The sequence below is a fragment of the Cupressus sempervirens genome, chromosome 10 (assembly GCF_028749045.1).
Source record: "Cupressus sempervirens isolate cs-2001-9-10 chromosome 10, ASM2874904v1, whole genome shotgun sequence".
NCBI classification, from domain to species: Eukaryota; Viridiplantae; Streptophyta; class Pinopsida; order Cupressales; family Cupressaceae; genus Cupressus; species Cupressus sempervirens.
In genome coordinates this window covers 784,560,176-784,841,743 of record NC_143127.1, presented here as the reverse complement: position 1 = coordinate 784,841,743, position 281,568 = coordinate 784,560,176, and the positions used below count along the sequence as shown (strand labels likewise).

Here is a 281,568-nt window from a genome sequence, read left to right as displayed (position 1 = left end):
CCTCTGATGCACTATCTAAAGGAGTATCCTCAAAGTTACTAGTCTCTAGAGTATTACCATCCATATCCTGTGAATCAACTCTAAAGCTCATATCAACATACAGAGTATCAAAAACTATAGCACTGTTGTCCAACTCCTCTGTACCCAAGGAAACTAAGTCTTCAAAACTGCCCACTGCATCCTCTTGGATGTCATCAATGCCAATATGATCCTGGGACTCATCTATACACACTGCCAAATATGAAAGATCATCAACACATTCCAGCAAGTATGGTCGACTGGATATATGAACAAAGCCCAACACCAGTGTATAAAAACTAATACCAACATCGAACAAGCTGCTAGCACAAGAAAAGACAACATCGTGCAATCTGCTAATCAAATCCATAATAGCACCCAAACAAACACTGCTACCAAAAAGTGTTAAAGATCTCCAGTCAACTGAATCCCAAATGCCAATAAAACAACCTCGAGTCCATATCTATAAACTAGAATCAGCTGGTAACTCAAGAAAAATCGTCACTTGAGTAATATGACCAATACCAACTAACTCCACATACCTTTCATGATGAGATAATGAAGTCACAATACTGTCTTTGTTCACTTTCAGCTGGCTGGACAAATCATGTAAAGTACTACCAGCCTCAACCTCATGTGACGAAGCATCTAACTGTGCCTAGTACTCTTTCTTGACAAATTCATGAATGCTCAATGTCTGCTCATCTCTATCACGTATCTCACCATCATGCACAACAACATCCTCATAATCATCATCTGAACCCACTACGCTGTAGTCACTACCTATTGTAACTATACCATCCTGAATACCTGTGATATCACCCTTTAACGACCTGTATACAATTGCCTCAATTTGAGTATCAAGTTGACCATTACTATCAATCTGCGTAATATCCTTTCTCACTACCTCCTGTGGCAGAGTAGAATCTGAGACCTCAGCTTGGCTATAAGCTAGTTTCTCAAACTCCTCATGCAAGTTCTTGGTAATTGTGTCATCTGCCCTGTGAGAAAATCTGCCAAATAGAAATCTAGTCAACTTATCCACCTTAGCTGGGTCGGACAACATGTCATTCATCATACGGTGGTGCTCAACCAACTGTTCAGACATGTCATGGCTTATTTTCCTAAGTTTATCTCAAATGTCTAAATAACCATCCTTTCTACTATTCTGACTTTGGATATCAATTGTCCAAGATCGTGTCCTCTGAGACTCTGTACTATACCTATCCATTTGGATAAAGTAGAGTGTAACCCCAATAGGTTATAACTTCTTCAAAAACCAAGAAGTAACATGAAATTGATTAGAAGTAGCATGCAACCATAGATTTTGACATGCAGTTGATTAGAAGCAACATGCAACCATCAAATTCACCAAGAACTAACATGCAAATGATTAGAAGTAGCATGCAACCATAGATTTTGACATGCAGCTGATTAGAAGCAACATGAAACCACCAAATTCACCAAGAACTAACATGCAAATGATTAGAAGTAGCATGCAACCATAAATTTTGACATGCAAGATTTGGGTAGTTGTCAAAACTGACATGCAAACTTCTACAAACCCTCAGGCTGGCAAGATCATAGCTCTGATACCACTGAAATGTCCCTTTTTTGATTTTATATGATATTTCAAGCCTCTAATTAGATCTTTAAGATCAAACAACCAATCTTTCAAAGATCCACCAATTTCTTAATAAACCCCAAATCGGGTATGCCGGAAATAGTGCCAAAAACTTCACAGCTTCACATATTATTAGTAAATCCGAAAAAACCAAAAATCTGCATTATTCAGCACAAAGGAAAACTCTGCATGAGCATGCACATGGAATGGCTTCAAACTCCCATCCTTAGCCTTCCTGGAAACCTGCAAACTCTCGTTCTTGGGTCTCCTCCACGGGTTTGGCAGCCTCTGAAGAATAACAAAGAAATGAGCAAAAATCAAGTTCTGGAATCAGCCCAAAATGCCTCCAAACCCCTTAAAAGAGGGCATAACCCTAATTCACGTCCAAGAGGGGTTAATAAAATATATTTTAATAATAATATTCATTTATTAGTCCATTAGCTTCCAAAGGTTATCCCATTTTTCCAAAACTTCACCTTTTTGGGCCTGCCTGCCTTAGCAAAGATTATTATTTTTAATTATTTGAAAAGGGGACATGACAACATTCTTGATTTGATCATGTCCTTAGTAGCTTGATATATTCTCTTTAGGGATTTCCCATGGTTATGGCTTCCCTTTCATATTGTGTTATCCCTTGCTCTGGTTATCTTTGTAAATTAGCCTACATCCAATACCTCTTGACCAAGTTCGTTGTTAGGTTAAACAATTGAAAACCTTTAAAGTATCCTGTTTATATTTAATTGAATAAGATATGAGTTATTAGAGAGAATCTTTTAGTTAGAAATCAAGACCTTAAAAAGGTACATGGTAATAACAATTGAACAATTAGTTTCAAAAGTATAAAGGTAGATGTGAATGTTCTAGACATGAAAAATGAAACAATTCTATGCATTTATTTCTTATTCTATTTCAATTAGCAACTACAAGGGTATAATATTGCTAAAAAAAATGATGTGAGGTTAAGTTTATAGGATATAAATAAATGAAACTTAGTGATTTTATCTATTAAGAGTAAAATTAAATAATGGCTAAATGTCTTGCTTATTGACCTAAATTTAAAAGGTGTAAATTTATTTTGGAAAAATAGGGGTAAATTTTTATTAAGGTAGGAAGGATTACAACAAGGAGCTCTATCTTGAGCAACAAGTTCATCAAATTCTTACACCATCTCAAAGGGAAGTTGCCCCCTATCCATAATATTCTAGCTCAGAGCATGACTAGAAGCTCATTTGGCCAAACAATCAATAGCTCTGTTCCATTCACGAGGAATGTAAGTAAACCTAATGAACTCAAGAGAGGTACACAAGAGAAGAATCTGATTAACAATAGTGGCTAGCTGCCAACTAACATCCTCAAGCTCCTATGAGGAAAGAAAGTTCACCACCACTTGGGAGTCAGACTCATAGATAATCTTGTGCCATCCCCATAAATAACATTGTTCCACAACATATAAAATGGCCTAGGCCTCCATGAGATTGTTAGTGTAATTACCCTTATGCACTGAGAAAAAGAATTTAACATCACCATAATTGCAATGAGCCACTCCCTCAATACCAGTAGGGCCTAGATTCCCCCAAGAAGAACCATCAGTGTTGATTTTTAGAACTCCATGGGGAGGAGTCCAATGCCCATCTCCATTCACCTAACCTTTCCTCTATTGTCAAGGCTACTTGGACACTCTTTGATACCTTTGAGCTACAACCCCATCCTAAAGATGAAAATTGAGGTGATTGCATATAGCAAGATCAATAGGATCCATACCCCCATCTAGCACACACTTCACTTGAATAGTTTCCTAAAGAGAATGTGAGATCTTCCACCAAAGATGCATAACACCAAGCCAAACATCTTGGAAGATTCAACGATTCCTCTCCAGCCAAATATGCCAGAGAATGAATGATGGGATAGCAATCCAAGCATCATGGAGAGGAGAAGACTTGGAGGGAGCATTGCCCAAGTAGGACCATAACTCAGGCAAAGAGGAAGCATGCCTACAAGAGCAACCCCAAGCACTCTACCAAAGGTACCATAGTTGAGTAGAAAAGGAGCAATGGAAGAACATATGGGAGACAGACTCCTCCCCATTACCACACTAAACACAATAAGAGGGGCCCCAAAATCCACGTTTACAAAGATTATCCCATGTAACATAGTGATTGTGAGCCACTAGCCACACAAAAAGATTGCACTTGGACCAAGAAACTTTATTCCAAACTTTCTTTCACCAAGGGAGCCCAACATCCCCAAATAATTGTCTAGTTATATCCTGATATTCAACAGAGACCTAATATTTACTAGACAATGTAACTCCCCAAGCCAAAACATATGGTCCTAGCAAAGAGGAATACCCCCTAGAGACCAAAATTTGAGAAAGCTCCCAATGATCCACCTCTATGCCTCTAGGAGGCCAATCAGAAGAGTGCTTCCATCTGTAACCAACAACAGGTCCCAATTGATAAGGCCTCTTGTAATGAGCCACTTTATCCCATCCAACAACATGAAAAGAATCACAAAGAGTTTGAAGATTAGGGTACATGATAATATGGATGGGAATCCATCCCAAACATCAGACCAAAACAAAGCCTCAGAGCCTCCCTTACATATCTAGAACAAACCTCTCTTGACTAACACAACACCAGTCTTCAAAGTATGCTAGACCATAGAGCCATGACCTTCAACAGGAAGTGTAGAAATAGAGCAAAGATCAACACCATGAAAATATTTATGGGTGATAATATGAGCCCAAAGTTGATGTTGTCTAGAGCACCATCACCAATAAAGCTTAGCAACCAACACTTGACTGCTCAAGAGCGTTGATCAAAGACAAAGAACACCCTCCTTTTTAGGCCTACAAATAGTCTACCAGCTAATCAAACTCCATTTAGTGCTACACAAACTACCACTCCAAAGGAATTTTCAAGAAAGAGCATCAAATTCCTTGAGAAAGTAAATAGGAGTAGCCTGAACCATGCTTCTATAAGTAGGAAGAGCTTGAATAACAGATTGAAGAAGAGTAACCCGAACAGTAGTAGAAAGCCATCTAAATCCAATGATTTACCTTATCCTGAAGCTTGGTAATCAATTTTTTCCAGAAGAGTCATGGCTACCTAGAAACAACAATAAGGATGCCAAGATAAGTCAAAGGAAGCGACCCAATCTAAAACTACAGGATATCAACAATCCTTTGCTGAATAGAATCAAGAGTGTTAAAAAAGTAGATGGAAGATTAGTGCTCATTAATATTTTGGCCTGAAGCTACCAAGTAAATATCCAAAGTATGTCGAAAGGCTTCAGCTTCCTTGATCCTAGCAAGACCCATAAGAGCATAATCATCAACAAATTGAAGGTGAGAAAAAGTAGGTAAACCATTACCCCATTGCCACCCCTGAATAGAATTCTGGGACATTGATACTTAATGAATCTACCCAAGCCCTTAGCCATGATGATGAATAGATATGGGGAGAGAGTATCACCCCGGAAGAGGCCTCTAGAGACATCAAATAGTTGGGAAGGTTGAGCATTAAGAAGAATTGAAAAAGAGGCAGAAGTAACACAACTCGTATTTCAACTCACCCAGTTAGAGCTAAAGCCAAAGGTAAGAAGAATATTCCTTAGGAAACTCCACTTGAATCTATCATAGGCCTTAGCCATATCCAGCTTAACAAACATTGCTCTCTCCCTTAAACTAGCCATAGAGTGAATAGCCTCAGTAGCAATAACCACCCCATCCAAACTTTGTCTTCCAACAAAAAAACCACCTTGTTCCTCTGAGATAATAATAGGGAGCCACTTTTTAATTCTTTGAGCAATCAACTTAGCAATAACTTTGTAAACCACATTACATTAGATAATTGGTCTAAAAAAAATCCAATTGAATAGCACCCTCTCTTTTTGGAATAAGAGTTAGGAAAGTAGAATTCAATGCCCGAAGCATATGCTTTGCTAGAATAGGATTCCTTAACCACCTCCAACAAATCATGATTAATGATGTCCTAGAATTCTTGAAATAACTCAACTGGAAAGCCATCAGGACTAGAAGCCTTTCCCTTAGGCATGCCAAAGACCACCTCCTCTAGCTCTTCCAAAGAGATAGTTCGCATAAGATAATCATTCATTTCCTAAGTAATAAGGGAAGGAATACAAGATAAAATAATATTTTTTTCATTATCAGCAGGAGGAGAGTCCTCAAAGAAGAGGGTAGAAAAGTACCAAGTAGCTTCCTGGAACAAAGTTGGCAAGGAAGTTAGTTGGATCCCTTTAGAATTAGCCAAATAAGAGATATTGCTCTGATTCTAGTGAGATTGCATAGTTTTATGCAAAAAATCAGTGTTTCGATCACCTTCTTGGAGGCAATCAAATCTAGCCTTTTGCTTCCAAAAAATTTCCTCTCAAAGTTCCCATTCTTCTAGAGCTCTAGAAGCAAGGGATTCAGCCCTTCCAAGATCCTTTGAGAAACCTCAATCTGTAACCTACCTGATGATGACATGAAGATCTTCCTGAGCAAGCTTCTTCATAGAGTGAAGGTTCTCAAAACATTGTCTATTCCATATCTTGAGCTACCTTTTAACATATTGAAGCCTTTTAGAAAATGAAAACATAGCAGTACCATATGCAAGAGCACCATCTCTCCACCAACATAAAACAAAATCACGAAGAGAGGAATCACGAAGCCACATCAACTAGAACTTAAAAGGTGGACGCTTTGGAATAAAAGCCCTAGTAGCAAAAAATTAGATTGGCCAATGATCAGAACCCCTCCAGTCTAGGATTTTCGAAGAGAGAGTAAGGGTACCACTAACACAGAAATAAGAAACAAAAAATTTGTCCAGACATTCTAAGATAACATTAGCCCTAGTCCTTTGATTATTCAAAGTATAGAGACAATTAGAAGGCTTAACATTAGAGAGATGCAAAAGCGATATGTGTTGCCGAACAAGAGCAAAAGAAGATCCCAATCTAGCTAAACCACCTTGCTTCTCCTCAATACTTAAAACTGAATTGAAGTCCCCTACTAACACCCAAGGATGGAAAGGGTGACAATTTCTAACATAATGAATATGCCTCCAAAGTTTCTCCTTTCCCACAAAATGAATAGGTGCATACACATTAGTAATCATGATTACTTCTCTTGAGTCCAAAGTATAAGCCGCCATAGAGAGAGTTGAACGAGAAGACACCCAGCCAAGGGGAGAAATTTTTTGTGAATCCCAAAAGATAGCCAAACCACCAACATTTCCCATAGCCCCAACACACTGGCATTACCCACAATTCCAAATAATAGAGGCATGTTGGACCATAGACTCCATAGAGAGCTTAGCCTTTTGGATACAAAAAAACATCAAGAGAATGATCAACCACCAAATTCTGAATAGCCTTTTGTCTAGGGATGCTATTCAACCCCCTAACATTCCATGAGAGAATAATCATCATTGAGTAGAATGAGGAAAATGAGCATCCAATGGTTTCATTTACCTAGACTCTATCAATATATCTCATGTGAGTTTAATCTTCTCTTGGTCTATTTTGCACCCACTCCTTAGAGGAGGAGTAAAGGAAACTCGCTTAAAGGGTCTATGCATCAACCCCAAGGGGAGAGGAGACCCCTTACCCTTACCAGATGCTAGCACATCCTTGACCAAGTCTGCCAGAACAATTCCATTATCCTCTGACACTAGAGGTGTCACTAGAGCATTTGACACAGGAGCTACAGGGACCTCATAGTTATGATGTACCACAAATGAGATAACCCTGTCAGGATTATTGACTATTTAAGCACCAAAATCTTAAAACTTCAAAGGTTTAACATTTCGTCAAACAATTAGCAATCGAGCTCTGATACCACTGAGATAACCCCGTCAGGATTATTGACTATTTAAGCACCAAAATCTTAAAACTTCAAAGGTTTGACATTTCGTCAAACAATTAGCAATCGAGCTCTGATACCACTGAGATATCCCTGACAGGATGATTGACTCTTTAAGCACTAAATTTCTTAAACTTCAAGGGTTTGACATTTCGTCAAACAGTTGGCAAGCAAGATGAGATTTGTCCTGCAAAGAGTAATATCTCTAATAATTCACCAATTGTAACAAAGCAGTAGATAATAATGCCAACGTTGTTTAGGAAAGAATCTTGATTCCAATTCACAGCATTCTCCTAACCAGTGCACAAGTTCACAACAAGCAATGTGGGCCTTAGAAAACAAAAAGTGGGTCTCAAATATAGAAAGTAGGCTCCCTGCAATAAATTGTATGTCTGCTACAGTGACATAGTCCTCCAGAAAGTAATCGCAGGCTCCCAAAAGAATGAACGCACGCTTCCAGCAAAGTCATAAACCTGCACTTGGATCGCAGGTCCAATTTCCCAAGACGTTGCGCCTGCAAACACTACGCAGCCTTTCCAGTTTGTAAAGACGCTGCCCTCTCAGGTCACAGCAGGCAAGAATTATACCAAACGCTGCCTCAGAGACACAATGGCAGCCCTAGCTGACATACAAGCTCTCCAAACGGAAGCATCGCGGAAGGATGGGTTCAGAATGTTGGTGTGCTCAGACTTGGCGATGTCCACGGGTCGGATATGAGCGCCGAACTTGTGTGGAGTCGGCAGAGGAAATGTCTGGATCTGTCGCAGACGTTCGATGATGTGTAGCTTGCCGCTAACGGTGCCAAGGTCGTAAGGAATGCCAAGGTCGTAAGGAATGCCCTCTCCCGCCCGGCGGTATTGACTCCGTCTAGGATCGTGGTGGCCGGTCTAAGTTTAATACTGGCCCAATGTTTAAAATCGTGGCCTGTTCATTTCGAATCCGCCCATGACCTTCGAAAGGAGCACCCGCTAATCTTCACCCTTCGAGTTTATCCTTGGACCTGCGAAATGGATAATCATGTGACGCCGAGACTCCGTAGCATAAGAAACCTATTGAGAACTCCGTCTTATGAACTGTAATTTATTCCCCTCTGATTGGAGATGGACATCAGACTCTTGTCTGGTTCGATTGATATTCTGGCTTCTTCTACGAATTTGCTCCAACCTTACAATGACTTGAAGTATGGTGATCTATTCTTTTTGAATCTCAATACTCAAAGTGATCCTCAAAACTCAATCTTCCAAATTTGGCCCTAAGCCACAAATAGTCGCCCTGATGAAATGACTGAATGTCACCTCCAATCTGCAATAATTCGGATGATATTTCACACCCTCAAAATTGCGTACCAATTGAGAGTTATCGTTCTCAATGGCCAACTGTGACAATTGCCAAAACCCTAGGTTCCACAATGCACCTGTGATTGAATCACAATCTGAAAACAAGAGAGATAACACAACTGCTTGATTCGAATGGAGCCCCGGGGGCCTATTTATTCTTTTCTCTCCACCTTCTCCAGAGACTTCTAGAACCTTTTTGATCTTATCCCTCTAGTGACTTTATTAAATATTTTCCAAGTCACTTTATTAAATACAAGGTCATCTTTTAATATTATTTATTTAATTAAAATAACTAATTATTCGTCCTTGGACAACCATTAATTAAATTAATTAAATCGAACTGTCTCCAAAAATTGGGGACATGACAGTCCGCCCTTCCTGAAATTGCTTGTCCCCAAGCAATGGCTGAACCATGAACCAATCAGTCTGCCTGGATCCCAAATGTAAATCTGTGTATCATCCCAATCCGCATCATACTCCCGTGGAGAAATCATCAATACCAGTAGCTGAGAAACTGTACTCAACATCCAAACAACTGACACTTCTGATGAAATCATCTGAAAACCAACTGTAGATGCCGGTAGAAGAAAACATTCTGCGGAACTCAAGCCCACTGAATCAACTCTATCAAAACTCAAGCCCCCGTCAGAATGACACCTGCACCCAACTGCACTGTAGATATGACAACAGCCATAGGTACCTGAATCATTGCCATCAAATCCAATCTCTGAAAAACTGCTCCGGGTGTGTTGATGCTGCAGGCTGAGTAACTTGCTACTACCAATTTTATTTTCAAAAGATGGTGCCAATCTATCCCCTAATGGATGATAAGAAACTGGAGCCAATCTACATCTGTGTGAAATAAAATCTTCTATCTCTGTGTCAAAAGAACAATGATGAGCGTACCCTACCGTATAATGCCGGTAAGAACCTCCAAACTCTGCTGTTGGCTCATCATTACTGAACTAGGAATCAACAAATGGCTCCATTTTCTGACTCCGAGTGACTGTAGGCTGGATAGGATCCCGTGCATTCTACTCAACAAACCCTTCCTCGAGATCCCTGTGAGGTAGCATAGTAGAAAGGACCCCTATAATCTTCTCAACCAATCTGCAAATAACACTAGTATCATGGATGAGAACACCTTCTGTCACTTTATACGGGTCCAAATGAACACATGCACTATCCAACAAATACTCCATGAACGATTTAGTGCAGTAAAAATTATACGAGGAAGCATCAATATACTTCCCTGCACACCACAACTGATCCTCCTGTGAGGGTGGCATACCCCACTGTACCACACTATCAACTAACTGAGAAGAATCAATCTGGAAACTTGACTCTACCGGTATCCCGAACTCATTAAGACCAACTTCTTCCAAACCCTGAACATGTATGTCAGTCTCAACAATAAGCTCCTCAAAAGCTACTGTAGGAGTGTACTTACCGTCATCTACCTCAGTAGTCAAATGAACTGGGTCTGTGGCTGGTTTTGACCGCAAATGCTCCAACTCCACGGTCACCTCCTTCAACTGAAACTGCGACTTCTGTAGATCCCGCTGTGTGTCCTCTAACGCCTCAGTAGTCGCTATGAGCTCTTGGGAAAGCTCACTCACCTCCTCTTCACGATCCAAGAGGGCCTCATATGCTGTACTCCCCCACTCAACCAAGTGATCACGGTCGGCTACCAATCGTAAATAATCCTGCTTCAATATCCGAACAGCTTCACGCAAGGCATGAATCTCTGCCAAAGAAAAGTAACCACCGTTGGACTCATCTGTCATAGAAGAACCCCAACCAATAACAGCCAACAACTGACGAGCAATATCAAAATGCTTGCAAGCGATAGCAATGTCTCGCTCACTAACTTTCAACTAGCTAACCACATGATGGCTCTGGCTAGATTGTCTTCTATAAACTCCCTCTGACACATTGTCTGGAGGAATGTCTTCAAAGATACTGGTCTCTGGATTATTACCATCTATATTTTTCGAATCAACTTCGGAACTCATATCCACATCCAGAGTGTCAAAATCTGTAGTCCTGCTATCAAGCTCTTCTGTACCTAAAGAAACTGTCAAGGAAGCCGAATCTTTAAAACTGTTCACTTCATTCTCTCGGATGTCATCAAGGTCAAAACGATCCTGGGACTCATCTGTACATGCTTCCAAATATGAAAACCCTTCAACACCTTTCAGCAAGGATGGTCGACTGGAAATATGAACCAAACCCAACAACAGTGCATAAAAACTAATACCAACATCGGATGTTCTGCTGGCACAAGGAAAGATAACACCGTATATTCTGCTAATCAAATCCATGATAGTACTCAAACAATCATGGTTATCATAAAGTGCTAAAGATCTTCGGTTGACTGAATCCCAAATGCTGCTGAAACATTCCCGAATCCATATGCAAGAAACAATTGGTAACTCAAGCAAACTACTTACCTGAGTAATGTGACCAATACCAACTAACTTCACATACCTGTCTGCCATTGTCCTTGTATCCTGGATGTGAATGCAAGATGAACTCGTAACATTATCAGCTACCATATATGATCCCTCTTCTGTCAAAAACTGAGTGCAAGATGATCTTAAGCTCAGCTCCATGTCGTGCTCTTGCCCTTGTTTCTCCCAGTCCTGTAATGCCAAAGTTGCTCGAGTGTCCTCAAGCTCGCAAGAAAGCTTGACAACTTCCTCCTCCTTCCTCCTTAAGGCATCTGAATAGTCTTTGGCAAGGCTTAGAAGATGGTCACGATCTGATAGAAGATGTAAATAGCTCAACTTCGTCATTCCCATTCCTTCACCAATTGCATGTAAGTCACAACAAGAAGAATTTGCCTGAACTCCCTTATGTCTTCCTTGTAACTGAATCATCTGGATGTGCTTTTCTAACATCTCCCGCATCCTGTCATGATGTGATAAGGAAGCCACAATATTATCTTTGCTTACCTTCAGCTGGCTGGACAAATCATGTGAAGTACTGCCATTCTCATCCTCATGTGACGGAGCATCTAACTGAGCCTGGTACTCTCTGTCAGCAAAATCATAAATGCTCGATGTTCACTCATTTTCACCAAGTATCTCATCATCATGCACAATGGCATCTTCATCATCATCTGGACTCACTTCACTGAAATCATTGCTTGCCGGAAGAGTACATGAGACATCACCTTTGGGAAACTCGTATTCAGCTGTCTCAACTTGAGTGTCAAGTTGACAGTTACTATCTATCAACGTAATATCCTTCACCACTTCTTCCTGTGACCGAACTGAAACCTCTGACTGGTTGTACACTTGTTCCTCGAATTCCTCATTAAGGTTCCTAGTAGCATCTCTCATTGTATCAGTCAACGCTTTGTGAGAAGATTTGTCAAAACGAAATCCAGTTGACTTATTCACCTTAGCCGGGATGGACAGCCTGTCAAGCATATGGTGGTGCTTAACCAACAGTTCAAACATGTTATGTTTGATTTTTCTGAGCTCATCCTGAATACCTGAATAGTCCTCCTTTCCACAATTTCGACTCTGAATACTCTATCTATTACTTGTCTGAGATTGTGTCCTTGGAGACTTTGTGTTGTACCTGTCCATCTTGTTTGAAGTAAAGCACTGATCACCCATGTAATTCGGTTCTCACCCCATAGGATGGCAAGAAAACCGCTCTGATACCACTGAGATAACCCCGTCAGGATTATTGACTATTTAAGCACCAAAATCTTAAAACTTCAAAGGTTTGACATTTCGTCAAACAATTAGCAATCGAGCTCTGATACCACTGAGATAACCCCATCAGGATTATTGACTATTTAAGCACCAAAATCTTAAAACTTCAAAGGTTTGACATTTCGTCAAACAATTAGCAATCAAGCTCTGATACCACTGAGATATCCCTGACAGGATGATTGACTCTTTAAGCACTAAATTTCTTAAACTTCAAGGGTTTGACATTTCGTCAAACAGTTGGCAAGCAAGATGAGATTTGTCCTGCAAAGAGTAATATCTCTAATAATTCACCAATTGTAACAAAGCAGTAGATAATAATGCCAACGTTGTTCAGGAAAGAATCTTGATTCCAATTCACAGCATTCTCCTAACCAGTGCACAAGTTCACAACAAGCAATGTGGGCCTTAGAAAACAAAAAGTGGGTCTCAAATATAGAAAGTAGGCTCCCTGCAATAAATTGTATGTCTGCTACAGTGACATAGTCCTCCAGAAAGTAATCGCAGGCTCCCAAAAGAATGAACGCACGCTTCCAGCAAAGTCATAAACCTGCACTTGGATCGCAAGTCCAATTTCCCAAGACGTTGCGCCTGCAAACACTACGCAGCCTTTCCAGTTTGTAAAGACGCTACCCTCTCAGGTCACAGCAGGCAAGAATTATACCAAACGCTGCCTCAGAGACACAATGACAGCCCTAGCTGACATACAAGCTCTCCAAACGGAAGCATCGCGGAAGGATGGGTTCAGAATGTTGGTGTGCTCAGACTTGGCGATGTCCACGGGTCGGATATGAGCGTCGAACTTGTGTGGAGCCGGCAGAGGAAATGTCTGGATCTGCCGCAGACGTTCGATGATGTGTAGCTTGCCGCTAACGGTGCCAAGGTCGTAAGGAATGCCCTCTCCCGCCCGGCGGTATTGACTCCGTCTAGGATCATGGTGGCCGGTCTGAGTTTAATACTGGCCCAATGTTTAAAATCGCGGCCTGTTCATTTCGAATCCGCCCATGACCTTTCGAAAGGAGCACCCGCTAATCTTCACCCTTCGAGTTTATCCTTGGACCTACGAAATGGATAATCATGTGACGCCGAGACTCCATAGCATAAGAAACCTATTGAGAACTCCGTCTTATGAACTGTAATTTATTCCCCTCTGATTGGAGATGGACATCAGACTCTTGTCTGGTTCGATTGATATTCTGGCTTCTTCTACGAATTTGCTCCAACCTTACAATGACTTGAAGTATGGTGATCTATTCTTTTTGAATCTCAATACTCAAAGTGATCCTCAAAACTCAATCTTCCAAATTTGGCCCTAAGCCACAAATAGTCGCCCTGATGAAATGACTGAATGTCACCTCCAATCTGCAATAATTCGGATGATATTTCACACCCTCAAAATTGCGTACCAATTGAGAGTTATCGTTCTCAATGGCCAACTGTGACAATTGCCGAAACCCTAGGTTCCACAATGCACCTGTGATTGAATCACAATCTGAAAACAAGAGAGATAACACAACTGCTTGATTCGAATGGAGCCCCGGGGGCCTATTTATTCTTTTCTCTCCACCTTCTCCAGAGACTTCTAGAACCTTTTTGATCTTATCCCTCTAGTGACTTTATTAAATATTTTCCAAGTCACTTTATTAAATACAAGGTCATCTTTTAATATTATTTATTTAATTAAAATAACTAATTAGTCGTCCTTGGACAACCATTAATTAAATTAATTAAATCAAACTGTCTCCAAAAATTGGGGACATGACAACAAACTGGGATGTCCCACAAGTGTCATTAGGTGAAAGTCCCTCAACTAGGTAAACTGGGTTAGAAGAGACAGTAAGAGGAAACCCTCCTCTAGAACCATACTATCCAACACCTCAAAGTGATTAAAACCTAAATCAGGTATTCTATTATTCAAAGGCCTCTTCTAACCACACTCATTAGCTCATGGATGAGCAGGGGTAAATCCATCCTTATCCTACATTTGAGGCTTTCCCTTTCCTATAGCATCTGGTTGATTCTTCCCCTAGCTTGTATTAACCATACGAGCTTGTCCTTTCCATACAGTATCTACCAAACCACCACTGTTGTCTATTGTAGAACCATCCACTCCTTTAGAAGTCAAGTTACAAGGATACTACCACTGTAAATGACCATACTCATGACATATTTGACATCAAAAAGGGAGGGATTCATAATCTAATTGTTGCACCCAGGAAGAAGCCCCAAGATAAATTTCCAAAGAATATGGTAATGGGTTGTTCAAAATAATTTCAACACAAATTCTAGCAAAAGAAATAACCTTTTTTTTGAGGGATTGATGCACAATCACAATTGGCTTTCCTAGAAAAGAAAAAATTTGAAGGAGGATGTCTTCTCACTAGAATGCTAGGGGAAGGTGAGGCAAGGAAACCCAAACTGGCACTATTGAAGGGAGATCCTTAGCAGAATTAAATCCTAAATGCTAGGATTTGACAAATAACCCCACATGGTTGTAGAAATAAGGGCCTCCTTCAAAAACACGATCACAATTAGACATGCATGAGAATACAACAACAAAATAGCTATTCCCTGCCAGCATGATCTCCATATCTCCTTCCACGTGCCATGAGCGACAATTCCATGTCTCAAGAGTAGATAAAAAAAATCTAGATTCCAAGAAATTTGCATATCAGAGTATGCTTAGTCCAATATTCAATGTCCTCCATCACCACCACTGGAGGAATAACTAGAATAGGACGATCATGGCTACATGAAAAACAACCATTAACTTTTTTCATCTTGCAGCTCTCCCCTGAATAAAATGATTCAAATCTCATTGCATGCACAATTGGAGAAGAGCCATCTATCCTCACTAATGCAGAAGAAATCTCAGGCCTTGCTATGCAAACAATAAAAACCCCAATCCAAAATTGTCTGCAAATGCTCTCCAAAAACCAGAATCCACACTAACTTTGTCCAGTAGCCATCAATCCAAAAAGAACAAGGAAGAATATTAGCAAAAAGGGAAAACAACAAACATGGGCTAGGGATTGAGCACTAGCCTAGTCGGCATCCATCATTCATCATTTTTCTTGCTCTTATCCAAGGAATATTGATATATGATCTTGAGCCCACTAAATCATATTTCCATCAAAAGGTGTAAATATATTAAATGCATTCTCTAATTGTAATTCCATCAGCTTCAAAATTGGCTAGTTCTTCAGCTCGTTTATTCCCTTTTCTATAAATGTGTTTGAATTCCACTTCTTTGAAATGCATGATCAATTGAAGAGATTTTTCTAGAATTTAGTTTAGTTTATAGTTTGGTGTTTTACCTATCATAATTTCATTGATGATTATTTGAGAGTCTCCTTCTACTATTAAACTATTGATCCTAAGATTCTTATAGAGTTGGAGACCATCGGTTAGAGCTATTATCTCGGCCATATTATTGGTGGCATTGTCTAGAGATTTGGATAGCTTTCTTCTTACCTAACCATTCTAGTCATGAATGATACAATCTATACCATCCTTTCTTGGGTTTCCCATCAAGGTGCCATCAAAATTTAGCTTACGCCAACCTACTTTAGGTGGTTACGACTTACATAATAATCTTGCTTCTTTGCTACATTTTCCCCCTTTTCCATAATGGGGAGATATAATCAGGCATGTCCAGTTCTTACATATGAGAAGATTTATCCCAAAGTGAGAAGGATGATTTATAGTGATTTAGTTTCCTTAGTCTACTATTCAAAGTTTCAACAATGCTTGCCTCCATCTTATTTCCTAGCGATTCAACTGACATTGCTTTGTCCTAGAATATTCTTCTATTAAGTTCTTTCCATAATTCATATGTCACTATAGACGGGGTCACAATCTAAATGTCTTTGTAAAGGTTGTATGAGAATTTGGAGGGGGGCATTGTTGTAAGAATGCCTTGAGATCTGGGGGGAAGGTTGCAGCCCAATTTAGCTTCTGGCAGATAATATTTCTACAATTGAGAGAAAAGGAGAAGTTAAGTAAACTATGATTATCAATTCTACATCTTGTTTACATAATACACATCTTGATGGCCACTCATAGCCTTCCTTCTAGAACCATTTAGCTGTAAGCAATCATTTCTGCATATCAACCCAAAGAAAGTTACCTTCTTTTGGCAGGCATGTGTTATGCTAGCATAAATAAAGTGGGTAATCAGAATTACATTGATCCAAATACTTGATATCTAGAATATAGTCATCTTTAGCCTTGTATCCATTATTAGATCCATACCATATGAGTCATTTTTTCCTATCTTTAATCGAAAAAGTTATGTTGTTGACTTATCTCCATTTGTCCTTTTGATAAATTAACATCATTAAGGGATCTCCATTTCCATCCAAAAATTGGATATTCATCATTCCTTACTATATAGCATATTAATTCCTTCCCCCATTCTTGTTTTAATGTATTATGGATATGTGGGTCAATGTGGTTTGACTAAAGAGGGGAATAACCACCCCAAGAATCTTCCCAAAAAGACTTGCCCTCTTGTCTCCAATGTCCCAAGTTAACTTATTGTTTATGATTTCTCTACAAGATAGTATATAGTTCCCAATTCTTGATCCATTTGGGTGGTTAAAACATCAAAATATATTAATGGGGTGAACATTAAGCACATATTTATCTAGTGGGATTGAAGCCCATTTCATTTGAAATTCATTAAGCAAATTCTAACAAAGTTTTGCTCCCAAAGCTATGTTTGGGTAGCTAGGGTTTTAATACCTAGGCCACCTTTTTCTTTAGGTTGGCACATGTTTTCCCATTTGATCAATTTAACTTTTCTTTGTTTCAGAAATCCCTTACCAATAGAAATTTTTGATTTGTGATTCAATTTTCTTGCATGTACTTGGTGGCAAGGGTAGCAGAGACATTTGATAAATGGGAATTGATGCAAGCACTGATTTGATCATTGTAGCTCTTCCTACATTATAAATCCATTTTTCTTTCCAATTATTCATTTTGGATTGAACCTTATTGATCACTGATTCCCATAGTTTATTGCTCCTTCTCCCTTTATCTATTTGAATGCCTAAGTATCTACAAGGAAAATTACCTTTCGTGAACTCTAAATTTCTACATATTTTTAGTTCAATTTTTGGTTTAGTGTTAATGAAAAAGACTTCTCATTTATTGGAGTTCACCTTTTGTCCTAAACCAAAAATGTATTTGTAGAGTATCTTTGAATTGTGTAGCCTCTCGATAAGAGCTAGTGCCTGGTAGAATAGTAACATCAACCAATTGTTGATGGGTAATATTCTTAGTATTTTCAGATATTTAAGTGCCTCATATCTTTCCTTCTTGATGGGATTTACTGATATATCTCCCCAAAGCTTCAACCATAATTATGAATAGAAAGGGAGATATTGGGTCCCCTTGTCTAATATCCCTTGAGATTTGAAAAAAGCCCTTTGGGTTACCATTAATCATAATGGATGGTGTGGGTATACAAATACATTTGAAAATACGATTTGATCCATTGCTTGGAGAATCCAAAATATTCCATGCATTTTTATAGGAATCTCCAATTTGCTTTATCGTATGTCGTTTGAATATCTAGCTTAATCAACATGCTAGGTTCCTTATTAGTTTTGGGTTGTGTGAATTATTTCTTGAATAATGATTATACCTTCTAATATATATCTATTTGGAACAAAATTTGTTTGCTCTTCAGAAATGATTTTAGGAAGTAACATTTTTAACCGATTAGCTAAAGCTTTGAACAATATTTTGTAGATAGTGTCACAAAGTGTTATTGGTCTAAAATCTCCTAACTCTAATTAGTCCAATTTCTTTTGTAAAAGGGTAATGAATGTATTATTAATTTTAGTCAACAAAGTTTCTGAGTTGTGAGTGGCCTCCAAAGCCTTGAAAAGATCTTTTCCTAATATTTGCATGCATTTCTAAAAAAAGATTGTGTTAGATCCATCTTGACCTATTGCTTTGTTTGAATGCATATGAAATATTGCCTCCTCTATTTATTTAAAGGTGAATTTTCTATTAAGCAATTTGTTGCCTCTATCTGGTATAAGTTTTGGAATATTACCTAGTAGACCTTGTTGGTATTGTAAATTAGATTCATTATCTTCATTATAGATATTTTTGTAATACTTAACAAATATTGTGACAATGTCTTTTGGTTCATATACCTAGTTATTATTTTCTCCTCTAATTTGGGTGATTCTATTAATCAATCTCCTCTATTTAGTACTGCTATGATTTATTTATTTTGTTTCTAACCCCTTTTGCCAACCATATTCGTGTGATTTTTATTTTCAAAAGATTTCTTCTTTTAATAATAAATCTTGATATCTAGCCAATTTTTTCTTCTTCTTTATAGTAGCTATTCATGTTCATACCTTCATAGATTACTAGGTTGTTTAGATCTTTACATGCCTATTCTATTTTGTCCTTTATGTATTTAAGTTTTGAGACAAAACAAAATATCTAGAGCCTTTGAAGTTACCTTCATTCCATAATTCATTTATGAAATCTATAAAAGATTTATATGGAAAGCACATGTTTTAAATTCTAAATGAGTTTCTTGTTGGTTTATTGGGTTCCAAGATTTCTAATCTAACTGGGAAATGATTAGATCTTGAAAGCTTATGTGATTCTAATTTTAAGGTAAAATCATAGAGTCCCAAGTCTCCCTTGAAGATAAATCTATGTAATATTTTTGTTAGCTGACTATAACATGCTCTTTTGTTGTCCCAAGTGAAATTACGGCTACTTTTTTTTAATTTCTAGAAGATTATTGATGTTGAACCATTGGGCAAAGTCTTTTTGGGATTGCAAAATAAGAGTAGAGCCTCCAAAGTTCTCTTTGATATTAAGCATTGCATTAAAGATTCCTCCTAAAAAATGATTATCTACTTGATTTATGATTGTTTAAATTCGTCCATAATGCTTTCTTCTGATCATTTTTTATTGGTGCATACACATTGGTCAGTGTAAAGTTTAAGTTAGAATTGATAATTTAGTCCTACCCAAAATCCAACTATTGTGTTTTAGCTATTCATAGAAAACTTTGTGAGAATCCCAAATTATTGCCAAGTCTCATGACCTCCCTACAGACTCCTATTTTTTTTCTTAATTTATTAGCTTTATCTTTAGTTAATTTGGTTTCTTGAATTATGACTATTTTTGAATTAAATAGTTTTAGATATCTTTTAAATAATATTTGTTTCTTAGAGGAATTAATGCCCCTAACATTACATGTCATAAGTCTCATTGCTCCTAGGGAAGGTACTTCCGCTTCCGTGCCTAAAATATTTTGTAATTTTTGTTTGGTTTTCTTCACTACATTCCAGGTTTCTAAGTTCATAGAGGGATTTATTTCCTCTCTAGTTTTGCTTTATGATAACCTTTGGTTTTGCCAATCCATCCTTTACCGTTGCTAAGCTAAGTATACCTGTTGTGCTATTGAGATGTGTATGTTTTATATCATCTTCCTCAAAATTCTCTTCTTCTTCCATCTCTAATCTTAGATCTTATTTTATTACTTTATTAAAAGTTGTTATGGCTTCCTCAATTTTTTAGGTGTCCTTGTCTTAGATCTCCTAATTGGACATCTTATGCGAAGCTTGTTGAGAAGAATTGATGTCTTCTCCCTCTGTATTGATCTTGAAATTTCACCCTTTCTAAAGTGTCTACATTTGATCTAGCTAAATAATTGATGAAAGCCTTTGAGTTGTTCGGTATGTTTGCATCAAAACTTTGTTCCACTTCTTTCGTACTCTTTGTCGATTCTTTTCTAGTTGGAAGATTTGTTTTTTCATCACGTAAATTTCTTCATGTGATAAATTATAATTTTCAATTGGATCTCTATCTCTAATTGGAGTTTGCCAAAATTTTGTATAATGTTTTTTTCTTATCTTTTTAGATCTTTTAGTTATTGATCTTATCCACATAATTGGATGGTTTTGTTTGTTGCTCTGTTTCTATTTGAGTTGAATTGTTTTGGATTCTTGGAGTTGTATTGTCTTTTAAGTTTCCCCTGTAGATGATTTGGGTGGTGCTAATCCCCTCCTTTCTCTGATCTAACCTTTTGTCTTCCTATTGTGTTAAATCTAGCCTTTTATGATGAATGCTCAATATTTCCTCATTTATTACAAGCTTTGAAAGGCACACATCCTTTTTTCCCTACCCTCTTGAGTCTCCACTCTTTTGTTGCTTGTATTTATTTCCTTCTCAGGGGTCTTGGTTATTTTACTTGGCTCCTTCTTTCCTTTGATATCATCCATAATGTCGGTTGGGGGAGATTGACTAACCCTAGAGAGGATATCCATAATAATATGTTTTGAGCTTGAATACATCATGATAGGTTGGATATTTACATGATGGTGATTCATATAGTCAATTTCTCATAGAGTGAGTTGATCACATATATCATTATGGATTAGGATAATGTCCATAATTAGTTGGCTATATGTACATATGTGTTCTCTAATTTTTGAAATATACATTGCTCATTGTCTAAAAAGATCACATTGCTCCAACCCATTTATATTCTCTTCAAAAATACCAGTACCATGGGGATTTACATAAGAAAATTTAACATATTTAATTGATTCCTCAACTTGACAACCCTGATTTGATTGATTCTCCTTCTATCTTTTATCTACATCCTCATGCATTAAGTGGTTCATATCATAGTTTGGATCCTATCTTCTTCCACAAATTCCCCTTCTTCAAATTCTCCCAATGGGAAGCATATATGGATGGCTAGATAGGGTTTTGATTTGTTAAAAGGGTTTTGATTGACAATTTATCTAGTGGTTCTGACTTGGTCATCCACATTATTTTGATTATGATCTTCTTCACTTTCCCTTACTATTCTAGCTACTCCTAGGAATATCTTTTATAAATTATAATTCATGTGGATGTGCCTAATGGAGTCTATGCTAAAATCATCTTTGACCTCGAGATCAAATAAGGTTATGTTAGAGTAAATAATTAATTATTTATTCTATTTACTTAAGCCTACTTAGGTTAATGCATTTATTTAATATTTAGTATTTAATGCATGTAGTGATGAGTTGTTGACAACACAGAAGTTTGTTCCCTTCTAACATGTTCCACTTTTTTGTGGATGCTTGGTTGTCAACCTTATCTTCTACCTCCTTCCAACTTGTTCTACAAGCTTCCTTGAGGCCTTTATAAGCGGTCTCTCTCTCATTGTAAATTCATCCATTCACATAGCAATTTCATTTTTCCTATTGTGAAATATTTTCTCTTGCATTGTTTGCTTCAAGCTCTTGCTCCTTACGTTTCTCTTTAGCAAGCTATTTGCATGTAGGTGATCTTGGTGACTGCAAAGTTGGATTTCATCAACTCCTACATGGTATCAGAGCCTCCCTGTTGCTTCTTGTTTGAAGGATTTTTTTGAAGCCACGATTCAGAGACACAAACCCTAGTTTGTTTGTAATTTTTTCTTCAATTGGGAGGAAGAGCATTTTTTTCACTATTTGGAAAAAAAAGAGAAAGAAGATTTGACATAATAGATCTAATATTTTTTGAGCTTTTTTCTTTATTTTTTGGAGGTGCGACGGTGGCGATTCAGAAAAAATAACTACAACGATGATTTTCAAACAATGATATCTCCCTCATACGGACTCATTTTTTCAAGCAATTTTTTTTTGTTTTGGGATAGGATTTCGTGATCTACACATTGGTGTAGGTGGTTTGAGATCTCTGTTCCTTCGTTTTTTTTTTGCAACTTGCAATTCTCAATTTTTGCCACTTCAAATGCTTAGTATGAGCTCATCTGGACACATAATTAGGTTCTATTTTTTTTGAAAGTGTATATTTTTTTGTCTACTTTCCAAATCTGCAATTAGATTATAGGTTCTATAGACAAAAATATTACTTTCAGAAATAGGCCCTAATTGGCTATTATAATTGCACTAAGTAAAGAGTGCCCAATTTATACATTGTGGGGGGAGAATTTTCTTTTCTGTAATTTAATTCAGAATAAGACCCTTCTACTTCTATCTTCTTCTTTCTCTCAATGATGGATCCATCTGTGACCTGTCTCACACCACACAACTATCACACCTGGAAGGCACAAATGACACGGCTTCTCATGTCAAGAGGTTTATGGTCATGTCTGGATGAGAATCAACCTATTCTTACACAAGCTTTTTAGGTTCTTCAGCATAGGAACAAAATGGATGAAGCCATGGGATTGATTGCACTGAACATTTCAGACAATCTACTATTTCACTTGGATGGTTCGACTACTCCACGAGCTTATTGGCTCAAATTTCAGACTTTGTTTGGCCAAGTGAATGAGTTCTGGGCACTTCAGCTAGATGCAGAGTTGACTTCTTTGACACTTGACAACTTTCCCACCATTGAGGACTTCTTGATGAAGTTCAAATCTCTGTGTACACTTTTATAGGGATGTGAGAAAACCAAGACAGATGATGAGTGTATCTTTTTGATACTCTCAAAGTTGAGAGGAAAGTATCAAATCTTCTCTTCCACTTTCTACTCCACTATGGATGCCTTGGGTGATAGACATAGGATGCCTTCTTTTGAGACATTTTGTGATCGATTAACTCGTGAACAGTCCAAGATTACTCAGATGGATTCACTTTCAGGTTCACAATCACAAGCATTACCTACACAGGAGTAGAAGTCGAAGCAGATATTAGATCCCTCTTCTACTGGTTCATCATCTTCTAAGAAGAAGGAGAAAAAGAAGATTGAGACTCCTACCTGTTCCTATTATGGGAAATGATCTCATGATGAGGCACATTGTTTTCAGAAGAGATTTGATGGCTATGAGAAGCAAATTGTAGATTTGCAAGCTCTTCTTCAGAAGAACAATATTTCTTCTCCATCCTCTTCTACCTCACAAGGGTCTACCTTTCAATCTTCTTCCACATCTTTTCCATCTACATCAGATCTTGGAAAGGGTCATGCATTACAGGCTACCATTACATCTCCTTCACAGGTTCCTTGGATACTGGATTCGGGTGCTTCTCACGATATGACATCTTCTCAAGGTGTCTTCTCTACTCTTGAGGCTTTTCCTATTCCTCATATTCTCATGGGGAATAACGCTGCACTACCAATCTACGGGAAAGGTTCAGTTCACATCCAGGATGGTATATTCAATGATGTATTGTATGTTCCATCTTTGTCTGCCAACCTTCTCTCGATTTCTCAGATTACACACAGTGGATCAGGGAAGATAGTTGAGTTCACTGCTGATTTAGTCTTCATTCGAGATCATGCTATAGGAGGTCTTATTGCTACAAGGATAGTTGATCCTTCCACTCATCTCTACACCTTCTTGCACTTTGGTCCACCATCTCCATTGTTGAAGCACACTTTTTCTCTCTTGCAGGAGCATCATGTGGTGCAATCAGGATACTTGAACCTTTGTATTGTTCCTGAGATCCCTATTTTGACTACTACACCACATCCAATTAAGGACTTTTCTCTTCAGCAGGATTCTTCTTCTTCTACTTTGTCTGATACTCTAGCTCCATTCATCGAGCCTCCAGGTGCACTTGTTGCAGATTCTATAGTGGACATTCATGACAGTTTCATCACACCTACCTTGGGTATTCCCTTTTCAGTTCCTCATACATTCTCCTTTGGGCATCAACTAGGCTTTGTAGTTTTGCCTCTCATTTAGGGATTCCCTTGTTATGTACCTTTGTTTCTTCCACATTGGATTTGCATTGGTTCGATCCCTCCTTTAGGGGCTCCTTTATTCTGGGGAGGCTTTATTATCTCTCATGGGGGGGCTAGTTGTACTTATGGTTTTGAGTGGGTCTCTTGACTCTTTTTCGACAGAAGTTGTCCTTGGGGGGATTGGTTGAGGCCTTCCTTCATTCACTTCATGTTTTTTTCTCTTGGCATTGTACATGGGTACCTAACATGGCCTCGTTGTCGGGACCCATTCTGCATTTCATCTTAGTTTTGGGAGCTTAAGGCATTCCCCTAAGTTGCACTTAAGGGGGGGTGTTAGAGTAAATAATTAATTATTTATTAATTATTTATTCTATTTACTTAAGCCTACTTAGGTTAATGCATTTATTTAATATTTAGTATTTAATGCATGTAGTGACGAGTTGTTGACAACACGGGAGTTTGTTCCCTTCTAGCATGTTCCACTTTTTTGTGGGTGCTTGGTTGTCAACCTTATCTTCTACCTCCTTCCAGCTTGTTCTACAAGCTTCCTTGAGGCCTTTATAAGCGGTCTCTCTCTCATTGTAAATTCATCCATTCACATAGCAATTTCATTTTTCCTATTGTGAAATATTTTCTCTTCCATTGTTTGCTTCAAGCTCTTGCTCCTTAGGTTTCTCTTTAGCAAGCTATTTGCATGTAGGTGATCTTGGCGACTACGGAGTTGGATTTCATCAACTCCTACAGGTTATACCTTGGATACTATCTTGAAACTTTGCATATTAAAGATTATATATTGATTTGTCCGTTATGAGTTTGATGTGGTTGAATCCTACTACATCAACCCTAATCTTAACCAAAAAATTGATTTCATTTTATTGCTTGAAAAATGATTCAATACCTAAACATTTTGCTATTAAATCACCTAGACATTTCAATATATGAATGTGAACTAATTCTATTGGCAGGTTTCTAAAAAAAATTCATGTTGGTATATCTAATTGCATTGCGAATTCCTCATTGAAGTTTTAAATTCATTTTAATAAAATTCACACAATAGCCTATATAATTCATCTCTAATATCCTTATTTCTACATTATAAATATACCAAGTTATCTGTTAGGGGAGAGATACTTACCTGTTCTTTGCAAAATTTCTTTAGCTATTTTACCATATTTGATTCTTTGGATCTAGGTCAATTCCAATAGGAAAACATGCCTAATAATTTGCATTCATATTAGCAATCTTCACTATATTAATCGTTGATGATTAAGATATTATCCTTGGCACATCTATTGGTGCTAATATGTTTCAAAAGGTTGTCTTGGATATTGACTTCATAAGATTGATTTGCATTATCTTCCAATTTAGAATTATTGCCCAAATTTTCATTACTTTGATCCACTATTATTGCCTCCTTATTTTGGCTAGAAGTTAATTTTCTCTTAATTTGGTATCCTTCATATCTCAGACTTTGTACATCTTTTAGATTAATTATTGTCTATTATTATGTGCTACTTGGATATTAGTAGATTTTTTGGGGTGATTCCCTAGATTGGGGAAGCCCTTAATATTTTTCCACAGGTTTGTTCTAGCATTTATGCTTGACATAGATTTGGAAGTGTCAAACTGCATCGGTTAGGAGTGCTTGGTCGAGGGATTAAGTCTTGGATTTTTTTTTTCAAATTTTCTTCCTAGATATTTTAATCCACTTCTTTGCCATATGGCCAACCCTAGATTCCTTAGGGTTTTGATTACACACCTTTATGTTGTAGTATGCATCTTTTTAATTTTCATGCTCATGAATTTGGGATATATATTGAGCTTGCTAGAATCCATCTTGGCATATTTGGGCTTGGAAAATAAGGCCTTTTGCTCTTTGACAAATAAATTTGTCAATGCTTTTTGAGCCCCATATTTCCTATTGTTGTGGAAATTATTATTTGAATTTTGTGTATGATTGGAGGTGGGATCCTGACTCCATTCTTGGAAATCTACTCAATTTGTTCATCAATGGAAAGAAGAGTATCAAACTTATTTGTTGTAGGAACCAATTTCTGAAGTGAGTACTTTATGTTGCCAAAGAGCTTAGTCAATCATAAATTCATAGAAGGTTTCCCTAAGATCAACATTTTTAATGGTACAATTCATCTTTTGTGTTAGGTGCATTGTGAGGAGGGAGAGAGAGAGAGAGAGGGGGTGGGGGGGTGAATATTTTCCAAATTGGGTGTTAAGTGAATACCCATTAAATGAATGCCCATACAAAGATTTTTCGTTGAGTCATAGGCACACATAACCAACTGTACCTTACATCATACTTGACTAATGTATTATTAATATATATTGTTTGAATTTTTTCAATGGTTTGGTAGTTTCCTTTTTGTTCATTCTCATCTATGCATTCTTTATTTTGTCTTTTTTAATTGTAAATTAGAGAAAAGTTTCCCTTGATGCTTCTCTTGTGGCTTACTTAGTGCTTCATGTTTTTATACTAAAATGTAACATATTTATTTTTATTTTCTATTTTTTTGAGTTTGACCTGATCATTGGGAATTAATAAATGGGCCAAATGTGTGCTTTTAAAAGAAAAAATATAATATAAAAGTTATATGAAATATTAGACCATGAGAGAGGGTGATGCAAGAGCATCTTGGGTTGTACTATTATTTTGCTTAGTAGATATGTGCTCAATTATCACTATGAACCTGCATGGTAACTTTGTTGTTGCTAGCTCGATGGATACATTCCCATATTTGTTCATTAAGTGGTTTGGGTTCTTTGTTCATCGAGTGATTCATCTCTTGTCTTCACCGAGTGCCTCAATAATTTTCTTTCTATATGCTATTTGGTGATGTCTTGTTCTGCTTTCACCGAGTTGTCTATTTGGTTCTTATTTGAGAGCTGACCTTTGTTATTTTTTTATTGGTCATGATTTAACATATTGGATTATATCATTGGGATGGGTGTAGACCTTTATGTGGTTGCCCTTCTCCATATGATGATCTAGAAACTTTTGTAACCCATTTTGGTAAGTATAAATAAAAGATCTTAATCTAGGTTTGGTAGCATGGAAAAGTAGACAAGTGTTGAGGGATTAGAATCAGGAGAGGAGATCATAGATCTCATATGCTGGAGGATATTTTCTATGTATTTCAATCTTTGAATTGGATGTAACCCGAAAGGCCTCACAACTAAGCATGTATGATGAAATTTTTATGAATGAATGGAAGATTAGTAGTTCTCTCTCCTTTTGGTGTTGTCCTTTGTGAGTTGCTTATGTTGTGTAGCTCAATGAGGGTTGGTTGATTGTTAGGTGAGCCTTTTGGTCCTACCTTTCAAACCATACTCCCCCCTCCCCCCACCTTGTGTTAGAGGGGGTGATAGAGGGTTGGAAAAAAGAAGATTAGATAATTCAAAAAGGCATGCAAGTGGTGGAAGAAAAGATTATTCTTGTCCATTAAGGATCATTACAAATATTCTTTATGAAAACCCTATTGATTTATTGCTTGACAATTTCCAAAATGACAAAGTAGCAACATAAATGTTTGCAGGCTTAAAATTTTAAGACCTTATTTCATATATAAATACGTGCTCAAAACCCCTTACTTAAGAGATTAATTTAAGGAAAACAAATAACACCGATTCAACCAAAGAAAAATATAAAAAACATCACAACAAAATAGGTAGGTAATCTTCTTTTTTTTCAAAATCAAATTCAATATACTCATGTAGAAAATTCATCCACACATTGTTGCGAGATGGACTCACATATCATTTTCTCCCAAAAAGAGACTAAGGTTGCCATTGAATTACACAATCTAATTAATTTTTCAAAAATGAACTTATTAGCTTTCTATATTGAGATCCTAACATGACATCATTAGACTCTGAAAAGGATAATTCTTTTGAATAGTAGATAATGCAAAAATAATTTATAATCAATAAAGTCATAGAAAATAATTTGACAACATGTATTGTAGGCTTGATGTCTAAGAGATGATTCTACATAATATTTTAACATTATTGAAAAAATAAAGAGAATATAATGAATGAAGATTTGAGCCTCCACCGTACAACTTAGATTTGACAAAAAGTATATGAGAACACCAAATAATGAATTGAAAGATAATTAAAATAAAGAAAATTAAACCCCTGACCTATATAAGATATATGCTAGATGACATTTCAGAAGAAAAATTCTCCTTCCAACGATAATTATCAAGCTTATACCCTCTTATGAATAGAATTGTAAGATATTATCATCTGCCAATGAAATGATACAACTACTTGTAGACATCCATGAAAAATAACTTTACTTACTAGATTTTCTAATGGATAATCTTGAATGCATGCCACAACAATAAGAAATGTACATTTATTTCTATTCACACCATGTTCTCTCAAATGCAAAATATGAAATACCAACGTGGTTAATGTGCCACTTATTTAATGCCAATCAAAGTAAAGAGTCAAAATAGAAAATGCATGAAGTTGACCTTCTGTATCACATTTTAGTTCACTATCAACATTGGAGAAGTGATTAGGAATGTTTTAAACTTGATTGTTATTCGTTACAATAGTAAGAAATATCTTAAAAAATCAATTATATTTTTAATGAAAAATGCCACATATCCATCATGTACATTTGCTAGTTTTTAAATTATGTTTGATAAATGTAAGATTCTTGCACCACATCTATATATAGCGACGAACCACACGGTATTGAAGATTCATAACTTTATATGCCATGATAAGCAGATGTTAATTGCTAAAACAAATACAAAATTCATGGCTCTTAAATGAATGTCAATTTTTAAAAAAATGCTTAACGATTTTCAACCAAAATTGATGTCATGTAGAAAGCCTCAGACTTAAAGAATAATAATGCAAACTACTCACATTTAATGAGTAAACCAATAGAAACTCACAATCAAACGATTGAAACTTTTAACAACATACACAAAAATAATGGAAAAATGCATCAAACAGTAGCTAGAAAAGAGTAGAAGTAATGTGTATAAAAATTTAGAAGGCTTAAATATGAGCAAAGGAACTACATCAAAATTGTATACTCAAACCCTTGACAACATAAAGAGAAATGATGAAAAATTACATGAAACTTAAATTGTTGACGATATACGCACAAATGAAAAAAATACACCAAATACTAATGTAGACACATTACATTTCATATTATATAATGAAAGAAATTAAATGACTGAAATGTTCAATGACATATAGAAAAGTGATGAAAAAATCATCAAACTCAAACCATCAATAACATATAGACTCCCAGGCTTCGCATTAGAATACTAGAATGAGGACATCTTTAAAGGGGTGTCTAGCTCATTTAGGGAACTTTTATCTATTCACCCTATGATGACCTCTAGATCTAGAAGAGTTTATGCTAGAATATGTGTCAACATAGAAGAAGACTTAGAACTACTTCAAGTTATTTTCTTTCACTCGAAGCTTGGAAAATGGGCACAAGAAGTAGATTATGAAACCATCATGTTTTCCTATTTTTATTACAAAAAAGTAGGTCATTGGGCAAAACAATGTCCTCAAAGATTGGCTAAGGAAAAACTTTTTTAAAAAAAAGGAAAGGAACAAGATAAAATATGGCAGAAAAAACAATCTAAGGAAGATTTTAAAGCGGTGAAAAAAATAACAGAAGAATAATTGACCCAAGGGAGAAATTTAACATCAGAACATGTGAATCAAGAGAATGAAGAACATCACGAGGAAGGGGAAATCAAGGAAAGCAACCCCATAAAAATAGTAATAGAGGAAATTGAGGTCAATATTAATTTAAAAGATGTACATGATTTTAATGGACTTGATAGTAATGTTGATCAGTAGAAGAGTAAACTTCAAAGCCATGAAATCCATAACTCATCTAATGAGAATTTCAGGAAATCCCAAGCTATGATAGAATTGAATGAATCACAAGTTGTGGTTTGGTAAGAGGACATTCTAAATCCTGATGAAGAAACACTAAATGAATGGATTCATTCATTCTTTAAGAAGAATGGAGAGAGAAAGAAGAGGACCAACAATGAAGAAATATTTTGTACATCAAAAGGTGGTGCCAACACAAGACAAAAGGTGAAAGCAGATGTTGGTCTAAATAAACTAGGTCATGGAAGACCGTCAAGTAAAAAAAAGTGAGACTAGGAATACCAACAAGAAATAGCAGATGGAAGACAAAAAACCATCGAGGAGGTCTTCCAATCACTGAAGTTATGAAAATCATCTCTTCGAATATCAGAGGATCCTCACAAATAAGAAATATTAAGAAACATGGTTTGAGACCACAAACTTGACATTGTCATGATTCAAGAAACAAAAATGTCAAACGAAAAGGTGTAGAGAATTAAGATTTTTAAGAATGGTAGAGTGGAAAGTGGTGATTCTAAAGGAGCTTCTAGTGGTACTACTATCTTCTAGAGTCAAAATCATGTGGTAGGCAACCCTCTTTTTAATAATAATAATTTGATTTCTATTAGGTTCACTTTCATTAGAGAAAGATTTGAATGCATTGCGACTAATATTTATGTCCCCAATTCTAGATCTAGTAGGAAATATTTTTGGAACAAAATTGAAAACTTTAGAGCTTAACATTTAATGGACAGGTGGATGGTTATGGGGGATTTTAACACCACAATCAAAGATAATGAAAAATTAAGGGGGATGACTCTGGATCTAAATAGAAACCTTGACTTGATAGACTTTATAAATAGTAATGCTCTACTGGATGTGGATCTAATTGGTTCTCAGTTTACCTAGTCTAACAAAAGGGTTGGAAAGGATCAAATTCAAGTTAGACTTGATAGAGCTTTAATCTCTTTGGACTAGTTGTCAAGCTACTCTTGTAAGTTATCATCGCTTCCCCACATGGGATTGAATCATTCACCTTTATGCTTCTATGATGAGGTTGTCTTAGATAAATTTGGTCATCCTTTTAGGTTTGAGAGAAGGTGGTTCTTTCATAAAGACCTTGATGATAGAATCTGGGAAAGGTGGAATATACAAGTTGAAGGAACTACTATGTTCCGAGCTACTAAAAAACTTAGTAATGTTAAAACCAAAGTCAAGATTTGGAATAAGAAGGTTTTTGAAGACATTTTTAAAGAAAAGGAGGAGATTTTCTCAAGGTTGTCTTTGATTCAAGAAGCTATCCAAAAAATTGGATTTATGGAGCAAATAAAGATAGAGGAAGGTGAATATCTCACTAAAGTCCATAATGCTATTTCTAAAGAGGAAACTTATTGGAGACAAAGGTCAAGGGTTTTACATCTTCAAGCTGGTGATATAAACACTAAATTTTTCCACATGACTACTTCCAAGCACAAAGCAACCTCAAGAATCAACACCATAAAAACTGAGGATGTTACCTAGAATAAAGATGATCAAATAAGAAAAGTTATGATTGATTACTTTTCAAAACTTCTTTAGCATGAAAATCTAGATCTTCAAATGCAGGAGTGTTTTCTTGAAGTAATTCCCAAAGGTATAAATGATTATCAGAAATGACAATTCCCTCGGTTAAGGAAATTAAAGTGGTGATGTTTTCTTTTGAAGAGGAAAAGTTTCTAGGCTCAGATGGCTTTCCAATGTTCTTTTTTCAAAAGTTCTGGCACATTGTGGAAGGTGATGTGACTAATGTTATCACAAAGTTTTTTGGGTCCCAAACTCTACTAATTGAACTCAATGTGACTTTCATTGCTTTAATTCCTAAAAGTCCCAGAGCTGACAAAGTGGATGGTTTTAGACCAATAAGTCTATGCAACTCTTTATACAAAATTATCTCAAAGGTGCTCACTTCAAGATTGTTAGTTATTCTTCCTTCCGTTATTTCAGAGCAACAAAACGGGTTTGTCCCAAAAGGCAAATATTGGATCCTATTATCACTATGCATGAAAATATTCATTCCCCGTAGATGTCACATAAAGAAGGTTTTTGAATGAAATTAGATCTATCTGATTCTTATGATAGGGTTGATTGGAATTTTCTTTTTCGGGTTCTTATCTTGATGGGTTTCAATAATAGAGTGGTCAACTTGATTAAATAACTAATCACAACTTCTTTAGCGACTATTCTGGTGAATGGTTCGTCTTTGAATTTTTTTAAACTTTCAAGAGGAATTAGACAAGGTGACCCAATTTTACCTATCCTTTTTTCTATTATGGCTAAATCTTTGGGGAGACTTGTAAGTTATTATGTTGAAACTAATAGGATAAAGGGTCTTAATCCCTCCTTCGGGCCTAAAGCTTGCTCTCATGAGCAATTTGTTGATGATACTATCTTGATGGGTAGATTAACAATAAAAGAAGCAAACATGTTTAAGGAAGTGCTCACTACTTATACTAAAGCCTCTGATCAACTTATTAATTGGTCTAAGAGCTCTATTTTTTTTTCATGAATAATCTTATTTATAGGCAAGTCAGGATTGCTGCAATTCTTAATTGCAAGATTGGAGCTTTCCCTTACATGTACCTTGGTCTTCCCTTGGGTATGAAGGTGGATGACTCCTTCTGGAACAAAATAATTGACAGATTATATTCTGAACTTGCAGGATGGAAAGGGGTTCTTCTAAGCCAAGCTGGTAAGATTCAAGTCCTTAAAGCTACTTTGCAAAATCTTCCTATCTATGCCCTAAGTCTTTTCTCTATATCGAAAAAAATTGTTGATGCTATTGAAAAGATCTAGAGAAACTTTCTTTGGATGGGGGCTAAGAAGAAGAATATATTTCATTTGGACAAATGGGAAGATGTTTGTAAACCAAAGAATTGTGGTGGGCTTGGGCTAAGATCTATAAGGTTGAGTAATAAAGCTCTTCTTGGTAAACAAATATGGAGAATGTTTGACTCTAACAAAGAGTGGAGTAGTATTTTTAAAGACAAATATCTTTCAAAATTTAATAATCTGTATTCTTTCTTAGATTCTGAAGAGATAATTAATGGTTTGGTCATTTGGAATAGTATTCAAAAGAGTAGAAATCAAGAAAAATTTGGTAGTGGTTTGATTTTGGGTAATGGTCCAACGATAAATTTTTGGGATCATCAATGGCTGATAGAGAAACCAATGAAGGATTATCCTAACCTTGTTATTCATCAAAATACTTGTGTTATTAGTTTTGGGAGGAAAGTGGCCAACTACTCGAGGAATGATACTTGGGTGAATTTGATTGTCATTAGTCAGGATCTGAATCTGATATCAAATAATCTTAATCAATGGTTCTTAAGATAGAATGTGGAGGATAGGTTTATTTGGAAATTTAATCCGGATGGAAACTATAGTGTAAATTCTGCCTGTGAGGAAAGTTTTGAAACTGAGAGAAAATCCTTTTGGGCTAAGGCTTGCATTAAAGACCTTACTCCAAAAATCAACACCTTTTACTGGCTTTTTCTTCAAAATAAAAGCTTGACTACTAATAATTGGGTAAGGAAGGGAGTGATTATTCCTAACAGATGTTACCTGTGTCAACAGGAAGTGGAAAGTGCTAATCATCTTCTATCGAAATGTCATTACATGGAGGAAATTTGGAATTCGATCCTTGCTCAAATGGACCTGTCTTGGATCTTTCCTAACTCCATTCAAGATTTTTTTGAGCAATATTGAAGCCCTGTGAACAACTCTACTTTTCAAAAGCTTTTGAACTTCATAGCCCCCCCATATCATTCGGCACACCTAGAAAGAGAGAAACAACCATATTTTCAGAGATAAGCATAGAAAGGCTAAAGATAATGTGGAAATAATTGTTTTTTTCATTAATGAAAATATTCATATCTCTAATGATGAAAACAACAATTGTAAGGTGAGCAATAAAGAAAGCCTCGAGAGCTAGGAAATTTTTAAGTTTAAGAAAGACTCCAATAAAAATAGGGAAGATGTGGTCTAGACTTCTCACCCCCATTGTTGGTTCAAAGCTAACTTTGACAGTGCTACTAAAGGAAACCCAAGAATTGTTGGCTATGGTGGAATTTTGAGAAATGAGTACAGGAGTTATCTTTGTGCTATTGCTACACCTTTGGGTACACAATCCAGTCATTGTAAGAAAACAATGACAACTCTCACTATTATCAATATGGCAAGGGAAATTTCCTGTAATCATGTTTAGCTTGTCAGAGATTCTAAAATATAGTTAACTGTATAAAAGGGTAGCATAATCCTAGTATTATGATTAGTTGTATTATAGACAAAATTAAAACTGAAATCCAAACATTTGAAGAAATCTACGTTTCTCATGAATTTAGAGAAGCAAATAAAGTTACAAACAGGCTAGCTAATTTGGCCATGAGGAGTAATGATTTTACAAAGTGGAAAGGCATGGAAAATATGGAGGATGAGCTCATTAATATTATTAATCATGACAGATTAAACTCTCGAGTAGAAGTCATTAATAATCATAATGAAGGAAACAATTAATTATTTTATTAATAAATAACACCAGTACTTTGTTCACAAGGAACAACATTGGGTTTTGGGACTGTGTGGGGTTCAAGACTCACTCAGATTATAAAGAGGATTGTATAAGTAAAGTGGGGTGTATGGAAAGTTTGGCGTTGCAAGGGTTTAATATCCATAGAACAAAGCAAACCATGGGGATCGATCTAAATTTTCTTAAGCCAGAGGATTGCCAATGGAAGGAGCATAAAAATACCTAGAGAATTTTAACAAAAGGTGTTGTTGTGAAGTTTTTGGAGAAGTTTCATGGCATACTCACCAATTTGTGGAGATGTGGAAGAATGATAAGGTAATTCTGCATAACTGTAGGGTTATTGTCAACGTTGATATGATTTCTAAAGTTAGTGGGTTGTCAAATTTTGGTAATTTTTTAAAAAGATATTAAGTATGCAAAGGAAGCCCTTAATAGATTCCCAACTAAGAAAAATGAAAAGGGTCTTCTTGTAAAGAAGCACACTAGTTTCATTGAAATCCACCATATTAAGAAGGAATGACGTAATGTTTTAAAAGTGATTATGGAATATATTACTCATGATGGTAGGTTCACAAGAGTCTGTAACTACCACTTTTTTTTTCTTAATCACTTTAGACATGAGGTTACAATTTTTTTTCCTTTCTATCTTTACAATTCTTTGGTTAAGGGCCTTGAAAAGCATTGCAAGAACTCGTCTAACCTTGTTCTTCATTTAATGCCATTGATTGTTGAGTATTGTGACAAGCACAAAGTTGGGGACTCGATGGAGACTAAAAATAAGGAGAAGTCCAAAGAGGAGTCTTGCAGGAAAAGGAAGAGGTAGGTGAAATAGGACAAGAAAAGTATGGTTGTCATCTCGAATCAGAGGACTCCTCTGATGGCTCTTTTGATTCGAATAAGGACCTTAAGAAGAATAAAAAATTCAAGGTGTCTGAATCAGAAGGGACTGCTTCATCCACTTCTACTAATAATTTAGAGGATAATTCTATCTCCTTGGAGACCAAGGATTAGGATATTGAGAAAAATGGTAGTTCTGAAGGAGAGGAGGTCAGCGTTCCTGATGATGATGATCAGGATGATTTTGAGGAAGAGGAAAAGATTAACATAGAAGAGGAATGTAGGGAAGGTAATGAAGGTCTCGCACCCCATAAGGATAATGCTGAAGAAAAGTTGGAAAAAAAAGATGATAATAGTGTAGGGTGTAATGTTGATATTGACAAAGGGTATGGTGTGGAAGACAAGGAGATTCTGGAGGATGATAATTGTGCTAGTGATGAGATTGAGGAGGACTATACTGAGGAAGCTAAGGGGTTGTCTCCCAAGTCTTAGGAGAATGAGAAATGTAGCCAACACACTTATTTTGAAGCTATTGTAGTGAAAGCCCTAAATGACATTAGTGATAACAGGGTGGATTGTAATATTGATATTGAATAGGACATTGTCAAAGCTTAGGTTACTATGCCACTGGAACAGTCCTAGACTAGAAATAAGGACAAAGAAATGGTTAACTTGAAAATTCTTGACATTGCTCAAGCCAAGTATTCTAATTCCCTTCAGTTTGACAAGTGGATTGTTAATGACATTCAGTCAATTAAGATGGAAATGAAGGATGCTAGAAAGGAAATTGGTGATGAGAAGAATACCAATTTGAGTAGTTTGGTTAAGGAAATGGAGAACAATATTAATAATTTGACTGAAAGGATGGAGAAGAATGAAGCTATGCTGGTTACCATTTTGCTCCAAAATCACAAGCAACTAAATGTGTCTAGGATGAACCATAAAAAGCTTTACGAAATGCTGCAAAAATAGAAGGTCATTAATTTGGACAAGGATGAGGAAGGCACTGATGAAGTCATGGGTCCTACTAAGAGAACGAGGGCCAATATGAGAAAGAAGATGAAGGACACCAAAGTGGAAGAGCCTAAAGAGGATTCCATCCTTCAAATTGTACAAGTTGGAAGATTTGGAAAATCAAACAAAGTGTCTTCTCCTAGACTCGGTCTAGTTTCTTGGTTTTTCTGTTATGATTTTTTTGATTTCCGTGTCCTTGTTGGACTATTTCACTCTAGCCGCTTCTGTTGGTGATGCTACGTAGTTTCTTGTTGTTAGTTGTCTTTTTGTTTTTTGTTGGTAACTGCTTTATGACTATCTTTCTCATGTGTATCTGCTTGTAAGAGGCTTTTGTTGTAAAGGGTTTCAGGTCCCTTCAAAACCTAGTTTTTCCTTTAATCCAAAGCATATAGACAAATGATAAAAAAAATATCAAATAATAATGAAAACACATGACATTTCATATTATATGGAGAAAGAAATCAAATAACTCAAACCCTAGACGACATACATAGAAATGATGAAAATGCATCTAACTCAAACCCTTGATGATATAAATATAAATAGGAAAAAAATGCATTATTGTTTAATGCAAACACATTAATGTTTACAATATACAACATAAGAAATGAAACGACTCAAACCCTCGATAACAGATAAAGAAATGATACACAAATACATCAAACTTACACCCTCAACAATATACTGATAAATCATGATTAAAAAAAATCTAGTTGCAACTACAAATGGGTATAAACAATATTTACAACAACATTGAAATGATAGATTTGAGTGAAGGTGTAGTGAAACCCTTGACAACTTGTGAAGAAATGATGGTTGCAAGACCCATTCTTTGAAAGTAGAAAATGAATTCATGGGGAAAACAAGTGGCAAAACCACAAAGAAATTAACATTTTAGGGCTCTTGAGCTAGCATGCATTGATCATAATAATGTTGACAACATGTCATTTGATAGGGGAAATGAGCTAGTAGCCGCTTAGGTTAACTTCACACACCTATAGTTCCTAATCCGTATGTCAAAACTTATCAATTTTTTTCAGCGAACCTCTGTAGGTGAGTGAAGAGCTTAAAGCCAACCTTTCAACTTTACCATATGTATAGATATCTTTGTAGAACTTGTACAGTGTGAGGTGGTCTAAAAGTGTCGTTTTAAAACATTCACCCAAAACCTGCCACTAGGACCCCCCAATAGCTGCTCACCTAAAAAAAATACTTTTTGCACAAATGGACCAATCATTAACCAATAAAACTAAAAAATGATCAACTATTAGTCCATGTGTGATTGACTATCAGTACATGTGCGATCATTTTTTGGGGCTTTTTATGAGCTGTATTTGGGGGGGGGGGGGGGGGGGAGGAGGTAGCAGTGGACATTCTGATAATACAAAGAATGGTGATAATTGGGTAGTTTCCCCTAGGTGCTAAGGTGTTTCTGAATGGGGACTCAATTGATTTTAACAAGTTGTTGAATGATTTTTGAAAGAAGTCCATTGATTTTGACGAGATGTTGATTTACTAGTGGAAGGTGTCAAATGGTTTTTTGAAAAATCCATCCTAATGCTAAAGTGGTCAATGATAAGAGGCCCCTAGTTGATTTATTTTATGATTGAATGTTTATATGTTTTAATTAATTTTTTGTTTTGTTTTCTTATTAGGGGTTTTATGTTTTTTCAATTATTTGGTGAATAGTGAATGATGCAAAAAGTGGCATACTTCATGTGAGACTCCTGATAATCTTTAGAAAAACTTTCATTAATACCCGATGATCTCTAGAAGAAGTTTGTTGATACCCAACTATCTATAAAGAAATTTCCTTAATACCTAATAGCCAAAAAAAAATGTTTTAGAATTAAGACAATAAACAAATGTTAAAATGTATTGTAAAGTTTAGGATATGTGCTTAAAGAAGTTGATACATTTCCTTACCATTCATTTCTTAAAAGGATAGATTCAAAATGAAATGAATAGTTAGACATTTTATCCAAGCTAAAATTGACGTTAGAAATAGGACCATACGCACTCAGGAATTTTATACAAGTAATTTGGAATCCGTAGGAGTTATATATTTAAGGTTCATTTTACATAAATAAAAAATAAAATTATATAACGAACTTTTAGAAGGACCTCCTCCTATAAGGCAGGAGAACCGAATCAAGGTGTAGGTTCATTCGATGGAGCTTGGAGTAGATGTACACCGTCCGATACAGCAGTTATTCGAAACATTTTAGTGTTCATTTTAGCGGCATTCTTCTTTCCATGCGACCCTGGCGGAATTTCTTGCGTCCGGATGAAGAGAACAAATAACAGAACTAAAAATATCAAGCATGACACACGTTTCTGAAAGACACTGGATTTTGTCTGGCGCTTTACGCTACGAATTCTGTCTTAATTGCGGCTACTGGATTTCGAGCAGGGGTGGATAGTGTGAAAATGAAAGAACCAGAGGGAGACAGATCCAAAGGAGGCACAGGCACAGGCACAGGCACAGGCACAGGTGCAGGCTCTTACGTGGATCCAAATCTTCCCAGATGGCAGTGCCAGATGTGCAGACACCCCCTCTCTGTCTCCGGAGCAGAGGCCTACGCGGAAAAATTCGCCTCCGAATCCTATCGTTCAGGTCAGGGTTTGAAATTCTTTAACTGTATGAATTCTAGTCTTGTCATTGGAATTTTGGGCTTATGATTAGCTTCAAGAATGGGTTTCATTAGTTATCTGTTTATGCTTACATGTCGGGACTAGAGAAAACTGTCATTCTGTTCAGGCTGAGTCCAACAGACATTCACAAATTTAACTGGGGAATTTGGACCTCTACATGGAAATGAGCAGGGGTAATATTCTGATTTGAGCTGGTGAGGCTTAGGTTTCGAATGCTTGTCATATATTCATATTAAGTCCAGGTTCAAATTCTGGTGATTGGAGGGGTGCAACGGGTTACCGCGTTCCCAGACGATCTTACTTTGTGGATTCACTCTGATCACTTGCGAGTAATTCCAGTTATCCGATTTTTACACCAATTGAGTCTTGCAGACACTGAAGGCTTAATAGTGGATCATATTTGTGCCTATCAATATGTTGTCCTTAACCAATTCATTGTTAGCTCAAGGGATTGAAGTTTAATTGTAATCGAGGGCACTTTTTAGGTGAGTTGAACTTAACTCATGATGCAATTTTTACTTAAAACTCAATTACATGGAAAAAAGGGAGTTTAAAAACCACACTTCTTATTATCCTAATTAATCTGGTTTCCTACTTAGCCATTGCTAGCAGATTTATTGAACATGGAAAGTAAATGATATTTTTCAATTTAATTGATTTACAATGCTTGATTTACTACGATCTTTTCCAATAGGCGAACATAAGGTAAAGAGTATAAAGTTTGTTTGTCTCCACAATTGGGCCTCGTACAGCCATAATGCACCATTAACAGGCTATTTTGTGTCTGAACTGCACACTACTGGTTCTCAGTTGAGCAACCATTGCAGATGGGTAATGAGATTTTATTTTTCATGCAATATCTGGTGCTACAATAGTCACACTGTGGGGCTGTCATGACACCCTTCATGCTGATTTATTGTTCTGTATTCGGCTGGCAACATATTTTCTGCATACGCACTAAGTGTTTATACTGCTACTTGTGATGTTGCTAGCCTGATTTTATTAGCAAAGGGCATCAAACCGTTCAGTAACAATACATGTTTTTGATATTCATTTCAGGTACACTTCACATTAACAAATCTCTACCCTATGACACTGATTTTTGATGTCGTTCAATATTGTTTTTGTTTATAAGTTTTCCATATTTTTTATTTGGATTCAATTATGCGGAGCTTTAAAGCCTCAAAAACCCGATTTGTGTCTGGTTAATTGGAGGGACAGTCACATAAATTTTTTGTTTGATGGTGTTAGAAAAAAGGAAAACAATCATAGGTGTGTATTTTTGAAAATATAAAATTGATGTTGTATCATGTAGTTTACAAGGTATTAATTCTCAATTTAAAATTTAGATCGCAGAGCTGTCCTTTGTGACTGCTTGAACTAAGTTTGCCGCTTCAGTGTAAGTGGTCTCAAATTTTTTTTTAATCAAGTGTAAAAAATAATTTAGAAAATTCTTTTCTAATGGTGCAGCTGGAATGGTTGAGGGATTGAAACTAAGCTGCAAATAAATAAGGGTGGCCAAAATTATGCAGTCATTACATGATAAAAAAAAATGTGCTAAATGGTTGCACATATTTCCTTACTATTTTGTTTTTTTATACAGATTTGTTTTCTTTGATAAAATGTATATGGTAAAATTATTTAAAATTTCACAACTGCTTTAAGTAAGGTGAAAAATAAAAACCATGCGACCGCTAAGTCCAAAAATACCTCTGATAAATTGAAGCTTAGATGCCGATGCAGGCATCCTGGCCTGGGACGTGGAGGCGGATTTGGAGGCAGAGGTGAATGGAAGCCACCTGGAAACACCTTTGAGGCATCTAGAGGCAAGTAGAAGTGATTGATAGGCTTCCATTCACCTCTGGATTCCTAGGAGGTACTTTTGGGTGGCTTCCACAGGTATTCGGGTACCTCCGAAAGCCTCTACTGGCCCAGATACAGCAAAAAGCATTTTTGTTTTTGTTTTTTGACTCTTAAACATTCATTTAGTATATGCAAAAAAGACATTTTCAACCTTTTTTTTTGCTCCTAAATCCTAAAACGACCGTTAAAGTGGCCATTCAACACTCATCATCTCATTTTGTTTGTAGCTAGGCTCTTTTCTCATTTGGTCTTAATTTTGGCATTTTGAAGGCAAGATGACTATTTTTGAAGAGGATTGTTCATAGGGCAAGAGATAACTTCCTCAAAGGAGTTTAATGCATCTAAGGTAAGCATTTGTTCCCATTCTTGAGTTCTTTAATGATTTTTTTCGAGATTTGGATGAATGTTTTCAAGATTGTGAAGAAAATTTTCAAGTTTTTTTCATTTTAAAAAAAGAAAGAAATAAAGATTCAACTTTAGTAGTTTTGTATCTTTTTTTTGCACTTGTATGCTTGATCTTCATAGTTTTTTTCTAATTTAAATTTTTTAATTTTTTTATTATGGGCATAGTAAGAAATTAGATTGTATTGTGCAAGAATGGCCACCACTGGTAGTCAAAGTTCAGTGGGAGGGCAAGGAGTTGATAGTTTAAAAATTGGTGTAGGATCGTCTTTATGAAGATGTACCACAAGAATCTCATAGGTTTTCAGAGGTGGCTCATGTATTTGGAAGTGTAATTATTGTTAAAGTAGCGAAGGCAAAGCATTCAATAGCTCATATTCCTTAGTCAAAGTTCATTTTATGTGCCCTGCTAGTAAAGGGTTTAGAATGTTTAAAGGCATGGGAAGGGGCTGTCTAATGCCCAAATAACTTCATTTGTAAACGAACAAGAAGCTGTTGATAAATTGATAAAAATATCAAAACAAAGTTTTTATCAACCTCCATCCTCAAAGAAAACAATGCAGTTACCCACGGAACCAATTGTATCCTCCAAACACCCATTCTTGCAAGTACCTATACTAGGAGTGGAAGAGGAAGAAGTAGAAACTATTGCCCGCAAAAGACTTCTCTTCCATAAATGCAAGTACTTATACTAGGAGTGGAAGAGGAAGAAGTAGAAACTATTGCCCGCAAAAGAGGTCCATTGGAGACTGTATATAAAATGGAGGTAAGAGAGCGTGTTGATCAAGCCATTGCACGTTGCCTCTATGCCAATGGTTGTCCTTTCGACTTGATGAGATCACCATATTGGAAGAAAATGGTGGCAGCCATAAATAAAGCATTGACTGATTATACAAGTCCCAGGTATGAAAATGTGTGTGCCACTTCATTGCAAAAAGAGAAGGCTTGCGTAGAGAAAGCTATTCAGCCAATTAGAACCTCATAGAAAACTTTGGGTGTTTCTATTGTTTCAGATGGATGGAAAGATATGAGAAATTGACTATTGAATAATGTGATTGTAGTGTTACCCAAATGGACAATGTTTTTGAAGGCAGTTGATTGTGAAGGGAAGTGAAAGATTCACAGTTCATTTCCAAAATTTTCATTGAGGTCATAAAGATGGTGGATAATGAGAATGTAGTCCAAGTGATTACAAATAATGCAAAAAATTGTAAGGGTGCAAGTGCTTTGGTTGAGGGTCAGTATCACCATATCTTTTGGACACCATGCACCATTGTACACTCCCTAAGCTTGGTCATGCGATAGATTGACACTTAAATAGATTGGGTAAAGCAAATTTACCAAGAGGGGGAGGAGATACAAATGTTTGTGACAAACCATCACATGTTATAGTCAACATTTAGATCATTCTCCAAATTGGAGTTGTTGAAGGTAAATTGTAATTACTAAAATTAATTAATTAATTTTATTTGAATATATTTATGCATAGTTACACAACCTTGGGGGACGGGGGAATGGGGGGACAGGTTTTCAGGACAAGGGGACAGAGGGGCCTTAATTTGGGGACGGTGACGGGGGATTGGGGAGGTTGTATATACCATGCATATGGTACTTATAATGCTAGTTATGAAAAGATGTATTGCAATATAAGATATAAAGATGTAAAAGAGTAAATACTCGAACATTGCATTGAATTGGAACATTGAACATTGAACATTGAACATAAATAGTCAAATCAACAAATATCTAACACTGGGATGTCCCCCCATCTTTGGTGGAGGTGGTGGAATTTGGAGGTGTCGCTGGGGACGGCGGAATGGACTCCTCAAGTCCCCAGTACGTCCCTGTCCTCGGTGCGTGGGGCAAAAAGGAGGGGATGTGTCCTCGTGTTACTATGATTTTATGTCATGTTCAAGTATCAAATTGTGTATAACTCTATTCTAAGTTACTAGATTCTCTCTTGGACCTAGGAATTCTTGGTTCAATTCTCTCAAAAGTTTGGTCCTTGTTAGATTCTGTTAGAAGTCAGCCAGAGAGATCAAATTTTGTTGGGAATTAATTCTTTGAGAGAAACCCTGGTAGAATTCAGACGACTTTTAAATGACTTTGGTTTCCAACAAAGGATCCCAGACAAGATTTCGAAGAATTTGGTTGAAATACAACTTCTTGTTTACTTCAAAAAAAAGATATTTAACCAAATTAGACTCAAATTAATAATTATATTTAATTTGAATTCAATGCTACTTGAGAAGAGGAATCAAGATGTATAAAAGTGCCACGCATCTATTATGGAATGTATGTGATACCATAATTCGTGCATATAGCCTAATATGTATAGAAAACTATGGATTGAACAAAATCTAAAGAGATTTTTATCGTGGATAGTTCTGGATCCCAAGCCTACTTTCTTGGCTTCATCAAGTCTGATTTAATGTTGCTTTCCTTGAATCATTCAGTATGATAGTTAATGTGTGAAGCTTACAATATGGCAAAAATCACGACCTCGCCCTTAAATGGGCTTATATCATTTCTTTTTTGAGGTTCTAATTTGCAACATACTTGATGGTTTTTGATGATATTTGATCAACGATGGCTGAATATTAATGTCGACATATTGTTTTTGAACTGAACCATTGATATTGTGGTGTATTTTGCTAAGTTGCTTTAATATTAGCATAGTGGTGTATGAACTTATTTGCTGCTGCATTCATGTACATACATACATCCATCCATCCATACATACATGCATATTTTAAAGCATATATTCTTGTATGGACGAACCCAAAATGAATCTGAACCCAACCCCCAAAATATTTGAATGAATTTCAAATCTGAATCTTATACTTGAATCTGAACCGGCAACTTAGTATTTGTTGGCATATTGTTATGATTAACTTTACTTAGGTGACTGAAACCCAATTTGCATCTCATACTATCATTATGAGATGACTTGTCAAGATGTAAGGGGCATTAAGACAAAGGGTTATTTCTAGCTAGTGTGGTATATGGAAGACTTCGAATTCTGAAAGATCCCCAATACCGGAGGTCTTGGATATTGTTGTTTGTTTCACAATTTGAGTCTTTGGCTAGCATTTGGCATCTCTGGAAGACTTTGCTCAATTCTGATTTTTTTGTTTTCTTGCTGGTTTTTCAATTGTTTTTTGGATTTTTGAAGATATGTACAAAAATAAAAGATAACTAACAAACAAATCTTAACTACATACAATAAACAACACGCATTATTGAAAATACTTGACAATCTGAAAATGCCTCAAACCGTACCAATAATGATCAGATTTCTGTATTCAAATAGAAAGACTGCCAACGTTGATTGCTGCCTCAAATACCGACGTCTCAGCTGCAAATAATGGCCACCCAGCCGAAAATGGGTCTCCCACAAATGCAAAGCTGTCTAGGAAGAAATCAGTTACTCCCTTGATCTCACTGTTACCAATATTTCATAATTTAATCGCCCAAAGACTTGTTGAGGTTTGCGTCCCAACAATCTAGATTGAGGGTTTCGTCCCAAGCCACAAAATTGCTCTCCCAGAGCAATTTCAAATATCATAAGCTTCAAATGTCAAAAGATGATCAACAATTTGGTCTTCATCTCCTTATAACTCCTCCCAAGTGCAAATCGAACTCTAAATGAAATTCACACCTTGCACTTTTAAATAAAATATAATAAAATAACATTTTCCCAAATAAAGACATCCATGCTATAGGAAAAACATTACTTTATTAAAATTTCACAGCTCAAGACACCAAAAAGTCTCTAGATAGTGAAAATCGTGTATAATAATTCGAGACCTTTCAAACAAGCTATAACACATGGTCATACTTGACCAAATGAAGCAAATATCCCCTTATTACTCCGAAATGGCTGTATAAATAGCCTTATTTTAGTTAATATAATTACTAACTTAGGAAATATTAAGATATATTAAAATATTTCCCATATAGCCTATAATAGCCCAAAATAACCAACCACACATGAATCTGACCCTATCACCTATTTGTGACTCATGCCGGATAAAATGGGTCAACTGGTAGTCCTTTCCCTAAAGTCTAGGGATGCTCCTAAAAGATAGGAAACTTATCCTGTCACCTTGAAAATGAAACTAGGAATTGGTCCCAAGAAACCTTATCTCTGGAAACTGCCACATCCTCCTAAATTTTAGGGAAACCTCCTAAAATCAAGGAATTGCACCAAACTGCCCCAAAACTGCCTGAAATGCCTTGTCCAGCCATTGAATCCCCTATTTGAGTCTCTGTCCAACACTGCTAGGCTACAAGACTCCCATGATAGGCTAACTCCCATGATTTTGACAGTCAGACTAAGGAGGGGACATGACAAATTTAGAAAAGGCACAAAAGGTCAAGGCATTGATCTTGGATGACAGTTGGTGGGCTTGTGTGCACTCTGTATTAGATTTCACGAACCCTCTCATGACTATGCTCTCCTTTGCTGATATAGATGAGCCTTGTTTGGGGGATGCTTGTGATGACAAGGATACAATGGTAGAGAAAGTAGACTTTCTATACAAACACATGAGAATGATCCCACAAAATATGATGCCTTATGCAATCAACATTGTTGGGAAAATTATATGCAATCAACAATCATTCATCATCGTTGTGAGAAGATGACTACCCCATTGTACCTCCTTGCATATGCCTTATCTCCAAGGCACTGCAGTGAGGAAGTACTTAGCATGCCAAATAGAGTAGCACCATATGCGGATGAAGAAGATGCTAGTGGGTGCTACAAAGCTTTTACAAGACTCTTCCGAGATGATGACATTCACAAAAAGGTTAGGACAAAATTTGACTTATTTTCTTTGGGAGCAAAGCTTAGTCCATTTATGATAAAGGACCAATGTGCATGGGAGCTATCACATGGTGGTACCTCTATGGTCAACCATTTAAGCACCTACACCCTCTTGCAATCAAAATCCTCTCACAAGGAAGTTTAATTTCTTTTTTGTTGACCACATGTACTCTACAATTCTTTAAATTGCTTTTCATTTTTATGTTTTACTTCAATAATTAATTTTGTAATTGTGAACATTGTGCGGGTTGCAAGTTCTTCTACTATTGAATGGAATTGGAGTACATACTCCTTTATCCACTCAATGAAGCATAACTGGCCTGGCTCTAAAAATGTTGAAGACTTGGTTTACAGTCATACCAACTTGTGTCTTTTGTCACGTAAGAAAAATCACTACAGGGAAGTTGCAGCCAAACTTTGGGATGTAAAACTTGAGTGTGAAAACTTGGATGCAACGATTCAAGATCTTACCACAACCACGTATGATGGTGCTGATAACATCATGACACATGGTGCATTTAGTACAAGTGGAACTGTTTTCGGTTCAAATGATCTTGAACTTGCAACAATTGGAAGAGTTGGAGATGATGAGGATTTTTTTGCGAATCCATATGATTCGGATTTGGATTGATGAAAAATTGAATCATGAACTATATTTTGATTTTGTCATTGTGATGATTTGCTGATTTGCATTGGAATCATGAACATATACATATATGGTATGGTTTATAATCTTAATGAATATTTGAATTTGAATTTGAATATGTATTAGTAAAGTTACTAGTATCATACTATCAAATGTTTAAATTTTGTATATTTCTTTCATTTCTTTGCGTGCGCACACACACACACACATCCATATGCATTTGCATCCCCCCCACCCCCCCCCAAAAAATAAATAAATCACGCATCTGCTTTCCACTTCCATATCCGCATTTGAACTGGTAAATTAGAATTGAAGCAGTTTCTCTTAAATAAAATTAGGTAAACAGCAACAATGGACCTTGCTGTCAATCAAAGATTACAAATTTTGAACGGAATGAGCTTAAATGGTAAGAGCATTGGATGTACAAAGAAGATCTGAGAGTTCAACCCACTATGGGTGAAATTGGGAAAAGACCAAATCCAACTCACTAGGTGTGATGTATTTGAATGGGATGCCAATCTGTGGGAATTTGATGGAAATAATACCAGTCTATGTTTTCAAATTTCAGTATTTTCTTAAAAGTAGTGCTAATTTTAATTTTTTCTATGTATATTCATTATGTATTGAAAACACATTTCATGTGTGCAATTCTTCTCACTTTGGTGCTGCTTTTTTTTTCTCATTCTTTGTAACTATGCATGATACAGAATGCTGGATTCTCTATAACCTAATAAGGAGAACAAAGCGAAGTATCTCGCGAGTCATAAATAAATTTTGATTTGCTTAAGCAATTCCCTTTTTTGCAGAATACATAGACATTGTCAATGACATTGTTTAGTCAATTCAGGAGAGTAATGCTGTCCACATAACTATGAGAAGAAATAATAATAATTTAATCTAAGAGGATTTGTTTTGTTATGAGCGTCCAAGAGAACTGCCAGCAAAACTGTTCCGGTTATTTTAGTTGCATATTGGCTTGCATCCTTGATGACATCCCTCTTTTTCTACTCCTTTAATAGTTTGAAGTTACCAATCCTTAAATATTTGCAGTAGTAATTAAGTTCAAAATACACGACATCATATATTGTATAATAAATAAAACTGCATTAAAATTATTTTTTTACAATGTCATGTAGTCAACTTTGAATTCCATGATATATTATAATTAACAAATAACAAAGTCAAGCATCAACAATTGGCCATCACCGACCAAGTATCATCTATGGGTCTTCAAACTACTTCAAACTATCATATCCATCCATATTAGATGATTGGATAGTGGTAAGTTAGAAGAACTGCAATGTCATTGGCATTGACACTAGCAAACGTATAGTGGGATAAACCATATTATCAAAACATAATATTAGGCATTGTACGATAACAACACGACCCCCCCAGAAATGAAAAATTCATCTTCTAAACAACAAGGAAAACAAGTAAGCGTCAAGTGACATTAGAGAAGATTGTTTAATTGGATGACATTATCGTAGATGAGGACTTGTCGGCGGAATTGGAAGCATTGTTCACAAACTCAAACTTGGAGAGTACTCAAATCAAATAAGTTATGTGGGGGTCTAGGGGCAACACCCTATTAGGGTTCAGGGGCAATATGCCTCTACTAGGGATTGAGGGGCAGCAGCCCCGAGAGAGTTGACAGTGGCACCCCTTGTAAGGATCTAGGGGCAACACCCTTAGTGGGGTTTGAGGGACAACACCCGTGGTGCATTCTTTATCATGGTATAGGGTGAGGTTGAGGGGCATGGTTCTTGCTATTGGTCTTAAATTAAGGCCATGGACAAGTGTTCACAATACACACCATTTTTTATTCACTCATAATAAGATAAATGAATTTATTTTTGCCTTTATGCTACACTGGAACCCATGTTTTAGGGTTTGGTGGAGTTTTTGGATATTTGATCAAAATTGGAAATCAGCATATAATTTTTTTAAAATTATAAATTTGTCACCTCAAGGGGAAAACCCATTGCTTGAGTTTATCTTGAACAAACATGTAGGATTGGAGTGGATCCCCATCCCCAAGTTGGAGTAAATCAAACTTGTATTTGGGCCTAATCAAACTTGAATTAGCAGGTCGATTGCTGCAAACTGGTAACAAAGTAAAACAAATAACAATAAAAGAGAATGCCATGGCACAAATGCCTACATTTTTGGCCGTCATTGCTTGTCTGTCATCTAGTGCAAACATGGTAGGTAGATAAGGTCACATCGATAAAGTGGTTGATAACTCGAATGGGAATATTCAAAGAGTCTATCTGACATTGTTTTACGGATTATGTGGTTGTATTTGAGCATTAGATAAGTTTGACCGAATTAGCTTGTTGATGATTGGATTTGATTCTTAAGAATGTCTTAACAATCTTTCCCATGTCAAAGTGCAGACCAAGCTTGAAATGCCTCAACAAAGGTAGTGTATACCTTTTAACAAGCTTCGACAAGGAAAAGATAACATATCTCGCTGGAAAATAAAACTGGTGTGGGAAGTGGTAAACCACCGTGAGCCTTAATGGTTGTCTTACACTCATCATTTGGCACATGATGAAATTGATTCACAAAGAGTACATACTTTATGATGACATCCACTCTACACAAGGTAAACCATTACGTCTCTTAGGATGCTCCCATTAAACTACATTAAAATATGCACAGGCAAAGGGCCTTTGCTATAGGGGCTATCTAGATGATTAAACAATATCTTCATATTATGCATCCTTTGGTTGGGTGGCGAGATTAGAGTGTTGATCGTTATATTGACAAATGGGTTATCACTCGATGAGGGGGAGCAGATGATGCTGAAATCCTAGCTTCACTAAGGGTCATTTTTAGAAGTTCTTAGCATAGTTAATTGTTAGTAGTTTCAGATGAGGCAAGCTTAATATTCCTTTGCCTGGATGAATAGAAGAAGAGATTATTTTGGGAGATTTCTTCCAAATGACCCCCTGAAATAGAAGAAGATATTGAGTCTAAGCCAGAAGATCCCTCATTTGAAAGAAGAGTCATTGTTTGAAGACCCATTTGAAGGAGACTTAGACCCATTTGAAGGAGACTTACAACTTGAATTTCCACTTCAAGGAGACCTACACCCTGAGAATTCGTTAGCTGATGCCCAAGAAGATTTCCCTTCACCTCCATCCTCAGAAGAATCCTTGCATTTGAACAACCTTTTTTCTGAACTTGAATATCAAGGTAACCCTTTAGCCATTGTCATCTACCGACCAGGACAAGCAGTACCACCTCCTCCACCAAGGATGGCTCAGCCTACTTTTCCCTTTCCTATAGCTGACCAACAGGATAACAATAACCTGAAGAACATTCCTTCTTCTACATTGCCAAAATTCTATGGCCCCATTATTGAAGACCTTGAAACCTTCTTGTTTGAGTTTGATATCCCATGTCAGAGCTATGATTACACAATTGATGCCCACAAGCTGAAGTTGTTTCCATCTACTCTGAAGGAGGCAGCTCGGAGATGGTTTATGGGGTTGGGTGCAAATGCTGTAGCTGACTGGGATGCAATGAAGAACTTGTTTCTTACAAAGTACAAGGAGTGATGACAATTCTAAGATGACACAGAAAGAGGATGAGACATTAGAAGACTGTGTCTCTAGGTTCATGTTCAATCTACAAAGGAACACTCAACATCAGTTGAATGAAGAATCACAAAAACTATTACGAGGTAAGTGGTAAATACTTGCTTGTTATTAACAGAGACCGAAAGGTCAATTTATACAAAAGAATGAGACGATGTTTCCTTAGGAAACGATCGTAAAGAATAGAAACATTCTATTCCAGAGAAAGCAAAAAAAAAACGAAAGCAAACTAAAGCTAAAGATATTTACAAGATAACCATTAACTAATAATAGACGTCTTATCTATTATTGTAATACCCTCCCTTAATGGTTAATCTATCTAACACACCAAGCTGTCCTCTGAATTTGACAAACTTATCAGGACCAAGAGGCTTGGTGAGAATGTCTGCAGTCTGATCTGTGGTAGGAATATACTGCAGATCTATAGTCCCGTCTTCAACCAGCTGTCGTATGTAATGGCAATGAACATCCACATGCTTGGTTCGTTCATGGAAGACTGGATTCCGTGCTAACTTGATAACGCCGTCGTTATCAACAAACAGAGTAGTCGGTCCTGCTGGTGACATCTGCATATCCCCAAGCATCTGACGAAGCCAGACAGCTTCACATCCTGCCTTAACAGTCCCTCTGTATTCAGCCTCTGTAGAAGAGAGAGAAACTGCCTGTTGCTTCTTGCTGGTCCATGTGACTGCACCGGATCCCAAACTGAACACATATCCAGATGTTGACTTTTTATCATCAACAGAGCCTGCCCAATTTGAATCTGTGAACCCACTGAGTTTAGGATTAGAACTCCGAGAATACAGAAGTCCATAATCAGAAGTGCCCTTCACATAACGAAGCACACGCTTTGCTGTCATCCAATGATCAGCCTTAGGAGCTGTCATAAAGCGTGAAATATAGCTGACTGCGAAGTTGATATCAGGCCTAGTAGCACATAGGTAGATGAGGCTGCCTACTAGTTGCCTATACGTAGTATCATCAACGGAAGGAGAATCAGACTTGGCTGATAACTTGAGACCTTTCTCCATAGGTGTAGATGCAGGTTTGCAATCCTGCATTCGGAATTTGTCTAACAAGGCCCTGGCATATTTGGACTGAGAGATGAATATACCAGAAGACTGTTGCCAAACTTCAACACTTAAGCAATAATGCATGAGCCCAAGATCAGTCATATCAAAAGACTGGCATAAGTGTTGTTTGATTCCCTGAATCAAAGATGCCGAATTGCCAGTGATGATCAGATCATTCACATAGATAACCAGAAGGATGATGTCACTGTCAGTAGTCTTGATGTACAGATTTGAGTATGAAGAACTCCTCTTGAAGCCTTGATCATTGAGGTACGTATCAATCTTGATGCACCATGCCCGAGGGGCCTGCTTCAAACCATAGAGAGCTTTTACCAATCTGAGAACCTGATGGTCTTTACCAGCAACCTTGAAACCAGGGGGCTGCATCATGTAGACCTCTTCATGGAGATCACCATTCAGGAAAGCACTCTTTACGTCCATCTGATGGACCTTCCAGCCAAATTGTGCTGCCATGGCTAGGACTAATCTGATGGTGCTCATCTTTGCAGTAGGAGCAAAGGTCTCCTCATAATCAATGCCCTGACGCTGAGAAAAGCCCTTTGCCACTAAACGAGCTTTGTACTTATCCAAAGTACCATCTGATTTGTATTTGATTTTGTAGACCCATTTGCAGCTAATGGGTTTCTTCCTTGGGGGAAGATCAGAAAGGACCCAAGTGTTGTTTTCAGTAGGCTCTGGTGTTCAGATTGCATGGCCTGTTCCCACTCTGGAATTCCTTTAGCCTCGGAATATGTTTGAGGTTCAAACACACTGTGAATGTTGGCCATAAGAGCAAAGTTAACAGAATCTGTAGTTTTGCTCTTTTTTCGAGCAGTTCTCACATCAATGAGCTCATCGTCATGAAGATCAGCAAGTGTCTTAGCCCACCACTTAGGCCGGAGAGGAGAATGACCAACAATAGTACTAGGAGATGCTTGATCAGCAGGATCCTGATCAGAAGAATTTGGATCAAACTTAGGTGAAGCATCTTCAAAACGAGGTGATCCTGCAGGAGAAGCCGAAGGTGTCTGTACAGGTATCACTAGCAGGACTGGAGCTGGAGGAGCTACTGGAGTCCTCCCATTAGGTGGACCTAATGGAAGCCGAACTCCCAAATCATGAACCTGCATAGGCTGGTCTGCTGGATTAGGAACAGGAGAAACAAGCATGAATGGTCCTCGCTGCTCATCAAAGACTACATCGCGGCTATATATGAGACGAGATGTCTCAACATCAATAAGGCAGTAGGCTTTGTGAAGACTACTATATCCAGCAAGCATCAGTTTCTGACTTTTGGCATCCAACTTGGTGCGTGAAGCATCAGGGATCCAAACAAAAGCAAGAGAGCCAAAAACCTTCAGGTGACTGATTCTGGGCTTGAGACCTGACCAGGCCTCTTCCGGAGTTTTACCTTTGACTGCCACTGTGGGTGACCGGTTCAACAGATAAACTGCAGTGTTAACTGCTTCTGCCCAAAAACGCTTCGGAACATGTCTGTGTTCGAGCATGGAACGAGCCATCTCGGTGATTGTCCTGTTTCGACGTTCAACTACACTGTTCTGTTGTGGCGTGTGGGGTGTGGTGAACTGGCGTTGGATGCCATGTGTATCCAAGAAGCTGGAGAAAACATTAGAACAAAATTCCCCCCCATTGTCTGATCTAAGAGTAATAATAGATTTCCCAGACTCTTTTTCAACTAAGGGTTTAAACTTCTGAAATACAGTAAATGCATCGGATTTCTTTTTAAGGAAATACACCCACATTTTTCTACTGAAATCATCTACAAACAACAAAAAATACCTGTACCCAAGAACAGAAGGAGTGGCCATAGGGCCGCAGATATCAGCATGAACAAGCTGAAGTACTTGAGAAGCTCGCCAAGAATCGCCACTGGGGAAAGGTGTGCGATGTTGCTTCCCAGCCTGACATGCGTCACAAACTCCAAGGTGTTGGGTTTGAATCTCTGGCAAACCAAGAACAAGCTCATCCCGAGCAAGTTGTGAGAGATAATGCACATTTAAGTGCCCATATCGCTGATGCCAAAGTGTGCTGATGGAAGATCGCCGAGCAGCCATAGCTAAGTCTTGAGAATCACCAGAATCAGTAAGTCTGAAAAGACCATGATCCTCAAGACCAATTGCAACAGTAGACTTAGTCGCCCGATCAGTGATGGTGCACTGATGTGAACTGAAGGTGACTGCCAAGTGTGGAGAATGTCGCAGCAACTGACTGACCGAGAGTAGATTTAGTTCCATCCCTGGAACGTAGTACACATCAAGGAATATGAGCTTCCTCCCAACAGATTGAATTTGAATGTTTCCTTTACCAACAACCGTGTACTCTTCTCCACCACCAAAGATAACAGAATCTGAATAAGGCTGGTAGTCAGTAAACCAGTCTCTGCGGTGAGTGAAATGTCAAGAGGCACCTGAATCAATGTACCAAGCAGATGAGTGCACATGATTAGCGGGTCTTTTAGCCATGAAGGCGTAAAAGGCAGATTCTACCTGCTCAGTGTGCTCTGCACTGTTCGCTTTGGGTTGCGAACTTGATTGCTTACACTGGGCAGCTAAGCGTTTCCGACATGCAACCTTCATGTGACCATACTTGTGGCAATAGTTGCATTGAATGTTCTTCTTTTTGGTACCATCAGATGCTGGAGCAGAAGACTTTTGCTGAGATGGTTGCTGAAACTTGCCCTTATCCTTCTGAAAGGATTTCGCAGCAAAGGCTTGCTCAGTGGAGGTGGAATTGGAGCTGCTACTGAACTGTTGTTTCCATCGATCTTGCTGAAGTAGCAGGGTGCAGAGATCAGTGAACTTTAGATCAACACCAGTAGATGTGATGTTGAGAGTCTCGATAAAATGCTTATAGGAATTTGGTAAACTCCGAAGAGTGATTACCACAATATCCTCTTCCTCCATCTTGCGACCGATGGCAAGTAACTGATCACGGATTTCCTGAATCCGATTCAGGTGTGCCTGGAGCGAGGTGCGCTCATCCATGACAATAGAAAACAGAGTGTTTTTCAAAAAGAAGGCTCTGCTCTTGTCGGAAGTCTCATGAAGACCTTTGAGATGTGTCCAGATTTTGGCCGCTGTCTTGCCGGATGGGATCTGAGAAAGCTGGTCATCAGCTATGGAGAGTTTGAGAAGCATTACTGCCTCTCGATTGTTCAGATCCCATGTATCTTGATCAGGACCCGGAGAAGTCGGACGCTGCTTAACACCTAGAACAAGTTGATCGGTGTTTCAATATTCAAAGATTGCGATGATGCGCTGCTTCCAAGTTCCATAATTGCGACCATTGAATTTGGAATTATGCTCGAGCAAAATATTTGTTAGAGATGCCATGGCATGTTTTTCAATGAAAAACTGTGAAAATTTGTGAAGGCACGTTCTTCGAGGCAAAAATACGGAAGACCTAGAAGAATTAGAGAATGACCCAAAAGAGAGCTCGAAAAACCCAGAAGGAATTTGCTGTCGTTTTCTGAATCCGCTGGCTCGAAAATTGAGGCACAAAAATCGAGGAACCCAGAAAAAATGGACGACAACCCAGTTGAGCTCTCGAAAAACCCACCAAGAATTTCCAAACAAAATATTTTTTTGACCCCAAAAATTAGGGTTTCGAAAAAAAAGGCCCTAGCTGAAAAAAGCTTGAAAAAACTTCAGATTTCTTGATAAAAAATGGTTGAATCTGCTTCCCAGAGCACGATGACAGACTGAGACGGCTAAGAGCATGAAGATTTGATACAGAAACATGCAGATTTTCACCCCAAAAACGCGAGTCTGCTAGTCGCGCGGCTGTTACAAACCCCTGCAACTACAAGAGCCTCCAAATCGCGCGGGTGCAGGCTGAAGACGCGAAAATGGAGTGTAAAAATAAAATCGCGATTTGCTGAGAATGGTACAAAACGACCACGATTTTCATGCAATTTGTAGACCTGAGTTCAGAATTTCTCTAGACAGAAAAACCTAGGCGGGTTTTTGGAGAAAATAGCTGAAATAATTTTGGAAAAATTTAAACAAATAATTTCAAGAAGAAATTATAAATTTTAACAAAAAAAATTTAAGCATTTATCTCTGATACCATATTACGAGGTAATTGGTAAATACTTGCTTGTTATTAACAGAGACCGAAAGGTCAATTTATACAAAAGAATGAGATGATGTTTCTTTAGGAAACGATCGTAAAGAATAGAAACATTCTATTCCAGAGAAAGCAAAAAGAAAACGAAAGCAAACTAAAGCTAAAGATATTTACAAGATAACCATTAACTAATAATAGACATCTTATCTATTATTGTAATAAAAACATCTTTTCCTAAAAGGTGTTAATGATGAAAGTATTGAAGCATTGGACCTCATGGCAGGAGGCAATATCAACTCAAAGAAGTTGGCAAGATATCAAGACAACATGACTGAATTACTTAAGGGCAATTGTGAAGAAAGTGAGAGGAATTCGTTCTAATCCTTTGAAGACACGGAGCTGGAGTGTCCAAGCTGGAGCTTTCCAATCTTTTCTCTGACTTCAAGTAAGATATTATCAGTAATGTTGCTACCCAATTGGATACCATGCAAGCTAGGAGAAAACATGAAGAAGCCGAAGCTATGTTGACTGAGTTTTTCTCTCACTATCGGGAGAAGAAGAAAAATTGCAAATGTAAGATGGTTGCCAATGTGGAATTTCAACCTCAGAAAATGCCGATTGAGTTTAAAGCAATTGATGATAATGGAGAATCGCTGTACATTGCTCAATGCAGACCATGGACCCTGAGACAAGGTATGCCTCAAGATCCTTTCCAAAATTTTGGTAATTTTAATTAGCAATGGCAAAATTCCAATTTTCAGAATGCTGGCCCCCCAAATCCAAATTATTGGAATAATTCTTGGGCTAATCAACCTCAGCCTGCATGGAATAACCAACCATAACATCAACCTCCACTTGACCAATGACAACAACAGAACTGGCAAGCCCTCCTAATCATTGGCAACAACACAAGCAGAATCAACAACAGCAGCCCAACGAATGACAAGCTCCACAAGGTAACTGGCAATAGTCACTATAGTGACAGCCTAACCAACAAAATGGTGCCTTGCAACAACCCCAACAACAAGCCTTAATGCCTCCTCCTGCAACCAATTCTAATCCGCCTAAGCAAACTCAATTGCATGCTCAACCTGTGTTAAATCCTAATAACATGCAAGCTCAAAAGCAAGTGTATTCCTCTAATGATAATCAACAACAAACTTATTCCATAAATGATATACCTGAGGTTTGGAACCCCTCTTCCTGCTCCTAAAGGGCCTGTAGTAACTGAAGTTACTACTGAAGATACACCTATTGAGGAGGAAACTATTACTACTCCACAACCAGCTCCTGTAGCCAAGACTCCACAATTTGCGCAGAGACTTGTTCAACCCCCTGTTCCTATTGAGAACCTTGCCGTTGGAGAATTGCTCAATCAATTGAAGCAAATGATTATGAAGATACCTTTGTTAGACACCCGCAAGGAAATTCCAGCATATACAAAAGCCATTACGGAAGCCTGCATGAAGCAACCTGGTAGAAAAAGAAAAGACCCACAGACTGTTCATGTCATGGGTTAGTTGTTTGATCTCATGCTGAATAAGTCTACAGTTCCTAAATATTCTGACCCTGGAAGTCCAATTGTCACAGTCTATATCAATGGAGTTCAAGTCCAAAATCCCTCGATAGAAGGAGCATCCATCAATGTAATTACTAGAGATGTGCTAATGCACTTAAACATCATTGGAATAAGAGAGACCCCTACCACACTTCAGCTTGCTAATAGCTCTAATGGCAAACATAATGGTATGTTTGAGGATGTTACTGTCACTTTGGAAACCTGGGATTATCCAGTAGATTTTGTTATCTTATCACCCAAAGCTACCTTGGGAGGTTACCCTATCATTCTAGGAAGGCCTTGGTTAGACAGTGCAGATGCCTGCCATTCAGGAAAGATGACCATTATTTAATGGTTCAAACATTAAAAAATTGGCCTTATACTCCATTGCTAAACCACTTTTGCAATATGATCAAGCTGTTTGGCTGCATTTGTAAAGTTTCTGCAAATTCTAAATGATCAGATATATGGTAATACCTTTAATATGCTTGCTGTTCTGATCTTCTTTTATCTCTGATCTTGAAATGAGATGACAATATTGATTGTCCTTTTGAAATATATATTTATCACAACAAGTATTGATTTGTGGTAGAGTTGTTTATAGTAGACTTGGTGTTCAATTGTCTATCCTTTAACTACAACTACACTCACCTCATATACCATAACCAAAGGGCATGTCCCTTAAAGGGACTCGACCTTATTTAGGTCGGCCCACAATACCTTCTCAAAATCGGCGCCTAGAAGGAGATGATTAATGTTTAACAAACATAACTAATTAGTTAATGTTAATGCTTAACAAATGGTCATTACCAAGGATCTCTGATCATGCTTAACTAAGGGTAATGTATTAATAGCCTTTGAAATGGTATTCTATGAGAGAAGAGTAATGCGCGATTTGTATAGTCAGACTAGTGTGAGTATCGAAGTTAGAGATTTAACACTCCTTCTTAACTTGATATTCATACTAAGAGATAACATATCTAGCATCATCAATTATGATGAATAAGCATAGACTGATACTCTACATCTATCTGAATCTTTTGAGCATGTCGTATCATGGAACACATGATACTACGTCATATGACCATCTTGTGATATGACTTATCACTTATACTAGTGATGACACTATTGCATGGAATGCAACACACAAGATAAAATCCGAAGAATGATTAAATTCTTCATTTATCTAGGTTGTGACTCATAGTTACTGGCAATCCTATATCACAACATGATCCAGAGTTAAGATCTACTAGAACAGAAGATAAAGTCTAAAGAATAAATTCTTCCTTTAACCAAGTTGTGATTCATAGGCATAGAAATGTCTATGTGACAAATGATCTTGAATTCATCTAGATTTGATAGTAGTTCTCTATTGTTCAACACATTATCTAAGAGATCATCATCTCTCATAATGTCTTTTATACAAGTATTCATTATCTTAGAGATCATCACCTCTAAAATATTGAATACAGATGGTGGAGCCCATAACAATCAATAGCCTGACAGTAAAATTATTTTATTAATAATTTAAAGAATACAAAATTTTATAATTCAACCATACCAAGTCTTTTTTTGAAGTGATCTATCTTCACTTGAGAGAGAGGTTTGGTAAGAATATTTGCTGTTTGATTTGTAGTACAAATATATTCTAATTTTATAGTATTGCTGTCTGCCATATCTCTAACATAATGGTAAGAAATTTCAATATGCTTGGACCTATCATGGAAAACTGGATTCACAGAAAGCTTGATGGAGCTCTGATTATCACAATGAATAATCATAGGATTCATGGCTTGACCAAATAATCCTACAAGTAACTTTCTAAGCCAAACTGCTTCTCGAGAGGCCACCGTTGCTGCAATGTATTCGGCTTCTATGGAGCTTTGTGCTAATGAAGACTGTTTTCTGCATATCCATGATATCATTACTGATCCTAAAATGAAACATCCTGAAGTTTGTTTTCTATCCTTAACGCTTCCACCCCAATTTGAGTCTTTGAATCCATGTAAATCCAAGTCAACTTTCTCGTATTTGAGCCCAAGGTTAAGAGTGCCTTGTAAGTATCTCATAATGTGTTATTGCAACTAGGTGAATCTCCTTTGGCTCACACATAAATTGACTTAAGGCTTTAACAACATAGCAAATATCAGGTCTTGTAGTTACCAAGTACATAAGGAACCCAATCATTTGTTTGTAGAGAGTAGAATCTGTGGAAGGTTATTTTGCTGCTGCTTCTTTAAGTTTATGTAGATTAGTCTCCGTTGGAGAAGACATAGACTTGTAGTTCCACATTCCAAATCTCTTCAAGATGTCTAAAGTATACTTTCCTTGATTAAGTATGATGTTGTCAGAATTCTGCCATACTTCGAGTCCTAGGAAGTAATGAAGGAGTCCTGAATCTTTCATCTCAAATTCTCTGATTAGATCTTTCTTACATTGATCTATGAGATGATCATCACTTGTTATTAGTAAATCATCAACATACAGTATCAAAATTACCATATCATCTTTATCCCTTTTATAATATACATTTGAATCAGCTTTATTCTTGGAGAATCCCAAGCCGGTGAGATACTTATCAATTCTTTCATACCAAGCCCTTGGAGCTTGTTTAAGTCCATAGAGAGCTTTCTTGAGCCCGCAAACAAAATTTTTAGGGTTATGAGTTTCAAATCCTTCAGGTTGCTCCAAATATACCGCTTCTATAATCTTTCCATTCAAAAATGTCGTTTTTACATCCATCTGATGTACTTTACATCCCATCGATGCCGCAATAGCTAGTATTGCTCTTACGGAGGTGTATCTGGCAACAGAAGCAAAGGTGTCTTCATAATTGATCCCCTCTTTTTGAGAGAATCCCCTGGCTACGAATTTGGCTTTATATTTTTCAATGCTACCGTCAGCAGCATGCTTGATTTTAAATATCCACTTGGAAGAAACAACAGATTTTCCTTTAGGTCTCAGAACAATTTCCCAAACATCATTCTTCATAATGGATTGGTATTCTTTTGTCATGGCATCCTTCTAAGCTGTATGTTAAATAGCATCTAAAACATTAGTTGGTTTTGATTTAGACAAATCACTCATGTTTGCTGCATAACTAGAAAATCTTTTGGGTCTTTTGCTTTTTTTGAGGTTCTAGATGGTGCAACAAAGTCTTGTGCTTCCTCTATTGTCTTAATGACCCAAAGTGGTCTTTTCTTAGAATTTTGATTTTCTTTAAGATTGAGATTTTGAATTCCATTTTCAATTTTTTTAATGTTCTCCCTTTGACACTCAGATTCAATATTTTTTTCAGAACTAGGTAAGGGAGAGTGATCCCCAGAACTTAGGGCTCTTTTGAATGCTAAATCTTCTTCAAAAATTACATCCTTACTAAGTTCAATATTTTTATGACTAGGTATGAAAATCCTATATGTTTTAGATGTTTCACTATACCCTACAAAAATACCTTTCCTCTCGGAGGGTTCTAACTTAGTTCTCTTTTCTTTTGGAACATGTATATATACTGGGCACCCAAAAATCCTAAGATGACTTATATTAGGTTTAACCTTAGTAAAGACTTCTTCAGGAGTTTTATCTCTAAGGTAGGAGTGAGGACTTCTGTTTTGAATATAGACAATAGTACAAGAGGCTTCTGGCCAAAGATAATATTCTCGATTTTGATCATGTATCATAGCTCTTGCAGCTTCTATAATTGTCCTATTCTTTCTTTCTGCTACTCTGTTTGTTGTGGGTTATAAGGAACGGTATACTCCCTTTTAATTCCTGTGTCTTTACAAAACTCTTTAAACAAATCTGAGGTATATTCCCCTCCATTATCAATCCTAAAAGTTTTAATTTTATGTCCTGATAAGTTTTTAGTTAAGGTTTTAAATTCTTTAAATCTCTTAGGGCCCGTTTGGCTGAGGGAATAGGAATACAGGAATAGGAATACTTATTCTAGATTTGTTAATTTGGGTGGCAGTACATATTCCTCTTCTTTGTTTGGTTCAGCAGGAATTCGATGGGGAATATGTCTATTCTATGTTTGGTTGTGCAATCTAAAACTGGAATTGGAATAAGTGAGAGAACTTAATCACTTGGTACAAATGAAGAGAAAATAAAAACCCATATTCAACAAATTAACACAAGATTAACAAAATCTTAAGGTTGCCTAAATCACAATTAAACCAGCCAATCATTAAAAGCCCCAATATAGTGAAAGCAGTTCATCTATACTTTATAATGATTGTTCTCCTAGAACATTTTGGCTGCACAAATTTCTCCCCTCACATTTTTAAAGCCCAATTTTGACGGATTCAATTCATTTTATCGAGCAAGGGTTTTTAATTGTTGTGGCTGCATTAAAGTTTCCTACAAGAAGAAAGTGGGTTACTTGTTCGCTGCACTTGGGCGGCTAGAAAACACTAGAAACATCTGCCCTCCTTCCAACATTTCTTTTGCATGCTCTCAAAAACTCATTAAAATCCTTTCAAAATTATGTATTGTAAAATCTGATTGTCCCTACAATAAAATTTATGACTTGCGAGAGCCAATGTAGGTTGTTAAGAGGAATGGACAAAATGAGGGTAGCAGTCGTGTGTAGAAGGAGCTGGGGATGCCTGCTACCAAATAAGATCTTTCTGGCCAGTGGGGCAGCTAATATTTGTTTGAAAACTGTATTGAAATTAGTATATGGAAGGTCATTGTAGAAGATCTGAAACTCAAGAACCCTTATCATTTGAGTGGCAAACAATGTACTAAGCCTAGACGAGCATCCTAGATCAGCAATACATATTTCGTGGACCTGAAATTTTATGTTTTATAACAAAGTAAAAATGGAATAAGAATACATATTCCAATTCCACCTATTTAGGTGGAATTACAAATGCTCATTTTTGGGGCAAAATTGGAATACATATTCCAATAGTATTCCTATTCACAATTCCTAACTCAAAGAATTCAAAATTTTAAGAATAGTCATATGCCTATTCTAGTTGTATTCCCTTGAGGATTTCTTCTGATTCTTTACTTTTTAAGAAGTAAATCCAAATTTTTCTAGAGAAGTCATCTATAAAAGTATATAGTACCAGAATCCTCCAAGAGAAGGAATAGACATAGATCCACATAAATTTGAGTGGATTAATTCCAAAACATTGTTAGTTTTTCTAGTGCTACCATGAAATGGACTTTTGGTGTTCTTACCCAGAGCGCATCCTTTGCATATGCTTGAGTGATCTTTATTCAGTTTAGGTAAACCAGTAACCATCTTCTCCATAGTTGATAAGGTTTTGAAATTTAGATGTCCTAACCTTCTGTGCCAAATTTCGTTTATATTAGCAGCTTCATGAATTAATGCTTGAATAGGTCGACTAGGTTTTGAATTTAATCCATACAAGTACACCTTTATTTGACCAATCAATTTTGCTTTCTTAATTGAGGAATTCTTAGCCCAGGTCATTACTTTACCATCCATGAATGCAACATTATGTCCATCATCTTCAAGTGTTGTAATCGAGATTAGATTCCTTTTTATTCCTGTTACATAGAGTACTCCTTTGAGAAGAAGTGAATTACCGGACTTTAGATTCAAAGTGCAATTTCCAATTCCTGTGACGGAATGCGCTGAATTATTACCCATGGTGACTTCACCATTAACCTTTTCTGATATAGAGTCTAGTGCTTCTTTATATCCTGTAATATGTCGAGATGATCCACTATCAATCACCCATGCCTTACTTGCGATTTCATTTGATAGTGCCGAATACAATACACGATTCTCAGGATCATAGTCATCTTCTTCCCTAGTAATGTTTGTTCAGTTCATTTGCTGTTTAGAATTCTTAGGGCAATTAGATCTGTAGTGTCTAAACTTTTTGCATCTGAAGCATTTTATTTTGGATAGATCTTTCTTAGGTTTGTCATTCATTTGATTACCCATTTTCTTCTTGAAGTGCTTCTTCTTGCCTTCATAGGAATTTGTGTTAAGAACATGAAGTTCTTCATCTTCAGTTTTCAACTTTCCCCCTTTCTTAAGTTTTCTAGATTCTTCCTGAAGACAATCTCCCTTAAGTCTATTGAAGTCAGGAAGATTGTCTCTGGCACTTACTCCTTGTGCGAATGTTTTCCATGAATTTGGTAATCCATTTATAGCTATCAGTGTTAGTTCTGTGTTATTAATGATGCTTCCTATACTTGCAAGTTCATCTCTTAGACTAGCAAACCTTAGGAAGTAAGAATTCATCAATTCTCCCTTCTTTATTTGGATATGATTTAGTTGCCTTTTTGGTGCGAGAACTCTAGTTGCATTGTTAACCTCATATGCATTTAATAATGCATTCATCATATCAAATGCTGTTTGATGTTTCGTTAGCATGGGTACTATTTCATTTTTCACTCCATCTAATCTGATCTGTATGACTTTCCTGTTTGCTTTACTCCAGATAGTTTTATGAGGTTGAATAACAGGTTGTTTGGATGCTGAATCAACAAATTGTTTTACATCATTTTCTTCAAGAATCATCATGATTCTGAATTTCCATGCATCAAAGTGTTCTTTCCCATCAAACCTGTCCTTGGGTCTGATTGTGTATGCCATTGAAGATAGGAGAATGATGCTAGATATATATCAAGTCTGATTTTTTAATTTGCAGAGCCTAGGTTCGACTACCAGATCTCTGATACCATGTAAAATTTCTGCAAATTCTAAATGATCAGATCTGTGGTAATACCTTTAATATGCTTGCTGTTTTGATCTTCCTTTATCTCTGATCTTGAAATGAGATGACAATATTGATTGTCCTTTTGAAATATATATTTATCACAGCAAGTATCAATTTGTGGTAGAGTTGTTTATAGGAGCAGACTTGGCGTTCAATTTTCCGTCCTTTAACTACAACTACACCCACCTCATATACCATAACCAAAGGGCATGTCCCTTAAAGGGATATTACTCTTTCTAGGTCGGCGCACAATACCTTCTCAAAATCGACGCCTAGAAGGATATGTTTAATGTTTAACAAACATAACTAATTAGTTGATGTTAATGCTTAACAAATGGTCATTACCAAGGATCGTCGATCATGCTTAACCAAGGGTAATGTATTAATAGCCTTTGAAATGGTATTCTATGAGAGAAGAGGAATGTGCGATTTGCACAATCAGACTAGTGTGAGTATTGAAATGAGAGTTTTAAGACAATTTAGGAGGTAATGAACCTGAAGTCAATTCGTTGAGTCAGTTAATGATGATTGATAGAAACCCATTTATGATCTCTCAGGAAGATGATGACGTCCTCACAACCATCATATCTAATGAGTATAGTGAAGATTCTCCTTTGTGTGGTGACAAGAATTGCTCCCTAGAAACAATTCTTCCTCCTAAAAATACAATTCATTTTCCTATAACAACTAGCTACCTTAATACCTTACTACCCCATGAGATTCAATCATCTAATTTGTAGCCATGTTAGATAAGGTGTCCAAAGTTGAAGTGAGTCAGTTAAAGAGCTAAACATCAGTAAAACTATTTCCCCAACCAACCTAGAGAGTCTACTTCAATTGCTACAGGAAAACCAGCAAGCGTTTGCTTGGGACTATATAGACGACCCAAATCTCTGTACTCACAAAATTTACATTAGCATTGAATGTAAATCTGTAAGGAAGCCACAAAGAAGAATCAATCCAGCATTAGAGATATTATGAAGAATGAGTTACAAAAATTGTTGAGTGCTGAATTTATTTATCCCATTTTTGACAGCGAGTGGGTTTCACCTTTGGTCTTAGTGCCTAAGAAAGGAGGTAACTGGAGAGTATGTGTGGACTATAGAGAACTCAATGCAACCACTAAGAAAGACCACTTTCCTTTGCCCTTTGTTGTTCAAGTTCTTGACAATTTGGTTTGTAAGAAGTATTTTTTCTTCTTAGATGGATTCAATGGATATAATTAGATTCAAATAGCACCAGAAGACTAAGATAAGGCAACATTTACCTGTCCTTGGGGCACATTTGCCTATTCAGTACTGCCTTTTGGACTGTGTAATGCACCTGCTACTTTCTAGCGGACTCTGATAAGTATCTTTTCTGCCATGTCTGCTGATTGCATGGAGATTTATATGGTGATTTCATTGTATATGGGTCTGATTTCAAAGAAGCTAAATCTAATCTGGAAAAGGTCCTAAAAAGATGCCAAGATCACAACCTCTCTTTGAACAGTGAGAAGTGCTACATGATGATGGGATAGGGAGTTGTTTTGGGCCACTACATTTCATCACGTTGCATTCAAGTTGATCCCGAAAAGATAGAAGTAATAAGGACTCTACCCACTCTAGAGAAACAAAAAGCTGTTAGAAGTTTTCTTGGGCATGCTGGCTTTTATAGAAGGTTTATAAAGGATTTCAGCCAAATAGCAGCCCCATTATATAATTTGCTGAAGAAAGACTCTGAATTTTCATGGAATTCAGAATGTGACAAGTCATTCCAGTAGTTGAAAGAAGTATTGACCAAGGCACCTGTGTTGCGGGGCCTAATTGGAGCCTACCATTTCATATTCATATTGATGCTTCAAACTATGCCATAGGTGCTGTACTACGATAAAAAGAAGGAATAATTGAACATGCTATATATTACATCAGCAAGAATTTGCAAGGAGCAGAGCTAAACTACATTGTCACAGGAAAAAAGCTACTTGCTGTAATCTATGCACTTAACAAGTTCAGACACTACATCATTGGTAATGCGATTTTTGTGCATACTGATCATGCAGCCATAAAGTACCTGATGAACAAGCCTGCCATTTCAAGAAGACTGGCCCGCTGGTTGCTACTCATGCAAGAATTCAACATCAGGGTAATAGACAAACTGAGAAGAGCTAATGTGGTGGCATATTTTCTTTCAAGATTACAAGTGCATGATGATCCTGCAGCCATTGACGACAGTTTTCCAGACGAGCACCTGTTTTCTTTGATAGCCCACAATCCATGGTATGTTGACATTGCCAACTACCTTGCTATAGAAGAACACCAACACATTTCTCCCCCAAGGAACGAAGGTTGCTGATAGAGAAAAGCTTCAATTTCTCTTGGATTGTTGGATGTATCTTCTATACTGGACCTGATCAAGTGATGCGCAGATGTGTAAGGGAAGATGAGACATATGATATTCTGCGTGCATGTCATGATGAACCGTGTAGAGGACACTTTGTAGTGAAGAGGACAGCTTTTAAAATTATAACAACCAGGTTGTATTGGCCAACTCTTCACAAATATGCAGCAAGATACACAAAGAAATGTGATAGATGCCAAAGAATGGGTAGACCTACTAAATTTAGTGAAATGCCCCTATAACCACGGGTAGTTGTTACACCTTTTGACAAATGGGGAATTGACTTTGTTGGACCAATAGAACCTCCATCAAAAGGTAAGTCCTACTTCCTAGTTTGTATTGATTATGTCACTAAATGGGTTGAAGCAAAACCTATGAAACATGCTACGGACAATATTGTTGTTGAATATCTGTATGAAGCTATTAGTAGTATTTTTACAAGGTTTGGTGTCCCTAGGGAATTAGTGACTGATCAAGGTGCCCAATTCACTTCAAATCTCATCAGTATACTCATAATGAATACACCATTAGACATGGTAAGTTGTCCCCTTACCACCCTCAAGCTAATGGACAGGCTGAGATAACTAATAGGGAGATTGAGGCAATTTTGACAAAGAAAGATAGTAGAAATCCATAAGAAAGATTGGGCATCTCGTCTTCACGAAGTACTATGGGCTTATAGGACAACGTGGAAGACTACAATAGGCTTCACTCCATTTGAATTAGTCTATGGGAAGACAACTGTAATGCTTGTTGAATTTGAACACAAGACGCTCTAGACAACATTGGAATTGAATATTGATCTCAATGAGGCACAGAGGGAAAGGGTCCTGCAACTTAATGGACTCGATGAATACATGAAGTTTGCTTTGCATAACACTGAAATTATTCAAAGGTAGCGTAAGAAGTGGCATCATAAGTTTATAAAAGACAAGCAACTTGGTGTTGGCGTCTGGGCACTATTATATGATTCATGCTATCAACAAAATCCTGGCAAATTCCAAACCAGATGGTTAGGATTGTATGAAATAGTTGTAGTATATGATAATGGTGTTGTGCAATTGTCCACGTAGATCCTATATAGTTTAAACTTCTAGTCAACGGTCATCGTCTCAAGCTCTACAACAAACCATAGAGTAGGGGAAGAGTTCCTGCAGCAATTCAAATTCCAAGGAATTGCCACTGCTCCTGTAGCAACGGAATTTGGGTCTTTGACTCAGATTCGCTCATCTCTTTGAATCTATTTCAAAGCTTCATAATAAAAGCTTTCACTTATGGAAGCCCTCTTTTTCGTAATAATTGACCATCTTATCTTTTGTCTTTCCACCCATCCACCTCACCCTTCTCAACCTCAACAACATATGATGACAATGCAATCAGTCAGCCAAGCTGGACAGGTAAGTATGATGTTCTCATACATATATTTCATTCATTTAATTTGTAGATTGCATTTTTATGTGCTTAACTGTCTAGGTCACACACATGGCATGGTGGGACGCATGCCTCATTTTAAGTTGGGGGCTATGTCATATTTTATTTGTCCATATTGTATTGTCTGATTTTATTTTATTTTTCCATAAAAGTTTGCACTTAAAGAAATGATGACATGTCATGTTTAGAAAAGGTAAGTTCACGTTGATGTGACAACTTAAGCATGTACACAGCTTAATAAAAAGTAATTATGGAATGGCATGCGGTGAATTAAATAAGCTTAATCATGATGTGACAAGCAAAAAAGATTGTGTGAGTTGCCATCTTTATTGCCATTTTCCATGTGATTATAGTCGCTTTCATTTGCTTGTTTGTGTTAGTTTGAATTCTTAGGTGGTTTGAGTGTCCCAACAGTTATTTACCAAATAACTAAAACATCTGAACAAACAAAAAAGATCACATGATCGGCACATCTACCTATTTCTACCCTAGCCAAGGATTTCAAATTGGGTTAGTAAACCTGATCTCCACTACTCGACTTGACAACGTATTTCATTATCGGAACATGCATGAGCTTTTATAGAATTTTTCTATTATTTAGTTAATCTGATTTCTTTATTGTTTGTGTAGGCTATTTACACCTCACCATTTCAGGCTACCATGCCGGTGATTCCTAGGTGCTTGTGAGTTTATATCCACTTTATTTGCTTTACACCTCTTCACCTTTAATGGCATCATTGCCGGTGAATTCCTTGGTGTTTGGACTTCATGATATTACTCTCACATCTGTATGGTGTATAAATGGAAGAATGAAATTTTGGGCAGGATCATTAGTTCATGGTTATCATTATAATTCCATCTTTCACATCCTTGCTTGATACAATCTTATGGTTAAAGAACAACAGTGACATGAAAACAGACTCTATGAACTAGAAAACTATATAAATGCCTATTCTGATTGAGTTTGTATTTAATTGGCAACAGTATTTGGTATTCATGAAAAACAAAACACTCGATTGGCATAGCATTATGAATAAAAGCATTAATAGATTCTTAACAAGGTTCGGCGGACTCAGTAAATCTTACGTGTCTCCACAGTCTGCTCCTTGCCTTCCGTGGCCGGGAAGATAGACTCCGCCCTTCCTTGCACTGATCCTGTGAATAAAGAAAGCTGTGAAGGTGAAATGGAAAACGGGGAACAAGTGAATGAAGCTGGTAATTATACTTAGATTCTCCTCCCTTTGCTCAAACGTATAAGTAGAGAAAAGAGAGCCATCGAATGCAGAGAGGAAATAGACTATGACAAATACGATCATTGAGACTCTATTAAAAAGATGGCTTGGCTCTTCAACTACCTTCAGTTACAAAGAAGGCTATTCGAGTGTTTATCAAATCGAATTTTTAAAAGAAGAAATAAAGAGGGAAGGAATATGAAGTTGAAGAGTTTAATTTATTTTATTTTATTATTATTATGCATTCTTAAAAACATTCATGTGTACGTATTGATGAAGTGGCATCATTAGATTATAAACTTATAATTTATTGGTGTCACCTCATTTTTACATACATGTGTTCGTATTTGAGGGTGTATAATAATGATTAAATAATAAATTCAAAATAAATCTTCAAAGGTATGAAATATTTTTTTAATTTATATTGTATAAGTTATTTAAAAAAAAATTATTATATTGTTTCTCTAATAGCTCATACGGTCCCATAATGCAACATGTTGTCAAGTCTCCGTATCCATTCCAGGGTAGTCTTAGGTCGTACCTGTCGATCCTGATGACTGAACTAATTGACCATCCCTTTTCAATGATCCCGTTTAGCAATGCTTCCCCTCTCTTCAATCTTCTTCCTGCAATCACCCAAGCAAAGCATTGTCGCCCAAACATCAATTCAAAGATATATTAATCATCAATTACAATCAAACAATTGTCGATCATCTAATGACAGTTATAGATTTCATCAACGTCTATAATAACTAACTCATTTCACATGATCATGAATGAAATAACTCATTATTAGTGGGTACAACGTTTATAATTAACTAACTCATTTCACATGATCAGGAAAGTAATAAATTGATACAATGTCTATAATTAACTAACTTGTTTCACATGATCATGAAAGAAATAAATTGATACAACGTCTATAATTAACTAACTTGTTTCACATGATCATGAAAGAAATATTTTGTTAAACCAACGACTATGATCAATTTAAAACTTAGGGCAAAATTTGGGATGTAACACTTGTTTCTAAGAAAAAGAAGGAAAAAGTTGAGTCCTGTGAGAAACCTGTCACCTCTTGGTCTTGAGTAAAAACTAGGTATTCCACCTAGAGGGATGAAGGAAAAGAAGTAGAAGAACCTGCACGATAGGATGAACCTCAAGCTGATGTGACACATAAAGACAAGGACCTTAGTGCCTCTGCAAATGACCTTTAAAGAAGAAACATGTTCAATTTGAGGAGATACGTGCAGCTTCAGCTGAAGGAGAGCCTTACAGTAAGAAAAGGAAAATGATCCCCAAGACCTCACCCAAAGAACTTGTTACGAGTAGGAGACTTTCTGGAACTTCTGACATGGGCTAATAGATTGTCGCAATGAAACAACTGAGCTATGTTGCGCTGGTGTCAATGTCTCTGGCGCAAGGAATTGTGCCACATTTGTACATTTTTTAAGATGTGCTTGTGCATTTGGCAGTTGAGCTCACAGAAATGTAAAGGTGATATCCATATTGTTTACAGTAATGTACCTTGACAGTGTTTCAGAGGAGGAGACAGAATGTCTTGCATTTCAATATCTGTTCTTGCAGTCTGGGGAACCTCTTTTTTATTGCTTCAGTATTTTTGCACCAGTCTAATTGGATAAGACAGTGTGAATGGATGATGCCAGAACATTGTTGAATGACACATGATGTGCCTTTGGGCTCTGCATGATGTCTCAGGACTGTTCCAATACTGTTTGTTGGTTGACCTGAATGATTGAGAGGATAAGTGGTATCTGGCTAACCTAGACTGAGGTGCAGAAAAAAAGCAGAAAATTGCTAAACTACTTATATTTAATTTTTCTAAATTAAGGATAGAATGTTTAGTGTTTAATTTCCTTAATTTAGGTCCTTAGCACCGTGGCATACATCTTTTTTACTAGAAGTATTCCAGAATAATAAGATATACTTTTCTAGCAACTGCAGAATTTTGGTTTCAGTTTGTTTTCTTAATTTCTTGTACTTTTGGATGTTTGTGTATGTAGGTTATAGCACTCAGAAAATGCAGGTTTGGTTGAAGCTTAGGTTAGTCAATTTGTTTAAAATCAGAGGTTGCTGAATCTGCATAACATCTGCTGAATTTTAAATTTTAACAACACGAAGGAAAGAACACCTTAAAAGGTTCAATAGATTGTGCACTTCCCAGCCATTTTAATCTCAGACACTTATTATACAAGGAATATTCTTGTCATGTGCATCTGGTGTATTCTGATCACATTTTGAATAAAATGAAATGATTATGCTTTTTAAAATTTTCTATAATTCCTTCTTCTACTGATTTGATAATTTCCTAGTGGAAGCAAAGAATGATTTGCTATTGTTTCTATGTGTCACTGACTAATTCATCCAAAGGGATTCTACCCAGTCTATGACTGAACTCTATAAATAATGTGCAGATCTTAAGACTTAAATACATTGCTCATGCAGATATGTTCTAAAGCTGTTTAATTGCAGAATGGAACTGAAGAATTAACTTTGAAAATCTCAAAAAGTGAATTAAATTTGATTTCCTACTGAGAAACCTGCTGTGGATAAATACCACAAGAAGTGAGGCTTACCTCCTCCATCTGTTGCCAAAATGGAAGGATACAAGCACATAAGGCCAGTGTTTTTTGTTTGATTATGACATCCATAACAACTCATTTGTCTTTTCTGGACCAAATTCAGTATTTCTCTCAACTAATATTACTTCCAACTTCTTGCAACTGCTGGACTCATCTGAGTTCTATATGTTCTCGAACCATGTAAATTACATGTACCTAAGCAGTGTTTCTCTGAGTTTCTGTGATGCGGGAATGGAATTTTTGTTACTAGATTTGGGGATGGCATGCAGATTATTAATAAATAAATGACTATATGAAATATAAAGCATACATTAAGACAACAATAATTTGCACAAAATGCAAAATATTAAATAGAAATTTATGAAGGCATTTGCTCTTTGATAATTCAATGTCAATTATTGAATCATAAATGTTAGTGATAAACCAAAATGGTTTATAGCATATTATCGTTACACAGAATCAATAATGGCCAAATCACGTATCTTAGGAATTCAAATGCTTGAGAATTAATCTTGAAAAGCTCAGGGAAATAAGTGGTTTTTAATTCGTACAGCACAAAGCAAACTCTATTATTTATTTTTGAAAACAAGAGTTGGGTCCAGGGGTGGCAGCGCTTATTACGATAGAGGAGCAGTGCCCCTGGTGTGTTTCTTGTTTTCAGATGAGGGGAGTGGGGGTTGGAAGAGTTCAGCAAGGAAATCAATGCCTTTAAGGACCTTATTGCATGCCCTTTTTCCTTGTTTCTTTTAAAAGTATAGTGCAACAACAGAAAAATGAATGAGGCATGCCATGAAGTCCTTGTGGCCCCAAAGGGACATGTCTCCAGGGAAAACGACCCTGAAAAAACATTTAAAAAACCCCAGAAGCATGTCCCCAGGGTATACATAATTTAACACACGAATGTTGAACAACTTCTACATGATGTTCTGGACAAATAGAAAACCAGTCGGTGGGAAACTGTTGTGTTTTTGTCTCTTTCATGACAGTTTGGCCATAGTTGAATATGGTTTTCCAGTCACGGTGACATGTTAGCTACAAGTTAACATGTTGTCTGTGAGTAGCATGTTTTGCTATAGTCAAATATGTAGCTTGTGGTAACTGACATGCTCGGCTATGGAAAGTACAGTAAGTGACGTGTTCGGCCACAGTTGAATATGTAGCTTGCAGTAAGTGATGTATTTACCCATGAACAAATCTGCTATGTATGTGTAAATTGCTCACTCCTCCCTAGTTTAATATAAAATTTTATCACAATTTGAATTTATAATTGATGTATTGACCACCCATAAATATCTTACGAGGTCCACATTTTCTTCCCCATTATCTTTCATTGGTTGTGTACTTTAATCGATGATTTGTGGCATTACTTCTTGTCTTCAAGGTGTTGTGATTTTTGATGCTTAACTGTTGATTCAGCACTTAGGGAATCAAAATTGTTTATCAAATCTGGTTTTAATACTTCGTATGGTGTTTTATGGATGACAATTAATCCGTTTTTCATCATATAGCTGAAAGTTTCTTGTATAAGCAGAGTTTGGATTGTGTTTTTGAACTGCTAGTTCAGAATTCTTCATCAATCCCTTTGACCATACAGGTGATTGGTTTTTATAAGGAAACTGTTTTCTTCAATAGGACTGTTTGACAGTCTTGTATATATCCCTACTATATGTATAAATATATAGCAAACCATTAACAGCACTGGATCGCATGGTGTCTTATGCAAGACGCATTGGATACAGCCTATATATGGGCTTTTATAGCAGTATAAGTTTATAGCTATATATGATGTCTGTAACATACCTAGGATTATCATATCTGCATCTGGTATCTGATATGCAGATAAGCGTTATCTGTGTGGGGGAGGGGATGTATCTGGCAACTCTGGTTAATACTGTTTCAGTCTCTGTTTCTAATTGAACCTATAGTTTTTCAATTTTAATTGACAGCCCACTCTGGAATTTATTGTAGGGCTGTATGCATCATCAATCCATGGCACTGCGAGTGTATTGGGAGCTAGTAGAATGGACCATTCATTTGTCGTTTTGCCCAAGCAGAAGAATCATGCACCTGGATTTCCTCCTCGACCACGACCAAGCGGAATTCAGAACCATGGGTCTATTCCAACAGCTGGCCCACATCAGCCTATTAATCATGCATTGGGACATACAGATAAAGGCTTTCCTGGTCATGTTGCTAATATGGGATCTGACAGCCAAGCTACAAGGGCAATGGATGAATCATTTGTTGTATTGCCATCTGCAGCTGCTTCTATGTATAGATATGAATCTTCTCCTGAAGGAGGTGGTGTTCATTCTCCAAGTTCTGTTGGAAGTTCTAGCAGTGCACTCCACACAAATAATGCTAGTTTTAATTCCTGCATAACAGTTTTGAATCGGGTCTTTGACATCGTATCTTCTCAGACACAGGTAAATGTGCATGCTTGCTGTCTCAGAGCAAGAACAGAGATTCATCATAAAAATAAGGATTAAGTTATTGTTTTGAATTCAGAGTGATATATATTTTCTGTTGAAATAGATATGCTGGTTAATGAGTCCCATATCTGAATTAGTAGAATAAATGGGTCTTAGGCAGTAACAGCTTTATACTCATTTTGAATTTTAGCTACAAATTTGTCTGTTTCAACTTTCAACAGATACACTCATTTAATATATTCCTGTGAAAATTTGTATAAATGTCATTTATCCACGAACAGTTTAATGCCTGTTGTTTAATCTCAACTGCACACAACTCCATTTTGATTGATTTACTTTGTCTTTGCATTTCTTTTGGAGCTGTACTGTTGTTTGGATATTTACTGTTTCATGCTGAAGTTTGTCATCTATATGCTGCCTCTCTTTCTTGGTAACCTAAGATTCCTGTTGATTACGCAGAGGTCCCAGATCTGGATCTGGTTTGTATGGCTGGGGATTTGAACTGTCTTAAGATTTGTTCTGGATATTCCTGGGCAAATGTATAGATTTCAGATGAATCCTGCATCTTTGTAGAGATAAATTGTCATTTTAAAATTGATAAGCTAAAAGTAATACTTATTTCCTGCTACGGATAATCTGTGTACTTTTTCTTTGGGAAGAAAATATTATCTGTCAGATTCGATATCTTGTCGTTTGGCATAAGAAGAGGGGCAGGCAAATGGACAGAGGGGGAGACCAGAACCAATTGTTGCCATCTGAACAGGAACAAAACAAAGTTTATTAGAGATTTTTATGAGATATTTAACCCACCCAATGGCAGCTGTTTTGTTTGTTTGTTGTAATGCAGGCTGTCATGTTGCCCTGTTGTGCACATGCCAATTTTGCAATTCTTCTCTTTCAATAGCGGCTTTATTTTGTTTTGCATATCTTTTGGTCAGTGTTGTGTATGACAGATCAGTGGCTGAGATTCAAACTTTAATCCAATTAAATGAATAATGAATTAAAGATATCAGCATGGCCCTTGAAATGGATTACTTTTTTGATGCAGTGTGATTTTTTTGAGTAATTGATGTGTGTGGTAGTCATTATGCTATGTGGTAATTGATATTTTTAAAAAATTAACAATATACATAAATATCAACTCTATTTATAACTTTATTGCTATTTTATATATTAATTTTATTAATATTGTATGAGGTTTATATATTTGGACAATAAAAAATGTGTATATAGCCTTAATCATTTCTGTTTTTAGGCAGTAAATATGTTTATTTTTATGATTTTTTTAGCGGAGGATCCCAAAACACTAACCTCAAATATTATACACCAAATCTATGAACTGAACGAGCAAACCAAAACTAGAAACTGAGCCAGAACCGGTAATTTAGTTGGCAAGGGGTGTTGGGACAATTGGATGGCCAAGGATAGCTGTAAAATGTTGTGGTCCATAACTTTTCAGTGGGACAGTCCCTTTCTGTTTAGATTTTACAGAGGGCATAACTTTTATTGGCAGCTGTACATATCTTGTATGGTTTGTCTGCTGCTTGAGGTGCAGGCCCACTACTTATCTCTGCTTGATTTTAGGGAGGTAATGTTGTTGTGGTCACATGGTATTAAGTTGATGTGATTCTGTTGTTTTGAAATCGTCATATGAGATACAGTTTTTTTTTCTTCTTCAAAATATCCCTTTTAGATTAATTTTAATGTTTATAGTATGTATGACATTTTAGTTTTCCCCAATCATACTATGGTTGCAGATCTGCATGGTGAAGCTAAATAATTTAAAACCATTTATTATTTATGTGTGCTTCCAACAAAATGTACCCATTAATAATGTAGTTTATATTTGTTTGGGTAGAATCTTGGATTAAAGAATCAAATATAAAATGGACTTCTGTTATTTGAAACATATTTATATTCTATTTGACAATCAGAAGTACAGTTCAGGTAGAGTCTGAGTATGGATTGAATTCAATATGATGTGTTGACTGTAATTCCTCAAGCTTTACCACAAAATAGGTTTTATAAGTCTATAGCTAATTCAATCTGTAGTCATTTGACCTGAGGGTGCACATAAATCCTTTTTGGTTGATTTCAAAAATCAATGTCCTAGCATTTGACTATGTTTATTGGCAAATAATAAATGATGCACCGTAGGATCTCGGTCAAGACTAGCGTGTTAGATATCCTTGCCTGGATCTTTGTCCAATTTCAATCTCTTATGGAGGAGGCATTTTGATCTGGATTTTATTGGAGTTGGGAGATTGTATTCATGTTACTTGTGGTTGTGTCATTTATGCTTATTTTGCAAATATTGGTGAAGATTCTAACTACTAATAAGCATACATGCCTTATTATGAGGGTGTATGCGGATTTTTAAGGCCTGTTTCAATCTTGAGCTTTATCAAAAGGTCATATTCGAGAAGGTACAAATTATACATTAATATGTGCGTGTGTGTGTGGGTGTGTTTGTGTGTGTCACATACTTGTGCAAAGAGACATTGTGAGGTGTTCCCTCTTTTTGGCTTTAGCTGTGACTAGTCTTAGTGGTAGTATAGCAGCATTTTGAACTCTTAGCAGCCTGTCAAGGTCCTAGAGTGGTCTTGGGTGTGACTCGGGGTCTGAACAAGGATGAGAGGTTTTCAATTGCAGTTTTATTTACCAGCATTTAGTCAATTTCCTCATCAAATTGAGAGTCTTATAACTCATGAAAAGAGAGTAAAATGTTATGCAGGGCAATCATGTGAGTGTTGTGTGAAGTTGAAGGTTGCCTTTGAACTTAATTGAATTGTATGAAATTGCAGCTCTCAAGCAGTCTACATGCAGATTGAAATCAAAAGAATGATGATCTCAATTGGAGGATGAATTGAAGATATTGAAACCAACGAAAATCCAAGCTAAGGAGAAAGAGGAAATTTGGATTACAAGTTGTGAGATCAAGTAATGGGGAAGAGAGATCAATTTGCAAACCTTAAATTTTGGACGAGCTAGTGGAAACTTGATTTTGAAGTATAAACACTTAGAAATTTTGACCCTTAGGCATGAGCCTAAGGCAGGTCAGAATTCTGACCTGCTTGGGGATCCATTAGCCCAACACCATGCTTATTCTTGCATGGCATCCTCCTAAATTCTACCCAGCCTTTAGGAGAAAATCAAATGTTAAGTAGGTGTGGGCATTGTTAAGATAAAACCCCAAGTGATGTGAGTGTAAAATCACAGTTGCAAGCATTTAGAGAAAGAAAATCTTTGATCTGATTGTAGTATATAATGGAGTAACACTTGGTAAATTTAATGTCTCTATCTTGATTAAAGCCAAGCACTCCCAAAAATGTGCCCAAGCAAGGGCTATTTTCTGCCAACTTTGCTCAAGACAGCAAGATTTTCCCAACAACACTACATTTTCTGCCCAGAGTGTGCAAGCCCCACAACTAGACAGTCTCTGCTCAACCACCGAGCTTGAGACCATTCTAAATTCTGACAATGCAAGGTAAAGAGCCCCACAAGTGAGCATTTTCCACTGTAAGCAATGCAGTGAGCTCAAGAAGTGCGAAATTTCCATTTAATGTTTGAGCACGAGCGCAATAAGGCTGCTATTCCATGATGACACGAGCCTAAGAGCTGGACAATTTCCACCCAGGCCAAGATAATGAAGCCCAACAAATGGACAAAATTCTGATTTATATGTTGATTGAGCCTAAAAAGACTATCATTTCCACACCTCATTAATTGCAATTCAAATTCAATGCAAAGGCTCTATCAAGTTGGCTGGGTGTTGAACAAGATGCTGTAAATCTAATTAAATTTGTTGCAAGGTCAGATTTATGATGAACGAACAATTTGCAATTTTAATTTGATCCTAGGCTAGGTCAACTATGATACCAAAAGACATGTCCTTGTTAATGTTTAAGATAGCTGCTATAGAGATCCTTCATTATTGTGATGATCTGCAACATGGAATGACATCATTCTGTTCTTATCTCTGCACAGCAGAGATATCGTGCAGACTATTATTTATTATTCTTGTATTATCTTCTTCTCTGTGATGTTAGTATGACATTGCAAAGTGCATGCGATGACTAGCATCATGAGGTGGTGCTTGGTATTGTCAACCATTCCTGTTTTAATGTTTGGGATTAATTTTTGTAACATTTGGCTATCCATCACATGACCTTTTGGTTCCTTGGGACTATATACGACATGAGCTTTGGTGGAGTTGCAGTGATTTTTTTTTGGTATTTCGAGTGCTGCTTCAGTTTTGCATGGGACACCCAATTATTAGTCTTTAAAGTTTTAAGATGCCTGTGATATAAGCTATGACAGATTGTCTTATTGCATAAGATTTATGTTAGTTTTGTATATTCAATTGGAGTAAGAACGACACATACATTTTGTTAAGTCTTTTGAGTGTCTGGGAAATGCTTATGCTTATTAGTTATTTTGGAGTGAACAATTTGTGTAAAAGGTTGAACAAGGCTTATCAATTAATTGGTTGAAGTCTTTAACCATAAGCGATAGATTATTGTATTGATATGGGAACTCAATAAAAGGATCAATTTGAAGTGTGGCTGGGTTTTTCCTCGTGTAGGAGGGTTTTCTCAGGGTAAACCTCTACATCGAAGGAGCTTGTGTTTTTTATTTTCCTGTTATTTATTTCTATTATTTTTGGTTCTTGATGTAAAGGTTTGTAGGATCTCTGATAGAGATGTACTGATTTTTCCTTTTAGTAATGACATGGACCTGAATCAGTATTTCTTGTATATATATATATGAATCTGAATTTGACAACAATGAAGATCTTATAAATAACTTGATGATGCTATGAGTAATCTATAATATCATTCACCTAAGTCACAGGGTTCGCCGAATTTTCGGCTTTAGGTTCGAAATTCGGCGAACCCATAAAAAATAAAATAAAATTGTAAATGTTCGCCTGAAATTCGTCTGCAAATCTTCAACATTTTTGGCTTTTGAAATCGTGGACTCTATGCAAATCGTGGACGGCAGCTGTTGGGCTTCAAAATCATAGACGGCTGCTATATCTGCAATCCTGCTCGTTTCTAACATTTCTGTGACTTCTGCAACCCACGTCCATTATTTCTGTGTTTGCAATCTCGATTCCGTCCGTCATTTCTGCATTTTGATAAGAGGCATGTCCATTACTCTGCAATTCCCATCAATGTTGTTCGCTGTTCAGATCATGTTCCGCTAACAGCCATCACATTATAAAAAGACACGATTTTTATTATTCTGTTTTTAGGGTTAAAGTTATATTAATACGATTCTCATTAATTTATTTAATTTTATGTTAGTGTAATTTCAAATTTGTTACTACATTTATAATATTAAAATTTGATACAATTAAAATATTCTCATTTATGTTATTGTATTTTATTAATTTATATTTACTATTATTAACTTCAATTTATAATTAAAATATTAATAAGTTATTTCTTTATCTATATCAAAATATTACAATTTGTTTAGTTAAAATATCAATAATTTAATCTTTTTATCAATATTAAAATATTATAATTTATTTTGATATAATGAAACTCAAACATATAATAATAATTTATAAATATCATATAGTTATATTTTTTTTATAATTACATAAGGCGAATTTAATGTCGAATTTTTTTCAATTTGCTTGACTCATCGAACTTTGTTCGAACTTCATAGTTGTCGAACTCGAACTTGAACCCGAACCTTGTGACTTAGTCATTCACAGCTGTACTGAATTATATATAATCTGACTGTGTTATTGTTTTCAGACTTAGACTCGGTATTTGACTGCTGCTGAAGTATGTATCATTGCTGTTGATTGATAATTTTCCTTCAACAGAGATTGGCACTATATACTAATGTGGAGAGTCATGTCTTAATGGCCCTATGGGGCCATGGACTGCTTTAGCCAACGGTAAGGTATTTAGTCAATCGATCATTTATGAAACATTACAATAATTTAATAAAGTATATGAGATTTATTCAGAAACACACAATAGTAATTTAGTATATGTGTGTGGAAATCACATAGTTTCATATGTTAAATTCATGGATCTTCTACAAATGTATATTCAGAATTTGATTGAGGCAGATATTACTAATGTTTACTGAAGGTCCAGTCCTCTATATTCGATCTTGGATGATTAATAATATCTCTGCAATGTATTTCAGAGGAAGTAAAATGCTCGGAAGATCAGACTGCCGTGTATGTGTGTCTTCCAAACTGCATTCACAACCCGTACATATATCCTATCTAGAGAGTATGTCCCTTAAGGGACATATCCCTTGGCATTAACAAACAACTTGTTATCCCTAAGCTAGTGATCTTTAGTAAATAAATTAGTTATGACTAATTAAGTTAACCAAGAACAAATAATGTCTTTGTCTAGAAATCGCCGGCACCTTTAGAGACAATATATATTAGATTGAATGCCATTCATTAGGAATATATGTATAGAAGAGCAGGTACGATCTGTACCATCAAACCTGTAGGTTTATCTAGGTTATATTCTTAACACTCCCTCTTAACCTGATAATCCTATAGAGAGATATCATATCTAGCAACATCAATACAGATGTTTAAGCAAGAATTAATACTCTATATCTGTTTCTCTCTTCTTAGTATGTGATATCATAGAACACATGATACAAAGTCATATTACTAAATCTGTGATATGACAAATCATTGCTATTAGTGATAAAACACATGTTGTGACTCATAGAAACTGGTATTTCTATATCACAACGAGATCCTGAGTTTAAAATCTACCAGAATATAGGATAAACCTAGAGAATTCTAAGGTTCTTCCTTTATCCAATTTGTGACCCATGAACATAGCAATGCCAATGTCACAACACGATCTAAAACTCATCTGAGTCTTACAGTAAAATCTACTGTTTAGTACATTATCTAAGAGATCGTCATCTCTCATAATGCCTTTTACTCAAGTATTCATTATTTCAGAGATCGTCACCTCTTTAAATAATGATTACACATGGTGGAGCCCATAACAATCAATAGCTTGACAAAAAATAAAATTATCATAAGAATACAAAATAATTCAATCATACTTGGATCTTTCCTGAGATGATCACTCTCAGAGAGGTTTGATAAGAATATCTGCTTTCTAATTTCTAGTACTTAAGGATGAAGTCTAGAGAATAATTAAATTCTCTCTTTATCCAAGTTGTGATTCATAGACATCGAAATGTCTCTTTCACAACACAATCTTGAATCTATTCAAGGTTTGCCAGTAGTCCTCTACTGATTAAAAACCCCATAAGATCATTTGATATCACATCAAATTCGTGCTAGAAGATTTTTTTTTCTTTCTATTACAACAAACTGATGCTGCAAGATTGTTTGCTGAAAAATGCTTCCACACCATGATGTTTATAAAGGTAGGCCCATCAGATGGTTGCTCACTTTAGATTTTCAAGACTCCTACTGGATATGAAATCTTCCAAGCTCCTTATTCAAGATTGCCTTGATGAGATGTTAGACTCCCTCTGAATCCAAACTTCTTTCCTACAGGAACATTCTTCAGAAAACAGAATCAAGGCATATACTCTTCTTATAAGAAATACAAATGAAAGATATTATAGACATAAGGTAAAAGACGAGCTCAAGTACAATAGATACTTATCTTTCCATCATAACCTTGATGAAAGCTTTTGTACTTTATGAGTATACACCATCTTGACATGGTACACTCAATCTGAGTTTGTATAACCTAGATCCTGGGGAGTCAACTCAATCTTCAAAGTACTCTCTTTGACATATAACCTTCTTATAAGTTGATACTTATGATTTTTGGTACAAATTCTTTATTACTCGTGAATAAATAAAGCATGGTCTACTCCCTCTTGGACTTGAGGAAAGATCAGAAATGCCTTGAGTAAAATGTTTTGATATCGCATATGATATCATGAGTATTGGCCTCCTAGAATATCAACGATATTTACCAAATACTCTTTGAGTAATGGCCTTCCAGAATGGTAGATAGTCACCAAATATTACAATGAATTTTGTGCTTGACTATAGTTTCCAGCAGCCTAATGTATCCTCCTTTAATATTCCTGACCTGACAAAGCCTTACCAAAAGTATCTCCCATTTAGAGATCACAACCTTCATTTCTGGCCAATTCCATAGAATTAAATATGCTAGAATCCGATTTAGCTAATTTCAATACTCCCTCTTAGCTAGGTAGGATTCAAAACATTCAAAATATTCACATAATCACAATGGCATTCTTAGAGGGTGATATTGAACATTATGGACTTTCTATGATACCATCTTGCATACTTGCAAAGGATGGATCTACCTAGCATTGCCCACAGAGGGTGGGAGATACAACTAAATGTATCAATGAAGCAGTCTACATATCTCTCATCTCCCCATTGCATTCCTCTTATGAAAAGTAATTGCTGCTTGGTAGAAGAATACTTAGATACATCTGGTACTCTAACCTTGGTGCCATCCTGACAGCTTTTCGCAAAGATTAATAACAGTCCAAGAGAAATATTAATGCTTGAATCATTCATGATTCATTATCCAAATAATATAGCATGGATTAATAACAACATGAAGGATTGAAGAGCATTATTCAACCATAAAGAATACTTATCTCTTTGTACTTCTTGTTCCATCCGCAGTCAACAGATATAAGCATTCAGCAACATAGAAGTCAAACTAGATCACAAGCTCTAGTCCATAGTATATTCTGAAATCCTTTACTCGTATTGATCTTGAAGTAATTTCAAGTGCAGACCCATCTCAGTTCATTATGTTTCCATTAAAATGTAAAGTGTTGCTAGTTAGAGTACCAAGACTTCCAAGAATATCGAAGGTGTAAAAAATATGACTTCCACAGTTTCAAGTTGAAGGACCTTCACACTATGCACTTTATTAGGATTTGGAATTATCTCCATTAAAACATCAACATCCTCAAGCCTTTTAATGGCCATTATAACTCTTGCTATGCCTTTTGCAGTCTTTCTGCCCATCAACTCTGTACTGCCTGGAATCATGTGGAGTTGTTCTAACAACACTCTTGTTCAATATTTCACTTGATGGCTAATTCCAAAAAAACTTCACAGGCTTCCTTAGTGTCTACTGATTATAGACTCGAAGTGCGGAAGTCTACCATCTTATTTTGTGACCGAGTTGTTTCATCCAATTAGAACTTTGAGGGTTTCAACCCTAATGAGAAACAATCCCTACTTAGAAAAACTCTTTCAAAATTACAGCACCCACTCAATCAATTTGAGCACTAACCCAATGCCAACTTACAAATGATTTAAGGAACCAATTGCATTAAGTCTGAAGTCATATTAATCCAGTAATATTGCTGTAACTTCTGTTATAATCAAACTGAAATTCTGATACAGTAAACTGTTTGTGAACAACTTTTCAGAACAAGAAATTTAACTTGGGATACATGGAGCTTCTTTGCAAATTAAATCAGATATTATAAGGAAATGTCTCTAGCAAAATTGAAGCATGTATTGGAGAATATCACAATTATTTCATGCATGAACTGAGCATTGATCTGTTCAACTTATTCTTTAAAGTCTGAATTGTATCACTGAATCTTCTTTCTGTAGTACATCGATGATCACAACTTATCTTTCACTTTCAGCAGCATTGAGTCCACATCACCCTTCAGCAGACATAGAATGAATATATATATTTTATTTCAGACATAGTCAATCCGTCTCTCAGTCTGTTTATCTGTGCAATTGAATTTCTTCAGATTTTATAAGGATGCTTTTCCTTATCCACACAGACGTCATAAAGGAATCGAGAGCATATGTATCTACAAGTCACTATTTGTTTACTCACACGTGTTATATTTGTTACAACAGATCAACAAAATGAGTTTTATTTTCTATCGAGTGTCAGATCTTTAAACTGTAGCACTCTTATCAACCCGATCTGCATGTGGATTGGTCCATGCGACCCATCCCAAGCACAAGGTTTTTACGGTGGATTTGGACAGATCATATTTTATAAGCCTCAAGCACACCATCAAGGGTGTTGATAGTCATATCAGCGTATAAGAAAAAAATCCCTGCACCGGAACTGCCACATGGCCCCATCTGTGGCACATTGGTGAAGACACATGGGTTCCTTGGCATCACAGAGAGCCAATATGCTAGCAGGTCCACACTCCTGCATACAAGATCTTTACAACATGAGTGATTTTGTACATTGACTTCGATCCAACAATCAAATCTTCTCCGAATCTAGATGCCCAACATCCCATGGATTGCGTGACTGATGGTGGAAAGCAATTTTTGATCAAAGACGCATCATTGGTAGTGAATACGAGCTTGATTCATCTTCATTGATATATCTAGCGAGTTGAGTTCGCTAAGCTTGAAAATCATTGGTCTGATTTCACCAGCAAACCTTCCAAAACTCTGTTGAGTCCAATGAGTTCAATACTTGACAAACCTGCGTGATTAAGTTCATAGATTTGTACAGGAGGTTTCTGTAATTCAACAACACTTGTAGATGATTGTGCCTGATAACCTTATCGCTTGTCAACAATTAAAGTTTATTATCATCGAACCCCCGATGACAACAAGAAGTCTTTGCGGTAAATAGAAATAAAACTCCAGTTTTTGTCTAATGCTATTATGTTTGTATTATAGATGTAATACTGTCATGATGAATTTGGTTGCAAACCTTACATTTGCAACTTGGCTCTGATATCATGTTAAATTCATGGATCTTCTACAAACGTATATTCAGAATTTGATTGAGGCAGATATTACTAATGTTTACTGAAGGTCCAGTCCTCTATATTCGATCTTGGATGATTAATAATATCTCTGCTATGTATTTCGGAGGAAGTAAAATGCTTGGAAGATCAGACTGTTGTGTATGTGTGTCTTCCAAATTGCATTCACAACGCGTACATATATCCTATCTAGAGGGTATGTCCCTCAAGGGACATAACCCTTGGCATTAACAAACAACTTGTTATCCCTAAGCCAATGATCTTTAGTAAATAAATTAGTTATGACTAACTAAGTTAACCAAGAACAAATAATGTATTTGTCTAGAAATCGCCGACACCTTTAGAGATAATATATATTAAATTGAATGCCATTCATTAGGAATATATGTATAGAAGAGCAGGTACGATCTGTACCATCAGACCTATAGGTTTATCTAGGTTATATTCTTAACATCATATACTCAAAATTTTATGTAGTTCACTTCTACTGAAGCTACACATTAACACTCCCTCTTAGCAAGGGAGATGTCAGATCTCAAAATTCTCAAGTGCTCTTGACATACAACCTTGTATCAATTCAATAGTACCTATCAGTAAATAGATTATCTGACTTTAACACTCTGAAATAGTGACTTGCCAAATAACTATAATCACAATGTTATGAACACTATCATAATATTTATTATGATCTCCGACATTCCGGATCAACAACTACAATGATCATAATACTTTCGTTATCAATGACTTCCGACAAATCCAAAACAATAACATAAATTGTCATGATAATAGGCCTATCATTTGTAAGATCGTCACCTTACAATCATTACCTTCTGAATATATATGTCTATGAAAGATCGTCATCTTTTATTACATATTTAGTGCAACTATTTTTTTTTGGTCAGTAATAATTTTTTATTTATATAAAAGATTTTACATAAGTACATATGTAGGCTTTCTTAATTAGCCTTTCCTTCCCTCTTACAACTTTAGTAATCAACAATTTCCATTAATCTATTTACCCTATTTAACTATTGCCTCTTTTCACGAGCTATACAAACATTTACAATACAACTATACCCCATACCGAAAAACACATAAGACCCTATAAAAAATTTGCCAGCTGTCCTTCCTTTGCTTCTGTTTGACAGCTGTAATTGCTTTTCTGCTCCGCTGTTAACCACTTTAGCCTTGGTCAATTTTCTTGATTTTCCTGCGAAGCTATTCCTTTTGTAAACGCCATCAAATCCAAGTATCTCAAAATTTACCCTAAATCTGCCATTAGCTGGACTTCTTTGCAAAATTAGCACCATTAACATTCATTTTCAAGGTTTATCCTTCAAATCCTTCTACAAATTCAAAATTACAAAACCTTGCTCCAGTTTTATCAGAGGAAAAGCAAAAAACAAGAAACTTCAAGTCATCCCCTCTGCAAATTAATCTTCCACATTTATTAGAAATTGAACTGTCACCACCTTACGAATTCTCTTGTTTCTTGCACTCCTCCGACGCTTTGGATGGGTGACCAAAAAACCTATCACCTTCCTTCCCTCCCTTTCCCTGAAAATGCGATTTTCCTCCACTAGTTGTAACCATGCCAATTTGATCTTTGCTTTGTAAGCTTCTTTATTCACCTCAGTTGGCCACCAGACAAAACCGATTTTTCCTTGAGCCTTGCCTTCCTCTTTATTTTCAAAACACTCACTATAATCAAACCCTTGCCCAGATCACGCCCATTCCAATAGAGATTCTATCCCTAGAATCAAGTCCTTGGGGAATAACATTCTCATCACCCATTCAACCTCCTCTTCTGGAAACACCGGTTCAAGACCCCATGCCATCACCATAGCTGCTATATCTACATTGATTTTCTAGTGGTGGGTGAAATTTTGGAACAATTCCCCCACTGTTTCCTTTACTGCCTCCAAGACTCTTTGCGATGGACACTTCAACAACAACGTCAGCCTCTTATTTTGAACCGGGCCATACAACGCCTTTTTCTGTCTTGGTGTTTTGAAAGTAAAGGTGGCTTCCATCTTCTCTTTTTTCTTGTCACTTTCATTGAATCTTAAAATTTACTATCCAGATTTGTTAAACATTTCCTTTTCAGCTACTATATTTATAGCATGTCACTTGTCTCCTTTTTTGCATTACTTTTCCTTTGCCGAAAAGTTTTAATCATTTCATCTGCTTTTTGCACGTCTTTTCATCATGCGAGCATTTATAACAAATCTCCTAGATCTTACAACTTTACTGTTTACTGACAGTCCTTGTTTATGTCATTTTCCATTCAATCATTTAGACCTTTATTTAAACTTCACTTCTCTTTTGCATTAATCATCATCAATCACTCCCTTTCAATGGCTACACCATTCAAAACAAACTGATCCTTCCACCATACACTCTGGCACCCATTTTGAAAGTTAAGCTGCTTTCTTATTGGCTTCTGGATAAACATGACAAACTTTAAAGTCCTGCAACGACTTTAAACTCATTGACAAAATAATAAATTTTGCCAAGTGCCAAGCCAAAATCAAGTTGCTTCTTAACACTTGCACCACTACCATAGAGTCACCTTCCATAATCACTTTAACCCCTCCCACCTTGGCACATTGAATTGCCAAGAGTGTAGCTTGAAATTCAGCTTCATTATTAGTGCCATCAGGTAATCTTTTTGCCCATATAGCCAGTGTCTCCCCAAAATGGTCTCTAACTATGCATCTAGCCCTTGATTTGCCTAGATTACACCTTGCAGCCCCATCAAAATTTACTTTAATCCATCCTTCCTCCGGAGCTTCCCACCTTGTCTTTTCTCTTTGATTCACCTTTGAAATATTCTTTCCCTTAGCTTTAGCCTGTCCAATTTTGAAGGCCATTCCTTCTTAATAGCTTTGTCACTATTCATAAACACACTTTTTAACAAATCTTTCTTAAACACTGTTGCACTTACCACTTCTTCTATCGAGTGATCAATCCTTTGCAAGAGTTGTTCCACCGTTTCTATCACCTCTTGAAAGATTCTCCTATCCCTCTCCTTCCACACCTCCCAAATAACAATTGAAGGGCTTACCCTCCACACACACTCCAACATATTTCTCTTACTCATCCTTGGTCATGAGATGAAGAAGGCCAATAGGGAGGGGCTCCATGGTCCTATCCATCCCAATTTTCCTTGAATATAACTCCAACATTTTGTTGCTACCTCACAATTTAACAATAAATGATCCACATTTTCTTCCTCTTTACCACACATAACACATTTTGTTGGTCCTTGAAAACCAAATTTCCTCCTTTCCCTAGTCAAGATTTTTCCCTAAATAGCTAACCATGAGAAAGTTCTAGCTTTTAGCAAATTTTCTTTATTCCAACATAAATCACCAGCTTCAAAACTTACATCTTCTTTATTTTCTATTAATTCATAGCCAAGTTTTACTTAGAACGTACCTAAAGTTGCAGTACACCAACTTATCTTATCCCTACTTGCAATAATGCAGACTTTCCTTCGTGTGAAAATCTCCTTTAGAGATTGTTGCCGCCTCTGTGATAGACCATCCACCCTCCAATCCTTCCATTCCCACACTTTATCTAGGATTCCATCCTTCTCAATAACATAATCTCTAACTTCCCTACCCCATAAACCACAAAGTTTTTGTTTCAAACTCTATCCTGATAGTCCTCATCTAAAGTTTTATAACCATTCCAGGAATCCTCCCAAAATTTTGAATGATTTCCATCTCCAATCACCCACGAAAATGTGGTTTGTTGTCATGTCCCCATTTTTGGAGGCAATTTGATTTAATTAATTAGGTTGTCCAAAATAATGAATATTTTATGAGGATGACTAATTAATTATTTTAATTAAATAAATAAGTGATATTAAGTTAATTATTTATAAAGTTATCAAATAAATAAATATTAAAAGGTAACTTTATATTTAATTAATTTAATAAAGTGACTTGAATTATAAAATATTTTATAAAGTCACTTAATAGATAAAATAAAATAATGTTCTAGAAGCTTCTGGAGAAAGTGGAGAAAAAAGAATAAATAGGCACCCTGGGCTTCATTCTAATCATCCAGTTGTTTATTTCTCTCTTGACATCAAATTGTGATTCAGTCACATAGTCTATTGTGGAGCCAAGTGCTTTCAGATAGTCAGTTGATCTTTGGGAACGAAAACTCCCTTGGATTTGCATAACTGAGGAAGTGAAATATCTTCTGAAGGGTTGCACATTTGGAGGTGATACTTCAGTCACTTCAGCTAGGGCATCATTGGGCCTAAGGCCATTTTCAGTATTTCAGGAGGTTTTTTTTTGCAGGGCTGAACTTATTGGAGGTCATTTCTAGCAGGTCTGCAGGCTGAAAAAGCAGTCCGAAAAAAGCAGACCGAAAAAGCAAAACCGAAAAAAAAGCAGTCCGAAAAAAGCAGTAAAAGCAAAACCAAAAAAAAAGCAGGCCGAAAAGGCAGTCCGAAAAAGAAGCTCCGAAAAAAGCACTCTGAAAAAGCAGTTCGAAAAAGCAAAATGAAAAAAGCAAATCCGGAAAAAGCAAGTGGAAAAAGAAGATCGAAAAAAAAGCAAGCAGAAGGGGCAGCATTGAAGGAAAATATTACAGCCATCCACAATCAGGTTCTTCACTTCTCATTTGGCATATTTTCTGAGAAATGTAGGTTTTCAATATTTTAAGGTCGGAATTGAGCAGGATTATTACAGTGGTATCAAAGCTTGTTTGCAAAATGTTTGACGAAATGTCAAACAACTGAAGTATAAAGATTTTTGGTGTTTGAAGGAGTTATAACCTGTTGGCTCCTAAGGCCATATTCATAAGATTCCAATCTCTAATTCTAGCACCCCCATATTTTTTTGGGCTACATATTTTCTCCCATTTTAACAAAGGCCATTTCTTACAATCCCCTGCTCCACTCCAAAAGAACCTCCTCATCTGTTTTTCCACACTATTAATTACATTTTTTGTGATTTTAAGGCACATCATTGAAAAAGTTGGAACTGCAGAAACTATCGATTTTAACATTAAAATTCTCCTTGCCGATGACAACTAGTTACCCTTCCAGCCTTCCATTTTTTAAAACACTTTTTTGCTAAACCTTTCCATACATCACTTTTATTCCTACTTTGGAACAATGGGATCCCCAAATATCTACTTGGAAGTAAACCTTGCTTTATATGCAAAATTCTGCATATTGCCATTCTTTTACTAAAAGGAGTATTGAAGAAGAAGATTTCCGACTTTGCCCAATTGATCTTTTGTCCTGAAACTTTTCCATAAATCTCCAAAAATTTCTACATCAATTTGGCTTCCTACTCTGAGGCTTCCCCTGTTTAAAAGGTGTCATCCACAAACTAAAGATGAGCAATAGGATCCACTCCCCCTGCCACTTTTACACCTTTCCACAAACCTCTGATTCTTTTTTCTTGGATCATCTCCCTAAAACTTCTGCTAAAATGATAAAAAGAAAAGGGGATAATGGGTCCCCTTGTCTTATACCTTTTTCTAACTCAAAGAACCCTTGCGGGCTTCCATTTACCAAGACTGAGAATCTGACTGAACTCGAACATTCTTTAACCCATCTAATCCATTCCTCATTAAAACCAAACTTATTCAAAATTTTGAACAAAAAATCCTCTATTGACCTCATCATAGGCTCACCTTATATCTAGTTTCACCATCATTTTACTATGTTTCTTTACTCTTATGGAATGAATCATTTTCATGGGCTATTGTCACCCCTTCAAATATAGGTCTTCCCGGTGCAAACCCACACTGTTCCTTTGAAATCACATCATTTAGAACCAGTGTTACCCCAATATTGGGGTACGTTGGGACGTCGGGATGAGTTTTCGGGACGCGGGGAAAATGGGCCTCATTTTTGGGACCGCTGGGGGACAACAAGGGGATTGCGACAAGGGGAGGACAAGAAAGGGAGGGGTGTTGTATAGTATACACAAAACTTGAAATGCTAGTTATGAAATGATGTTTTAGTGGAACATAGCAAATTAAAATAATTGAACATAGCAAAATTACAACATGAGCTAGAACTATTGAACATTCAACATGGTAAGATATTACATACCCAATAGTAACATTCAAGAATAAAAATTCAATTAGAAATTCAAGTACCCATCCTTGCGACAACATAGTTGTGGAATGGTGGAGGTGGGGGTACTTGGGTACTCAAGCACTCGGTGCGAGGATGTCTTGGGGATAGGTACTTCGAGGTTTGGGAGGGGGTGCGGGTCCTCGTGTTACACTGTTTAGAACCAAATTTAACCGGTTTGCAATCACTTTGGATATGATTTTATACAAAATATTGCATAAAGAAATAGGTCTGATATATTCGAAAGTCCTACACTCTTCCTTCTTTGGCACTAGAGCAATGAAGGTGTTGTTTATATATTTTAAGACAAACCCCCCTCTCCTTGATTCCTGTACCATCTCCTAGACTTCATCCCCCATGCAGTCCCAAAAAAATCTAAAATAACTTCCTGTAAAACCCTCTGGACCTAGGCTTTTTTCCTTGCCTAATCCCCATAGAGCCATTTTTACCTCTTCTTTAGTTACTTCTGCACTTAACATATCATTCTGCATCTCTATAACACATTGTGGGATACACTCCAAGACTTCCCCTTCCATCCCCCCCCCTCCCCCTCTTCATCCTCGAGCCGTCCTTTGCTTTAAAAAAGATCTATGGCCTCCATCTTAACCTCCTTTGGATCATTTACCACTAGTTCTTCTGAATTTTCTATGGAAAAAATCTTATTATGTGCTATTCTAACTTTGACTGAATTATGGTTTAACTTGGTATTCTTGTCGCCTTCTTTTAACCATGTTTCTCTTGATTTCTGCCTCCAAAACACTTCCTCTCTTAGAAGAATTTCTTCGCATTCCTTTTTTAACTTCTTTTCTTCTAGGAAATCCTCCTCTTTCATTCCTTGAATAATTCCTTCATTTAAATTTTCTAGAGACAGTTCCAACTCTTCTTTCCTCTTGAAAATATTTTGGAAAGATTCCCTGTTCCAAACCTTCAACTTTCTTTTGATATGCTGTAGCTTTTTAAAAATTTTGAAAGCTTTATTCCCCTCCCAAAAAGGGGCATTAATCCACCATTGTTCAACCATCTCTTTAAAACCATCCGCTCTCAGCCACATTGCTTCAAATTTGAAAGGGCATCTATCAGGGGAACACTCTTCTTGAATTCTCAAACTGATTGGAAAGTGATTTGACCCATGGGTTGGCAAAAATTTCAGCTTCTACCATTCATTCCACTTGTGTCCAGTTTCCTCCTAAAAGAAACCTATCTAGCTTCTCTGCTATATTTACGAAACCCAGTCTTCTACTATTCCAGGTGAATTCACCTTGCTTTAAAGAAATGTTCACTAGTCCATTATTAGTCACAAAGGCTAAGAAGTCTTCCTGCTTAGCCATTCCCATCCACTCCCCCCTTTTTTCTCCCTAGGATAGAGAATGGCATTCTAATCACCACCCAATATTGTGATTTCATCTTGTAGAATTTCTAATACTTCTGTTAAAGATTTCCATAACTCTCTTCTCCCTACTCTGAAGAGGCCCATACACATTAATCACATTGAATTCAGTCCCTAATTGTTTTGTACTTACCTTGATCCATTGCTAGTTTTTCTCCTTCTGCATCACCACACCAATCATCAAATCCCCTTTCCATAAAACACTTATTCTACCTGAAGCTCCTTGTGCAGCTACCCAATCACTCTGCCCTTTCCTAAACTTCTTTTTCTCTCTTTCCAAGTCATCTATTTTTATCTTTGTTTCCTGAAATAGAACCACATCCGATTTTTCTTGATCAAGGCCTCTCTTGATCAAGTGAAACTTGTTAGGGGCATTACAACCCTTGACATTCCACGATAGGATCTTCATCTCTTTCGGGAGGGGTTTTTCCCCCTTCTCGATTTCAACTTACTTTGGCCTCTTGCACTCCCTGCGATTTGAATCAGAGCATTTAGTGTTCTCCTTCCTCTGTTTTGGCTCTCCCCCACCTAAACTTTATGCTTTTTACTTTCTGATTTTTTTGAGGTTCTTTTCTCTTTGAGAGCCATTTTCTCCTCCAACCCCAAGTAATCCTCCTCCTGATATCCTCCCTATCTAGATCATCCTCATTCGAACTATCATTCAAGCTTTAAACTCCAGAGCCCCCCTTTAAGTTTTTGATTGGGGAAATTTTTATATCTTTAAAAACCTCCCCATCACTTCTATCCTCTTTCTCCTCTGAAACAGTCTTATAATCTTCTTGTGCATCCCCATCCCTTGTAATCCCATCTTCTTCCCAACACACATCACTTTGTAAAAATTGTGGTTCCTCTCTAGTAACAATAGCTAACTATTCTTCCCTCACATTACAATTACTCTCCAATTCTTTGCCCCCCCCCCCCCCCCCCCCCAACCATTGCATGCCTTCATTCCCTTCAGTACCTTCCATAACTTTAGTTTGCGGGATGGCCACCCCTTCCTTTTCTTCTTGGATTTTTTGCTGCATATTTCTTTCCTCAACAATACCAAACACTATCCCCTGCTCATACACCACTTTTTCAGCCTCACCAATTTCCCTCTCTCGACAATGATTCTCTTTGGTTTTCTACATCATAGTACTTTCCACTTCTGCAGCAGCCCTCTTTAAGCTCCTCTCCTTCTCTTCCTGCACCCCTGCCTATGTTATAGCCATCTCTACCGCCTTATTTAGTAACCTTTCATCCTCCTTCCCTTTTTGTCGCCCCTCTTGCTTACATTTTTCTGAATTGTGCTCCTCACATAGACAATGTTCACACACAGTTAAGCCTTCTTCCATAGACAAAGGCTGCCTCCAAACCTCCTCCTCACAAAAAACCTCAACCATTTTTGGTATAGGGTGACAATCATTCCACATTATGCATATTCTTGGAAACATTTGCAAAGTTTCCTTATTAACCATTTCCACTACCTTAATAAATGTTCCTAGTTTATTTCCAATCTTTCTATAACAATGTTTAGTCCAATATTCCCGAGGAAGGTTTCTCAGGCCCATCCATATAGGAAATTGCTTTATTATTTCCTTTGTGGGGTCAAAATTTGGAACCCACTCTTTCATGTAAAAGCCAAACCCTTCTAAAAAATATGGTCCTCCGTTTAGAATCCAGTCTCTATCTTGAGCCACCTCCACCGTAACCATACAAAACCCATTCTCCAAAGTTTTAAAGTCTTTCACATGTCCCCATTTCTCATCACACCAAGTTTTTATCTTTCCTATTGTAGGCTATAGTCCTCCCCATTTCAAAAAGAAAGCATTCTTTTCCAGAAGATTCCGTTTCTGCTTCATAGGATCCATTTCTAACATGACCCTATCTACTGTACATCTTGTCATTTGCTGTTCCTCAATCAGCTGCTTATTCTAGTTCACCACTTGTGGTTTCCTTAGTTGCTTTGCAATCTCTCAAAAATCCACTTTACCCCCCAGATTGAAAGATGTGAACCTCTGAATTGGATGGCTCCTCTGTCCATTAAAACGGTTTCTATCTCCATTTTGCCAGGTTCCCCCGCTTTGCTGTTCCACTTTTTTCCACTTAGTCCTTTTTTGAAAGTTTCTTCCCTCCTCGTGCCATCTCCCATTTCTATTCCTCCAGTAGTTTAGATATTCATGCCTTCTGAACGGTTCAAACCTTCTAGAGTGCTGAAAGTTCCTACCATGTTTATTGTAACCATCCTCATACCTGCTCGAGAACCCTACTCTCTACCGTTCAGCCATAATTTAGATAATTATTTTCGATGCAACTATTCAATTAGAAGCATAAACACATATAAAATTTAAAATTAAGTTCGATATTCAAAAATTACAATTTGATCATACGGAGTTTATCTCTAAAATATTCCAATTTAACCTTGGCAAGAGGTTTGGTAAGAATATCTGCTGTTTCCTCATTTGTATTTATGTAAACCAACTTGAGAACATTTCAGTATACCATATCTCTGATTCAATATGCTTATATTGATGAGAAAAACTGAATTTACAGATAAGTAATTTATCTTTAGGTTTGAGTACAACATTGCATACATCATTTATGTATTCAAACTTTGGAAATGTATCACTCTCCCTTTGATTCCTCACTTTGGGATTCTCATTTAAATTTATCCACTTTATCTCTTTGTTCAACTTAAAATGCAAAATTTTCATCATTTTCATCCTTAACTTCTGCTAGGGCTGCTTGAATTTTGTCCCGTTTCAGACAATGTTTATGAGTGTGACAGAATTTGTCACATTTGAAGCATTGTACTTTGGACCAATCTCTTTTCTTGTATGATTTTTTGAATTCCTTGTTGTTTTGATGAATTCCCTTTCTTTTTCCCTTATTATTGGTACTGATTTGAAGATGTTGAATTTCTCCCTCTTGATATGAAATGATTCCTCTTGTAATTAATCTTGACTCTTCTTGAGTGCATTCATTTTTTAGTAGTTCAAACTTAGGAAGGTCAGGTCGAGAACCTAGTCCACCAATAAATGTCTCCCAAGATAGTGGTAGTCCTTTTAGGGTTATAATGCTGAGTTCTTTGTCATCTACTTGATTTCCAATGGTCGCAAGTTGATCTTTCAATTTTGAGACTCTTAGGAAATAGGACGTAATAGATTCTCCATTATTGATCTTGATGTCTAGTAGATCTTGCTTCAATGTTAGCAATCTGCTTGTTTTATTAATTTCGAAAGTATTCTTTATAGTGGAGAACATCTCAAAGACTGTCTTAAGATTTGCTACGGATGGAAGAATGTGATCTTTAATTGAATCTATGATGATCTTCATGGCTTTGTTGTTGCATCTTTTCCAAGTTGTTTTGTTCGGATCATTTTCTGGCATAGATTTATTTACCTCTATTAACTCTTCTAACTCCATTTCACATAGTACAATCATTACTCTGATTTTCCATGATGCAAAATTTGAGGCTCCTTCAAGCCTATCTTCTAGTCTTACATGATTCATCATTTTGAATTAATGTTATATAGATTCTGATATAGAAGTTATTATAAATTTGAATTTCTCTATTAGGGTGGCATTGATGCCATGTAAAGGTTTGTAGTATCTCTGATAGAGATGTACCAATTTCTTCTTTTAGTAATGACAAGGACCTGAATCAATATTTCTTATATCAATATATATATATGAATCTGAATTTGATTTCTTAACAATAAAGGTCTTATAAATAACTTGATGATACTACAAGTAATCTATAATATCATTCACAGCTGTACTGAATTATATGTAATTTGACTGTCTTATCGTTTTCAGACCTAGACTCGATATTTGACTGCTGCTGAAGTATGTATCATTGCTGTTGATTGATGATTTTCCTTCAACATCAATCAACACTATATACTAATGTGGAATTCTTCCAAATGTCCCATTGGGGGCTAATGACCATCTATGTCAATGCATCCTTTACGTTCACAAGTCGTCTCAAGATGATTGTGTGAGAGGCAAAGCGAATTTTAGCAACCTAAGAACATGTTAAAGTTTGGTTAGTAATACCATTTAAAATATGTTAATGTAAACAACACAAAGAATAATATTATGTAATCCAATAATATATAAATTAAATTTTAAATTTGCAAATTTACTTTCAATAATTCCAAGTCCGAGAAACTCATGAAAATTGCTTGTGACATGTGATTTGTCACAAACATTTGAATCTCTTCAGCCTCATATATCTATTTCACCCAATCTATTTGGGTATCAGTTGATTTCATCACCAAATTGAGAGTGGATGGTGCACAGTGTCCAAAAAATATGATCATATCTAGACTCTACCAATAACCCTGCAACCCTGCATACTTTTGCATTGTCCACGATCACTTGAACAACATTATCAGCACCCACTGACTCTGTGGCATCAATGAGAATGCAGGAAATAAATTAGGTATGTTTGACTTGCCCTTCACAATCAATTACCTTCAAAAACATTGCCCCCTTGGGACATACAACAATAACATTGGTCAATGGATGGTTTTTACAATCTTTCAATCCATCTGAAATAATACACACACCTGTTTGAACCCAAGAATCTCTTATTGGTTGAAGTTGGGCCTCTACAATTTTTCTCTCATCATGTAATATTGTAGTGCACAACATTTCATAATCAGGTCCTCTGTGACCAGAAGGTGCTTCATTTATTGATTGCACTGTCTCCCTTTAATGAGGCGATCTCACTAAGTTGAATGGAACACCATTTGCAAACAAACAACGTCCAACATTATGATCAACAATGTCTAACAATTTATTTTGGAATACCCTATGTAGTTGGCCTCTCTTATGGGTGAGTGGAATTTGGTCTACAGCTTCATCATTTGTAGATGACACAGGCAAAAAAGGATGTGTTCTTATGCTTGTTGATTGGATGGTGGTGTTGGTTGATTTTTGTTTGGAAGCACTATGTTTTCCTTTTGCAAGTGCTCTATCAACATCCTACTCTTTTGCTAAAGCTACTATTTGTGTGGCCGGTAATCCCTTCTTATCTTCCCTACCACCATCACACATGTTAATTCCTTGACCCCCAAGACCCAAAAATGTAGTTTCACTTGGGAATAGGAGCTTCTATATTGTACATTGCAATAATTACATTTCTATATGTATGATGGGGACACAACCCAACAACCAGAATAGACACAATAGAAAGGGGAAATATATTAACTGAGAAAATAAGCTGGTACAAACAGTGCAGAGAAAATAAACTCAAAAAATGCCCTGCGGGCTTACAATAGCATAAATCTGGAGAATATTTCTCCTTTTAGCACCTCCTCTCAAGCTCCAATCCGAATTGCCTTTTACAATGCCAGAAATCTCCTTAAATAGACCCCGGAGGGTTAAGGGCTAGGAGTACATTCTAGAAAGTGCTAGTAGGCATCCACCGACAAAATAGAAGGTTCCGGAAGCTGCGTTAGAAGTCGGTGCAATTCTAGAAGAATTCAGAAACGGTAGCCGAACTTCCGGGAGGCATAACTTTTGAACCGTAACTCCGATTGACGAACCGTTTACATTTTCGGAAAGCTCTCGAAGCGCTCTATAGCCCTATGGACAAGCTTCGCTCGTCCCCCATTTTTCGACCCTTTTCGAGGTCATTTAATGCCCCAAACCTGACTTTGAAGCATTCTTAGGGGGTCTCCAAAACCCGAAAAACTGCAATAACTTTCAAACCGTGGGGCCTTTTGACCTGATTCTTTTTTTGGAATGCTCTAAATCTCGATTACATTCATCTGGCCAAGTCACACCTTCTAGGTCACCAAAATGATGGTCAAATTGCATGCTCCTATTTTTTCGGGATTTTTAAATGCACTGATAGTTGAACTATGAGAGTTGGAACCTTTATTTGAGCCAAATGGGTATCCAAAAATGCAAAGACATAAAATAGAAACTAAGTACATTTTTTTTTGGGTGACACAGGATTGCCCTTATACCTCTGGATGCTCCTGCATCAGACACCCAGGGTAGATTGAAAAGTGACCCTGTCACTTTATGGATGGTAGAGGAAATCCCAAATGGGAAACCTCAGCTGCTGAAATCCAAGTTGAGTCTTCGATCGATCGTCCTTTCCATTTGACCAAATATTCTTCATACTGCCTGTTTCTGGTACTCCTACCCACACGATGATCTAGAATGTCTTCTACCTCCTCCTTCTTAGAAGCAAGAATTGGACATGGCTCTAAAACCAGCTCCTCATCAGTACCATCATCATGATACTCTGTCAAATCTGCAATGTTGAAAATGGGAGAAATGTGAATACCATCTGGCAGCTCAACCTCATATGCATTTCCTGAGTTATGTTTCTTCAAAATTTTGCAGGGACCAAATTTCTTCATTTTCAGCTTGTTGTAAGTACCAACTGGAAATCTTTCTTTTCGTAAGTGCACCATGACTAGATCCCCTACTTGGAATTCCTTATGTCTTCTCCTTGCATCAGCCCTAGCTTTATACTCTTGATTCATCTTGATAATGTGTGCTTGAACCTCCTCATGTAGACGCTTGATGTGTTCAGCAAATTCCTCAGCTTCAGCACTTGTTCTCTCCCCTTGTTCTATCTTCCTCAATTCTGGTGCAGTCCTTGGGCTATTCCCATATACAATTTGAAATGGTGATTTTCCAGTACTCCTATTTACAGAGTTATTATAAGAAAACTCTGCCTGTGGTAGAATCAAATCCCATCCCTTGGGCTTATCTCCAACTAAACATCTCAGCAAATTGCCCAGACTTCTATTTACCACTTCTGTTTGGCCATCAGTCTGTGGGTGATGCGTGGAACTGAATTTCAAGTCTGTTCTCAACTTCTTCCACAATGTCCTCCAGAAATACCCCACAAATTTAGTATCTCGGTCAGAAACTATACTCCTTGGAAGACCATGTAGTCTTACCACCTCTTTGAAAAACAAGTCTGCAATATGGACAACATCATGAGTTTTGTGGCATGGAATGAAATGTGCCATTTTGGAGAACCTATCAACCACCACGAATACTGAGTCATTTCCCTTTTGGGTCCTTGGCAATCCAAGAACAAAATCCATACTTATGTCCTCCCATGGCCTTGATGGAACAGGCAATGGCTGATATAGGCCAGTATTTTGACTAAACCCCTTGGCAACTTGACAAACCTGGCAACTCTGTACAAACTTCTTCACATCTTGTGTAATTTGAGGCCAAAAATAATGTTCTCTAAGAATGGCAATGGTCTTATCCCGACCAAAATGTCCTGCCATCCCTCCACTATGTTTCTCCTTAATCAGATTTTCCCTCATGGAACTCTTTGGAATGCACAATTGACTACCTTTGAACAACATGCCATCCTGAATCAAATAGTCTAACCACTTGGTTCTATCTACAGCCACAGGTTCTTTACAAGCTTTCCATGCTTCAGCAAAATCAGGATCCTCGGGGTACAAATTCTTGAGTTCTTCAAACCCAACTACTTCAACCTGCATTGTTGTAAGCAACAACTGTCTCCTACTTAATGCATCTGCAACCCTGTTAGATTTTCCACTTCTATGCTTTAACACAAATGTATAACTCTGCAAGAATTCTACCCACTTCATATGCCTCTGATTCAATTTACCTTGGCTATTTAGGTACTGTAATGCCTGATGATCAGTATACAAAACAAATTCCTTTGGCAATAAATAATGCCTCCATTTCTTTAAGGCCTGAACTATTGCATAGAACTCTTGATCATAAACATAATACTTCTTCTTTGCATCATTCAATTTTTCACTAAAATATGCAATAGGCTTACCTTCTTGGCTTAATACAGCCCCAATAGCGCTACCACTAGCATCACAATCCACCTGGAATACTTTTCTGAAATCTGGAAGTGCCAACACAGGCTGTTCAGTCACCTTCTTCTTCAGCAATTCAAAACTTCTCGCAGCTGCTGCAGTCCATTTGAACTCTTTTCTATCCCCTCTTATTGTATCAGTTAGAGGTGCACATATGCCACTGAAATTCTTAATAAACTTCCTGTAAAAACTAACCAGACCATGAAATGATCTTACCTCAGTAGCAGACCTTGGAGTAGGCCATTCCAAGATGGCTTTAACCTTCTCTGGATCCATTTTGAGTCCTTCAGGTGATATAACAAATCCCAAATAGACTAACTCCCTTTTTGCAAAGACACACTTCTTTAGATTAATTAACAGTTTCTCTTCCCTTAGCCTTTCAAGGACACTACGAATATGCAGTAAATGTTCTTCGAAAGTCTTGCTGAAAATTAAAATATCATCCAAATAGACAATAACAAATTTTCCCAAGAACTTTTTAAGTACCTCATTCATGAGCCGCATGAAGGTGCTTGGGGCGTTTGTCAATCCAAAGGGCATGACTAACCACTCATAAAGACCCTCCTTGGTCTTGAAGGCTGTTTTCCACTCATCTCCTTCTCGAATCCGTATCTGATGATAGCCACTCTTCAGATCTATCTTTGTGAAGTACTGAGCTCCACTCAAGCAGTCCATAAGATCATCCATCCTTGGCAAAGGAAATCGGTACTTGATGGTTATCCTATTTATAGCTCGGGAATCTGTACACATCCTCCACTCTCCATCCTTTTTTGGTGCGAGTACTGCAGGTACTGCACATGGACTCAGGCTTTCTCGAATCAAGCCCTTCCTCAATAGCTCCTGAACCTGTCTATTTAGCTCCTCTGTTTCAGTAGGAGTCATCCTGTGAGCAGCCTTGTTAGGCAAACTAGCTCCTGGAATCAGATCTATTTGATGATTGATTTGCCTTATTGGTGGCAATCCGTCTGGAACATTATCAGAGATAATATCTCCAAATTCCCCTAGTAAATCTGAAACTTCAAATGGTATTTCACTACTACCTTCTTTATCTTTCCTAGGAATCAAAGCATAGCACATACGCTGATGTTTCATGCCATCTAAAAACTTCCTTCCATCAACAAGACAAATCCTAGCACTGCTACATACCTTTTCACCTTCCTTTTTCATGGGCTTCAATTTGTGGCGAACTCCATCCTTTGTCAGAGAGTATGTGTTTGCATGTCCATCATGTATTGCATGTCTATCAAACTGCCATGGTCTACCCAACAATAGATGGCAAACATCCATCGAAATAACATCACAAAGAACTTCATCATGGTAACTCCCAATTTTGAATTTTACTAAACATTGTTCACTTACCAGGACCTTATGATCATCTTTTACCCAAGAAATCCGATAGGGCTGGGGATGTTTCTCCCTCTTGAGCTTCAGCTTAGAGACCATCTCTTCTGATACCAGGTTATCAGTGCTACGACCATCAATGATCACATCACAACATTTATCCTCACACTTGCATCTGGTACGGAACAAACTCCTCCGTTGCCCTAGTTCATTCTCACCACTTAGTAGGACTCTTTCATTTACCAAGGCCTCTCCTCTTTCTGCATCCTCTGAATGTGATGATTGTGCATCCTCATCCACATGAGCAACCCTAGCTTGGTCCTCAGCTCTCCTATCTGTCCTTCCTTGTCGTTGAGGGCATTCAAAGGCACGATGACCTTCTTCATTGCAATGGAAACAGGTACCACGGAAGCCTCCTCTTCCTTGCCCACGTCCTCTACCTCTTCCTCTTTGATTTCCAAAATCTTGATCACGGGAGCGGTTGAAACCCTCATTCCTCTGGTTCCTGCTAGTACCCTCATCTTCATTTTTCTTTTGAGTTTCATTGCGGCCTCCAGATGATCTACCGCTTCCCCTTCCTCCTTGACCTCGCCCTCTTTGTCTTCCTTCAAACCTTTTACTCAGCTTCTCTTCAACTCGTAGGGCAAACTGGTATGCTTCTTCAACGCTGGTCATTCTTACCAGACTTAGTTCTTCCTGGATGCTAGGTCGTAACCCACTGATATAACGAGCAACCTTCTCCTTATTTGCTTCTGCATGCCCCGCTCTAATCAGGAGTCGGTAAAACTCCTCTGTATATTCTTGGACTGATCTTCCTGCTTGCTTTAACCCATGCATCTTCTTAAACAGATCAAGCTCGTAGTCCACAGGAATGAACTGCTTCTTCAATTTGTCCACCATGCGATCCCATCTTGTGATCTTCTCCTTTCCTCTTCTAAGTCTTTCCAGTTGAACCTCTTGCCACCAGATTTTGGCATGGCCTTTTAGTTTGGCCTTTGCAAACTTAACCCTATCTGGGTCCCTTATATCCTCATATTCAAAGTATTCGTCCAGTTCATTGATCCAATCGATCAACTCATCTGGTTTCAAATTTCCCGAAAATATACCCACTTCAATTGTAGGTCTTTTCCCAAACCTAGAAATGGCCCTAAAAAGCCTTTCCTCTACAGGATTCAGAACTTCCCCGTCAACTTCCATTACTTCCTCTTCATTGTCATCCTCACTATTATCATCTGCGGCAATATTTGCTCCTCTACGAAGCTCCTCTTGCAATGCTTGTACCTGTCTCTGGAGGGCTCTAACCTCCTCAGGATCAACAGCTCTGGCCCTTCCACCACGCTCTCTTCGTGGAGGCATCTTCTAACTCGAACCCACAACCACACAGTCCTGGTGCAAACTGCCTCACAGTCGGCGCTCTGTCTACACACTCAGGAAAACCCGCTCTGATACCACTTGATGGGGACACAACCCAACAACCAGAATAGACACAATAGAAAGGTGAAATATATTAACTGAGAAAATAAGCTGGTACAAACAGTGCAGAGAAAATAAACTCAAAAAATGCCCTGCGGGCTTACAATAGCATAAATCTGGAGAATATTTCTCCTTTTAGCACCTCCTCTCAAGCTCCAATCCGAACTGCCTTTTACAATGCTAGAAAAATCCTTAAATAGACCCCGGAGGGTTAAGGGCTAGGAGTACATTCTAGAAAGTGCTAGTAGGCATCCACTGACAAAATAGAAGGTTCCGGAAGCTGCGTTAGAAGTCGGTGCAATTCTAGAAGAATCCAGAAACGGTAGCCGAACTTCCGGGAGGCATAACTTTTGAACCGTAACTCCGATTGACGAACCGTTTACATTTTCGGAAAGCTCTCGAAGCGCTCTATAGCCCTATGGACAAGCTTCGCTCGTCCCCCATTTTTCGACCCTTTTCGAGGTCATTTAATGCCCCAAACCTGACTTTGAAGCATTCTTAGGGGGTCTCCAAAACCCGAAAAACTGCAATAACTTTCAAACCGTGGGGCCTTTTGACCTGATTCTTTTTTTGGAATGCTCTAAATCTCGATTACATTCATTTGGCCAAGTCACACCTTCTAGGTCACCAAAATGATGGTCAAATTGCATGCTCCTATTTTTTCGGGATTTTTAAATGCACTGATAGTTGAACTATGAGAGTTGGAACCTTTATTTGAGCCAAATGGGTATCCAAAAATGCAAAGACATAAAATAGAAACTAAGTACATTTTTTTTTGGGTGACACAGGATTGCCCTTATACCTCTGGATGCTCCTGCATCAATGTATGATCCACCCTGATGACATTGTGTAATTCTTGTTGTGTCTCCATAAAGTAGACCTCTTATCAATTTTGAATTTTGGTGACCTCCTCCCACCCACTGAGCCTTGACTACTATGTATGATTCTTGCAATCTAGATTTTTTTTTAAAGAAAACCAATGCTTCAACACTCACATAAACTTTAAATTATTATATAAGTTTTGAAAAACTTAAAATAAATCAATAATTAATTAAAGAACAAAAGACAATGGTTGAAATGCATACCTTAATCACTTCTTGCAAGGTATTTGCAGCTCCATAATTGATCTCCTTTGAATCCAAGTACTTCATTCTATGTTCCTTGGGGACGCGTCCCCGCCCCCACCCCAAAAAAAAAGCTAGTGTTTTGGGGACGAGAGCGTCCTCCTCCCAAGGACTTGCATCCGTCCCCAATTGTTTTTACACAAAAAAATGTCACTTTTTTTGTCCTTGTCTCCCCCCTATCCCCAAAATCGACAAATTTTTTTGCCATCCTAGAAACCCGTCCTGCTGTGCCCTACCGTCCGCGTCCCGGAAACTCGGGGGAACATAGACTTCATTTCAAACTTGCACCAATGAGAGCAAATATGAGGTCAAACGTATTAGGATGTTGAATAAAAGGGTTGTTTTTTGGGTTTTGAGGGCAAAAAATTATTAAAATATTCATAATTTGCAACTTGGGCCCACTAAAAAGCTGGCCTTGTTTGTGGATCTGTGCTGGATTCTCAGGCTGTCACAGGATTCTTGCATGGATTTGTGAGTATCCAGACAGTGTTTGTTATTCTGCATGTGGATCCATTTGGATCCGCGGGCTGCGGATCTTGATGGTTCCACAGGCAAGATGACGAACCCTGCCGGGATCCTCACAGATCCACACGAGAATCCTGATCCGGGTCGAACTTGGGTCCGGATCCAACCTATTTCACGAATTTAGTAACTATGGTTATTTGGAGTATTCCATGGTTTCTACATTTCCTCACTTAGATCAGGATTTGATTTATGTTGATTAGAAGTAGTTGAGTAGATGAATGGAAGATATTGTTGTTGGTGAATTAATGGTGAAACTTATGTTCATACCTTTTGGTACTTGCTGATTGCAAGTAGTAGTGTAAGGTTGGTCTTATCTAAATGCAAGTACTTAACTTCAATTGGAGATGCTCGTTTAGATTGTGCCATCGTTGGGCATTTGAATAAGTGTCAACAATATTAAAGCCATTCATGCATCCTTAGAAGATTGCACCCTCCTTTGCATAGTTGATGTGGTGAAGCAAGGACTGGTTTAGTCTCACCTCACCACCAATGGTGCCTTGCATTGCTAGAATTAGACTAGATTCCAAAACCCATTTCTTTTTGCATTTTGTTTCATTAGAAGTAGTTGAAGAGTCATCAATCTCAAATCATTGACATTAGAAAATTGATGTCCATAAATGAGTAGTGTAAGTCCCCGCATGGTTACCAACAGATCACATTATAAAATTGTCCGACAAGAAGAGGAACCTTGGAGTTGCCTCTATGATCTTTTTCTGCAATCTTTAGCATACGCGGTGTCTTTGTTCAAGAGAGGATTTGATATTTGGTGTTTCACTTGGGATTACATGTGTTTCATCCTGCACGTTTGAGTGGTCACAAAACTCACATCAACAAGACATATATACAAGATAAAGTGAAGACAATCCTAATGTTCTTTGTCATGCCATTCAGATACGTTGAGTAGGCCGAGACATAAAAGTTAAACAGCTATCTTGATGTTTTCTTATTTACCTTTACATTAAATGTAATCTTGCTATTAAACACCTTTTGGTGGAAGGTGACTCTCAATTGCTCAATAAGAACCCTAATCATGTCAAACACACCTGTGGCCCATTGGAAAATTTGAATTTTTACAGTCACTCATAAAGAGGGAGGTTGGTGCATTACTAAATCATACATTCTCTAAAATGCTTGTTTGTTTCATATTTAAGAAATAGTCAATGTCTTAGTTGAATTGGACTTTGACTATTCCTATGGGGAAGATCAGTCTAAAATGCACAATATAGAATTGCACATGACTTTTAGAAAATGGTAGTGCATGACTGTTCATCCTATAAGTCTTTGCTTGTCTGCAAGCTGGATTTTCATTAGCCATGAATTTTCTGATTTAATCTTGGCTAACAACTAAAAATATGAACTTTAATAACAGTGTATTGTTCCAGTGATTTTATACAGCAGCAGATCAGTCAGCTAAAGGTTGAAGAGTATGTAGTTTTAAACTTCTTGCATTTGATCACAATTTACCTTCTCTTCTACAGGTTTCTTAACCTCTAATTGTACATGACAGTGTTTCGTACTCCTGTGGGGCATATGTTGAATGTCTCAATTTGTGTCTCTTTAAAAAAACATATTTCAAGAGATATATGTGCAAATAGAAGCACACGTGGTTCACGTCTAACAAATTCCTCAGACCCAGCTGTGATGGCGTGTAAAGATAATCCGTCCCCTGCCTTTGTACGTTCGTTGGGTTCCTACCTTTTCTCTCTCTTTGCCCCTGCCTTTGGATGTTCGTTGGGTCTTGCTACCTTTTTTTTCTCTGTTTCCTCCCCTGTTCGTTGGGTTTCTCCCTTTCCAGAACCCCATGTTTTCGTTCACAGGCTGATCTAGGGTCCACTGGTATATATTGATAGGCAATCAGTACCTCGTATTAATATGTTTGCCACAGGTTGGTGTTTATACTGCTTAAACTGTAAGTTATTTTTTGATTTTGATTTTTAATATTTGGAGAATACAATGACATCCATTTTTTTGTGCTTTTATCAGCTCCGCTTCACTGCTTTTTCACATCTTCAATTCTGTGCTTAAAACATTTTTCTGTAACATAATTACCTTTTTGATTTTTAATGTGAAATAGGAATTATTTTCTGTAAAATATAGATGGGTTCAAAATGAGCGGAAAGTAAAGAACACAAAGGAAAAATCAAACCAGCACAGACTGGGATATTTGTTAGGTGAAATTCTTTGTCAAACTCCTTTAGTCATTGACGTCTTCCAGAATGGCTAAGATGTACTCCAAGTTGAAATTTTCACGAATAAGCTGGTGTGGAATATATAGTATATAGTAATATACATTCAACTAGGGGCAAGGAACTCCACTTGCTGGTCGGCTTTTTCTCTCCTTCATATATAGAATTTATAAGTATGTTTTAATTGCTCTCATTTATCATGCTTAGTATTATTTTGTCTGGCGAGACCTTTTTGGTTTCATTAGTGCAGGGTTGTGGTTTTTCTCTTGAAAGTTTTAGTTATTGTGTTTGAGCATTCAGGCATGGTGATCTGTTTAAACTTCAATTCTATCTACTAAATGCTGGCAATGAGATCTGTTGTGGGACTCTATGGACCACATGTAGTTTGATTTTTTGATTTGACTTTCGTAGTCAGAATGAATTTTAGTTGGAGTATACCTTTCATTGAATGGAACAATGATTTTTGAAGAGTTTCGGATGAACATCTGATTGCAGGTTGACCAACCCTTATGTTTGGAATGCATGCGGATTATGTCTGAAAAACTTGATAAAGAACTTGAAGATATTAACACAGACATTAAAGCCTACGAAGCAAGTCTCGAGCGGCTGGAGGAAGGGTCACTTGATGGACTTAGTGAGAGTGATTTCTTACGAGAAAAAGCAAAGGTATGTAACAAAAGTTATCTTCCACAATTTCTTGTATGTATCCTTTTTATTGAGCATGAATTTTATTACACCGCTTCCAATAAAATGGGGTTTTTATTCACTTATATGAAGGTTGAAGATGAAGAAAAGAAACTAGAAGCAGCAATACAAGAAGTTGAGAAACAGAACATGGATGTCTCAAATCAGCTTCAAGATCTTGAAATAAAATCGAAACGATTTGAGGAACTGGAAGAGAGGTATTCTTTCTCTAGCTTTTTAGCCGTACTCAACGGATATGTTAAGTGAATTTATCTAAGAGCCAATGTAGGTTAGTGTTATTTTTGATTTTCTGTGCTAGATTCAGTCTAGAACAGTAATGTAAGCTCAAATGTGTTATAGAGCTTGGCTTTCTGCATCATCAACTTGAGAATATCAGACATCATAGTTGCCTCTCTTCTGCAGTAGCTATTTTATAAATTCTTACACTAGTTTGGTCATAAATGGTTTATGTTTACTACTATTTCTTTTCTGGTCACGGTTAAATGTATTGAAATAAGTGAAGGGTGAGGTGAGAGACCTCAACAAAATTACAATTAGAAGAGAGGTAACTTGAACATTAGCATTTGAAAAGAAAAGAGCAAAGAGTACCAAATGGGCAGTTCTTAGTGGATGGCCATCTTATTACTTTTGAAACAAAGCTAAAAAGTGTCCCTGAATAAAAAAAAAATGATAGCTACAAGTTTCCTAGAATAATTATGTTTGTTTCCTTATCTGTTCGAAGGCAACTATTTCCATCCTTCTTCCCATAATCCTTCAAAGCACTAAAAGTTGTCCCTCAATAAAAAATGATGCATGCAAGTTTCGTAGGATAATTATGTTTGTTTCCTAATCTGTTGGAATGCTACGATTTCCATCCTTCTCCCAATTATTCTACCTATATCACACTTCAAAGCATCCCAAGTACAATGCATTCTGTCATTAGCAGTGTCACTTGATAAATCTATGGGTTCGCGGACTCCCTCCTACATCTGACCCTCTCTGTTGGATGTTCTTTCCTTAGTGATCAGCTTGGTCTCTCGGACATCATACTGGATAAATGCTGGTTTGGCAATGGTGATGTCTTGTTTATCCGGTTTCTCACACTTACAGATAGGCTCCGTGCTCTTAGAGCTAAGAGGAAGTTTTTCTCTCTCCCTTCTAAGATTTTTCTAGATGAAGATCTCACGAAGGCTCAGGTTGTAGAGCTGAAACATGCTTGGGGTATTGTGGTAGAGGCTAGATGCACTGGTAAAAGGGTAGTTATTAGAAATTTCAAAGCAGTTATTCGGGATTCCCCTCCAGTGGATGGGAAGCGAGACAGGCCCCCAAGACTAAATGATGGTCTCGCTAGCAGTTGGACAAGAGGGAGCCCCCACTTGCTCCCTTGTTGTTAACTGTTGGAATGGTAATGGCTCTTTATGGTCATTACTTGGTCTTTTGCACGATGCTGTGGGGTCCGTTGATATACTTGTCATCACTGAGACCCATGAGAGTCTTGTGCGCCCTCTTCTAGGGTTTACAGGTTAACAGTGGTTATTTGTTTGTAGAGAGGAGGTTCGTGCTTCCGGTGGGGTCCATGGGTTTGGTGGCGTGTCCTGTTTGATTAGAGGTGATACTTTCAGTCATACTTCTATTGTCCACGTTGATACATTTGTCAGATTTTTGTGGGTCAGCATTTATCGTAAGAGTCATCGACAGAGAGATTTCTTTATTGCTGTTTGTTATTTCCCGCTAGCTTCCTCCCATTATGCTATCCATGGTACCAAAGACAGAGACCCTTTTGTTGACCTTAGCGAGAGTGTCTCTCAGTTCGCTGCTTTAGGAGACATCATTATTATTGGTGATTTCAATGCGAGGATCAAAGAACTCCAGACTCTGCTTTATGATCGAAGCTTTGATTCCATCTGCTCCACTGAGATTTATTCGACTACTTTGGGACTTCAGCGTATTTCTGATGATGCTCTTGGAGCAATTTCTTGTTATGGTTGTCATCTTTTGGAGCTTTGTGAGTCCTTTGGACTTGTGATCTTGAACAGTCTTTCCTGCTTTCCTGGATCTGAGCTCTTCACTTGCTGGCCTCGTTGTGGGGGTGCTAGTGTTGTTGACTATGCCCTCACCTCTCCCTCCTTCATCCCCTTCATCCACAACTTCACCATCTTATGCCTTCCTTTTGTGGACCATGCTCTCCTTAGCATTCATACTCACATTTCTCCTCATTTATCACCTCCTCTTTAGTCGCCTCATCTCCCCATTCGCTTCTGCTTCCTCATCTCCCCATTCGCTTCTGCTTCCTCGACGGTGACAATGAGCTCTTTTCCTCTCATCTTTCAAGACTCCTCAATCCTGCGTGTTTTCCTAACTTTTGTGAGACCTCCATGTTTGACTTGCTTGCGACGACCATTTGGAAGTCTGCCATCCTTTCCATACCTCACCGTCCTTCACTTTCCCTTCGTAGCAAACGCCATAATACATGCCTAATGAACCAATGGTTAGATGTTGACTGCAAAGCTTTTCATCGCTTAGTGCATTCCTCTTTTGAGGCTCACTCCCCTGACTTTTCTCACCTTCGGTTATCTTACCTTCGTTTTCTTCGCTATAAGAAACAATCCTTTACTGCTTTGCAGTGCAAATCCATTTGCACCACGTTGATCTGCAACCCCTAGCTTTCTTGGCGCACCCAATTTCCCTGTTGTTCCCCTCCGTCCTCCATCCTCGACTTTCACTCCCTAATCTCTCACACCATGACTCTATGACATTCCATGGCAGCCTTCTATGCATCCCATCACGCCTCCTTTCTATCACTTGTTCACCCTCGTTTACATTTACAAGGCCGTTAGATCCATGAGATGCAACAGAGCGGTAGATAAGGAGGGTTTCACGCTGAACTCTTCATATTTGGTGCCTTGGTTTGTAAAGTTTCTGCAAAACTCTGATGAAGTGTTCAGTAATATTCTGCAACTAGTTCTTATCTAATATCTTTATTTAATGGTGATAGTCTTGTTCTGTCCCTTAATGAGTAAGAAATCTTTCTTGGTTGATACCTATTCTACAAGTAATATATAAATTATTCTGATATAAATTGCTGAGGAAATGGTTGCTAAAGAAGCATACTTGAATGCATTTGTATGCCCTTTATCCACAAAACATTCGTCTATAAATACGGCGACTAAGGAACATGACCCAAAAAGGGACATGTCCTTTCCTAGATCGACTAGCACTGTTTCCCATAAATTGGCGCCTATTAAGGTTTGGACAAGTTAACACTTAATTAATAAATCCTAGTTAGTGTTTAGACAAACAAGGATTAACCTAAGGTAGATGCCGGTTATCTAGGGACAATATAACATATTTATGTCTTCAAAATCATCATTTTCTATAATCAGATTTCTACAATCTATTTTATTAGAACAGTAAGATTATGAAGTTACAGAATTAACACTTCCTCTTAACTTGATAATCGTACTGAGAGATAACATATCTAGCATCATCAAATAATATGATTAAGTATAGAATGATACTCTATATCTATCTGAATCCTCAAGCATGAGGTATTATAGAAAATATGATACTTATGTCATATCACTATACCTGTGATGTGAATTATCACTTACACTAGTGATAATGATATTGCATGAAAGCAATATACAGGATAAAATCCGAAGAATAATCAAGTTCTTCATTTACTGAAGTTGTGATTCATAGATACTAGCTCTTCTATATCACAATAAGATCCTGAGCTAAGATCTACCAGAACATAGGATAAACCTAGAAGAATAAGATTCTTCCTTTATCCAAATTGTGACTCATAGACATAATAATGACTACATCACAATACGATCTTAAACTCATCTAGATCTTACAATAGAACTCTACTGTTTGGCACATCATCTAAGAGATCATCACCTCTTATAATGTCTTTAATACAAGTTTCATTATCTTAGAGATCATCTCCTCTTAAATAATGAAGACAAATGGTGGAGCCCATAACAGTCAATAGCCTGACAATAAAATTATTTTATTAATAATTTGAAGAATACAAATGAATTACATTTCAACCATACCAAGTCTTCTCCTGAAATGGTCTACCTTTACTCTAGATAGAGGTTTGGTGAGATTGTTTGCTGTTTGATCTGCAGTGCAAATGTATTCTAATTTTACAGAATTCTTGTCTACCATATCTTTTACATAATGGTAAGGAATTTCAATATGCTTGGATCTTTAATGAAAAACTGGATTCACTGAAAGCTTGATGGAACTTTGATTATCACAACGAATAATCATAGGATTCATGGCTTGCCCAAATAATCCCACAATTAACTTAGCTAGATTGCTTCTCGAGAGGACATTGCTGCTGCAATGTATTCTGCTTCTGTGGAGCTCTGAGCTATTGAAGACTGCTTTCTGCATATCTAAGATATCATTGCTGATCCTAAACTGAAACAGCATCCTGAAGTACTTTTCCTATCTTTAACACTTCCACCCCAATCTGAATCAATGAATCTATGTAAGTCTAAGGGAACTTTCTCGTATTTGAGTCCAAAATTTAGAGTGCCTTGTAAGTATCTCATAATATGCTTAACTGCAACTAGGTGAATCTCCTTGGGCTCACACGTAAACTGGCTTAAGGCATTAACAGTATAGAAAATATCTGGTCTTGTATTTACCAAATACATAAGGGACCCAATCATCTGTCTGTAGAGAGTAGAATTTATGAAAGGTGATTCCGCTGCTGCTTCCTTAAGTTTATGTAGTTTGGTCTCCATTGGAGAAGACATAGGTTTGCAATTCCACATTCCAAATTTCTTCAAAATGTCTGATGTATACTTCCTTTGATTAAGTATGATATTGTCAGAATTCTGCTACACTTCTAGTCCAAGGAAGTAATGGAGTCCCAAATCTTTCATCTCGAATTCTCTAGTTAGATCTTTCTTGCACTGATCTATGAGATGATCATCACCTGCTATTAGTAAATCATCAACATACAGTATCAAAATTACCATATCATTTTTATCTCTTTTATAATATAAATTGGGATCGACTTCATTCTTGGAGAATCCTAAGCTGGTGAGATACCTATCAATTTTTTCATACTAGGTCCTGGGAGCATGTTTAAGCCCATAGAGAGCTTTCTTGAGCCTGCAAACAAAAGTGTTAGCATCATGAGTTTCAAATTCTTCAAGTTGTTCCAGATATACTTCTTCTGAAATCTTTCCATTTAGGAATGCTGTTTTTACATCTATCTAATGTACCTTCCATCCCTTTGATGCGGCAATTGCTAGGATTGCTCTTACGGATGTATATTTGGCAACAGGGCCAAAGGTTTCTTCATAATCAATCCCTTCTTTCTGAGAAAATCCTCTGGCTACAAATCTGGCTTTATACTTCTCAATACTACCATTAGTAGCATGCTTTATTTTAAATATCCACTTGGAAGAAACAACAGACTTTCCTTTAGGTCTTAGAACAATTTCCCAAACATCATTTTTCATTATAGATTGGTATTCTTCTGTCATAGCTTCTTTCCAAGCTGTATGTTTAATAGCATCAGAAGGATTGGTAGGTTTTGTTTTGGATAAATCACTCATGTTTGCTATATAACTAGAGAATCTTTTAGGCCTTTTGCTTTCTCTAACTATCCTGGAAGGTGCAACAATATCTTGAGCTGCTTCAACTGTTTTAATGGCCCAAAGTGGTCTTTTCTTTGCATTTTCTTCAAAGTTCATATTTTGAATTTCATCTTCGATTTCTTCTAAGTTCCCCCTTTGGGACCCAGATTCACTATTTCTTTCAGAACTAGATGAAGGAGAAAGTTCATCAGAACTTATGGCTCTTTTGAATGCAAGATCTTCTTCAAAGATTACATCCCTACTAAGTTCAATACTTTTTTGTCCAGGTATGAAAATCCTATATGCTTTAGATGTTTCACTGTACCCTACAAAAATACCTTTCCTCCTAGAGGGTTCTTTGTTCTCTTTTCTTTTGGAACATGGATATATACAGGGCACCCAAAAATTCTAAGATGACTTATATTGGGTTCTACTTTAGTAAATACTTCTTCAGGAGTTTTATCTTTAAGATAGGAGTGAGGGCTTCTATTTTGAATATATACAACAATACTAGAGGCTTTTGGCCAAAGATAATATTCTAGATTTTGATAAAAAATCATAGCTCTAGCAGCTTCTATAATTGTCCTATTCTTTCTTTCTGCTACCTCGTTTTGTTCTGGATTATAAGGAAAAGTGTACTCCCTCTTAATCCCTGATTCTTTACAAACCTTTTAAATAAGTCTGAGGTATATTCTCCTCCGTTATCAGTTCTAAGGGTTTTAACTTTATACCCTGAAAAGTTTTCAATTAATGTTTTGAATTCTTTAAATCTTTGTAGGATTTCTTCTGATTCCTTGCATTTAAAAAGATAAATCCATGTTTTCCTAGAGAAGTCATCAATGAACAAGATATAATACTAGAATCCTCCAAGAGAAGGAACAAACACAGGTCCACATAAATTTGAATGAATTAATTCTAGTACATTATTCGTTTTCCTAGTACTATCATTAAAGGGACTTCTGGTGTTTTTACCCAGAGCACACCCCTTGCAAATACTTGGGTGATCTTTATTTAGTTTAGGTAATCCAGTAACCATTTTTTCCATAGTTGATAAAGTTTCAAAATTTAGATGCCCTAATCTTTTGTACCATATTTCATTTATATCTACAGCTTCATGAACTAGGGCTTTAATAGAGCAACTAGATTTAGCATTCAATTCATACAAATATCTTTTTCTTTGACCAATTAACTTTGCTTTCTTGATTGAGGAGTTCTTTGCCCAAATTAATACTTTGCCATCCACAAATGCAACATTGTGCCCATCATCTTCAAGTGCTATAATTGAGATTAGGTTCCTTCTAATTCTTGGTACATAGAGCACACCTTTAAGAAGAGTATTTCCTGATTTTTGTTTCAAAGTACAATTTCCAATTCCTTCAATGGAGTGTGCTGAATTATCACTGATGGTAACTTCACCGTTAACCTTCTCTGATAAAGAATCTAGCGTTTCTTTGTATCCCGTTATATGTCTAGAAGACCCACTATCAATTATCCATGCTTTATTTGAAATTTCATTTGATAGTGAGGATTACAAAACATGGTTCTTAGGATCATAAGTATCTTCTTCTCTAGTAACATTTGTACAGTTAGCTTGTTGTTTAGAATTCTTAGGACAATTAAATTTATAGTGTCCAAATTTTTCACATCTGAAGTTTTTTATTTTGGATAAGTCTTTCTTGGGTTTTACATTCTTTTGATTTCCCTTTTTCTTCTTGAAATGCTTCTTCTTACCCTTATAGGAGTTTGTATTAAGAACATGAAGTTGTTCATCTTCTGTTTTCGGTTTCCCTCCTTTCTTTAGTTTTCTAGATTCCTCTTGAAGACAGTCGTTCTTTAGTCTGTTACAGTTTGGAAGATTATCTCTGTCTGGCACTTATTCCTTGTGCAAATGTCTCCCATGAATCTGGCAATCCATCCATAGCCAATAAGTGTTAATTCTGTGTCACTAATAGTGGTTCCTATACTTGATAGTTCATCTCTAACGCCGACAACTCTTAGGAAGTAAGAATTTATCGATTCTCCTTTCTTTATCTGAATATGATTAAGTTGCCTTTTCAGTGCGAGAACCCTGGTTGCATTGTTTGCCTCATATGCATTTCATAATGCATTCATCATATCAAAAGCAGTTTGATGTTTTGTAAGCATAGGTACAATATCATTTCTTACTTCATCTAAAATAGTTTGAATAGCTTTTCTATTTCCTCTGCTCTAGCTAGATTTGTGCAGTTCAACTAGAGGTTGTTTGGATGCTCTATCAACAAATTGTTTTACATCATTCTCTTCAAGAATCATCATGATTTTGAATTTCCAGGCATCAAAGTTTTCTTTCCCATCAAACCTATCCTCGGGTCTAATTGTGTATGCCATTGAAGATATGAGATAGTTGCTAGATATATATGAAGTCTGATGACTGAATTTTGCAGAGCCCTAGGTTTGATAACTTGCTTTGATACCATGTAAAGTTTCTGCAAAACTCTGATGAAATGTTCAGTAATATTCTGCAACTAGTTCTTATCTAATATCTTTCTTTAATGGTGATAGTCTTGTTCTGTCCCTTAAATGAGTAACAAATCTTTCTTGGTTGATACCTGTTCTGCAAGTAGTATATAATTTATATAGATATAAATTGCTGAGGAAATGATTGCTAAAGAAGCATACTTGAATGTATTTGAATGTCCTTTATCCACAAAACATTCATCTATAATACGGTGACTAAGGAACATGACCCAAAAAGGGACATGTCCTTTCCTAGATCAGCTAGGACTGTTTCCCATAAATCGGCACCTATTAAGGTTTGGACAAGTTAACACTTAATCAACTAATCCTAGTTAGTGTTTAGACAAACAAGGATTAACCTAAGGTAGACGCCGGTTATCTAGGGACAATATAACATATTTATATGTCTTCAAAGTTATCATTTTCCATAGTCAAATCTGTATGATCTATTTTATCAGAACAATAAGATTATGAAGTTATGGAATTAACACGTTTCTGGGTCCCTATCTATACTCTTCAATAGAGTGGGTTTGCATTGGGTTCCCGATTTCTTGGTTCAAGCATTTGATTTACCCTATTCACAACATTGGTCTTGTCTTTGATCTTGGGAATTACAGAACCAATATGATTGGGCACACGTTTGCCAAACTTTACGCTACAACCCTCAATGCTATGTTATTTAGAGAGTTTAATAGGAAAGGTTATAGAGCCAGAGGGCAGGCAGGTTTCCGAGCTGACTATCAGTCCATGGATCACATTTTCACTTTATGGGCTATTATTGAGGAGGCTAGACATAGATCGACGAAAGTTTACTGTTGCTTTGTTGATTTTTGCAAGGCTTTTGATTTTGTTCGTAGGATGACTATTTCAGAGGCTTCGGGTGATTGGAATTTTAGAGATGTTGATTACTACTATTATGAGATTATACAAAACTCTGGTGGGTAGATTTAGGACTCCTGAGGGATTCTCAGTTCCGATCCATAGCACCGTTGGGGTCAAACAAGGTTGTCCTCTCTCCCCTGCTTTGTTCGGTTTGTATTTTGATGAACTCAACGATTTCTTTTTGATGTCCTCGCTCCCAAGTGACGGTTGTTACACCAGGTTTTTATCTCCATTCTTCTTCTCACGAATGATGTGGTTCTTCTTGCTTCTCTAGAGAGTTTATAGAGGCTTCTTGATGGTTTCGCTTCCTTTTGTGATCAGGGACAGCTTGTGGTTAATTTAGGTAAGACTTGGGTGATGATCTTTAATTTCTTAAAGACTTCTCATCGTCACTTCTTTTTTCAGGGACAGGAGATTGAGATCATTTCTTCTTATATGTATCTGGGGGTGAAGTTTTCTAGACCCCTGTTAATTATGAGACCAACGATTCAATCCAGAGTTAGTAAGGGTATGGGTTCTCTTGCTATGCTTGAGAAATAGTATTTCAGACACCACTTTCAAGATACCTCATCCAAGTTATCCCTCTTGGGCTCCCTTGTTTAGCTGATGGTTCTTTATGGCTCTGTGGTTTGGGAACCTTCTCTCCTTGGTTCTGATTGGGCCTCGATCGAACAGGTTCAGACTTTACTCTAAGGGCGCATCGTTGGGTGTCACAGGTTCACTCCTCATAGTATCATTCTTGCTGAGTTCGATTCTCTTCTCTTCAGTCTTGCGGCCATATTTGATTTGATTTGGTTCCTTCATCTTCTGTGTGGTTTTGCGGATTCGGTTGGTGAAAGTGATAGATATGCCTACTTGGCGTATTGTTCTTCTGTTGCTACTGTGAGTTCTGATATGTGCTCTTGAGCTCGTTGGTGGTATGCACAAGCATCTTCTCTGGTAAGCTCGACTGGGATTGATATTGATCGTCTCCCTCCTTGCTAGTTCTTGCTGAATGCCCCTGCTCATCTCCTCCCCTCACGACAAGAGTTAAATGAGCATGTCAGACTAGATATATACATACAGTACATTATCACTACTTGGACTAGTCCTCCTAGTGGCTTATGTCTGAGGATGGCCTATGTGGAGCACTTTTCTGGAGATTTGTGATGGGATTATTGTTTGCCTTAGTTACCTATCTCAACGGTGATCTCATGCCCTCCATATCTCCTTGGGGTCTTTTAGAGTTGGTTCTCACTATCTTCAAGCTCAGATCGACCATCATATTGACAACAGAGAGAAGATCTGTAAGATGTGTACTTTAGCTGAGGTCGAGACGAAGACTTACTTTATTTTTTGTTGCCCTATCTTTTATGAGATAAGAGGGAGATTTTACAGTTTGTGTCGGGATTGTTTTCCTCTTTCAACTTTCTTTAGTTATTGTGACCAATGGTGTCTCGCACTCTATCTTTAGGAGGCCACCCTACTCCATGATAGTACTTTGTAGTCACTACTTCCACACCAACATACCTCTGTTCAGCCCATTACTGCCTTTTTCACATCTGTATCTCCTTTGTGTGGTGTGAAAAGGCCATCTAGTTCGACTAGTTCTTTTGGTCATTCTTTGTCTGTCAAACCCCGTAGCAGCTTCTTACATCAGTGACACTCCTATACGAGATCACAGAGACAGATTTTAGCTCCTATCCATTCGCAATCGTATCGTTCTCTGACTAATTTCTTTTTGCCAAGAAAGGACTCCTAGTCTTTGTCTTGACCTCTCTCTGCCTCTCTCTCTCCTCTTCTTCTTGGTTATTGTTGTATGCTTTTCTTGGACACCGTTTGGTGCTCCTGCTGTCGCCAGTTGTCTTGTTGTAATCTCTTAGTCCTGTAGACCTTTTGGTGGTCTTTCGTTGGACATTTATATTATTATCTTCTCTTATCCTCCTCTAGAGAAAGTTCAATTCTGTTCTCACCAAGTGCTTTAGAAACACACACTAAAACCTCTTGACCTCCTTAGATAAGATAATGATATTAATGTCCAACAAGAGATCAACAAGGGTCCAAGAGATTGGAAAATTACAATAGGGAAGAAAAACAACATTGCAAGAGCACCAAACGGTGTTCGAGAAAGAGCGAACAAGAAAGAAAAGAAATGGAACAACAATAGAGGAGAGAAGTACTAAATATCCTTTCTTGGTAAAAAGAAATCCAGCACCGAAGGATAAGACCCAGGGCGACCAGCGGTCTGGGCCCGTCTTTGAGTAACACTGGAGATAGGGTGACACTTTTAGGAGAAAGGAGTGGGGGAATTACGTGAGGTCACTAACATCAACTCAAGGAGAGTTGAAGTTTGTGTGGCCAAACCATTAGGAAATAGATGCTTGCAAGGCTCGCCAATAATACAACTCAAAAAAACTCCATTGACACAAGAGATTTGAAATATGCCAGTCTTTATATTCTGTGTGCTTATCCACTAAAGATATTTTCTATTTAGGTGCCCAAATTGTATGTGCAAAGATTGCTTGCAAATTCTGTATGAGCAATAATGTGCTTGTAGCTATGACCTTCCTAGGATCCTACAACACATTAATAGTTACGATAGTAGGAGATATCTCAATATGCCTTCCATCTCCATGATTGCAAATTTGATAGAAAGGAAAATAAATTTTGTGAAATATTAGGAACAATGGCATCATCAAATCTCCCGTCGTGCATTTGAGTTGAGCTTGTCTCGAAATTTGGAATCTAAGAAGAGTTCCCAATAACAATATGTGAAGTATGTCATCAGACAAACCATCAAGAACATCCACAGAATGAGTCATGTGACGAGGAGCATAAGACTTATGCATGACAAGATTGTGATTCCTCATAGCTTCCTCCAATGTTGGAAGCCTTGCAAAAAATGTGGGACATTATGCCTTCATTTCTGACAGAAGGAACAATTGTTTTTCTTAGACTTTGAAGATGACTCACTAATAGAAGGCGAATTTGTCTTTGGCTTCTTATTCTTCTTATTCATAGGAAGAGCATCCATCTGAATCAACTTGGCTTGCTCTCAAGTCAATCAATCACAAAACTCTTCAAAAGAAAGCATCTTATGGTCTTCTTCTATAACATCCATAGTAAAATAGAAGGTTGAGGCAAACACTTCAAAAGGATATCTAAGCTTTAGACGGGATCGGGAAGATGCTTTCTTTAACTTCAATTCCAACAAAATCAACTTGAACTGTGCAAAGAAATCCTGAATGGTGGGGAATGCATTTAGAGAGAGAGAAGTGAGATCAGCTTCAAGCTGCAAGATTGTGAACAGATTGCTCTTACTATGCAACTTTGCAAACTTATGTCACACCTCTTTAGGTGTTGTGCTCTCAATTATATGAAACAACAAATTATTTGACACATGAAGATCCGTGAGTTCTTTTGCCTCATCCTTTTTGTTTCTATGAACAAATTGCTCAAATGCCTTATTGAATTTGGGTTAGGTGGCATCCAGCATTTGCCAAACACCTCAAGATTGCAACAATTGTGACATTTGAGCTTCCATGTCTGATAGTTGTGTGGAGTGAGCAATTCAATCCTAGTGTCTAACATGATGTTCAAAGACACACAAAGGACTAATATGCAAGATACACCCTCTCTTAATAGGTACAAACTGATTTTGGAGTTCCTGAACATCAAATTTAACAAAAATGACTTGCAAATTCAAGCAAGAAAACAGTCATAAAATGGAAAAATTGTCAGAAAATACCTAATCCATAGTGAAGTTTGTCAAAGCAGCATTTCAATAATATCTCGTTTGCTGAAAATGTACTCAGTTTGCAAGAGATACTGAAGTTTGCGTTATGGTAAATTGATGTTGTTGTTGTTGTGTTAAACAAAGGAGATGAAAGCTCGTTATAAAGATCTACAAGACAATGTTTCTAAAAGAAACAATCATGAACTAAAGACAAAAATAGAAACTACTCGATAAACTAAAAACTAACTACGATGGCCATTAAAGAAACTATACAATATTTTGTTAGTTTGAGAAAAGTGCTTATCTTAGGCACTTTTGGTATCAATGTAGGCTCCTAGTTTCTCCATGAGACTACAAAGGGTAAGTCTCTACAGATGCATTTCATGGGCTAGAGGCTTTTTATGAGTGACTTGACTGCTCATACTGCAAGTACTAGCACTGAGATATAAAATACATAGAAAATTTCTTACATGACAAATATAAAACTGAAGTCCGTTAATGCTGCAGCATATGAATCGTTAGGGGACCCATGTGCGAGCACTCCACACCTACAAAAAACTGTAACCTTTCGAAAATGACAAATATTTGTCAAGGAACTTTAGATATTAAAAGTTCCGCTGCAAGCAATGGCCAATCACATTGTGAATGTTGTCAAGCATGCACTGACATTCCATTCGACCTTTCCAAAGTGAGTAATTAGTGCCATCAAATCTCAAACTGTTCTTGTAAGTTGCGATCCTGGATCACATTGAGCGGTTAAGTTTCCTTTGTAGGAATGAGGCTCTGATACCTATTAATGGGAACAATGGCAGCATGCAACTAAGACGGGGGTTGGGGAGTGGTGAATTAGTTGTCCAAAACTTGTAAAACTTCAACCTCAATGGGGACCCACTTGCGAGCACTCCACACATATAAAGACCAGTAACCTTTAGAAAATGACAAATATTTGTCAAGGAACTTTAGATATTAAAAGTTACGCTTCAAGCAATGGCCAATCAAATTGTGAATGTTGTCAAGCATGTGCTGACATTCCATGCGACCTTTCCAAAGAGAGTAATTAGTGCCATAAAATCTCAAGTTGTTCTTGTAAGTTGTGATCCTGGAACACATCGAGCGGTTAAGTTTCCCTTGTAGGAACTAGGCTTTGATACCTATTAATTGGAATATGGCAGCATGCAACTAAGATGGGGGTGGTGAGTGGTGAATGAGTTGTCCAAAACTTGTAAAACTTTAACTTCAATCTTAGATTTGACAAAGGAACTTGCAAACAAAGACCCACAACACATCAAGAACACAACACCAATATTGTTTTGACTGGAAACCCTGTTAGGGGAAAAATCACGGTGGGGATGAACCCACAAGATATACTTTATCCTTTTAGGAGTATTACGATGGGAGTTCACATTCATTCAAGCACACTGTCTAGAGCTGACTGCTCAAATACAGAAAGGTTATCGCCCAGGAAGGCTCACTGCCTTTATAACAATTGGGTTACATCCACAAATCATGAACTATAGCATAGCATCTTCAACATGCCTGGATTGGTTCCGTTGAACTACAATTACAACTTTCTCTTCCACACCAGATCTCTACCTTCAAATGATATAAACATTCAATGCATTCACATCTCACTAATTCATACCTCTTGCACTACATGATCTACACGAGAACATTACATCAATTTATAAACACAACACATCAAGAACACATAAAACCAATATTGTTTTGACTGGAAACCCAATTAGGGGAAAAATCACGGTGGGGATGAACCCACAAGATGTATTTTATCCTTTTAGGAGTATCACGATGGGAGTTCACATTCATTCAAGTACACTGCCTAGAGCTGACTTTTCAAATACAAATAAGTTATTGCCTAGGGAGGTTCACTGCCTTTATAACAATTGGATTACATCCACAAATCATGAACTATAGCATAGCATCTTCAACATGCCTGGATTGGTTCCATTGAACTACAATTACAACTTTCTCTTCCACACCAGATCTCTACCTTCAAATGATATAAACATTCAATACGTTCACATCTCTCTAATTCATACCTCTTGCACTATATGATCTACACGAGAATATTACATTAATTTATAAAAATCATCGACCTTGGAAAAATCAACAATGTTGGCTTTACTCTCACCACCACCTGATTACAAAATACAACCATACTATGCTATTGATTGCGCACTAAGGACGACATTGCTTAGACCAAAAGCACACCTTGAACATGAAACACCTCCAAGAATTATGCCTCGAAGATATACTTATCCTTTTGGGAGTATTACGATGGGAGTTCACATTCATTCAAGCACACTGCTTAGAGCTGACTGCTCAAATACAAAAAGGTTATTGCCTAGGAAGGTCCACTGCCTTTATAACAATTGGATTACATCCACAAATCATGAACTATAGCATAGCATCTTCAACATACCTGGATTGGTTCCATGAACTACAATTACAACTTTCTCTTCCACACCAGATCTCTACCTTCAAATGATATAAACATTCATTGTGTTCACATCTCTCTAATTCATACCTCTTGCACTACATGTTCTACACGAGAATATTACATTAATTTATAAACACATAACACATCAAGAACACATAACACCAATATTGTTTTGACTGGAAACCCTGTTTGGGGAAAAAATACGGTGGGGATGAACCCACAAGATATACTTTATCCTTTTAGGAGTAGTACGATTGGAGTTCACATTCATTCAAGCACACTGCCTAGAGCTGACTGCTCAAATACAAAAATGTTATTGCCCAGGTAGGCTCACTGCCTTTACAATGGATTACATCCACAAATCATGAACTATAGCATAGCATCTTCTACATGCCTAGATTGGTTCCATTGAACTACAATTACAACTTTCTCTTCCGCACCAGATCTCTACCTTCAAATGATATAAACATTCAATGCATTCACATCTCTCTAATTCATACCTCTTGCACTACATGATTTACGCTAGAATATTACATTAATTTATAAAAATCATCAACCTTGGAAAAATCAACAAGGTCGGCTTTACTCTCACCACCTGATTACAAAAATACAACCATACTATGGTATTTTTGCGCACTAAGGACGACATTGCTTAGACCAAAATCACACCTCGAACATGAAACACCTCCAAGAATTATGCCTCGATCATCCACAACACATTGCAGTCATCATGTCGACCAAAACATGAAGAGCACCAACCCATCAATTGAAATCATTTATTGCCAGCACCCTAATCAATGCAAACCATCAACACAATCTAGAAACATCCACAAGTATCATGTTTCACCACACGAACATCCATATCAACTTAAATCATTGGAATCACTAGTATCATTATACCCAACCTCAAGAACACTACCAACAACAATTATCAACCAAGAAAAATTACTTGCGGACCTCAGAATCAGGAACCAATTGAGTCGAGGACACACATCAATGCCTGAAACATGCTAACCTGATCCAAATATTAAAATATTGCAATGGAGAGCACAATGGATCAAAATAAGGTCATATTATCACCACTGAATAATTGAAAAAGTATTCTCAACAGAGAAACCAATAACTCACTTAAATCTTTATGTGGACCTTTAAAAGTTGAACTGAATCAACTACAAACATCCCTCTATCAAACAGACACATCCACAGTTTCTAATAATCAATATTCTGACTATACCAGACCAATGAGTTCACTGAACTTCATTAGAACACTATCACAAACAAAGAAATATGCTGACATTGACAAGACCTATCTCAAATTGTGGTAGTACATCTTATAAGCACATATTTGCACATTATTCCAGCAAAATGATGAAGGGTTGTGAGTCTTTTGAAGGGTGGTAATTGTGAAACATTGTGACTGTCGCAAAGGGGTGGACATTGATGAAGAGGTGTGATACTCCCTCACATTGGTAGATGTAAATGGGAGAAGATAATATTCAACAGGTTGATACAAGAAGAGGATTGAATAGATAAAATAGATCAATCAAGCAAAAGGGCACATCCCTTATGTGAAGCATTGTTTAGTTTGGGAAGGCTAGGAAAGGACATTTCTTATCCCAAAGGATCACAATTTTAAAGAAAGACTTAAACCTCTAGCTTGATGGAAGAATATAAGTGATATACCAATCATTTAATGGGAACAATAATCAATAGAGACAAATATATACTAGACAACAATCTTTATTGCATCATGTGATAGGTAATTAGTACAATTGAGACATGAAGGAATAATGAAGAGGCGCAATCCTTGTTGACGGAGCACTTGCCAATGGTTGCTTCTCTTCATAGAAGTATCAAGATACATATGTAGGAGGACCATGATGGGAGAGAACATCGAGGAAGAGAATTAATACTATAAGCATAGGGAATCATAAGATGCAGGTTAGTTCATTGGATATCAGCAATAAGATACATAAACAAATCAAATCGAGAATTTCTACGTGTTTTAGGTAATATCATTCTTTTTCAATGGTGGTATGCATGGGATGTGTGCTTAGCGTATTTAACATATTAATTCTAATGTGAATTGCAAGAGCTACATGAGGCCAAGAGGAATTGACCTAAGCTAGATGATTAATGTTTTATGGACACTTCACTAGATACACCCCCTCATCTAGATGACAAAGAGCCACATGAGGCCAAAGGGATAATAATCATCCCTTGGGACTAGTGAAGAGGGTTAATGGATTATGGGTCGTTTACTAGGTACACCTTGTCATTTGGTTGGAAAGAGCCACATGAGTCCAAGAGGGATAAGAATCGGCTCTTGGGTCTAGTGTAGAGGGGTAATGGTCTATGGATCTTTTACTAGTTACACCCCTTCATTTGGATGGCAAGAGCCACTTGAGATCAAGAGGGATAATAATCAACTGTTGGCTCTAGGGTAGAGGGTTAAAGGATTATGGATACCTAACTCGGTACACCCCTTCGTGTGGATGACAAGAGCCACATGAGGCCAAGAGAGATAATAATCGACTCCTAGACCTAGGGTAGAGGATCTGTTAAGTCACCCTAATACACCCCTTTTCCTTCCTCTCCTATGGTTGGATTCCATCAATAAACTGAATATATCTTGTGGGTTATTTAATGTTCCTAACCCTGGTTGCAATGATCTATGTTTTAATAAATGTAACAAGGACAATCTATGTTGTGGATTATGATTTAATGACTTTCTAATATATTGCGGAAACTTGTGTAGGCTACATTTGTGTATTTTGTCAAGGACAAAGATCATTTTGCTTGTATATCAGGCCATCCTCTAATGTATCATAGACATACCTCACTACTTCCTTCCCTACTTGCCAATGACACACCTTTGATTCCTATATGAAGCCTGAAAGATAACTCACAGTATAATCAACTGATAATAAAGAGTTGCATTCACTTGAGGTGATGGATTTGTGAGTGATAGATGCAAAACCTGCCTTAATTATTGTTGTCATGGTTATGTAGTATATCATTTCAAACTTCTCAAGCAAAGTCTTGGCATACTTCATTTGAATTAATTTGATCTGATTTTTCAACTCCCACGTTTTTAGTCTAAGACAATAACACAAAAGCTCAATATCTGTCATGTCAAACGATCTTTTGTGATTATCAATCTTTGCTTCAATCATCTTCTCATTTTTTTTTAATATTATGACTAGATTGTTGACATAAATTATTGATATCACATTCTTCCTTCTTGCTCATTAAGGTAGAGATTTGGATCATATATATTTTTGGTGAACCCATGTTATAGGATGTTTTCATTGATCTTAAGTTACTAGGCTTGGAGAGCTTGTTTTATATTGTAGTTTCACCCTTGGTCTAGTGTAGTATATACTATATCCCTTTGGTTGAGTCATAAATTTCAACCTTGCAATTTTGGAACATGTTTTATAGCGGCAATGTTAGAGCAGAGGAGTTTCACTTGTAGGCATTGAAGAACAAATTAGCTCTTATCAGCATTTATTTAGCATTATTTGAATCTCATTATCAGAACTTGACCCCAAAACCATCGATCCATATTTAGATTAAGTTGCAAAGAATGGTGATATGTTTTTCATTGAAACTTAGTTGGCTACTTCAGAGAGGAGGCAGCACAATGGAAAGCAGAAGTAGGATTTGACAGGGTGGAAGGTGTTGGTTCCCAAAACCGCAGTTTGGAAATCCAAGAGCCTGCCACTTCTCCGATAGGACTTCTCAGTCAGTTTTGGCCAACGAACGAAAATCACTTAGATCCCCCTGCTCTTCGGGCTCCGCTACACCCAGGCAGGTAAACCTTCACCTTGAGCGCTGACTACTCAATTCAAAGGTTTTCTTATAGCGAATTTAAACTTTGCAAGTTCCTCGGCTGGCAAGGTCCTTGAACTCGATAAGAATGAAACTGAAACTGGATGCTGAATACTTGATGATTGAATGTTTTGTATAAATTTTGTAAATAATGAATTTGATGCTTGGAGGAGGAATATTATAGATTTTCTGACTTCAAATAAAAGACCAGTGCCTTCGCTTATCCGAGCGATAGAGTCAACTTCGGAGAATTTTTACATACAACTTCATAATGTTCAATGCATTTGTACTGCCAATAATTTTGATAATCTAGATGCGACAGACCAATTATGATGCAATCTTAAATTAGTCCAGATTGAATTTTAACTCTACTGAGACAAACTAGACACAGCTGTGGAAACAATTAAATATTTCACAACACTTGGGATGGTCAAATTTAAAATGCTTAATTGACCATGTCTACTTATCTAATAACAAAATCATATGTAGAATTTTAAAATATAATTATGAAGGACGATTCCCCTGTGGTTTAAATCTCTACACCATTAACAACAAACAAAGAACATTTTTATTTTATTATTAAAATAAAATAATTTTATAATAATAAAATAATGGAACTTCATTATAAAATCATACTGAACCCTTATCCCTCCTTACAATAAATATAAAATGCCTCTTCTCAATAAGAATGTGTGTATGTTCGGATGTATATTTTTTGAATGGATAGTTTTTACATATTTATATCTTAACATTTGAAGGAAGGTGACCTTTTAGATTCAATACTAATGTCTCTTCGAAAGTAATCGCACCTTTCCATCATAGTTTGTTTACTATCATTTTCTCTCCCTTTAATAACTTTTCGTATGACTGCATGACTTAAGATAACCTTTGATTTTAACGGCAAATTTAAACTATCATCGCTTTTAATATTTTTGATAATCTTTTACTTGGACTTTGAATATATCAAACTTTAGAGAACCTTGTGCGACAACTGGAAACTTCACCATCCTCTTTTGTATGAATAAAAATTCGATATAAATTGTAAGAGATGATTGTTACATAGTGCTCCCTGCCCATGGTTTCTCCCGTAGTGACTTCAACATTGAGGCATACTGGAACTGATGATAATTTCAATTCATTCCGGTTTGGTGTTTTTCGATATTGAATGGCCCTTTGTTGCTTATGAGGATCATCGGCGGCATATTCTGTATTCATTGCGAACTCCATCGTATCTCGTCAACATTCAAACCATCCTTTTTTGCGACTCCTGTTCATTTTTCAGAACTTGACGGCTCCTCTGCTTCTATTTTTTGTGGTGTAGCAAGCATTGTCGCTGTATATGATTGGACCCTTTTGGCATCGTGTCTGGTTATTTTGTCTCCAGACTCGACTCATTTTGCTTGTGCTCTATCGGGATTTGAGACTATTGCTCAATACGCTTCACTATACTGTTTGAGATCCATTGAAAATTTAAAAGCACTGACCCAAAGTCGACCTTTAGATGCAGTTTTCAGTGAAATATCATCATCAGGTTTATCCATTATCCCAAGAGCTTCATCTACTTGCTCCAAAGTGGCACAAACAAATTGACATACATCAGCACTCAGGTTTTGTTGGTCAAAAAATCTGCATCACCCATTCAAAATAGTGAAACTTCCAACCAACTGTCGTATTGAGACCTGAATGTTCTAAACCTGCTTCAACAGTCAGCTCCAGCAATGCTTGACTGGTGCTCAAAAAATTACAATTTTCTCCAGAGGCAGCCCCCATGAGATGAAGATGTGCACACCACTCTCCATCAATGACTTTACCATTTCTTGAAAGCTTTTGCTGATCTGAATGCTCATTAACAGTAACAAAGAGGTTCTCAAGAACACCATATTGAAGTAGCGTTGTTGAAAGAGCAATGATATGAATAGAAAGATTTTCTGACTGATTGCCACTTTCACCCCAAAGGATCCAACTTGTAAATATTCATGCATTACTAAGCACTTCATCAGGACTTTGCAAGGTGCTCATCCAATAAAGCAAGGAAGACCGAGTTGCGACCTCGTGCACCCTTGGGATCAGCTGAAGATTTATTCTCGATACGTTGGCAAGTTGCATATTCAACTGTCCTTTAATTCTTACCACCTAACTAAGAAGAAGAAGGAAGTCTTCAGCGACTAAGGAAGGCGTTGACACTGATTGCCAAGACTTTGATGTTCTGCCCCTCAAAGTCTCCAGTAGCTGCTTTTCAATGAATTCTACAATTGCTGTATATATTTGTTCTACTATATACAATATTATAAGGAACTCTACAGAAGATTGCATTCTGAATATGATGGTGATTTGGATTTTTATCTAAGATCTTCATATGTCTTCATCAACTTATAATCATTCAAAATTTATCCATCTTTCATTTCAAGGAATCCATTGTTTACTTTGTTTTTAGTATAATCCTCTAAAAATGGGATATAAATGGAAACCTTAAATCGCAGAATTTTAGAGCTCCATCAGTGGCTATTTCTGGGGACGTATGCTCCCTGTGAGCATAGCGAGATTCCAGCTATCTCTGGAAGAGCAGACCAAGCATTAGTGTTTCACATGATGCAAGGCGAAATTCAGTGGCGCTAGGCCCCCTAAAAGATGAACATCGATCTTTCCTCTATCAAACACCTTATTTTGAACAAGTAACACCTTCAACCTTGCTGCATTGGAGGCATCATCCTTATAAACAACACTTATTTCTTCCATTTTGTTAATGCATTCTCTAGTATGTGTCTTACGTTTATCTTTCACGAAATCATCAAGTGCCCTATTACTTTTGCTGAATGGAGGATTGCTGGAGTTACATTTTTGATCTGTTATACAACCATTAGAATGTGTCCTCTTCACCTGATTGTCTTGCACACAATCTGTCTCATTTTCAATATGTTTCTCCTTACAAGAAGGATTCAAAGATGGTTTGTATTCAGGAAATGCTATCTTTCTCTCATCAAGAATTCCATCAGATGTGACACTAAGAAAATTTTCAAAACTATTCCTCAACATATCATCCCCATTATGCATGGATGATTCCACCTCACCTTCACATGTTTGCTGTACTTCCTGCTGATAGGATGGATTGAAAAAAATCTCATCTTCTATATGCATATCATGAGTTTCATCAATTGCAAAATCAGACCTGCTATCTTCATCATGATGCTGATGTGCTTGATCACCCAAGAGATCCTCTTCAAACAATGGATTTGAGAACGTGGTGAACTCAGGCATATCTCCTTTTTCTTGCTCCTCAAACAAAGGGTTTACGAACATAGAGAATTCAGGCATGGCTTCAGAAGAGTTTTCACTTAGATCGTCAAGTGTTTCATCAAATAGTGTACTAACTTCATCGCTTTGAAAATCATAATCTGTTTGACCAGCAAGGGGGATATCTTCATCATCAATATACTCTAAAACTTCTTCCTGTTCATACATTGTGTACAATTCTATTTCATCTTCATAATATGATTCTTCAGAATGATCACTTCTTTCATCCAATACTTCCTTAGAATGCACTGATTCATCAACTTGGTCACCATGGTGATTTGAGAAAAAATTTGGACCATTTTTCTCAACATGTTTTTAATATTCCTGATCAAACAAGGCTGAAATCTCTTCCACACTTAGGGAATCCTCTTCCTCATTTTCACATTCATCATCATGTATAGGCATATACGTATCATCGCGAGCTGATTCTCCTTCAACATGTTCAAAAATTTCGTCTCTACTTGAATCTGAAACTTCACTTAACTTATTTGTTATTTCAGTCCTGCATTCATTATCATCTACAATCAGCTCTCTATCCATAAGTTCAAGAAAGTTAAGAAACTGACGATCATATAAGAGGCCTAATTTCTGCATCCTGTAGAGAAGATCAGATGATGGCGGTTTGTATTCTGAAGGTATTTCTTGATAAGCATAAAACATTCTTAGGAAGAATTCTGTAGCAGATTCACCTTCTTGCTTTTCTACATTCAAATATGCATCCAATGGAGATATATAACTTGAACTTTCATCCATGATTTGGAAGAGAAGCATAAAATCAGGATCTTCTGGTGAGATTCCCAACTCACGAAACTTTCTTATCAATTCCTTGTGTGAAGGCATGATATTTGAAGGTACTTTCTGAAAAATATCCACCATTCTTATAAATAAGTGTGCCGATGTCTCACCTTCATATCTTTCCAAATTGAAAAAGGCATCTAAGGGATGTATGTATTCTTCCTCCATGGTGTAACATAAATCCTCATCCTGATCATAGTATATATTATCCATGTTAGGTAATCAAATCGTCTCCTTCTAAGTCCTCTCCCTCAGTAGAGTTACCAACTAGAACTTTATTGAATAGAGTCGCCACCTCTTTCGAGGAATGTATTGATCTTCTAGGTTCTCACTTCCAGTAGAGTACACTTCCAAACAAACTGTTACAACTATTTTTTGATACTGATCCACGAACTCCGAAACTCTGGGTAACTGCACAACACTTGTTGTGAGCAACTCTCCCCAGTAGAGTCGCCAATCTGTTGGTTCCCAAAACCGCAGATTGGAAATCCAAGAGCCTGCCACTTCTCCGATAGGACTTCTCAATCAGTTTTGGCCAACGAACGGAAAACACTTAGATTCCCCTGCACTTCGGGCTCCGCTACACCCAGGCGGGTAAACCTTCACCTTCAACGCTGACTACTCAATTCAAGGTTTTTCTTATAGCAAATTTAAACTTTGCAAGTTCCTCGGCTGGCAAGGTCCTTGAACTCGATAAGAATGAAACTGAAACTGGATGTTGAATACTTGATGATTGAATGTTTTGTATAAATTTTGTAAATAATGAATTTGATGCTTGGAGGAGGAATATTATAGATTTTTTGACTTCAAATAAAAGACCAGTGCCTTCGCTTATCCGAGCGATAGAGTCAACTTTGGAGAATTTTTACATACAACTTCATAATGTTCAATGCATTTGTACTGCCAATAATTTTGATAATCTAGATGTGATAGACCAATTATGATGCAATCTTAAATTAGTCCAGATTGAATTTTAACTCTACTGAGACAAACTGGACACAGCTGTGGAAACAATTAAATATTTCACAACACTTGCGATGGTCAAATTTAAAATGCTTAATTGACCATGTCTACTTATCTGATAACAAAATCATATGTAGAATTTTAAAATATAATTATGAAGGACGATTCCCCTGTAGTTTAAATCTCTACACCATTAACAACAAACAAAGAACATTTTTATTTTATTATTAAAATAAAATAATTTTATAATAATAAAATAATGGAACTTCATTATAAAATCATACTGAACCCTTATCCCTCCTTACAATAAATATAAAATGCCTCTTCTCAATAAGAATGTGTGTATGTTCGGATGTATATTTTTTGAATGGATAGTTTTTACATATTTATATCTTAGCATTTGAAGGAAGGTGACCTTTTAGATTCAATACTAATGTCTCTTCGAAAGTAATCGCACCTTTCCATCATAGTTTGTTTAGTATCGTTTTCTCTCCCTTTAATAACTTTTCGTATGATCTGCATGACTTAAGATAACCTTTGATTTTAACGGCAAATTTAAACTATCATCGCTTTTAATATTTTTGATAATCTTTTGCTTGGACTTTGAATATATCAAACTTTAGAGAACCTTGTGCGACAACTGAAAACTTCACCATCCTCTTTTGTATGAATAAAAATTCGATATAAATTGTAAGAGATGACTGTTACATAGTGCTCCCTGCCCATGGTTTCTCCCGTAGTGACTTCAACATTGACGCATACTGGAACTGATGATAATTTCAATTCATTCCGGTTTGGTGTTTTTCGATATTGAATGGCCCTTTGTTGCTTATGAGGATCATCGGCGGCATATTCAGTATTCATTGCGAACTCCATCGTATCTCGTCAACATTCAAACCATCCTTTTTTGCGACTCCTGTACATTTTTCAGAACTTGACGGCCCCTCTGCTTCTATTTTTTGTGGTGTAGCAAGCATTGTCGCTGTATATGATTGGACCCTTTTGGCACTGTGTCTGGTTATTTCGTCTCCAGACTCGACTCATTTTGCTTGTGCTCTATCGGGATTTGAGACTATTGCTCAATACGCTTCACTATACTGTTTGAGATCCATTGAAAATTTAAAAACACTGACCCAAAGTCAACCTTTAGATGCAGTTTTCAGTGAAATATCATCATCAGGTTTATCCATTATCCCAAGAGCTTCATCTACTTGCTCCAAAGTGGCACAAACAAATTGACATACATCAGCACTCAGGTTTTGTTGGTCAAAAAATCTGCATCACCCATTCAAAATAGTGAAACTTCCAACCAACTGTCGTATTGAGACCTGAATGTTCTAAACCTGCTTCAACAGTCAGCTCCAGCAATGCTTGACTGGTGCTCAAAAAATTACAATTTTCTCCAGAGGCAGCCCCCATGAGATGAAGATGTGCACACCACTCTCCATCAATGCCTTTACGATTTCTTGAAAGCTTTTGCTGATCTGAATGCTCATCAACAGTAACAAAGAGGTTCTCAAGAACACCATATTGAAGTAGCGTTGTTGAAAGAGCAATGATATGAATAGAAAGATTTTCTGACTGATTGCCACTTTCACCCCAAAGGATCCAACTTGTAAATATTCATGCATTACTAAGCACTTCATCAGGACTTTGCAAGGTGCTCATCCAATAAAGCAAGGAAGACCGAGTTGCGACCTCGTGCACCCTTGGGATCAGCTGAAGCTTTATTCTCGATACGTTGGCAAGTTGCATATTCAACTGTCCTTTAATTCTTACCACCTAACTAAGAAGAAGAGGAAGTCTTCGGCGACTAAGGAAGGCGTTGACACTGATTGCCAAGACTTTGATGTTCTGCCCCTCAAAGTCTCTAGTAGCTGCTTTTCAATGAATTCTACAATTGCTGTATATATTTGTTCTACTATATACAATATTATAAGGAACTCCACAGAAGATTGCATTCTGAATATGATGGTGATTTGGATTTTTATCTAAGATCTTCATATGTCTTCATCAACTTATAATCATTCAAAATTTATCCATCTTTCATTTCAAGGAATCCATTGTTTACTTTGTTTTTAGTATAATCCTCCTAAAATGGGATATAAATGCAGACCTTAAATTGCAGAATTTTAGAGCTCCATCAGAAGGCAAGGCTGTCAAGCCAATGATGGGGGATTTATTGCATTCATAGCATGACTGTTTGGCCGAGGCTTCTTTCAAGGCTCTTGTTGAGGATGACGATTCAGTTCAAGGATAACCACTGAGTTGCAGCAGACTGTTATGAGCTTTATTTGTAGAAGGAATAAATAATTTGTAATTTCTATTTATATCGAAACTTTTATCAAACTCTTTTTCTGGTCTATGAGGTGTATTGAATTCTAATTTTGATGTATATGTGTAGTAAATCAGTAATATGCTCCGTATATTCAATAATATGCATGTTTTAGGTATTTATGTGTGTTTTAATGTTTGCCAAATTTGTGGATTATTCGTGGGTTTTCCCTTGGCTATTGCTGTGTCAAGTTTCTCATTTATGTTATGGTTAAAATAGCGGTTTAAGTACAAGAATTGTTGACGTAGTGCTAAACCGGTAATAAGTCTTGTGTAATTTCCATGGAGCTATATAAATAGTTTTTATGATGGAATGCGCTTATGGAATATATAATGCAATGATGATTGATGTATAAAGAAAACTACCAATGCCCCTGCATTTTTGCCATGGCCATGCGCTGGGCTGATGAAATGATTACTTTCTTTCAAATTTATGAATTTAATTTTTATCACAAACAAAATAAGTCCAAATTTATTTAATTTTGCAGGTTTTGGCACGACTTCAATAATTTCAGACTCGAACTCATTAATCACCAGGTATAAACACAATCCATTTCAAACTTTTGATATTTAGAAGCCTATTGGAATTGGCTTTCATAGTGGTCCAAGTAAATCCATTTATTTACAATAAGGTGAAGAACATTATTATTATTATTTTTTTCAGAAAAAGGGGTAAAAATTTATTCAATCAAATCCAAATTACAGAGCAAGGGCCCAAGGCCCACAACAACACTACATATTCCTATCTTCCAATAACAGTTGATCAAAAATCCACAATATTCAGAAGGAAATTCATTCCTTCTGCTAATATCCGAACTATCCACATTCTTTGAAGCCCACTTCGCCAAACAATCCACAAAGGAGACATAATCCAAGGAACTACATAGACTTAAAATTTGTTTGGCCAAAGAGGCTAATTTCCAATTAACATTCTCCAAACTCTGGGTAATTAGGATATCAGCAACAATCTGAGAGTTAGACTCACATATGATCTTTTTCCAGCCTAAAGAGCATCCTCTCTCAATAGTAGTCTTAATAGCAAGGGCCTCCATCAAATTATTAGAATGTTGACCCTTGTAAATAGAGAAAAGAAAAACCGCATCACCATCATTACCTCTACCTATAGCCCCAATACTAGCATGACCAGGATTCCCCTGAGAAGACCCATCCGTATTAATCTTCAAGATCCCAACCGGGGGAGGAGTCCATCGCCCATCCCTACAAACACGTTGCTGGCCATGGCAAGGCCTTTTTCCAAGAGTGCATCTCCAATTATTACCATCCAGGTTCAAATTCCTCCCAATAGTTTGATCCTCAAGATCTCTACTTCCAGACATATCACACTTTGCAAAAATAGTCTATTGAAGCCTACTAAGAATCTTCCTCCACAACTGAAGGCTATCAAGCTTAGAGCCACAAAAAATTCTACGGTTCCTTTCCAACCAGAGGTTCCATAAAATAAAAATCGGCCCCATCGTCCAGACAATCTGCAAGAAAGAAGTCTTCACAGGAGGTCTACCCAAGCTTTCCCAAAAATCAATGAGAGAAGTGGCATGAATGCAACCATGACTCCAAGCCTCCCACCATCTATGCCATATTTCCTTCGAAAAAGGGCAAAGGAAAAAAAAATGAGAGGTACAACCTTCATTGTGCGCACATAAGAAGCAAATAGAAGGTCCCTGAAAACCTCTTTTGTGAAGATTCTCCCAAGTGACATTTCTTTTGAGCCAACAACCATAGGAAAAAATTACATTTGGGCCAAGAAAAGTTATTCCAAACCTTTTTCCACCAATGCACTTCAGCTGGACCATATAGGTTCCTATCAAGTATAGCATAGCCTTGAGCCACAGAGAATTTTCCTTTTAGGCTAGGGCTTTAAGCCAAAACATACCCCCCACTGAGGGAGCTACAAAACCTATTCTCCAACACACGAGAAAGAAAAGCGCGATCCTCATTAGAGCCACCGACATGCCACTCCTGAGAATCTTTCTCGCAAGTCACCTCCACCTGACCCAAACGCTTGACAGTCTTAAAATGCTCCACCTTAAACTAGCCAACGTTAGTAAAAGTGTGGCATAGAGGCTGAAGCTAGGGAAAGCTAGAAATCAAGGGCGAGTGGCCATCCCAAGAATCCTGCCAAAACAGAGCATCTGAGCCTCTATTACAAATCCAAAAAAGACCCTCCTTAATCAGCTGAGCACCCTTCTTAAGGGTATTCCAAACACAAGAACCTTTACCCAACAAAGTGAGTCGCGACACATCTGAGCTATCAACACCAGGAAAATACTTGAGTAAGAATCTCGGCCCAATCTAATTGCTGATTATTACACCACCTCCAATACAGCTTAGCAGCCAAGGCCGTGACAACAAGCGCCATCAACCTAAGACCAAGGCCTCCAGCATGTTTTGGCCTGCAGACATACTTGCACTTAACTAAACTCCACTTTGAAAGGAGAGTTTTGGGTTCTCAGTATAGAGTGTATTGGCAAGGGATTTTGGATAAGTTTTGGAGTAAAGTCAGTCATTGGACTTACATGTGGCTTTCTTCTGCTGGGAGAGTGGTTCTTCTAAAGACTGTGGTGCAGTCTCTCCCTATTTGCAGGGGTTGTGTGCAAGTTCCCCCTTCCACCTTTGTGAAGGATTTTGATGCTCTTTCTCGACAATTTCTTTGGTCTGGCAGAAAGGAGAGTGCCTAACCAAAGAAACTGTCGAAAAAGAGCATCAAAATCCTTCACAAAGGTGGAAGGGGGAACTTGCACACAACACCTGTAAATAGGGAGAGACTGCACCATAGTCTTTAGAAGAACCACTCTCCCAGCAGAAGAAAGCCACCTGTAAGTCCAATGATTGACTTTACTCCGGAACTTATCCAAGATCCCTTGCCAACACATGCTATACTGAGAACACAAAGCCAGAGGGACCCCCAAGTATATCAGGGGAAGAGAACCAATTTGAAATCTAAGGATCCTAGCAATCCTGTTTTGAATAGGCTGAGGGGTATTGAAGAAGTAAAGGGAAGATTTGTCATCATTAATACACTGACCCGAGACCTTCAAATAGATGTCTAAAGCTCTTCTGGAGTTCACAGCTTCACTAACTCTGGCCATGCCCAACAACGCAGTATCATCCACAAACTGAAGGTGAGAATAGGAAGGGAAAGAGTCGTTCCAACTCCAACCTTGAATAAGACCTCGCCCCACATGAGATTTAATAAATCTTCCAAGACCCTCCGCCATGATAATGAATAAATAAGGAGATAGAGGGTCCCCTTGGCGAAGTCCCCGAGAAGCACTGAACAAATCTGATGGTTCCCCATTTACAAGAACAAAAAAGGAAGAAGAGGTCACACAGCTAAGAATCCAATTCACCCACTCCTCAGCAAAGCCAACCGCCAAAAAAATTTTCTGTAAGAATTCCCAGCTCACTTGATCATAACTTTAGCAATATCAAGCTTCATAAACATAGCCTTCTCCTTAGAATTAGCCATAGAATGAATAGCTTCCATTGCAACCACAACACCATGCAAAATTTGTCATCCTTCAACAAAACCCCCTGCTCCAGAGAAATCAGAGTATTGAGAAGAGGCTTAAGTCTCTCTGCAATCAGCTTGGTGATGATCTTATAAACAACATTACATAGTGAAATAGGTCTAAATTGAGCTAGCTGATTAGCCGCCTCCTGCTTAGGTATGAGAGCCAAAAAAGTAGAATTCATAGACCTGAGCATCTGTTTATTCCTATGAGATGCTTGAACCACCTCAAGAAGATCAAACTTTATTATTTCCCAGAACTCCTGAAAGAACTCAATCAGAAACCCATCAGGGCTAGGAGCCTTACCTTTTTTCATGTTAAACACCACTTTCTCCAATTCAGGTAGCAAAATAGGACGCGAGAGCCCCATTCATCTCTACAGAGACCGGGTGAGGAATGCACTCCAAAATCACCCTCTCTTCATGCCTAACATCAAGATCCTCCTTAGAAAAGAGATTTGAAAAATAGTTGACCGTGGCCCTAGAAATATCAACATTGGAAGAGAGATGAGCCCCTTTAGGTGAGATCAAAGAGGAGAAAGAATTTCCTTGTCTCCGAGCCTTGACCAAATTATGAAAGAATGCAGTGTTCCTATCCCCCTCCTGAAGCTAGTCAACACGAGATTTCTGCTTCCAAAAGATCTCCTCCCGAAGCTCCCACTCTTCTAATCCTTTAAGAGTCAAGGACTCAACTTCACTTAGATCAAGGGTCCTCCCTTGATCTCGAATCAACCGAGTGATATTGTCTAAGTTAGCCTGAGTAGTGATCCTTTGAGCATGTAGATTCCCAAAACATTGTTTAGTCCACTTCTTAAGCCTATACTTAACATGCTGAAGCCTCTTACAAAAAGTAAACATTGCCGTTCCATGGCAAGGCAACCCCTCATACCACCAATCCACCATACAATCCTGCAAAGACTGATCTCTTAATCACATTAATTGAAATTTAAAAGAAGGGTTTTTGGTGACTCCATAAGCAGTAATCAAGAGCTTGATAGGCCAATGGTTAGAGCCTCTCCAATCAAGGATTTTTGAACTGGTGATCAATCTGCTGTTCATCCAATAACAAGAAACCAAAAATCTATCAAGCCTTTCTGAGATAGCCTCAGCTCCACATCTCCTATTATTCCATGTATAGACACCATTATTTGGCTTCACATCAATGAGATTCAAGCAATCTATCATGTCCCTGAGAAGATTTGCAGAGGGATCCAGCTTGGCAACCCCTCCATGTTTTTCCTCTAAACTAGTAACAGAATCAAAATCACTAGCCAAAATCCATGGGAGATATGGGTCTAAGGCTTGGATGCAGCTAATGTGAGCCCAAAGATTTGACTTGCTTGAAATATCAGTAGGAGCATAAATATTGGATAGAAGGCACCTTTCTCCATTCGCCAAACAAGATGCAACCAAAGAGATAGAGGATCGACTAGAAATCCACCATAAGGGAAGAACTTTTCTCAGGTTCTGTTGGGTGGATATTTTACAAACGACAGGTTTGGGTAAAAATCTAGTCCCAAAATAGGATGACCAACCATAGCGTGTGAGACAGAGTCTCTCCTACCTTAAAGGGAAGGCTCCCCCTTCTCACCGTTCCTTGGATCAACTCAAGGTAAGCAAGAAGTTGAGAGATTAATAAACAGAGTGTTCCTAATATCCTTTCTTCTTAACTTTCAAGAAAGGATCCACTTACTCGTATTGCGAATAATGGGTGAGGTGGATCTTTAACTACACTTCTATCAAGAGCTGGAAACAGTGATACCGATAAAATTTTACTAACTCAAAAGCTAGCTAAAATATACCAGTTTGGCTCAAGTCCGATCATACTTCTATATGGAAAAACTTTACAATTAGGGCACAAAGTCTCCTAAAAGTAAGAATACTACTATTTTGCGAATTAAGAAGAAAATATAAGCTACAGACAAAGCTTCTAGCTATACACTTTCACAATTGCTCCTAGTCAAAGGTTTGGCTTCAATTGTTTCTTAACTCTTTTCTATTTAATTCACTAGAACAATTACCAATAACACAAGACAATATGAATCAAAGACAACTTGGATGAATTATAGACAAAGCTTACAATTCACACAAATAACAATCTCACTTAATCAAAGTTAAGTGTCAAATGCTCCTTTGTATTCACTTTCTCTCAAAATAGTGCTTACACAAACAAAGTTATGCTAGCACAATTTCTCCAGAGTTTTCTTGCAGAAAAGATAATGATCATTTTACAATGAGGGGGCACTCCTTTATATAGGCAAAGAAGTTGAGAAAAAGGTGGAGGAAAAAGTGGGAGCAACTCAACCAACTTTGACCTAATCTAACTACAGAAAATAAAGGGTTACATGCAACTGTACATGCAACTCGCACTATATCCTTTACATACACATGCAACTTGCATTACATGTAATTACACATCTTTATGTAATACATCCTATTCTATTACAAACATGAAAAAAGAAGAAGACGGAAGAGAGTTGAAACAATCCATAAGGACCTTGTACTTGACGATGCAATCCCGGATGATCACAGGATCAAAAGTTCCTATACTTTGTACTGCTGCATTCACCTTGATAACCGTGGTGTTACGTCTTTTGATAGGTTGATGTAATTAATTTTTTTTTGTTTAAGTTGTCATGAATTCTCCTTTGTAGATCAGCACAAACTGGAGTCTCTAACACTTTGAAAACCTTCTTGACGATGTCCAGATATACACTCGGAACAATTTTCCATCAACACCTTTAACTCTTTTTTTAAAAAGTAAAGTGGTTGGTGCATGGGAATGCGTGCAAATGGAGATTGCTGATTTTCAAATGTGACTTAGGGTCTTCAAAGCGTCATTGCACGAAAAATGATTATATGTAAATGCAACATGTAATGAGGAATGGAGAGTGAGATGACATGCAAATGCGGATGGAGGACGAGGTTTTACATATAAGTGCAAATGGAAGATGAAGTGAAAAGCATGGAAAGATGTGGAAAATGGAAAAGTATGCATTTACTCATGGAGGTGTGAATGCATATGGAGAGGCAAAAATGGAAGCGGAAAATGGTAATGCATTCACATGAAATGGAAAGTGGAGTGAAGTGAAATGTGCTCAAGTTCTTGGGAAAGAACTTGCAATTTCTTCCAAAATGGAGAAAAAACCGAAATGCAAACAAGTAAGACACAAAAACAAGCACATGCCTTTGGCAAAAGACTCAAACATGTCAAGATGCAATGCACTTCAACATGCAAATTCGAATTTGGAGTTTGGGGAAATTCCAAAAGTGTGAAAATGAGAGTTTTCATCCTTTTTAAAGGCAAAATGCACTTTTCATGGCATATATATGGACAAATGGCAATCATCAAGCAATAATATATATGGAAATAGCAAGATAAGTATGAATTGATGAGCAAGTTAGAAAGATTTCACTTACATGAAGATTAAGTGCCAAAAATGAAGGAGAGAGCCAAAATAACAAGTTTTATAGACTTAAGACCAATTCTTCCCTAAATCTGGATTTTCAAACAACCTTTTGACTTTTTTCGCACTTGCATGTAATGGACATTCAATGGTCGAATTTGACATGAAAGTGCCAAATAAATGATCACCAAAGACAATATCATGCACTTAAAACTCAAAACCAATTCCTTTTGATCAAAGGTATGGGCTGGAAATGCATTTTTTTGAGTTATTTGAACAAAAACATGACTTTTTTATGCAAAAATTTGAGCCGTTTTTGTAAAAACGTGGCCAAAATAATGCATGTTTTTGAGTCATTTTTTTACTTGTGAATGCAAAAATGACTTCCCCAAATGGATATACATGGATCCAAATGCAAAAAAGTTGCTTTAAAACACATAAAAGTGGATTTAAATCTCAAATTTTCAGGCATTTTAAGCAAAAACGTGATTCATTATAAAAGTTTCAAAAATGTTTTTGAGGCAAATAAATCCATTTTAGAAGCAAGGAAACTCATTGCCATCCAAAAATGTTTCAAATGGAACAAATCCCATACAAATCTATTGAGTAAAACTTAAGTTATGAGCAAAAATGAAAGAATTTTGGAGTTTTTCACAAAAATGTGCCCTAGATATGAACTCCCAAAAATGGTTTTCAGCACATTAAACTCATCTTTGATGGAAGCAAAATGATCACCAAGCAAAAACGCCTTGAATGCAAAATATTTCGTTCAAATCCATGAAGAAAATCTTGAGTTATGGCCAAAATCGGATTCTTGGGGAGCAAGAACACATTTCCTTCTCAAAATTAGACATTTTCATGGTCATTGCATATTTTAAAATGTCTTCATGTAAAATCGGACCTTTTGAGGTCAATTACATGTTTTAAAATGTGTCTTTATGCAAAATCGCACTTTTTGGAGTGCATTGCATGTTTTAAAACATGCTCATGAGCAAAATAGGACTTTTTGAGGCCACTTACACATTTTTAAACATGTGTAACATTTTTTATGCTTAAGCATAAAAACTCTACTTTTTGTGTCATTGCATCAAAAAGGTCCACTTTCAAAAGCTTTTGATATAATGACATGAAAAGTATCCTCAAAAGTGAGTTTTATATGTAATAACATGAAAAGTTTTCACTTTTCATAGTTTTTACATGCAAATGCACATAAAAAGTCCACTTTTGAGGCCTTTAAGTCATGTATTTCATTTAAAATTATAAAAATGTCCTCAATATGGGTCAAAAATAATATTTATGTATCATATTATTCAATATAACACATAAACATTAGTTTAGGTGACATTTAAATAAGTATTTGATTTTAAAATAAAAAATAAAAAATGTAACTATATAGTTCTATAGTCACTTTAAGTGAAAAATTAAAAAGTAACTCAACTTAAAATTATAACATAAAGTGCACTATAGTCACTTTAAGTTATAAATTTAAAGTAGAAGCAACTTTAAAACATAACAAAAAGTGAGTAAAATGTTATATTTTTGAAAAAATGAATGTCAAATTGAAAATATAACATCATTTTTTTAATTCGTGCTGTTGCACCTAAAATGTCCACTTTTGAGGCACTAAAACGGGCATAACTCTTGATTGACAACTCCGATTGACTTTTAGGTTAGACTGAATCGAAGGGGAAATCGGAAGGCATGACATGAGCAAAACCAAAGGACTAAAAACAAACTAACGCAAACTCAAAAGCAAAGAACGGACTATGAAGGCTTCAAAAATCAAACAAAGGCTCGACAGGAAGCAAAACAAAAAAGACTTGATGAAGGCCTTTAGTAAAATGATTCATTATATCAATTGGTACTGATTAGTTGATCAATACTAACCAATTAAATAACGAACTAAAATAAGAGAAATGCGAAACTAAGCTTGAAAAAGTTTCATATTGTTACCTACATTTTGTGGTAACAAAATGCAGGACAACAGGTTCCAAAAGCATGCAACCCCCCCTGAACTGTTTCGAGCTCCCACTCCTTGCCAATTGCCTGGGGCCAAATGTGCGAAGCACAATTAGCCAAAGCCTCCACTGTAAACTTAGTTTCCTGAGTAAAAACCACATAAGGTAACTGAGAATCAATTAATCTGCGAACAACCTTTTGTCTAGGGATGCTGTTCAACCCCCTAACATTCCATGATAGAACAATCATTTATGGGGGTGGGAGAAGTGGGAATCAATGGGTTTCACAGACCCAAACTCAACCAAAGTATCCCCCATAATCTTGACCTTCTCCTGATTAGTCTTTTTGCCACTCTTTGATGGTTTATCAAGAGACCCCTTTTTAAAGTATTTCTGTTGTAGGCCTAAAGTAGGATGGGCTTTACTTCCCTTGGCCAAATTTGAGGCCCCCTTAGGAGCAGGGGGATCTGGAGCCACCACAATTGAACTCATTAGAACCTGTGATCCTTGGGGATCCCTAGTATCCTGAACCTGAGAAGGTAGATCCACATCAATCTGTACACTCGGAAGGTCCTCTAAAGATAGCAACTGATCCTCCTTCTTTGCATCTTCTTCTTGAACTTCATGCAGACCCTTATCCCTAGAAAAAAGCTCAATTGGAGTACCTTCCTTCTATACTAGGTGTTCAAGAACATCAAATCTGTTGAAAGTAACATCATTGTGTCTATCCAGCTAGGTTCTCTTCTTACCTTCCATAGGTTCAATAGATGCACAAGCCTTCCCCATGTCCCCCTTATGAGGTTCGGAAGCATCCAAGGGAGCGGGCTTGAATCTGGGGCATTTGCGGAGTAAATGACCATATTCATGACAGATTCAACATCTAAAAGGGAGGGTCTCGTAATGCAGCTGTTGGATCCAAGAAGAGGATCCCAGGCGTATTTCCATAGAATCTGGTAATGGGTTAGTTAAATCAACTTCTACGCAAATACTAGCATAAGAGATTACCTTAGTTCTCTTCTTACCTTTGCCTTTGTTACGGGATTTTTCCTGAGTAAAGCCCTCATTGTCCACAAGTTTAGTAGATGCAGGAGCCTTCCCCTTGTCCCCCTTACGAGGTTCGGAAGCATCCAAGGGAGTGGGCTTGAATCTGGGGCATTTGCGGAGTAAATGACCATATTCATGACAAATTCGTAATGTAGCTGTTAGATCCAAGAAGAGGATCTCAGGCATATTTCCATAGAATTTGGTAATGGGTTAGTTAAATCAACTTCTACACAAATACTAGCATAAGAGATTACCTTACGATCTTGAGTTTGTGTAGCCGCTCCCACAGGCTTTCCAAGAAGTAATGAGATTGAGTGGAGAATATCATCCCTCCAAAACTTCAAAGGAAGTCTCGGCAAGCGAACCCACACAAGTACCCGTGAGGGGATCTCTTCGGCTGAATTGAAGCCCATGTGCCAAGGCTTGATGAAAAGCCTCACCTGGTTAAAGAAGTAAGGGTCTCCTTCAAATGCCCTGTTCCTATCCGACATGCATGAGAAAATAACCAAAAAATAATTATTGGCTGCCATTTCAATCTCCATATCGCCTTCGGGATTCGAAATCCGACGAGCCTAGGAATCCAACATAGGTAGGGAGAGACGAAGGCCCAAAAATTTGCAAATAAGGGCATGATTATGCCAGTATTCAACATCCTCTGAAATTTGCTCAGGTTGAATAACTAGAACAAGTCGGTTATCAGATCTTGCCAAACATCCATTTACTTTTTTAATTCGAGGCATCCCTTTTGAGGATGAGACCCCATCTCCCATTGTAGGTTTACCCAGCTGATCTTCACCATTGGCATGCGCCGAAGAAGACGGGTCAGCCATCTCCATATCCTCAGAGGCAATCTAAGATAAAACTAAACCCCTGATTCACAATAAGGCAAGCCCAACAATCCACAAGCAAAAAAGAATGGGATAGGAAGCCCACGGTTTCCAATCCCAAAAGGACCTCCAACCCTTAACCTAACAGTCACCACAAAATGCAGTAACATGCGTCTACCCTCAGCCAAAGAAAATTATGGATTCACAATCCCGTCCACACAGCCTGAACACCCAAAAAAACCCCCTTGTGCACTTGAAACCGGGCCTGCAACCACGAGCAGGAGCAAGAACCAAAGGCTAGGGCACGTGGGCCCTAGCACGTAGCTTGAACACGCGCATCACCCATACCAGTCCGCCGTCTTCGCTCCGTGAAGAACATTATCTTATTACCTTTGTATATCAACAGTTTTTTTGTGATAATCCCAACTAGATTATAACTTTAACAACTCCAATTCTTAACAAATTCAAGAGTTTGGGAATTTGTCAAACACTTGGCAAGCATTCTCCAATTCGCCAGTACTACTGAATATATATGTAAATTCCTCTAGACTGAACTAATCAATGATTTATTTATTTCCAGTAAAAATCCGCTAGATAAGTTACGATTCTACAAATGATGAACCAATAACAATTTACCATTCACTTTCTATGCTCAGTAAAAGTCTGCAGATTTCAATTAACAATGATAACTAATGATAACTTGGAATGCTTATACCATAATCAATTTCAAATTATAATGAGGAACTTGTCGTTTTTGCAGTCCAAATCTGCAGTGAAATTGAAAATACTTGAACCCCAACAGCAGTAATGCCAAATCTGGAAATGCAGCGCCAAATTTCACAATGACAATCACCACCTTTGTAGCATATAAGTGATCAATAACAGGATCTAGTAACGCCATAAGGAATGGAAATTTCCAATGCCCAGCAGCAGATGTAATACACGGTAATTAATTCTACCAATTTCTCCGAACTCCTCAACGTCTTCTTAGCAACAGCATATACATAACAAAGACTCAGATTTTCAGCCTTGAACAAGTCTCAGAATTTAATCCACAATACTTTAGCTGTGGATTAAATGCACATCCAAAATCAAACCCATAACTTCAGCAAGGGCACAAACTTCAGACTCAAAAAAGCCACAAAGGCAACAAAAACAAATAAATATTTAAGCGTGTTTTTTCCAATGAAATGAGCTCATATTTATAATCCCTTATCAACAAAAGTTTCCCAAAAGAACTCAACTTCAGAACTGCGAAACTTTCCCAAAAGAACTCAGCTATTGAAACTTTCCTACACAACTCTTTTAGTAACATTTAATATTTGGCTTAGGTATATAATTAATTAAATAAATGCCCCCCTCCAATGATGACTCAACCCTCAACTTAAGTTATAGAGTTAAATTATAACTCTATAATAAGCCATTTGATAATTTATTAATAATGTGGCCATTGAAAATATAAGAACTCCTAAAATACTCATCATTTAAATGTGCCGTCTGAAATAGAGGTCAGACCTATTATTTCTGCATGTGACCAAATGCACTTTCTAGAAAGGGCCCATCTCAATTAACACCCAACTTACCACAAATAGTAAGTACACAAATCTAAACCCAAACGAAGTCCATTTTGAGCCAAACGAAGACCAACCTATAGCTTACTGAATTGTGGAGAAGACAAGAACCTTCCAAGCCAAGCCATTGCCTCAGAAGACCCTCTATTCACAATAACTAGCCTATGAGGATCACAATAATAGGCTATCTGTGAAACTCCGACACTGACAGAAATGGGGACATTACATTTTTTGCTAGTCAGTTGCTCTTTTCAGCTTTATCAGGCTGTTATGACAGTGTGAACTTATTTGATTAAATTGTCTACGAAGTATAAAATAGGTTACAATCAGTTGAGAGTTTTGCCATCATCGTTCTATATGTATAGAGTGATTATGAAAGCTGAGAAAGTAATCAGCTTCAAGCTGTCCATCCTTTTTCTTTAAGATTTGCAAAACCTTCAAGATAGTGTTACTTTCAACTGCCAACAATATTCTACTTTTGATAACGCTATCTGGCCATACCCAAGAATCATGCTTGAGATGCACAAATGGAATGATTCAGAATAGCTGCCCAGCAAGTTAGGAGGTTCCTTAAAATATACCCGCCCTTTACAGAACCTGTCCCTCTATGGTTGATGACTATAGGAAGGATACCTTCCAGCCTCTCAGCCAGAACTTTAGCTAGGACCTTATAGGAAACATTGAATAAGGTAATTGTTCTCCAATTCTTGATCAATTTCCTTTCCCCTTCCTAAGGATTTAGTCTGGTGAGTCCGCTGTTAATATCCTTATCTAGGGGGCCTCTTGCTACTGCCTCCACATATTCTAGCTTCGACTGTTTGGTATTCTACTGTACGTTCATCTTGTTCAGGGCTAATATGGTTGCCAAGATTTCCTTCTCAGAGATTTCTTTGCTCAAGAATTCTGCATCTATGTTCTCTATTTTCTCACAAATGATGCCCTTGATCCTTTTTTTAGCTTTCTCCATATCTGGACCGACATCTTCTGATCTAAAGAGCTTTCTATAGTACTCTGAAAATGCTCTCACCATATCTTTCTGATTTGTCTGCAAGGTATCATCCACCCATATACTGTCTATAGTTTCCTTAGCCTCTTTACTTCTCAGGATTTGGAAGAAAAATTTAGACCCCTTGTCTTCATAAGCTAACCAATTGGATCTAGCTCGAGTCTTGATCCCTTGAATTGTATATTGCTGCAGTCTCCTAAGTGCATCCTTGGTCTTAATCAAAATATCATTAGCTTCTAAATAAAAGGATAATCCTGCAGTGCACCTTCTCCCTGGGTTACCTTCTTATGAAGGTTTATCTCCCTAAATCTTCTATCTTTAGCCTGATTCTTTCCCACAACCTGAAAAAGGGTTCTCCGGCTTGGCCATTCTGATTCCACTTGTTTATCACACTCTTGTGCTGGGGTATCCATTAGTTGTACTAATTAATGATGGATATAACATCAATAACATCCTTATCATTGAGCAGGGAGGTGTCATGCAGAGGTTGAGCAGATGCTGCAACCATAATCCTATCTTGTACTGGATGGTGATCTGAGAGGGTAGAGGGTATCGCTTTTACTGAGTTTCCTGTTTGTTCCATTCCTAGTTGAAGAAAACGTGTATGAAAGTAAATCCTGTCCAATCTACTATAGATTCTTTTATTACCCTGCTGCTGGTTACACCATATCTTTATGCTCCTATTTTCTGCCTGCCATGTGAACTCAATATTTAAATTAGAAGTATTAATTTATTATTATTTATTAAAATATTTAAATCTAATCTAATCTAATTTTATTTTTTAATAATTTTGATTTATGATTTATTTTATATATATTCTATAAATCGCAATCATATAAGTCTAATTTAATCAAAACATTTTTTCTTCTGAATTTTTTCCCTTTCCCAAATTTCATTTGAATTTTGTTGTTATCGAATTTGAGCCTTGTGACATAGTGTGTGTGTCTATATCTATATGTATATCTATATACCCCAAAGCAGTTGTGAGATTATAGAATTATAGATTTTTGGTTTTGATCTGCAAAGATGACCAGACTGCTGTTTAAAGCCTGATCTATTTATTAACCACAGTGGGAATGCTTGTTGTATTTGCTAATGGACTTCTACAAATTCAATCGTAAGTTTATTTGCTTTCCTGTTTTGGATTCTTTTGATTGTTCCATCTTCCTGATTGCATTCTTTGATGTGATTGTGCTTGCTTGATTCCTTCTACTGCGATTCCTTCTTAAGTGTTCTTTCTGCCCCTTGAAGAAGTGTGTCCCTTGAAGATGGCTGTCCCTTGTGAAGGGATTTGGCTCTTTGTTTTTTTGATGAGCTAATTGCGAACTTACTTTAATTGCACTCTTTGGATATTACTTAATTGTAATCTTCTCCTTAAATGAGCTTACTGTTCCTTAATGAACAAGGATCGCTAGATGCTGATGGATATTGAACACTGCTGGGTAAAAATGCTGATTTCTGTTTCTGTTTGATTAGTGATGTCACTTTTGTATTGGGGACATGACATATGCATCATGCCCCAGGCCAGGACAACCATCATTTTCAGTCACAGTGAAAGGTTCAGTGCAGGACGTACTGATGCTCATAGAAGAATATTCCACTACCTTGTAAAAGAGTTATGACAGAAATTTGTTGAAGGTTTATTATTTATTTTGTTTTTATGTGAAGCTTGTGGCAATTGGTACCAACCAGGATGAGAGAAACTCTAATTCTGCACTTTTTCCTACTTCCCATAAGTTTGGAATTTCACCTAGTAGAATGCATACAAATAATGGAACTAAGAGGAATAGGACATTTCATTGGTATAATCATCAACATCTGTGAAAGGAGGTTTTACCTGTTTGTTAAATATAACCTAAATTTTATAAATGGCATTTTCAGAACATTTGTATTGTCCATCATCACTGGTCTGATATATATATGTTCTTATACCAACATCTGTGAAAGGAAAGTTTACCTGTTTGTTAAATATAACCTAAATTTTATAAATGGCATTTTCAGAACATTTGTATTGTCCATCATTATGACGTTTTTATTTAATTTACCACCTAAGATTTTTATTTGTCTGGACTCTGGATGATTCTTTTTGATATCTACATTGTCAACACTGCTTGTTATTAAGGCTTTTCAGCTACATTTTGATGATCAAGATGGGTGGTATGATGACTCTTTATGTGGGTGATCACAGGAGAAAAGTCAAGGAGTGATGCTTCTTTGATGCCTTAAGGAATATTATATGCAATTTCTGGTTTCTGATGATATTTCTAATTATTTCATTGTTTTGGAATATGCTAGGAAGACCGAGATGCCGTTTTAGCAAAGATAGAAGTCACTGAAACACAGCTAGAACAATTAAAACAGACAAACGTATTGAATGATGCTTTTCACATTTGGCATGATGGTGATTTTGGGACAATAAACAACTTCAGATTAGGTCGACTTCCCAAGATACCAGTAAGTTCACCTCTAGAAGCAAAGCTCACATTCTTAAGCATTGTCAAATTGGATGGATGATTGTTGATATAAGGTCTATTTGTTGTATATGTTTTTACACTCTATTATTAAGCTCTCATTCAGTTAGTGATACAGAACATTTATTTATGAAGAAGGTAAATTTCTAAGATAAGGCTTGTAGAACTAAATTAGTTCTGTTACAGTATTTAAACCAGAGAGTTTAATCCAGAAGTGCAGGCTATGTATGGTTCAGATAGTCAATATTGACATTTCTTGAAATTTGTTTTTCTTGCTATTTTCTGGGATTAGAACTCTGAAAGAACTAACTTGATTGGATGGATTTCTTCCTGCAGGTTGAATGGGATGAAATAAATGCAGCATGGGGTCAAGCATGTCTCCTGCTTCATACGATGGCTGCACATTGTGGCTGCAAGCTTCCGTATCCTTAATATATTTTGTGGAGTTTGCTCCATTTCTTAAGAGTTGCATGTTTTTCATGTGGTGACTACTGCATATGATAATGAATTTTTTTAACAATCTCAATTGGTATTTTTTCTCTTTCCAATGTGATGAATATGGAATATTATATCATAAATAAAGATTAATTAGTTCTTTTCATAAGAAAACAATTCTTTTTATAATCAATTCTTGAATTTTAATTTTTCTATGAATTTTTACCACAATGAATATTATAGTTGTATAAGATAAATTGGTTTATTCAAGTAAAGTCATTTGATTAAAGATGTAATAAGTTAAGTAGGAAATTATAATAGCTATCTCCAACAAACCATGCCAAGGGAACAAACTCAATTGTCAGTAGGTATTTTTCATGGGAGTAGAAATGCCAGAAGGCTTTGTCACCAGAAATGGGAATGGCAAAGACAAAAAAAATGTAGTGAAACATGGGGACTCGCACCCCCCCACGAAACCTCAAAGTACCCATCCCCACCTCCCCCATTTTGCAACCACACCGTGGCTGGGATGGATACTTGAATTTCTATTTGAATTTTGATTTTTGAATATTACTTTTGGGTATGCACTGTGTTAAATGTTAAATGGTTCTGGTTAGTGTTGCGATTTTGCTATAATCAAGTATTTCGATTTGGTATGTCATACTGAAACATCATTTCCTAACTAACATTTCAAGTTCTACATATATAGTATACAAGCCTCCACTCCCCGCCATTTCGAAATTGAGGCCCTTTGTCTCCCTGTCTTGGAAACTTGTCCCGATGTACTCCAGTGCTAGTGTTACACTGCAAAAATGTAAAGAGTATTTTACATCTAAAAGAATTCATGAATTTGATCAATCACCATACAGCAAAAGACTATGATCATTCAACTTTCTAGTTGTAAAAAGATACATCTCATTTACATTCATCGTGGAGAGTTGATAAAGTACAAACAATTTGTTTGTACAGATAAAAAATTTGTTGGGTGCATACTGGTAGTTAGATGGTTCACTTGATAGCAACTTTAACATCTGAATGTAAACTATAAAAATTCTAAACCCTAAGTTATTGTTGAGGTTTTCAGGATCACAGCAAATGTATTAAGCACTGCCATGTTAGGTATGTGTTTTGCAAAGCAACGATCTGTTCCATTTATATGGAGAATCAACCAAGAAGAGACATGTCCCTTCATGGGACATGTCTATTAATTATCACAAAATTAACACAATGACAACTATAATTGTAGTAATTAATTAATTATTACAATATTTCATATAATATTTGTCATAAATTATTTATATATCTCATATATATATATATATATATATATATATATCCGATTGTATTATAACATTAACACTCCCTATTAATGAAGAAGGATAAAACACAAATATTACACAATTGGTAATATTCAGAATGATGAAATTTAAGGATATCTTTGATCACAAGATATTCACCATTTTGATATCACATTTGATATAATGAGTATTGGCCTCCAAAAATCAACTTATGATATTCACCAAATACTCTAAGTATTGGCCTATAGAATATCAACATATGATATTAACCAAGTACTAAATAAGGTAATGGCCTGCAGAATATCAACACATGATATTCGGTAAATACCTATCATATATCTATACAAATAACTCATAGACCGTCAAGTGAGTGACATCTAACACTTAGTTGTTGATTTACAAGATACTATGTCACAATCTGTTTCAACATTTATATATGTTAAAGTTTTAGTTAATTTGGATGTCTTTATCTGTGTGTGTGTGTGTGTATCATGAGGTATTATTATATATGTGTTTATTATATGAGATAAATCAATATAGTAGTAATATATATAACTATGGTTATATTTATTATAATTATATAATAATAATATTATAAATATGTTATAATATTGATTATTAATTAACAAATAGATATGTCCCTTAAAGGAACATGTCTATTCATGGCTTATGCTTATGAATATGAGAGGATATTGCATTTGAAAAACACATACGAACAACATGGCAGTGCTATTACATTTGCAGCAGATCCGGAAAAGAAAAACATGGTATTAGAGCAAGGTTGCAAATGTAAATCGAACAAAAAACAAAGAAATAAAAGACACAGACCTCAAATTCCTTACAATGCAGGAGAGGAGATCGAATAAGGATATTTAATGAAAATTAATTTTTTGAAGACATAGGAAAAATGATGTACTTGACCACCAATTCATGTTTGGAATAGTGTATCAATCGAAGAAAGTGCAAATTCATGTCCGTACATAAGCTTATGTCATCAAGTCAGTGATAAAGAAAAAGACGAAACAAAGAGACATAGGTATTAATATAGTCAACTCTATGGATGATAGATTTCTATAGTTAGGATGATTATATTAAGTGGCCGACTTAATATGACTTCGAAAAGAGACCCAAGTTTGCATTAGTGTTTGAACAAATCAAAGACAAATCTTATTTGGTCGTGACAAATGGTATTGTACCAAATTGGTTGGACAGTTCAAATCGGTTTTGAGACCAAAAAGAAATTAATAAATAATAATTCCAAACCTGTATTGGTCTTGGTTAGATGGAAAAGGGTGAGTTTATTTGTAATTGATGACAAGGCGCAATTACCTTATGTAACTAATGATTATTTCACATGCCTAAGTCATCCAAATGGAACTAGGTGAAACATTATTATTTTTGGTTAAAATTAACGTATAGTAAGAGATCTATTACACACCTGTGTAGAGGGAGTAGGCTCCCTAGCATAAAGACAAATGGAAAGAAGGAAATATCCTCAAACATGGATTTGTTGAGACATTCGAGAGGTCAAACAAGCTTGCTAAGGATCAGGTCAAAATATATTATCGAAGCCAGCATAAATAACACATTGCGGGCTCTAAATAAATTGAAGAGCAAGCCATGTGGATGGAATGACCATCATCGTGTTGACAAAATGGGGAATCTCATAACACTTACGCCACTTATTATTAGTTCCAACTTATGTAAGTTTTGGCTTATATCTTGACATGATCGAATTTCGGTGTCAAATGAGAATATAAATGAAATGACAAAAGGATAAATCACCACTATAAATGGAATAGGCATATAGATGGGTTATGTTGAGGAGCAAAGAACTTTCTACATGGGTCACATTGCTGTGGCAATATTTTGAGAGCATATTTTATTCTATCTCCCACTGAGTAGAGACCAACAATTGATATGTGTAAGATTTACTAATTAATCAATATTGACATACATTGTTAATGTTTTAGTGTCAGAAGAAGCAAAACATGAATTATTTAATATACTGATAATTACTGCTGATTATATCAACTACATGAATGTAAGCATATATATATATATATGCTTATGTTCTTGTAGTATTATGATATGGATTATCGACAGTCACTTAATATACTGCGATCAGATTTCATTGATTATTGGCAGCCTCTTATATATTGTGATCGGGCTCCTTAATGATATTGGGAGATATTCATATTATCGTGCCACATTATAATTTGGTTATTGGGCACATACTAATTACGTAGGTTGGTTATTATTATGAAACATGCCTCCGAAGAGGCATGCCTCTACGTGGCCTTTGGGCCACGTAGAAACATGACTCTTCGGAGTCATGTGTTTTGCCCAAGTATATATATGCACTCTGATCGTAGGGAAAGGCAATCAATCTACGACATTCCAGTACTTGTGGTTAGTAAAAGGACATTTGATTAATATTGCACTTTGCAGATATAATCACTTCAGATATATATCACATCATTCATAATAGTATACAGTCAAAAGGAAGGCAAACTGTGATCGCTGGCAAAGAAGGAGGAAATACTTTTAGCACTATTCAAGTAAGATATTATCTGCAGGCATTCATTTTGTAATTGTTTTTATCTATCAGAGATCCACAAAATTTAACATGGTATTAGAGCTATACTGATAGGAAAACTATTACAAAGTATCCATTCAATCTAAAATTTCAAAAGTTAAAAGTGAGTTTTTAAATCATATTATTGAAATGGTGAATCATGTAAGGATAAAGATAGGCTAGATGGAGCATCAAATTTCTCATCTTGGAAATCAGATTATTAATAGTATTAAGAGAAATGGAATTAGAGAAATATATTGAATCAAATTTACCCATGCTTGAAAATGAATCAGAAAAGGTAACTTGGAAAAGGCATAATAAGAAAGCAATGAAGATCATTATAGATTTAGTAAAAGATCAATGAAGATCATTATAGATTCAGTAAAAGATCATATTCTTCCATCTATAGCTAATCTTCAGATTGCATTTGAAATGTTCTCCTCTATTCAAAACACATTTGAAATCAACAACACTAGTAGATTATTAACTTTAAACAAGATCTACTATATGTAAAGATGAAAAATGGAGAATCTATAACTTCATATTTCTTAATAATTATTGAATTAAAGGATCAACTCGCAACTATGAATAATCAAGTTGATGACAAGGAACTAAGCATAATTGCTCTTAGAGGTCTTCCTCTTTCATGGGAAAGATTCATTCGAGGTTTAAGTTCACAACTTGAACTTCTGAAATTTGATCAGTTAAAGAACGAATGTACTCAAGAAAAATTCAAACTAGCTTCAAGAGAACTTATTACAGATCAAGAGGGAGACATCCAAGCACTGTACACTAAATCAAACAAGAAAAGAAAGTTTAAACATAACAAGAAGGAATTCAACAAAAATCACAAATATCACAAACAACGTGACTAGTCCAAAATTAGATGTTTTAAATATGACAAAATTGGTCACTCCTATTATGTATGTCCAGAGAAGCAGAAAATTCAAGCAGCATTAGTGGAAGTTAAGGATGAAAATATTGAGAAAATAGAAAAGCTCTCTCAAGTGAATTAAACACTAACCTCAATACTTGGATCATAGATAGTGGAGCTTCTCGTCACATCACTGGATTTAAGGATAAGTTTGAAACTTTCTCTAATCATGCATCAGAAGAAGTAACCATTGGAGATAACTCCTCTTATCCTATTAAAGGAATTGGTTCCTGCTCTATATAACTGAATTTTGGAATTACACTTCAACTCAAGAATGTTTTATATGTACTAGGAATCAAGAGAAACCTTGTCTCCATCTCCAGACTTGCTGATCAAGGATACAAAATTGCATTTCAAGAAGAGTTCTATCTTGTCCCAAGAACTCAACTATTAAGAAAGCCATCTCCATTGGAGTCGGAGATGAGAGTCTTTATAAGCTTTGTAATAATCAAAACCCTAATCTAAACTTAACCATTAGTAATGGTCAGTCAAATTCCTCTGAAATCTAGCATAGAAGACTAGGTCATCTTAATTATCGAGCTTTATCATTTATAGGGAAACTTGGAAAAGGCCTACCTAATCTAAAAGCTGATCATTTAAGTATTTGTAAGGGATGTGCATTAGGTAAAAATACTAAACATTCCTTCCCTAAAAGTGATCATAAATCCAAATCAATTCTTGAATTTATTCACACAAATCTCTATGGCCCTATGTCAGTCCCCTCTCTTAATGGGTGTCTTTTCTATATAATCTTTATTGATGATTACTCTAGGAGAACCTAGATTGATGTTCTAAAGCAAAAGGAGTCATTTGAAGTCTTATCCAAATTCAAAGAATTCAAAGCCTTAGTTGAAAACCAATCAGGTTAAAGGATCAAAACCCTAAGGTTAGACAATGGGGATGAATACATATTTGATATCTTTAAAAACTTCTGCATTTCTGTTGAGATTAAGAGGGAGTTTTCTGTACCTTATAGTCCTCAACAAAATGGAATAGCTGAAAGGAAAAATAGATCTATAGTTGAATCAACCAGAGCTATGTTACATAATCAAAATCTTCATTATTCATTTTGGGCTGAAGCATCTAATACAATTGTCTGCATTCAAAATCGATGCCCTCACTCCATATTAGAGAATACCACCCCAGAGGAAGTATTCACAGGCGTTAAACCAGATATAAGTCACCTGAAAATAATTGAATGTCCAGTTTATATTCACATACCAAAAGAGAAAAGAACGAAATTAGAGCCTTTGGGAAGAAGGGAATATTCATTGGATATAGTGAATCTACAAAAGGATACAATATCTCCATTCTTGGGCAAAGAACAATTGAAACTAGCAGAGATGTAATATTTAAAGAAGACATAGCCATTAAAATTTCTAGTAATAGTGATGAATCCATTTTTGAAGAAGATCAACCTCCAGAAATTGAGAGAGAGGATGATTCTGATCTCTCTTCCATGTCTAATTATAGAGAGTCTGAAAACATCATCAATAATAAAAAGAGACCTCTTTGGGCTAAGAAAATGTTAGAAGAAAATCAGGTTGAACCAGATGAAGTAATTTAGGAAAGCAAAAGGACTAGAAACCAATCATGTTATGTTGCATTGCTATTTGAACTCATAAAATCTGAACCTGCTAATGTTGAAGAAGCTCTCTTACATCAATCATGGAAGGAAGCAATGATTGAGGAATATAACTCTATATTAAAGAATGACGTATGGGATGTGTCGTACCAAGACCTAAGAACAAATCAATTGTATCTTCTAAATGGTTATTCAAGATTAAACATACATTAGATGGTAGTATTGAAAAATACAAGGCAAGATTTGTAGCTCAAGGCTTCTCTCAGAAAGATGACATTGACTATGAAGAAACATTTGCCCCTGTTGCCAGGTACACTTTAGTTATAACAATCCTAGCAATTGTAGCATCTAAAAGATGGAATGTACATCAGATGGATGTCAAAACAACATTCTCAATGGCAAGATTGAAGAAGAAGTTTACATTAAACAACCAGAAGGGTTCAATACTTATGACAACAAACCTCATGTTTGTAAATTAAAGAAAGCACTTTATGGACTCAAACAGGCTCCCAGAGCCTGGTATGAAAGAATAGATAACCACCTATTGAAGTTAGAATATTCCAAAAATGAAGCTGACCCAAATTTGTATTTCAAAACTGATGGCGATGAGATGATTATCCTTGTATTATATGTTGATGATTTGCTAATAATAGGTGAGGAACATTTCATAAAGAAATGTAAGCAGGAACTCACAACAGCATTTGAAATGAAAGACTTAGGATTACTTCACTCCTTTCTGGGATTAGAAGTCTGGCAACAAGACAACTGTATTATACTAAATCAGGAAAAGTATACAATTGATATTTTAACCAAATTTGGGATGATGGAATGCAAACCAACTGCTACTCCTATGGACATAAATCTACACAAATTGAAAGATGATATGAACAAATCTGAACTTACAGATCCTATTTACTACAGACAAATTATTGGATCTCTAATGTATTTGGTAAATACTCGTGCTGACATATGCTATGCTACTCATGCCTTGAGTCAGTTTATGTGTGCACCTAAGAAGATACATCTACATGCAACTAAGTACATATTGAGATATCTAAAGGGAACTATTGGAATGGGAATCAAATATGACAAAATCAACATTGAACTTCTTGGATATTCAGATTCCGATTAAAGGCCGAAAGCTTTGTTGAGCGGAAGAGTACTTCAGGATATTGTTTCAGTCTTGGATTTGGTATGATTTCTTGGTCTAGTCGGAAACAAACTTCAGTAGCATTGAGTTCCCCCAAAGCAGAATACATTGCATCTTCCTTGGGTGCTAGAGAAGAAGTATGGCTACGAAAGTTGTTATCAGATCTCTTCAAAAGACATTTGAAGCCCACTGTGATTTATTGTGATAATCAAAGTTGCATTAAACTTTCATCTAATCCAGTATTTCACAATCGCTCCAAACATATTGAAATTCCATTTCATTACATTAGAGACATGGTGAATCGAGGAGTTATTCAACTAGAATATATATGTACAAATGAGCAAACTGCTGATATCCTCACCTAGCCTCTTGCTAAAGTGAAGTTGAAATACTTCAGAGAAAAACTTGGTATGATTAACTGTAATGATAAAATTTGAAATAAAATGTTTATCTCATTTGAGTTTGTGCTTCTATTGGTTTCTTAGCAGCAGTTGATATGTAATGAAAGTTGACGATCTTTCATGGACATATTCATTAGAAGGAAATTATTTACAAGGTGACGATCTTGTAAATAATATACCTGTGTGGATTATAGGCATCTCTAGACATTGCTTAAGTGTAAGTAGAGATCATGAGAATATAATGGGCATCTCTAGATATTGCTTAAGTGCAAATAAAAATTATATGTGTATCATGAATGTCTCTAGACATTGCTTAAGTGTAAGTAGAGATCATGAAAATTTAATCACTATGGACATCTCTAGACATTGCTCAAGTGCAAGTAGAGATCATAGTATATATTTTATATTGTTCAGAGATTTTAATACATATTGTGTTGATTACATGATGATTCTGATTCTAATCTATTGATGTTTTACTTCTCCCTTGCTAAAGAGGGAGTGTTAATGTTTTAGCATCAGAAGAAGCAAAACATGAATTATTTAATATATTGATAATTACTGCTGATTATATCAACTACATGAATGTAAGCATATATACATATATATATTAATATACATATACATATATATGCTTATGTTCTTGTAGTATTATGATATGGATTATCGGCAGTCACTTAATATACTGTGATCAGATTTCATTGATTATCGACAGCCTCTTATATATTGTGATCGAGCTCCTCAACGATATCGGGAGACATTCATATTATCGTGCCACATTATAATTTAGTTATCGGGCACATACTAATTACGTAGGTTGTTTATTATTATGAAACATGCCTCCAAAGAGGCATGCCTCTATGTGGCCTTTAGGCCGCATAGAGAAATGACTCTTCGGAGTCATGTGTTTTGCCCAAGTATATATATGCACTCTGATCATAGGGAAAGACAATCAATCTACAACATTTCAGTACCTGCAGTTAGTAAAAGGACATTTGATTAATATTGCACTTTGCAGATATAATCACATCAGATATATATCACTTCATTCATAGTAGTATGCAGTCAAAAGGAAGGCAAATTGTGATCGCTGGCAAAGAAGGAGGAAATACTTTCAGCACTATTCAAGTAACATATTCTCTATAGACATTCATTTTGTAATTGTTTTTATCTATCAGAGATCCACAAAATTTAATATACATAACACAATCATTTGAGGGAGGATAGACTTTTATCTGAAGAGCTTGAGTTAATCATCATTGTGTTATAACTATATCAACTTATGCCAATGTAATTCTCTCATCTCATTGGCTGGGGTGGTGCCTTATGATGAATATAGAGTGTGAATTTATTTTCCTCACTCTTTTGTGATTGGATGTTTGAGGCTATCCTGTCACTAGCATTTGGCGAATTGAGTATATAATCAAAGTCAGAATAAACACATTATACAAGGATTACCATCTTTCATAGACCACATGTAGAAAGGTTGAAGAAGTTTAGGTAATGTTGGAGGTAAGTATTAATTGTTTATTTTTCATGAATATAAGTGAATAGATAATGAGGAAATTGGTTACTTTAGATTATTATGTGGCATTAATAAGAAAATAATATATTGAAAACATAGTTTTAAGTTAGATCTATCTTATATTAATATATTAAAATGATCTTATTATGCAAAATTATTATCCTTGAGTATTATAGTAGTCTCTCAATTATATTTCTATATGAGCTACTTACCTTGATCTTTTCCTCCGAGAATGTTCTTGTAGGAAAAAGAGGAAGATTGAGATTCAAAGGAATCTTAGCATTTCATTAGAGGCAACTTTAAGAGAGGGAGCAGATAGAGGATATGATTCAGTTAACTGTCGGTGATCTCGGTCATATTGATTCAGAGGGAGTAAACCATGTTGAGATGCATTCTCCAGTAATTAATTGTAGCAGTCAAGAGGACTATGCTTCATGAATATACCTTGTGGCCTCGTGATTTTAATTGGCCTACCCCTTGTGTACATCATGAGGAAGTGATGACTTCCAAATGATGTCACTTGTATTTGCATAAGTTATTGAAAGGTGACGATCTTACAATAACTTAATTTTCTTTTATGATGGATATCTTATGATGTCTAGGTAGATCATGATATATTATACTTTACATGGTGGATGTTTATAAGGTAAGCATTATGAGAATGCGTGTGCACATACCTTATAAACATTTTTTTGAGTACATGGTGAATCTTATGCAACTTGATGTTCTTGAAACCATTACTCAAATTACTTGGTGAATATGTTGCATCTTGACATTCTGGAGACCATTACTCAAAGATTATTTGGTGAATATCATACGTTGATATTCTGTAGACCAATACTCAAATTGTGATATGAAAGTGGTGAATATCATATGTTGATATTCTGTAGACCATTACCTTATTGAGTACAGAGTGAGTATCAAGTGTTGATATCCTAGAGACCATGACTTAAGAGCATTCGACAAATATCATATATTCTGAAAGCCAATACTCATGATATCAGATGTGATATATAAATGGTGGATATCTTTTGATCAAATATATCCTTAAAATTTGTCATGCCTAATATTACCAATGGTGTAATATTTGTCGTGTTTATCCTCCCTAACTAAGAGAGAGTGTTGATGGGTGGAAGCTTTAGTTGGCTAAATTTTGTGCTATACATTTTGATTTTAAGTGTTGTACTTAAATCATGTGAATATGTATTTTGTGAGACCTAGAACTATGTGCTTAGATGTCATTAAATTGACTATCTTTGAGTTGTTTGTATAAATACATATTAGTGAACTATGTGCTTAGATGCCATTAAATTGTGTTGTACTTAAATCATGTGAATATGTATTTTGTGAGACCTAGAACTATGTGCTTAGATGTCATTAAATTGACTATCTTTGAGTTGTTTGTATAAATACATATTAGTGATATTGGTAAGTATGCATTTTGTGAGATTTATGACTAAGAGCGCAAACATTAATTATAATATCTTTGAGTTAAACTAAGTGTTTTACCTCATAAGAGCTTAGATATCATTAAATTAAATGTCTATCGGTTGAGTAAAATAGTGATAGACCATTACCCTTGATTATCAAATTGTATTTATCCTTCTTGATTAAGAGGGAGAAGTTTTAGTCAATTCATATGTCTTTATATATGTGTATATATCATGAGGTATTTGTATATGTGTGTTTATTATACAAGATAAATTAATATAAATAATAATATATATAACTATGGTTATATTTATTATAATTATATAATAATAATATTATAACTGTTATAATATTGATTATTAATTAACAAGCTTATGCTTATAAATATGAGTGGATGTTGCATTTGAAAAACACATACCAACAACATGGGAGTGCTATTATGTTTGCAACAGATCCTTAAAAAAACGACAATATAAAATGTATATCATGATTCAAGTTATTGTAAGATCATCACCTTTCAATAACTTCTACAAATACAAGTGATAATCATTTGAAAGTCATCACTTCCTCATGATGTACATAGGGGGTAGGCCTGTTTACCGTACTAGGTAAATGAATAGTTATTGCATTCAGAGACTAGACTATGACATAGAACAAGATACTACTTTATTCATATAAGCAGAGTATACAAACTCGCGTACAATGCTGATCCATAGTTCAATTAGACGATATACATATATATCTTGAAGGGGTGACTCAACTGTCACACAACCTTTCAGACACTAACTAATCCCGTCAGCTATGTTATACTTTGTCGATAACATCATCCCCCCCCAAAAGAAAAGTCGTCTCCAGACAACAAAATATAGAAAACTAATTACATCAAAACAAGTCTAAGAAGAAGGGTGTGTTCTTGGTGGTGTGGGTGTAGTAGCCTTCAACTGTGTTCAGATCTGCCTCAGCTTGCATCTAAATCTCTAAAGCTCTCTTCATCTCTGCTATATTCTTGGGCTCCACCTCTTTTATGTTTGACTCCATCTATAGCTAATTGTTTGCTTGCTTTGCTTTGTCAAGCTGAGATAAGAATGTTGCTTTCTCTGATTCCCTTTCCTATTTAACTGCCTCCAATTGGGCAATGAGTGCTGCCCGCTCTGACTCCCAAGCTGATTGCTGCACAACCAAACTGGCTTCTACTACTACTAATTGGGTAGCTATCTCGTCTCGAGCTCTCTTTGCTGCTACCTGATCTGCCTGACTCTTTCGTAGAGCATAGTAGGCATCTCGATACACCTATAGTATCTCTTGGGTAAGGTTTTCTACTCAGCTCTCTACTATGAGCTCTCTAGCAGTCCACTCTTGCCTCATTTTTGGAGTCTCTGTGTTAGATCACCCTCGTGCCTCAAAGCATACTATAAAGGTAGCAGGGCAATCGACTTGCATGAAGGATAGAACCTGCTCCAACTCCTGCTCTATTGTCTCCAATGCGTGTGCCTACACAAAAATCATCACTTGGTGACCTCAAGTCACCATGTCAACCAAGTATGCCTCTACAGCCCCCCTAATAGCTGTCGATGGGCCTGATGTGGGCTGCTCCTCTGTGCCTATCACTGTCTCAACTACCTCTAAGATCCTCTCAGTAGTGCTATCCGTCAAGGGTGGAGGTGGTAGCTCAACTGTACCAGTGGGGTGACTCTCCTATGGAACTATAGGATCCAGCTCCTAGGACACTTCTTGGATGCTTGCGCTAATGGTCTGATGTTAAACCTTCGACTCAGATATGCACTCAAGTCTTGTGCACTTAGGTCCTACATTGTACTTTCCCTACTAGTGCCCTCATTGGTGGTCAATGATGCAACATCTGTAGTGACCACAACATATGAACCAACTACATCCACTTGAACCTGTGGTGCCCTTGAACTTTCAGGTACCACCTCCTACACCAGTATCTCCACCTCTTACGGTAAAGTCGTTGGTGGTGATGCATGAGACTCTTCCTGTAATGTAACCAGTGCCTTCAGAACGACTATAGGTTCCGGGATCCTTGCGGGTATTAGCTGAGTTGCTATTGCGATAGGAGTCATAATTTTGGGCTGCTTGAATTGTCCAAAACCAGGAATATATGTACCTATAGGGGCCAAATGAGATGTTGCTGAGAGGGCAGGTCATGGGAATAATAGCGGTGTCGTAGTAATTACTTCAACCTCCTCGTCATCCTCCATATCCTCTTCCTCTTCGTTCGTCTCACTAGTATCATTGGATGATGTCTCCTGCTGATCGCTATTTGTATTCCTGTGTTCCGAGCCTGCGTCTGACTTCTGCCTGAGTTGCTTCTACCCTACTGTGGCCTTCTGCTCGCGTGGTGTGTCTAAATGCTTCCACTACTGGCTCACTTGGAGCGAGTGGGCCAGGCTTGACCTCTAACCTGTCAAGGGGGATCATCGGTGTCATAGCATCGGGGAACAATTCAATGGCACAATGGGGCATATAAAATGTCTTGTGCTACAACGTCATGAATTCGTTCTACAAGTACTGTTGCCTAATCGTACACCTTCCCATTCATAATTCCATTCATCATCGCTACCTACAAAAAGTAAAATCTAACGCGCTGTTGGATCTTGTGAGCCTGCTCTTAACCAAGTCCATCAAGCAGTGCCACTCTCCCTCCTGAATGTTGGATTTTTTCAATTCTTTGCCTTTAGAAGTGTCCGTCAATGCTTCTTTTTTGTGATTGAGATAGTTTGCCGTACACCATGTTTATCAGGCATGTCGTTGCCTCTCGACTCAATTCCCTAGGTTAGTTATCAATCTTCCTAACTCCTTGTGCACGATTGGGTATGCCAAATACCCTAGTGAAGTCTGCTACCTTGAAGGAAATTACCAAGTCCTACCCTAGGTAGGAAAATGAGCTGGTTTTGGAAAACCTTCAAAGTGTCTATCATAGTGCGCAAAATGCTCTCGTACTCTTCAATGTTGAAGACTAGCATTCGGATTGCCCATTCTACCTGTGCCTGTCTTATGCTATTGTTTACCCTGTGATTATCGGGGGTATCTTGCCACCATTTCCTTCACTCCAACCCATTCAGACCTTCAAAAGGTATGATCTGAGGTGTGAGATGCACTGTTGCAGCCACCTAAGCTTGCTTTTTGCCCTTCTTTTTGCTCATGCTTGTGCCTCCTGCAATGCGGACACTTGAGGGCAATGGCTTCACATTCTTATTCATCCTCTTATTGGTAGTTGAATCCTCTTCCAACTTCTTCTTCCAGGCTCCCTTCCCAGCCGGCCCAATAACTAGCTTTTCTTTTTTCTTTTTGTTTGCAAGAAAATGGTTAAGTTTTTTTTGCTTTAGAATAGCTCCTCCGTACAACTCCTTTATTCAATACTTCTCCTTCCCAGCAAGTTCGTACGGTACAATTCAATGGTGTAATAGCTCATATTTTTATTCTTATCTATATATATATTTATTATTATTATTTATCTATGTATTATTATTAAATTTTCACATTCTATCTGAATCATTCGTCTAGGTGTCATTATCTCCCTTGGCTTCATTCCTTTGATGATACATTTTTAACTTTGAACCATTCATTGGGTCGGTCACTTCCTTCCTGTCTAACGTCCACAGCTTCATCGCTCTGTTATCACCAACTTTATAGATCTTATATGGTCCGACCCACTTCACCTTGAAGTTACTGGGATTGATTTCATTACGCCCATTATATTTCAATACTAGTTGTGGCCTAGTTGGAATTTGTTTAGTTTCAAATGCTTGCTACGCCAGACTTTGCACCTAAGTTGTGAAATTTCCGTAGCTCATTGTGCCTGTAGTCTTGGTTCGTTGAGCTTATTCAAGTTGTACAACCTCTCCCTCAGACTCTCCATGTCCCCTAACTTGTTCTCAAATGCTATCCATAAGCTTGATATCATGAACTTTGCTAGTACCACGACCTCCTAACCATACATTAACTGGAATGGGGTGTGTCCCTTGGTGACCTTGTAGGAGGTACGGTAAGCCCATAATGCCGATGACAACTTCTCTTCCCAATCTTCACCTTACACACTGTATGATTTATAAATCACTGAAACCAAGATTTTGTTTGTTGATCTTGCCTATCCATTTGCTCTCGGGTAGTACGGGCTCGAAAAGGAATAATAGATTTTAAATTCTATCTTAAGTAGTCTGATGACATAGTTGACAAAGTGTCCTTTGCGGCCTCTTGTCAGCTGAATTGGTATGTTGTACCTTGTAATGATTTGTTCATAGATGAATTTTGCTGTACTCAGTGCAGAGTTGTCTGGTAAGTCCCGTGTCTCTACCCACTTTGTGAGGTATTCCGTTGCTACGACAATGTATCGACATCTACAAGCTCTGCTTACCTTGAGTGGTCTGACAAAGTCCAGTCCCCACCACTCGAAAAGTTCTTGCATTGTGAAGGGTTCAGGGGCATAAAATCTCTCTTTAGTGGCTTCTTGATTCTTTGACATGTGTCACATCCAACAATCCACTCTCTGATGTTGTTGTGCACTATAGGCCAACATAGCCCTACGAGAAGTATCTTGCGCACAATTGTGTCTAGCCCCATATGTCCGCTTGCTATCCCTTCGTGTGCCTTTTTTAATACTCTAGGTATTTCTTCTTCAAGAACGCATCACCGTAAGATTTGGTTAGGTCCCATCTTGTATAGTAGCCCGTTGATCAATTGAAGTGTTCAACTTCTTAGTATGAGTTTCCTTCTCTCGTTTGGTTGCATTTCTCTAGGGAACTAACCCGTTGAAAGATACTCTTCGATACTTGCGTACCAAGATGGAAGTATGGTGATCTGGAACAATTGTGTGTCTAGAAAGTCATCATTGACTCCCTCAGGTAGTTCCATTGACTTGATTCTAGAGAGGTGATTTGCGCTCACATGACTTTTCCTAGGACGTACTACAATCTTAAACTTGAATTCCTATAAGAGAAGTAACCATCTACTTATCCATCCCTAGATGATTCTTTTATTCACCAAGTATAGCAAAGCCTGATGGTCTATGTAGAACAAGAATGAGGTTTCTAGTAAGTAGTGCCTGAACTTCTGCGCAACATACACCATTCTGAGAGCTTCCCTCTCGGTTGTGTTGTAGTTCTTTTCTGCTTTCAACAAGAGTCTACTTGCAAAGTACACCGGTTGGTCTAATCCTTGATCAACATGTATGTGGAACTCCTTGTCCTAGTTTGGGTAAGCCAAAATAGGTGCCGTGACTAGTTTTGTTTTCAACTCTTGGAAGGCTTCATCCTTTTCCGCTTCCCACTTGTAGGGTTCCCCCTTGCAAGTTAGCCTGTTGAAAGGGTAAGACACCTTGGCAAATTTTTTAGTGAACATCCTATAGTATCCGATGTGTCCCAGGAATGATTTTACTTTGGTCACGTTTGTTGACGGTGGCATTTCCAATATCACTTGGACTTTGTTTGGGTCCGTCTTCAAGCTTGCCTTACACATGATGTCTTCCAACAATTTTCCTTGAGGCACCATGAATTTGTACTTCTTAAGGTTTAGTGCTAGTCGTGCGCTTCTATGTCTCTCCATAAACTCCTTGAGTGTAGTCAGGTGTTTGTCCTCCGCATTGAAAACTGACCAATTGTCCAAGAAAGCCTTGAAGTTACCGACATCTTGTCAAATATGTGCAGGATGATCTTTTGAAAATGTTGCCAAGGTGTTGCACAGATCAAACGACATCCTATTGTAGGTGTAAACTCCATCTTCCACTACAAAGGTTGTTTTCAGCTTGTCCTCCTCGGCAATGAATATCTAATTGTAGCCAGAGAATCCATCCATAAACGAGTATATTTCATGTCCAACAACTTCCTCCAAAACGCTATTAGTGAATGGTCCTTAATTGTTACTGCATTCAAATAGAAAAAATCCACGCATATTCTTATTTGGGTGGTATCTTCTTTAGTACACCCACTCACTTGTCTATACTCGAAAGATAATGCTTGCATTGAGCATTTGGTTAATCTCGTCCTTGACCCATGCAACATAGTTTTCATTCATCAGGTACGATTGCTTCCGTATGGGTACCGCTCCTTGTATTAGTGGGATCCAGTGGACACATAATTTTGGTGGCACTCCTTTTAGGTCTTTGTATGTCTATGCAAAAGCATTGTTGTACTCCATGAATATTTTGAATACTGTGGTTTTCAGTACATGATTTCGGTCGTCTCCTAAGTTCACAGTCTTCAATGTAGGTTCTTAATATTAATGGGTTTCTCATCATTGAATGTGTGCGCGGGTGTTTCATCTATAGGTGCGTCTCCTTCCTTGAATTCTCTGTATTCTGTCAAGAATTCATTCTTTTCATTTTCCTTATTTTCTTCTTCCACCCCTAACATGTGACAACTTGGGAAGAGTTCATAGTCCTCCATTTGCCAATGGAGTAGGCCATTCAATGAGTCCAAGTCGTCATCGTCAAATCCTCCTAGTTTTAGGATTCCTTCTTGATTGGGTTCCATCCTTTTCTTTCCTTCATCATGTCCCTCGCCTTCAGAGTCTGATGAGGATGCCACGTCTTTTCTCACCATCTGGGTGTGTAGGTCAATTATGAACCTGTAACCCCCTCTTTCCATCAAAAGAGAGTTCCTTTTCTAGTCATGTTTCACCTTTGCCTGTACTCAACCCTTTCTGAGGATGGTGTTGTAACCTTTCCTTTTCAAAAGAATGATCACAAAGTCGAGTAGGAAGGGTTGTGTCGCAATTGTTACAGTTTGCGTCATTAAAGTCCCGAGGGGTTTGATTCCGTTTTGGTTAGCACTAAGCAGTTGGAATGTAGGCAGCCATAGAGTTGATTGTCCTAACTTCTTCCACATTTTCGTAGGTAATACATTTACACCTGAACCTCCGTCTACAATGGTGTCCGTTAGGATGGTTCCAAGTATACCCATCTCCACTACCACAGGGTGTCTTCCTGTGTTCATTCCGAGTAGCATTGGGTCTGTTGCGGCAGCTTCACTTCCGCCATGGGTGTTCTTCCTTGGCTCATCCACCGCCTTTGGGGATGGTGTCATGTTTAAAATTGCTATCCGTAACTGAGGCATTGCAAGAAGGTCATTTAATTTGCATTACCTGCCGCAGAATGTTTTGTTCTGCCTAGTTCCTCCTTGAGGTACTTGTAGTGTCTTTCTTTTATGTTCTTTCGACCAACATCTCCTTTTATATTTTTGCTCTTTCTTGTTGGATCCTTTTCTTCTCCTCTTTGGGACTTGGGTATGTTGCTTTTTTTGCTTGTGCATGAGTGACTTCTAATATATCTTTCTCACATCTTTCTATAGTCAATAGGTTCACCTTGGACTTGGGGCATTTCGAGTCATCGTAGTCTCCAAGACCACACCGTCTACACAATTATTGTGGTGCTCTCTTAATGGTAAAATTTTTGGCGAAGTGGCCTCGTAGGTTGCATGCACGACGTTGTATCATTGGTCGTTCGGTTGGATCGTATTGTATTTGGCTACGACTCCCATTATTATTGTTGTTATTGTTGTTGCCTCCTCTTTCGTGTCAGTTGTTGCTTCGATACCCTCTTGAAGTTGCCACGTCATTGTTTGTATTTGTTCCTGTAGCTCTCGAGGTGAGCACTTCTTGCGTTAGTAGCACTTGCTTGTGACCTTTTGTTTTCATATTGAACGTGCATTCTTTGGTTGAATGTCCGACAATCTGGCAGATATCGCAAAATTGGTTCTTGGGGCAAGAGCCCTTTGTGTGGCCTTCCTCCTTATAGTCTGTACACCGTAGTTCCCCTTCTCTGTTTTGGCTAGGGTTTTTCTTCATATTTTAAAATTCTTTCATCATATGTAGCGTATCTTTTTGTAATGCCCAAACCTTTTTATTTGATTCTTCATCGCTACTTTCGGAGGATGAGTCTTCCAACTCCAAAGATTTGTCTTTCTTCTTTTTCCTGGTTTTGTGTTCACTCTCTAAGTCCATTGCCAGGTTATATGCATCAATTATGATGCCAGAGGTACTATTTTCATCTTTTTTCCGTAGTGTTATTTGTAGCCCTTGACAAACCATCTTTTCTGCAACCTGTCGGCTAGTGGGCTTTCCATCTTTCCCACCATCTCCTTTAGTCTCCTTGCGTATCTGTGGATTGTCTCATACTTCCCTTGCTTTGTATTGTAGAACTCCGCTACGATCTCATTGTCATCCCTTAGTAGTTGGAATTCTGTTGTAAATTCTTTCTTAAGTTTCGTCCATGTGGCTAGCTTCTTCCGGTCGATGTCTGCAAACTAGTCGATTGCTATGCCTCTTAGGGTAATTGGAAATTGACAGATATAGTCATCTTCGTTTGTTACGCCATTCACAATCCATATCGTTTCACATGTTTTACAGTGTCAAACTGGGTCGACCATCCCGTTGCCAGTAAATTTAGGCAGTTTCTCCTTCGGCCCTTCCATCGTTAGCTTCGGTTTTGTTTCGCTTGACTTCTATGCTTGTTGTGCACTTGCATTGTTTTACATACCCGCATTGTTCTGCACAACCGCGTTACTCTGTGCTGGTGTGATGAGTCCTTCTAACAACCGAGTTGTTCAATTATCGTATTGCATCCGTTCATATAGTGTGTTCGGGACGAAGAGTTCACCCCATGCTTGTGCTGCTTTGGCACCTTGAGCCGTGTTGGTTCCTTCTCTTCCGTCCGGATTCTTCACCCTTATATAAATCCGAGAATTCTTCCCTTGATTCTTCGATCAACCTTAGCCTATGAAACTCTTCCCTTGTCTCTTCTATCAAGTCCTCTTGTGGATGGTTAGGCAAATGCAATCCGTCGATTAGTACTCCCATGGTATCGTAGTCACCTTCAGTGACACCCCCTCGGTACCCGTCGGCAAGCTGTTGAAGTTTATACCTTCGTTTTGCTTGTTGTATGTGAATTAGTGCTTCATGTTCTGTGTGTTCACCATCATTTTCTGTTCTTTTATTTCGATCCTTATTAAGTAAATTCGGCATCAATCTTAAAAACACGTCTTTGGTACTAGGTTCGATAGGAAATGCTATCAAATGTTTACCATACAAGGTGAATTGATAGTTATTGCATTCAGAGACTAGACTATGACACAAAACAAGACAATACTTTATTAATATAAGCAGAGTATACAATCACGAGTACAATACTGATCCATAGTTCAATCAGACGATATACATATATATCTCAAAGGGGTGACTCAACTGTCACGCAGCCTTTTGGATACTAACTAATCCCGTCAGCTGTGTTATTGTAAGATCGTCACCTTCCAATAACTTCTACAAATACAAGTGATAATCAATTGGAAGTCATCACTTCCTCCTGATGTACATAGGGGGTAGGTCCATTAAAATCTTACCGTCACACAATGGACTTTCGAACTCCCTCTGAATATCAATCGTGTGAGCTCCTCATCCAAAGTTGCCTTTGAAGAAGTGTCAGAGTCCCTTTGAATCTGATATCAATCTCCCTTTTCGTGCAAGAACATTCTTAGAGGAAAAGATCAAGGCAAATAGCTCTTATAGCGCAGAAGAATGTTAACATTAATTGGTATGTTAGTAATTTAACTCATGCTTATTACCAACAAGAGCATAACTCTTTATTTTATATTTTCAATAATAAAAAGTTTCATAATATATATATATATATATATATATATATATATATATTCTATTATAATCCAATATTTATGAAATGATATTATAAATAAGCCATACTTGTTTCATTGGTGCCTGATGCCTCTATCACCTTATAATTGTAGGTCTATGTACATTTCTTATATTAACCCACGTGCTATTCAATTTATGACTAACTTAATTTGTATGGGATATCACACCCAGTCTCTTAATTATTTACAATTGACGATTTGTCCTTGTTCTATACTATAGTATTGGTACCACTTTCTTCCTTCTTTTGTTTTGACCAGTGATTTATTGAGAACTTGTGTTATTTTAATCATGGGTTTGACCCGTTCCCTTACTCCCAAATGTTGCCCATTTTACACCCTTCATATAATTGGATGGGCCCGTTGCTGAGTTGTCCATTACTATCTTCTTTTGGTCGTACCTCTCAATATGCAACACCTTGTTGGACATCTATATTGGTGATGAACACTTAATTGGTGATGAATCACGTGCTTGATCCTTTACCTTAATGGAAACCTCTGTTGAGCTTTGTCTGATGTACCCACTCTTATTCGGATCACATTCTCATGGTAGTCAAGTCAAATAAACTGGGCAGACCTCCTTATATAATGGTGTAAAAACCCCAACAGTTTATAACTTCATCAAACACAAAATTCTTTTATAATTTAGTTGTTTGACATTTCCTCAAACACTTTGCAAGCAAGCTCTGATACCATTGTAAAATCCCCAACCGGTTATAACTTCATCAAACACCAAGTTCTCTTATAATTCAGTTGTTTGACATTTCGTCAAACACTTCATAAGCAATTATTATTAAATTCAGACTGTGAACTTGATAATGATCTCACGATGGGTGTCCAGCTACACCATCAATTGCAGCCTCCAAATGATGTTAATCTTAGGCAGCCAGGCGCTCAAATAACAGTTGCAAAATGTTGACCAATCACTGGAAATCTGAACGCCAACATGGAAGGTAGTTGCCACCTCCAATTGCAATGCAAAATTAGGTCCAATAGCTAACTCACGGCCTTGGAATTCTGATATATTAAGGCCACAAGATTGATAGACAAGTAACACCTCTAAAGGCTTCAGCAACTAGTCGTTCAATGCAGATTTAGCATACTGTAAATGCCAGATCAGAATTGTGCCCTGTAAGAGAGCCCCAATTGTCAAGTTCAAGCCTGACAGAGTCTCATGAAGGCCTCCAGCTATGCTTGCTGCCCACCAATACCCAAACACTGCCTTCGTAGATGACAAACGATAGCCTTAAATGCCATACAAGCTCTCAAATAGAAAAACACTGAGTGTCTAGAAATGCATAGCACTGCCTGTAGACTCCTCACAATAAATTCAAATCAAACTCTTGCAACTTGTAGGCGGTTATGTAATTAAATCTCCCACAATTGATGTCTTCCAACCACGGGTCATACAGTAGGAAGACTCCAACAATCTTTAGCTTCACAATTTTCAGAATTTAATCCACTACAACTCCCAACAAGAAGACTTCTTCCAAAGCAACAAAATCCAAGAAATGGAAGATTAATAAATCTCAGAAATCTAATTCACAATACCTTAGCTGTGAATTACCACTTTTCAAAATTACTAAGTCAATCTCCCAAACACATAATGGTGGACAGGAGATGTGACCAGTGAAACCACTATACTTCAGCAGTGATTTCAAACCTTAGAAACTTAGAGACCCTTATACTTCAGCAAGGGCTCACAATTTGGACTTAGGGAAAAGCCACAAAGGCACAAAAAGCAAATATATATTCAAGCCTGCTTTTCCCAATGAAATGAGCTCTCATTTATAAGCTCTCGTTGACAGAAGTTTCCATAAAACTCCACTTTAGAAATCGTCGAAGTTTCCCAAAAGAACTCAACACTAGAATCTTTCCAACTTGTGTTTTAGAAATATTACTTAAAGTCATTAGTATAATAATATAAACATTATCATAATAAAGCAACTCAATGAATAATAAATAAATGAGAGTTCATGCAATTATTAGCTTGATCAACTGCAGGTGACGACCACTTCCAAGCCACCCACTGCACTGCCAAGAATAACAACTACTAAAAATAGACTTACTAAAAATAGTAAATCCATAACTGAGACCCCCAAAATGCCCTGTCAACTCACAAGGTTCGCTATGATGAGCTAACTCTATCAACCGCACAGACTGGCCAAAAAAGGGGACATTACAATTGGTCACCCTCTTGATTATTTTATGTTACTTCTATTATTCTTTCTCATGCGGGGTGTTTTAACTCACATATAGTTCTTGTTGTGCCGAGATGGCTTTGACATATATTTCTCCAACTTCGTTATTTTGATCACCTTGCTGGAGTGTTGGTGGACTGTATTCAACGTGTCATACTTGACTGTGAAGTGTTGGACCAACAAGGAGCATTGTCGACCAGTGCAAAATTACTAAAGACTAGTTATAATTGATGTGATCGTTGTTTAAGAGATGATCATTGTCTCTTGTTCCAAACACTTTGTCATGTTTACCATAGTCTTCCAGTGTAAGGGTAATGGAAAGGAAAAGTGGCTTGAAGCCTATAGATTGCACTACAATCCCCGTAAAAACACTTTTAATAGAACTTTTGTTATAGATCCACTGCTCTGCGCTAGTTCAAGACAACCAATTCCAAATCCCCTGACTTTGTTTCTATTTGCAACACCACTTATTGATCTCTGTTTAGAAAGCACTATTCTTTTGAAACTAATTGCACCCAAGACTAATATCACATGTGAAAAATACAAAATTACAATCAACTTCATTTCCCACCATATCCTTGTTTCATAGTATGCATTTTCAATGTGGCTCTGATACCATGTTGAGGTCTTTAGGACTACTGCAAATGTGCTAGGCAATGCCATGTTAGGTATGTGTTTTCCAAAGCAACAGTCTCTTCCATTTATATGGAGAATCAACCAAAAAAAGACATGACTTCATTTTTTATTTGCAAGACCACTTATTGGTCTCTATTTAGAAAGTACTCGTCTTTTGAAACTAATTGCACCCAAGACTAAGATCACACTTGAAAATTACAAAATTACAATCAACTTCATTTCCCAGTAGATCCTTGTTTCATAGTATGCATTTTCAACTTGGCTTTGATACCATGTTGAGGTTTTCAGGACTGCTGTGAATGTGCTAAGCAATGCCATGTTAGGTATGTGTTTTCCAAAGCAACTATCTCTTCCATTTATATGGAGAATCAACCAAGAAAAGACATGTCCCTTCATGAGACATGTCTATTTATTATCACAAAATTAACAAGACAACTATAACTGTAATGATTAATTAATTATTACAATATTCCATATAATATTTGCCATAAATTATATATATATCTCATATATAAGTTAATTTATCCAACTGAATTATAACATTAACACTCCCTCTTAACTAACTTACTAGATTCTCTCCTTGACCTAGTAGTTCTTGGTTCAATTCTCTCAAAAGTCTGCTCCTTGTCAGATTCTATCAAAAGTCTGCCAAAGAGAACGAATTTTGTTGGGAATTCTCTCAAAGGAATGCTGGCAGAATTCAAACGACTTTTGAGCGACTTTGGATTCTAGCCTGGTTTCTTGGCTTCATTCATTCTGATCAAAAGCTGCTGTCTTTGAATCATTTGAGTATGACAATTAATGTGTGAAGCTTACAATATGACACAATCACAACATTGGCCTTAAACGGACCTATAACACTACTTTTTGTGATTCTAATTTGCAACAGCAGAATAATGATGATTTGCTTGATGGTTTTTCATGATATTTGATCATGATGGCTGATTATTAATGTTGACATTATTGTTTTCAAACTGAAACATTGATATGGTGGTGTATTTTGCTATGTTGCTTTAAAATGAGCATAGTGGTGTATGAACTTATTTGCTATATATATATATTCTTGTACAGACGAACCAAAAATGAATCCGAACCCAACCCAAAATAAATTGAACAAATTTTGAACCCAAATCTCAAAGGAATCCGTACTTGAATCCGAGCCGACAACTTAGCCTCTTAATGAAGAAGGATAAAACACAAATATTACACAATTGATAATATTCGAAATGACAAAATTTAAGGATATCTTTGATCACAAGATATTCACCATTTTGATATGACATTTGATATCATGAGTATTGGCCTTTAGAATATTAACATATGATATTTACCAAATACTTCAAGTATTGGCCTATAGAATATCAACATATGATATTTACCAAATACTCTGAGTATTGGCCTGTAGAATATCAACATATGATATTCACATAGTTGTGCATGACCAGCATATTTCCCATTGTAGACTGCATATTAAGTAGGAATAAAGATCTCTAAGTTGTTGATTTACAAATACATATCTAGGTAGGACTGAAGATTTTGAAGTTGTTGATTTACAAATAGGAATTGCTTGTTCAAAACTCAAACCTCCCCTCTCCTTATTGTGTAAGTACCTCTCCATTTGATGGACCTACAAAAGATAGTGTGCATTCATTCCACTTATTGCAAAATGTGTAAAGTACTACCATTCATAGAAGGCAGAGTAGCTATAACTTTGAATTAAATATGATGAGTTTTAACTATATGTTTGGGATTAATGCTATGCTTCAGGCTACTTCACTATTTATCAATGCAAAGAATTCATATTTCTAATTTCTTAAATGATGTTGTGGGATTATAGCTTTATTATTATTCCTTAACTTGATTATTAAAGATATCGAATTATTCCGATGGGAAGTTATCCACGAATGACTGATAGTAAAAACAATATCTATGAACTGTAAGAGTTTATTTCTTTTACCTTTTATATTGCATTATTTTGAAATGTTCAAGATGCGAGACATGCATTACAATATTCTTTTTCATAATAGATTGTATTTAGTAGACATAAAAGAAAATCTTGTTAGTAGCTTGAATGTTATTTTCTTGAAGACAAGCTTGTTGGTTGTGTGCCAAGTAATGTTTGTGTTTGTGTTGGATATCTACATCAAGATGGATTAATGACATGCAAAGGTTGCTCTTAAGTAGTTTTTACTCATTATTTACATAAGTTGAACAACTCAAATAACATGAAAGTTATATGTGATTTTTGATGTTTATTCCATAAGGCGAGAGGTGGTAAAAAATTGATAATAGCATCTACAAAATTGATTTAGTTTAGATATCATGATTTCGGGTTATCCCTTTTGTTTCCGGATTCGCCGCAAGTCCGGTGAGTCATTCAAGTCAGCGAGTCGAGTCATGCTCAACGAGTGAGATTGATTTTGACTCACACTCGGCCGTGTGAGACATCTAATTCATTGAGTAATGAGCTAGGTGGCTGACTTGCCGAGTCCGAGCCTCCTGACTTGATTGATGACAACCAATGTTGGAAAACAAAAATCAAAAACACCAAAGTTTCTTTCAATTGTTTCAACTTACCTCTTGCCCCCAATCCTAAGAGGCGTCTTATATGGTCTTATTAATATTTTTTTTGGCATCTTAAAATTCAAGAAAATGATGCACATTATGGAGTTTTATGTAGTTCTGAAGGAGCTAATTTGGTTTTAGCAGTAGGGATGCTGCACTTGAACCCTGCAAGGGACTTTACCCCTTGACCCAGTTGGGGGTGGGTGTTACCCCCAAACCCCCATTTTATTTCTGAAGTACAGTACAATTTCGAGTATGCGCAATACAAGTCATTATCTACACTCTTGTCATTAATCTTGACTCTTCTTGGGTGTTACTTGATGTGTACTTGTTGTCTGGAACATAGTTTGCAAACTAGGACTCAGAGTGTACTTGACAAGTCCAAATTTTTTGACTTGGCAAAAAATCAGAGAAAAATTATCAAAAACTCGACAATTTAGAAAAAAACTAAATATTAAATTCTCTTAAAGAAACATACTTTATTTGTAAAAATCAATTACAAAATGTATTTAATAAAAAATTGACATGTTGAAAGAGAAACCGCATGGTTTTGTAGCAAAAACAGCATGTGAAAAACTCATTCTTACCAGCATTTTACCTGCATTGAATTTTTCGCCCTTAGATTTTTGTGTCTATAAAAATGCGAAAGTTAAAATTGAGAGTACTTGCCCAATGAAAAAGGTGGAGAGTACTCAGAGAGTTTGCAAATTATGGTATGGACTCTTATTTTGTGGGAGGGGGGGCGGGGGTGATGTAGTCGGCATAAAATGCCCATGTTGTTTTTTATAATATTGGCCTTCTGTCAGTGTATTAATTTGCGTATGTGCTTATGTGGTCATTGTTTGATTATATATCTGATCAAACTAGCTTCTGTTTGATTATCTTATTGTGTCTCTTAGCTTTATTCACTAAAGGGTGCATGAAACAATTTTAAATCTCTAAATTTCAAGGGCTTTTTTCAATTTGCCAAGTCATGGGCAAGTCATTGCTGAGTTGCAAGTTGAGTTGGCCTTGCAAAGTCCAAGTCTGAGAACTATGGTCAAATTCACCCAAGATTTGCACCCACCCTTATCTAAAGGGGAGATGGCATGCTCAGAATTGGATGTGATTGTTTAGAATATAATAGTAATGCTTTATATTATACAGTTTTATATCATATATGATTATCCATACATGTATATTATTTAATAATATATACTTATTTATTAATTGTCATTCATATATTTATTTAGTTAATGCTTTTTTATTAAACTATTATTATTATTAAGATAATACTATCAAATATATCTTCTTTTGTTACTATAATAATAATTTAGAGAATTATATATTATACGATATTATTATTTATTTTATTTAATTACTGTAATTTATATACAAGAGTTCGGGGTTTTTCTTTTTCTGCAAAATTGTTTGGAAGTGGTTGGGAGGGAGTTGTAATTGTTTGTGGGCATTCTTTTTGTAAGTACCTAGAGGGTAGACAAACTTATAATTTTAATGTAAGGGATGTATAGTCTATTTGTTGAATTCCTTCTATTTTACCAATCTAAACTCGACAAAGTTACATTGAGGCTTATTAAGATCAATTTCAACACAAATGCAATTGTAAATAGTTATCTTCCTCTCTAATATTAGATGCGAGCAACTCATGAGTATCTCAAGGTTTTTAGATGTTGACCCCAAGACCCCATGGGCAGCCAAATGAGATGAATCTAGAGAGTTATTTTGCAAGGGAGCTATTCCACAAGATTTTATTCTGCATGCTATACTCTGATGCATAGTTACAAATCTCGCTGAGAAGTGGCAGATATCTCTGCTTCTTGCAAGAAGTTTCACAAAACAAGAAATAACAAGGTTTTCTTGCTGAGAATTCTTGCCAAGAAGTCTTGAACTTCTTGGCAAGAAGTTGGCCACTTCTCTCCAACTTCTGGTGATAACTAGCATACTTCCTGGGTGGCAGCAGTAAAACTGTGACGTCCGACAAGTTGCCTATTTTGTATTCATTTCGCACTTTTGAGCATTTGTAAGAGAGAAGGTTTTTGGTGACAAATAGTGTTTGACAGCCTTGTAAATTGGTTTGAAATTCTCGCTGTTTTCCTGAGAAGTTACTGATTTATCTCCTATATTTGCCAAGCAAACTTTTTTTTAGCGTTGCCAATAAGTGGCAGAGAATGAGATTTTGAACTGTGGTTTAGATGATTGGGCATTCACCATTTGTATATTTAAGCTCATAATGTCTTGTGCAGATCTTACCACTGGTCTCTAGTTCTACTTTTGAAATTTCTGCTGATTTTCCACCTGAGCTCAAATCATTTGACAGAACCAATATGATGATATATGTTATATCCGTCTTTCAAATTCTGAAACCACCTGGTAGCACATCCAATCAGCTTTCAACAAATAACTGCACAAACACATCTTGAACTCCAAGAATTCCATAGGCTACTATAAATGGTTGAATATGATTATCTGGATCATGAGAAACTTGACCAATGAACTTAGGAAAATATTTTCATGAACTTTCAGGCAAAACTATGTCGAGGCAGAGCAAGTTGGCCAAAATGAATTCCCCATGGCTGGGGTACAATCAAGACCATAATAATTTAACTGAAATTCTTCTACGAAAGGACTTTTTGTATGGTTTTGAAGATACAGAGTTTCCAATGTCCATCCTAGGGGAGGCACCTTCAAATTTATGAGCGAACAAGGAACCAGCACTTTGCTCCCCAATACTATCACCAACAATCTGTTGGTTGATAGATTGCTCCTTCAAGAGAAAATATAGAGAATGACTTAGACTTCCCTAGGAAAAGGACTAATAGCACCAACAGTTGAAGAGAGCATCGTGGGATTGGTGATTGTCCTCTGAATTTCAGTGGTACAACTCCCTTGGATGATCTAACTCTGAAATGGGGGTAATAAATAGAAAGTAGGAAAATGCAAGATATGACCTGCCCATTACCATGGTGCAGATGCGATTATAAATATAAAATTAAAGGGAAACAGAATCAAACAATTCAAAGATCATCTTCTTGGCATCCACAAGAATGATCAATAGACAAACAACTTTTTTAGATGGTATGAACAAATGAAGAATTAAAGATTATTTAATGAACTCACCCATGGTCTGGTCTAACAGGTGACAAAGTAAAGTAGACATTGCAAAATACAAAGGAAAAGGACAATCAAAAGGAATATAAATGAACACAAGATTTAGAGTATTTTCTTTATTTCCCTAGCAAAATCTGAGAGTTCAAAGGCTCCCTTCCTCTGTACAAGAAAACATGTCTACGAAGAAAACACACTGCTTTATCTCCATTCTGAACTAAAAATCCTACTCTCCTCTTCTTTGTCAATACACACTCATGCCTCCAGTGACAAGAGTAACTAAGTGTCCGTCCACAATATCATTCAATTACCTATATAAAGGATTGTCTCCCCTAGGACTTCTTCCTTTGGGAGGCTGCTTCAACTTTCAATAACTATTTCCTCTTCTTTAAACAATCAATTACCGATAATAAGACATCAACGATCCCAGTTCCAGCATTTACAAGAGAGAATTCAAGATTCACCTCATTTGTCCGAATGATTTTTTTTAACTGGTATTTCTCCAAAGCTTCCCAAATCTAGTCATCTGAATAGTCTCCCGATGGATGTAGATTGTTCCTTATTGCGCATTCAAACATTTTTGGGATATAAACCTTGGCTTGCCTCATTTACAAGAACACAATTAGTCAGGTAAGCAAGACTTTTGCACTAATATTTGTTATCCACGTCGCTCTGTTTATTTATAAACTATTTTACCATATACACTGCTAAATTTGATTGGTGATATGTTATGCCCGTGGTCCCAAGTTGCTTCAATTCATAAATATTCTTTATCCTCTTCATTTTGGATTTTTTCATGTCAAATTGTTCTTGAAATCACTCGTCTTGATATCTTGACCTTCTTGTGATAATTGGGTTTCCTTGTTGTTGATCTTGGAATTCCAAGTTATGATAATTTTCTTCATTTGTTGATGAATCCTTGGAATGATATGTTTTCCATGTTGTGAAGTCTTCCATCTTGTTCAGGATCATCATGTTGATCTACATCATTTGTCATTTCTCGCACGTAACTTGAACCTTGACCTCGAACTTGATCTTCTTTAATATTCTCTTTTGTTGTCATGTTGAACTCCTTGATCATCATCATGTATTGATTCTTGCAAAACAGGAGAAAGTGCTTGTGTTAAGTCTATGAAGTAAAGTTGCAAAGGCTTAAAACATTTTCATGATATCCTTTGCAAAAACACAATTTTCATTTTTAAATTTGATTATATTTCTGATTTTAGCATTTTTGAAACCTGAATGCATCTAGGATTTTAATTACACAGTTTGCCCCTGATCTGATTGAAAGCTTGACTCACAAATTAACATTAAAATTAGTTCGCCTCCTTGATGATTAAATCTAAGTGCTTAACCCATTTGCATTGAATTCTAATTTAATTTGCTTCTAATCTGCTTTTGTCGAAGTCACATTTCAATGACCTTTCATCATTAAGTCTGGATTTCACTTCTCTTTGCCTTGGTTCTTGCTTGCACCCCTCCTTATGTGCTCTGTAAATGCATTTGACCTGCTGGATTGATTTGTGTTTGAATTACAATTGAAATGGTTGCATTTGATCCTTCCTTATACGAATTCCTCCATGGGTTGCACATCTTGGTATATTAGGCCAACTTTTTTATGCATTTAAACTTCTGAGTTTTCAATGATGCCTCTTGGAATTTGACTTCCCTCCATGTCCGACTTATATGATTTTCTCATTATTGATATATCCCCTCAAAGAGTGGAAATTGGCACCCTGTGAGGAAGTTCATAACTTTACTTGCTCAACATCTTTTTTCCCTTATCACTTTTCAAAACCTACCCAAAGTTAAAAATTGACTTCAGAAAGCAAGTCATGGTTTAGTGCTTAAAATTGCCAATGGATGGAAAAATGACATGCACAAGGAAGTATACAACTTCATCACTTAAAATTCAATAATAAGGTGGAATTTCAACCCTTAGAAGGAAGATTAACTTTTTAGTTTTTCTTAAAGGGAGTGGAAATTCGATACCTAGAAGGAAGATATGATTCGTCAGTGCTCTAACTTCCCACTAACACCTTGCTCCTAAAGGGTGGATTATAGTTTCCTTGATTTTTTTTGTTCTACATTCACATTTACTTGCACTGTTCATCATCTTGCTTGAAGGGTGGAAAATCGAACCACACAGGGAAATTTTGTCTCGAGAAAGGGTGGAATTTCTTGGTTGACAAGGAAATTCCACTCTTCTCCATTTGCCTTGTAAAATTATCCTTAAGACTGGAAAATTGACCTCCACAAGGAAATTCACTCTCAAGTTTTCAACTCTTTGGACAATAATCCATTCTTAGTTTCATTTTTACTAAATCCCTTCTTGTTGTCAAAAAAAGAGCTTCTCAATATTTGAATTTTATATTATTGTTAGCATTTGGAGAAAATAACTATAAAAACAAAAAAGTTTTGCTGGCTGAACAATCAATCATCTTGGAGGAAGAAGCTAGCTTGAGACAGTAAAATTCCTCCAACCTCTAGTGCATCTAGCCTCCTCTTTAATCTTGTTAGTCCTAACCTCCTAGAGATAGCATTATAATCTTCAAAGGCCCATTTATCATGAATACTATGTTCAAGAATATTTGTACAGATCATAATGCTAAAGGATATTAAGTGAAATTGAAATGTTTCGTACAATTATCTCCAACCAAGAGTGGACTTTAGAAGTCATCAATACCAAGACTACAATTAACTAATAGAAAATGACCATAAAGAACCTTGAACTTGTAACCTCCAATGACTTCAATTCCTTAACATTGCTTCTCGCCAACCAATTGTTGAAAATTAGTGTCAAGAGGACAAATTAGAATTTATTAAGAAGGATTCCTCCCTAGCTAAGAGGGTGTGTAGATTTTATTGAAGCTATGACCAGATTCCTTCAACTCGACATAGATAACATAAAGGTTGTGATAATATAACGATTGTATTAACATTAATTATATTATATAATAATATAATAATTATTTTTATGCTATCCGTTGGTAAAACAACACCTCTTGCATATATATAATGAGATTTGGGATCTTATTTAAAATAATAAACAGTTGAATTATATTATATAATAATATAATAATTATTTTTATGCTATCCGTTGGTAAAACAACACCTCTTGGATATATATAATGAGATTTGGGGTCTTATTTAAAATAATAAACAGTTGAATTAAAATGCAGAAAATTTAACATGATATTAGAATGGGTCATTACCAGCTTATGAAGTTTGATGAATAATGTAAGTTTATAATATACTGGAGCCAATTGAGTTAGACGATAATTTCTCATTAGATACATGATAATATAACGATTGTATTAACATTAATTATATTATATAATAATATAATAATTATTTTTATGCTATCCGTTGGTAAAACAACACCTCTTGCATATATATAATGGGATTTGGGATCTTATTTAAAATAATAAACAGTTGAATTAAAATGCAGAAAATTTAACATGATATTAGAATGGGTCATTACCAGCTTATGAAGTTTGATGAATAATGTAAGTTTTAATATACTGGATCCAATTGAGTTAGACGATAATTTCTCATTAGATACCTGTGTCTACATTGAAGTAAAGCCACTGCTCAATGATACATTGAACGAGGTTCAAGCCACAGCTAAAAAACAAACTAGAGCTAAATTCTCATAAATGACAATGAATGGATTAATATTATTTTCGAGGGATGCAATTGCAAGGATCAAATAAAGGCTAGAGATTAGTCACCACTTAAGAATAAAAGAATATCAACCTCAATATAAGAAATGACTTTAAGGGTCTATGGGTCAATGGTCACTGCATCATATTAGTGGACTGATCTACGATTAGTGATAATTATTGTTGAAAAACAATTATGAAATTTGAGAACCAGCTATATAATAATATCGATTGATGCAACTATCATAGAAAACAATAGCACAGTAAGATTATGAATTAAGAATGAACATTATAAACACCAAATGATATCATGGAAGAAGACAATTTAATATAGTATCAAATTGCTCATTTGAAGCAAATCTGAATGAGGTCAAAAGCTTGATATCTGCTTAATGAGTTTTTCTTTGTCAGAAAGAAGTTTGAGGTGAAAGCCTTCATTCCACCCTCTAATATGGTTCATGGTGGATGCCATGTATGTGACACCATGATAACACTGTGTGAGACAATTCGTGGTTATTTTCCTTGTGATATGAATATCCTTGTGAGGTGACAGTCTAGCAATGGTAAGACACTTGTACACTGTTAATTTCATTGTGAATGGACAATGATTGTTAACTCTCTAGACCCATTAGGGTGGGTAACAGATGGTGATACTTGACAACATGCCATAATGGTAAATGTCTTAAATCCATTATGGTGGATAACTAGTGAAACACAAGGACTTACACCTCCTCCCAAACCTCGAAGAACCCCTCCCTAAGATGTCCCCGCATCGGGTATTTGGAGTACTTGTACTGCCACCCTTGCCATTCCGCAACCATGTTGCCGCTAGGATGGGTACTCGAATTTCTATTCAAATTTTTGTTTTTAAATGTTACTTTTGGTATGTACTATTTTACTATGTTGAATGTTCAATGGTTCTAGTTCGTGTTGTAATTTAGCTATGTTCAAGTAATTTAATTTGGTATGTGATTATGTGATACTAAAACATCATTTCATAACTATCATTTCAAGTTCTATATGTAGCATACAATTGTAAAGATCTGAATTGGCTTCCAATTTGAATACTGATGCACTACTTATTGTTTTTTTGTAATTTAAAAAGTTTTCTTATTATTTTGTATTTTTCTTAATAGAAATGAATCAACAACATTCAAGAAGTTTGAAGTGGCAATATAGAAAATTAGATTGTAACTGGAAAGATATAAGTTGCACTTTATTTGGACAATCATAAGTTAGAAATACAAATGATTTAAACGGCACCTAGTTTGCAAGTGTATTTGGCTAGCCGTCCCACCAACTTGCCCTCTTATTATCAACCTTGTATCCTCAATGACAATTTGCAACCGCAGATAATGGTTGCCTTCCAACAGTGAATCGCACCTTCCTTTAGACACCAAATTGATACCCAAAATGGAATTGCAGGTCGGCCATAAGTACAGGTGCTTAGTACTAATGGGTGGCCTCTTGAATGTGCAGCCATGAGTTACAATTCCGCTTCCAGGAGTTGGGAGAATGGATGCAGGTCTTAGGGAAAGACACCTGTAGTTCCCAGATGTAACGCTGCCCACAAATGTCATAATTCTGAGTTCATTTAAATGCTGCCACAATATGCAATCTTCAGAATCAATATCGTTCTTCACAATCAGAATTCACAAATGCCAGTCAATTCTGATCACCACAGTTGGAGACGTCCACAACCAATCTCTCCTTAGCAACAAGGATACAATAGGGAGACTCAATGAATTGTATACAACACAATTTGCAATGAAATTATCAGAACTATTTTCAAAACTCAGAAACCCTCAACGAAATCATATAATGAGAAAAATATTTAATCAAGATGATCTCCCATTCTCCAAAGAGCCCTATTTATAATACAATTTGAGCCATTTAGCTTGACCCACACACCTTTTTCTTAAAAGCAACTTTTATAATATAAAGTCTTGACACTTTATATAATAAAACACAATGATAATTAGGTGTGCATTAAATATTCATTAAAACCAACACACAATGATAATTAGGTGTGCATTAAATATTCATTAAAACCAACATACTTCCAAATAAATATGACTTCAACAAAATTCATTGAGAGATCAAATATCAAAAGCTAGATGATCAACCAGCCTAAATTGCTCAACCAAAAATAGTTACTGCCCATGAGTGACTTACTAAAAATAGTACGTGCAAAATAGGAATATCTCGAGAAAGACCCCCAAATCCAAATGTTAGCTCACGAGGGTCGCGATGATGAGATAACAAATCCAAACTCCATAAACCTACTAAATCGGGGACATTACAATCCTCCCTCCCCAAGATTGCTTGTCTACAAGCGATCGCAATCCTGGATGTTGTAGAATATCCTGAGGCTCCCAGGTAGCATCTTCATCCAGTAGGTTCTACCACTTAACCAGAAATTCACAGATGGTCCTCCGTCACAACTGTCTCTCTCGAGTATCCATAATCACCTTTGGAATCAAATCCAATCTACCTTCATCTAACAGAGGCAATATAGGAGATGGTACCACATGTCAATCCAAAGCCTTCTTGAGGCATGAAAAATGAAATACATTATGAACCCAGTTATCATCTGGAAAATGCAACTCGTAAGCTACTTCACCAATTCGTCGCATAATACGAAAGGAACCATAGTATCGTGGCTTTCTCAGCAACACTCTTTTTAATAGAAGACGGCTGATACGGCTGCAACATCAAGTAAACCATGTCACCCACCTGGAAAGTTTGAGCTATTCTTTGTTGATTAACATACTACTTTTGTTGATTCTATGCTCTCTGTATATTATCTCTCAGAGACCTCACTACATCCTGGCTATCTTGCAACAATTCTTTTGCACTCAGTACTCTACTGTCACCACAAAACAAATCCATAAAGCTAGGTGGTTCATACTCGTATAAAGTCTTGAAGGGAGACATTTGAGTGATCATGTGATGAGTGGAATTGTAACAATACTCACATAAGTGAATCCATTTCACCCAAGCATTCTGCTAAGAAGAAACATAATTCTGTAGATATCCCTCAACCTATTTGTTCACTATTTCCGTCTGACCATCAGTCTGTGGGTGATAGCTAGTGCTAGGGGTCAACTCAATCCCATAGAGTCTAAAGATCTCCTACCAGAAATGACTCATAAATTTTTTGTGACGGTCACGATGGTTTTGGGTAAACCATGCAATTTGAAAATCTCCCTAAAAAATAACTCAGCTAACAGCACAATTGAATATGTAGTGGTAATAGGAAAAAAATCAGGATACTTCGTGAGTCTGTCTACCACCACATATATACAATCCCATCCTTGAGCTTTAGGCAAGCCCACAATGAAATCCATGGAAATCCCCTCCCACTTCCTCTCAGGAATAGGAACTGGATGTAATAAACCAAGAGGATACGTGTGTTCATGTTTATTTTGCTAACAAACTGAACACTCTCAAACATAGCAATGAACATCAGCCTTAAAACCCTTCCATGTGAATCTTTCCCGAACCTGTCTATAAGTCTTGAAGAATCTCGGGTGACCAACCATAGGCGAATCATGGAAGACTCGCAAGATAACCCTATACACATCTAACTTTGGAATCAAATATATCCTTCCCTTGCATATAATCAATTCTCTTGAAAGCGAATATCTATCGTCTTGAATGCTACCATCCACAATACCCGAAGCTCACTAATCCTTGGTGAATTCAGCTATAATTAAATGTCTCCAATCCTCTGAAATTTCAGTAACTATATAGAGATGAGGTCTCTTTGAAAGAGCATTTGCAACAACATTTTGAGTCTCCTTGATATAGGAGATATTAAAATCGTAAGATTGTAGCTTGCTGACCCACTTCTGCTGCCTCTCATTTAAATCCCTTTGCCCCAGGAAATGCCTCAAGCTATTATGATCAGTTTTATTGCAAAACTCGTTGCCCACTAAATATTGCCTAAAGTTGGCCAAAGCATGCATAATGGCCAACATCTCCTTATCATAAACATTGAAAGATCTCTTTGGACCCCACAATTTCTTGCTCTCAAAAACAATGGGATGTTGCGTCTGGGACAAAACTGCACCAATACCCTCTCTGGAAGTGTCACAATGCAATCAAAGGGCCTAGAAAAATCAAGTAAAGCCAACACCGAAGAAGAAGTCATGATAGTCTTAAACTTCTTAAAACACTCTTGTGCCTTGGCGACCACTAAAAAAGCACCCTTACTGGTCAAATCTGTAAGGGGAGTTGCATGTCATGAAAATCGTGCCACAAACCTACTGTAAAAGGCACAAAGACCTATAAACCCCCTCAACTGTGTCAGGGTCTTAGGTGTAGGTCACTCCACAATAGCACAGATCTTATTTGGATCCATGCCAACTCCATCAACACCAATAATATGCCCCAAATAAAGTAGCTATGTCATACCCAGAGCACACTTGGACTCCTTGGCACAGAAGGAAGCCTGATCCAATATACCCAAAATTGTATAAAAATGGACAACACGATCATCCCACGTTTTGCAATAAATTAGAACATCGTAAGAAAAAACTAGTACAAATTTGCGGAGCTGACTATGGAACACCTTGTTCATAGTACACTGAAAAGTGGTGGGAGTGTTGGTAAGACCAAGGGGCATGACCAAAAACTCAAAATGCCCACAATGACACCTGAACGATGTGTTCTCTATATCCTGGTCTCTAACCTGGATTTGATGATATCCAGACCGCAAGTCAATCTTTGAAACATACTTTGCCCTATGCAACTCATCAATCCGTGGAATAGGATATCGGTTCGTAATAGTCTTCTTATTCAAATCCGATAATCAATGCACATCTGAAGGGTGCCATCTTTCTTCTTTACCAAAACCACTGAAGAAGTGAATTGGGACTTACTGGGCCTAATATGCCTCATGTCAAGAAGCTTCTGTATGGTCTTCTCAATCTCATCTTTGAGTTGTTTTGAATGGTGATAGGGTGTGATCATAATGGGCTTAGTGCTCTATGATATGCTCAATCCCACGATCCGGAGGTCTAGCAGGAGGTAAATCATCAAACACTTTAGAGTGTTTGATTCTTAACTGCTGGATATCTAGATGTTAATTTGACTCCTCGACACTCTTCAAAGCAGGCATAACCCTACACTCTACTGCCCAATCAATAACGTCCTCATGATGTACCAAATGTTGCGTGCGCTGAAGGGAAATCTACTTAAGCTCATCATTACGGATTGCTTTAGGAACTTGGGGCTGCCCATCTTTGATGAATCTCATCTTCATCCTCTCTGTGCTCAAGTAAATATCCTTAAGCGTGTGTAACCAAGTAATACCAAGAACTATATTTGTTCCCCCCATATCTACCACATAAAAATCTGCGGTGAAAGAATATGTATTGTCTCACAAGAAGATTTGAAATCATCTTGTTACACCTCAAGGTGTGACTGTCAGCTACCTGTACCCATAGGCCCTCAAAAATCCTCTATCTGCATACCTCTCCTCATAACCAAACGTGCATCAATAAAATTATGAGTAGCTCCAGTATCAGATAATGTGATAATACTCTGTCTAGGTATGAGCTCGCACATCGTAAAAGCTCCCTCCTTCATGTTGGATAATTAAGCTACCTTGAGGTTGGAGTCATCCATCTCATCCTCATTGCCATCAATCCTATGCTGATCCTGATCATAATTCCTAGACTGCTCTTGAGAATCAACACTGTCTTCATCATCATACGACCACTCTATTATCCTATTTTTGCCCTTAGGCTTCATAGGACAGTCATGGTCAACATCATAGGGACCCTTGCAGTAGAAACACAACTTCCTCCTCAAATCATTAATCGTATCCCAATTCAAAGGAGCTGCAACATGATGCTTACCCTTAGGTTTCGCTTCTCTCTAGGTAGCTGTCCTATTGTAGGAAGACGTAGCAGGCTTCGAGGAAAACTTGCCTCTAGGTGTAGAAGCCTCTAAGTTACAGGCCTTCTTCATAGCTTGTTGTGTGAGGGGGGATCTAATGACTTAATCGAACCTCTGAGTGGCTCAGTAAGACCCTCGATGAAAAGCATAACCCTCCTCCTCTTAGATATGTTATATACTATCATTGACAACCTCTGGAACTCACTAATAAATGCCTCCAAACTAGCTGTTTGTCGTAACTCAGCCAACTCCCTAGAATAAACCTCGGGGTCCTTGTCAAAACACTCTATCAACCTGTCAACAAACTCCTGATATGATATGATCTGATCATGATGGAGAGAAACTAAACCAGGGTACCAGCAATTGTGCGCAACTCCATCGAGGTGTAACACAACAAATTTGATGGCGTCCTCCTCAATCATAGGATGCAAAGCGAGGTAGGTATCTAGCTTGTGGACCCAAGCTCTAACATCACTCTACCGTTCCCATCAAAATGAGCCCATGTCATCTTAGTAGCCACTTGCTAAAGCTCAGTGCGCCTAGGCCATTGTCTGTCAGTAGCAGGCCTACTCCTAGAATGCTCATGTTTCTGTGTTAGATATCTGTCAAAACTCAAATTTCTGTCAGTAGCAGGCCTACTCCTAGAATGCTCATGTTTCTGTGTTAGATATCTGTCAAAACTCAAATTATCCTTCACCGCCTAAGGAAGAGCATTCCACTCATGAAAATGAGTCAGGACATCAACAAAGGGGGCAGTATTGGAAGTGGTGCTAATTGCATCTAACTTTGGTCTTAGAAAAATGGGTCTTTGTGGCCTATCCTGAGCACCAATATAACTTGTCCTGTCCACCCTATCATCCATCCTGACATGATCCTCGATCCTGTTCTTGTCATCAGCCCTGGGCTCCACATCCACACGTGACCTATGGGAGCCAACTAAAATATCTCGAGCTCTCTTTGTACCCTGGTCCCAAGGCAAAGCTAACTACTGCAAAGTGTCAAACAAGTGTTGTAGAACACTTTTCATTTGTTGTTGCTTGGATGCGATATTCCTAAATGCCTGCAAGGCATCTCTATCAACCTTAGCATCTGTAGCCCGTGGTCCAATGCCACCAGAACCACCGGGACTACCCATCGAACAAAATTAAATCTCTGGCTCTCCTTCTCTAGGAGGCGAATTATGTCCCCATTGGGTATAGTGCATACTAGGCACAAATCTTTTTTCACCATCCATGCCTCAAAATGCGAAATCAAGCAAAAACCAATCTCTAATCAAATTGAGCCCAATTCCTATAGGCTGGCAAGAAATGGCTTTGATACGACTATAAAGACCCAAACTAGCTTCCAATTTGAATACTGATGCACAACTTATTGTTTTTTTGTAGTTTTAAAAGTTTTCTACTTTTTTTGTATTTTTCTTAATAGAAATGAATCAACGACATTAAAGAAGTTTGAAACGGCAATATAGAAAATCAGATTGTAATTGGAAAGATATAAGTTGCACTTTATTTGGACAATCATATGTTAGAAATACAAATGATTTAAATAGCACATGGATTGCAAGTGTATTTGGCTAGCCGACCCACCAACTTGCCCTCTTATTATCAATGTTGGCTCCTCAATGCCAATTTTGCAACTGCAGATAATGATTACCTTCCAACAGTGAATCGCACCTTCCTCCAAACACCAAATCGATACCCAAAATGGAATTGCAGGCCGACCACAAGTACAGGTGCTTAGTGCTAATGTGTGGCCTCTTGAATGTGTAGTCATGAGTGACATTTCAGCTTCCAGGAGTTGGAGAATGGACGTAGGTCTTAGGGAAGGACGCTTGTAGTTCCCAGATGTAACGCTACCCACAAACGTCACAATTCCGAGTTCATTAAAACACTGCCACAATATGCAATCTTTAGAATCAATATCATTCTCCACAATCAGAATTCGCGATGCCAGTCAATTCTGATCACCACAGTTGGAGACGTCCACAGTTAATCTCTCCTTAGCCACAGGGATACAATAGGGAGACTCAACAAATTGTATACAGCAACACAATTTGCAATGAAATTATCAGAACTATATTCAAAACTCAGAAATCCTCAGCCAGATCATATAATAGAAAAATATTTAATCAAAATGATCTCCTATTCTCCAAAAAGCCCTATTTAGAATACAATTTGAGCCATTTAACTTCACCCACACACTTTTTTCTTAAAAGCAACTTTTATAATATAAAGTCTTGACACTTTATATTATAAAACATAATGATAATTAAGTGTACATTAAATATTCATTGAAACAAACATTCTTCCAAATAAATGACTTCAAAATTCATTGAGAGATCAAATATCAAAAGTCAGACGATCACCCAGCCCGAACTGCTCAACCAAAAATAGTAACTGGCCATGAGTAACTTACTAAAAATAGTAAGTCCAAAAATAGCAATATCTTGACAAAGAACCCCGAATCCAAACATCAGCTCACGGGGGTCGCGGTGATGCAGTTGATTCAGTTATCTCATCCTAGCGACCCTTGTGAGTTGACAGGGTGTTTTGGGGGTCCCAACTTTGCTATTTTTAGTAAGTTTATTTTTGGCAGTTGCTATTTATGACATTGTAGTGGCTGGCTTTGGCAGTTGGTCGTCACCTACAGTAAATAAGGTTAATAATTGCATGAGCTCTTATTTATTCATTAATTATTGAGTTACGTTATTATAATAATATTTATATTATTACAATAATATCATTAAGAGATATTTCTAGAAAGTGTGTTGGAAAGTTTCAAGTGTTGAGTTGTTTTGGGAAACTTCCACAATTTCTGATGTGGAGTTTTTTAGGAAACTTTGGCCAACAAAGGATTAAAAATAGGAGCTCATTTCATTGGGAAAAGCATGCTTGGATATTAATTTGCTTTGTTGCCTTTGTGGCTTTTTTCTGAGTTCTGATTTTTTGTGCCCTTGCTTCAAGGGTTTGTAGCTGATTGTGCATTCTGCTGAGGTATAGTGGTTTGTTTGGAGGGTTTGGATTTAGAGCTTCCTCTTTCTGTAGCAATTGCGGCTGAGGAGCAGTTGTCTATTGAAGGGATTCAATGTCTTCTCTTATTGTAGCAACTGTAGCTGAGAGGGAAAACCATATACTGTTGAGATTGGTGGTTTATAATCTTAATTATTGGTAATTCCTACTTTTTATTATTGTCAATTTGTAATTCTGATTCAAAACTTCAAAGCACTGTGATTGGGGATTGATCTGCTTTTGAAATCTGGACATTGGGTTTTCTGGAGATACATTTCATATGCGATTTGCAAATTGGGAATTCATCATTACTGGATTTCATAACCAGTGGCAATACATAATTCTGTGTGTTGGAGAATTTAATCTTTGAATTTCCTGAGTCTGAGTTCCCAGTAATTCATTCAGCTAGGGCCGGCCGATCACCTGCAATTGAGGGCTTTCTTTGGCATCTGGTTCCTGCACATTAGGTGTCTGCTGTCCATAAAAAATATTTTGAACGCCTTGCTGCTGGGTGATATATTTGACTACATATTGGCAGGCTTACATTGTGGGAGATTAACGATATTGGTGACTATTATTTGGGTGCACAACTCCGTGGATTTCAGGCATTAATCTTCCTTGATTCTAGAATGCTAAATCTCTTCTAATTGGAATTAAAGCTGTTATAATTTGATAGCAAGTTGGGCTTATATTTGACTCTTGTAGATGCCATTTTATATTCTCACACCAAGTCTGATTGGAGATTCAGTTCTGCATATTCTAAGGGTTGTGCTCTGATTGGAGGTAGCGAATATAATCAGTTTGTATATGTGGATGCTTGGAGGAGACAGTAACAAATTGTCTTGATGTCTGATATTTGTTTGTAGTTGGTTGCCTTGCTCACTGAGCACCATCACCAGGTTCATCAGTTATTTATTTATTGAGTTTTTTCAGCATGTGATGTATGAGCAAGGAAGAATAGTTAATAAGATTGATAAGTGCGTATCTATTGTAATTTTTTCTACATTTTGGCTTTGCATATGCAAAGGCTATAGATAAAGAGTTGGAGTACTATCTTTAATCTGTCATTGCAAATCAGTTATATTTATCCAACTAAAACTCTTGTAATCTGTAAACTCCACAAAATCACAAGATAAATCAAATGGAAACAATTTCTTTTAGAATTGTAGTGGAATGAGCCGATCAGGCTCTTTACAATGGCATTAGAGCAGTTTCTTGCGAACCTGTAGGAATTGGGGTCAGTCAATATTTTGATCGGTGCTTACTTCAAATATTGTCAGATTTATTTTGCGATTTGGTTTTCAACGTTATGGATGGTGACAGGAGATTTGGTATTCATTATATCTGTAGATGGTGTACTTCTCCGCCTAGGGATGGAGAGTGACATACAGGGTATTGTGAAACAGTTGGATGTGCTAGTGAATGAGCTGAATCAAAATCACTAACGGATGACCCAACTGATTTCAAATTCGAGATTTGAGTAGAGCATGATATCGCTTTTTTGAAAAGCGAAATGTGATGAGATAGTTGCAGGTACAAATGTGTGGGACATTTCATATGAGACACTGCATGAGTTGGGCATAGTTGTGGTGGAATGTGACGAGAATTCATATTAGGTCGGGTCAGATGATGCAATTATTGAAATGAGTTCCTAAGATCATGTATTTGATGACGATGCAGTGATAGTGGGAGTAGGAGCATGCGAGGATAATGTCATATCAGCAACCACTTCTGTGTCAGTTGAGGCATTTAGCGAGGAGTTTAATGGTATGCATGCAGTGGTTGTAGATGTGTGCCCTAATGATAGTACACATGTCAATGATGATGAGGTGAGTGGTGTCGAGGCAGTCACGTTATAGTTCAAATCAGCATAGTGGTGAGGTTCACTTCGTGGACAATCCTATGTTTAACATGGATGCAACATTGTCTTATGACAATCCACTGTTTGAGGTTGATGTTAATCACTCACCTGAGTGGATTTGGACTCAATTTTCACCATCTGCAGATTCTGTTTAGTTTTATGTTGCAGCATTTGGTGATGTTCCTGTGTCCACAGATTTTGATGTGGCTACACCTATTGTTGATACAGTTGGCATGAGGGCATGTGGTTCTCTTGTAGCTACATCTTTTTTTGAGATTGTTGGTGATGATCACGATTTTTAGTCCAGTGTATATTATATGGGTGGCTATGGGGAAGAAGAGTGTGCTAAGATCGCCTATAGAGTTATCTTCTGGTGATGACCTGACTTTCACATCATTAGCACAGGTGCTGGGTGCTATATTGCAAGCAATATTGATGCACTTGATGATATTGGCATGCAGTTGGTTCAGTGTTGACTGGGATGCCACATATTTCTTCATTTGGGATCCAAGTGGAGGTTGGAGTTGATTGTATTGCTGGATTGCTTGAGGACAAGCAATCTCGGGGAGGGAGGACTGTAATGTTGCGATTTTTGTCAGTATCAGAGTTTTAGGGATTAGCCTATTATTGTGATCCTCGTAGGCTAATTATTGTGGATATAGGGTCTTTTGAGGTAGTGGCTTGGCTTGGGAGGGCCGTATCTTCTCCACAATTTAGTAAGCAACTAAAGTATTGTAGATTGAAATTTGAGATTTGGTTCTGAGTTTTCATTGGCAATTGTACTGAGGTATACAATTGGCCATTTCTCCTACTATTTTATTGTGGCTAAGGAGAAGATTAATTGTTGGAGCTGATTATTTTCCAACCTACTGCTGAGGTATAGTAGTTTTGGAATTTGAGTCTTGTGGATCAGTTTTTTAAGGTTTGCATCTTCCATTCTGTCATTGCTGTTGCTTGGAAGAAAGTGTGTGAAATTATGAGATTTAATTTGTCTCAATGCTGATGTAAATTGAATTGAGAGATAAATATGTAGTAGTTCAGGTTTTTTTGAGTTACATGGCATAGTAAATCAAATACAAATCTATCATTGCCATTGAATTGACCTTGGTCATCATCAGTGTTATTATAACTATCATTTCAAGTTCTTCATGTAGTGTACAACCCTCCATACCCTGTCATACCCTCGCCGTTGCCCCTCGGCCATCTCCCCGTCATACCAAAATTGAGGCCTATTGTTCCGTTGTCTTGGAAACACGTGCCGACGCACCCCAGTGCTGGTGTTACACTGTAGGTAACACGTGGTGATACCCAACGACATGTTGAAGTGGTAAATATCTTAAATCCTTTATGGTGGATAACACTGATGGTGATATCTAACGACATACCATAAAGGTAATTCTTTAAATCTACTATGGTGGGTAACACATGTGGTGATACCTGACAACATGCCATCATTGTAGTTACCTTAATCCATTATAGTGGATAGTGCATATGATGATATTTAATGACATGCTATAATGGTGGGTATCTCTAAATCCTTTATGGTGGATAACATATATGGTGATATTGTTAGAAATTAAAGTCTACTAAGATAACTGAGAGTGTGGGGGGGTGAATTAGTTATCTAATCAATACAACTTTTATTAACATGTGATCAACATAAACAACAATCATAAGAAGATACACGTACACAATAACACCAAATATGTTAACTAGGAAAACCCTTTATCAGAAGGAAGACCGTGGTGGTGATGGTATCCACAAAATGATGCACCAATATATAAGTTCCTTGTAAGAGGATGGACCCTTTTAGGAGTCAATGAAATACATTCAATACATATCAGTCCTTGTTAGGAGACTTTGAATCCTTGTGAGGAGATTCCAACTCTGTTAGGAGTTGTGCCAACCTTGTTAGGAGATGTAGAAGGTAGAAGGACCCATTGTCCAACATAGTTACACCGCCTTGGGAGACGGGGGGATGGTGGGATGGGGGACAAGTTTTCAAGACAGGGGGACAGAGGGGCCTTGATTTGGGGACGGCAGGGGGATAGGGGAGTGACGGAGGGAGCAAGGGTGTATATACTATACATATGGTATTTAAAATGCTAGTTATGAAAAGATGTACTACAATTATACAATATAAGATACAAAGATGTAAAAAACTTAAACATTGAACTTTGCGTTGAAGTTTTCAACTAGAACATTATGATTCATGATCAAATGATAAACAAACAATGAACGTTGAACATTGAACATCAACAAATAATAAATATTAGTCTATATATCATTCTTTAGATCAATAGTATGAGTATCTAGATTCTCTTATCTAATAGTAATCAGTGATCATATGAGTCATGACATAAAGATGATTACAATAAGTATCATGTGCCATGAATCATGATATCAAAATAAGTACATAATGCAAACAAAAACTACAAGTCTCCAAGAGTCCAAATCAAAATGCCAAATCAATGATCAATGATCATCCCCTAGAGGCTAGAAGTTGAAACTCATCGCCATTGGAACTATCAGTCTCCCCAAGATCAAGAGCCGAAAAGGGAACACCAACTAGTCTTGTGGTGGCTCCTCAGGCTCTACATCTCGTTGTGATGCTGGGCTCTCATTGTACAAACTTTTCTTGCGCTCATCGATACACAACACACTCTGTACAACCCTAGCTTCTTTGCTCCTTGAGAGATAAGTTTGTTCCTCTTAAGAGAGTGGGTGAAGCTATATGTAGACCAATTCCTCTTAGAAGCTAAGGAACTAGAAACTTGAGATATAAAATAATTGGCCAATGTGAGACTTGGGAATTAGAAGTTGAACAATGATCATTGACCGATGAACAATGAAAATTTAAAAGTTGATGAACTAAGTACTTGGGACAGCAAACGAATAGCTAGTATGGTGGTTTTAGATTTCGCTCCATAAGCTGACCACCACAAAATGGGATCCTCTTGTGCCATAGTCTTGATATCCGCTTTTGCCACTTTATTGTAATGCCTAAGAGTAGCAAATTTGGTCCGCTCAATGTGAACCTTAGCTGCTGTATCAAGGTCATACATCCTATCTATGCACTTGAAGAACCCTTCCTTCATTTGAAAAATTTAAAAAAGCACAAAGTATTAGCAAATAGAAGAATCAAGATGCTAGTAATGTAAATTATTTTAATTTATAAAATGATAAGAATCTAAGTCAAAGTCTTAAAGTGTTGTATAATATAAATCACCTCATCATCGTGAAGTGGTGCAACTCTACTAGGCCTAGTCATGTAGCACCTTAGATTCGATGCATATACAACCATGTGTAAGGGTGTGTTAGGTTTGTCTCGTCTATGCTGAATAATAGGCCGAATGTGATCATTGTGGAAGGCCAATGTGGGGTCCTTCTCTCGCACAACTGCCCTCATTTGCCCAAGCATAGAATCAATGCACTCATACACCTCTCCAATCGTAGGCGCATCCCAATTTCCATACCTGATCACCTCGAAGACTAGCCTAATAATAGAGACAATGTATTTTGCATCGCTCCAAAATACATCACTCTTAACTATATCCTTCATCATCATCCCTTGCTCTGACTTGGAACTATCCCACCTATTCCATTCATTCGTCATAACCATTAGTTGCAGTGGCTCCTACAACTCAAGTATTCTCTCCAAGAGAATGAAATAGGATGCATATCGTGTCTCAAGTGGCTTCAAGAACTCCTTAACAAAGCTCCTAAATAGTGCATGTGAGGTGTGGTGGTTGCAGACATAGTTCAAAATCTTGCAGACTTATTGCCGATAAGTCTACTTCTTGTGAGAAGTTTTTCACGGCGAGAAAATTCAAGGTTTTATCACCACTTTAGGGCACCGAGAAGTTGAACTTCTCGCAGCGAGAATTTGGCGAGAAAATGGCAATATATCGCCAACTTATCGCGATAATTAACTGTTTGCTCGTGTTTTTTTGCAGATTAGTGCTGTTTTGGTTTAAACATAAAGCTGGTTCAATTTCAGCAATTTCAATGCATTGTAGTTAAAGGAGATTTGCCACTAACCACTGAAGCAATGATTTTGAAGGTAACAAACCAAGTTGGCATATAGAGAGCATCCTTTAATAGGCTGAAGTCAAGCTTTGAAGTGAAGGTTTATCACATTTAAACACTGCTATAAAGAAGACAATCAACTAGTTGATTTGAAATAGAGAGGAGAAGACCCAAAGAGATGGAAGGAAAAAAAAAGAAAATAGAGGGAGACATCTAAAGAGGGACAATTAAAGCTAAATAGAGAGACAAAGATTCAAAAAAGGAATCAGACATATGCAGATATTTCTGAATTATTTTTTTACAGGGCCTAACTGGGATTTTAATTAAAAGAAAGTGGCATGATGATGTGATGGTTAAGGGATGTCTACACCCATTGACCAACCTGGGAATTGTAGTGCATCTTGGAATACTGATTTCAAGAAAACTCTACTTTTTGCGATCAATAAGACATGCTTAGTTTTGAATTTTTGCTTACATTTTGACAAAGACAATTTGGTATTTACTATTTGTAATTTTGTAGCTTGTTTGTAGAGTTCAGAGTCTGTAGACTATGACTACATCAACATTCCACATGAGGATGTGATTTTGTTACTTACTGCATTTATATATATTTAGATCAATTTGTTTGGTTTGTTTACTCATTTACTGACTCAATACATGCATCTACTTATTGAATTTTGTGAAAAAAATGCATTTTTAATTAAATTAAAGTCATTTTTTAAATTCTCGATATTTTCCCGAGAAGTTACCGATTTCTTTCCAATGTTTGCCGAGAATTTTTTTGCTCTGCACACAAGAGTTGCATCTGTCACTACTTAGACCACATTTTGTGGCCCAATCTCCTTAGTGGCTTCCCGAAGAATCTGAAATTGAAAATCAACATCTTTTTGATGCTTTGAACAATAAACTGCCCTAAGAAAAAATGGGCTCTCTATACATGTGACTATGACATTGATGAGTGGACAGTGTCTAATGTCTGTCCACCCATCCATGATAATGATGTATCCCGATTCCTCCCAAACAACCCTCATGGTCTACTTGGACTCACTAATCTTGGCATACTCATCATCCAAGATTTTAGTCCTCAATTTGTGCTCACCTAATGGCACATATGATGGTAATCTCGCCTTCGTTACTTTGTGAAATGCCTCCTCAAAATAAGGAGACCGAGCAATAGGAAGTGGAATGCTATTGGCAAATAACATTCTCCTAATGCATGCATCTAACTTCTGTCTCGTCTGGGGTGCAAACAATTCTGCTATAGGGCTGTTGTCACTACATTGTGCCCTGCGTTTCCCCTTGCTCGTCTGGGCTGTTGCTATACCTATAGAGCTATAAGTAAAGGAAGGTGTAGAGGCTGCCCCTAGCAATGTAGTAGATGAAGCTCTATGTTGCGGTCTATAAGAAGACATGTGTCCGCGTTGTTACCCCTGTATTTGTTGCTCATGCACCTCCTGTAGTTTGAATCTTTTTCCTAACAGCCAAGTTAGTAGGCATTGGAAGGACCAAGTCCTCTAGAACTCCCCAAAGCTTGTTGAGTTCAATTCTAAACTTCAAGTTTTTGGATTCAATCAAAAACTTACATAGTAAGACATCAAAACTTACATGGTAAGACACCTTTACCTGTCCAAAGAGGAAGTGTGCATTCACTCGAGTGATGCTACCATACCATACATCACCACAAATATTGCATCCCCACTGTTCTTGATCCGCTTGTCATTCTAGTGGCAAATTGTTTTAAAGGAGTTTTTGGATCAAACTTACCCCTAGCCCACTCTGCCAAAGATGGGGGGGCAATCAATAGATGGAGTACCAGATAGTACAAAATCAGTACCCATGGAAGTGGAACTAGTTTGGGCCCCTTGCTGATTTGGCCCAGCCCCAATGTCACTCTCATGCTCAGCCCTCTCAATGGTGTCATCATCATCCTTAGCCCCAACATCAGGCTCAGCTTCATAATCTGATTCATTGCCACTATTTAAATGAAGTTCCATGTCATCATCATTATGAGTATCAATGTGGGAGCTCATTTTGATACTGGATTTCACAAAATGGAAAAAGATAAAAATAAAGTTAACAATTTGAATTTACAAACTTTCAGCCTATGCCCTTCTTTAAATTTTCTAAAATTTAAAACTAAATAACAAGAATTTGCAAAATGAAACAAAAAGAATCTTAATCTATTATTTAATATTTATAATTCAACGAATGAATGATAATCATAACTATAACAAAATGAAACAACACACATTTAGAACTAAAAACATTGAGCAATAATTTATAAACATGCATTTGAAAATTAGAAAAAACAAGTTAAAAACCCTACCTTTTGCTTGAAAAACTCCTTCAACAAAATGGTAAACCACCCTCCTCTTCTTCTTGCTCCTAGGCCCTCCTTTTTTACTTGCAAACACTTTCCTCACTTTTGCACAAACCCTTATCTCAGCTCTTCACTCTTCTTCTTCTTCCTGTTGCAAACAATGAGAAATGCAAATGTGAATAAAAGTGAAGAATAGAAGGCTTTTCAGCAAAGGAGGAAGGAATGGGCCCCACAACCCAATAGCATAAAAATAGAAACATTAAACATTATAAAAATGCCTTAAACATTTTAACTTTTAATGTCCCTCTCTTGATTGCCAGGGAGACGTCTTGGTGTCCCTCTGCAATGAAGGAGACTCCTTGGCATCCCCTCGCACCCTCACACTTGGAGATGTCTCACTGTCTCCGACGGCGATGATGCTCTAAGTGGTGCTGCTCGAAATGGCGAGACACCATCTCCTAGTCATGGGGACGTCCCCATCTCTGAGATAGCCCAATTTTGGGGGGGTGGGATGCATCCCCGTGTTACATTGCTGTCCAAACAACTTCAGGGGCAAGACCATTGAACTCACTGTCCAACTGGCCTCTATATTATTCCCTTCAGAATAATAGAAATTGATCAATTGTTCACTAGCACTTTCTACCAAATATGCCTTTGTTGTACCAAATACTTGTTAGATCTCAATACCAGATCTGCAAATTTGCATTACAATAATCCCTTAGATCGCTTATTCATATTTATTGATTCTTCTTTTCATTTCATACATAATCACAAGGAAAATAACTTTCCTTTATACCAAGTCCTCAAATTCATCGAGTTAGCCTTGAGGCTTTTTCAATTATAATTACCAAAGGACCTCATTAAGATAACACACTACATTACATCTTTTTATATTTACATAATACTATTGGCTCATAGTCTTCGCAAATCTTTCACATGTGCAACCTCGGACTTTGCACATTCACTAACATTATCATTAGGATGTCTTCTTCCTCTGTATAACTATGCTCAACTAGATTCTAACCCTGTTAGGAGATATAACCCGATTACTAGAAACCACTTCTCTAGAACTCTATCTGTAAACTGTCTTTTGTAAATCTCGAATAACTGTTGTTAATCTTCGACTTTATGCGTCCGCTCTTAGCTGTGCGTCATTAGGACACTGTTGGACATTTTCTTAACTTCACTTGATCTCATCTTCAATCCTTGAATCATATGGTCTCTATCTCTGTCTGCCACTCTACAAATCTTCTCAATATGTTGACATCAATGACAAACATAGTCATGAATGCAACACACAGTCATGCTAACAATCTCTCCAATGCTAGGATACTCCCCCATAGGAATATCATTATCATTCATGCTAACAATCTCCCCCCTTGTCACTAACGACAACATCGATGAAAAACATCCAAGTTCCATGAACAACAAATACAACTCTATTGTTGCTACCGCTCTCATCTTTTCAAAGCCTCTTCATCAATCAAATCTGAATCTCTCAAGAACAACTCTTCGTCGGAGTTACTGATCTCCCATTGATATGCTTCCCTTATTAACATTAATACTTTCTTCCATCTTATGAAAAATTCTCCCCCATTCTCAGGAGATACTTCTCTACCCTATTCATAGGAAATGTTTTTCATGCATTCTCTCACCCATTAACATCAATGACAAAGACATCATTATGTCAATTTGCTATTCAATATCTTCAATCAGCTCAAGTGTCCAAAGAAACTGTTAAATACCAGCTATGAAGAGTCCACAACTCTGCTCAACTACAGATACTCCCCCGTAGAGGAAGTATCAACATTCAATCTAGATAAAGAATAGTGTTCTGTACCACTAAATTGATGCAATCTCTGCACCATTTACTCTGAAGTAGGTAGGGGCATAACCCCAAGCATACCTCGGAAATACTCAAATGTATCCTTAGGTAAAGGCTTTGTAAATATATCAGCAATCTGCAACTTTGTACTGACATATTCCAACATGATCTCTTTCTCTACAACTTTCTCTCTCAAAACATGATACTTAATAGATATATGCTTTGTCTTAGAGTGTAATACAAGATTCCTAGACATACTTACTATACTTGTGTTATCAAAATGTATGACATCAAGTTCAGTAAATTCAACTCCAATGTCCTTCAACATCCATTTCATCCACATTATGTGATTGCAATTGTTCGCTGCTGCTACATATTCTTCTTCTGTTATGCTTTGTGAGATACAATCCTCTTTCTTGCTTAGCCAAGAAACCAACCTTCCTCCTAAGAAGAATGCTGCACCACTTGTACTCTTTCTATCATTTGTACTGCCTGGTTAGCTCGCATTCGTATATGCACATAAAGTCATTTGATCTGTTATACCATAACCGAAAATCAGGTGTACCTTTCAAATAACTGAAAATTCTCTTTACTATTGCATAGTGTGCTTCCTTAGGATCAGCTTGAAATCTTGCAACAATGCCAATTGCATTAGCTATGACTGGTCTTGTATGAGTCAAATATTGTGAACCTCCAATCATGGATCTGTATTTCTTGTGCTCAACGGTAGGTGTTTGTAATAACCCCCTAGTGACATTTGATATCTATTAATTTTGATAGAAACACACACACACACACACACACACACACACACATCTGTATGTGTATATATATATGTGTGTGTGTGTGTGTGTGTGTGTGTGTGTGTGTATATATATATATATATGTATGTATGTATGTACACACACACACACATATATATACTCATGAAACAATGACATTGTCTATAACAATAATAATATCATATGTCTTTATATCATTCAAATGATAATAATTAACAAAAGAATCCATAATAAAAATAATTCTAATATATCTAACAAATATAAAATAACACTATCATTTGTTAAATAATTGAGAAAGTGAGTTAACCACTGAATATAATCTTAAATATAATAAAATATATTTATGGCAACCCTTAGAAGGGTCGTAAGGTGGCATGGTCACCATATATTAAAGGTTGAGCGCAAATACAAAAAGGAGGAGAGAAAGGAAGAGAAGGGGGACACGTCATTAAGTAAAGAAAGGACTACGAAGGACATTAGTACCATAGCGACATGGAAGGGATTGTTTTCACTGCAGGTTATAAACATTGTAAATACTAATATTATCGCAGGAGGAGGCAGCCGTGATTCAATCAACTGGGAGTGACGTGGATAAGAGCCAACAAGCTTTTTGCACACCGCCTACGAAAGACATGAACTCGAAATCGTAGGACCATACATGAAGAGGGAAGAATTAGTCATGAATGCCGTGGGAAAGACAAGGTGACAATACCAATCCCTGACGTCATCCATCGTCCCCAAGTCAAGGCAAATAACTCCCTTGATCACACGTAGAAGAGGGGGCCCATACCCCAAGACTAGCCATACTTATCACACGTAGAGAACAAGAGCTCACAAGGAAAGGTGTATTAAGGTAATAGACACCTGAATGGCCTTATGAGTAGAACATTAAATAATTAAGAATATTTATATTATTATGTCTCCTTCTACACTAAAATATTAAATGAATATATATATATATATATATATATATATATATATATAATTAAAATATTTTATAATTCATTTTAAGTGATATTTAGAAATATAAATAAATAAATTATTTGGTTGGTATATTTCTCACAAAATGAATTAAGAACCCATAGTGCTAGTATAAGGACATTGCTCGCCTGTATAAATGGCTTCGTGCCAGTATAGAGTCAAGAGTTGTCTTTATATAAATGGCTAAGATGAGATTGATAAAAAAACTTATAGTGCCAGTGCAAGAGGTGAGATCCTTGTATAAATGGCTATCGTGCCAGTGCGAGAGATGAGTAGCCTCGTATAATGGCTAGATGAGAACAAGATAATGGCTAGCAATAAGGAGAAAATAATATATTTATATTCTTTAGTACTTAATCCTTGCATTATTTTGCAAGTATTAGTGTCCTAATCTAACCCTAATAGGTTGGACATTACAGTGGTATCAGAGCATAATCCTATCATTCTATGGAATTGGTTAGTCCACACATCGTCACACCCTAAAAAACGATGGCAAGGGAACTAGCCCAAGAAGTAAGGAACTTTATAGAACAAACTAATGAGAGATTTGAAAGGACTGAAAACTCCAATAATGTACTATTGGAGGCTATACAAAAATTAGGTAGTAATAATAACAAAAATGAGAGACTTAACTCACAGAGGGACCATCATTCCACTCATGAGGAAAATGAACCGTCATCACAAAGTTCAGTCCCACGAGAAACATTCCCATTGTTCATTTCGAGAGAAGAACTTGTTGCAGATAATGGAATGAGCACTAACAGCGTGGAAGAAATTGCACAAATGTATGCTAGCTTGGATCCCAATGTTCGACAACTTATTCCCTTTAAAGAATACTATGAATCTAAATTTATGGAAAATCGAAAGAAACATCATGTAGATGAAGACCTTCGTAAGAAGGTAAATAAGGTAAAATTACCGTGTTTTAATGGGTCAGGAGAAGAAATTGCTCAATCATGGGTCTGAAAGTTAGATACATATCTATCCTACAGTCCTATGACAAAAGAAGGTGCCGTCAAGTTTGCCATACTTCATTTAAGAGGATCAGCCTACAAGTGGTGGCACTATGGCCAAATTTCTCTGGGGCTCAAAAAAATTGCCTCCTAAAGTGAATTCACTAAAAAATTGATGAGTAGGTTTGATCTAAGAGATCCTGAATGGTAATTCCAATAGCTAACTCACCTAAAACAATCAAGGTTAGTAGAAGAATATGCAAATCAATTTCAAGATCTTTCTTTAATCGTTCCCAATCTATCTCCGTGTCAACTCACTCATTTATTCATAGAAGGACTTAAAGAATCCATTAAAGCTTAGATGAAACCCTTTGAGCCCCAAAACCTTGAAGAAGCCATCAGAAAAGCCAAGAAAATTGAGTCTAATACATACAAGTAGAAGCCAAAGAATTCTTCACCCATAACATCATACGAAAATGAAGAGGTGAAAAACGATCATGAAGGTAAGTCATGCTACTACTGCAAGGAACCATGGAACAAAGATCATAGATGTCACAAAATGGAAGAATTGAAAGCAAAAAGCTTGTGTTTTAGATGTAATGAACCTTGGAAGCATGGGCATCAATGTAGACGAGGACAAATGAATAACATAACATATGATGATGAAACTCCAAATAAAAAAACTAGAGTCGATGAACATGGACAAGTAACATTAGCAGTCACCACTCAAGAGGATGGGGATAATCCTTTTTGTATCACTTAGTAGGATCTAACATTAGATTATTGCTTGAGGACAAGCAAATTCGAGAGGGGTGGACTATAATAACCCCCTAGTGACATTTGATATATATATATATATATATATATATATATATATATATATATATATATATATATATATAGGCTCATGAAACAATGACATTGTCTATAACAATAACAATAATAATATAAAATGTCTTTATATCATTCAAATGATAATAATTAACAAAAGAATACATAATAAAAATAATTCTAATATATCTAACAAATATAAAATAACACAATTGAGAAAGTGAGATAACCACTAAATATAATAAAATATATTTATGACGACGCTTAGAAGGGTTGCGACGTGGCATGGTCACCATATATTAAAGGTTGAGCGTGAATACAAAAAGGAGGGGAGAAAGGAAGAGAAGGGGACATGTCATTAAGTAAAGAAAGGTCTACAAAGGACATTAGTACCATAGTGACGTGGAAGGGACTAGTTTCACTGCAAGTTATAAACATTGCAAATACCAATATTATTGTAGGAGGAGGCAGCCGTGATTCAATCAACCGGGAGTGACGTGGGTAAGAGCCAAAAAGCTTTCTACACATTGCCTACGAAAGACACAAACTCGAAATTGTAGGACCATACACGAAGAGGAAAGGATTAGTCACGAATACTATGGGAAAGAAAAGGTGACAATACCAATCCCTGATGGCATACATCGTCCCCAAGTCAAGGCAAATAACTCCCTTGATTGCATGTAGAAGAGGGGGACCATACCCCAAGACTAGCCATACTTATCACATGTAGAGAACAAGAGCTCCCAAGGAAAGGTGTATTAAGGTAATAGACACTCGAATGGCCTTATGAGTAGAACATTAAATAATTAAGAATATTTATATTGTTATGTCTCCTACACTAAAATATTAAATGAATATATATATATATATATATATATTTATAAATAAATAAATAAATATATATATATAAATATATATATATATATATATATATATATATATATAATTAAAAGATATTATAATTCATTTAAGTGATATTTAGAAATATAAATAAATAAATTATTTGGTTTGTATATTTCTCACAAAATGAATTAAGAATCCATAGTGCCAGTATAAGGACATTGCTCGCCTATATAAATGGCTTCGTGCCAGTTTAGAGTCAAGAGTCATCTTTATATAAATGGCTAAGATGGGATTTGATAGAAAATGCACGAGGTGAGATCCTCGTATAAATGACTATGGTGCCACTGCAAGAGATGAGTAGCCTTGTATAAATGGCTAGATGAGAACAAGATAATGGCTAGTAATAATTAGAAAATAAGATATTTATAATCTTTAGCATTTAATTCTAATAATTTATTTTGCAAGTATTAGTGTCCCAATCTAACCCTAATAGCGGGGACATTACAGTGTCTCATCTTTGCTAGATAACTTAAGACTAGTTACCATAGGTGTACCAACATGCTTACAACTCTCTAAACTAGATCTTTTCTATAAGTCTTTCAAATACTTAGTCTGAGAAATAAAAAAAAGTTCATTGTTTTGCACAATCTGCAAACCTAAGTAGTACTTCATCTCATGAATTGCACTCATCTCAAATTCTTTCATCGCATTAGCAAATGCTTCACTTGCTTTATCATTTACTCCAAAGATTATATCATCCACAAATACTTCAATAATTAGCAAACCATTCTCAATTTCAAATACAAGTTACTATCTCTAGTACCTTTAGCAAATCCCAATTTTGCCAAATATTAATCCAACCTTGCATACCGAGCTCTAGATGCTTGCTTCAAACCATACAAGGCTTTGTTCAACTTGCAAACCATATCTCCTTTTGTCAAAAGAAATCCTTCAGATTGCCTAATATAGACTTCCTCTCATTCAGAAATATTGACTTCACATCCATTTGATACACTTTGAATTTCTTGTTAGCCGCATAAGTCAAGATCATTCTTACTATTTCAATTTTGGCAATAGGTGCAAATGTCTCCTTATAGTTTGGCAATAGGTGCTAATGTCTCCTTATAGTCCGTACCCTCTTGTTGTGAATATCCTTTGTATACCATTCTAGTTTTATTTCTCACAACCTCACCTTTTTTATTCATTTTATTTTTGAAAACCCATTTAGTTCCTATAATTTTCTTGTCCTTAGGTCTAGGAACTAATTCCCATGTATCTTTCTTCTCAATATGATCCAACTCCTCTCTTATAGCTTGAATCCAAAAGCTATCTTTGCTAGTTTCATTTGTACTTTTAGGCTCTACTTGAGAAGTCAAACATAACTCTTCATGTACTCTGTTTCTTGTCATAAGTCCTCTGTTTTTGCTTCCAATAATCTAATCAGCAGAGTGATTCTTTGTTAAATTCTTATTTGGTGTCACTTATGCTCTAGGTTCAGATTTTGGTTCCTCTCTCTATTCCACAACTTAGATCTCATTCTGCAAATCATTGTTAGTTTCATAAAACAATTCAATATTTTCTTGGTTAGCCTTAGGATTAGCTTCTTCATCAGAATCATAATTAAGTATCCTTTCTTGAACTCCAAATTTCTCATCCACTTTCACATTTGTGCTCTCAACAATAGTCTTAGTCCTCTTTCTAAAACATTTATTATAAGCTTTGCGTTTTAATGAATAACCAAGGAACATACCTTTATCACTTCTTGAATCAAACTTATCGATATCATCATCTCTCTCGATATAACATTTACTTCCAAAAATTCTAAAATACTTCATTGATGGTGCATGACCAAACCATAATTCATAAGGAGTCTTATTTGTACCTTTTCTGATCTGTACCATGTTCATTGTATACTCTTTTGTATTAACTGCTTCTCTCTAGAATGTCTTTGATACATCATTTTCAAACATCATAGCTCTTGCTGCTTCTGTTACAGACCTGTTTCTTTCTTAGCTATACCATTCCGCACAGGTGTTTTAGGGGCTGAAAGCTCTCTTGATACCGGTCAGTTTACAAAAACTGTTAAACTCATTTGAAGTAAAATCTGTACCTCTATCAGATCTTAAATACTTAATCTTTAGTCGAGATTCATTTTCAACTCTGTTCTTAAACACCTTAAACTTCTCAAATGCTTAAAACTTTTCCTTGAGAAATGCTACTCACATCATCCTAGTAAAATTGTCAACAAGAATCATAAAGTACCTTTCACAATAGAATCCTTTTGTCTTTGTAAGACCACTCAAATCTGTTTGAACAATCTCCAATTTTGCTGTTGTAGTGAACTTCTTGTTAAGAAAAGAGCTTTTCTTTTGTTTAGCTCTAATGTCCCCATTTTTAGTAGGTTCCTACAGTTGGCTATGTTAGTTCATCATCGTGACTCTCGTGAGTTGGCAGTAGGATTTGGGGGTCTCAACTATGTGGTTATGGGCTTTCTAGCAACCTATGGTGTGTTTTGGCTCCATTTGAGGGACTTGCTATTTATAGGAAGTCAAATTGTTGGTTCCGATGAGCTTAGTTGAGTTAGAGGAGTTGTTTGATGCTCTCAGTTTTTATTTCGGGCTTCTAGTTTGGGCTTCAAGAATTTTGGAGGGAGTGTCTATTTATAGTAAAGCACCCTATCAGGTTCATTCATCGTCTTTCATCATCAGGATCACTTTGGTGTTTCCAGATTTTGATTCAGTTCTTTTTGCAAGACAAGTGAATTATTATTATTATTCATCTAAATACGCTGAAGTTGCTATTTTTGTTGGTGTTGTTGGTTGGTCACCTCATTATAGCTCGTTGGAACTGGTACAAAAAGTTTTAAATCGCTGGACCAAGAAATAGTGGCCTTGCATGTCAAAATATTAAGTTATGGTGGAAAAGGTCATTTTTGGAGCCAAAAGCAATTAATAAATTATATTAATGACACTTTATTATATTTTAATGTGGTGTAAGAGGAGTTTTTTTGGGAAATTGGTGCCATTTAAAGATTATAAATATGAGGACATTTGATGAAAAAAGCATTCGATTATTTGTTTATTAATTTGCTTGTTGTCTTTGTGACAATTCCAAGTTTCTAGTTTTATGCCCTTGTTGAAGTATAAGGGTTTGATTATGAGTTTATCTTGCAATTTACTACTGAGGTAAAGCCAAATGTAATTGCTTCTCTACTATATCTATTGTGATTGAGAAGTTGATTGAACAAGTGCTGAAGACTAGGTTCTAGAGAATGAATTGAATGTGGAATAATTAATTTTATGCTTCTACATCCTGGCTGGGAGTTCAATCTGCGTGTTAGAGAGGGTCATCGTTTCACTATAGGGCAGCAATTTATCAGTTGTAGGGTCATGTTCACCTAAGGAGGTTTTGTGTGACATTTTTGAGGGGCCTTGTTAGAATTTTCAAGAGTTGCATTCAATTTATATGGCTTGTGATATATATTATTGGGGCTGCTGTAGATTCACATTGGATTGCAAATTAAAAGTCAAAGCCAATCTATATTTCCAGGTTCTTGGCATTTTAATATATTATTGTTGCTACTATTTGTTTGAAACATTGTTGGTAATGAATTAAAGCTGTAGCAAATCCTTTGTCTTTCAGAATTATATAATTGCACATTTTGTAAGGCAGAATTTCTGAATTAATGTTGGTATTCATACAAACTTCTTAGTATTAAATTGATTTGAGATTGTAAGTGCCCAACTGCATTCTCTAGTGTACTTTTGAAAATTAGATTATCAAATTTGCAACAATAACAGTAAAGACTGCCAAATATTTGACAAAATATTAGACTACTGATTAGCAAAGGAAAATTGATGATTGTTAAGGATATAACCAGCTGGGGTTATTACATTAGCCATAACATTTTCTTTGCATACAACGTTAGTATGCTTCACAATTTTAGGCAAATCCCTAACAACAAATGTACTACTTGCATTCACAATATTATCAAAATTTATATGAAAAACCTTTTATGCCACAACCAACTATTATCAACTTTAGCAACCAAAAATGTCATCTCTATAGGATTCAGCTGAAAAACATTATCTCTTGATCTTATACCGGTGCTAATCTTCTTACCATTCTTATCCTTGATGATACATGTCTTCTTTGTGAACTATAATTGATATCCCTTGTCAACCAACTGCCCAACAATTAGAAGATCATGTTTCAGTCCATCAACGAAATAAATATCATCTGTGTTAGTTTTACCATCAAGAGTAATAGATCCTATTCCCTTAATATGACAAGCCACATTGTTCCAAACTCTAACAATTCCTCCATTATAGTTGTTGAACTCAACAAATTTATTCATATCCCCTATCATATGATGTAAACAACCACTGTCTATGATCCAATCAACTTTCTTCACAACTTGTTAATACTAGGGCTCTTTCTTCTTTAACTTCTTTTTTAGGGCTTTCTTTTTTTGTAGCAACAAATCCTAACTCATCATCACTTTCACTTGGAACTCTTTCATCTAGTTCATCATCATTATTTGCATACAAGCATTCTCTAGGCTTTCTAGACTTGAAATTCTTTTTGTACTTCTTCACTCTTTTAGGACATTTAGAAGCATAATGACCAAATTCATCACACGTCCAACATTTAAAGATTTTCTTATCATCTGGTTCTCTTCTCTTAAGTAGGGCAATTCCTTCTTCAATCTTTCCGTCTTCCTCAAATCTTGATCTACTATTCCTAGCATAATCTCCACTAGTGCTGACATTCTTAGATAGGGTAGATCAAACACTTAGTGCGCTAAAGGCAGTCTCTACTCTAGGCAAATATCTAGACTGTTTCAAACTTATTTCTGCTGCTTCCAATCTTCCAAGAAGAGTCTCTCTAGAGAACTTTTTAGTGCAATGTATTACTTGCTCAATAATCTAAAGTGTCTACTTGAATGGTGGTGTCAAAGTTTTCAAGATTTTCCATATGATCTCATCTTCTTCTTTATTTCCTTCACAAGCCTTGATTCCTGCAACAATTTATGATATTCTGCCAATATAACATCTTACAGATTCATCTTCCATCATTTTAGCTTCTTGAAATAGACATATCCAATTTTGTAATCTAATCTTTTTAGCATGTTTATCACCTTCAAAAGTAGATTCCAAAGCTTTCCAAATTTCATTAGATAACCTCAAAGATTTTACTTGACTGTACTCATTTTCAAGAACAACTGACAAAAATGCTTCTCTGGCAAGCATGTTACACACGAACAAATCTCTTTCAGCTTCAATAGATTCTTCAAATCCAAAATATACCAATTAAAAATCATTGTACCTAATCTTTTTATCATTTTTACTAATTTCTACTTTTAACTAAACAAAAATTAAAATTTGTAACATTTTGTTGACATTAACTAATACTTACATTTTTAGGCTACCTTCTTTCGAATTGAATCAATGAACTATCCCATACACAACAATATACATGACACACACATATTTTCTGAAATTAATTAATCTTAAGTCTAAACAATAAATATTCATTAACATGCATATATGACACTTGTGATATACCACTTATTTTATGAAAACTTGCAATCAGAAATTTGTTTGCATTGCATATAGCTATTTGAGTGCATCAGCCAATATCCTTCAAGTTAACATTCTTCAAGTTTTCTTTCTTCAACTACGGTCTTCCCATTCTTAGTCATTAGCCAATATCCTAGACCCATGCATAGCAGAGATGTCTTCATCTTCTGTTTCCAGCTATCATAGTTAACTCCATCAAACTTAAGACTTCCTATTTTGAAAAGAATCACCATTGATCTCCTTAAGTTGTTAAGCTTTTCCTTCAAGGACCTGATGGTCAGATACCAATTGTTAGAAAGTAAAGTCCACCAAGATAACTGAGAGGGGCGAGGGGGGTGGCTGGGTGAATCAGTTATCTGATCAATACAACTTTTGTTAACGTTATTAACTCTCAAACATGTGATCAACATAAATGGCAACCATAAGAAGATACACATACACAATAGCACCAGATATGTTAACTAGGGAAATCCTTGATAAGAGGGAAAATCTTAGTGGGGATGGTAGCCACAAAATGATGTACCAATATATAACTTCCTTGTAAGACAGTGAACTCTGTTAGGAGTCAATGAAACACATTCAGTACATATCAATCACTGTTAGGAGACTTTTAATCCCTGTGAGGAGATTCTAACCCTGTTAGGACTTGTGCCAATCCTGTTAGTTGTAGAAGGCAGAAGGACCCACTGTCCAACTGGCTTTTGTATTATTCCCTTCAGAATAATAAAAATTGATCAACTGTCCACTAGCACTCTCTGCCAAATATAGTCACTATGCTCATTCACTGTGCCTCTGGTGTACCAAGTACTTCTCAGATCTCAAACCAGATCCACAAATTCGCATCACAATAATCCCTTAGATTGCTTATCACATGTACTGATTCTTCTTTTCATTGCATACATAATCACTAGGAAAACAACTTTCCTTTATACTAAGTCCTCAAATTCATTGAGTCGACCTTGAGGCTTTCCCAATTACAATTACAATCGGACCTCATTAAGATAACATGCTACATTACATCTTTTCATGATTACATAGTACTATTGGATCATAGTCTTTACAAATCTTTCACATGTGCGACCTCAGACTTTGCGCACTCACTGACGTCATCATTAGGATGTCTTCTTCCTCTATATAGTTGCGCTCAACCAGATTCTATCCCTGTTATGAGATATAGCCCGATTACTAGAAACCTCTTCTCAAGAACTCTGTTTGTAAACTGTCTTTTGTAAATCTTGAATAACTGCTACTAGTCTTTGATTTTCTGCATGCGCTCTTAGCTGCATCATCAAGACACTTTGTAGGACGTGTCCTTAACTTCTCTTGATCTCATCTTCAATCCTTGAATCATACGGTCTCTATCTTTGTCTGCTACTTTGCCAATCTTCTCAGTATGTTGACATCAATAACATAGTCATGAATGCAACACACATCCATGCTAAAATCTCTCCAATGCTCCAACAATTCTAGGATACTCCCCCTTAGGAATATCATCAACATTCATGGTAACAAATATATAAACATGCCATAAAGGTAATCCTTTAAATTCGCTATGGTGGGAGATTCTTGTAATAGTTCCTGATGACATGCCATAATGGTAGAAATCCCAATTCTTTATGGTGGACAATAGATGGTGATATCCGACAATATGCCATAGATAATTTCTACATCCACATGGTGGATATTGTATAAGTTAATATATTTCCACCTATATATAAAAAGCCTCCCTAGCTCAAGAGGGAGTGTTGAAAATTAGCATCAAGAGGACAAACTAGAATTTATCAAGAAGGATTCTTCCCCAGCTAAGAGGGAGCATTGAGTTTATTGTAGCTATGGTCGGATTCCTTTAGCTCGACATATATAACATAAAGGTTGTGATAATATAATTCTTGTATTAACAATAATTATATTATATATATTAAGTTGAAAGTATAATCGCTATATTATATTATATTAATATTAACTATATATATTATATTTATCTAAGTTGTTGGTTTGGGTTCGAGGATAGATTCAGGTTTGTGGGCTTGGGCAATTTTTTTTTTTCCATTTGGGTTCATGTGGGGTTTGTGACTATATATATATATATATATCTAAATATATGCATTATATATACATAAAAAAGAGAAACATGCATAATTGCAAACTAAATCATTTCATAGTATGAATATATGTTGCTTGATCATTGATCAATGCCAAATGTCAAAGATAAACATTAAATGCTCCCTTATTAATCTATGTTCATGATTCTAAAGAAAATCATACATTGATTTATTCAATTGCAAAATGCAATTTCAAAACATAGACTAGTTAATCAAATAATAAAGTTTGAAACATAATAATTGAATAGGAAGAAATATGAATAAAGTGTATGAGATAGAATGGAATATGAATATGATGTGAGGGGAATATAGGACCTATCCTTCACCCAAATTCCCAAAAGGAATGATCCAAATTGATTAACCACAAGGAAGTGATCAATGCACAATGAATCAAACGATGGAAAATATGAAGAGAGGAGGCAATCCTATAATCTACTATAGAAAGTATGTACTTGAAATCTTGAAGACAAATACTAACCTCAAAGTAGGGTGGATCTGGAAAATGCTGATTTCTAATGTCTATGTATAGTTTCGGGGAATTTGGTAACTTGCTCCAGATTGGAAATGCCGAGACAGAGAAAACCTAGAAAACTTTTGTCCTTCTGAGGGTAGGTCGACCTTGACCTAGATAACGGGGCATAATCTTACCACGGAGCACAATCTTACCCCAAAAAGTCGACGTTGACTTGCACTGCTCTAATGAAATTTCTGTCCTAGAAGTTTGGCGAAAAGGGTATCCAAATCTGAACTCCAATTTCCTGTATTGTACCTGTACCTGCAAGAAAAATGATTCTTTTGTTTGTATGGGGGTTTTGCCTTGGTCAAACCCCAATTTGGAATTACCCTTGAAATGTAATTGAAATTACAATAAATATAAACAAAGTAAATGGAACTATTCACCATACTTATATTGAAATCCTAGTGGAGGATTCGAATCATTGAATCCACAAGTACGGATGCTCCAAATAAATGTAGGATGTCTCAAATCAATGACATTAGATCTTCAACACCAATCTTGAATAGATCTTTACATAGGAAAAGACTTAAATGAATGTGGATGGATAAATATTCAACAAGAGGGCTCCATAGAGATTGAATCCTTCAATGGCTAACAATGGATCTCCTTGATGATTTCGATCTTGAATACTTGAATGCTTGAATGCTTGATAATGGATCATCCGATATATCTTCTTATGCCTTATGTAGTAGATCTTAACTTCATAGAATCATGGATGCACAAGATAATGGTTAGATAAAATGAGGGAAGAAGGCTTCCTTATATAGAGATCTAGGGTTCAAACTTCTAGAGAAGGCCGACATTGGAGAATTAAATCCCAGTTAACCTTAACCCCTAGAAATGGACCTAGATTAAATGTAATTTAAGAGTTTACTATTCCGAAACCCGAAACAGCTGACCCAGAAGTGGGAAAATGAAACTTTCTGAAGCCTGATATCCCAAAACCTTTGGAACTTGAAAATTGGAATTGGGGTTAGGGACGAGGTTGACCCTACCCTAGGTCAGGGTCAAGGTTGTCCTTGACCCTTCAGGTTGTCCTTGACCTAGAAAGTCAAAGTCCTCGGTTTCATAAAGAAAGTTGTCAGAAAGAGGCTGAAAATAGAGAGAGAGAGAGAAGTAGAACAGGGGGAAAACAATCAGATCCATGCAAAAACCTATTCAAGGCGCTTGACATGATCCCAAACCACTTACTCAGAGGGCTAAACACTCTTAACATGGAAGTGCTTCCATTTTAGACAATAAAATGATACATAAAAATCATAATGATAAGTGTTTAATAGTTTATCATAGTATCAAAATGCCCTTCAAGGGTCAAATGGGTCATCAAAAAATGAGGGATCAATGGCTTCATCCTTGTCTGCAAGTAAATCTAGATAATTATCAATGGAACCCAAACCTATTCCACTATCCCCAGATGGTGCTATATCATCAACATAATCAAAAACATCTAGCGAGGTAGTTCTAGCTAGATCCTGGATGGTCATACCCAAGTCAACAAACTCGGGTGCTACATCCCACAACTTCTCTAGCCTCTTCTTGTATTTTGAGTCCTTGCACCAATTGTGAATATTTACCAAGTCCTCTTCTTTCTTAGAACCCAACCGGTTACGCTTCACTAAGTGGATAAATGAGTATGTACTCCAATTCCAATCAGTGGTAGAATAGTTTGCAACTTAGAGAGATAGCCAACAAAATTAAAAAAATATAGAAATACAATAGAAATTTAAGAGTGCCAGTTCTATAAAGTAAGTGCCATAAAAAAGAAAAAAAAATTCTAAAATTTACTTGTGATGGGATCTTAATGGCAAGAGAGTGGAGTACATATAGTCTTGCCCATGTAGGTACCACCATCTAATAGCATCCATTCTACTTTGGTCATTAATTGCATCGGTGTTTGCATTTTTTCTTGACACTAACTCTGCATGCTCTCTCCTAAAATTTGTTGCTAGCTCACCGCTAAAGAGCCCACTGAATGCCTTCTTATACCCACTCGCAACCTCAGGATCTTTGTATGGTGGCACCCTACCAAGAATAGTAAGTATATCGACGATGTCATACATGGGAGATAGTCCATATGCCAAGAGGTGTAAAGCTATAGTCATCTTGTTCGGGCAATGAAGAATAATTGATTCCACCTTTTTGTACAAGGTGTCCTCACGATCTTGCTCTCTCCTATGAATGACCTAGGATGTCAAATGATGTTCATGTAAGTTATCCTGATGTAATGTTAATTAAAAATTTAAAAATTAAAATCTCTCAATAAACAAGGATAGAGGATTGTATTAGAATTGAAACTTATCGATTTCACTCTCTCTAGTATGGAGTCCATAGCATCATATATTTCCCCCAAACAAGGCTCATTAGTGTTAGCAAATTGAAGCATAGACATGATGGGCTTGGTGAATTCTAATACAAAATCTGCATGAGCCCACCAATCATCATCGAAAATCATTTGTTGTATTCAATTGTTTCCATACACTCCATTAGTTTCTAATAACCATTTGGGATCATCCTTCTTTCACCCTTACAAGTCATTTAAGGATGATTGGGTGTGAAGTAAACCGAGTTTCAACCACATAATAAGATGTTGATTGCAAGTTAATTAGCACATTCTAAATATATAAACAAAACACAAAAAACATTTTATTCAATAATGTAAAGTTTGACATAAAATGATAAGTGAAACTAAATAAAGTTTAAAATAAATTTTAAAATTTACCTTCAATAATTCGAAATTGGAGAAAATTCTGAAAAACGGTTGTGACATATGGTGGTTTGTCACAAACATTTGGCTCTCATCCTCATACTTTTTTCACCCATTCAATTTGGGTGTCAATTGCTTTCATCACCATATTCAAGGACTCGACGATGCATTGTGTCCAAAAGACATGATCATATCATGCTTCTACCAAAGCACCCATACAAAATTTTGTATTGTCTATTATTACTTGGACAATATTATCGAGGCCCACAAACTCTATGGATTCAATGAGAATCCAGTCGATAAGTTTAGCATCCTTTACCTCCCTTTCACTATCAGTTGTGTTAAAAAATATTGCCCCTTTGGGGGAGACAACAATCACGTTTATTAATGGACGGGTTTTGCAATCTTTCCATCCATCAAAGACAATAGTCACTTCCATTTGGATCCAAGAATCTCTTATTGGTTTGAGGAGGTTGTCTACATGATTTTCTCTCACTGTGTAATAAGGTGGTTCTCAACTTTTCATATCCATGACCTTGGTAACGACTAGGAACTTGATTTATTGGTTGGGCCATCCCTCTTCTCTAAGGTGATCTAACTAGATTGAATGGAAAACTATTCACAAAGAGGCAACACCCAACCTTTACATCAACAGTTTCTCTTAATTCGTTTTGAAATGCCCTATCCAATGGGCCTCTCTTGTAGGCGGCGCTTTGGGGTGTTTCTACATCTTCATTTGTAGAAGACACAGGTAAGAAGGGATGATGTCTAGTGGTTGTTTGAGAGGGTGATGTTGGTGGTTTGTTTTTTGATTGTTCTTGTTCCCCCTTGAAGCTAACCTATCAACATCTTGTTGTTCTTTTAACATGGCTACTATTTGAGAAGCTAACAACCCCTTCTTTTCTGCCTCTGAGCCCTCACATATATTGACCCCTCTACCTATTGGGCCTAGAAATGATGTTTAACTTGGTAATAAGAGCTTCTATATTGGATTTTGCAAAAATTATATTTCCATATAAACACCCCCTCTCCAGGGCATTGTTAAATTCTTGTTGTATATTCCACAAAGGAGAACTTCTATCAATTTTAATTTTTTGGGACCACTCCCCACTCACTAAGCTCTAACTAGTCATTGTTGCAAATAACAAAAATGAAAAAAAAACATATTATTAGGCTCCTTCTAGGGTTCGGAAGAAAGAAGTATGAAAAAAGATATAGTTATCATTATTTTGTTTTCACTTTTTGGCTGCTGTGGCTGCCAGTCCCTATGGGTTTGCTCGAGCCCACAGCGGGTCCCCACAGGGTCCGCGCTACAAACGTGGGTCCGTGTCAGTTATATTTTCAATAGAGTTATAAAGGAGTTTGGTATATAATCATCCAATTATGATTATTTGATATTATGGGTAGAATTATAAATAATTTATTAAAATTTTAATTTAAGTTGAGTTATTATAATTGCAATATGGATTAAGGAAAATATTAAATTTACAATTCATTATTACAAAACAAGAGAGTACGTGATTCAAGGAAATTGTACATTCTAAATTGTATATTTATTTTGGAATATTCAAGAATTAAAAAGAATGATGTTGTTAAAAATATAATATTATTATTAAACACTATATTGTTTTATTTTTATTTTTAGGGGAGATATAGTGGAGTTCAGTATATAATCATCTAATTATGATTAGTTGATATTATGGGTGGAATTATAATTAATTAATTGAAATGATAATTTAAGTTGAGTTATTATAATTGCACTATGGATTAAGGAAAACTAAATATTAGTCCCTGCCTTAATCTAGAAGGCAGGGAACTAATGTTCTCGGTGGTATTTCATATTTAATTTTCATAACAATAATCATTATAATGCTAAAGTTCGAAAGTGATTTATTTTTTAATTGATTTTCAATCAGCAATTTCCAATTTTTTCATTGGCTAATAGAATTTTTGCCAGGGGTAAAATTATTTTCTAAGATAAAAAATTGGAAAAATAAAAGTCTGGAATGTTCTTGACTGTATATCACTTCCTCTAGCCTCCTCCATCTTCCTTCAGATCGATTTAGTCCAATTACAACACCACATCAAAAAAAATTATAGAGATGAAACATTTTGGTTAAACCTGGAAAAAAATGAGGGGCAACAGCCTGGGCACAAATTCTGCAGATATGGCATTCATGGAGAACCATTAGAAATGTCTGTCCCAAAACAAAACCCCTAAATATGAATACTATTCATTGGAAAAAATCCAAGCTTCTTTTTGAGAAAATAAATCCGAGAATGTAAATATTCCTTCCTCACGCAATAACCCAATGCTTATCCATGCTTGAAAGAAAGAATGTGCAGAAATAGTATGCGCCCATTTGTAACCAGAAATTTTTTTTTGTGCAAAAGTACCAACAATTACGCGCTAAGAACACTGTAACCCTTGTCGCATTTGAGCTGCACAATGTCTCCATGAACGACAAAAGAAGAGGGCCTTCCAACGAATGGCATTCGGTGGTAACACAGAGCCTTCCCTCTTTTGATTTTGAGCAGAGCGATTCAAGGGTAAGAGTGCATGGCTTTGTGGGACAAAAGAATGATAATTTTGAGTTGCATCTTATGCAAATTGGTTAAACCATATGGTTTATTCTCTCAGGCCAATTCTGATGCTCTGTGATCATACCCAACGGGAAAATAATAATTACATGCAGTGGGTTGGGACCTTATTTTGACAAAAGGAATTTTGCATTTCTAAGTTGGATAGCATTGTGGGTTTTCCTTTTGTGTCATGGCTCCCACTTAAAACCCTAATTATATAGTGTTCTCCACCTACAAGAGATAGATAAATGATATAAAAAATACATTACTATTAACTATTGATATAATGATAAATAAATATAATATATTCATTAAGTATGATATAAGGTTATATATTTTATCATAATATAATGTAATTTTTATATATCAACATATTGATATAATAATGATATTATATTAATATAATAATAAATATAATATAAAATAGTAATACATCAAATACTATGATGTATACTTTTTTGATAAAGAATAAATAATATTTATAGTAATTAATAATCAAACAAAGAATAACAATTAATATATTATTAAAACCTTATGAAAACCTTAATAATAATATATTAATCATATAAATAATAATTATAATAAGGGCATTAGAATAGACACATCCCTTCAAACATGGAAAATATACAAGGATATCGTTTTTGGGAGGGATTATATCATTCACGGATTCAAAATTTATCTTATCAAATACAAATGGAAAACAGGGTCATTACATTTTGTTAGTAATAGAATTGCCTCTTTTTGGGTATACATGGAAGATATGGTTTTTGCCCTGCTTGAATATTGTTCTTCACTGCACCAATCTTTTCTGAAGGATTTCCTCACATCACTAAGCTGTGGCACAAATGCATTCCCTTGGCCCATCTGTTGAACACGCTCATTCCATGATCTTCAAGAGCTGGTACGAAGGAACCTGCAACACAAAACACTATCGCAAATTGGTCAAGAATAAAGATATAGTAAACTACAACGCATATAATGGCATTTCCCACCTAGTGTGGATGAAAATTGAAATGCTACCTGCTGAAGCAAACTATCTGTGCATGCTTTTCCATTAATAAGGATGGGTGTGGCTCCCCTCATGATGGGAAATGTCATAGAATGCATTTTTCAAAAATGAGTCTAAAATTCACGACTCTCGAGTCTCATGTCTCCTTGCATATTCCACAACCCTAGACTGTCAAGATAGTGATGCATACATACATACGTTGAATCTAGTGAACAAGTTCCGCGATTTAAAACACAATGCATAAAATAAGGCTTTTTATTTGAGCATTCAAACGGGCTTTTAGATTTATTTGCCAATGCAACCAGCTCACTATTATTCTCTTATTTTTGCAATATGATCTATATCATAAAGGTGCATTTAATGATTTAAAGAAATATTGATTATTTATTCTCAAATGTAGGCACTGCCTATTGCGTCTAATAGAATTAACAAAATAAAAATAAATTCTTATATATTATTTCCATATGTTCAATTCAATAAAATTATATTCGATCAGTTTATATTATATTAAATTTTTAGCGTGCGAATGTAACATTATCAATAATTAACTTTGTTTTTTAAATCTTATTTTTAAAGCAATAATATATTTATTAAAGTTTAATTTCAAATATTAAAATAAATCAAACTAAATTAAAATATGATTTTTAAAATAACCATATGTGTGCAATTGGTATTTTTTCTTAATATATAATTGTTAAAAATAATCCCTAAACAATCCAAAAAATTTATATAATATTAATTCAATGGAATTTATCCCATACTAACATTATAGCTGGCAAAATCAAATTCCTTTTTCAAATCTTTTGACTTAGATATCATGTTCAACGTTCTATAGCTACACATGAAGAACACTCGCTAATGTCTTAAAATTTTAAATTTAGAAAATAAAAACAATTGTTTGGCATTTATATGACATAATTGAAAGAGGCCAACCGATTTCTAGACGAGAATTTATTACATTAGGCAGTGTCATTATAAGGTGAATATGACTAGTAGCCTATTAGTTATTGCCACCTACCTACACGTCTCCAATTATTTCTCATAATTGAATTTCTATTTGAAAAGTTATATAATTTTAAACACCACCACCACAATAACTTATGTTTCCTACAAACTTCGCAAAAGGCAAGGGACTCTAGCTCCTTCAGAGCTCTTGTTAAATTTACAATTCGTTAACACAAAACGAGAGTACATGATTCAAGATAATTTTACATCCTAAATTGTATATTTATTTTGGAATATTCAAGAATTAAAAAGAATAATATTGTTAAAAATAATACAATTATTAAACACTATTGCGGACCTCGGCAGACCCACAATTTGTGGCATGAATCCTGTGGGGATCCGCTGTGACCCCAGGCGAATCCGGACCTGCCTGGCAGGGTTCGAACCCTGCATCTCAGATATTAATACTAGTTATATTATATAATAATAAATTAATGGTGTCCCTTAGTGAAAAGACACCTCTTGCATATATTAATATATAATAATATATGTATAATGAGATATGTGATGCCATTAAAAATAATAGACAACTTAATTAAAATGCAGAAAATTCGAACACCAACTTATCCAGATCTAGATGCACTTGTGAAAAATTCAAATTCAATGGCTTTAAATTTTAAACAATCTAGAAAACAATTGCTCCAAGCACAATTATCTAAGATATATCTATTAGAGAATTTTACAGCAACAACGTGACTTTTCCTTGGTTGTGTTGTGAGTTAAAATGTGACCAGCGAGAAATGGTAAATATTTTACTTGTTCACTGAAAAATATGCCATTTATTCTTTTGATTATCCAAGTACAAAAATTCTTGCAATGTCTTGAATTATTTAGAAAACTCAGAGCCCAGATATCCTTCCCACCTCAGATGTTTCCAGCAAGCTATACAATCTATTTCATTCTATAAACTTTTTTGTCATTGCATACAATTCCTCAAGTTATGCATAGCATGAATTGTTATCTAGGCTTTTTTTTATCTTCTCAAACGCCCTTACACATGCTCCAAACTGTGTGTTTCTCTCTTCAAATTTATTTTTCTGAAATCATAACTCCAAAGTCACATTCTGCAAAAAAAAAAGTGGGGGGGGAGAAAAGCAAAAACTAAAAATGGCCCTGTATGCTTGACTTATCTCCCTATATCATTAAATTCCATCCATTCCAAAAAATATCTTCATTATGAATAAAATAATTATTTTACTGAACTATATGTTACGATTGTTGGCAGAGAAGAGGAGATCTGTAGCATGCTCAAACGTGGCCATTGCAGACTTCCAACAGCCCTGCCAAAACGACAACTTCTTGCACATGGACACAATATGCAAACACACTATTCTACCAAAACAATGGTGGCTGAGACAGTTTTTAGGATATTTGGCACACAGAATTTTCTCATGCCGCTGGGTTACCTTCTACCAACATTTTGCTATTAATCTCCTTTCCTCCATGGGAAGAGTTTTTCCATTCAATTAATTGTTCACACCCAGATATTATTTATGCACTGATACCATGTTGAAATTTGCAGGGATAAATTATAAAAGTAAAGTATGTCATCTTGATCTCAAAGATAGCAGAAAAATATGAAAATAAGATCATCACTCATCTGTGGTAACTTAACAAAGTAACATGCAATTGCTTATAAAGCATTGCATTCATGTACAACTCCTCCAAACCACCCTAAGGGAAATTAACTCCTAATTAACACCATAAGTAACTAAACATTTTCATTACTAAGTCAAAGTCATGAAGGTGACTTCATTACAACGTGTGACTTTATTACAAAGTGTATACCTCAATTTCCAACAAAACTTCTTAGGTGAAAGTAAAATTTAAAAACAATTTTTCACTTTTAAAAAGCCATGTAATTTTTGTGGTTGACATGTTAAGCGTGCAGTCTTATCTGTTTTTATTTTTACTCACTATATTTGACATGCAAATTAAAACCAAGTTGTTTTCACTATTTTTACAAATAATTCCTTCTACTGGATTTTTTGTGTGAAATATTGTGTATAATTGAATTCTATTTACACTTATGCGTTGCTGTGTGATGCTTCAACTAGTGCATTTCATTAGGCATAGCTGTACATCATGATGTTCTTGTTTAATGCTTGTGCAATATACCTCTCATAGAATGATTGATGGAATGAGAGTATATAAACCTGGTTAAGATTTATGGACATTTTTAATATTGTGACTGCTTATGTTTGATCATGGAGTGTAATTGGTTTCAGGTATGGGCCAGTAAACTTGTTTTGGAGCACTCGCTATGATAAAGCCATGACATTCTTTTTAGCATGTCTGAAGGAGTTTGAGAACTATGCAAATGCAAAAGACAGGGCTGCAAATGTTCCACTAGACAAGTGTGTTAAATTTCCGTACAGGCAAGCCTTCTTCAACACGATTATTAGTATTAATTAGTGGTTCTCTTCAAGTTTATTTCAGCATGGCTTTGTATATTTGTGCCTTTGGTTATCAGGCATTTAGTGTGCTTCCAACATATATCTGATATCTGTTTTGATCTTCTCTGACAGAAGTATGGCAATGGCTTTGATTACTATTGCTCTTATCTATTCCTATAAATTGTCTTAGATCATATAGACTTGCCAGTCATACATACATAAAAGGAAGTCATATCCTATATCTAGGCACCCGTAATTATAGATTTGCAACCTTCCCTATATTTTGCTGAATTAGATTGAAATTTTATGTTTTTGAGTGACCTTAATATCTATAAAACACAGTATCAACAATTATGGCAGATGATTATATGCCCATTATTAATCTGTTCACAGTGAACTCTTTTCACATTGTATAGATTTTGTGGGAAACCAATTAGATCAACTCAAGTAGTAGGGAGCCTTTGAACCTATCCTTCAAACATCAGTCTAATAGCTGTTTTGTTAAATGTGAACAACTATTTTTTCTTTTCATGATCTCAAGAAATCATAAATCTAGAAATTGATTTGCAACAAAACCTGTGGATGACTGATTTGTCTAGTTCATGCATAAATTCAAGGAATATTGTATATTGGGACTCAGATGCTGATTAACATGTTATTTATGAAATTCATGTTCATATCTCAATGCCTTATTCCACTTTTTGTTCAATCAGTTGATGCAGGTTAAAAATGGTTGGAATGTCAATATTGTTATTGAATTTACCTTAAAGCACACATTTACTATACACATACATTCTGAACTAGGTTTTAGATAATGTCTTCTGTGAAGCTCAGATGGCTCTCTATGATTTAAATGATCACATTTCAGAAAAAATGCTAACATCTCGTAAATATTTCTGTTTCAGGATTGAAAATGACAAAGTGGAGAATTACACTATCACTCAAAGCTTTAACAAGCACGAAAATTGGACAAAAGCATTGAAGTATATGCTGTGTGATCTAAAATGGGCTCTATATTGGTTTATTAGTAACTTTGGTTTCCATTCTCCTGGTGTTGGTTTTATAAATTCAGGGACTAGTTCATTGCATTCAAAAGCTGCCTCTGAACTTAAAAAACAGAGTCTAGGTTCATCACGCCCTCGGCATGACACTGGCACAAAATCATAGAAAATTTATTGGTAGTTGATTTTTGTAGTACTTCAGTTATATAAGTTAATTTTCTGTGCCATTTTTATCTCAATACACATAGTAGATACAATCATATGTTTACCTCACATATACCCTAGTACATGAAGGGAAGAAAATCAGTAATTGTTTTCAAGGTGGCTAGCTTTCCAATGGCTTATTCACTATAATTAATTGAATTATAAATTAAGATTTTACCAAACATTATCTAGAATGATTGGCATAGGAAGAAAAAAAGGTTTTGCATGTCTAATGTTGAACTGGATAAATCAGGTTGGATTGAGTCATGGATGAATTATGTTACCTCTAATTGTGAAAAGGTCCTTTTGGTCAAGAAAAAGTACAAATTTTTTTCTAGGGGAGGGTTTAAACTTCTAAATTCCTCTACAGCGACAACCATCAGAGGACCAATGTAGATTGTTTTGTGTATGAAAATACCGAAGCTTAGTCTGAGATCTATCATGTTTGGTTGGTTATTCTTTATAGTTTGGACATGAGTTCTTTATTGAAGTTCTGATTAATTTGTTAGAACTATCTAGGTGCTGAAATCGTCTCTTAAGCAGATGAGAAGTAGACCACTATTTAGAGACCTAAAATGTAAATCTTAATGTACATATGAATGATGGGGTATATGCAAACAAAACTATATAGATGAGATGATGCAAATCAAGTACATCAAACTTTTCTCAAGATGACACAAAGTTGACCATTATGTACGAGAGTTAGGGAACAAATTACAGGCTTCCTTATCCCACAAGAATGACAGAAGTAAAAGCAAACTAAACTGAATGAATGAGATGATATGAAGCAAGCTTATTGAATTTTCATCTTCAAAAGAATGTTATGTTAACAATACAATAATATTAATTGAACATCTACTTATAGCATCGTCCTGTTTCTATTTTAGGAAATCAACATGCTAAGAGATGCATATCATTTGTTATGAAGCACGATATCATTGAATGTGGTTTTTGAAGAATCTGAAATTTTAAGGGAACTCTGCACAAATATCTAGCCTTTTTTTAGGATACCAATTAAGACCAGCACTGGCATCAAATTTTCTTTTTTCATTTTTAATTGTATTTCCAACATTCTTTCTTTTGTGCAAGAATGATTTCAATATTGAAATTTTTATTGCGTTGCGATTTAATCTTAACCTCCATTAAGTAAAGGGGTTGCTGCCAAAACGGAGGGCGTATTGGAGCAATTTAAACAAGGTTGAGAAAGCAAAATCCTGTATATAGTGTAAAAATTTTAAGAGGGAAATGTGTTGCATATCTGTTGTAGGAGCACCTAGTCTAAGGTTTAGTCTAAGTTTTCATTTTTGGTTTGGGATGGGCTTGTCTTGACACTAGCCAAGTTAGGATGGTGAGTGAGTTAGGAGTTGTTGGGTAGATGTTTGTGGTGTGTTTCTAAGTTTTGGTTTGTGGCTTAAAAGCATAGGTCTAGGACCTTCAGAAGTGTGAAGAAGGTGCGACTTTAATCCACTTTTTCATCTATGGTGTGATTTCAAGCTCTTATATGGATAAGGACTCATTGGATGTCATGGGAGAGTTAGAAAGTGAAAAGATGAGAAAGATGTCAAGTTGTGCAACATTTGTGAAAGTTGTCAAGTAGGCACCATGCCTTAAGAACATGCATATTGGTGCCTTAGGGTCAAACTCATGTTTTGACATCATTTTTCACTCAATCTAGAGAGGCCAAGAGGTCCCAAAATGATGCGGAGCAATGTTGCTCATGAAACGCAAAAGTTGTCAAGTTTGCGCAACTTTTTGAAAAGTTGCTTGATAGCTTTTTGGGCAAGAAGTTGCAAAGCACAAGAATGAGGGTAGTGGTTATGCCAACCACTTGCAACCTCTTTGGGAGTCTATGTATCCATCAATCAAACACATCCCAGGGGTTGGGAATTGTAATAAGTCAAATTGAGCAAGTGAATGCACGTTTTTCTAGATAGTTTTTGCATTTTGTATTACTTGTACAAACAAATGGATTGAACAGTCCAGTCTGGTGTTAGATTTGTGTTGTCTAGGCTTGTATAATACTTTTCTCTTTAAGTTTTTAGATTTTAAGTTTCCATCTACTAGGGTTTTGAAAATCTTTTCTAATTACGTAGTGTGTTGTTCTAGTTTTGGGTTTTTGAGCAAAAATGGCTCTCCCATGAATTCCTGCTATGAGTTCTTCATGGTTTCAAGGGACATGGTAGTAGAGCCTATGTACATAATATATATTAGTTTTGGGGCCCTGAGAAGCATGGCAAACAATTTTAGGGTGATGCCCTAGGCAAGTCCGTGCACTTGGTTAGGAAATCATAGATCAAGAAGAGGAGTTTTGGGGTTTGAAAGTGTTTGGATACTTCAAACTAGTTGGTGCAGGAGGATGAATGAGAAGGGTAAAATCCTACCAAAGAAAAAGTTTCTAGGATGAGTTTTGGAGGGTGAAATAACATACTCTATTCAGGTTAGTCAACATTGTCTTGAAACCCTTTAAAGTAGGCTAAAAAGTTTCTTTTGGGTGTACAGACACTTTAGGGTTTTGAGATCCACAAAATCTTTAAGTTTTCCCAAAAGGGTATTTGAATAACCAATTTGTTTGCCACCTCCTTTGGAGCAATTTGGAGATAAAGTTTAAAAACTTAGTTTGGAGGGCTACTCCTAATAGCCCTATTTGGAGCAATTTTGAACTATAGGTAAGGAACTTGGTTTCAACTTGCAAGATTGGTATCTAGAAGGTCAAGGGGATTCCAAGACAATTAAAGAAAGTTAGCACACTACATGGATGGAGGTTTTGGTCAAGAAACCATACGAGTAAGGTCAACAATGAGGTGTGAAGAAGTATTTGAGAAATGAAATAAACCTAACTATTGGTGTAACTAGGTTGGAGTGTGATTGGAGGATAGGATAAAGGTCCTCGAGGGATTAGGGAATCAAGGAACCCTAATAGGCTGGTAGTAACCTTGAGTGAATCCTTAAAAAAAGCAAGGATTTGAAAGCAATTAGACCTAGTGTTACATCAATATCTATATTGTTGGGGTAGATTAATAAATCAATCTAGTGAGATGTGCAAATGCAAAATTAGGAAATAATTTGAAAAATGTACATTCAGTTCGAGTATTATCATGATACTTCCAAAACAAAAATAAAATACTTTTCAATATCTCTACATTGATTGACAATATAGTGATTTGAGATGGCAAGATTTTCCACATTCAAAGTCACTGTGGTAATCTATTTAAGAGGGAGAATTAGTGAATATAAAGGTCTCAACACAATGTTTTCTACTCATAGATTATTTTGTTTCTATCCTACCCTTATGGTGTATACTTGGTAAGACAAAAAAGCTCAATAAACTAAAGAGGTTCAAATATTCAATTTTAATATGATGAGATTATGTGAAACTAGCTACTATGGTGACTTGTCTATAGGTTATTCTGATGATAGCTTAATGTATGCTTTGTTCTTGTTTTGATTTTAGTTTGTAATGCGAAGTGCATAGTTTATTCCTTAAGGCGACTATTGAATGCATAGATCTTTTGCTCATCGCTTGAAAATCTCTTGATAAGTAACAATGCTATGATTGGCAATGTTCATTTGAAGTTACTATTGAATGCTTAGTTTTTTTTCTTATTACCTGAAAATCTCTTGATAAGTAACGATGCTATGCTTGGCAGCGTTCCTTTGAAGTTACTAAATCCTTCATAGTAAAACTTTGTATTGTATTCTTCACATAATGTTTTTTATTAGAAAAACAACAAAGGTTGTTGCCTCTTATATCAGTCCATATGTTAAAACATGTTTTTCACAATTTTCTGAAGCTATGATTATAGTGTTACCTTGTGAGTGATTGTTGCGCTTCTATGATATACATGGAAGCCTTTATAGACAAGCTAATTATACCCTTTTGAAGCTTGATTAAGACCTCTCTCTCATTTAGGTTGCCTTAGTGGGATAGTTAACCTAGCATTTGTTTAACAAGCTAGTGTTTTTCTTACTAATCATATATCTTTTCTTAGGCTTTTTTTTGGCCAACTATCTCAATCTACTCCATCCCCTAATCCTTTCCCTCTTATTGATTGAGAACAAGTTTCAAATAATAAATTTGAATCTTTCCCCAAATCATGACTTTTCTTGAATTGATAATTATAATTCCAAATGTGGTTAAATCATATTATTGTAGTTTCTTATAGACTTACAATTTTGCATATTTAGAACTCTTCTTTATTTTATGCTTCTTAGGTAGATTCCTCTTTTATACATAGTAATTTTGAGTATCTATATTTATTTCCCCTCAATCAAAGATGTTGATACTATCTTTTACATTATAATCTAATTTTAATAATTTAGATGTACTAGTATATTTATATCCAAATTTGTTGAAGACGAGTTTTAGAAGGCTTACATATCTAATTCTCAATGACATTGAGAAATTAATTAATTAAATAACAAATATTATTATATTTATTATTATTATTTTGATTAATAAATGGTCTAAGCATTGATACATCATAAAGTACATAGATACATCTGGATAATCATCTTTTAGTTTCAAGTTACATTTTTCCACCTTCCTTTTAGGATGTTTCTCGTCCTTCCCTTCTTTTGCCTCCCATTAGAATTTGTATAATATGTAAGCACTACATCTGGCACTTCTGTTAAGGATAAAGCTTTGAAAAGTTTTGAAACATTGATACAAAAAGGGCATAAAAACTAAATGTAAAGTGATAAAAGCATTTTCTTAAAATAAAAATAAACATACATCTAAATCATCAGAAAATACATCTAATAGAGTGAAGTAGTCATATCTCAGTTGAGAAAACATATCTTAAGCAACACGATTACCATTTATTTACATGGGAGGATGTTTTACTAGCTTAGTTACAAAAATATACAATAGAAAGAAAGTTGTGTTACTCTACTGGCATAAAATGGGAGGAAAGAGGCTCCCTGTCATTATGAATGTCTATTGAGTCCAAAGTGGAAGATTCCATAGCCTCCAGATTCACTTCCAACTCATTTTCCCAAGCTCTGTCATCATCTTCCATGACAAATCTATCAATCCAATCATAGTCTTGGGATGCGAAATGAAGGCATTAGGTAAAAGCTAAAGAAAGACCCATGAACCTACCTTGGGATAATGAGATGAAAACTATATATGGTTGAGATTCTGAAAATTTCGAAACCCTCTTTCATATGAAGTCCCTATATTGAAATTTTGACTACTTATGTTTGATCTTCTTCTATACCTATATTTGCTAATTCATCCACTCTTTGATTTCCCTCCCGATATAAATGGTTTATTGTGATCTTATCAAAGGTCTGACATAGTGAGAAGGCTCTAGATATAATTGACTCCAACCTCCAATTAAAGAGGGGTCCTTTACTTATAGCATTTATTATAATTGTATAATCTCTTTAAATCTCTACATTTTTGCAACCAATAGTTTTACATAGTTCTAGTCCTACAACTAAAGCCTTTAATTTTGTCCAATTATTAGTTTCTATTTGTTAATGTTTTATAGCTTGAGTTAGATAAACTGATTAATAATTATATATGAGAAATAATGCGCTTATATATATATATATATATATATATATATATAGAATGGAGGGACATGTCCCTTCATAGACATATTCTCAATATAAAGGGAGAAAGATTGTTCTATTTGAAAAATTTAGAAATCACAAGCAATATTGTTTCATTTGTAACAATCCTTTAACATGGTATCAAAGCAGCATACATTATCAAGGACTTGTTAGATTTTCACTTACATGCTTAGATCTAGACTTATACCTTGCCTCATAGATCTGATAATAATCGTTTGGACTGCTCTATTTGAGATAGAGCAAGATCGTAGCTTTCACCATGTAGTCCTAGGATAGAGATGATGACTATGACAAGTTTGTGTTGTTGAAGATGCCAACTCTCAAATATAAGCAGAGTATGGGAAGATGTGACACTTGACACTTGGAATCAAATTAAAATATGCTTTATTAGTTGGCACCTTTTCTGGCTGCTTTCACTTCATATCCTTGAACATTTGGATATATGTGGACACAAACAATGTCACGAGGAACTTAGCATCCGTGCTAATAAAATTGATCATCCTTCACAATGATTTTTAAGATCATTGAGGTATATTGGGAATCGCGAACTGTGATAGTTCTATATATGTTTATGTATTGGTATAAGAAAGGATGGGATTTTAACAAAGTTTGACTCATCTATTTGAAATAACAAGAATACAAGTTATTATGGGGTATTTGTTATGATTTTAACCATTGGTAGTGAATGAAAATGTTCATAACGATTATAATATCAAAGCATGAAGGCTACATGAAATATTTCATTCATTGCTGAGTTTTAGAAAAGCTTATTTCTTGCATCATGAATATTGCAAGACAAACTTAAGTCTAGGTTGAGTTTCTCGCATGAAATTTGTAGACCATGTCGAGATAGATTCTTTGGTGATCAAAAACTATATTACTTGAAGGGACTATGATTCGTGGGATGAAGTTCCATGTGAACCAAGAATGTCTAGACTATAACATTCCTAGATATATGGATACTTGTTAAATCAAGGAGCATAATAGTTCATTAAAGGCAACTTTGGAAAAAGAGAGGGAGTAGATAGAGGATATGTTTTAGATTTAAAGGGAGTTTTGACACCTTATTGAAAATAACCTTAACAAGGAGGTCAAAAGGTTAGTGTTTTTTTGTGAACAAGAAGTTTCAAGTGAAATCCCTTGTAATACATTATTCTCTATGAGAGATAAGTTTGAGGTGAAAACCTTATTCTCTGATATGATCCATGGTGAATGTCATGACAACACCACATGATAGTATTTGTGGTGACTTCATGTGTATGGGAAACCCTCTTGTGTACATCATGAGGAAGTGATGACTTCCAAATGATTATCACTTGTACTTGCAAAAGTTATTGGAAGGTGACGACCTTACAATAACATATATCATGGTATACATTTTATGTAAATGTTGAAATAGATCATGAAAGACTTCATCTTGTAAATCAACAATGAAGTGTTAAATGTCATTGAATTGACAGTCTATAAGTTGTTTGTATAGATATATGATAAGTATTTGGGGATTATCTTGCCTTGATATTCTGATAGGTCATTAGTGCATTTAGTACTTGGTGAATATCATTTAGTTGATGCTTTGATAGGCCATTACTCAGAGTACTCGGTAAATATGATTTGGTTGATGTTTTGATAGGTCAATACTCATGTTATCTAATATGATATCAAAATAGTATTTGGTGACTATGATGTGTTGATATTCTAATAGGCCAATACCCATACAATATTATATAATGGAAGTCTTCTGATCAAAGATTTTCGTGATGTGTTTTGCTAATATTACCAATGGTGTAACATTTATCATATGTTTATCCTTCATAGCTAAGAGGGAGTGTTAATGTTATATATATAATGAATAGACATGTCTCTTCATAGGCTTATTCTCAATATAAAGGGAGAGAGATTGTTGTATTTAAAAGATATAGAAATCACAAGCAATATTATTTCATCTGCAACAATCTTTTAAATTTAACACTATTCCTATATATCTTGCTAACTTTTCTATCTCCATGCTTTTTGTGTTATGGATACCACATTCAATTCCTATTCTCCTCGGATTCGCTTTGGAAGCTCCATCAAAATTGAGTTTAAACCAACCTTCTTTGGGTGGTTTCCATTGGCACATCTCTCATTTTTTTGAAGATTTGCCCCTATTCCTATAAAGAGGGTGATTTTAGACCTATGCACTTGCCTTCCATTTTCTCATCCCAATGAGACATTATATTCGCTTGTTTATTCAAAACTTGACTATTGGTAAGTTCAATGATAGAAGTCTTAGTTTTTAAGTAGAAGTTGCTCTACATTCATCTTCTTATCCTAAAAAATTCTTCAGTTGCATTCCTTTCATAATTCTCATATGACTATCGAAGGTGTAGAAATCAATAAAGGGCTATAAATACTCCTTTTGAAGGAGGGGAAAAACATGTAGCATAGTCATTATAGCTATTGGAAATGATGATCCCCACCCCAATTGATAACATTTTGCCAATTCCAGCATTTACTCGAGTAAGGGCAATGCCAAAAAAGTTGGTAAGTGAATTCTTCCTCATTTTCACATAAAGGATGTCTACTTCTGTCTTGGTATCCCATTTTCTTAAAATTTTATGAGGTATAGACCTTCCTATTTAAAACTAACCAGGTGAAAAGTCCTACCTTAGGTAGACAATCTTTGTTCCAATGTTGTAAGGATGCAATCCTTTGTGCTCATTTAGAGAGACCTAAGAACATTTGCTTCCATCCCACATCAATGTCTTTGCCAAACTTGAAAATTACTTTCTTGTTTGATAATGTTCTTTTGAGATCTTCTACTTCCTTAGGTGGGAGGTTCATAACCTTAAACTCTTTCTATTGCCAATCTTTTCCTTCATCTTCAAAAGTCACACAATCTATAATCTATAATTATTATATTAATAAATTTGGATATTATAATTAAATTATATTAATATTGGGATATAATATTATTATATTATTATATATAATATAATAATATAAGATAATAGTTTGAATTAATTAAATTAAGTTGAATATTCTTCTTGTGAACCAAATATAGTATTAGAGAAACCCATTCACTAGGGAAAAAATTGAATACATAGGTATGTTAGAATTATTTAATGGATGTTTGTGATTCTTATATCTGCCCCGAGTAAAGGAGGAAGATCACTAGATTTGATATTAAATTTCTGCTGTCAAAAGATTGTTCAACAAGAGGAGCAATATCAAGTTGTCTTCCACCTTAAAAATCTCATCATAATCAGAAGTGTAGATTTCCCGCAGTGAGTACATTACAAGGGAAACAAGGAACAAAGAACTAAGTGCACCAATGAAAATTAATTATAATGTACAATCCATGTTAGAAACAGTAAACTCTACAACACAAATTAGATGCAAAGAAATAGTAAGAGAAATGATGGAAGAATAAGAACATAATCAATAAATACATAGATATACATGGTAAACCTTGACAATATGTCAAGGAAACATCCATAGGGCAAGTATTGGTAATCTTATTACTCGAAGGAAAAACAATTACATCTCCAACTTCAAAGTTGTTGCTGCAATATTTCTCTCGAAAACATTATGATATGCCTTCATAGAGAAGAAATATAATAATCTCTTGAAGATAATAGAATAAAACTCAATTTATTCCTTTAGAGAACTTAAAGTTTCCTTTTGAAGATAAAATATGTTCTTTTTCTAAAATAAAAAAAGATTATTTTTACAATCTTATTTTTTCCGCTTTTCCTCATTGTTGTCATTATCTAACAATCTCCACCTTGACAAAAATTTACCTAATACTTGCCTAAGCCCATGTATCACCCTTTTTGCAAACCAAAGAGAAGTCACACTCCACTTTAGTTTCTCTACCAACACTGATTTAGTAAACATATCTGCACAATTTTATGGTATATGAACTTTTTCAAGAGATACTCCACCTTCTTCAATAACTTGTCTTACAAAATGGTAGTTAACCCCAATATGCTATGATAAACTAAATTTTTAGCCAAATTGATAGCACTTCAACAATCACAAAATATAATCACATTATTTTGCACTTTTCCAAACTCACCCAAAAACCCCTTCAACCAAATTGCTTCTTTACATGCGTGTGAGACAACCATATATTCTGTCTCAGTTGGAGATTGAACAACTATCACTTAGAGTTTTCATGTCCAACTAATTGATCCACTCCTAGGAGCAACGACATAACCCAATGTAGATCTCCTTTTTCCCTAATCACCTACAAAATTAGAATACAAATAACTACACATTAAATTGTTGTAATTGTTATAGGTGATACAATAATTACTTCTACCTCCAAGAAATTGAAGCACCCATTTCATTGCTTCCCAATGCTCTTTACCTAGATTTGTCATGTATCAACTGACAACAACCACTACATGTGAAATATTCAGTCTTGTACATACCATCACATACATTAAACTTCCTACTACATTTGAATATAGTATATGAGATATAATTCTTTTCTTCCTTAGTACTAGGACATAAACTTGAAGAAAGCTTAAAATGGGAAGCCAAAGGGATGTTAACAGGTTTCACATTTTGGATATCGAATTAGAAGAGAATGTTCTCCACATATTTCTCTCGTGATAACCAAAGCTTACCATGTATCCTGTCTTTGTGTATTTCTATACCCAAAATTTGTTTTGCTGCTCCTAGATCCTTCATATCAAAAGTCCTAGCCAACTGAGCCTTCAACTTATTAATTCCATCCATGCTTTTACTTGCTACAAGCATATTGTCAACTTATAATACCAAGATAATGAATAAGCCATTTTCTAAACTTTTAAAGTAAATACAATGGTCATACTCACTTCTTACAAAGTTTTGGATCACCATGAAGGACTCAAACTTCTTTTACCATTGTCTGGGTGACTACTTTAGGCCATACAATGATTCTTGAGTTTTTAAACAAATTTCCTATTGCGATCTTGAACAAACCCTTATGGTTGTTCCATATATATATCCCCATCCAGATCTCCATGTAGAAATGTTATTTTAACATCTAGTTTCTCTAACTCAAGATTAAGTAAAGCAACTAATGCTAATAAAATCCAAACAAAAACAAGCTTAACAAGTGGTTAAAAAACCTCATGAAACTCAATACCTTCTTTTTGATGATATCCTTTTGCTACTAGCCTTGCATTTAAATTTTCAATTTTATCACCAATACCCTTTTTCAGTTTGTAGACCCACTTGCAACCAACAACCTTTCTACCCTTTGGAAGTTCTACCAAGTCCCATGTCTTATTCTTCTCTAAGACATTCATTTCTTCTTTTATTTCTATTTTCCATTTAGCATTACTCATTGCTACCTGATAACAACTTGGTTCCCGTCATTAGAAATCAAAGCAACATATGGAATAAAGTCATCATAACTTTTAGGAGGATTCTTGACTCGTGTAGATCTCCTAAGAGATGTTTGTGGTATTTTGATACAGTACAAGGCAGGAGAATCCCTAAAGGAGATATCCTAGCCCCCAACAATTAACCAGACAATAGAAACAAAACACAAGATACAAAATCTAATATCAAAATCAACTCTTTATTCATAAAGTAACTGATTACATGCAATGTGTCAGGCTATAAGGTCTTCCTGGTTATGACCAAACACAAACCAAGTAATAGTTCTGCAAGATCCCTCAAGATCCAACCCAAATTGCAGTTAGTCCATATCTATAGCACAATAGTAATTTGGTCTCCAACGTGATCTAAACTTGTGCTCACAAGCCACCAAGCAATCTCCTTGTTTCCCAAACCACAGCTACTAGGTCTACTAAGAAACTTAGCTCCTTGTTAGCTACTCCATCCTCTCCATGTTGGATGAATTATGATCCAATATTCCACAAGACCCTCTACTTATACCCAACTAAGCCACAAGTTGGCCTAGCAAGTTACAAATTAAACAAACCCTTACATTAAATACATATTTGAGCCACAAGTTGGCTTGCAAAAGATATTAAATATAAAATGCCTTATTCAAATTACAACACCCATTAAATACACCTAGGATAAAGATCCAAGGCCAAAATAAGCCCACACACATCTCCAGATCAATCCATGTCACAATCACAAAGGTCAGCTCAAACTAGAAATCAATCATAGATAATTCGGTTAAAATAGGCCCAAGACATGACCGAACATCAGAAGAACCACTTCTGAGTATCAACAAATCCACTAAGCATAACCTAGCCCACACAAATATTTCCAAGCACCAGTATGTGTCGAGTTGACTAGTAATCGAGCCCCTTCATTGATTGAGCTACTCAAACAACACAACAACCAAGCATCACTAAACTCCCAGTGTATGGTGAGTTCCCATAAGAATCATTGAGTACCTTCAGTGACCGAGCTCCTTCAAATCCAAATCCAAAATATCTCCAACATGCAGGATTTCTTACAGGATTTCTTACAACCCTAGGATGCTCTTGCATTAGACTACTTTGCAAATAGAAAATTGGTATAAAAAATAAGAAATACTTTTGGTTGATTCAATATTGCTAAAGATCCAAGATGCTCCTACATTAGGGTTTGACCATGGAAGAAACTTTGTATTTAAGTGTGCTCAACCTGGAGTAGCACTAGGACGGGTGATCTTCACCTCTATGAGCATTACCTAGATTCGTTGAGTGCTAAGTGTTGCTTTTATTCTCATGAGAGATGGATTCATATGAGTCACTATGCATGAAACATGAGTAGATGAGTTTGACACAAAAACTATACAACTCAATCCTGATAGAAATATCGTAATTTGACTCTTTGTGGAAAATACCCCTTGCTTATTAATTGATGAGCTTAAGAAGATTTCTAATGAATAGTTCATAAGGAACAACACTTGGTGAAGTTTTTGTAAATGGAGTTATAAGAATAGTGGATTTAACCATGGAAGAAACTTTGTAGTTAAGCACACTAAAGTTGGAGTAGTATTGGGATGGGTGATCTCCTAGGAAGTCCTAGTGCTTCACCTCTATGAGCATCATCTATATCCAATGTGTGTTAAGTGTTCTATGTGTTCTCATGAGAGATGGATTCGTACAAATCACTACTCATGAAACATGAGTCAATGAGTTTCATTCAAAAAATACACAATTAAATCATGATAGCAATGTCAGAAAATATAATAATCAAGTTACATTTGTTCAAACTATAATGGAATAAAATTTACGCCCCTATACAAAGGGCATTTTTTCATTTCATCCTCCTTAGCTTAAGACACGATTATGCAACCCTCATTCATCCATATCATTATGACAAGTCATTAGTTAGCTAAAAATCCATACAAGGTAGTTGTGGTGGCCTTAGACACATGTACACCACTGAGACATCTGTGTGACTCACTCTTGTCCATGAAGTTGCAGATGTGCAAATAGCTATTTGAGGGTTACAAACATGCCTCTTGATATTTTTAATGCTCAAATGATGCCCTTCCATAGATACATTCCATCTAGGTTGTTAAAAAATCCTCTTTTGTTGCATTTTGATCTCTCTTGATCATGCATTCAAATTCTCAAGTCTACACTTGCATTCTTTCTATCTACACTTCCATTTTTACACTCTTATATCATGTCATGGTAGGATTATCTCCATTTTTGACATCCCAAGATGTAATATCTAACATTACAACATTTATTTTAGCTATTCACTCATATTTGGGGATTTTTCTAGCCCCATGCTTTGTTTTTTATGGGCACTCTTTTACATTTATTACATATTATCTCTTTTATTCAATTATCTATCACCGTTTATCATGTCTATTGGCCATCCATGGAGGCGGAGATACTAAAATAGGAGTTCCTTTGAGGCAGACTACTCAAACAACCCAATAATTTTCCTCTTTTGTGTCTGTGCAGGTTCTTCTTGCAATCTGACGGATTTGGAGGACTTTATTGGATCACATTATCGACCATCAAACTAGATTCTTCAACTCTATTCAATTTTCCTCTTATTTCATTTCATGTGAATTGATAAATGTTTCCTTTAATCGTGTTAATTCCATATGAAACATAATTTCTATTTTCCCTTTCATTCAATTATTAAGGTAACTATGTTTCTATCCTTTTACATTCTCATTATTCTATTTTGTTCTTATTTTTCATAAGCTAGATCATATTTCTTTGTTTTTCCACTCTTTTTATTTTCCCCTCTATCTACACAGCTTGCTAGGACGATGCATTGTTGACCATCTATCATGCTATAGTCCTTTGGGAGAGATGGATACCTAAGGTAGTAATCTTGTCGACTTCAAGGTTTTACTAACCCAATTAGTATTTTTGCTTCCCATAATTAGATTGCATTAATCTCATCATATGGTCACCTAATTTATATTCAATTAGTTAATTAGCACTCAAACACATATTTATCACTTTTCATATTTATTCAAATATTTTCATTAAACCAAGTAGTTGCTTGTAACTCAGGTATGATCTAGCTAGCACTCTTAGTCGACATTGTGAGGTGGTTTGAAGGGACCTTTTGTATTCCTTGAGGCTTTAACCAACTTCTAGTTTGGCACATTATTTTATTTCCTTCATTTTGGTGAACTTGACATGAAAAAAACTTTCAATAAGGTATAGATGTTTTGAAGCTCTATGATCTTTACAATTTAGACAACAATATGATCTGTTGTTCAAATATCTGCAAGGCACAAAATCCCTATTGATTAGTATATTCCTGCTAGGCCCGGATCAATGGTTTCTAGAATGTGAATGATTGTAGTGGATCTCATGTCCTTTTAGGATTTATTTTGGAACTAGTAGTTCCCAAGGATCAGGATCTCACCATACCACACCCAAAAACTCTCCCCTAAGATCTCCTCCTATAGTAGACCATAACTCATCCCTCAAAGTTGATTTCAATTTAAGATCTAGTCTCTAGATGAAAACCTAAAAGACTTGAGATGTCCCTGAAGAAAAAATATTCTCATGAGGATTCTAAAGATGTCATCTATAACTTGAGAGAGTTACTAGTCATAGACAAGAAAAATCTCAACACTCTCTTAATGATAGGAGAGATAATGAATGAGGTCATACCCCTTCCTCCTCCAAATCAAAGAGGATCTCACTTGGGACTTATAAGGGAATAAAATAACCTAGGAATGCCCAAAGCATTTGTGCATTTAGTAGATAACTCTACCGCTTCTTCTTTTGGAGGCATAATAAGAACTATCTTTGGAGGTGATATCATTCCCAGTATCACATTAAACAAACTCCTATTTAGTGGTGGTTAAAAAAATATTGATACTAATCTTGGAAGTGGTGGCATATCCTTGGTCCTATATGGAGGTATAATTGATCCTTATCCTCCTTCTCCTATAAATATCATCTTGAATACCATATTGCACAACATGGGTTAGTTGCAACAATAATTAGCCAACTTGTGAACCGTGACTAAACATGAACAATTAGCCAACATGAATACCAATTTTTTTAATGTAGGAAAAAATCATGGTTAGAACCACACTTACTATATGAATAAATTGAATACAATATATTATACCAAAGTCAAGGAAGATAATCACTTTTGATTTGGACTTGAAAGATTGAGACACATTATCTCACTTTAAAATATACAAGACTATAAAACCTTCCAAAAGGTCTTGTTGTATTTTGGAACACATTGGGAATTGATTAATTGAAATAATATAGGATCTCCTAATCATGTCAAACATTCAGTTATACTAATTCTATCATTCACTAATATTTGCATATTTTATCTTCCTTATTGAAATCACATTCATTTTACATTCAATGCATAGTCAACTGAAACATCTTCAAATCTATATATATCAACTTGATCATTAAAAACCTCAACTAGGCTAGATATGATCAAGATAACAATATTTACACAAATTCATCCACCATTAGTGATTTCACTCAAGGTGTTCTAGTCTAGGAAATAAAGGGGGGCTAGATGCATCATAGTATGTCATTTTTCATTGATTTGATTAGAGCACACACAGTAAAATTGATCCTCCATTAATGATATCAAATGTAATATGTAGCAAAAAATTGATACATAATGACCAATTAGCACAAAAACAATCTCCAATACATATAAACTAATGTGAATTAGAGCATGTGACATGATAACACCGATTAAAATGTTTAGCCCTTTCTCCAGATCATATATGGATTGAGAGATAATAATCCATTAAAGATAATCATTAATTTAGCCAAATACTAATATAGGCAATGATATTGAACAACAAAACAACACATCTTCATTGTGAGAGCAATCCATCACAAGAATTTTAAATGATATTACTATAGAGACCTTTTGAATATTTCCACCAAGCTACACACCTATAAATATTAGTGTGAAACATTCTTTGAACTACTCTTGACAACCAACCTCACTTGAAACAAGAAACAAATCACAAACTCAACCTCTGAACTATTGGGGACCTAAAAACATGAGAGTGCAACATTCACAGACCATAGACATTACAACCAAAATTGCAAGCTATTATCTTCTTATGTGAAGGAATGCAATACATTCTCTCATAAGGACTTCAAATACTCTTTCATGCATATTCTAGCTCTCCATATTTTTACCATTTGAAAACACCATAGATTGACTCGATATCACCACCAAAAAATATTTTAACATTTGAACACTCCATATTAGATCCCTATGAACTTTAGCACATTAAGTACAACATCAATCATTAGGTTGACATCAATTCACACAAGAAGTTGACATCAGTGACAATATTGAACATTTATCGCTAATAATCTCCCATTTTTCATTGATGGCAATTACTAATGACAAACAAAATTGATTTATTTTCAATTAGTCATCTACATCAACAAGTTTGGCATCAATGACAACAAAAAGAAAACTGCAAAATGCAACTTTGTTTTTGTTACACCCATATGAAAAAATTATAGCACTTTAGAATGGTCCAAATTTTTTTTCTGTCATGGATTTAAAATCTTCTTTTGGTGTGTAAATGTACAGTGAAAGTTGAATAAATTAAGAATGAAAAAAGGTGGACAATGGTATAGAAATAAAGAAACGAGTAAAAAAGGAAGAAAAATAATATCAGTTCTTTTAACATGAATATTTAAAGGGGGTCATGATTTTTGGAATGGATAGTATATTTAAGGATGAGACGTGAGGGGGAAGTGGACCTCGTGCCTATTATAAGAAGCTCTCACCTATAAAACCAAGTCCCCAATCAAACTTATTTTAATCTCAATAGACATTTTCAATCTAGATTTTAATAAAATAAAAAAAGATGTATTTAAGAAATTCAAAAGGTTCTAAAAATACAATATTTCTCGATTATAATTATAATAGATATTTTGTAGAAAAAAAAATATAGATATATTTATTGATTTTTTTATAATCAAGGTTTTTATATATATATATATATATATATATATATATATGTTATATGTTAAATTAATCATGGAGTAATATTCTAATATGTTAAAGTGGTAAAATAATAATATATTAATTTAATTTAAAAACATGTTCATCGTGTTTTCTCAATTGATCTTCATTTATATTTAAATTTTGGAAAGTTAATACATTTTTCTTATACTTAAGTTTGCTAGGTTGATGCCTATTAAGAGTTCCACCTTGAAAAAAATATTTTTACCGCATTAGAAGTTTTAAGTTTTATAAATGAAACAATTAACTCCATTCATTTTTCTACAAATTTTACAACGCATAATTTTTTTCATAATGTACTCAAATAATCATGAAAATTTCTTAATTTTTTTTTAACATAGAAGTATTGGTGGGGTTCTATATATTGTGCTTACATATCAAGTCGAGGTAGGATATAAATGTGATATATATTGACATTTAGAAGGTCATCAATCTTGTAAACAACTCTACCTTTCATGTGTACTAAAATCATTTTGATGTGTAATAACCCTTTGTTCATAAAAATATGTTGAGTATAAGTAGGTTATGGTCATGAAGGTAGATATATCATTGAATGTTGTAGATAGTTCAATGAAGCTCAATAGCATTAAAAAGTCCACATGGTGTAGGATGACTATGTGGACCCACTCCTAGTAGATTGCTCACTTTTTTGGAATCCCTTATGATTTTGGAGTGCATATAAGTGGAAGATTTTTAGAGCTTAAGTGCTCGGTGTGTTGTATATCATAGAAGGAGCGGGTATAGTTTAACTATTTTATATTATGACATTGTGAATGGTTTGGATCCACAAGAAATAAGGTATTAAAATGGTATCGTGTAGGGATGAAACAATCAATTTTCATAGCTAGCCATATTTACAATGTGTCACTAGTCTTATGGAGCTTGCAAGAGTCATTGATATGGAGATCTTAGTGGCCTTGTATGGTCATGCTTAATGAGCTAATAATATATGTACAAGAGTAAATATTGTCTGATGGGCAAGCATTTAATGATTGCTTCACACCTTTTGTCATAGTGGTCAAAGATGATCTACAATAGGACTTGATTTTTCTTGTAGAAGCTTAATAGATATTGGGATATTTGAACTTTGACTATGGGAACTTAAGTGTCCATTTTGGACCCATGTTTTTGATTGATGGTTTGTAAGAAACCATTGAGGGTTTCTTAGGTCTTCTTGTCCTATCTATTAAGAATGTGAGACAAATCATATATGACATATTATAAAATAGATCTCTCTCTCTAGTAGGACCCGCTTATTTGTGTGATTTTAGATCATGAGCCATATGAACAAGTAAAACTTTAGAGTGTTGTCTTTCAGCCAAAATCACTCATTGGATCATCATTAGGAAAATGATATAAAGGCAACATGATGTCTCTTTTGCATGTAAATAGGTCACAGTTTTTCTCTTTCATGTACGCTTCTTGGCTTATAGTTTTGAGTCAATTTCTTTAGAAACCATTTTGGTTTCTTTTATTATGTTTGGATGTGTATTGAAGCTTGAGGTGGGAGAAAAGATAAGGTGTTTTGCATGGTGTACAACTAACAAAGTGCTAAAACATCCTAGAGGGAGTAGTTGTATTGATGCACTCTTTCAAAGGATTTATATAAGCTTTGGATCTCTTTGGGTGGGGTGTTTTTCCTTGCAAGGATTTCTCTACATGTATCTTGAACTAATGGTTTATGTCTCTTGTATGGTTGAATTTCCTTTTCATCGGAGAGTTCGTAAGAGTCATTGATATGTGGATTATTTAGTGGCATTCTATTGTCATACTTAACTAGCTAACTATATGTGTAAAAGTATTTAATGTCTTATGTGTATAAGAACTTAATGATTGTTTATAACATCCTTTGTGATGTTTGTAAAAGAACTTATTAAGAAGCTCACACATGAAATCATTAGATTTTGAATATAAAATTTAAGCGTTCATTTAAACTCATAATTATTATTGATGATTGGTGAAAAACCATTAATAGTCACATAGGTATTCTTGCCATGCCATATATAACATATTTGGTGGGTTAAGTTAATATAATCTTCTATTTGTTAGACAATGTATTAGGACCGTTCCATGTGTTGTACATTTACATTTTAACTTAAAATAATTATTTAAATAAAAGTGAATCCACATGGAGAGTTCCAACTTTCCAGACAAAAGTCAAGACAGTAAAAGGTTGGCCACTTGTTTCTACTCTCCACCCAATGCACAAAATTTTGCGCCCTGATAATAAATTGTAACTTCATAAAAAATAAATGAATATATATACAATTACAATGCACAAATTCCGTAAGTTCTTCCCCTCTGACAAAATAGCCAGCACCACAAAAATCCAGCTTTCTTGTCACCATTGGTCATTCTCTCCTTTAAATTCTAATCAAATCAGTCAACTTATTTGATTAAATATAATAAGAAGGCCCATTACAAAGGCTTGATCCACTCCTCCTTCCACGACCAGATTCAGAATATCATTCCCCAACATTAGATCTGATTTGGCTTCCTTTCTTTTCACCTACACTTTGCAATATAAAAACCATCAATTCTTTTGAACTCCAAAATAAAAATTATCATTTTTTTAACTCCAAAGGCATTCAAATGAATTGAAGAAAGATTATGTTTTGAAAATACCTGTGCAATGATCTCTCCTGAAGCACTGGATATTGTGCACGATGATTTGCATGACCCTTCTATGTGATAATCACAAACTTTAGATCTTCTACTTCCATTTGCATATACATTGGCAGTTATCTTGTTTGAGAATCCCATTGTCTTTATGAGGCTAAATGCAGGCTCCTCAGACTCCATGGGATCTCCTCTGAATGCGTCCCATCTTTTGCCAACACTCCATTTCTGTGAATCAAACCCAAATGTCAGAGATTATAGAAGATGGAGTTGATAAGAATTACCTCAATAATCATGTTGACAAAGATACAAGTAACTAAAAGAATGTTTTTGAAATCAATTCTGATGACATTCAATAATATATTATTTGAAAAAGGTTTGTTATATTCTCTTTGATGATGAATCATGAGTGTGATCTACAATGTAAGTTCGTTATATTTAGTTCAGTGAATATGATCTAAAATGTCTTTATATCATCTTTTTGATGATGGATCACTATATATGATTTTAGCTTAAACAACACACTCTAAGTTTTGACCAGATGATTCAGTAGGAACCAGACTTGCTTTTGTAATAGATCGCCCTCCTATTAGCAATCAAACTTGCTTCTCTAGAAGTCCGCCCTCCTATTAATAACAAGACATTGTTTCTCTAATATTCCGCCCACTTATTAGTAATCAGATTTGCTTCTCTAATAGTCCACCCATCTATTTTTGCAGTTTCTTTAGTAGGCCTATTTATTGGTGTCGTTTATAAGATGAGTCATATGAACAAGTCAGAGCTTAGAGTGTGTTGTTTAAGCAGAGATCACTCAATGATCTATTATTAGAAGCACTCACATTTTAGTATAATTTTGAATGAACCACTCAAATGATTCAAAAATTAACATGTATTATTATTAATGAAAAACATGTACAATTGATTTCAGAAACAATCTTTTCACATACTAAGTAACTATAAGATATCTGAGAAGTAGTAGAAGGATACCTTGCGCCTCAAAGTGAGAAGAAGTTGGCCTGCATCATCCATGAGAAACACTTCATTTTTGGCATTGGATGCATAATTATCTACTCTGAAAACCAGATTTCCGCAAGCATCAAAGACAGTGAATCCTTTGCCATTCAGTAACAGGGATTTCTTCCAAACCGTGAAGACAGTAGATGAGGTTGAACAGAACTTATTATCAATACAAACATGGGGAGACAAAGGAGAGTCAGGATGAACTTGGGTCATTTTGTTTTTGGGTGGATCAAATTGGATTGTCCTGCTTACTATCACAAAGTTAGAAAAACTAAAAGCTATCAGCACTGTCAGAACTATAGATTGTTAAATCTTAATCCCTCTCCTTCCTCTATAAATACATTTTGTGTTTTTCACTTATTGACCATCATTAAAGTCAGGAAACTAGGTGAATATAGATAGATACATTGTTGTGGATTAAGCATTGGGAACTGAAAACTCCATTGCATCCGAAGCTCACATATGGCTATCATACCCTTATCTCATGTGGGTCAAAGTCACAATTAATCTATGTACATGGAATCATACCCACTTACAGGTATAACGGAGGATAAAAAATCATGCCCATTTATGGGATAAGGGAATAGTTGTTTACATTTATAGTTTTGCTGTGAAGTACAATGCATTTGTGCTTGCGTTGAAGACAACATTATAAAATAGATGTGTGCATATTCGTTGAACTGTTCAACTGAACAACTCAGAAAGTGTTAATTTTAATAGTAATTTTAATTTTAAAGATTGAGTGATGGCGGGGTTGAAGGTACACTTTGTGGTCCACATTCCATAAATGCACAGAGGTGATGAATGCACATGAAAAAAACTATCCTTTGAATTGGGAATTATTTTTTGAATCTCATAATACCCAAAACATGGGATTAATTCATCTCCAAAACATAAGCTGTTTGGGCATTGTTTAATTCATTTTATTTCACATTCTAATTTATTTATATAAGTTATTCCCCACAAGGCTGCTTTGAAAGTTGACTACAAAGCACTGCATGACGATTCGCAATATTTCATCCGTTCATTTTTATTAGTTCCTGCCGTATGGCAGGATACTATAGCATCCAAGTGGATGCAAATTTTCAATAAGTTTTGACCAATTGAAATGTTTTATATATGCATTCCAACTTAGTTTCATAATGTTTTTGAATTCATGCCATTATTTTTATTTTCAATTCAAATTTCCCATTGGCTGTTGTTGTGAACAGTAGGGTATTGAGCTTTTTCCATTGTATTAAAAAATGAATTTGTGGCAATGCTGACGGATGGATGGAACATAGCAATAGTGATTTTCTTTATTGCTTGGCTTTATGTTTCGTCAATTGTCTTATCTGAACCACTATGCTTAGCCAATTCCCAAATCTAAATCTTGAGGAAATCCAAGGAAATCCACCGTATTCTGATTTGGATTTATACTATGCACTGTATAGTTGTCATATTGTCAGCAAAGATGTCAGTTTTGGGAGAAAATGTGGTCACAATTCTTTGGTCTGTCTTTTACTCATTGTCTTGGGGAATGTTTTCCGGCTGTCTGTCGACTGCATTTAATTGGGTTCTTCAATTCTGGTCATCTAAAATTCTTATTTATTAGCAATTGTTGATTTCGGAGGCATCGGGAAAATTGGACACTCCCTTCTGTATGCTTCTGAGAACTAGGTTTTGTTGCAGAAAACAGGTATGTTTTTGTCTTTCTGTGATGTATTTTGCTTAAGATTTTGTTGCAGAGAATAAGTATGTTTTTCATTTGTTGATACTGGTTCTAGGTATGTTTTTCATTTGTTGATACTGCTTCCTGTACTAGTTTTTGTAAAAAATTGTTTCAGGTTTGATATGCGTTCTGTGTTCTGTACTACTTTTTGTAGAAAATTGTTTCAGGTTTGATATGCGTTCTGTGTTCTGTGTGTATAGATGGCTTATTTTTCTATTTACTCTTCAATATTTGTTTCGCCTTCTGGTAGCTCGTCTTGTCATATTTGTGAGGATTTGAGCGTGCCTGATAGAGGCCTGTATTCTAGCAAGCTCTGTTGAGTCGCTGTATTTAGGCAAAAGTTCTTTGCTAAGAGCAAAATTTGTTCTGCAAAATCTGTACCCAAGAACAACAACAAATCGATCAATAAAGAAGCGAATCTAGGTATATACATTATTCATTTCTATTTAGTCTTTGTGTTCTTCTGAAATCAAAAAATTATTGATCAAATGCTGCAAAAGTGACGTTTTTGTCGGCAGCCATGAGGTCCTTCCATACCTGGTCTTTCATACCTTCCTGTTGCAATAAAAGTAGGTGCAATAAAACCGGCCACAAAGTGCTGAATTTTAGCCTGACAGAAGGATGGGGAGTCCAGATTTGAACCGAAGTATTGCAAGATCTTTGAGATATCTCAAAAATGTCTTCCCCTACTCTGAGCGGTACGGGGGTTCAGATCGAATGTTGACGTTGTTAGTGTCTTTCCCCTTCTGCTTACAACATCTTCTGTAACCTTTGTGCAGACGACTTCTCCTAGTACACTCAATTCTCTCCTTCTACTGGTCGCTAGTGTGCCTGGTGGGCCAGCTTTTGGGCTATCACTGCTTGGGAGAGATATTAAGCTGTTAGCCCCAGAACTGCTATAGTATAAATTATAATACACACACACGTACACAGGCAAACCCACCCATAGCCAAGGAAACAAATTGTCATACCTGTGTACCTGAACCCTGTACCCATAACGGAACCCAAATCAGCAGCTTAGTTGAAGCCGTCTAATGGGTTAATGCTTGAAGCCATGAAGATGGTGCTCTGGGGAAAAAAAACTGTTAGACAATCCCGAAGAGCAAGCAATAAATCCCGAAGTTACTTATTGGCTCCTCTCCCAGCCTTAAAGCGCACCCGCGGCGGACAAGCGGCTTCGCTCCTTGCGCGGTAAGATGCCTACGCTCCTATCCTTACTGGGCAAAAACTTAAAAACGTATTCAAAACTTAAAGACTCCTCAACAGAAGCAAAAGTTGCCCATGACTATCTAAATGAGCGAGGAAATGATAACAAAAAGACGGTTCTCTATGTAATCTGTGGGCTCATCTGGGTTTTTATCTTTGAAATCTCTGTAGAATGAATCCTTGTTCTCGTGTACGAGCCAAAGAAGGAGCAGATCTCCAGAAATAAGTCTCTTGCAGTGGGAGGAAGATCCTCCAGGTCGAAGAGAAGGCCTTTCTTTTCTATACTATACTGATCTTCTGCGGAGCCAAAAGCCTTTCCGCCTTTGATCCACTCAATCACTCGCCTGAAAGCTTCGTCCTTGTCGGGGCTTTGGCAGATATACGCTCCTACCCGTTCTACAACAACCGGGACGCCGTCGCAGACCTCCACGATCTCGTTCATCTGATGTTGGGGTATCTCGGTTTTTACACCCAGTTTGTTGGACAACAGCTTCATGGCATCCCGGGAATGCAGGGGTCTAACAGGGTAGACTTTAGTACGGATCCCACGCTCACAGCCTGAGATCACCTCCGCAGCCATCTCATCTCGAGTAGTGAGGAGAATCGTGAGCCTTTTGCAGGACTTGGGTAAGAGCTTCTCAACATCTTCCTTCCTCGGCAATGCGCTGTCACTGTGCATGTTCATGTAGATGAATGCTCGCTCTGCTTCATGAGATCCATCCCCAACGCTTCCATCCGTGCTTTGGGAGAGATATTAAGCTGTTAGCCCCAAAACAGATCGTCCACACCTCGTACACAATCCACATCAAAACACGGTGAAAATGAATCCAACAACTCACCTGAAAACACTTCCCGTGAATCGAACCCTTGATCAGTAAAAAGACACCAGAAGCTTACAGAAAAACCACTGTTCTCTGTGCAGAAAACACCATTATGCAAACAACCAAAAAGGGTATACAGCAAATTTCATTGCGTTTGAATCCCGGCGATCAGCGCGATGAAATCCGAAGCCTTGTTCCTTCCTTTTCAGACGTCCCCCACCCAACTAGCTTGAATGAATGCCTGGGAATACACACCGATCAGATGCTTCATAACGTTCCTACACCGCCGAAATTAAATGACACGAACTCGAAAATAACGCAAATGACGCCAAATGCCATGAAATCGAACCAAAGGACGCGTAGTGAAAGCCCCCAGCGCCACGAAACGAAAAGAAGTTCAGCGAAATTAAATGCCACTCAGAAACGTGGACCGGCATATCCGCTGGAAAGCACGTCCCGTACATTTATTTTGGCTCCCCAGTCCACCTGTTGGCTCGGTTCCCGGTCGCCCTCTAAAGCAAATCGGAATCCCGCGTCGCGTCCGCTGGGCGCATTTCAAAATGTAGCCAAATGAATTTATCTAGACATGATCTCGTTAGGTTCAATATTCAATGGTATTTATGTGACTAGAAAAACTTGAAGCTTTTTAATGCTTATCTCTTAATTCATTAATTGAAGGAAACATATGGCTCAATCAATTATCATGCCAATATTTATGACATGCACGTTATGTGTAGGATGCAAGAGGTTTTACATACTTTTCCAAGATGCTTGATCATGCACATACGGGTGCTAAAAACAAAATTTCATGGCTCATGGTTATGGACGTACCAGTTGACGTTTTCTTGTTTATGATTTTCTCTAAATTGGAGGGTGTTGCAAAGATTTTACTATTATATTTTACCAATAATAATATATTGAATTTCTCCATTTAAGTTTTTCTTAATAACGTTTTAGTGGAAAACATTTGTGTTTGGTTTTTTGTTGGTCGAAATTCGGACTAAATTAATAATAGTTGCGACTAACTCTCCTTCCCAAAGAGATGTGGATTGGACGATCTTCCATTATTCTACAAACTTTAGATATTATATGGATAATACTACGTTGGTAACCCCACATCATGGGTTCAAACCCAAGTGAAATGAGGGTAAACTTCGACTTCCTGCATGTATTCAATGTATCTTTCTATGTTTGTTCATATAAAATTTTCTGTAAATTGATGACCATTATTATTGTGATTGGGCCCTTCAACAGTTTTATAAATGAGATTATGTTGTGTTGTGGAATCTTTTCATGAAAAGTCTTTCCTATAAATTGGGCCACTATTATACACATTTTAATAATTAGTCATGAAAAATAATAGTTGGGCTTTTCTAGATCTTCTTTTGACTATGTGATATTTATATTGATCTTATTATTATACACATTTTAATAATTAGTCATGAAAAATAATAGTTGGGCTTTTCTAGATCTTCTTTTGACTATGTGATATTTATATTGATCTTAATTCATCTGGAAGTGGACGAAAAGACGAAATGGATTGATTTGTTTTGAAAAATATATGTAAGTAGAATAGTAATTTTTATTTCTAAATCAATAAATTTTGAAATTAATTATTTCAATTACAATGATTTAAAAATAATTTATTTAATTCGTAAAAAAAATGCTACTATTTCAATTATAAAGAATAGAGGAAAATAAAAAAATGATTTAATTTATGTAATATTTTTTGAAGTTGTAAAATAATGTATTAAATAAAAGATTATATTAATTAGAGAGAAAAAAATCGATTTATTTGTGTTGAAAAATATCTGTAAGTAGAATAGTAATTGCTACTTTTTAATCAGTAAATTTTGAAATTAATTATTTCAATTACAATGATTTAAAAATAATTTATGTAATTTGTAAAAAAATGCTACTATTTCAATTATAAAGAATAAGGGAAAATAAAAAATTTATTAAAAAACACATATAATTGATGATTATAATCTATGAAAAGATTTAAAGACAATAAATTATAAATGACAGCTTAAATTGTGACTTTTTCAAATAACATCAGACATGGATTTATTGAGTAAACAACACATGGATTTATTTAGTATTTTCCAAAACTACTCGAGTTTGAAACGTGCATTTTATAATTTTGTTTGAATTTTGAAATTTGAGGTCAACCATGTCACTTCTCTTGAAAGTGTTTATTCATTTTGAATATGTGACAGATATTGTGTTATCAAAATGTCTGAACGAATTTATATTCCAAGTCCGGGTCCTCAGTGGGATTGTCCAATCATTGGTGCAATTCAGTCTACAACCCTGGAGCATGTATTTGTCATAGAATGCAGAAATGTTGAGAAAGCATTACGCAATGTGCTTGGTGAAGAATTCTTGGAAAATAAATCTGGGAGAACAACTTATGCAGATATTATTTCTAAATTCCTCACCAATTGCATGGATCTTTTAGAAAATTCTGAAATTGTAAAGAAAATGGCAAATGCGTATGTGAAGCCTTGTTTCAAACCTCTTGAAGACTATGATGCATACATCAATGCATATGTTATAGAGATGAGTACTAGCCTCATAGGTGGCTTGTTCTCTCTTGAATCTTTGAGCTCTTGTGATGTTACGACTTGTGTTTATTATTCCCTGAAAATTGCAATAAGTAGTAAGTACAAGCCTCTAGTGGACCATGCATTGCTTGCTCACCAAACTCATTTCTGTGAGCCTAGTGCATCAAGAATCTCAGATGTTTGCAATGCAATGATACTTTTGCAACTACATATTTCTCCTCCTGTAATTTCACCTTATGTAAGCACCATTTGCTCAACAAAACCTCAACCTCCTGGGGATGTTATATAACCTATTACACATTCATCCATATGGAATTGTAGTAGATGAGCATGTTATCCATATATGTACATAGCAAACAACATATGCAATGGATAAATGTAAATGTTTCTTAACTTTTGCAATAAAAATACATATAATTATCTTGTTATCAATGCATCATATTTATTTTGATTTAGATTATCACAATGTATAAGTCATGAATGAAGTTAATCAAATATTGTAAAAGTGATATGAGACATATTTGTACTATAATTTTTTTACATATATTGTACAATTTCTGGTTTAGTAATCTTTATGAAAATAAATATCATACATTTGTAACAAATGATTTTCTGAACTATGTAATTAATTGTTCTTCTCTTTCTCTTTGTCAACTGCACAGGTCGTGAAAGATACATTGAAGGTTGTCAAACTGGAAGAACATCTCAGAAACAATTGATAATTAACTAGTATGTTTCCATCTTTTTTTGCTCACAAAATTGTACTATCACATGTCAGTGAATTAAAATGCATTTATTTTTTGTAGTTTCTCAAATATTTGCAATGCATTTATATTCCTTGAATTAAACCAAAACTTGATCAATTTAATGTACATTTTCTCGTTTTCTTTTATCATATTTGTTCTTGCCCTCATCATTATTTTCCCCGTCTTTTCTCTTTTCCATCTTTGCTTGGTCAGTATTTCTCTTTTTCTTCTCATAGTTCTTTTCTTTACCATTATGTTTACCCTTCTTAATGTTTTCCTTTTTTTTTGGTCTTTCTCCTTAATCTTGTCTTGGTTTTCCTTGTTCTTTGTGTTTTCCCTTTTTAGCATCCTTGTCCTTTTCCTTCTCTCAGTTATCTTTATCCACAGCTTGATCCTTTTTACCATCCTTCTCCTTTTCCTTGTCTTGCTTTTCCCGATCCACAACCTTGTTTTGTTTTGGATGCATTCTATTTATTTTTATTTAGATTATGAGAATGAATACTGAATAGGTGATATAAGCCATATTTGTACTATTGTTAGTACACATTCCTCTTTATTTTGAAATATTCTACAATGCATTCTATGTTTCAAATATTGATATTTTGTACAATTATTTCGTTCAGTAATCTTTATCAAAATAAATAGAGTAGATTTGTAACGAATCATAATGTGAATCATGTAATTAATTGTTCTCCTCTAATTGTTTTTCAGGTGCAAAGGTCGTAAAAAAGACAGTGAAGGTTGTGAAAGAACAAGAACGTCTCAAAAACAACTGATAACTAACTGGTATGCTTCCATCCTTATTTACTTGCAAAATAACGCAAGTATTACGAAAAACATATAATTTAGATTTAGTCTTAAAAACGGGAACTTAATTAGTCAACAAATAACAGTACATGGGTAGAATTTGTTTTACAAGTTGAAAATTGTACTATCATATGTCATTGAATTAAACTGCATTTATAATTTGTCATTTCTCAAATATTTACGATGCATTCATATGCCTCAAAATGCATACTTGTCTATAAATAGTAACAATGTATACGGTCGTACTACATCATCCTACTCTTTATCGTACATATCTGAAATTTTTGTGCTATCTATCTATAGAAACCTACATATTAATTACATGCATATGAATTTCCCACCAACAATATCTCTAAAAAAATGGAGAACAATGAACTTAAGCTATATCTTAGAATTCAATTATTCGTAGAAAAAACTAAGAAATGTTGGTCGTTTTCAACAGGTTTTCCTCTGTCCACATTGCATCAGTATGAATACTATAAATGCATCTACTATAACATATCCTCGAACAGATGAATTGTCTGAATTTCGACAACTTTGTATCCTTGAAAGAATCCAAGAACTTCCAAGTGAATGCCAAAGAAAAATATTGGAAAGCTATTTTTATGACAACCATGCTCCAATGTTTCGATATCATGGATGGGGAAACATTGAGCCGATAGAAGAGACCAATGAAATTCATGTTTTGTCTCCATTCATGACAAATGGAGAATTAATTTACCTAAAACATCTGGTGCGGATATATAGGGAAGCTCATATAATAATTCGTTGTCAAGATATTTTAATTCATTTCCCTCACGGAAATCATAATGTTCAGGAATTAACTACCATTTTCAATCCAGCAACTAAAATGCTATTATGTCAGCTATCACCATTTAGGGCAAGTACTGAAAACGACACACTTATGCACATAATAAACCTTATCGTCTCATATCGAACTCTTTCACTTGAATGGATTATAAGATATGATAATATAGAGCTTGTAGGACAATGGTATGATGATGATAGAGGACATCTAGCAACTAAAACCATAAAGCATCATTACTCATACCATTATTTGTATGAATTTTCAAATAGTGACATGTCACCTGGCATTCATCTTGTAGCAGATATTGGAAGGTGGCATATCCCAAATGGATGAATTAAGTATTATATCATGACGATTGACAGAAGCAAATACTTCTGATGTATAAGATTAGCCTCGATTTCTGAAAAGTTGAAAAAATCTAGACCAATATGTATCTGCTCATTGGCATGTCAATAATGTCTGCATATCTAAGTTTACCAAACTATGTCTTTCACTAGTACAAAGTTATAGCAATTTCATGAATTGCACTTAACATGGAAGGATAATAATCTCTTTAGCTTGGAAGGTTGTCATCTTTTTAAAATATATTCATGTGGCAGGATTGACAGATTTCAGGGACACATCTATTTTCTATAAATTTGAATTTCACATCAAGAGCCATTGAAGTTGTTCAAAAGTCGTTGTTGGAAACTGTCAGGAAACAATGGAACTTCTTGAAATAGTATTGGGAGTTGAATTTTTCTCTCTCTTGGTTCTATTTTTCACTGTGAATGAAACACCTACTTTCATTTATTTGTTGACTTTGAATGTAGTACTCTTCTATGTAATTCTCTATCTATTTGAGAAATATATGTAATGTCCATTGCGAACAAGAATTTCATAGACAATAAAGTAAATATTATTGCATTCAAATGTAGTTAATGTTGATGATATGATGACACGACTGCATCACCCAATGTAATGAATAAGTATATCTTGTAATTAAAGTAATTGAAAATTGTCAAATATAATGACTTCTACTTGTTTCATCCATTCAAATAATCATGTTTATGGAAATTTTTTTTTCTCTTCACAGAAGCAATGAAAACCATGACTACTTTCATGCAAATACCAATTGTTGATTTAGATAATGAAGAAACATCAACTTTTCAAAAAATCAAGCGAACCTGTTGCAAAAGAAGGAAATGTTCCAAGCATAAAGTGTACAAGGGTGTGAGGAGACGACCTTGGGGCAGCTATGGTGCAGAAATAAGAAATCCAAAGACTAAAGATCGAAAATGGCTTGGAACATTTCAAACTCCTGAGGAAGCTGCAAATGCATATAGAGAAGCAGCTCTCTCCATGAAAGGTGCAACAGATTGTATAGATTGTCATATAAATTTGTTGGGAGCAAATAGTGAAGCAATTCATAGTGCTGATATAATGACAATGACAGAATCTCTTTGTCAAAGCAACCATATCTCAAAAAACATGGAAAGTCATGTCTGTGGAGACTTGACTGATATCTCTCAAGGAAAAAAATTCCACTCACCATGCCTTGATGATATTGCATTTGAGAATATACTGGCTTCTGATGCAAAATATTTACTGACATCTAAAGATATGAATCACTGTCAATCAAGAAATTTTGAACATTTACAATGTCCAACAAAATTATCTACCTCATATGAACCCAACTATTGCACACAATATAGCTATCCTCAACAACAACCATTATACACCATAGATACCCAGAATGCACAACAAATAGAAAAACAAGAAAGCATATGCCAGCCATACAATACTTCAAATATGCAAAAAGTTGTTACCACAAAGCCAACATTAACATATAGTTCCAATGTTGGAGATACAAATTTTGACCAGGCAGCTATCGGAATTCTCAAATCTACAGACTTAGAATGGATGAAAGTACATGGTAGCATTGGTATGTCCTCAAACCTGTTGCTACATTTTACATTAATAGATTAATTGATTAGCATTTGTAAATGGAAAAAAACAGTTACTACAATCAAAATATTGCCTCTATACATATCCTCATTTCTGCTAAGTACTTTATCTAACTATATCATTCCACAATCTAATGTAGGAAATGATACTATGGCAAGGCCTGCAACAGAAGAAAGACTACCATGGAACCCAACTAGCCCAGTCATCCAGAAAAATACATACAATTGTGACTTGAGTTCAATGAACATTGAAGATAGTATGCAGCATAGAAGCGGGTCTACCTATGCAGCAAACAAACAAAGAATTAGCTCAACATTTGGTGATTTGCATGCCTCAAACAATCTTGACAATAAACAGCTTGCATTGTATGACAAAATTAATTTGGAAATGAATGTCATAAAGTGCAAGGTATCGAAAATTGAGAGCATTGTAACTAATATTGAACACTGTCTATTTAATGCTCTCAACGGTAATAGCCAACCACTATGAAAGGTCTTTACCCATTTATATGAAGGGTCTTGTTATTGAACAATTTAAAGCTTAAACAACAATTATTAACAGAGTCCAGAAATCAATATTCATAAAAAGTATAAATGTTTGTGTAAAAGTGTGCAAAAAAATACTATTACAATGGCTTTCAAATAAAATTTATTTAGAAATGTAATTACTTTGTTACTTAGATTATTAAGTTTACTCAATTATTAGCCAATCTTATAAGTAGTCACTATTTTCCAACATTTAAAGAAATCTTTCTTGCAAAATAATTCGAAACATTTTATATATCTAGTACTATTGGTTGAAATAGTATAATAGCAATGTTTAGATGATAGCCGTTTGTGAGTAAACTAACAAAATTTTGTACGTAAAATATTCTATATATAAAGTGACCCAATATAAATGAAACATTAATGTAAACATTGATTCGTAATAAATGCAGGCTGCCAACCTATAGCATATGGTGCAGAATCAGAATGTAGCACATAACTGTCAACATACTACATTTGAAACAAACAAAAAACTACAACTTGCAATTTAACAATAAAAAAAAAAAAAAATCAAACTCATTAGTGGAAGACTTCATTGTATGAAAAAATTGAACAATCAAACATCTACAAATCATGCAGCAAGACCAAAACAAATGTAATTGTAATGTACATTCAACTGACATTGACAAAACTCTTGTAAAGCATGGCTTATATAGGCCTCATGACTTCAAATACAATATCGGTGATTGTTTATTTGATACATTTGAATATCTACTAAAATTTCAACATACATCAAATGAAATTCGTAATGGAACAATAGATTTCTTCATTGCTTGCCTCCAAAATGGAGATGAGGAAGCTATCAATTCCTATAACCATGAACTCCACCCTCAAAGCCTGAGAGAGCTTCACAATGTAGAAGATATTTCAACTTATTTGCAAAGAATGCGTTTATCCGCAAAACCATCAACTAAGACAAAGCAAAATGGTTTGTGGGGGGATATATTTTGCATACATTGGATATCAAAGTGGCTCAATATTCGTATATGTGTTTGGTCTGCATCTTATGGAAAACGATATTTAGATTTTAACAACCACCTCAATTCTACTCCATTCAATATCCTCTTTCATGATGCAAATCCTTTGTCAGGGCACTTTGAACCACTGCTAACCAATGGAATCTTACAACAAAAACAACATAATATCAAATTGCACAGATTAAAAAAAATGATAAGAAACAATGGCAACACACCACTCAGACAAAAAAAGCAAAAGAAAGAAACATTAAAGAACTACAATCTGTCTACCAATGATAAGCATAATATTGCAAAAAATCAACACAATATAACATTGCGTGCAGTCAAAAGATTAATTAGAAATAAAGCTTGCAACATTAATCAACAAACAATTACAACCGAAAACACTAATATTTTCTCGACTGATAACCAAAATAATATAAAACCACAAACTCAATCCAGAACAACAATAAATAGGAAAAGGAAATCAACTAAGACAACTTTGACACCAATTGATAAATTTTTTACCACAGTAAAAGACACACCAAAATATACTTGCACAATTTGTCAAATGCTCCATTTCAAGAAAGATATAAAACAATACAAAGAGGAACACACAGTTCTATACCACAATTTGACAAAATCTTACACACCACTGCTTACCGAGTACATATGTAAAATATGTAACGATTCTCTCAGAAAAAAAAAAATACCTAAATATGCAGTTCCTCACAACATACGCAAAAATAAGCCATTACCAAGTGTACAAAAAATAACACAACTAGAGGAACGTCTAGTTTCACTAAGAATTGCATTTGCACAAATTTGGGAATTAGGATATAAAAAGTCTCAACTTGGACTAACTGGTTCCATCATAAACGTCCCTGTAAACATATACAATATTCAAAATGCTCTACCACTATCACTATCAAACACAACAACAATTGCAGTGGCTCTTAAAAGACAATTGCAATATAAAAATGCATTTCAAAAAGGCATGGTACGACCATATATAATAATGCAGGCTCTATTCGATTTAAGCAAAACAACCCTTTACCAAATGCAAAATGTACAAATAAATGAAAAGTGGATAGAAACATTAGATATCAACAATGAAGACAATGGTTGTGAAAACAAAAGTTGTTCTGAAAGTGAAACTGAAAGTGATCTTGAATATGACAATCCAAGTGATTCTTTAATACATGGATACACAGACTCTACATGCATCCACAATATGGATGACAAAATAATTCAAATTGCACCTGCTGAGAACTGTTATCCTATTGGTATTTTCAAAGACAAATATGCAGAAGAAATGAATTTTCCAACCCTCTTCTTTGGTGAGCCACGCAATAATGACATAATGGACAAATTTAGTTATCAAAAATTATCACAGTGGGAATTACTTCATTATGAGCAAGATTTTTCACTTCATACAACAAACCTTTTCTTCAAAGCCATAAAAATAATTATACATCAGGTCTTATCGACACTATGGATACGAATTAGAAAAGGACAATTAAAAGGACGCAAGTTACTCGCAAAAGATGTAAAGCAAAAACCAAATTTGGAAAAAATTTTACGATCAGACATTGGATATGTAGATTTCAAAAGAATTCGAATATCCCCAGACTACATGCATCAATTGAAAAAAAACATATTTGCTATGATTCGACAACTTGGGCCACCTACATTTTTCCTCACTTTTACAAGTGCGGAAGAGAATTGGGAGCCCCTAATGTCGACTCTCCAATATTTACAAAAATTACGTCAACAAAAAACAAAAACAAATGACACATTTGAATGCAACGACACCAACAAAATAATACTTGTGAAAAAAGACCCAATAACATGTGCAAGGTACTATCGACATAGGATTAATGCTTTAAGGAAACTACTATTTCAAGAAAAATCACTATTTGGAAAAGTTGTTGACTATTTTTCGGTCACTGAATTTCAAAATAGGGGAAATGAACATGAGCACATGTTAATTTGGGTTGAAAATGCACCTATCTATGGAAAGCAAACAAATGATGAAATAGTAGAGTTTGTGAACATGCACATCACATGCAATACTGATAACTTGGAAGCAGAATATGCCAAATTGCATAAACATCACCATACTAGACAATGCAAAAGAACGTCATACAAAAAATGTAGATATAATTTCCCCATTCCACCTATGCCAAATACAATGATTTTGGACCCTTTGTGCGATAAAGATGCTATTATGAATACAACTGCCAACCAAATATTTGAATCTTTGGAAAAAAGAGACTTCAATACCTCCTTCACATTTGAAATGTTCATTGATGAATTGCAAATAACAAAAAATGACTACATCATTCTACTACGATCAACAATAGACAAGCCAACTATATTCCTTCAAAGAAATCCTTCCCAAATATGGAACAACAGTTTCTGCAAACAAATGCCACAACTATGGAGAGCTAACACAGATGCCCAATTCGTGTTAAACGCATATGCTGCTGCCATGTATTGTAGTTCATATATGGTAAAGGTTGACAAGTCTATGACACGTGCATTCAAAAGAATAAGAGATGATCACCAAAGTGAAAATATAGATGCGGTTAAAATGATAACAAAATTAGGAAATGCTTTACTAAATTTGCAACAAATGTCAGCACAACAAGCAGCACATTTAGTTCTATCCCTTCCCCTTAATAAGAGTTCACGAAAATGTGTTTTCATTGATACAAGATCAGACAATGAGCGAGTATTTGTACTCAAGTCTGCCTCAGAATTAAACCAGGAACCAGATAACTCAGAAAATGTAACAGCAAAATCATTAATAGACCATTATAAAAATCGCCATGACAGTGTACAAAACATATGCCTAGCCGAGTACATCTCTAACTATAACGTTAAAGGAAAAAATAAAAAAAGAAAACAAAAAGAAAATATTATACGCTTTATTAGTTACAATAAACACAGTGACTTAGAAAACTATTGCAGAGAACAACTACTTCTTTTTGTACCATTTACAAATAACGAATCCCAACTAAAAGAAAATTTCAAAACTTGGGAAAGTGCATATACTTTTCATGAAAATATAATAAGACAAAATAGTTCAAAATTCTACTACAAATTAAATCAAGCATGGGGTGACATTGATAAAGAAGCTACAGAAATCAATAATCGATTATTACAAAACAATGACAATAATAAAACAAACAAAACAACTACCATAGATGAGACATATGACATTCATGATGATATTCAAATTGGAAGATATAACAAAATTACAAATACAAAATATGTAGGTTTCGAAATAGGAAAACACCCAGAAATAATTGACAATGATGAATACTTCAAAATTCGACAAATGCTAAATACAGAACAACAGGCAATAGTAAAAGACATTGTCTGCAAAAAAGTCACAAATAAAACACCACTTCACTTATTCCTTACTGGTGGAGCAGGCACTGGTAAGACCTTTACGGCAAAAATGATCTATCAAGCACTGTTGCGTATATATAACAACACAATTAACAACAACCCAGATAAACCAAAGGGAATAGTTGTAGCTTATACAGGAAAAGCAGCTTACAACATCGGTGGCATGACTATACACTCTGCATTTCATATTCCGTTCAATAAATCAGAATTCCTTCCACTAAATAGTGACACACTAGACAAAATGTCCAAACATTATGAACAACTCAAAGTTATATTGATTGACGAAATATCTTTAGTAGGTTCAACATTCCTACGCTATATAGACAAACGACTAAGAGAAATAATGCGCACACCAACCTCTTATTTCGGCAATTTGGACACAATCTTTTGTGGTGACTTATATCAAGCCCAACCAGTTCTTGACTCTTCAGTATTTGAAAATAAAACTACAGACAAAGACTTAATGCCTTACAACTTTTGGAATGATAACATCAAATGTTACACATTACACACCACAATGCGTCAAAAGGATGAAAATTTTATACAAATACTTAATAGAATTCGATTGGCAAAACAAACAATAGATGATATAACATATCTAAACAAAGAATGCTTGCGGCCAATACCAAATGACCCAACACTTCCTTTCCTTTTCTATAGAAAAAATGACGTATATGTACACAACCAAAAAATGTTAGCAAATATGTCTGGAGAAGTTATTGTTCTAAGGGCCATAGATGAATACGAGGACAACATAAATGGCATAAGACTTTACAACCATACAGCAACCCTCCCAATTGAAATACAACTAAAACGAAACATGTTGATAGAGTTATACTCAGGAAACTACAATACAACTGATGGACTAGTCAATGGTTCAGATGGAATATTCAAAGATTACACAAACCACAACAATTTAGAAATTGTTTGGATCAAATTTAATGATTCTAATATTGGAAATCTCCAAAAAATAAAATATGCACAATACTACAACCAAAGTATTGAGAAAGCATGGGTCCCTATTGTACAAATTTCAAGACCAATCCAAAAAATCTCAACAAGCAAAAAAATTACTATTAGAAAACAATTTCCAATACAACTAGCATCTGCACGCACAATTCATAGATCTCAAGGATTGACAATGGAAAGATTAGCTTTTGATCCAACAAGTATAAGACACCATGGAATAACATATACTGCACTATCACGTACAAAAACGATACAAAACCTATATCTTGTGAAACCACTCGCTCAAAAACATTTTCATGTAAAACCAAAAATAAACATGCAAATGGAACGCCTACAAACAAGTGCTTGTTGGAAACTTGAAAATGAGGCTTCATGCACAAATAATACTGAACATTTGCTTTTGTGCACATTAAACACACGAAGTCTACATGCTCATGACAATGATTTATTCAATGATATTGAAATTATGTCTTCAGACATTATATGTTTACAAGAAACTCACACAAATTCAATAAAGCAAAATTCAGTTCTAAAAGACTTCACTATTCATGTCAACCATGGAATACATGGCATTATGACATTAGTAAGAAACAATATCAATGTAACAACATCATCAACTAACACAACAAAACATGTAGAAGCGATCACATTAACCATAACAAATTCTACCAATATATTGAATATTTGCAATATCTATTCAAGGCCAAATACTCCCTTCATAGATATTAAAAATGTGTTAGACACTCTAACTTCCAAAATGCATCCAACTGCACTCACTTATATTCTAGGAGATTTTAACATTGACATGTTAGCTAATACAAAAAATACAAAAGAGATAAATAATCATATGCAACAAATGAAATACACATTTCTACTTCAACATAGACATAGCATGAATAAGCCACTCATAGATCACATTTGGTCAAATAAAACATCAAATGTATGCTTTATCCATAAAACAGAGGCATATTGGTCAGATCATTTCTCTACATTTCTTAAAATACATTTACCTGACATAATGACTATAAAAAAATGACATTTCCGTTATTTGCTCATAAAACTTTAAATACAAATTTACTTGCAAGATTCATTTTCTACATTCAAAACAATTCCACATAACAAATTTTATTAACCACTATATGAACAATAAACTTCAAATCTCAATAACTGCATTCTAAAAATTATGGAAAATGTCTAGAGTAACAAAAAATCTGATGCACTAAAGCAACGTCTCATTTCCACAATTTATGCACAGAAATCAATGGATGCAAACAAAAGAGCAGGAAAGGCTACACAAATGAGGCAAGACCAGTCTACAAAAAGGTAACATCTACTTGCTTTCATGAATTTAATAATTCTATATGCACATGGAAAATGCACTAACATACATGTCAATGCAGGACAAAAGTGAAAACTATTGGCTCCATTACAATAGAAGATTTGAATGCAAGAAAAGGAGGCAGCATATTTGAAGGAGACGTGTTGGTTGTCTACAAAGTCAACTTGGACAAAGTCAACAAAACACGAGAAGTGCTACGAGCAGATCTGACAGATCATAAAGCAGAAATGACAATAACAGTCACTGTCAATCCAAACTTAGTACAACAATTTGAAGACAAAATAATCCCAGGCATGGGTGTTTGCATTACCGGATTTGACATCCAACCAAAATCAGACTTTGATAGAGGTGATTGCGACTGCATTATTCTACTAAAGGAAACAAGCACAGTGGAAACAATCAATCGCATATGCAATGACTACAATTTCATCCCTAACACTACAATAAGCAACCTACTGAATAGCACAAGCAACTACCCAATTGGAACAATAGGTGCGTTGGTCTCTGCAACAAAAAAGCAAGGCAATCTCAACATTCTAGAAATAAAGGATGGTCAATCTGAGGAAGACAAAGCACAGGTAAGAATTAATGGCAATTATTTCTCAGACTGCACTTAGTCTAATCAGTAAAGCATTCAATATGCAAATAATCCACATAATCATTTAAACTCCGTATACGTATATTTTATGCAGCTAGAAATCCATCCAAATTTCCTTCAGCACTACACTGCAGCAGAAGAACATCTTGCTCAAAATGAAACACCAACATTGCTTTTTAGAAATATTGTAACAAGGACAGACAAAAAGCATACACTTCGCACAGGGCTCTCCACATTTATTTGCAAGCTAAATGACAAAATGACATTGGAAATGTTACAAGACATAATGCAAAAAAACAGAGAGGTAACATATAAGCAATATGAAAATCTAACAATTGTCTTTATTAAATGTGACCAACACTTACACACTGCACTTTGCAACAGGAACATGGAAAATTGAAAATTGCAAATCCATTCTCTAACCCATTTGCTGCATTTTGTCCACACTGCAACCACAAATTTGAAGGATATGGAATCCTTGATGAAGAAACTGCACACTGCATTAGATGCAAGAAAGATGTCAACTATCTGCACAAGTTACACTTGAAGACATTGCTTCTTACTGAAAATAAACAACCAATCCAATGCTTCATTGACGACACATTAATTGAACAGTTAATCCCGCGACTCCACAGCATCAAGTATGACGAATATATGCAACAGAAATCCAATGTCATCTTCATGCTTAAAGAGCTTTGCATTGAAGGCACTTTCACCTTGACCCAGGCCAATGCAATTATGCATGTCAACCGGAACCAGAACACACAGGCAAGTCATAAAGTAAGTTAACAAATACATTTTAAGAAAATCACAAATAGGAATTAGTAGAGATATGTTTCATATGTCAACAACAACTATGTAACATTATTTTGTGGGTGAAATTGCAGGCTAAAGAAGAATGAATAAAGTGCAGCCAACAATATGAAAGGAATCTCTGCTACAGAATGCTTGCAAGCCTCATGAACTACAATGTCAATGGTTACTCAAGTTTAACTCCTATGTAATTCTGTAAAACATAAACCCTGTAAAATAAATAATTTTTTTCTCGGGCTAGACTGGAGGTTTTCTTCTCCGTTCTTTCCTACCAGTGCCCATTTGAACGGAGATAAGCTATTGTAACTTTCTAGTTAAGTTAAACAAAATTAATGAAGGCCTTGGCCATTTACTGATAAATGTTATTTCTGAAAATAACTAATTGGATACAGTATAAAGTAGATGAAAAAATAACACAACTATCTTCTCAATCTAATGCTTTAATACAAACAGTGACAAATCAAATAGCCCATTCAAGAACTTGCAAAAGATTTTGTATTAAATGCTGTTCACAGTAACAACACTACCAAACACATCTTTAGCAAAAGGTCAAAGATGAAAATAACAAACAATAAAACGAAACATACAATTTACTTCACAAATACAACCAAAAACTCAAACAAAACATAGAGCTAAAATAGATAGCACTTCACAACTTCTAACAATGCAATAATGTAAAAAATTATGAAGCATTCTAACCCAAAATCTCCAATTTAAAGTTAATTTCCTCCCAACATAATCTAACTAAAAAATTGAAAAAAATTAATGCCTATTGAAGAATTCAACTAAACAAATACAAACATACCAAATATCTGGCCAATTGAAAAAGATATTTCATTTCAACACTATAAACTTCCAATCACAACACAACAAGGCAGGAACTAGACGCTTTGCGTCCTTGTTATTATTATTGTTTATTTTTTGTCATCGTCATTTCTTGCGGTCGGCGCCAGCGGTTTTACTTTGTTCCTCGGCACACGCGTTCCCTATTTATAATGCATTTACCACGGTGAATTTTAAAAAATTGAATTGAACTAAATAAATATTTCAAATCTGTCTATAAATGATTGGTAGTTTTAGATTTATTCATGGAAATAATCAGTGTATTATTGTAATTATTAAAATATAGATATGAAAACAAACGACTGGAGTGGTAAATTTAGAAGTTTTAAAAAAAAACTTTTCATTGTTTATTTTAAGAAGACACTTTAAATTATCTTTAAGATATTTTTTATCTTGAGCCTTTTTTTAGACCTGTATCTTGGCTACATGAGGTGACCTAGGTTGAGACAAAATCTAGCTGAGATAAATCTCATTCACACTTAAAAGGAAGGTAAGCATAAAGTGGGTGATATTATTATTATTTTTTTGAGTTTTTTAAATATTGTCAACCCCTTCTTCCTCCTACTCTCCCCTCCTTCCTACTTGTTATAGGACAGGTTAATCTGTAGACAAAATGCACTAAAGATAAAACAAAGTCAAACTTCTTCTTTTTCTTTGTCTTTTTTTTTTAGATTCACGAAAATATAGTACTTTTTTTCCATTTTGTTTTTTTCTTTTCAACTACAAACTATGCAATTATGAAGATCAAATGCTGAAATTTTTGGAAAAATCCATGATGTTTTCAATTTTTTTGAAATTGGTCAACTATACAATTTGTAGGGAGGATAGTCATGTCCCGACTTGTTCATTACAACTTTATTTTTTAAGTTCCCTCATTAAGCTATGATGATGGTTTTTTTTTACATAACTTTTTTTAATATAACATTATATTTATATTCCTATCACAGTTAACTTCAACATTAAAATATAATGGGAGAGCATAAACAAGGAATATTCTCTGTTGAAAATGTGGAGTCAATTTAATTGGCAACTCTATACATTTTCTAGAGAGTTAATAGACTCTCCCATAAATGTATGGATTGCCAAGTTTAATCCTTCTTTCTAACATCTTTTAAAAGGTAATGGTTTTTGTTATATGTTTAAATTTGAACTTGCATAGGATCTTTAATTAATCTAAGTTAATTAGGCTATAGTATAGCGTAATTTTGAATTAAATCTATTGGTTTATTCAATTAAATTTATGCAAGTAAGCTTAGAAGGAAAATATGAATTTTTCATGAATGTAATTGAGTATTGAATCAATTATGTACTTAGGGATCCTATTCACATTTTGAATTTAATTTCATCATGAAGTGTCACGATCACACAAATACCAAATCTTCTATTATTCACTATTTGAAGCAACTTACATGGAGATGAATTAAGAAGTAATTCAACATTTAGCTATTATGTTTTTCTAGTCCATTTAAAGCAAGAATCAAAACGAAACCACTAGTGTAATATTACAACAATACCAATGCATATTTCCTCATAAAATGGACATTTTTCTTATCATTGAATATGCAATTTACAACTTTGAATCCATTTAATAGATCACAATAAAACTACAATTTTGTTCTTCAACACATGAGTGCAATGATGCAACAAGAAGGGTATGACAAATGGAGAAGTCTCCAACACAAAATGACCCAAGAACACCATCAAGGAATCCAATCCAAGATTGCTTCATCTTTTTAATCCATCACAAATATGCAAATATAAATGGCATACCATGGAGGGCTCACCTCCCCATCTAGGCCTCAAGGAGGCCACCCACCGAGCTAGGAGAAACATTATCCAACCAGGTGACATTCAAATCAAAACAACAATCATATAAACACAACATGAAACACCCATCCAAGGTATTCACAAATGAGTTGCACCTTTGAACCCATGACAAGGGGTGAAGATGAAAATTTCATGTAGGAGATGCCAATGAAAAAACATACAATAACATGCACCTCTCAAAGGTTGAATTTCACATACATCTTCCATACTCATTTCTCCTTATCTCCCCAAACAAGATCAATGTGCATTGGCAAGCAAGGGCCCATACACCTTGTCATTTTCCCCTCTTCTCCATGAGAAGAGACTCTACACTTCTATGGAGTCCAACTAACCCCTTCTCCCACACACGGTCACTTCTTCCCTATCCAAGGGTGATTAATGCCATCACTCTCATTATCAATTCCCTCAAGAGATACCAAACAAAAAAATTTGAACAAGAATGGAAACAATACCAAAATGTCACTTCTCACAACACAATACCATAATACATGAAATGCACAAATGTAAGAGATTTACAAACACATACTAAACTATTGAAAGCATAAAACAAGCATCCATGGCAATGGAGAACACCAACCTTCACAATATTTTATGGAAAATGAAGTTTGAGAAGAGCCATTTTCCCCTTGTTGCTCCAATTTCAAAAACCTAATTTCTCTAAAGATAGAGATTGGGTGAACATGCACCAACTTCTCCAAAGGCCTCCAAAGCTCACCCATCTAATAGCAATAAATTCAAAATTGATCTTAAGTCCTTTGGCCATCAACATGTCCCCTACCATAAATATAGGTATTGGGAAAGAGTGTGGGTTTTGGAAATGTCATAAGGTCATTCAATTTTTGCAACATATTGAAAATGAGATATTTAGAGGGTCACTAAAGCTTATTGGGGGTTCTAGTAGTGTTAAAAAGGTCCTTAACCCATACCCCTTCCACTTAGGCACTTAGATTCCACTAAATTTGACCCCTAGGACCACTTTTTGGCCCCAATAAGTGATTTGAAAATTTGAATTCAAAAACCTTATTGTTTTTTTTCTAAGATCATTTCTACAAATGTAGTAACATTGCCAATGTATATGATTCTATTGAGACTGGGGCTACAAGTATGTTGTATTGATATTGTCTTGTCCATCGATGAGAATTAACACTTATATAAAGTGAAGGGTCATGTCCCCATAGGGACATGACTCTACATGGCCAAAGGCCACGTAAGGTCATGACCCGACGTGGTCATGCCCGTTGGTAACCATAACTAATTGGTGATTATATCCCAATCTAATCATGCTCGATAAGACATGTTCGACATTAATTTGAACAAAACTTAACATATATCAAAGGCAATATAGTTTGGAGTCCGATCTAATTGGTGATAACATAGATGTTCAATCAACCTGATATGAATTGGTGACAGTAGTAAGAGAAACCTGATTTGCATCATGAACATGTAACTTGTGTGCATGCGTGTGTGTGCATGTGTGTGTGTATGTATATATAGGTGTGTGTGTGTGTGTGTGTGTGTGTGCACATAATATTAGATTCAGATACTCAATATTACTTTGACTAATGCTAAACTTCAACACTCCCTCTTTAGCAAGGGATAAGTAATAAAGAATCCAGATATTAGAATATCTACACATAATACACTATTTGACACTACCACTCTAAGAAATAGAGACTTTTCAAATAACACAAATCACCATGCTATTAACACTATCATAACATAAATTATGATCTCTAATTGTCTGCAACAATACCTAGAGTAATCATAATGTATTTGTTATTCATGATTTTCAGAATGTCTGAACCAACAATCATAATAACAGGCCTATCATTTGCAAGATCATCACCTTACAAAGATTACCTTCTATTTGTTCATTATCATGGTGTTTGGAAAAATCCAACCCAAAGAACCATGATAACAGGTTTTCCATTTATAAGATCATCATCTTATAATGGTTACCTTCTATTTATATATGTCAATGATAAATCATCACCTTTCATTACATATCATATGTGAAATAGTAACCACCATGAACCAAGTCACAGGTTGGTGCAAAGGCTTTCACCTTAATTCTCTCTCATAGAGAAAAAAATGCATTACAAGGAATTTCACTTAGAACTTCTTCTCATAGAGAAGATATCATTCACAAAGGATTGCATCTCAAAATTTATCCCTCTAAACATCAATCCTAGGAAGTTAGGTCCTCTAGTTAATTCCTCAGAAATTCTCTTTACCCAAGGATGCTAGTCGAACTTACTCTGAATCAATTGTTTGATTTTCTGGTGATAATTCATCACTTCCTCATGATATACAAAGGAGTAGGCCCATTAAAATCATGTAGTCACACACATGTATTTCTAGACTCCCTCTAAGTATCAATCTTCTAAGCTCTTGCATTACCTTCGAAGAAGTGTCATACTCCCTCTTAATGTTGAAGAATCTCATAATCTCAATCATCAAAGATTTTTTCTTCAAGAGCCTCACTTTATCCATCTTAATCATCAGGGTATTTTGGAACTATTATCATTAGATTGAGTTTGCACAATATTTGGTAGCATGTGTAAAGTACTTTATTTTCTTATTTGCACATGAAGATTCAAAAATTGTCTATTTAGATTATTTGAGAATGTAACATCTCCCCTCTATATAAGGATCAAGTGGGAATGGAACATTGACTATTATTCCCCCCCACAATGTAAAATTTCCACTCATTCTTATATTGTTGAAATTTTTTATATCAAATATGACTACTCCTTTCTAAGTTCCAACTTTCTCTTTTTATCTAATGAATCTCCAAAAAAACATTAAGCTTAATAGTAGAAGCGAACACAAACTCGTCTATAGTACGCCAATATCATGATTGAGTATGACTATGCCACTTGAATGACTCTACAACTCATACGTCAAGTTTCATTTATCAAAGAGAGATGTGTAGATAGTTTAATTAAAGTCACAACTTTCTTATGATGTACACAAGGGGTAGTCTCATTCACATAGTTGCATGAATTATAGTCCTCTTGACTGTTACAATTTATCGATCACCAAAGATTCCATCACAATATTGATTTACTCGCTCTGAATCAATATGATCAATATCACTGATGGTTGACGAAACCATATCCTCTATCTACTCCCTTTGACAGATGTGTCAGAATCCCTCTAGACATAAATCTTCTAATCTTCTAAAATAAACTTATCTTTAACAAAGTGTTAGACTCTCTCTGAATCTGATATTAATCATCGTTTTCCTGCAAGAACATTCTCAAAGGAAAAGATCAAGGCAAACTAACTCCTCCACATAAGTATATTCTCATTAATATTATCATGATTCACATTATAACTAATATTAATAGTTATATAATTTCAAATATAGTATAGATCAAATAAATATAAAATTTAAATGATACAATAATATTCAAGGATAATCAACAATTTTTCATAATGATATAAAATCATAGATAAATGTCTATATTTTGAGCATATATTCCATCTATATAAATACTTAATAATCTTAAGTAACATATTCATAATGAAATAGAATAATGCATATCTCTACCTTTCATCCACATGGGTAATCATCAATGTATGGTGGATAGGTACTATAAACTATAGCTCCTCTTTAAGAAGCAATCTCAACACTTGAATAGTCTTTTGGTGGTTAGTTGATGTATCTAACTAATGAAAGGTCTCCTTTATCAATACCTTCTTAACTATTGCCCATCGTTGGTATTGACATGACTAACAATATTTACTCTTATTTATATATTATCTTAGTGAGGGAAATCTAACTTTTCAAAAGAGTCACCTCTTTTGCACAATATCATTTTAAATGAACTACAATAATTATTGGTTCATAAGTTCATTTAAACAATTTGTAGTTCCTTATCATGGGGCATAAATTTCTTAGTTTATATTATTTACTTCCCAAACCAGTGTCACCATTGCTCCATTCTTAGATATTGTACTCTTTTAACTTGATGATTCTCCTATCTCCATGTACAAGTCTTCCCCCAAAAAATGCACTTTTAGTGCCCATTGCAAGGATTGTCCTTTCCTTCTCCTCAACCTTGATCATCCCATGTGCATACTTCTTGGCAAACATGTAATCCACATTTGCTAGCATTCCACAGGAAGGGCCACTGTTGAATCCATAAAACTATCATCCTCAATCCTCCCTCAACGTCTGTGATATGGGAAGAGGGTTTCATATATCTTGATTTTTTTAAAAAAATATTTTTCTTCCCTATGTTATTGATGGCTTTTCTTATGTGTCACCTCCTATCCACATTTACGTTTTCAAAGTCTTAATTCCAAATGCTTGGCAGTGATTCTAAGTTTGGAAAGTCACAGATCATACCATATTTTTTTTTCTTGTAATCAAGAACAAGATTGTCATTGCATGTATGCATTTGTTCCAATCCTCATAGGATTCTGATCTTTCAATTAATGATAATATGGGTTGAACCCCTCAACATTGTGTTTTCTTATGTTTTGGCCATGTAATTACACCACCACATATACTTGCAAATGTCCCTTTTACTATGCCAAATGGTATTGAAGATGGTATCCATGTATGAAATGGTCCACGATTACTTTCATATGACCAATATTGGATGAATATTTTATGTCCATACATGAATGGTGTCAAATCCATGATGAATTGCTTATTATAACATTTTGTTTTTTTATTTGATATTAATGTGGTGAGTTGATAGTTGACACATGGTAGGTATATGAGTATGCTATTCCTCAAATTAAATCTCCTACTTGCTCAATTATTCCTAGCTATCGACTGACATGTAATCAACTGTCACTCATTGTTCAATGTCTACATATTCAATTCAACCCCTTTGATGACAATTTATGGTAATGTTTTTCCTTCTTATTCCATTTTATTCATTTGTAGCCTACAACTCTGATACCATGTTTTTTTTCTAAGATCATTTCTAAAAATGTAGTAACATTTCCAATCTATATAATTCTGTCAAGACTGGGATTGCAAGTATGTTGTATTGATATTGCCTTATCCACCAATTAGAATTAACACTTATATTAAGTGAAGGGTCATGTCCTTATGGAGGCATGACTCATGACTCTATGTGGTCATGCACATTGGTAACCATAATCAACAGATGATTATATCCCAAACTAATCATGCTCGATTAGACATGTTCGAAATTAATTTGAACAACACTTATCATATATTGAAGGCAATACAGTTTGGATTCTGATCCCTAATCGGTGATAGCACATATGTTATAATATCAATATTCAATCAACCTGATATGAATTAGTGATAGTAGTAAGAGAAACTCAATCTGAATCATGAACATGTAACTTGCGTATATACATATCTATATATATACATATGCATATAATCATATGTGTATGTATATATGTATAGGTATGTATATATATCAATTTATATACATCATATTAGATTTAGATACTTTGTATTACTTTGACTGATGCTAAACTTCAACACTTATTGGTGGGACTTTGCAAATTATCTCTAACCAAGGAGGATTTAATCAGGCTCCTAATTAAGTTAGTTTTAGGTTAAGGGTTACATTGTCAACCCTAATTGACATGTCATTTTACACATACTCATGACAAGTTTCAAGTGACACTATAAAAATCACATTACTTAAACATTTGACATGTCACTAAATACATAATGAAATAACCTTATACATAAATTCAAATTATGATTATGACTTAAACCACTTAACAACAAGGTTCAAATCTCTTCACTAGATTCAACCTTGATTTTATAGTTTGCACAAAGGGTCGGTTATTGTTTCTCTGATTAATTCCTATTGGAATGTAATGCAAGCTAGGTGGCTGGGGGGGGAATGAAGAACCACTAAAACTTCTTTCTCTTAATCCACTTTATTATAATATCTAATTTAGTTTCATGCATGGAACATAAAGAAATAAAGTAACAACACCATAACACAATATTTGGTAACCCAAAAATGATCCAAGTAGAAGGTAAAACTGGGGTGGGGATGACACCTACAATGCTTCACTATTGTAGTAAGAAAGTTGGCATGTTAAGGCTTACAATTGATCACTTCTGGTGATCTACTTGGTTAAGAGTAAGTATGACTATTAGGTCCACCTTCTGAAAGAATTTATACAATACAATTAACTATGTACCCTGCTAGGAGTTTCTGCAAAGGACTGTTATGTCCACCTTGTTAAAGGATTTGAGACTGATTCACTTGTTTAGGATGAATCAGTGAATTGATCTATGCTATGCAACTTTGATTGCTGATGAAGATCCCTTGAAGTAAATTTATCACCTGACTATGATAGATGAGTCTTTACCTTTCCTTTATGCTACTTGTAGCCTTCTCAATGCTCTACTCTTTCATATTCGCTTGTGTTCAATGTTCTTCAATTCATAGTACATCATTTGGATAATCAACCTTATATTTATATCCATCCAAATAATTACATTAATAGGTTGGCTACAACTTTAATAGTTTGAACAAACAATTACCAAGTTGGCTCAGTGCTGATACTCGGGTCTAATGGCTTACTTGGGTGATATTGTAGACACTCGTGCAACACTATCACCTTGGCTAACTCTGGCACTCAATTGATATTGGATGCTTGGTCGTATTGATCACTTGGAAAACTCAGTTGGCTTGGTTCACACTAATCTGCCTACTTGGTTATCATTATGAAATGAGAATGTTTTACTCACTCAGTTTATACTAGAGCCCAGTAGATACTATCAACTCAGTTGACACTACAACTAGGTAGATATTGTCAACTCGGCTGATATTGCAACTCATCTTGCTTGGTTAATACTATTAACTTGGTTTATTCATGAGCTCGATTAGCACTTCTGTTCAGTAGATTTGTCACTACTAACTTCTCATAATAACTAAGTGTTTTGGAACTAATTGACAATGTGTCTAATTTCCATAAGGTTAACAATATCCTCCTTTGGCATTAGTGAAAAAATAATTATCATGCACAAAATCTGAAATCAGAATTCTTTAGTCAAACTCCTCCTTTAAGTGTGCTTTGTTCTGTAGCTCAGTTTCCACTGAAAACTCTACAACTCAGTTTGAACTAAAAACTCTATTTTTTATTTTTCAAAATCATTTTTGTTTATGTTCTTTTTACATATCTTTATGATGTATATATTTCCTCCATTCTATACATATAACAATGTTATGCCAAAATGAGAGAATTTGATGAAGGTATGATATCTAATGAGTGAATTTGATGAGAAGTTTCTAGAAAAGATGGAAGATGGATAGATACAATGAATCTATTAGATCATATCATAAACCCTAAGATCTACACTAATCATGAAATATGGAAAAGGACCATAATTGCCTATTTAAGGTGTAGAGGCACACTTTAAAAGTGAGGGCAAGCGCATGAAGAAGGTGATATAAGCATGAAGTGTGAGATGCAAAGAGGTAGAACAAAGAATCTATTCATGTTTCCAAGGAGATGGAACAAAGCTACTAAGGTTGATAAGTGAATTTAAATAGAAGGCTTAAGCTTGTTGAGAAGAGAAGGATGATTGCTTAAAGGGTTGCCAAGTGAATCAAGGACAGAAGTGACAAGCAAGGCTTATCAAGGAATCAACACATGAACTAAAGAGTGATCTAAAATTTCAAAGTGAGTTGTAATCATATGGATCAAAACCTATTTTTTTCTTTCTAATCATTATAAATAGTTTGCATTGAAATCCTTTTAATCAAAGGTTGACCTAACAGTCATTGAAGGACTTAACAATCTGTGTAAATCCTTTATCAAGGCGACATTCTAATGGAATGTTCTAAAGTCCTTTGACAAGGCCACTCCTAACAAAGTGCTTAAATCCTCTAACTAGGTTACGTTTAACAGTGTGTATTGTATCCTTTAATAGGGTTGGCTCCTAATAGGGTTCACTTCAAAAGAGTGAAAAAGTGGTGACATGTTGCTGGTAGTTTTACCCAAATTGGGTTTCTATGTTAAATCCTAGTGTCAAACTTTTGTTGAATGTTTTATGGTTTTTTAAATTTTAGATTATTACATTTAGAAAGTATGGTATGTTAGGACAATGAACTACTAGTAATTTTGTTTATCATTATACAATAGAGACCGAGCTACAATAGGTTAAGAAGAACATATAATGTTTAATGTTTGATTGTTCAATAGGTACTTAATGGACCTTGAGAAACTAATTCACCCCTTCCCCCTCAGTTATTCTAAATAGTCTAACAATATTATGTTGGGTAATGATGCCTTTTGGGTTAAGAAATGTAGACACAACTTATCAATGAGCTACGACTTTGATTTTTTGTGACTACATGCATAAGATTCTTGAGGATTAATTAGATGACACTCTAGCTAAATCTGTGAAACATGTCAAGCATGTCCCTACTCTTAGATAAATCTTTGAGAGAATAAGGAAGTATAATATGTGTCTTAACCCCTGAAAATGTGCCTTTGGAGTGAATAGAGGAAAGCCCCTAGGGTTTATCATATCTAACAAAGGTATTGATGTTGATAGAGAGAAAATTGATGCTATTATCAATATGCCTCCTCCTTGCAATATATTGCAATTTTTTAGCTTAGAAGGAAAGATACAAGCTATCTATTTGTTCATTTCTAACCTAGTGGATCGTATTATTCCTTTCACTTCCTTTCTTAAGAAGGATTCTACTTTCTCTTGGAATGAAGATTGTAAGCTCTCATTCAAATAATTCAAGACTTATATTTCTAATCCTTGTATCTTATAGTTGACTCGGCCTAATAAGCCATTATTTCTTTATACTTCCACCTCTTCTAAAGCATTGAGTTTTGTCATAGTTCAGCATGATCAAGATGCTAGGGAACATTCTATTTATTATATAATTTGTACATTGATTGATTATGAAATACATTACACTACAATTGAGAAACAATGTCTTTCTTTAGTTTTTCCATGTCAAAAACTCAAACATTACCTCCTTAATGTAGAAGTTAATGTTTATGTGAAGTTGGATCCTTTAAAGCATCTCTTTTTGAAAATAGATTTATCAAGACAACTTGTTAAATAGTTCATTCTCTTAACAAAGTTTGATTTAAAGTTCATCTCTCATAAATCTATTAAAGGGAAAACCTTGACTAATAATTTGGCTAAGGCTCCTTCTCCTATTTCAACAATAGAATCTATTGAGTTTCCTAATGAATTTGTCTTTCCTATTGATATAGATGAGACATGGGAGTTATAATTTTATGGATCCATATGTCAATCTAGATCTGGAGCTAGAGGTATATTGATAGCCTATAGGAAACATATCCCTTTATCTTAGGAGCTCAACTTTTCATGTAATAGTAATTTCGTTGAGTATGAAGCTCTAATTGTTGGTTTAAAAGAAGTTTTATCCTTACACATTAAGTAAATTGAGATCTTTTCTGATTCACAACTTGTCATACAAAAAATTAATGGTTCCTATCAAGATAAGAATGATAAATTGACCAAGTATCAGGATCTAGTTGTACACCGGCTTGGAATTTTTTCTTCCTACTCTATTCAGAACCTACCTCAAAAGGATAATTAACATGTTGACATTATGGCTAGTTTAGCATCCCTTGATACTTTAGAGGAAGATGTGTTAGACTTTCAATTCACAATTCATAATCTTTCTTAAATTTCAATTCTACATGATACCTCATGAAATGTACCATGTCTTAACTTACATTTAGATAAGTGGTATTCTCACATTTATTAGTACCTTAAAGATGGATCTTTTTCTAAGTTTGCAACTAGGAATTCTAGGAATAGGATACAAAAACTTGTGGCTCATTATATTATCCTTGCTAATGTTATATATAAGAGATATTATGATGGTCCTATTCTCATATGCCTTACAAAAGAAAAAATCCATGTGGCTTTGCAAGAAGCCCATACTGGATCATAAGTGGGGCATTTTGGTAGGAAATCCTTAGTTAAAAAACTACTTCAGATGGGATATTATTGGAAAACTATCGAAAAAGACTCATTCACCTTTATCTAAAAAAATACATAGTGTCAATAGCATAATAATCTTATTCATGCTCTTGTGTATGTTTTGCATTCTCAAGTTTCATCATGGAATTTTATTGTGTGGGGTTTTGATCTTATTGGTAAGATTTCTCCTCCCTCTTCTCAAGGACATACTTATATTCTTACTTCTACAAATTACCTCACTAAGTGGGTAGAAGTTGTACCTTTGTGTTCTACCATAGTAGATGTAGTTTGCAACTTCATTATTCAAAAACTTATCGCTAGATTTGATATCCCTATGGCTATCATTTCGAATAATGGAACTCAATTTAGAAACTAGGAAGTTAAGGCCTTTTTGGAGAAATATTGCATTCATCACCATTTTTCTTCTTCTTACTTCCCGTAATCTAATGGACAAGGTGAAGCTTCTAATAAGATTATCGAACAAATCCTTCAAAAGACAATTAAAAAATTCATTCTAAGGATTGGCACACCCAATTGGTTTATACTCTATGGGCTTATAGAACTGGTGTTTGAACTGTGACTGAAACATCTCCCAATAACTTAGTGTATGGGATAGATATGGTAATGCCTTTGGAATTAGAGATTCCTTCTTTGAAAGTTTCTTTCAAAGGTATAATCAACAAGGATACTTTTGAGAACAATGTTTACAAGAGCTTGAGATGTTGGATGAACAATGAATCAATGCTCTAGAATGCATCATGGCTTATCATAAAATGGTGAACAAGAAATATAATGGTAAAGTGATTGAATTCTCTTTTTCCATAGGTGACTTATTTCTTTATGAGAATCAAAGGAATGTAAATGCCTTATGGATTGAAAAGGGGAAGTTTAGTCCTAACTAGTTAGGTCCTTATATTATTACAAAATTATATGGGTTTGGTGCATACAAAATTGTTGATATGAATGGTGTGCTTTTAAGGAACCTATGAATATCATGCATTTACATTGTTATTATGTTTAGTCATTCACTTTTCTTTATGTTGTGTGTGCTTTCATTTCTTTCCTTTTGTAATCTAAAAAGTGATTGTAAGAATGCTAAGTACATAATATCTTCATTCTCCCCCCCCCCCCCCCACACACACACATATCATCATCAAATCTTTTTTGTATACATAAGTAGGAACTAGATATAAAATGTTCCCTATATCAAAATATTGCATTCAACTATTGTCCATGGGATAGTGAGATTGTAATCGTTCTGCTCTATGATGTGATGACAGGGCTATCTGATGGGCAGTCGACGCATATGTGTAACTCCTAGATGTACTCCTCTTTGATTAACTATGAGATCTACACTAGTGCACACATAGATCTTATAGCTCATGACCCTATTGACCTAGATTCTCTCACATCAACTATAACTCCACTATTATAGGTTTGAAGATGTCTGAGTGGCATCTGGGATCTCATCTTGTCACATACCAAATCTATGAAGTGGAAAGAATCGTTGCCTCTATGGTTATGTTTTTTAGGATGTCCCTTGTGAAGGGTCTCCACTCCTTTGTACTAGTTGCACAATTCATGATTTATTAGGCATCTATCTTCTATCATTATACATGCAATCAATCTATATCATTCTTCATATTTGGATCTCCTTCCTAGAACTCAGGATCTATGTCTCAAATATGGTGGTTGGGGATGGTCAGCTTAACTCTCCATGCTCTACGTATCTTTTCCAAGAAGGAGGGATCCTTGTGTAACCTCATGGTGTGTAGAATTGTAGTGGTATGGCCGCTATATGAGATAGCATCCTCTTATGTGCTCTCCCCCCTACTACTAGTGTATCCTCCCCATGCTCAAAATGCATCATCTCCCCCTCAGGTGGAGCCTCATCATCCTTGCCATCATCATCGCTCTCATCTATGTCTCCTTGTGATACCCTAGAGTATGGTCTTGGATCACCTATAGGGTAGCCATATAGGAATATGGGTCTCACACTCTTAGCACTAAAATACCATAGGTAGTCTTTGGATACTCCTAAATCCTCTAATGTATGGGGTGCCTCTATGCCATCTAGACCCTTGGTATCTATCAGTGTCACATAATCCACTATCACTTGATGTTTGGTCTTGGGGATGTCCATATCTAGCTATGTATGGGGGCACAAATGGAGGAGGACCCTGGCAGAGATTGAACTATCACAACACTCTATCATAATAGTAGACCACCACTATATACTCATGCTTTCCCTCTAAAACCATCCACCTCTACATCCATCTCAATTGTACTATTGAGTCATGCCATGCCATCATGAGACGATGGGATCTCCAAGTAAAATCAATAGATTGTAACTAGTTGAATATGATCCTCCAGTATAATATATCTCCAAAATACTAGGAATGGTTCAATGGATAAGCATACACTCTTAGTGACTCTATTGGTATCTCCGTCAAGAACCCAAATGGTCTAGTGCATGTGAAGTGCTCAAAGGCCCACACTTATAAGAGTGTGCATGTTGTAAGACTTGCTCACTAATACCTCACAAAATTTCCTAGATCATAAGATAGATTTCTATCATGTTTCATCCCCATGCATAAATTATTGACTCTCTTTCCATATGCCTAACTATAGGCACTAGAGGATTCAAAAACACTATACCCTTTCTATTGGGTATGATAGTAGTGGAAGTTATGCATAGTATAATCTTCCTTAGTAGAGGTGCCCACCCTAGGATAATGTCCTTCAGGCATACCTAGTCTGGTCTTTGTCTGTCTCTATATGGTATACCAATGCAATACTCAAAATTTGTGACTATCTATGCATGTGATCTGTGTCCTTGAGGTTTCAATGTCAGTCCATGAACTAGAAAGCACAAGATTTGGTACACATCCTCCAAGGTGATGATCGTATGTCCTACTGGTAAGTGAAATTAACATGTGGTCTTATCCCATGTCTACATCAATGCTAGTAGCATACCCTATGAAACCTCACTTGTGGTTGTTTTGCTACCCAATACAACCATGTATCCTTGAGTATCTAGACATCTACTCCTCCCAAATCCTAGATGTGCTCTCAGATGTATATCATCACATCCAACATGTAGTGTTCCTAATGATTAGTGGATCTTATAGAAGCATCAAATAAGAGATCTATATATCAGTCCAACTTATTGACTCGGTAATCTACCTAGTTTGCATATGGACTAGGTATACCTCCTAGGGACTAGGTTAGCCTCCTTGGGGACTAGGTCAACCTCCAAGGGACTGGGATTACCTACCTTTGGGCTAGGTCTACATGACCTTGGAAAACCCTAGATATCCTCAGGGTTAGGTTGACTGACCCAGGACTAGGTTGACTTGACCAAGGACTAGGTCGACCTCCTCCTCTAGACCCTAGAAATCACCTCTATGACTAAAATATACATCACATAAGCATAAATGTGAAGAAAGGTATGAAGTGATGGATATGATGCTTACCTCCTCAAGCGTAGAACCATCTACCACATCCTATTGGAGCACCTCCATTTGTGTGGGTTTTAGTGGTTTCTTCTTTGACATCCTTTTTCCTTCTTCTTCTCTCCTTCAAGCACAAGGTAAAAAAAAAGATTTTAAAAGGTAACATGAGTATATATAGCACTCTTTTAGGCTACATTTTGAATATGTTTTACAAAACCCTACTTTGCAAGTAATACACCTATTCACTCTTTCCATCATATCGTAAGCTTGGTAACTTTGATTTGTTCACTATTATAGGCATTGGAATCATGATTTAGTTGCCTAAGCTTCCAAGAGCCTCTTTAAGAATATAGACTTCATCTAGTATTTT

The 281,568-nt window shown here is 35.9% G+C and overlaps 2 protein-coding genes across 2 annotated transcripts; one reads left to right on the top strand and one right to left on the bottom strand.

Annotated features, from left to right (window-relative positions):
- Positions 1 to 38,861: 38,861 nt before the first annotated feature.
- Positions 38,862 to 225,425, top strand: ATG6 (AUTOPHAGY 6). Its single transcript, XM_089807349.1, has 10 exons — positions 38,862 to 39,152; positions 73,578 to 74,035; positions 107,263 to 107,433; positions 107,545 to 107,669; positions 134,314 to 134,362; positions 149,463 to 149,621; positions 149,975 to 150,060; positions 175,336 to 175,401; positions 223,871 to 224,020; positions 224,944 to 225,425. The coding sequence occupies exons 1-10, from the start codon at positions 38,966 to 38,968 to the stop codon at positions 225,203 to 225,205; spliced, it is 1,713 nt and encodes a 570-aa protein (XP_089663475.1). The 5' UTR covers positions 38,862 to 38,965; the 3' UTR covers positions 225,206 to 225,425.
- Positions 225,426 to 244,532: 19,107 nt separating this feature from the next.
- Positions 244,533 to 246,089, bottom strand: LOC149536240 (protein LURP-one-related 11-like). The gene is made up of 3 exons (XM_089805005.1): positions 245,839 to 246,089; positions 244,858 to 245,079; positions 244,533 to 244,741 (listed from the first exon to the last, which is right to left on the bottom strand). The coding sequence occupies exons 1-3, from the start codon at positions 246,082 to 246,084 to the stop codon at positions 244,616 to 244,618; spliced, it is 594 nt and encodes a 197-aa protein (XP_089661131.1). The 5' UTR covers positions 246,085 to 246,089; the 3' UTR covers positions 244,533 to 244,615.
- Between the last annotated feature and the right edge of the window lie 35,479 nt (positions 246,090 to 281,568).

Excerpts from the sequence above, each read along its gene's own strand:
- ATG6 (XM_089807349.1), top strand. The coding sequence starts at position 38,966 with ATGAAAGAACCAGAGGGAGACAGATCCAAAGGAGGCACAGGCACAGGC. Across the intron at positions 134,363-149,462 it reads TCGAACTCATTAATCACCAG|GAAGACCGAGATGCCGTTTT; the intron begins GTATAAACACAA and ends GGAATATGCTAG. Across the intron at positions 149,622-149,974 it reads GTCGACTTCCCAAGATACCA|GTTGAATGGGATGAAATAAA; the intron begins GTAAGTTCACCT and ends TTCTTCCTGCAG.
- LOC149536240 (XM_089805005.1), bottom strand. The coding sequence starts at position 246,084 with ATGACCCAAGTTCATCCTGACTCTCCTTTGTCTCCCCATGTTTGTATT. Across the intron at positions 245,080-245,838 it reads TTCTCACTTTGAGGCGCAAG|AAATGGAGTGTTGGCAAAAG; the intron begins GTATCCTTCTAC and ends TTTGATTCACAG. Across the intron at positions 244,742-244,857 it reads CAGGAGAGATCATTGCACAG|GTGAAAAGAAAGGAAGCCAA; the intron begins GTATTTTCAAAA and ends TGCAAAGTGTAG.